Genomic DNA, 288,358 nt, shown 5'->3' with positions numbered 1-288,358 from the left:
TGAGTCTAGTGCTATCTCTCATGCCTGTTCCAGGGTGCCTGCAGGATTTATCTTCGTTCTGGACTATATCCACTGCTATATCAGGGTGCTGGTATGTGACTGCACAACCCTAGATGCTCACCACCCGGGTGAGTGCAGTCGCCCTGCCTGTGACTCCGCTACTGCATACTGAACTCCTGAACTCGATCTTTGGGCGCTCTGGGTCATTACAGTCATCTGTATGGACCCAGTTCCTAACACCTTTCCTGCTGATGCTGGATTTTTTTTCGTTGCGAAAAAAGATGGCGATTTACAACCTGTATTGATTATCGTGGATTTAATTAAATTACCATCAAGAACAAGTATCCACTTCCCCTAATACCGGAACTATTCGATCGTCTACGAGGTTTTTCTGTGTTTACTAAATTGGATTGACGGGGGGCTTACAATTTGATACGGATACGTAAGGGGGACGAGTGGAAAACTGCCTTCAACACCAGAATGGGATTTTATGAGTACACAGTCATGCCTTTTGGATTGTGTAATGCTCCAGCTGTTTTTCAAAAATTTATCAACAACGTTTTTCGTGATGTTTCTCTGAGGTTTGTTATAGTCTACTTGGATGACATTTTGATCCATTCTCCCGATCTGCAGTCCCATCGCCAGCATGTCCGTATTGTTCTCCAGCGTCTACGTCAAAATCAACTTTACGCTAAATTAGAGAAATGTTTATTTGAGGAGTCTCACGTTTCGTTTCTGGGCTACATTATATTGGCCCAAGGATTCGAGATGGATCCCAAGAAGCTCTCGGCCATCTCTGAGTGGCCTCAGCCTCATGCCTTGAAACCTCTTCAAATGTTCCTAGGTTTTGCCAATTATTATAGAAAATGTATTAAAGATTTTTCCAAGATTGTTGTTCCTCTCACCCAAATGACCAAGAAGGGAGCAGATTGTAAACATTGGTCTGAAGATGCTGTCCATGCTTTCGTTCTCCTTAAACAAGCCTTTGCTCCTGTACTTCGACACCCGGACATTTCCAAGCCATTTGTAATCGAAGTTGATGTCTCTAAAGTAGGGGTTGGTGCTGTGCTCTCTCAAAGAAAAGAATTCTAGGACAAGCTCCATCCTTGTGCTTATTTTTCTAAAAAAATTTCTTCTGCTGAAATGAACTACAATGTTGGCAATCGTGAACTACTGGGTGTTATCATGGCTCTGCAGGAATGGAGGCATCTTTTAGAAGGAGCGAGGAACCCTGTTACCATTCTCACTGATCATAAAAACTTGGAATATCTCGGCAAAGGGACCAGGTGGTCCCTGTTTCTCTCGAGGTTCCAGTTTTTCATTTCCTTCCGTCCCGGGTCTAAAAATGTCAAAGCCGATGCTCTTTCTCGTCAATTTGTCTCCGAATCTGATGACAAGCCTCTTCCTGAACCCATCGTACCTCCCTCGCGGATTGTCGGTGCTGTTACTACCCATCTGCACTTTCCATTATTTTCTCGTATCCTGTCTGCTCAGTCTACGGTTCTCGTCCAATACTTTGTTGCTGCCTGTATTCCCTGTGCTGTAGCTAAGACTTCCCATTCTAAGCCTGTGGGTCTGCTGCTTCCATTGCCTATTCCCTCCTATCCCTGGAGTCATTTGGCCATGGATTTCATTGTCCAGCTTCCTCCGTCAAGCGACCACACAGTAATTTTAGTCGTCGTTGACCGGTTTTCCAAAATGGCTCATTTTGTCCCGCTGCCTAAATTGCCCTCGGCTCCTGATTTGGTTCCTGTGTTTGTGAGAGAAATCATTCACCTCCATGGTGTTCCTAAACAAATAGTGTCGGACTGAGGGGTTCAGTTTACTGCCTTGTTTTGGAGGCCGTTCTGTAAATCTTTCAGTATTTCCCTTATTTTTTCCTCTGCATATCATCCCCACACTAATGGTATCTCAGAGAAGACTAATCAGTCTTTAGAGCAATACCTTTGTTTGTTCGTGAATGATCATCATGATAATTGGGCATCACTTTTACCCTGGGCTTAGTTTGCCAGGAACAATGCTACCCATGACGCTTCCAAAGTTCCGTTTCTTTTGCCCGACTCGCCTATTCCGGCAGTTGATCTCCATGTCGGCTGTCTGCAGTCCCTCTGGGACCTTGTTCGTCCGATGCGTCTCGTGTCTATAACAGTCACGCTGATCGTCGTTGTAGACTAGCTCTGTCCTATTCTAGGGGTGACCGTGTTTGGTTGTCCACCAAACACATTAGGCTTAAAGTGCCCTCTATGAAGCGCGCGCCTCGTTTCATTGGTCCTTTTCATATTGCTCGTAAGGTTAATCCTGTTTCCTATAAACTTGCTCTTCCCTCCTCTCTGTTACCTCCTCCGTGGCGTCTTCTCTTCCACGAGCAGGGATGCCGAGACGCAGCCCGTGTGTTCGGCTCCCTGCTCGTTCCGTTGATGTGAGCCGCCGCCGGGTCCTTCCTTCCTCCTAGATGTGCGTCCCCGCCAAGTTCAAGGGATCCTGACGGGGCGCGCACCTCTACGTCATAAATATTCATGTCACTTCTTAAAGGGACATTTATCATTTTTTCTCCTCCCACTAATTAGGTGGGTAGGAGGATCTGTGTTCATGGAGGGATATTTAAACCCTCATTTCGCACTACACCTTTGCCTGTGATAGTGCCTTTTTGCCTACACTAGCGTTTGACCTTTTTTAACTTTCTGGTATTGACTCCTGCTTGTTCCTGACCGACGTTGTTTTGCTGCCTGCCCTGACCTTTACTCGTGACCCCGACTACTCTATTGCCTGACCCTTCGGAAATTATTTATTATTTTTTATTTTATGTTCCTGTATTATTACGTTGCTCTCTATGGTGAACGGCTTGTATCTCCGTCGCTCTGGTTGCTGAGTGTCCTCGCTCCGCTATGAGGCGCCTTTTCTGCAGCGCGGATCCACAGCCCGTAACTCGGTCGTGACACTCTCTTAGAATGTCTAGAACCTTTCATGTTTCCTTGCTTAAACCGCTCACTTGTAATCGCTTCTCCAAGTTTACTCCTCGTCCTGTTCTTCTAGTCGATTCGCATGATGAGTATGAAATGCAGTCTATCCTTGATTCCAAGACGGTTAGGAATTCTGTGCTTTACCTTGTACACTGGAAGGGCTAAGGTCCTGAGGATCTCCATGCTCCTGCCTTACTTCGTAAGTTCCACATGAAATTTCCCAACAAACCAGGATTTTTTGGGCCTTTGGCCGGCCCTCGGAGTGGGGGTACTGTCACGGTTCCGGTACCCGGCGTCGGCGAGCGAACTGCCGCCCGCATATGTCGGGTATCCGATGTCTCAGCTCCCGGCACCGGCGGTCAGAGCTCCGTCGCCGGCAGGCAAGGACTCTGCCGCCTGCGTGGGACTCAAGGGGTTAAGTCTGGGGATTCCTCTGACAGAGGACTTACCTCTGCTCCCGGCATCGCCTGCAGGAACTCTGGGGGTGTGGCTAAGCCACGTCGCTGGTACCGGGGCGTTAATGGACGGCTGGAGGTTCGGTCATGACGTCACCATGGAGGCGGGGTTTTAGACTGGCACCGGCTTTAAAAAGCCGGAAATACGTTTCTCCTGCACCCTGTTGTGGTCCTATACTTCGTTTTGCTGTTCTGTTCCTGATCTTCGTTGCCATTGACCCTTTGCTTGCCTGACTACCCTTTGGATTTTGACTCGAAATTTTGACTCAAAACCCAAGTGCGCCGTCGAGATGACAGAGCGATAAAGGTTGATGGTCCTATAAGCGTGCCCCAAATCGAACAGGTGAGTGAGGAAATGGATAATGGAGGTCAGAGGGGCTGAAAAGGGATCCAAACACTGTTCCAAGCACCAAGAAGCCGAAGCTTGCCAGGCTGCATGGTAAGATCTCTGGGTGCCTGGAGCCCAAGCCCCCGAGCTCAGAACGAAAGGCCTGAGAACTGTCTGTATTCCCGGAAACATGCCAGGAGCGAAAGACTGCCGTCCTGGATCAAGGGATGAGGAACTCCGAAAGGATCCAGGAGTAGTGGTTCCGATGAATGTAACAACCGTGCAATTGCCACAATCAGGTCCAGAAGACTGGGGAACCACGGTCCAAAAGGAAACTATGAGAACCACCGTGGCTTGTTGACAGCGGATCTGGAGTAGCGTCCTGGAAATCATTGCGAAGGGGGGAAAGGCGTAATGACGACCTTGGGACCAGTCCTGTAGAAAAGGATCTATCCCCAGAGCGCCTGGTCGCCAACTGTAAAAGAGTGGGAGACAAGAGTTCAAATGAGAGGTGAATAGATCTATGAGGAGCGGAACCACAGATCCATAATAGATGAAAAAACTCGCCTCGCTAAGGTCCAATCGCTGGAATCCGAGAGGTAGCGAGAATTCCAGTCTGCCACCGTGTTGGACAGGCCGGGGATGTATTCCGCTTGCACCATGATGTTTTGTTCCAGACAGAATGACCAAAGGTCTTTGGCCAAATTTGCTAGGACAGCTGGTTGAGTTCCCCCCAGAGGATTGACATAACGTACCGCTGAGACATTGTCATGCGTACCTGACGCAGGAGTTGATGCGATCTTTGGAGAAACTCTTGATGGCAAAAGAGCCCGCTAGGAGTTCCAAACAGTTGATGTGAAGACCGTATTCCGTCCAAGACCAAGGACCTCCTATGGAGATCTCCCCACATGTCGCACCCTAATCGTGAAGACTGGCATCCAAATCTATGGACAGACCTGGCGAGGTGCCAAAGATCACTTTGCAGTTCCAAGCGGACATTTTGGCCATTGCAATTTGTCGATGGTTTGAGTGTCCAGGTTGATCAAATCTGCATAGGACGCCCCCAGAAGAAGATGGCTGATTTTGAGGCATTGCAAGGCCCTGTAAGGGCTGTGAAGATTGCCTGAATGGATGCAGTCAACAGGCCGATAATGCGGGCCAAGTGACGTAAAGAAATTACCCGCAAGCAGAGGACTTTGCGGATTTCCTTCTTGATTGAGTGTATCTTGGAGGTTGGTAGACTGAGCACGCCCTCTGTGGAATTTACAACAAATCCCAGGAATTCCATTTGTCGTGACGGGATAAGTTGAGACTTCTCTCTGTCGATAAGGAATCCGAGGTGATGAACTAAATCCAATGTGCATTGTATGTGTAGGCGTAAAACCTCCTTGTCCTGGGCCATAAGAAGCATGTCGTCCAGGTATATGATAAGACAGACACCACGGGAACGCATAAGCGATACTACCGGCTTGAGAAGCTTGAGGAGGTTATCAACTGCCAGGCCTGTAAAAAAGCTTACCGGTAGGTCTGGGAGTAAACTGCATGCCGCGTTGTCTTGTGGGAAGAAAGGATGTCTGCCCGTGTAGGATTCCTGGAGAGGAGGGCGTTGGAACTTGAAGTGTGAATAGGAGCCTGGGCTCGAGCGAGATAAGCCTTGGGAAAAATGGCCGGACAGATGGCCCCTGCCTCTGCCCTGGGAAAAACCCGTTGATGAAAAACTTTCCTCATAGAGGATTGTGCTTTGTCCAAAGCGGTAAAGGCTCCCACGTAGCGCCCGAGATCCTCGATGAAGGAATCTTCAAACAGTAAACCCTGAGCGTCACTGCCCATCTCAGTGAGGGCTAGGTTGCCTAACTTAGGTTCAATTTTGAACAGGATCGCTTTGCGGCGCTCAATGGAGAGGGAGGTAATAGTGTTACCAGCGATGCAGCCCTTTGCATCCAGCCTCTAAAGACCATAGGGTCAGGTGGGGAGCCAGACTCTACCCAATCCTCAATCAATTGAAACATTTTTGTCAAAGGGCCAAAAATATCCAAATGTTTGTCCTGTGTGGCTTTAAGAGCGTACTACACACCCTTACGTGGGTTCCATCCTGACTTGCACAAGAACTGGACCATTTTTGGGTCGACCACTGGAGTCTCACATACTTTACCTGGGACGATAGGTCTATGGCATTCTGCGTGTAATTTACTGCGCAAACTCTTGCTCAAGGGTTTGCGGACTCTGGCCTGCAAATAACGGGCTACATGCTCAGAGGGTACCCACTCGGCTGGCCGGGGCTGGTGTAATTCCTCGGGATCAAAAAACGGTTCTCCAAATTGATCCAGTACTGTAGGATCTGATGTTTGAGGGGGAATTATATCCTGAGAACCTCCCATCTGATGGATGAATCTGCTGACAACACTGAGGTCATAGAACCCATAGCAGAGGCAATCGCTAGGGATACAGAATTATTTAACTCTTTTAAAGGATCAAAGGCAGGGAGATCAGCACCTTGTTCCTCTCTTATGGAGGATTATCAATTTATATATAGGGGTATGCCCATTTAATTGACAGCAATCAAGAAAGCTTAATAACCTAAACGGATAAAGACAGGGGAAAAAACGAGCGGTGTACCACTAGAATAAACAGTAGATGTTCGTCCTGAGGTTCCGTACTCACATGCGGGAATAAGAAAGAATGCCTGCGAACGCCAGGCCAGGGGACTGAAGCGCGCGCATATGACGCCGGCGTCTAACAACGTGCAAGATGCGAGTAAGATGGACGGAGCAAGTCGCGTCTGCGGTTTCTTCTACCTACAGGAGGCGACTTGCTCCGTCCATCTTACTCGCGTCTCGCACTTTGGACAGCTCCACACAAGCCCTAACGAAGGGGGAAGAGGAGACCGGAACCTTGCGCACGGGGAAGAGATCGAAGTCCAACATACAGTAGGCGGACCTGAGGTCAGGAGGAAAAAAACGAAGACAAGTAAACTAATAAAATAATGACAATACTAATTACACTAAGGACACAAACTCCAAGGGGCGAAAGACAAAAAACACAAACGTAGGGAGAACACGAGATACACAGGTAAATAAACGGAGGCCTGAACAGAAAAATAAAACAAAGGTAAAATGATGATATAAGGAGAAGAATAACGAATATATACTTATCTGCTATCTGGGAGCAGCAAAGAAAGAGGGGGATTGTGGGATGTGTGCCTCCTTTTATATAGGATGTATGTAATGTCTCCCACATTACATACATCCTCCCGGGTTATGTGATGTTATACACTCCTACTTGATTTTTTCTATTAAAGTTGTATTTTTTCTTTGCTGCTGTTGGGAGTAAAGAAAGGGTTAATGCACAATATGAGCTTCCGTGTCTTGAAATAAAATTATTACTTTTCTTTTGTCTTATCTTTTTTCTTTTGGAAGATATGTATGATCCACACTTGCATAAATATTGGACAAGTACAGAGTAACAGTTAAGGAGTTGTTTGTAACAAAATTGTATTGTGTACAGGAAGAATGGATTTACAGCAAATGCATCCAAGCAAGTAATATCCATTGGTTGCAGTTAAACTTTTGTGGCTTCTTTGGAACAATGCACACCAATAGAAAATAATATTTGCAGCTGTCCATGATGGTTCTGCTATAGTTTTTAAATATTTGTGAAAAGATACAGAAAAGTGAATGGAGAGATTGGTAAATCGGAGAGGAGGGGGGAATAATCTGGAGGAAACCAGATTAAGTCAGTGTGTGTGTGTGTGGTAGAATACGTTCATTTGGAAAGACTAAAAGGGTGGTAGAGTTTTTGTCAGACAAAAGTTAAAAACACCAGATTCAGACAAGGGGAGTCAGACAGAAAAGTGGTCAACAAACTACAAGGTAGGCAATACATTACTATAATGTAAAAAGATAGTATAGAGATGAACTGTATAAAAAAGAGACTGAGAGGGACAGAAGAGTCAATGTATGGTCAAAGGTGGAGTTGGGGGAGAGAAGGATTTTTACAGAAACACCCTTCCCATTATCAGGCCTAAGATTGTGGTTAAAGTGTAGGCCCCTGAAAGAGAGAGTGGAAGAGAATTCTTGCTTTAAGATTATAAATACATGTTTGAGGAGAGAGTGGAAGAGAATTCTGGCTTTAAGATAATAAATACATGTTTGACCTATTTAACTTTGATGCAATGATATGAATTACACAGCGGTCACTGATTGTACAGGAGTGTATTTATGTATGTGTGTGTGTATGTATGTATATATATATATATATATATATATATATATATATATATATATATATATATATATATATATATATATATATATACATACACTGACTCACTTGCCACTTTATTAGGTACACCTTGATGGTACTGGGTTGAATCCCGTTTTCCCTTCAGAACTGCGTTCTACACGGTAATAGAAAAATTCCTTAGAGATTTAGGTCCATATGGACATGACGGCATCACGCAGTTGCTGCAGATTTGTCGACTCCACATCTATGATGCAAATCTCCCTTTCCACCACATCCCAAAGGTGCTCAATTGGATTGAGATCTGGTGACTGTGCAGGCCATTGGAGTACAGTGAACTCATTGTCATGTTCAAGAAACTATGAGATGATGTGAGCTTTGTGACATGTTGCATTATCCTGCTGGAAGTAGCCCTCAGAAGATGGGTAACCTGTGGTCATAAAGGGATGGACATGGTCCGCAACAATACTTAGGCTGTCACATTTTAACGATGCTCAATTTGTTCAGAGATGGTATTCTGCATACCAATATTTTAACCAGTGGCGGATCTACCGGGGTCGCAGGGGTCGCGACTGCGACCGGGCCCCGGCGGCAGGGGGGCCCAAGCCAAGGGGCCGCCCGAAATCTTTTTTAATTTTTTTTTTTTTTTTTTTTAAATAAGGCAGGGGCATCCAACATGCAGCCAGGGCAACCGATCTTACACGAGTCGCATCTCAAGCCCTGCTACTTACTTGTGGGAGGGTCTTCTGGACAGCACAGAGGAAGCGGAGTTCACGTGACATCCTACTTCCTCTGTGCTTTAGCAGAGAAGGCAGAGGGAGGCCGCGCCCCCTGCTGAAGTCTGTGAGCGGCATCGAGGAGCTGCAGTGCAGGTAAGGGGGTGGGGAGGGTGTTTGAATGAGTGTGTGTGATTGAGGGAATGAATCTGTGAATTAATGATTATATGAATAAATGAGTGTGTGTGTGTGTGTGTGTGTGATAGCATGGATGTGTAAGTGCTGGAACCTAGGCATGATGGGACTGTGATTGCTGTTAGCAATCACACTCCTATCATGCCAAGTCAGCCAGTACATGCTGAAACCTGGCCAGCTGCCCCCTTGTGTAGTGATGCTGCCAGCAGTATGGGGTCTGCACTTACAGCCACCCTGTACCAGCATGTACTGGCTGACTTGGCATGATAGGAGTGTGATTGCTAACAGCAATCACAGTCCCATAATGCCTAGGTTCCAGCATTTACTGGATGGATGTGTAAGTGCTGGAACCTAGGCATGATGGGACTGCGATTGCTGTTAGCAATCACACTCCTATCATGCCAAGTCAGCCAGTACATGCTGAAACCTGGCTAGCTGCCCCCCTTGTGTATTGATGCTGCCAGCAGTATGGGGTCTGCACATCACTTACAGCCATCCTGTACCAGCGTGTATTGGCTGACTTGGCATGATAGGAGTGCGATTGCTAATAGCAATCAGAGTCCCATCATGCCTAGGTTCCAGCATTTACTGGATGGATGTGTAAGTGCTGGAACCTAGGCATGATGGGACTGCGATTGCTGTTAGCAATCACACTCCTATCATGCCAAGTCAGCCAGTACATGCTGAAACCTAGCTAGCTGCCCCCCTTGTGTAGTGATACTGCCAGCAGTATGGGGTCTGCACATCACTTACAGCCACCCTGTACCAGCATGTACTGGCTGACTTGGCATGATAGGAGTGTGATTGCTAACAGCAATCACAGCGAGCACAGTCCCATCATGCCTAGGTACCAGCATTTACTGGTTGCCTGGGTATGATAGGAGTGTGATTGCTGTTAGCAATCACACTCCTATCATGCCAAGTCATATTGCTAATTTTGTCCAATTGTGTGTTACCTACTTTTATTAAACATGTGAGTTTTTATTATTATTTTTAAAGGTGGGGGTCATTTTCAGTTTTGGCTAAGTGAACCCTGAATGTTTTGGTCCAGAATTTTCATTTTAGTTCATCCCTAGAATAAATCTAGGGAATCCTGAATTTGTAGTCGCAAAACTTTCAAGGCCCAGAAATCAGTGAGAGGAAGAGTAAAGGTTTTGTGTCATTTTACTTTATTTTAATCTGCATATTTTATTAAAGGCCATATTTTTTGTCACAGTGAAAAATTAGTGCGGCCCGCGCACGTATACAATTCTGATGAAGTGGCCCACTGCAGAAAAAACTTGGACACCCCTGGATTATGCCCTTTGTACATGCGCCCCTTTTTCTTTGATTTTTTTACAGATATGATTCAATATGTAAATTGAATTTGTTGAATTGGTTGAAAAAAAATTGTTGGGTAAAAATCATGTTTTTTTTGGGGGGGTGAGGGGGTGGGGGGGCCCTTAACAGATTCTCGCACCCGGGCCCTGAGGCGTCTAGTTACGCCCCTGATTTTAACTCTTTCCATGTGGGAATTTTTGTGAAGCTATAGCGTGAATTGTAGGACTTGCTCATAAAAACGTTTTTTTTTTTAACTTATCTCACTGATTAGTGAGCTGGGCTCCATTGACCTTGCATGGTTGAATGCAGTACCTGCGTTCTAAAGAGGGTCTATTGTTGACGCCATCTTGTGAATGGCGGCAACGTCGTTTGCATGATGGCACTTGTAGTTGCTCTTCGGAGTAATCACAAGGCTATCAGGGTAGGGGGGTTGTGTTGCTACATGCCTCGATATCGAGGCATGTCAGCAACACCATTTATGCTTAGGAAGCGATTACGACCGCTTCCTAAGCTGTTTTGGCCTGCCGCCATTTTTCTTGCGGGGAGGGCTTCCATGGATACTGCAATGCCGTCGTTCGCGGCGATGCAGCTGTTTAACAGCAGCCCGTACATTTACGGCTTTGTCATTATCACGTTGTACTGCAAGCCCGTACATGTATGGGCTTTGTCGTTAAGGGGTTAAAGGTGGAAAAAGTTCTGACATGATTTATCTTTGTCTCATTCTTTAATATCACAAGAACCTGGCTTTTTAAAAGGGGTTTTTATATCCACTATATATATAAATACTATGCAGTGGCAGTTCCAAGTGTTTGAAGGATACAAATGTAAATTGGCTTTAATGATTTTGTAAGTTGGTCTTTTGTTGATCCTTAGTGAATAGACCACACAGAAATGTCCTGTCTTCTACTTCAGATCATAAAAATGCCTCCTGATATATTAACTGAATCAACTTGGTGATGTGCAAGTTTCTAAACTAGATTCACTGTTCCATTACTTTATTTTAATAGGAAGCTGAACTTTATCCTAACTATTCTATGATCTATGTGTATAACAGAATGAAGGGTAGTATAAGATATACATTAAGATATCACATCACTTGAGGAGATATCTATAGATGGCAGAATGTGTTTTCATTGGGGTAGAACCTACTACTTACCCTGATCACACAATTCAAATTTTATCAAAGCTGTATATTTTTCCTTATTTAGTCACAATAAGTTTGACCATATGCAAGAATATTTAATTGTTTTCTTTATGAGTATACACACCACTCTTTTCAATTCTGTCCAATTAGTCAGGTGTCTGCTACAAAGAAACGCAGATATTAAATTGGAATAAATCCATCAATAGTTAATTGATAAAATGAAAGTCATGAAAGCAAAATAAATCTGTTGTAAAGCTATTCTAACGCTAACTCAATTGATTATTTTTAGACAAATAAAATACCACTAAGACTAATTTATCCTTAAAACATTAGTGAATTTAATGAGAGGTTGCAACTGAGTTGTAATGGCTTTAGAACCAGCGTGAAAAAAACTGAGATAATCACAAATTGTCCAAGGCTTTGTAAAGATTAGTGTGCTAGAAAATTAATGAGTAGTGTTCCAAGAGCATAAACTAGCTTGCCTGTTACAGATAGCTGATGAAGCAATCAGCTCTTAAAGAAAGGTCAGTAACTGAGTGTGCATGACACTGACCTAGTTATTGTTCTCCCTGATTTAGCACAATCATAACGGCCAATAAATTAACCAAATATTTGGGTAAAATTACTTTGCATTTCATTGATGAATTGAAGAAATAACGCATACATAGCACTTTTAAGTATTTTGATTACACACTTCTTGACTTTCATGACTATTCTAATCTAAAAGTTTGACATGATAGAATTCGATTGTCAAACAAATTTGTAGATCATGCTATTAAACAGACATTTCCAGCAGGTAGCTGAGTAACTCTAAAGTAACTGGAATGGGGCCCAGCCTACCTTCTCTCACAGTGAGAAAGCAGGGAGGCCGGGCCACCCTGCTTGGCTCCAGAGGTGTGCTGAGGCAATCAGGTAGACAAAGTGGGGTCATGTACCATAGTTTAGGGGGCGCTGAAGAAATACCGCTCCCAGGCGCCACTAACCTAAGGCTTCCCTTAGGTTTGTAAGGGGTGCTTAGGGCAGGATCATAAAGTGGGTTGATGAATGGGGCAATGGGGTGAGTTGATAGGAGGGGAATAAGGCCCCAAGGTTTAAGCTTTTACTGGGTCCAAAGATTTCTGATGGCGGTGCTAACTAAGTGTATGTATATTAATGTGCTAGAACTCAAATGATATGCAAGATGCTTAGTTTCTCTCTTAACCACATTTATTTTCTATAGAAACCACTCCATCTCTTTGGGCCTCCCAACTTTGCCATGTAACATGTCACTCACTTCCCAAAGTGTCAGCTTTTCCCCTTAACTTTCCCCTAAACGTACTCTTGGCACCCAAAAAAACTTACCAGTGCCATCTTTGTCCTCAGCTTGCCCCTTGTCCCAAAAAGCTTGTCAGTGCCATGCTTGGACCCAAACAGGTCATCAGTGACATTTTTGCCCCCAAACAGCATTACACCAGGCACTCAGACACAGGGACTTTAAAGAAGCCGCTAGCTTCTTAGCTAGAAGGTCGTAGCTAGCTGCTTTTGTGCTTGATGCATGAACAGAAAATTGTACTCCCCCCCCACAATATTTTCTGCAGAGAGTTAAAAAATAATAATAGTAAAACAAATTCCCCCAAACCCAGTGATTTCTTCACAATATATACTAAGCCTGGTATATCACAACTCCTATCACCATAACAGTGAAACTCCTATCATTATATAGTGATTCACACATTAATGGTGATACACCATAATCTTATTACTATATACTGAGCCAGATACTGATGGTAGTATAGCATAACTCCCAATATCACTTAATTATATTAATATCACTTTTTAATTACATGTGCTGGGCCATTGGTGCATGTTTTCCTAGTTTTTACACCAATTAGTTAATTATACATAATGAAGGACCAATTTAAATAGCCAGATATACCATGAATACAGTAGAAACTATAAAATGTTGGCCCATCAGAATGCACAATTAAGAATATGAACATTGATTCATCATAGATCAACAAACTGAAAGCTATGAAATTGTGATCAAGTGAAAAATAAACATTAGTATTCATTAACCCACATAGCAGGCATAGATCACAGGTCACAAAACCCAAAGGCCAACTTCAGCACCCAGATTGCATCCCCAGGACTTTGCCCAGCACCCAGATTACACTCATAGTACTGACCAGCACCCAGATTCCATCCACAGGACTTGCTCAGCACCCAGTTTGCCAAACATGGCACTGACAAGCTTTTTTGGGACAAGGATGGCACCGGCAAGCTGAGGACAAAGATGACACTGGTAAGAGTGCAAAGTGTAGACCTCTATGGATTAAATTCTGCAATCATGCTAAAGACACAATGCTAGCAATGAGACCACGACACTCTAAAGCTCACAAAGTCTAGAAAGTTGCTACTAGGCCTCAATCCATGGAAAGATGCCATCTGGGCAGCAAAGCATGAAAGGGTTCAGGCACACGGCGGCTTCACCCTCGGGTTCCCGTGACTCGGGAGACAGGGACATCCATTACCTGTTCAGTGGAGGTCAAACAACTCTTTTCCTCGGCCCCTTGGTGGGAGGATTTTAGCGCTCTGCTTCCGGAGCACAAACATACTGTGCCCGAAGCCATCACCTTTGAGTGGAATGTCGTCTCACGGCACAGGAGGCGGACTCAGCTCAACGCGCCCAGAAAATGGCATAACTCACACAGGCATCTGCCCAACACGCCTATTATTTAGCCGAATATCTGCGGCCCTTGGAAGACCTTAATAACGGGCTGACACCACAATATGCGCATCAGGGGCCTACCAGAAACTGCCTTGCGTGTGCCTGAGGATGTTGGGAATCTCATGATGCGTCTGTTTAACAGCCTTCTGGAGCAACCTCTTGAGGCAGTGATCCAGCTAGATAGAGCCCATAGGGCTTTACGACCCAGGGGTTCCCCGACATCTCATGATGCGTCTGTTTAACAGCCTTCTGGAGCGACCCTCATGAGGCAGTGATCCAGCTAGATAGAGCCCATAGGGCTTTACGACCCAGGAATTCCCCGACCTCGCCGCCGAGGGATGTGTTATGCTGCTTCGCGGACTTTCAGTTGAAGGAGCAGATTATGCGCCAGCGCGAGAAGTGGGTTCCTGGTCCTATAATGGATCTGACGTTACCTTCTGTCAGGATCTTTCTGATATCACCCTCCAGACCCTTAGAGCGCTACGCCCCCTCACTGTTGACCTCCGGAGACAAGGCTTGCAGTATTTTTGGGGTTACCCCTTTAGCCTCAACGTGAGATCTGGGGATGCCACCTTTTCGCTCCACTATCACTGGGAACTGTCGCCTTTCCCCCAGGATTTGCACTTACCTAACATCCCTATTCCAGACTGGAGTTTGACTGATTTTCCAAGGGAGCGTGGAACTTAATCCTGGGGTCAGAGACCTTTGAGAAGGGAGGCATTGGAGGCTGGTTGTGGTTCTCGACGCGGGAGAGCGACATCGGGATTCCTGCAAAGGAGTGAGCCTTTGCCTGGAGACTGTTGAAGGTTCCCGTGGGGTGTGATTGTGTGCACATACATTAATGCTCCCTGCTCTGTGTAACGCCAGAAAGGAGACAGTGCTATCTCCAGGCCCATACCTGAGCCTGGAGTCTTTGAGGTTGGGCCTTTGCCTTTCCATCTGCGGCTCTGGCTCAGGTCTATAGCTGGGATCTGTTCCACCCCTGCGGATGATCGACCTTCTCACCCTCCATTGATGGTATCCTGATATCAGATGATGGAGATGTCTGTGGGCTTGGGGTCATGTTTATTTTCTCTATGTTTTCATATGCTTTCTTTCATGCTATTTTTGGGCTTATTGCAGTGTGTTTGGTGGGGATTGCCTTTGGACTATTTACCAATATGTATGGCGACATAATGTTTATTTTTGTGTCTATTTTATTTTTATTTTTGTTGATTCGGCTTTGACTCTCCGAAGGGGGTGTGTGGGGGGGTTTCGCAGGTGGGGGATAGGGTTTATGTGGGGGGGTGGTCTGCGTTTTGTCGTTTGTGGGTGGGGGGATTTTATGATTTATTGGGTACAGTATCCAGTATCCATAAAACTGCTTTGTACGATCTGGGTCTTATGCTTTCTGTCACCCTCCGGGGTTGCGAAATACTGTTTGGCGACAGGATTCTAAGGCGTGCAATCCTTTGTGCTTATTTATGGGCAGTTATGGGCTCCATTACATGTTCTGGCAATGCTCTCCTGACCATGATGCTTAAGTCTCCCATGGGCGTAGGAACCGGGGGGGACGGGGGGGGACAGTTTCCCCCCAATAACTCATGCGGGGGAGACCGATAATGAAATCCCCCCCAGGGCCCCCCAATAGAAACGCCGCAAATGCGGCCCGCGAGACCTCGAGGTGCGGCCCGCGTAAGATCAGCAGCCAGGGCAACCGATCTTACGCGGTCCGCACCTCGAGCCCTGCTACTTACCTGGGGGAGGGTCTGCTGTACTGCACAGAGGAAGCTGAACCCAGCAGAGTTCACGTGACATCACATCCTGCTTCCTCTGTGCAGTACCAGAGAACGCAGAGGGAGGCCGCGCCCCCTGCTGAAGTCTGTGAGCGGCATCGAGGGAGCTGCAGTGCAGGTAAGGGGGTGGGGAGGTTGTTTGAATGAGTATGCTTGATTGAGGGAATGAATTTGTGAATGAATGAGTATATGAATTAATGAGTGGGTGTGTGTGTGTGTGTGATAGCATGGATGTGTAAGTGCTGGAACCTAGGCATGATGGGACTATTAAACATACCTTGCTGTTAAACATACCTTTTAATGACTTGTTTTTATGTGAATTCCAGTTGATCTATACCTGCAAAGCTGGGTTTTTGTGTTATTCTGTAGATCCATATCTATATATTTCCATACATTATTTATGTATACCTGCAAATACAGTGTTTGTATGTCTTATTCAGTTGATTAATACCTGCAATGCTGTTTCCATGTATTTATTTGATCTATACCTGCAATGCTACGTTTCATATACTATTGTATACCTGCAAATACAGGATTTGTATGTCTGATTCTGTTTATTTGATATATACCTTCAGTGCTGAGATCACAAGTGAATTTCAGTTGATCTATACATGCAATGCTTGGTTTGTGTGTTAATGTGTTGCTCTATACCTGCTATCGGCAACTGGGGCTAATATTAATATATATGGGCAGCAGGGGCATCAATACACAAGGGGCAAAAACACTAAGGGAGGTATAAACGACAATGCAGTGTGAAAAATCCATCCTGATGTAGACGTCTGTGACGTAGATTGTGTCCTTCTGTTTGTGTGTTTTTGGTTATCAGTGTAGCAGAGCCTGTCCTCAGGTGTGTGTGTATAGGTGTTGGTGTGGCAGAGCCTGTCCTGGTGTGTGTTCAGTTGTCAGTGTGGCAGAGCCTGTCCTGGTGTGTGTGTGTGTGTGTGTGTTTGGATGTGGGTGTGGCAGAGCCTGTCCTGATGTGTGTGGGTGTCTGTGTGGCAGAGCCTGTCCTGGTGAGTGTGTTTGGTTGTCGGTGTAACAGAGCCTGTCCTGGTGTTTGTGTCTGGGTGTTGGTGTGACAGAGCCTGTGTTGGTGTGTGTGTTTGGTTATCTGTTTCCTGGCACTTAACCTACAGTAGGAATTATTTAATTTATATTTATCCAGAGATAAAATGCCCTCCTGAAGTTGTAGTGACTTCAGGGGACAAAACGTTCAAGGCCCTGAAATCATTTAGTGGAAAAGTTATTTATTGTGTTATAATATTTATTTCAAGGATTAGTCGCACTCAATTGTGGCTTCAGGCTTCCCATGTTGAATGATCAAGTATAATTTTAGCCCAATAACAAAAGTATAATTCCATAGCACATTACTTTTGGAAATTATGAATGCCCCCCCAGTTTGACTGTGGTATCTTGTGTGCCCCCCCTATATATTGTTTCCAGAGTCGCCACTGACTGCATATATCGGCACATTGTCACTGAATTGGTGTTTTAGAAACATGTTTATAGAAAAGAAAAATAATTTGCTAGAAAGGTTTTAAGTCTGTAAATCACACCACCACTGGTGATTACGAGGTGGCCCTGGCACCTTAAGATCAGCAGCCCGCCTGATGAACTAAGTGCAGCCGACGCCTGGCTATGTGCAGACACATGCTATATATATTCATGTAGCATGAGTCCATGTATATCCAGCAGGGCCGAACTGGCCTACTGGAATACCGATAAATTTTTGGAAGGCCACCTCCCCTGTCTTGGTAGTGCTGATGAGCAGGACTGTCCCAACATTAAGGGAGCACTAGGTCTGTCACTTCAGACCTTGGCTTCCATGCTCCCTAGCACTATGCACCAGCAATTAATGCTGGCACCTGGATATGGTTTCATATCCCGGGACTTTAAACGCGGCACGCACTGCCAGGCAGTGCCAAAGCAGGGGTCTGATGCGACATACTTGATGCTCCCACTACTGTAAAAACACCAAAACCTAATGCAAGGAGAGCATGTAAGGAAAAAAGGTATATATAAAGTAAATCTTTATTAAACAATATGATTAAATACATATCAAAAATATATATATAATAAAAAAGCATCTCGGCACCAAGACACATATAGGAAGGTACATATGAACAAGGGCACAGGACTACAGGAACTAGGATGGAAATACGTATGTATATGAAGGCACAAATAAGAAACACAAGGATGACCACAGCGATAAAGTAAAAAGGAACAAATTAAATAACATACAGCAATGGTACATCAGTGCTCAAAAGTAACTAACCAAACCTAGAAACAAGGCTGAAAACAGCAAAAAGCCTTGTGATGAATGGTGCCAAGTCCAAACGTACCAACCCCAACGTACGTTTCGCTGCAATGAGCGAATGGAATAAGGAAGAAGGAAAGAGGAAGGGAAGAAGAAGAAAAATAAGATGGGGATATATCATAGGGACAAAGAGGTGCTATAAGGGCAAGTGTGTATTGACAAGCATCAATGTGTTTGTATGGGAAGACGTGTATACTAGACTTGTGCATTCGTCTTCGGGCGAACATGAAAACGAGCACGAAGAGGCCGTTTTTTTGTTCGTTCCGAAGGAACGTAGAACAGAATACAGTGCCGGCAAACCGTAGGCGAAGACGAAGACTCACAATCACGAAGAATCGAAGATTCTTCGTGATCGTCTTCGTTTTTGCCGCGCAACCGCCAAAATTTCAAACAGGAGTGAGCTGATCCTCGTCTGTCCAATCAGCTCACTCTTGTGACGTAACGCTAAGGGTCTCGTCCAATGCCTGTGCTGCTGTTTTTTGAATTCTGAAGGCGCCTTTATAAGACCAGAGCTTGCCTGAGAGATCCATTCATTTTTCGCTGTGACTGCTTTGGCAACACTGCTGTGCTGCATCCGAGCGTTACAGAGAGAGATTGTTCTGTTCTGTGTGAGACTGGTAAGCCTTAGCCTGCCATTTCTCACTGTGTACTTCATCCTCACTTCAGTGCTACTTAATTAATATATTTAATAATAATAATTTGATTAATTTAATTTTTTTTAAATTAATTTGTCATCAACTTTAGTGTAAGTGCTGTTGAGTTGACAGTGCACCCAGTGCCTCAGTGGCACTGGGGTGCCCTTGCCCTGGGCTGGCACTAGTGCCTATTGCCTGTCCTGCTTAAATAAATTAAATAGAATTTATAAATTACAATTTAATAGAATCTATAATTTAATAGTTCATTATAATATTATATATATATATATATATTTGTCAGTCATATATATATATATACTATAGTATACTAGTGTAGAGTGTACTGTAGACATTCATCTACTAGTGTCTAATTTAAAATCAGTAATATTAATTAATATAATTAATAATTGAATTCATTATAAAATTATATATATATTTGTCAGTTATAGTTAGTAATAGTATACTAGTGTAGAGTGTACTGTAGACATTCAGAACATCTACTAGTGTCTCATCTAAAATCAGTAATATCAATAATTCTCTAATTCTTTCTTATCTTAATAGTTAATTAAATTAGCTATAAATAAAAGTAATAATATTAATTAATTACTACTAGCGTATAGTTCAGCTAATCTTATTAGTACTGGTGCTGCAGCTCTATAGTTTGTGCTTTGTTTTAGCAACAGTAAGAGACCAAGTCAATTTTTCTTAATTAATCTTTCATTTTATTTCATTTGTTTTGCTCACCTCAGTCCATCAGTGAAGTGAACTTGTTGGGCTAGTGAGTGCAGCCGCATAAGTGCTGTGTTTTTTTTTGATCAGCAAGCAGTGACGTTAACTGTTTTGCAAAGATTTTCTCATTTATTTTACATTTTATTTCAATTTTATTAAAAGTACCCTTAGTGTTTTGCTCACCTCAGTCCATCAGTGAAGTGAACTTGTTGGGCTAGTGAGTGCAGCAAGCAGTGAAGATAACTGTTTTGCTGTGACATTTTATTTTATTTCTAATTCTTTTCAAGAAAAATTGACTGTGACGAGCTGTACTAAGCAAAGCTTCAAACTACTAGCTGTAGTACTAAAATAATTCTAATCTTCTTTAATCTTAATCTATAATATATTATAAATAATAATATTCTAATTCATAATCTATAATATAAGTAATTCTAATTCTAAATTCTAATTCATAATCTATATTCTTCTATCTATAATACATAATATATAAGTAAATTAGTTCTAATCTATTAATATTATATAACTTAATATTAATTAATAAATCATATACTGAATCTGATTTAACCTCACTTTAGCTTAGTGGGTTTGAGAGCGTCTGCCTAGAGGTAGACTTATAGTAAGGAAATATAGCTTTAGGCTAGCATAGTGGTAGGCTAAGCTCTTAGGCCCGTGTAAATTCAAATTAAAAATAAAATACTGCTAGTTATTAAATAGTTAATCTTGAGTTAATAATTTCAATAACTTTAGGATTTTGGCAGATTGCACACAGCACAGTGCAGTAGTGCATAGTTTTACTTTTTAAGCAGTAGCACTGAAGAGAACTTCCTCTAATTTTTTTGTCTTTAATTCGTTTTTCCTTTTTTTTATTTTTATTTTTTTATTTTTTTTTTTATAGTTTTTTAAACACTACACTACACTACACTACACTACACTACACACACAACACAAAATTTGAAATGGATCCTCCTTTTGGGACTAAGGAGGGACAAGCTCCATCTACCACCACCACCACCACCACCAGCACCACCACCAGCACCACCACCAGCTCTAAGATGCAGCCTTGTCGGCCAAGTAGGCCAAGCTCTCGCTTATCATTTGGGGAAGCATTGCTTGAAGGATCATCAAGTAAAGGAAAGGCACCAAAAGCAGGCAGTAGTAGTGCGGCTAGGCCCACAAGCTCTATGGTTTTTTACGGAAAGCCTAAAGCACCAGAAGCACGTTCAAAGTTAAAGGGTAGCACAAGTAGTACCAGCCCAGTGACTAAAAAGAAGTGCCTTTTGCCCCAAGCAGCATCTTCCCCATCCACCAGCAGCATGCAAGGTACCAAGCAGAGCCAAATTAGCAGCAAGACTCAGAGGGGTCCCAAACCAAAGCGATCTCATTCCTTTGTAGGGAAAACCACCACCACCACCACCCCCGCCTCTACCACCACTAGTGCTGCGCCTACTGTTCCCACTGGTACCGCCACGCCATGTCCTCCTAGTACCTCTAGCAAGCCACCAAGTCCTTACAAAATTTTTGTAAAGACAGTTAGAGAGAGGGCTACACATAGTGGAACTCCACCTAGCGAGGTAGCAGAGGAGCCTGAGACTGAGAGGCCAAGTGCAGAGTCTATTCTTCCTGCTCGCACTACTACTAGTCACGAGTCTCACGACGATATCAGTCTTAGCTCCAGCCTAGCAGGAATTCCATTCGATCTGGCTAATGAAGAGCTAGACTATGAGCCAGAGGAAGTAGAGGAGATGAGTGGTCAGGAATCAGATTCCTCAGGGAGCAGTGTCCAAATGACTAGTGCACAATTTTCCCCTGAGCCTCCACCTTCTCCGCTACGATCATCACCATCACCACCACCAGCAGCAGCAGCAAAACCTAGCAAATCTAAAGCAATTAGCAGTCCCACTATGGCCAGTACTGTTACCACCAGTCCCACCACCACTAGTTCTGCCTCTGTTCATCCACCCCGAGCAGTAAGAGCAGCACCCAAGGCACACTCCAAGGCTATGCGCGCCCCAATTTGGGAGCACTTTGAAAATGTTGAAGAAGGGCGCTATGGAAAGTGCAAACATTGTGGGAAGCTAATAAGCAGAGGGAAAGTGTCTGGCCATTTTACCAGTGCTAGCATGAAGCATCACCTCAGCACTCAACACAACGCTGTGCTATTGGGGAAAGATGCAGAGGTAAAACTTAGTGCAGGCAGCATAGCTGGTGGCCGTGGAAAAACCCCAACAGCTTCTTCTTCTGAGCCAATAGCAGCAGCAGCAGCAGCAGCAACTAGTGCTGGCAGCCAGAGACCAAGGCAGGTTGGAGCACTGCATGCCCAGCCCACCCTGGAAGAATTTGGGGCATTCCACTCCAAGAGAACGATGCCCAAACAGCAGGCCAATAAAGTAACGCGACTTATTGGTCAGTTCATTGCTGTTGGAGGGGCATCCTTCTCCATGATTGAAGGGGAGCCTTTCAAACAATTGATGGCGGCTGTGGCTCCACAATACACAGTTCCGTCACGTTCCACTTTCAGCAGGAACATTGTCCCCTCGCTGTATCGGTCCTGTGTTGCAGCAGTGAAAGAGGAGCTTTCCAAGGCTGCTGGTCAGTGTGTTCATTTCACTACAGATTTGTGGAGTGCACCTAGCGCCCAGCATGCCTTTCTTTCTTTGACAGCACACTGGTGGCAGCCCGGTGTGTCTAAGGAAGTTGCTGCAGCAGGCTACCGATCATTCCTTCTCCATGCAGAAGTGATGGATGAAAAGCACACTTCCCAAAATATTCTGCATGCGATTAGGAAAATGTTTAGCCTTTGGGTGGGAGCAGAGGCGGGCACCAATGTTGAAGTTGGTTTTGTGGTAACTGACGGAGGTGCCAATATGGTGAAAGCGCTGCGAGATGGTCATATTGTTGGTGTGCGCTGTGCAGCCCACATCATCCATCTTGTAGTGAAGGCAGCAATGTCAGAAGGAACTAATGTGGCAGCAGTAGTTCTGTCCCGCTGCAGAAAGATCGCTGGGCACTTTCACCATAGTGTTAAGGCTAGCCAACTTTTGAGGGAAGAGCAAGAGAGGTCAGGTCTTCCCGTACACTGCCTACGTCAGGATGTCAGTACACGGTGGAACTCCACGTTAGACATGCTAGAGAGGATTTTGGAGCAGCAGAGGGCAATCCATAATCTTGCCTCAGAGCACAATATTGGGATTACCTCTCCATTGAATAGGGAGGATTGGACAGTGATCGCCCAGCTAGTGGCAGTCCTTAAACCATTCAGGGATGCCACAGAAAATTTAAGCTCAAACACTGCCAGTCTGGCCCAGGTAATCCCAGTGTTCTCCCATCTAGGCAGCAAGATGGATGTGTTCCTTGGAAACCGTGAGGCTGTTCAAGGTGGCACTCTACATCCTGACGTAGCAGCCATAGTCAGGAAGCTGAAGGATCTGCTAAAAGTACACCTTCGCAAGCGAATGGAAGAGAGTCCCGAAATGATGCTAGCGTGCCTTTGTGATCCAAGAATTAAGGGAAAGCTAGCTTTGAAATTCAATGTTCTCAGTAGCTACCGGGAGCAATTGGTCAACAAGGTGCGTGACTGGCAGCGTAAAATGGGAATGCTGTCCGAGGAGGGTGAGGTGCAGGAGGAGGAAGAGATGATGTGGTCTGCTACCCCTAGCAGCAGCATCAGCAGCAGTGCCACAAGCAGCACAACACAGCTGAGTGGAGCAGCTGCGTTTTGGGAAGAGGCACTTGGCAGTATAGTTGGACCATCTGACAGAGCTAGCAGCAGAAAGGAGAGTAGTGCTGCTGAAATGGTCAAACTTTACCTCTGTGAAGTTCCTTCTGCTCCTAATGTTGATCCTCTTAGCTACTGGGATGAAAAGAAGAGTGTGTGGCCTGCACTCTCATGGGTTGCGCAGCAGCTTCTATCATGTCCGCCAACCACTGTTCAAAGTGAGCGCGTGTTTTCTATGACTGGAAACATACTGAGTCCACAGCGCTCACGCATGGCACCTCATCTGATGGAGCAGATTGCCTTTCTTAAATTCAATCTGCCCAAATTGGGTTACCCAGCTCTTAGCTTGGAAAGTTAAATTTTTTCTCTCTAATGTTTAAGGTAGTTTCTCCCCCTGGTTGCACTTGCTGCGGTGTGGCAATGCCTGCTACCTCCGCTGGTGTAGCCAATTTACGCTAGGGCCTAGTGTCTGAGCTCTGTAAGTCCGCTCCCAAACGCCTAGGACTGACAGTCTTTGGATGCTTTGCCCTGGGGTGAAACAGGTGAGTGGGTCGTCAATTGCCCACTCATTCACCTTTTTCCGTTTCCAACGCTGCTGCTGGTGGTGGTGCCAGTATCTTTTGCCAGTTCGCTTCCTGGCTGAAATCATGCCTCAGATGTCCCTAATGGAAAGGGTAGTTTCTCCCCCCTGGTTGCACTTGCTGCGGTGTGGCAACGCCTGCTACCTCCGCCGGTGTAGCTAGCTTATGCTAGGGCCTTGTGTCTGAGTTCTGTAGGTCTGCTCCCAAACGCCAAGGACTGACAGTGCTTGGATGCTTTGCCCTGGGGTGAAACAGGTGAGCGGGTCGTCAATTGCCCACTCATTCGCCTTTCCCAATTCTGCTGCTGCTGGTGGTGGTGCCAGTGTCTCTCTTCAATGCCAGTTCGCTTCCTGGCTAGTGTCATGCCTCGAATGTCCCTGATGGTAAGGGTAGTTTCTCCCCCCTGGTTGCACTTGCTGCGGTGTGGCAACGCCTGCTACCTCCGCCGGTGTAGCCAGCTTACGCTAGGGCCTTGTGTCTGAGTTCTGTAGGTCTGCTCCCAAACGCCAAGGACTGACAGTGCTTGGATGCTTTGCCCTGGGGTGAAACAGGTGAGCGGGTCGTCAATTGCCCACTCATTCGCCTTTCCCAATTCTGCTGCTGCTGGTGGTGGTGCCAGTGTCTCTCTTCAATGCCAGTTCGCTTCCTGGCTAGTGTCATGCCTCGAATGTCCCTGATGGTAAGGGTAGTTTCTCCCCCCTGGTTGCACTTGTTGCGGTGTGGCAACGCCTGCTACCTCCGCCGGTGTAGCCAGCTTACGCTAGGGCCTTGTGTCTGAGTTCTGGAAGTCCGCTCCCAAACGCCAAGGACTGACAGTTTTTGGATGCTTTGCCCTGGGGTGAAACAGGTGAGCGGGTCGTCAATTGCCCACTCATTCGCCTTTTCCAATGCTGCTGCTGCTGCTGCTGGTGGTGGTGCCAGTGTCTCTTCTCTGCCAGTTCGCTTCCTGGCTAGTGTCATGCCTCAAATGTCCCTTATGGTAAGGGCAGTTTCTCCCCCCTGGTTGCACTTGCTGCGGTGTGGCAACGCCTGCTACCTCCGCCAATGTAGCCAGCTTACGCTAGGGCCTTGTGTCTGAGCTCTGGAAGTCCACTCCCAAACGCCAAGGACTGACAGTGTTTGGATGCTTTGCTCTGGGGTGAAACAGGTGAGTGGGTCGCCAATTGCCCACTCATTCGCCTTTCCCAATTCTGCTGCTGCTGCTGCTGGTGGTGGTGCCAGTGTCTCTTCGATGCCAGTTCGCTTCCTGGCTAGTGTCATGAATCAAATGTCCCTAATGGTAAGGGCAGTTTCTCCCCCCTGGCTGCCTCTGTCTGCGGTGTGGCAACGCCTGCTACCTCCGCCGGAGTGGCCAGCTTACGCTAGGGCCTTGTGTCTGAGCTCTGGAAGTCTGCTGCCAAACGTCTAAGACTGGCAGTGTTTGGGTGCTTTGCCCTGGGGTGAAACAGGTGAGCGGGTCGCCAATTGCCCTCTCATTCGCCTTTCCAATTTTTCAATGCTGCTGGTGGTGGTGGTGGTGGTGGTGGTGGTGCCAGCATCTCTTCTCTGCCAGTTCGCTTCCTGGCTAGAGTCATGCCCAAAATGTCCCTAGTGGTAAGGGCAGTTTCTCCCCTCTGGCTGCGTCTGTTTGCGGTGTGGCAACGCCTGCTACCTCCGCCGGAGTGGCCAGCTTACGCTAGGGCCTTGTGTCTGAGCTCTGGAAGTCTGCTGCCAAACGTCTAAGACTGACAGTGTTTGGGTGCTTTGCCCTGGGGTGAAACAGGTGAGTGGGTCGCCAATTGCCCACTCATTCGCCTTTCCCAATTCTGCTGCTGCTGCTGGTGGTGGTGCCAGTGTCTCTTCGATGCCAGTTCGCTTCCTGGCTAGTGTCATGAATCAAATGTCCCTAATGGTAAGGGCAGTTTCTCCCCCCTGGCTGCCTCTGTCTGCGGTGTGGCAACGCCTGCTACCTCCGCCGGAGTGGCCAGCTTACGCTAGGGCCTTGTGTCTGAGCTCTGGAAGTCTGCTGCCAAACGTCTAAGACTGACAGTGTTTGGGTGCTTTGCCCTGGGGTGAAACAGGTGAGTGGGTCGCCAATTGCCCACTCATTCGCCTTTTCAATGCTGCTGCTGGTGGTGGTGCCAGCATCTCTTCTCTGCCAGTTCGCTTCCTGGCTAGTGTCATGCCTCAAATGTCCCTAATTGTAAGGGCAGTTTCTCCCCCCTGGCTGCCTCTGTCTGCGGTGTGGCAACGCCTGCTACCTCCGCCGGAGTGGCCAGCTTACGCTAGGGCCTTGTGTCTGAGCTCTGGAAGTCTGCTGCCAAACGTCTAAGACTGACAGTGTTTGGGTGCTTTGCCCTGGGGTGAAACAGGTGAGCGGGTCGCCAATTGCCCTCTCATTCGCCTTTCCAATTTTTCAATGCTGCTGGTGGTGGTGGTGGTGGTGGTGGTGCCAGCATCTCTTCTCTGCCAGTTCGCTTCCTGGCTAGAGTCATGCCCAAAATGTCCCTAATTGTAAGGGCAGTTTCTCCCCCCTGGCTGCCTCTGTCTGCGGTGTGGCAACGCCTGCTACCTCCGCCGGAGTGGCCAGCTTACGCTAGGGCCTTGTGTCTGAGCTCTGGAAGTCTGCTGCCAAACGTCTAAGACTGACAGTGTTTGGGTGCTTTGCCCTGGGGTGAAACAGGTGAGTGGGTCGCCAATTGCCCACTCATTCGCCTTTTCAATGCTGCTGCTGGTGGTGGTGCCAGCATCTCTTCTCTGCCAGTTCGCTTCCTGGCTAGAGTCATGCCCAAAATGTCCCTAATGGTAAGGGCAGTTTCTCCCCCCTGGCTGCCTCTGTTTGCGGTGTGGCAACGCCTGCTACCTCCGCCGGAGTGGCCAGCTTACGCTAGGGCCTTGTGTCTGAGCTCTGGAAGTCTGCTGCCAAACGTCTAAGACTGACAGTGTTTGGGTGCTTTGCCCTGGGGTGAAACAGGTGAGCGGGTCGCCAATTGCCCACTCATTTGCCTTTCCCATTTCCTTTTCCATTTCATTATTTTCCTTCTGATACACAACCAACCAAACATAACACACACAATAACACATATAACACATATAACACACAGTGACATCACACATAACACACATACACACACACTTACAATGCACAAAACACAAGGACCTTTTCCTTGTTATTTGCCCTGGCCTTCACTCACTAATAGCATTACATTAACACTATAACTCACACTTCACCCTATAACATTTTTCCATCCACATACCTGCCAACAGACCCAACTTTTTCAGGGACAGTCCTGCTTTTTTCCAGTCCTGTCCCATCTAATTTAGCTAAACTAGGTATGCAAAATGCAAATACACATAGGTAGTTATAGCTCGGTAGGTAACGCTACTATAAACATTTAATAAATATAATCAAGTACTAAATAATAAATCTAACTTTAAAATACATTTAAATAAACCCCTATTTTTTTTTTAAAAAAAACATTAAAATTAAATTATTATTATTTAGACATAATCCATCTTTAACCAAACCAGTGCACTGCTACTAATCTTAAACATAACCGTACATTAACCCTAAGCTATTTTTTAGTTCTTGTCCAACATTTTTCCATCAGCATACCTGCCAACACACCCAAGATTTTGGTGGACAGTCCTGCTATTTTCCAGTCCTGTCCAATAAGTAAGTTGGGTTGTTGCAAAGTATGCCATTGTAAATAGGTAGCAAATGTTAGGCATGTAAAGTGGTCCAAAATCAATTTAAAAATGTAAAATATTCCCTATTCTTTTATTAAACATCTATGGACAGTACACCTCGGTATGTGTGTGCAACTCTATTGGTCGTTTCGGCAGGGGGCTCGCCTGCCATCAACGAATGAAGTGCATTCTGCAGTTCTGCAATTCACTCGTTGATGCCAGACCAGCCCCCTGCCGAAACGACCAATAGAGCTGCACACACGTACCTTCACGGCAGCTGCTGCTGCTGTGATGTGTTATTAACCCCGTATTAACCCCTGCTAGGCAACCAGGAGGAAAACGAAGATTAAACGAGCACGAAGAATGTCCGCGAATATTCGCCCGAAGAGAAGACAGGAACGGGCGAATATTCGCGGAATACGAAGATTTTTTTTTCCCCGAAGACGAGCACGAAGACGAACACGAAGAGCCCCCTGGTGCCCAAGTCTAGTGTATACAAGGAGTGTATATGTGTATGTATGGGCAGGCATGTGTATGGGCAGTGTATATGTCTGTATATGGGCATGTATACAATATGTGTATCTATGGGCAGTGTATATGTGTGTGTAAGGGGAGTGCATATGTGTGTATATACGCATTGTGTATGTCTCTATATGGGCAGTGTATACAGTTGTGTTCAAAGGTTTGCATACCCTGGAAGAAATTGTGAAATGTTGGCATTGATTTTGAAAATATGACTGATGCATCAGTCTTTTATTTAAGGCTATTGATCATGCGAAGCCATTTATTGTGGGAGTTCTCACTGACGTCGGGGGCGTTCCCAGTGATGTCAGTGGGAAACACCCCCATTTAAAGGGAAAATGGGCGGGGAGCGGCGTGTCAAGACCCCTCTCCTGTGACCCGGAGGATTCGGTAGTTGGCACGGAGAACTGGAGAAGCAGTGCTTTACCCGGAGATCTCTGGGTCAGAACCGACGAGTTTCCTGGTATGATGATGATGACAGATATCACCCAAATGGCCCTGATCAAAAGTTGACATACCCTTGAATATTTGGCCTTTTTACAGACACACAAGGTGACACACACAGGTTAAAATGGCAATCAAAGGTTAATTTCCCACACCTTTGGCTTTTAAAATGTAATTAGTACCTATGTATTAATAGTCAATGAGTTTGTTAGCTCGAACGTGGATGCACCGAGCAGGCAAGATACTGAGCTATGGGGAGCAGAAAAGAACTGTCAAAAGACAAGGACATTGAACTTTATAAAGATGGGAACAGATATAAAAAGATATCCAAAGCCTAGAAAATGCCAGTCAGTACTGTTTAATCACTTTTTAAGAAGTGGGAAATTTGCAGATCTCTTGAGACCAAGCCAAGGTCAGGTAGACCAAGAAATATTTTAGCCACAACTGCCAGAAGAATTGTTTGGGATACAAAGAAAAACCCACAGGTAATCTCAGGAGAAATACAGGCTGCTCTGGAAAAAGACAGTGTGTTATTTAAAGGAGCACAATACGACGATGAGCTGTATGGTCGAGTTGCCAGAAAGAAGCCTTTACCGCGCCAATGCCACAAAAACGCCCGGTTACAATATGCCCAACAACACCTTGACACACCTCACAGCTTCTGGCACATTGTAATTTGGAGTGACAAGACCAAAATAGAGCTTTATGGTCACAACCATAAGAACTATGTTTGAAGAGGGGTCAACAAGGCCTATAGCGAAAAGAATACAATCCCCATTGTGAAGCATGGTTGTGGCTCACTGATGTTTTTTGGGGGGTGAATGCAGCATGTTATCAGAAAATACTGGCAGACAATTTGCATTCTTCCGCAGGAAAGCTGCGCATAGGACGCTCTTGGACATTCCAGCACGACAATGGCCCTAAGCAGAAGGCCAAGATGACCCTCCAGTGATTACAGTAGAAAAAGGTGAAGGTTCTGGAGGTGTCATCACAGTCTCCTGACCTTAATATCATTAAGCCACTCTGGGGAGATCTCAAACGTGCGGTTCATGTAAGACGACCAAAGACTTTGCATGACCTGGAGGCATTTTGCCATGATGAATGGGCGGCCATACCACCTGCAAGAATTTGGGGCCTCATAGACAACTATTACAAAAGAGACAATACACAATATTAAGGACTAGGTGTATGCAGACTTTTAAACAGGGGTCATTTAATTTTTTTCTTTGTTGCCATGTTTTATTTTATGATTGTGCCATTTTGTTATAACCTGCAGTTGAATATGAATCCCATAAGAAATAAAAGAAATGTGTTTTGCCTGCTCACTAATGTTTTCTTTAAAAATGGTTGATATTTTACCATTTCTTCATCCGTCTCCCGAGCAGTGATTGTGCCGTGTAGATCCTTTTGACTTGCTATATTATTTACCTTGCTGACGTCTTGTGTACCAGACCCTGGCTATCCTATTAACCCCTTAACGTCCATTGCTGGGTCAGGCACGTCATGCAAAACGGTCACTTAACGACCTATGAGACTTAAACAAGCTTAGAAAGTGATCAACGATCACTTTCTAAACTTAAACGGTGTTGCTGTAATGCCTCGATGTCGAGGCATTCAGCAACACCAAGATCGGCATGATGGGCCATGTCTGGCCCCTCCCCGGGGCGTCAACATCCGCCATACATTGTATGGCGGCGGACACCCATTTTAAAAGCGTTTAGGAGGTGATCAACGACACTCAACTTCGATCAGGAGGCATCCAGCGACACCAAATACTTACCCCAGGGCGGGCTGTGACCGCTCCGGAGAGAGGTCACAGCCGCAGCTGCACGCAGTCTTCGCCATCCGCAAGATGGCGGCGGCCCGGTAAAAAAAAAAATAAAGTTGAAAAAGTTCGCTAGACCGTTTCCAGACCCTCTAGACAACTCTGGCTCCACTTGCAGGTTGAATACAGGTACTGCATTCAACCATACAAGTCAATGGAGCCCAGCTTTCTAATCACTATGTGATTAGTAAAATATTTAAAAAAAATTAAAATAAAAAAAAGAAAAAGCTTAAAAAAAACATGGTAACATTTAAAAATTATTATGCTTTAGAGGAACTATCCAGTTTCAGCAAAATGCAAAAAAAAAAGTCCAAAAAGAGTAAAATAAATAAAATAAAAAAATAAAGTTTATTATTATGATCAAGTGCTAAAATTAGCGCTGTATCTTCCCAAAAATCCTGACATGGAAAAATTTAAATAAAAGCATTTCAAATACCCAAGGGGTGTCTAATTTAAAAAAATGAATGGTTTGATGGGGTAAATTGGAGTGGCCGGGCTCAAAGATAGGGCATAGGCACAGACTGACCGAAATGGGGGGGGAAAAAGCGCACTTCAAAAATGTGGCATTTTAACCCCAAACACCAGACAATGTGGGGTATGAATGAACTCGGGAGATGTTCCTGAACACATATTAGGGTGTTGTTTGATAGTGACGTATACCTGGAGCTATAAATTCATACCCAAAGTACAATTTGTGTGAAAAAAATAAAAATAAAAATACTACCACAAAGTGTGGCAAAGGCTGGTGGTAGAATCTGATGCATGGAAAGGGTTAAATACTACCATTTTAAGTACCTGGGGGGTGTCTAGTTTTCAAAAATATATGGTTTTATGAGGTAAATTGTAGTGGCCGGGCTCAAAGATAGGGCATAGGCACAGACTGACCAAAATAGGGGGAAAAAAGCGCACTTCCCAAATGTAGCCTTTTAACCCCAAACAGCAGTCAAACCCATGCATGGGTGGTATCACTGTACTCGAGAGATGTTGTTGAACACATATTAGGGTGTTGTTTCATAGTGACTTATACCTGGAGCTATAAATGTATACCCAAAGTACAATTTGTGTAAAAAAAAATACTAACACAAAGTGTGGCAAAGGCTGGTGGTAGAATCTCATGCATGGAAAGGGTTAAAATACTAGCATTTGAAATACCTTGGGGTGTCTAGTTTTAAAAAATATATGGTTTGATGGGGTAAATTGAATTAGCCGGCTTCAAATACTTACCCCAGGGCGGGCTGTGACCGCTCCGGAGAGAGGTCACAGCCGCAGCTGCACGCAGTCTTCGCCATCCGCAAGATGGCGGCGGCCCGGTAAAAAAAATAATAAAGTTGAAAAAGTTCGCTAGACCGTCTCCAGACCCTCTAGACAACTCTGGCTCCACTTGCAGGTTGAATACAGGTACTGCATTCAACCATACAAGTCAATGGAGCCCAGCTTTCTAATCACTATGTGATTAGTAAAATATTTAAAAAAAATTAAAATAAAAAAAAGAAAAAGCTTAAAAAAAACATGGTAACATTTAAAAATTATTATGCTTTAGAGGAACTATCCAGTTTCAGCAAAATGCAAAAAAAAAAGTCCAAAAAGAGTAAAATAAATAAAATAAAAAAATAAAGTTTATTATTATGATCAAGTGCTAAAATTAGCGCTGTATCTTCCCAAAAATCCTGACATGGAAAAATTTCAATAAAAAATAAAAATTAAAATAAAAAAAAGAAAAAGCTTAAAAAAAACATGGTAACATTTAAAAATTATTATTTTTACCTTATACCTTATACCTGGAGCTATAAATGTATACCCAAAGTACAATTTGTGTAAAAAAAAAATACTAACACAAAGTGTGGCAAAGGCTGGTGGTAGAATCTCATGCATGGAAAGGGTTAAAATACTAGCATTTGAAATACCTTGGGGTGTCTAGTTTTAAAAAATATATGGTTTGATGGGGTAAATTGAATTATCCGGCTTCAAAGGTGGTCCTATTAGGACATGGGGGCAGAATGACCAGATGTAAAAGTTCCAAGTTAAAAAATGTGCACTTCCTAAATGTGGCGTTTTACCTCCCAAACAACCCGACAAACCAATGCATGGGGGGTATGACTGTACTCGGGAGATGTTGTTGAACACATATTGGGGTGTTGTTTGAAAGTGATGTATACCAGGAGCTGTAAATCCATACCTGAAGAGCAATTTTAGCGATAAAAAACACAAAATAAATTACTACCACAAAGTTTGACAAAGATAGTGCATGGAAAGAGTTAAAATTCTAGCATTTGAAATACCTTGGGGTGTCTAGTTTTCAAAAATATATGATTTGATGGGGCACATGGGAGGAAGAATTACCAGATTTGGAAAAAATGGTTTTGAAATAGCAAAACGCTACTTGTACTTAATGCTCCATAACGTGCAGAAAAAAGCAAAAAAACATAAAAACATTGGGTATTTCTAAACTCAGGACAAATAGTAGAATATATTTAGTAGGTTTTTTCATTAGCTTTTTTGGATGAGTAAAAGATTTTTGGGTTAAAAGTCAGAAAATTTGTGGTTTTTTTACATTTTTCATCATATTTTATTATTTTTTTATGGGAAATTAGATAATATTAAAACAATGGTATCTGAAGAAAGCCCTTCTTGTCCTGAAAAAAACAACATATAATTTGTGTGGGTTCACTAAATGAGTGAAGAGAAAATTACATCTAAACACGAACACCGCAAAAGTGTTAAAACAGCCTCAGTCCCAATGGTACAAAAGGTAAAACACAGCCTGGTCCTTAAGGGGTTAAAGGCTTACTGATTTCCGTGAACCAGACCCCGGCTATTCAATTACGGCTTGCTGGCTCTCCGTGTACCAGACCCCGGCTATTCAATTATGGCTTGCTGACTCTCCGTGTACCAGACCCTGGCTATTCCTTTGTTTCTGCTGCCCTCCGTGTTCCTGACCCCGGCTATCCTTGTTGACCCTGGCTGTTGTTCTGCCCCTGACTCCATCTATCTTGGTGTTTTGTGGGTTGCGTTTGCTTGCATTCCAGACTCCATTTATATTCAACTGGTGCCTATAACCGCCGCTGACACACAGACAGGCTGCTTCGGGGCAGAGGTGGCACAAACAGGCTGCTTCAGGGGCAGAGGTGGCTCAGGCAGGCTGTTTCGGGGCACAAGCAGGCTGCTTCAGGTGCAGAGGTGTCACAGGCACAGTCATGCTGCTTTAGGGGAAGAGGTGATACAGGCAAACTATTTGAGGGGCAGCAGTGGCACAGGCAGGCTGCTAAATGGGCAGCAGTAGCACAGGCAGGCTGTTTTAGGGCAGAGGCCTACCACATCAACATCTGGCTTAGTGTATAATAATAGGGACTATGCTGCACCACCATCAATGTCTGGGTCAATGTAGTGGGTGCCAAATACTCTAGGTCAGGGTGCCAAATACTCCCAAGGTGTCAAATGATCTAGGTACGCCCCTGCACATACATACACACAAAGCCATTCGATACACTTGTGTATAATTACATGCACACATACACTACCTCTCTAAGCACTATACACATATATATTTTTTTATTATTAAAATTCTAGATCTTTCTTAAAAATTGTTACATGCATTTCTCATTTGCATTTCCCATTTGATACATACACACAATTGCCAGGGTTGCCACCTGGCCGGTATTTCACCGGCACAGCCAGTATTTAGAGCACCCTGCCGGTCTCGGTATATTAAAATTTTTTGCAGGGCAGACTGGCAGGGTGATTGGCAGTAGGGGGAGCACCCATTAGATCGATCCCCCTCCTGCCGCTCTGTCTTTAGCGCAGCGCTACGTGCCGCGACTGTATGATTGGCGGAGGCCGAGAGCTGGGGGGAAGTGATGTTTCGTTTCATGATGTCACTTCCCCCAGCGCTCTGGAGTCTGGCAGCATCTGCAGGCCGGCTGGCCTGTGCAAGCTCGCTGCCTGTGGACTCGGAAGGAAAAAGCCTTATGTCCCTACTCCTGCCTGCACTGATAAAAGTAAACTAAGGTAGGCGCACATTATGTTTCTGTGATAGGAAATATTTTTTTGGGGGGGGGTAGGTGCACAATAATATTATTATTAATAATTAATTATGCAAATTAGCATGGCCGGTATTTTTTTGCAAGAAAGGTGGCAACCCTACACACAATGCAGGGTTTATATGAGTTACCCAGTTGATCTCTTTGTTTCCATGCGGGTCTAATTTGATCTATATGCACAATGCAGGGTTTGTATGTGATATTCAGTTAATATCACCTGTGCCTGATGCAGGCCACATGGGAATCCTGGTCTGGATCCTGCAGACCACTAGCCTCTTGTGAAAGCGGCATGGATTTTCCACCGGGGAAATGAACCATTGGCCCACACTGCTCTGCAATTGATCCACCCCAGGGAACCATATGCATGTCTTGCATAGCACCTGCACCCAAATACCAAACTAATGATCTCCCTAGGTTTTACAGTGGCAGTTTCATGCGGTTCTCATTTGAGGTTCTATATTTTGGCCTACTGTATAAATGTTTCTGGACTGTTGCAATACAGATAAGAAGCATATTTTTCTTTAAAGGGTTATTAGGACTGTTATGAAATTGTTTTGCACTGTTTTGCAGACTGTTTAGCAAATCATTTTGCATATTTTTAGCTCTAATTTTTATCATCTGCAGTGTAAGTGATTTCTGTGTTTTAAAGAACTTTTTTCAGTAATGTGTTTAAGTAAACTTGAAAATACTTAATTTCATACTTAAAATACTGTATTACTTAACATTATTAAGACTATACCAGTGCTCTCCCAGATGGTCCCAACCCATTACATGATGTCATACTAATTACATGATGTCATGGTCTACAGTGATACTAAGAATTGTCTTTTCATATGTCATATGTGCCCAGTCCGGCCTTGATATCTAGCCAGTGGCTGCACACTATCTGGGTTTGTAGATGCCAAGAGAATTTAAAGAATATCAAGATGTGTATGACAAAAATCAAGTCAAATAAATACCACCCTATCGTCTCTGTGATTGCCCTATTGAGTTGCTTCGTGGTACCATCCCTCCAGGAGCTAGAACCTATCCTCATCATTACCCGAATCCCTTCCTCTGGAAGAATATACTGAATACAAACCTAAGACGGTTTTCATACATAAATCTACATCCCCAGGGATGTCTAAAAAATATGGAGGAGTGAGACCATGTATTAATTACCATTGACTTAATCTCATCACTGTAAAGAATGAATAACCACCACCACTCCTACCAGAGTTATTTGGTCGACTTCATGATTCCATTATTTTCAAGCTGGACCATAAGGGCATTCAATGTAATACATATTCGATAAGGTGATGAGTGGAAGACTGCCATTATACACTTATGGGACACTACAAATACACAGTGATGCCCTTCGGTCTGTGCAATGCGTCTGCAGAATTCAAGGAATTTATCAATTAAATTTTTCTCTATATTGTCTATTCGGACGATCTCTTGATATAGTCTCCTGATCTAAAGGCTCATTGGAGACACGTATGTATCCTCTGCAACAGACTCACCTATATGCCAAGCTAAAATAAGTCAATTTGAAGTGCCCTGTGCTATTCATTCGATTTCCAAATGCTCAACCCCAGGCTCTTAACCCCCCCAACACTTCCTAGGTTTTACTAATTATTATAGAAAATTCATAAAAAACTTCTGCAAACACTGGTCTGAAGAAGCAGTTCAGGCTTTCATTCAGCTCAAAGGATCCTTTGCTACAGCCACAGTTTTAATTTTATCCCAATGTTTCCATCATTGTCGATGGGGGAAGTCCTTTCCCAGTGGAATGAATTCCAAGGCAAACTTATCCGTGTGCATACTTTCCTAAGAAATTCTCCCCACCTGAGACAAACTACCCTGTGGCTCTCCAGGAATGGTGACATCTATTGGAGGAGGCAAGATATCATGTTACCATTCTCATGAATCAAGAATTAGGAAAATATTAAATCCATGTCAAGCTCATTTGTCGTTATTTCTCTCTAGATTCAATTTCATTATTTAATATTGTCTGGGATCAGACAATTTAAAAGCAGACACCTTCTGTAGGCAATTCATAACTGACACCAATGAGAAAACCAATTCTGAACCTCATCCTTCCCTCACAAATCATTGCCTCTGTTACTACTCAGTTGTCGTCTCCATTGTTTATTGAATTTGGAAGGCCCAGTCTGGTGTCCCAGTCCACAGCAAAAAGCCTATGCAATGGAAAGAAGCAAACCTTTTGGCATGGGCTCATTCATCGCGCTCCTCAGGACATTCTAGAGCTCCACGCACCCAGGACATTATCTCCAGTCACCTTTGGTGGCCTGAAGTTCAATCCGATTGTGTCTCCTGTGCCACCAGTAAATCCTCCCACTCCCATTTATCCAGACTTCTTCCGCTTCTCCCTGTTCCTACACTGGTTATGGATTTTACTGTTTATGTCTCCTCCTCTGAGGATAATACAGTCACCCTTATTGTTGTATATCGCTTTTTATACCCTCTGCCCCTGAACTGATGGGATTTGTGAGGGGATGTGGCTGATGGGATTTGTGATGGGATATGGCTGATGGGATGTGGCTGATAGGATTGGGGGTTGGGTTCGGTGCACAGTGAATGGAGATTGTATATAAGTTCTGTGTGTTTGTAATAAAGAGAGTTCTGTTTTAACCTCAAAGCATGAAGTCCTGTCTCATGATTGAGGGAAGTGCTGATCTGTGACTGCTTTCTTCGGACAGCCACAGCGTGACCGCTTACTGGGAGAGGAAAGGAGCTGACGGGCGGATGTGTCCAGTCTGGGGCACAGGATGATCCGTCACATTGGTGGCAGCGGTGGGATCTACTCCTTCCAGACCAGAGCGGACCAAAGCAACTAGCCGCAGAACAAAGTTATACCCTGGCGAGGAAGAGCCAAACGGATCCACAGATGGAGTGGATTGAACAGTCACCGTATGGGAGTTTGAGAGACGGACCCGAGCCCGGCTCGTGAGATGGAGAGCGGCCCTAGAAAAGTGGAGCGCCCACCAAGGTACACATCTGCCCAACCTAGAACAACGAATCAGGGACCAGGTGAATGGGAGGCTCTACTTGTTCGGGGGACCTGCGTCTCCAGGTGAGGTTGCAGAGCTAGAGAGGCTGGTCCGACAGGAGATTGGGCTCGAAGAGGAGTACCGAGCCATATACTGGGAAGCCCGAGGCCCGCCGCGAAAATCCAGAAAGCCCCATTCCCCGGAAGGGATGGATGTTGGCGGGCCTGGCCTGTTGTGGGAGGCATTCGAGGAAAGGGATGTCTTTGGCAATGGCAACATGGACCGATGGTGGGACATTAGTGACAAGCGCCGGAGAGCCCTGCCGCCCACTGCAACAAGTGAACTCAGCCAAGACCTTGAGGGACTAGTAGACAGAGAATGGTGCCTCGAGGCAGAATACTTGGCGCTGTTCGAGGGGCGCTACGCCCTGCAGTGTGAGCCGACAGATGTCACAGAGCGAGCTCCGGAGGCCGCTCACTGTAATTGGCAAGCCTCCGCACTTGAAGGTTCAGCCACTCTGCCCTGGTATTGCAGCCAGAGCCCGAAGAGGTGAAAGTGGGCAATCACTTTTGGGAGGAAGTCTTCCGGGCGATTATGGACCGCATGCAGTCGCCGGAATTTGAGGCAGCGGTCTATGGGTTTCCACTAGAAGCGGCAGAAGCACCGACAACAGGGCAGAGGGACGCTGTTCTCTGCCCAGCACCATGCGCCTCTCCTACTCCGGCTGAAGCGCCAGCAGCGGGGCCGCTGGCCTCTGCCCGCCCCACAGTGAAAGGTCCCTGCCTGCTAGCAGGGACCCACCAGGGCAGTGCGACGCGATCCTCTGCCCAGCACCGCAAAATGCCAGACCGGCAGAAGAGCCGGCCACGGGGCAGAGTGCTGCTGGCCTCTGCTCATCCCCCAGCACAGTGTTCCCGCCGGCTAACGAGGACCAACCAGAAGTGCTGGCACCTGGAGAGAGAGTCGCTGACCTCTGTCCTGCACCAGCAATCCTCGTTCTGGCTGAAACGCCGGCAACAGGGCAGAGTGCTGCTTGCCTCTGCCCGCCCCACAGCGAAGGGTCCCCACCTGCTAGCAGGGAACCACCAGCGGAAGAGCAGGTCACAGGGTCAGAGTGAAGCTGTTCTCTGCCCAGCACTGTTCCCTGCACCAGCAGAAGCACTGGCAACCGGGCAGAGAGTCGCTGACCTCTGCCCTGCACTGCTTACACTCCCATTATCTGGCTCTCCCCAGCACGAGCATCTGGGAGGGGGCGCAGGCGGCGACCCTCCCTAGCTGCCATCACCAATTATGGGAGGAAGGGCAACCGGCACTCTTCCCCAGCGGCATGGTCCAGTGGGCAAAACTAGCCCCAGCCCGGATAGCCAGGTAGGGGTAAGTGAAACTGCTGCTGCTTTGGAGTGGGCTCTTGTTGTTTGGGTGGGGGAATGTGGAGCTGACTCGGGACAAGCCCGTAGTCATTGTAACCATGGGAGGGTTCCATCAGGTTGGGAGGGAGCCGAGTTTGGAAAAAAGACGGCTTAGGGGGGATTTACTAACTATGTATAAATATATAAGGGGACAGTACAGAGATCACTCCCAGGACCTATTTATACCCAGGACTGTATCTATAACAAGGGGACATCCTCTACGGTTGGAGGAAAGAAGGTTTCTACACCAGCACAGATGGGGGTTCTTTACAGTAAGAGTGGTGAGATTATGGAACTCTCTGCCAGAGGAAGTGGTAATGGTAAACTCAATAAAAGAGTTCAAAAGGAGCCTGGAAGTGTTTCTTGAAAGCAATAATATTACAAGTTATGGATATTAGATTAATAGGGACAGAACGTTGATCCAGGGATTTATTCTGATTGCCATATTTGGAGTCGGGAAGGAATTTTCCCCCTGGTATGGGGCAATTGGCATCTGCTTCATAAGGGTTTTTTTGCCTTCCTCTGGATCAACACAGTAGGGACACAATATGTATATAGGTTGAACTTGATGGACTTTGGTCTTTTTTCAACCTTATGAACTATGTTACTATGAGTCTGGGCTGAGGGCCCAGAGGGGAAAGGAAGCCCTGGAGAAAGGTCTCCCATGCCTGCAGAGGAGACTAAAGAGGGCTGCCTACTGGAGAGGCTTCTTGGCTGGCCTCTTACCCTTTGACTACGGGCCAGGCCCAGGAGCCTGGGTGACTGACATGGGGCTGCCAGGGTACCCCAGAGGCCGCACGCCTGCTTTCCCTACCCCGCAGGACTAGAAACAGTAGAGGCCCGGTCATCCCAAGCCGATCCGTTAGGGATCTGGCTGTGTCTGCCGGACGTTTGCACAAGAGGGGAGTAATGTGAAGAACCATGTCTGATTAATAATAATAAATAATTCACTGTTATTATTATTATATTTATTTGTACCTTGTTTGAATGTGGCTGCAGCTCCAGCCTTCAAAGAGACGATCCTATAATCTGGCTGGGGCTCTTAATCAGCCAGCACAGCCCTGTCTGCCCAGACGGCAACCGCACTACAGGGGGGATAACATAGGTGGGGGAAACCCATTGTATCCCTTAATCCCCTCACCTGATACATCCCCTGTATACTGATGGGATTTGTGAGGGGATGTGGCTGATAGGATTGGGGGTTGGGCTCGGTGCACAGTGAATGGAGATTGTATATAAGTTCTGTGTGTTTGTAATAAAGAGAGTTCTGTTTTAACCTCAAAGCATGAAGTCCTGTCTCATGATTGAGGGAAGTGCTGGTCTGTGACTGCTTTCTTCGGATAGCCACAGCGTGTCCGCTTACTGGGAGAGGGAAGGAGCTGACGGGCGGATGTGTCCAGTCTGGGGCACAGGACGATCCGTCACACCCGATACTTTGGCAATTAACCCTCTCAATGCTAGACAGAACTAGCAGTAGAGAGATGAACCGGGACTTTGTCGGAATGGAGCTGTGCTGGCGCTGTATCTCTCTGCTGGGGTCAGAAGCATCTGAGATATTTAGGGTTAAAAAGTCCAGCAGGCACTCCTGCAGATCCTAGCTGACAGTAGTTCCAGAGAATTACGGCTAAAACCCGGTCAGGTACAGGACAAGTAGAATAAAGATCCAATGGATCCGGACAACACAAGGATGGGATTATACTCCTGGGTACAACCAAAACAGATGAACACAACTGAAGAAGGGGTTAAAAGTCCTCTGCAGCGCTGGTTCTTTGACATTACTCCCCCCCCTCATAGTCTGGCAGACCTGGCTAGATCCTCAGCAGGTCAGCCTGGGACTGTCCGGGGAAGTTATGCAGGAGTCGGGTCGGTTTGTTGTGCACTTCTATTCTGCTTTCCCGCTCGATACTGTACAGTAAAGTTATAGGGCTGCAGGGCAAGGCTCCACTACAACAATCACCTGTTATCCCCGGAGACTCTGTTTAGCCAAATTAAAATGTTGTGGTCAGTTAAGGACTGTCCATAGAGGTATGGCTGGAGTTTTTTTTACCAGTGCCAGGCGTTCCTTCTCTACAGCTGCGTACCCGACTTCCCTGGGAAGCAGCTTTTGGGTGATGTATGCAACCGGGTGCTCAGTGCCATCGGCTCCCACTTCAGGGCCGTAGAAAGGGTGAGGCGAGTGAGGCACAGCCACCCGATCAGCAGCTGCAGACTGCAGGACTGGTTGGGGAGATCACGGATCTCCCTAACCAGCCCAACATTAAGGTAGCACGCGTAAGCATGCTCCCTTTCACTGTGCGCTGGGAGCCAGCAATAGACGCTGGGTAACAAGATATGACGTTTATATCCCAGCCCTGGTGCACTGCAGTGACAGAGGGCGGCAAACTAGACCTTGCATTCAGGTTGTACAACAAGAGAAGAGTCACAGTTGCACGTCAAAACAAGAGGAAAGAAGGACGAAAAAGCAGTAAGGAAGAAGAGAAAGGTAAGAGATGGGGAGAAAGTGTGGTATAGGTATCTGATTGAGAGAAAGAAGGGAATGTCTGATGTGTAAGGGGCTATTTGATATGGAAAAAAGAAAGGGCTATCTGATGGGGAGAAAAAAGGGGGTGTCTGATGGGGAAGGGGCTATCTGATGTGGAAAAAGAAGGGGGTATCTGATGGGGAGAAAGAAGGGGGTCTCTGATGTGGAAGGGGCCCCAATTAATGTGGATGGCCTTTTGAATAAGTTACAGTTCCATCCTTCCCCCGATTTAGTGAATTTTGTGTTTCAGGGCCTAGCATATGGTTTCCATACAGGTGTGGTGGCCATGCCCCAGGAGTCTTGGGAATGTCCAAACCTCAGGTCAGCTATATCAGACCCAGATGCGGTGAATCTTCTTCTGTTCCAAGAACTGGCAAAAGGGTTTATCATCTGCCCCTTTGATTTCCCTCCTTTTCTGGTTTGGGTTAGCCCGATGGGTATTGCTGTTAGCAAATTCTCTAAAAAAGAGACATTTTTGATTTGTCTCCCTCAAATACACCTCCGTTGATAACGCCATTCAGGCCATAGTCAATGCAGGGAGAGGCGCACGGTTATCTAAGGCAGATATTACAGATGCATTTAAATTATTACCTATTCATCTGGATTTGTGGCATCTTCATGGGATTAAATGGGGAGGGCAATACTACTTCGCGACCCGATTAGTTTTTGGTTCTAAGGGTAACCTGAAACTCTTTGACACCTTAGCGGATACTTTGTGTTGGCTCCTGTAATGACCCAGACCACCCTGGAGCAGGCATGAGACAAAGCTCTATAAATGAATGAGCAGGATGCTGCAGGCTGGGAGTAGGGAAGCTAAGCAGAGTAACAGCAGAACATAGCAAGCAAGGGGGACGGAGCAACAAAACAAAAAGACCGAGCAAGGAACATAGCCAGACAAGACATACATGGTACAAGACAAAACAAAGGAAAGGGAAAGACCACAAGGGATAGGACATCTTAACTGGGACATGGGGAGAGGAGGGAGGAACTGAAATGGGGAGAGGAGAGAGGAACTGTAATCCTCAAATGATTAAGGAAAAAGAGGGCAAAGGTACATAAGAGACAGACATAAATGAATACAGGAACTAGTCTAGGACTATGTCATAACAATTGGAGATTCCGTCACATCACATGGCCATAGAATGCTTAGCCCACCACTACGCCAAAGTACTCCAATATTCGGTGGGTCCTAGCACTAAACCCTGCCTACTGAATTACCAATAAACAAACTAAACATTGAATATAAACACAAAATCAAGAAGGACATACCTTTAGATAAACATATTACACGGGTGGGGCACACCTTATAAAAGAAACAGAGCTGATGCAAAGAGCAGAACTGGAATCAAGGAATCAGAAGCACAGAACAGACCATATGGAAATCCAGGAATGGATTACAGGAAAGGGGAAACTCTAGCGAGATGGGAGGAACCTCTAGCAAGACAAGGGGAACAAGAGAGAAGAACCTCCACAGCCTGAATGAAGCCTGACAGCAGCTGCTGAATTCTTCCCGATGCCCTGTGGTTATTCATTACTTGGATGATTTCTTAACTGTTGAGTCTCCCAACGCATCACCTTACAGTCTACAAAAGTTACTGGACTTATTCAAGGAGCTTCATATCCCGGTAGCCCAACACAAAACAGCAGGTCCAGTTACTGTCTTAGAATTCTTGTGTATAGTTCTGGATTCTAATAAAATGGAACCCAGCCTGCCTAGTGTTAAGCTCCAGAGAATCCAGGATATCACCCAGGTTTTCAAGAGGTCCGATACGTGTTCTAAACTCTAATTGCAATCCCTTATAGGTCATCTTAATTTTGCTATGCGTATGCTTCCTCAAGGCAGGTCGTTTATCTCCCATCTCCTGTCTCTGCTGTTGGCATCCCATAGGACTGAGGATTCAGTGATCATAGATCAGACAGCTAGGTTCGACCTCCGTATGTGGGCTAGGTTCCTTAGGACGTGGAACGGAAGTTCCATGTTTATTCCCGAACCCAGTCTTTCTTCCCTCCCTGGGGTTTTCTGCTATTTGCGTGCATCTGAGAAGGCCGTATCCGCTGATAGCTGAGAAATGGCCTTCTCAGATGCACGAAATTCACCACTTTCACAACACCTCAGCCTTGTTTGAAATCTATCCCATTGTGGTGGCAGCAACAGTCTGGGGCAGCAAGTGGACAGGTGAAACAGTCACCTCCTTCACAGATAACATGGCCACAGCGGATATTGTCAATAGAGGGAGGTCGTCCTCAGTTCACATTATGTGGTTTATGCGTAAACTTACTTGGTTATCGTTATATCACAAATTCTCAATTAGATGTTCACATGTGCCAGGTACGCAGAATATGTCGGCTGATGCTTTATCTCGTTTTAATTTCCAAAAGTTCAACCAGAGCGGCAGCAGCACCGACAACTGGATTGGTTTTCGACAAGCTCATTCTAGCCTAGAGAAACATCTTGACACAGCCTGTCATATTATCACGAGAGCATTGTCCAGCAATACCAGCAAGAGCCTGGTCCCTACGAATGCTTATTCAGTTGGCACTCTCCTAGCTTTCGCGGAATACTGCCATTCTACCCTAGCCCTCTCATATGGTACATATAAGCTTTATTTAATGGGAGTCCAACATCACATATGGCTGTATTTACCAAACGAACCCTCTCTGATTTCTACTCACCCGGTCAAAACCTTACTAAGTCAGTCAAGGATTGATGGTGAGATTTTCAGAGCCTTGGTAAACTGCTTAAATGCACATCCCTTTAGTCCGGCTACATCTATAGTGCTTAAAGCTGCCATGTTTTTATGGATTCATGCGACCTGGGGAACTGGCCACTACACCTTATCCTACTTAGTTTCTGAAAGTCTCTGACTTTCGTGTTGCTAATTATGTGCTGTCCCTTGGGCATACGAAAACAAATCAGTCCGGTCTAAGTTCGCAAATGTCATTTTTTCCTACCAATTCAGCTTGGTGCCCAGTTGCAGTACTGGGAGCCTTGTTATTGTTTTTGACCGGTAAACCGAGAGACAGTCCTCTTTTGCCCTTTCCCAGGGAGCTGTTATCATCAGTCACATTCATTAGATATGTTAGGTTATTACTAACCAGGATAATCCTTAATCCACTCGCATTTTCAGGACACTCCTTTAGAATCGGGGCAGCCTCAGTGGCTTCTAAGAATAAGGTTTCAGCCCATGTAATCAAAAAGTTAGGCAGATGGAACTCCTGTTTTTCTCTATATATCCCAAAACCAACATCTGAAATGCTTAATGCCTTCGTGTCACTTGCTCTGTAATCATGCTTATACATATTGCCATGCTTTGTATTATTAAATTATTAAAGTTATGGTATGACTAACTTTGTGTCTTCTTCCTTTTGCCCTCTCTAGGCCTACCAGGTACGTAGGTTTTGGCACACCTCAGACCAAATGGACCCCCTCTTGGTCTTTGTTTCTGCGTTCCACTTATCCTATTTGTTTGCCCCTACCACAAATTTTAAGGCTAATGTACATTATTCTGTAGTTGTGGCAGGGGCTATGGTTATTTAACCAACACCTCTCCCTCCCACAGCTATGTTGCAGTGTCTAACGTTTGCCCTCCCTTGCCCCCCCTCTTTTTATTTCCTCCCCTTTTATTTCCACTCTTTTCTCTCCTCCATACTTTCTTTCATTTCTATTCATGGGGTAGCCCTCTCTAGGCCTACCTGGTACGTCAGTTTCGGCACACCTCAGACCGAATGGACCCCCTCTTGGTCTTTGTTTCTCCGTTATACTAATCCTATTCAGGAGCGGTTAACACAGGTGCCGAGGTTAGGGTGTCTTTTAGGCTTTGGAAAGCAGTTTCACACTCTGGAGACCACAGGACCTGTCATCGAAGTTTCTTTTGTTCAGGTCAGTCAGGGGCTTAGCTATGGAGCTATAGTTGGGGAGGAGTCAATCATCCACTGGAATGTTGCCGGAGAATTCTTCATCCCGAATGGAATGACCTTAAATTGGTACAGGCCAAACGAGGTGATGAATGCTGTAGTGCATTTTAATATTATGACTTCTGGGCCCGGTCACGATAGGGTTAATTAGTTAGTATAGTCATATATCTTATAACTTAGGCGTTGGGCGTCAGTATGTGTAAACAACTGTGCTAGATAGATAAGGAAACTTACAAGCACATAAGACCAAAATAGCGAAGGACCTCTGTTCCTCTGATGCCTGGCCAGCATCATAAAATGGACGGCCAGCCTGCGTCACAGAACAGAACCCACCTAGAGATAACACCATGACGCAAAGACACTCGCCTCTGGAAGATTCTGGAAAAGTCCCCACGATGGCTATAAATATCCAGAGATCCTTGCGTCCAAGACAAGTGGCTCTTCGAAAAGACTGTTCTGATGGGTTTCCCAGTCCCTGCTGAGTGGCGAGTTAATCAGCTAGAGGAGTGATAACTACTTGGCTTGGTGATGTTTTACTGTATTGACACTTGACACTATAGCATTGGATGCTGTGATATTGATTGATTGATTTGATTACTTAACTCGTTTTACACACTCATATACATACATATAAGTTTACATACACAACTATTTTCTATCTGCTGTAGTAAGAGTTCTATATTAAAGTTTAGCTTGATCAAATTGCTGTGTGTTGTGCTGTCATTCCGTATCCATTTGGTCAAAACAAATGCAGACTTCGGAATTGCTTCTGGGGCGATGGGGTAAGTGTTGGTCGTGATCCGGCCATTAAGTCTGCGATAGTCTATGCAGAAGCGGGTCATTCCATCCTGCTTGGGTACCAGAACTACCGGGGAAGCCCAGGGGCTGTTGGATGGCTCGATGGCTGGAGCATCTCCCTGATCTCACTCCTCATACCTTCCCTCACTGGCTCAGGGATCCGGTAAGCAGCTTGCCTCATAGGTCTCTACAGGGTCCACTACAACTGTAGTATACCAAGGGATGGTGGAGAATATCCCCTGGTGCTTTTCGGGGGTTTGGGTCCCAGGAGGGCTAAGCGCCACTATCTCCCGCTGTATTTCTGGGGTCCGGACTGGGGAAGGCTACTCCTTTCATCAGTCCAGCCTTTTGGTCTGCTTATTATCCCCAAACTAATGCAATCACTGGGAGAACTAATCAGTCATTGGAATAATTTCTCCAGCTCTTTGTGGGTGATCACCAGGCTGCCTAACACATTATTTTGCCCTCACGTGAACTGAGGGCAATATGGCGGCAATGCCGATTTTGAAGCAGGTCTTCTTGTCCAATAAAATTGCCTGACCTCACAAATGCTCTTTTGGCTGAATGGGACAAAATTCCACAGACATTCTCCATAATCTTGGGGAAAGCCTTCCCAGCAACGATAAGGATAATATATCTGCAAAGGGAAGTGAGAGCCACTCCATGTTAATGCCCATGGTTTTGGAATGGGATGTCCAAGCATCGGCTGTCCACATGCATTATAACTTCCTGCCTATTCTGGTCTTCTGACTACTGCAGTGCAATAAACATCTATGATGCGAATTAAGGTTTATTGCTCTCCAACAAAGCATATTTTATGGAGATGGTTGTTTTTTTTAATAGAAGAGCCTGGAATGTAAATCTGTAATTATGCTTATTTTAACCTGCAGCTTATTTGATTGTATAATTAGCTGACACTTTTGCACTTCAAATAACAACTAACAACTCCCAACATTCAAGAAAAATCTCCAAACCCATTTCACATGGATATAATAAAATTGCTTTCTCATAACACAGGTATACAGTACATTTACTTTGGGATTAATAAAATACTCTTTTACATCTGCACATGACACTATTTTAACCCTAACATTTTTTATATTTATAATTTAATTAATCTGAAAGAGTCTTAATATGTTTTATTTTAAATTGTTTAAAAAAATCCATTAACAGTGCCAGTGTAACAATACATTTACTGGTAACCTATGTAGTGCAGATTAAAATAGTTCATACTAGATAAAGATGTAAATAACGTTATTTTCCCCACACGTGTCTCTATGGTGATGAGTATCTGTTCCAATCTAATGAATTTTAACATTCTACTTTTAATTATCTGTGTTCTCCATATGGTTGTTCTGGGCATATTCCTCATTACTAACAGCAAATAGGTGAGAATTATGAATCAAAGTCAAAATTCTGATGATTTCAGACCATTACACCATTACACCAGTATATACAGTATATTACCCTATCACGGAAGTTCTTCTGCCTGGAACGCGGCCAAAAAGGGGTTGAGCCCCCGTTGAGAAAAAAACAGGGGTTCGAGGATCCCAACAGTAAAGATGCCTCAGTGAAAGCAGGTGAGGATAGGTACTGAGGCTAGGTCGGGCAAAAATGAGTGGTGACTGCAAGGTTTAGGCAAAAATTTAGAATACAGGGAACCAAGGCTTAAAGCGTACTGGAAGGTCAGGAAAGCCGTGTCGGGACATGTAACAGGGAGTCGTAGTAGCCGGGGGTCAGTACACAGGTCAGGTAGTCATACAAGCCAAACTAGTACACGTGGAGGACAGGTAGAAGCACAAATTCACTAGGAAAAGGGATGGTCAACCAAGGAATGGGTCCAGCAATATTAAATGCAGCTCACGGTAAAGGACTGTCTTTACACACAGCACACTAAGGTCTGGGAGATAATCTTATCAAGACAATGTGTATTCCTTATTTTAATGGTGTCTGTGTCCTTTTGTATTGTTAATCCCTTTACTGCCACTGTTGCCTCTGGGAGGCAGATTAAGGGGACGGTTTGTATTCCAGTATCTTGTTTTATGTTAATGTATGATATATCCAGCCATCTGTGTCTAAAATAAATCAGTTCTCCTCTTGTTGTACCTAAAGACTAGCCTTGCCTGGTTATTTGGGTACTGGATAGTGATATCCCTTTACTTTGAATGGGGATATTGCCGACGGATTATGGGGAATTATTGTCCTGAAGGGAGAAGTCACTCTTGGCGGAGAGGGACAACCTGAGGTCCCTGGTCGGTCCGTCACACTATTTCAGCAAGGTATCTAACCCACAGAAGGTATGGAATGAGATGGGGATTTGGAATGGTAAGAGGAGGTTCCTTGTGCAATTAAAAGAGTTTCTCACACTGGATCTCATTGTTGCCTCACTTAATGTGAGGAGTCTGAGGTGCTGGTAAATCCTCAGGAGCAGATAGAATCCCTATTGAATTTGGGGAATTTTTAAAGGGAGATCTTTTTAATATTCTTATAGAAGATTTTAATACCCAAGAGTTACCCCCTTCCTGGATAAGAGGAATTACTGAATTTCCTCGATTATAGGACAAGTTTTTTTCAGAGCAAATAACCATTGTCTTATATTCGAGGTCATCTTCTAATCAGACCTCAAATAGAGGTCTTACTATAAGACTAAGATCCAGATCCCCTGCAGCGCTGCAGGGAACCTGGATCCTCCTCTCCAGCAGCCGGTGGGCATCTGCCACCTCCACTTCTGCCACGGCTTCTATGACATCACATGACCATATTCATAGAAGCCCCGGCGGAAGTGCCGGCAGCAGCAGCTCAGGTTGTCTGAGCACGTGGAGAAGTCTACAGAAGCACTAGTAAGTCGGGGGAGGGTAAGAGTGGCATATGGAGGGGGGCTTTAAAGGCAGAGTGGCATATAGGGGGTTAAAATGAATGTCAGGGAGGCAGAGTGGCATATAGGGGGATAAAAGGAATATCAGAGAGGCAGAGTGGCATATGGGGGGTTAAAAGGAATATCAGGGAGGCAGAGTGGCAAATAGAGGGTTAAAGGGAATATCAGGGAGGCAGAGTGGCATATAGGGAGTTAAAAGGAATGTCAGGGAGGTAGAGTGTCATATAGGGGTTTAAAAGGAATATCAGGGAGGTAGCATGGCATATATAGTGGGTTAAAAGGAATATCAGGGAGGCAGAGTGGCAAATAGAGGGTTAAAGGGAATATCAGGGAGGCAGAGCGCCATATAGGGGTTAAAAGGAATATCAGGGAGGCAGAGTGGCATGTAGGGGGTTAAAATGAATATAGGTGGCAGAGTGGTATATAGGGGGTATAAGGCATATCTGGGGGCAGATGTGCATAACTGGGGGCAGGTTGGCAAGTAAAAGGAGATTAAAAAAAATATTTTTTCTCAATCATTGTTTTTATTAAATATGAAAAAACAGTTTACATGTGAATTAATATTTACTAGTAAAACTTTTTTCATATTGGGTAGTTTTATATTCAGGCTTTTTCTTTTTTCCTAAATTAATATTCACATTTTCGGGGGGTTGTCTTATAATCGAGCAAATATGGTAATATGTTAATTTTTTAAGAAGGGTGATAGGTCAAATTGGAGGCCTATCACCCTACTGAATGTTGATTATAAAACTATGGCCAAGATTTTAGTTAATAGGAAAAAAAAACAACAGATAAGCTCATTCACCCACATCAGTTCTGTGGTATCCCAGGATGTGCTATCTGGGAACACCTTGTAATATAATGTAATATGTAAATCTCTTTATGGGTTTAGAGTAAATGGCATTCCCAGATGATTTTATTCAACGTATTAATGTTTTATATAATTTTACATTTAGCAAAATTTTAGTCAATGGCTTTTTTAACTCAAAAAGTTTCTATGAAATCTGGGGTGAAGCAAGGTTATCTTCTTTCGCCCCTTTGTCTGTGCCATTGAACCCCTTTTAGCCCTTCTACAAAAGGATACATTTATTCTGGGTGTCTTTATCCTTGGTACAAAGTGAAGGCTCTGGGCTACATGGATGACATTAGTGTATATTGCACAACCCCAAGTCCCTGAAAAGTTTTTGAAGAACAAATGAGAATTTTACATGTACCTCTGGTTTTTAGGTGAATCTTAACAAATGTGACAGTTTTACTATTAGTGATTGGGATATCAGTCAGAATCTGTCAGGACTGGTAAGCAAGTCAGGTAGGATCCTAGTTACAGGGGATATCAGAGGCTCAGTTTGTACCCCATGATGCATCATTATTGTCAGATATTTTATCACAGAAAACATGTATTTCTATATTCTGTGATTTTACACAAAATGGAGCCATTTTATTTTATTTAATCATATAGTGATTATTTCTTTTTGTCCGTGTTCTCTCTATAATTGAGAACAAAGGAGTATTCATGTATAATGATGTTTCAGTGTATATATGATACAATTAATGTTATCTTCCATGAGAAAGTTAAGGAGTAGACACTGCATATCTTTAGAAATGTAACTTGGAATGGGGGATACATGGGAAGACTACCAAGACCTGAGTTACTATCTAGGAAGTAACATTTGGCGATTAGGGTGACCAAGGATAAATTCCAAACACATATGTAATGGTTTTAAGTTAATTCTTAGACAAGAGCGTCTCTCACAGGTAAATTAAGAAATTACAACGGTGTAAATATGAGTAGAAATTCTAATTATAATGGGTAAAACCCACCGTTATGATTGGAGAATTTCAATCAAAAGGTGGAGGCTACGATAATGAGCCCTGTCTTTAAAAGCTTATGTCTTTAATAAAAAAGGAAAAAAAAAGATCGCACCCTGAAATGGACAGACCCTGACGGACTTATTCACCAAATTTACCCCAGAGAATTGGAATCTTAAGATCCTGGCACCATATTTCACTCTTAGAGTTACTTTGAGTCCTAACCTATATAATTTGTAGAAAGTTATATTCTTTCCTACTTAATTTCTTGACAATGAATCTGAATTAATTTCTACAAGGACCAGTTGGACAACAGCAACAAGTGGTGGTAAATATAATTGTTTTACTATTCTGAATAGAGGTGAATTTTGTCTTCTTCATATAGAATTCCCTGTTTCTGGGAAATAGTATATTGCATTATTGTATATGACGGCTTGTGAGACTGCAGCTTATAACCCGTGATAATAACAATAATGAAAAGGTATTTTTACCTATAGATGAAGTTTGACATTATTTGCATCTATTAGGAACTTCACTAATACTCTTAGACACAATTAAATTATTTTAATTTGTCATGTTAGTTAAACTAATATAAGAGAAATAGTGATATCTTTATTACTGCCCTGATTATTATCAATTTTTGGTTGCTGAGTGGACTGGAAATTAATTGTGTGTTAGACTCATAAAATAACAATTCATATTGATAACTATCGATAATATACTGTATTTGAATTGATTCATTTTTTACATGTTTTAAGAATTTAGTGTTTTATATCATGCACTGTGTGACTCATATATATATTTTATAAATTGTGTTTACAATAAATAATATTTTAATTGACTATCGTGGCGATATCTATCTAATTTGAATTATAATTTTCGGCGATCTGAAAGAATTTAGGATCGGAGATAAAATATAGGGTATCTCCTTAAATTAATATTGTGGATGTGGTACTACAATATTTGGTAGCGTCGTTATTTTGTGTGTGTGACAAAATATTGGTTTTGCCTATTTTGTCTCATTAATATCCCTAACATTATCGGGAGGAAGGTACAGACAGGCAAAATGAGTCACACCACAGGCTGAATAGTAATATGATATGGTCTGTATTGGAGGAGCTGGCAAGACAGGTAAGTACAGGATTGTAGACACGATCAAATAGGGCACAGGCACAAAGGCAGATGTACAGCACGATAGCCCCCTAGTAGGGCACAAGATAATTCTAGGACGCGCAGTGTCCAGGGCATGCGGCATGCGCAGTGTCAGGGCACATGACTGGACACTGAATACACTGCAGGGCACAAGACTGGATACACAGCAGGGCACACGGCTGGACGCTGAACATGTCAGGGCACAGGACAGGGAGCCCTCAAGGAGGGCAGACGTAGTAAGGCAAGCCGGGTCAGAACCAGAAAGATGATAATAATGCCAAATCAGAATCTAAGGAACAAAGTCAAAAGCCGGGTCACAACAACTCATAATCAGAATGCTGTTAGAACCAAAGAACCAAGCCAGCAGTAGGCAGATAAACTGTAATACAAAGGCCCGGCATGGAGGAATCAGCAGGTATTTAATTGGAAGATCTGCACCCAGGTAAGCAGATGCAGCTGGTCAGGTCATTAGCATATAGGATAATGATTGTTCTGACAGGTGACCTCTAGTGGCTGCAACAAACATGACAGAAAACAAATAAAGTCCGGGCTGACAGGGTGGGTCCCTGACGGACACCTGCTGTCCACACCCAAGGTGACAGTATTAAAATTCTGGGAGTGGTTTTTGATTGCCCAAATAATGGAGAGAGATTATGGGATTGTTTAAGAAAATATAAACTGTAAAACAAAATTATGGCAAACTTGGAAGCTGACAATGGAAGGGAGAATTTTAATCATTAAAGCAATCCATTATGATGTATTTAAGGGTGGTATCCACCCCCTGACCCGTACACCAATAAACTTATATGTGTTTGTTCCAGAAGTGAGAACCTAAAAAGAGCAAATTAAATGTGAATGGAGGTAAGGGGATGCCTAATGTGAAGCATATAGTATATATGTAAAGTTTTTTTTACTATGTGTTTTAAAAACTTTTATGAAGAATGTAACTTTGCTTTCTTTTTACGCTATGTGGCTGGTCATGTTTTTAGGAAATACATTTTTATTCACTCTCTTAACTCTCTCTGTGCTTTTAAATCCGTGAAAGCAGTGTGCTGTTTTAGAGAAAACAATACAATTGTATCACCTCCAAGATTTTTGCCTGGATATTTTATTAAATCCAAAGAAGTTGACTGCTGCTATACTATTGAAAGAACAAACTGAAAAGGTGGCACAATAATCTCTCACTGAGTCCAGAAGGGTTTGGCAGAATATATGTCACTTCTTTCTAGCCAACTCTCAGAGAGATCTAGCCTGGCAGGTAGTAAACAAATGTTTGCCTACTAGGCCACTTCAGCACAGGAGAGGTCTTGATACCACAGCTAAGTGCCCCCTTTTGGAACAGCTTTTAAGCACAAAACATATGGGAAAAGGCAGGACCGCTTTTAAAATGGATTTGCGGCATTAGGTTTTTAAACTACGCAGTTTATATGGCCTTTTTACTTATCCCACAGCTGACCAATCACATGTTTTATGGATTCTGATAAATTGTATAAAAGAAGCAATTTGGGCAACAAGGAATGTTTTATTGTTTAAGAAAGAATAATGTATATAGACCCTTCTATTTGTCTTAAGATGGCTTTAAGCAACATGTACATACACGTTTTAACCCCTTAAGGACAATACTGCTTCTTACTGTATATTGTGGGACAAGGGCTCTTTTAACATTTTTCAGTGTTGCTGTTTAGCTGTGATTTCCTTCTTTCTCATTTCGTGCTCCCACACATATTATATATTGTTTTTTTCAGGACAAACATGGCTTTCTTTAGATACCATTATTTTTTATCATATCATCTAATTTACTGTAAAAAAAATATATAAAATATGGTGATTTTTTGTTAAAAAATAACTTTTTCTCACTTTTTAAACAAAATAGTTTTACTCATCTACAAAAACTAATAAAAAAAACCTGCTAAATAGATTCTACTATTTGTCCTGAGTTTAGAAATACCCAATATTTTTTATGTTTTTTTGCTTTCTTCTGCACGTTATGGAGCCAGTAGCGTACCTAGCGGGGGGGCGGGGGGGGGGGTCCGCACCGGGTGCCGCTCATCAGGGGGGTGCCAACTTGCCGGCACCCGGCACCCTTCCAGAGACGGACAGTAATGTCCGCCGCTGGAGGAGAAGGCTCGCAAGGGAGCGGTATCGGAGGTCTTTAACAGACCTCCGGCTCCCTTGAGTGATTTTAAGCCAGTTCCCTTGAACCGGCTTAAAATCACTCAAGGGAGCCGGAGGTCTGTTAAAGACCTCCGATACCGCTCCCTCGCGATCCACGCGGCAACTGCTGCTGTGCGCCGGGGTTTGTTGTCAGATCCCGGCGCACAACACTTGTCATGGAACAAGTTTGTTTATTTTGTTATTTCCCTTTTTCCCTTTAAGTGGCTGGTTGCCCTGGCAACTTTCCAATTCTCATAGCTTAGATTGGGATATTCCTCCTCCCCTGCAACTTTTCTGTAGTTGGTTTGTTCTAGGTGTTTTTCCTGTTCCCCTGTATCTCTCCCCTGGACATTCTATCTCAGCAGCCTCTGTGAGTACAGGTTCTGATTATCTTCTCCCTTGCAAGGCAATCCGTTTTTACCTTCCCCTTGCAGAAGCACTTCCACTCATAACAAAGCATCTTCTTCTAGAGAAGCACTTTTCCAACACTATACAACCAACAAGTGCCTTTATTTCTGTGACTTTCCCAATAAAGCTAAGAAAATACAGAAGACTTTGTGTGCTTTTATAGGGGACGAGTTAAGCTATCTGACCTTATTCATTTCCTGGCATTTGACATTCATATCCAGGAATCTGACCCTGGGGTTCCAGAATAACACTGAAGCCGTGCCCACCGCCGTCCGTGCCCTCTGAACCGGAAGAAGACAGAAGAAGAGGAGCGAAGAAGACAGAAGAAGAGGAGCGAAGAGGAAGAAAAGGAGCTGACTGCTGTAAGAAGAAAAGAGGAAAGGTAGGAAATCATTCAGTGAGAGTGGATTGGTATGTGTGGAATCTGTGGATTGGTATGTGTGGAATCTGTGGATTGGTAAATGTGGATTGGTAAGTGTGGATTGGTAAATGTGGATTGGTATGTGTGGAATCTGTGGATTGGTATGTGTGGAATCTGTGGATTGGTATGTGTGGATTGGTATGTGTGGAATCTGTGGATTGGTATGTGTGGATTGGTATGCGTGGAATCTGTGGATTGGTATGTGTGGATTGGTATGCGTGGAATCTGTGGATTGGTATGTGTGGAATCTGTGGATTGGTAAGTGTGGATTGGTAAGTGTGTGAGAGTGATGGGTGTTATGCTGTACCATTTCCAATGTCTTTTTCATTATATAATTATGCTCTAAAGTACATCATAACTCCCATCACTCTATACTGTTCCATACAGTGGCAGAGCTGGGAGACAGAGGCCTTGCACCCCCACCGCAGGACTCCTGAAAGGTAAGTGAACTTCAAAGGGGGGAGAGGGTAGATAGGGAGAAGGGAGTGAGACGGGGGGATAGGGGGTAGGGAGAAGGGAGTGAGAAGGGGTAGATAGGGCAGAAGGGGGTGAGAATGGGTAGATAGGGAGAAAGGAGGGTAGCAAGAATATTGAAATAAAGAGTCAGAATGAGAGAGCGAAAATGAATGGATTAATGTGTGGATGAATTGTTTGAATGAGTGAGAGAATTAATGAATTTGTGAGAATGCATCAATGAATATGTGTAAATAATTTGTGTGAAAGAATAAATGATTGTGTGAATGAATTGTGTGAATGAAAGTGAATTAGTGAGTGACTGTAAAAGTGTTTGTGTTAATCATAGGTGTATAGTTGATTTGTCAAAAAGGCAAAGATGGTATAAGCAGGGTGTTTATGGGACAAAAATGGCACAGGCAGGGTGTTTATGGGACAAAGATGGCACAGGTAGCGTGTTCATGGGACAAAGATGGCGTACACTCGGCTGTTTGGGAACAATGCTGACTCATGCTGGGCTGTTTGGGGGCAAAGATGGCACGTCCTATGTGTGTGTAATTTGGGTGCTGTTCAGGTTCTATGTGGGCAATGTGGACGCTGTTTTTTTTGGAGGGTTATTAAAGAAAGCACTATTATATGTTCAGTAAATGTTATTTAAATGTATTTATTTTACTTATAAATTAGTAATTTATTTTTTCAGATTTCTTGTTGTTTACAGTTGACATACAGTTTACAAATTGGTGCAATAAATATTCTTAACATAATTTTGTAGATGTCTTTACATTTGGTGGGGGGGGTGCCACTTACAGGATCCGCCCCGGGTGCCAAATACTCGAGGTACGCCCCTGTATGGAGTAAGTAGCGTTTTGCTATTTCAAAACCATTTTTACCCAAAGCTTTTCATTCTGCCCCCTGTGCTATTTCGGGTATCTTTGAAGCCGGCCAATGAAATTCACCCCATCAAACCATATATTTTTAAAAACTAGACACCCCAAGGTATTTCAAATGCTAGAATTTTAACCATTTCCATGCACTAGTTCTACCATCAGCCTTTGTCAAACTTTATGGTAGTAAAAATGTTTTTTATTTTTTTCACACACGTTGTACTCCAGGTATAAATTTACCACTCCTGGTATATGTCCGTGTCAAACAACACCACAATATGTGTTCAGTAACATCTCCTGAGTGCAGTGATACCCCACATGCATGGGTTTGTTGGGTTATTCGGGAGGTAAAAGGCCACCTTTGTGAGGTGTGTATTTTTTTGCCATTTAGACATCTGATCCTACTGCCCCCATGTCCCATATTTGGGACATCTTTGAACCCGGCCAATTCAATTTACCCCATCAAATCAAACATTTCATACAACTAGACACCCTATGGACATTTATAATGCCAATATTTTAACTTTTTCCATGTGGGAATTTTTGGGAAGATAAAGAATTGTAGGACTTGCTCATTAAAAACTTTTTTTTTTGTGACAGTGGGGATTTTTACATGTTACCATATTTTATTTTGTTTTTTTTGAACATATATATATTTTTTTTTTAATTGTTTACATTTTTTTTTTTGTACTAATCACCATGATTAGTGAGCTGGGCTCAATTGACCTTGCATGGTTGGATGCAGTACCATCCAAGAGTTCTCATGAGGGTCTGGATACGGCAACGTCATTTACATGATGGTACTTGTGGTTGTTCTTCGGAGCAATCACAAGGCTATCGGGGAGGGGGGGTTGTGTTGCTGACATGCCTCGGGTGGCCATTTTTCTTCCGGGGAGGGCTTTCCTTCCTGGATCCATGGTCAGCCTTGTGAGGCTTCCGTGGATGCTGCAAAGCCACCAATTGCAGCGAAAACGCGGCGATGCAACTATTCCCCCCCCCAGTACTATATATATATATATATATACATACACACACACACACACACACATCACCTTCATTACTCTGAGGGATCAATATATCAAATCGGTTCACTTTTTGGAGAGATTCAGTCCCATAGCATGTTGCTGGATGGTGGAGATCCTGCAATGCAACATCGAGTCTGGATCTCTTCCAAAACTTTGACATACTTCTGCTGTAAGAGAAAATTGGGTCCAGAATGTGGTAGGGACCTCCTCCTTTGGAAACACCACCCAAAGTTAATTTCCAAATTGTGTCTGAACTGAATGGTCAGAATACTAAATTTGTCCTAAAAGAAATGCTGCAAAAAACAAAACAAAAATCTGAATAGATTTTGCTTGGCTTGCCCGAGTCTGACGTAAACAGACTTATTCTGTGTTGTAACAATTACAGTAACAAAAAAAGGGTTAAGATGACCCTTTGGAGGTAATAGTAGGTCTGGTCCTTTTTGTAGAGACAGAGACACCTTCCATGCAGGCTGTCTGGAGACAGCTGTGCTAGATGGATTTGGGAGAGGAGCAGGGACTCAAGCCATACAAGTAGCCTTTACTACTAAAAAACACTTGTGCTACCGCCAAACCCAGAAGAATTTAAAAACAAAAAAGGGATATTAGATACTATGTAAGGGATTGATCTAGCCTTTGTAAACTATATATGTGGGGTATTACTGTAATCATGAAATATTGCAGAACATAACTTTGTTATTCTCTGTAGAAGATATCCAAAGTTAAATTGTAAAAAATGTGTGTTTTTGTTCTATTTTAGCAAAGGCTGTCTTACATTATTGCATTTTATGTATTTCTATGGTTTTAAAAAAAAGGTTTCTACTAAAAATGTATAGTTTGTGTGGGTACACCAAACGTTGAAAAGGAGAATCACGGTTTAACAAATATAAGATAAAAAAATGCAAAAAAGTTCCAATCTTTTGGGTAGGTAAAACCTTTGGTCTTGAAGGTATTCAAAACCAAGCAACCTCAAAAAATAAACAGGTGTCTTGGAAACTTTAAATCTGAAACCAAACTCACACAATTTAGTATAAAGAAAAAAAACTACATTAAATTAGAAAGAAAAAATACAAAAATGAAGACAATCACTTCCCTCTATAACTTATTTATATGGGGGTGTGGTTAAATTCCTAGTTAACAATTTGGAGAGGTCTGGATTCAAACCATAACTTTTCCCCTCCATCCCTATCACTTGTTTGGTATTGACAATACTGTTTTGTAAAGGTACTTGAGAAAAAACATAAAGGGGAAGAGGTATTTTCAGCTGATCTGGCTCGTGCTTCTTTCCCCCTGATGAACTAAGCCAAATTAATGCATTGCATAATCCACACTGAATACCCAAACCCTACTATTAGGTTCCAGCAACTTTCTAATTTCTAACCCTGATATTTATTGATACTGAAAATAAAATATAAAAAAGTGTACTTTCAGGAAACTAGCAATGTATATAGCTGCTGTGAACCTCTGTAATAATCCACTGACCTAGATAAAAACGTCAGACTACAAAACGAAGAACCAAATTATTTGCTGCAAAGCAATTACTGAGTTTGACTGGCCGGAATAGATTATATATTAAATATATTATTCATTTACTATTGTTTTTATAAGGCACATCTGTGGCTTACTAAAAATGAAACACACCTGATGCTCAGTGGCTTGCAATTTATTTTCCTATTTCAGAATGTCTTACAATTAAAACACTGTGTGTTATGCAGGGCCTAGGACAGCACCGGTAGATGAACCCACAATGCAGAGACGGTAGTGGACTCACAAGGTAGCAGGTGCAGGTAGAGCAATCCAAAGCAAACAAAACAGTTCAGGGCCAGAGGCAAGGAATCAAAGTCAGGATAATGCGAGGTTGGGGCAGGCATTATAGGATCAAGGTCGATATATCTATAGCCAAAGCTCGGTACACAGAACCAGGTAACAGGTAATGCGAAAGTCAACAGGAACCCAGAGCACAATAGCAACGTAACCAATAATACAATGGAAAAGGCAGGTTTAAATAGGGCCAAACCAATGGGAGCGATATGACGTAATCGCAACCGACATATGCAAATAGCGTTGTTGCGATATTAAAATTACTATACAAACAGTGTCAGCATGTGCTACACTCGTGGGCCATGCAAATAGCGTTGTCGCGATATTAAAATTACTATACAAACAGTGTCAGCATGTGCTACACCCGTGGGCCATGCTGGCACTCACAGACGAAAACGAGCCACAGCAGCTTGCCGACACGCACGTGACACGGTAGGTGTGACACTGCTTAAGTTAAGTGAGCACACAAAGTTGCTTGTGGAATTTCACAATAATATTTTCAAAAAAATCACTGAAATCCAGCAGAAATTGAAGGATAATGAGCTATTCAAGAAGGATTATTACATGTTGAAAGGCAGAACAAAACAATGTTGTTTGCATAAAGCATTGTTAACAATGCAAATACAAATCTTGTACAACAAAAAAAAAATTTTCACTGGTCCCATATGAAAAAAGTGCACTTCGTAATCAATTATAACGTCATAAATATAGTTCATATACATGACGCTGCCCAAGAAAGAGAGATGCTGCCTATGCAAACAACAAAAGCCACTAAACGTACAATTATATCTTAGACTTGTGCATTTGTAGTTTATTTTTAAGAAAATTAAACGATTTGTGCATTTGAACTGCAAAAGTTGTCGCCATGTGTAGCTGCCATCGTTACAAGCTGTTTTGGCACCATTTCAAGTAGCTTGGCGCTCATTGAAGAGGTAAAGTGGGAGGGACTGTGTATAAGAGGGTACATATCAATGACTAATAGATACAAATAGCAAAAAAAACAGAGGTGGTATTGATGGTAATCGCTGTGACTTTAGGGCTCAACAACCTGTGGGAGTTTTTACTAGACTTGGGCACCAGGGGGCTCTTCGTGCTCGTCTTCGTGCTCGTCTTCGGCAAAAAAAAAAACTTTGTATTCCACGAATATTCGCCTGGTCCTGTCTTCTCTTCGGGAGAATATTCACGGACATTCTTCGTGTTCGGGTTTTCTTCGTTTTCCCCCGGTTAAGGGGTTAAAACGGGGTTAAAGCCGCTCTGGCGCCAGGAGTTTAAATGTCCGTATGAGCAACTCTATTGGTTGTCAGCAGGGGGCTCGTCTGCCATTGGTTGATGGCAGACGAGCCCCCTGCTGGCGACCAATAGGGTCGCTCGTACAGACTGTTAAACTCCTGGTGCCGTAATTGTCCGCCAGATCCCGCTGGTCTCCCTGTTCTATCATTTATTAACTGATAGAACAGGGAGACCAGTGGGATCTGCCGGGTAAGTTGCAGCATTGGGATTTTAAAAGTCTTTTAGGCGCCTGGTGCTGTAACTTACCCGGCACATCCCACTGGTCTCCCTGTTCTTTTAAAACCCCAATGCTGCAACTTACCCTGCCGATGCCACTGGTCTCCCTCCCTGTTCAATTAGTTAGTCTGTGCCGGGTTAAATGTCCGTACGAGCGACCAATAAAGTCGCTCGTACGGACATTTAACTAATTGAACAGGGAGGGAGACCAGTGGCATCGGCAGGGTAAGTTGCAGCATTGGGGTTTTAAAACCTCAATGCTGCAACTTACCCGGCAGATCCCACTGGTCTCCCTCCCTGTTCAATTAGTTAGGGGTTAACTTTGTTTTTTAAAGGGTTAAGGGGCCGTGCAAGTGAGCCTATTGGTCGCTTGCACGGCCCTTTAACCTATGGATTTCCGCTCCCGTTAACCCCTTTGATGCTGTGTTAGATAACGCAGCATCGAAGGGGTTAACGGGAGCGAAACTCCATAGGTTCCCTGTCAGGGGTTACAAAGACCGTGCGAGTGAGCCTATTGGTCACCTGCAGGGTCTTCTTCTGGCATCAACCAATTGGTTGATGCCAGAGGAGGTCCCTGTAGGCGACCAATAAGCTCATTCGCACTGCCCTGTAACCTGTGACGGCGAACCTGCGGATTTCCACTTCCGGGAACTGCCGCAAAGCCGCGAAGACAAGTTAAGTTAGAAGAGGGGGGGAGAATGGTAGACGAAGACGAAGACAATCACGAAGATCTTCGTGGTGTGTGTCTTCGTCTTCGCGTACGTTTTACCGCCGCCGTCTTCTCTTCGGCGTGTCTTCGGAACGAACACGAAAACGCACTCTTCGTGTTCGTTTCCATGTTTGCCCGAAGACGAATGCACAAGTCTAGTTTTTACTAGACTTGGGCACCAGGGGGCTCTTCGTGTTCGTCTTCGTGCTCGTCTTCGGGGGGAAAAAAACCTTCATATTCCGTGAATATTCGCCCGTTCCTGTCTTCTCTTCGGGCGAATATTCGCGGACATTCTTCGTGCTCGTTTAATCTTCGTTTCCTTCCCGGTTGCCTAGCAGGGGTTAATACGGGGTTAACAACACATCGGAGCAGCAGCAGCTGCCGTGAAGGAACGTGTGTGCAACTCTATTGGTCATTTCGGCAGGGGGCTGGTCTGGCATCAACGAGTGAATTGCAGAACGCACTTCATTCGTTGATGGCAGGCCAGCCCCCTGCCGAAACGACCAATAGAGTTGCACACACGTACTGAGGTGTACTGTACACAAAATGACCTAGAGACAAATGCTCCAAGGAACTTGGCCTCCGTTTATCATACACAATCACACATCCATAGATGTTTAATAAAAGAATAGGGATTATTTTACATTTTTAAATTGATTTTGGACCACTTGTAATACATGCCTAACATTTGCTACCTATTCACAATGGCATACTTTGCAACAACCCAACTTTTACTGGACAGGACTGGAAAAAAGCAGGACTGTCCACCAAAATCTTGGGTGTGTTGGCAGGTATGCGGATGGAAAAATGTTGGACAAGAACTAAAAAATAGCTTAGGGTTAATGTACGGTTATGTTTAAGATTAGTAGCAGTGCACTGGTTTGGTTAAAAATGTATTATGTCTAAATAATAATTTAATTTTAATTTTAATGGGTTTTAAAAAATTAAGGGGTTTATTTAAATGTATTTTAAAGTTAGATTTATTATTTAGTACTTTATTATATTTATTTAATGTTTATACTAGTGCTACCTACTGAGCTATAACTACCAACGTGTATTTGCATACCTAGATAGCTAAATTAGATGGGACAGGACTGGAAAAAAGCAGGACTGTCCCTGAAAAAGTTGGGTCTGTTGGCAGGTATGTGGATGGAAAAATGTTATAGTATGAAGTGTGAGTTATAGCGTTAATGCTAGTGAGTGTAGAAGTGAAGGCCAGGACAAATAACAAGAGGAAAGGTCCTTGTGATTTGTGCATTGTACGTGTATGTGTTATGTGTGTTATGTGTGTTGTCACTGTGTGTTATATGTGTTGTGTGTTATGTGTTATGTCACTGTGTTATTTGTGTTATTGTGTGTGTTATGTTTGGTTGGTTGGTTGTGTATCAGAAGGAAAATAATGAAATGGAAATGGAAAAGGAAATGGAAAAGGCGAATGAGTGGGCAATTGGCGACCCACTCACCTGTTTCACCCCAGAGCAAAGCATCCAAACACTGTCAGATCTAGACGTTTGGCAGCGGACTTCCAGAGCTCAGACACAAGGCCCTAGCGTAAGCTGGCCACTCCGGCGGAGGTAGCAGGCGTTGCCACACCGCAAACAGACGCAGCCAGGGGGGAGAAACTGCCCTTACCATTAGGGACATTTTGGGCATGACTCTAGCCAGGAAGCGAACTGGCACAGAAGAGATGCTGGCACCACCACAACCACCACCACCAGCAGCAGCATTGAAAAATGGGAAAGGCGAATGAGTGGGCAATTGGCGACCCACTCACCTGTTTCACCCCAGGGCAAAGCACCCAAACACTGTCAGTCTTAGACGTTTGGCAGCAGACTTCCAGAGCTCAGACACTAGGCCCTAGCGTAAGCTGGCCACTCCGGCGGAGGTAGCAGGCGTTGCCACACCGCAGACAGAGGCAGCCAGGGGGGAGAAACTGCCCTTACCGTTAGGGACATTTTGGGCATGACTCTAGCCAGGAAGCGAACTGGCACAGAAGAGATGCTGGCACCACCACCACAACCACCACCAGCAGCAGCATTGAAAAATGGGAAAGGCGAATGAGTGGGCAATTGGCGACCCACTCACCTGTTTCACCCCAGGGCAAAGCACCCAAACACTGTCAGTCTTAGACGTTTGGCAGCAGACTTCCAGAGCTCAGACACTAGGCCCTAGCGTAAGCTGGCCACTCCGGCGGAGGTAGCAGGCGTTGCCACACCACAGACAGAGGCAGCCAGGGGGGAGAAACTGCCCTTACCGTTAGGGACATTTTGGGCATGACTCTAGCCAGGAAGCGAACTGAGACAGAAGAGATGCTGGCACCACCACCACAACCACCACCACCAGCAGCAGCATTGAAAAATGGGAAAGGCGAATGAGTGGGCAATTGGCGACCCACTCACCTGTTTCACCCCAGGGCAAAGCACCCAAACACTGTCAGTCTTAGACGTTTGGCAGCAGACTTCCAGAGCTCAGACACTAGGCCCTAGCGTAAATTGGCTACACCGGCGGAGGTAGCAGACGTTGCCACACCACAAACACGTGCAACCAGGGGGAGAAACTACCTTAAACATTACAGAGAAAAAAATTTTACTTTCAAAGCTAAGAGCTGGGTAACCCAACTTGGGCAGATTGAATTTAAGAAAGGCAATCTGCTCCATCAGATGAGGTGCCATGCGTGAGTATGTTTCCAGTCATAGAAAACACGTGCTCACTTTGAACAGTGGTTGGCGGACATGATAGTAGCTGCTGCGCAACCCATGAGAGTGCAGGCCACACACTCTTCTTTTCATCCCAGTAGCTAAGAGGATCAACATTAGGAGCAGAAGGAACTTCACAGAGGTAAAGTTTGACCATTTCAGCAGCACTACTCTCCTTTCTGCTGCTAGCTCTGTCAGATGGTCCAACTATACTCCCAAGTGCCTCTTCCCAAAACGCAGCTGCTCCACTCAGCTGTGTTGTGCTGCTTGTGGCACTGCTGCTGATGCTGCTGCTAGGAGTAGCAGACCACATCATCTCTTCCTCCTCCTGCACCTCTCCCTCCTCGGACAGCATTCCCATTTTACGCTGCCAGTCACGCACCTTGTTGACCAATTGCTCCCGGTAGCTACTGAGAACATTAAATTTCAAAGCTAGCTTTCCCTTAATTCTTGGATCGCAAAGGCACGCTAGCATCATTTCGGGACTCTCTTCCATTCGTTTGCGAAGGTGTACTTTTAGCAGATCCTTCAGCTTCCTGGCTATGGCTGCTACGTCAGGATGTAGAGTGCCACCTTGAACAGCCTCACGGTTTCCAAGGAACACATCCATCTTGCTGCCTAGATGGGAGAACATTGGGACTACCTGGGCCAGACTGGCAGTGTTTGAGCTTAAATTTTGTGTGGCATCCCTGAATGGTTTAAGGACTGCCACTAGCTGGGCGATCACTGTCCAATCCTCCCTATTCAATGGAGAGGTAATCCCAATATTGTGCTCTGAGGCAAGATTATGGATTGCCCTCTGCTGCTCCAAAATCCTCTCCAGCATGTCTAACGTGGAGTTCCACCGTGTACTGACATCCTGGCGTAGGCAGTGTACGGGAAGACCTGACCTCTCTTGCTTTTCCCTCAAAAGTTGGCTAGCCTTAACACTATGGTGAAAGTGCCCAGCGATCTTTCTGCAGCGGGACAGAACTACTGCTGCCACATTAGTTCCTTCTGACATTGCTGCCTTCACTACAAGATGGATGATGTGGGCTGCACAGCGCACACCAACAATATGACCATCCCACAGCGCTTTCACCATATTGGCACCTCCGTCAGTTACCACAAAACCAACTTCAACATTGGTGCCCGCCTCTGCTCCCACCCAAAGGCTAAACATTTTCCTCATTGCATGCAGAATATTTTGGGAAGTGTGCTTTTCATCCATCACTTCTGCATGGAGAAGGAAAGATCGGTAGCCTGCTGTAGCAGCTTCCTTAGACACACCAGGCTGCCACCAGTGTGCTGTCAAAGAAAGAAAGGCATGCTAGCCACTAGGTGCACTCCACAAATCTGTAGTGAAATGAACAGACTGACCAGCAGCCTTGGAAAGCTCCTCTTTCACTGCTGCAACACAGGACCGATACAATGAGGGGACAATGTTCCTGCTGAAAGTGGAACGTGACGGAACTGTATATTGTGGAGCCACAGCCGCCATCAATTGTTTGAAAGGCTCCCCTTCGATCATAGAGAAGGATGCCCCTCCAACAGCAATGAACTGACCAATCAGTCACGTTACTTTATTGGCCTGCTGTTTGGGCATTGACCTTTTGGATTGGAATGCCACAAATTGTTCCAGGGTGGGCTGGACATGCAGTGCTCCAACCTGCCTTGGTCTCTGGCTGCCAGCACTAGCTGCTGCTGCTGCTGCTGCTATTGGCTCAGAAGAAGAAGCTGTTGGGGTTTTTCCACGGCCACCAGCTATGCTGCCTGCACTAAGTTTTACTTCTGCATCTTTCCCCAATAGCACAGCGTTGTGTTGAGTGCTGAGGTGATGCTTCATGCTAGCACTGGTAAAATGGCCAGACACTTTCCCTCTGCTTATTAGCTTCCCACAATGTTTGCACTTTCCATAGCGCCCTTCTTCAACATTTTCAAAGTGCTCCCAAATTGGGGCGCGCATAGCCTTGGAGTGTGCCTTGGGTGCTGCTCCTACTGCTCGGGGTGGATGAACAGAGGCAGAACTAGTGGTGGTGGGACTGGTGGTAACAGTACTGGCCATAGTGGGACTGCTAAATGCTTTAGATTTGCTAGGTTTTGCTGCTGCTGCTGCTGGTTGTGGTGGTGATGGTGATGATCGTAGCGGAGAAGGTGGAGGCTCAGGGGAAAATTGTGCACTAGTCATTTGGACACTGCTCCCTGAGGAATCTGATTCCTGACCACTCATCTCCTCTACTTCCTCTGGCTCATAGTCTAGCTCTTCATTAGCCAGATCGAATGGAATTCCTGCTAGGCTGGAGCTAAGACTGATATCGTCGTGAGACTCGTGACTAGTAGTAGTGCGAGCAGGAAGAATAGACTCTGCACTTGGCCTCTCAGTCTCAGGCTCCTCTGCTACCTCGCTAGGTGGAGTTCCACTATGTGTAGCCCTCTCTCTAACTGTCTTTACAAAAATTTTGTAAGGACTTGGTGGCTTGCTAGAGGTACTAGGAGGACATGGCGTGGCGGTACCAGTGGGAGATCGCTTTTGTTTGGGACCCCTCTGAGTCTTGCTGCTAATTTGGCTCTGCTTGGTACCTTGCATGCTGCTTGTGGATGGGGAAGATGCTGCTTGGGGCAAAAGGCACTTCTTTTTAGTCACTGGGCTGGTACTACTTGTGCTACCCTTTAACTTTGAACGTGCTTCTGGTACTTTAGGCTTTCCGTAAAAAACCATAGAGCTTGTGGGCCTAGCCGCACTACTACTGCCTGCTTTTGATGCCTTTCCTTTACTTGATGATCCTTCAAGCAATGCTTCCCCAAATGATAAGCGAGAGCTTGGCCTACTTGGCCGACTAGACTGACGCAAAGGCTGCATCTTAGAACTGGTGGTGGTGCTGGTGGTGGTGGTGGTGGTGGTAGATGGAGCTTGTCTCTCCTTAGTCCCAAAAGGAGGATGCATTTCAAATTTTGTGTTGTGTGTGTAGTGTAGTGTAGTGTTTAAAAAACTGCACTGTGCTGTTGTGTGCAATCTGGCAAAGTGCTAAAGTTATTTAAATTATTAACTCAAGATTAACTATTTAATAACTAGCAGTATTTTATTTTTAATTTGAATTTACACGGGCCTAAGAGTTTAGCCTACTACTATGCTAGCCTAAAGCTATATTTCCTTACTATAAGTCTACCTCTAGGCAGACGCTCTCAAACCCACTAAGCTAAAGTGAGGTTAAATCAGATTCAGTATGATTTATTAATTAATATTAAGTTATATAATATTAATAGATTAGAAATAATTTACTTATATATTATGTATTATAGATAGAAGAATATAGATTATGAATTAGAATTTAGAATTAGAATTACTTATATTATAGATTATGAATTAGAATTTATATTGTTATATATTATTTATAATATATTATAGATTAAGATTAAAGAAGATTAGAATTATTTTAGTACTACAGCTAGTAGCTTGAAGCTTTGCTTAGTACAGCTCGTCACAGTCAATTTTTCTTGAAAAGAATTAGAAATAAAATAAAATGTCACAGCAAAACAGTTAGCTTCACTGCTTGCTGAACAAAAACACACAGCACTTATGCGGCTGCACTCACTAGCCCAACAAATTCACTTCACTGATGGACTGAGGTGAGCAAAACACTAAGGGTACTTTTAATAAAATTGAAATAAAATGTAAAATAAATGAGAAAATCTTTGCAAAACAGTTAACGTCACTGCTTGCTGATCAAAACACGTTCACTTCACTGATGGACTGAGGTGAGCAAAACAAATGAAATAAAATGAAAGATTATTAATTAAGAAAAATTGACTTGGTCTCTTGCTGTTGCTAAAACAAAGCACAAACTATGCTGCAGCACCAGTACTAATAAGATTAGCTAAACTATACGCTAGTAGTAATTAATTAATATTATTACGTTTATTTATAGCTAATTTAATTAACTATTAAGATAAGAAAGAATTATAGAATTATTGATATTACTGATTTTAGATTAGACACTAGTAGATGTCTTGAATGTCTACAGTACACTCTACACTAGTATACTATTACTAACTATAACTGACAAATATATATATAATTTTATAATGAATTCAATTATTAATTATATTAATTAATATTACTGATTTTAAATTAGACACTAGTAGATGAATGTCTACAGTACACTCTACACTAGTATACTATAGTATATATATATATGACTGACAAATATATATATATAATATTATAATTAACTATTAAATTATAGACTCTATTAAATTATTATTTATAAATTCTATTTAATTTATTTAAGCAGGACAGGCAGTAGGCACTAGTGCCAGCCCAGGGCAAGGGCACCCCAGTGCCACTGAGACACTGGGTGCACTGTCAACTCAACAGCACTTACACTACAGTTGATGACAAATTAAATAAAAAAAAAATTAAATTAATCAAATTATTATTATTAATTATATTAAGTAGCACTGAAGTGAGGATGAAGTACACTGTGAGAAATGGCAGGCTAAGGCTTACCAGTCTCACACAGAACAGAACAATCTATCTGTAACGCTCGGATGCAGCACAGCAGTGTTGCCAAAGCAGTCACAGCGAAAAATGAATGGATCTCTCAGGCAAGCTCTGGTCTTATAAAGGCGCCTTCAGAATTAAAAAAACAGCAGCACAGGCATTGGACGAGACCCTTAGCGTGACGTCACAAGAGTGAACTGATTGGACAGACGAGATCAGCTCACTCCTGTTTGAATCTTCGATTCTTCGTGGTTGTGAGTCTTCGTCTTCTCCTACGTTTTGCCGGCACTGTATTCTCTTCGGCGTGTCTTCGGAACGAACAAAAAAACGGCCTCTTCGTGCTCGTTTTCATGTTCGCCCGAAGACGAATGCGCAAGTCTAGTTTTTACTTAGTTTTTCCATTTTGGCCAATAAGTATTTACTAGGGGAAGGGACAAGGATTAGATAAGTGTGCTGACACCATTTTAACTTGTCAGTAGCAGCAGTTACAGACTGATGAGTGTTGGTGTGTGAGACAGAGACAGTTAGGGTAGCAGCGGCCACTCCCAGTCAAGCCACGTCCCCTTGTGCGGCATCATACTGAGGCGCGTTCCGTTGCATCCACTGGGGATGCAATAAAGGTGACTGGGATAGCGCTCACGAGTGTTTAGATGTTGAATGGTGATACAGCAGGGGTGGTTTGAGCAGCTGGCAGTGAACAAGGCCAGGTACCTGCTAGAAATGGGTACTCTGGTGAAGAGGAGCGTTGAGGTTCGTGACACTATTATAACCTAATGTAATCTGTGCACCCTTAAAATGTTGCTAATTTACTATAGTTCCCATAATGGCATTATTATTGATGCAGCCGTAGCCACAGCAAGGCTTTATACTGGTTATTTTTATCACTAAGTGCAAGCTGGACTGAGTTGACCCTAGATATGATTACTCTCAGACAGGTTTTGTAGGTGTTAAAATTCCAGAAAAAAATAAAAAACTTTGCATTTGTGTTCCAGCAGCCAAAGAATAAAGGAAACCTTTACATAATTTTAACATATTCACATTAAAGTGTTGTTCATGCTCTTCATATTGAATACAAGCAGGTTCATCAGAATTCCTAATTGAAGGCTGAGGCCCCATAAAACGGGGAAGCATTCCATTTATGAACTGCCACTTAGTACAATAAAAAATGTAATACGATCTCAATAACTATATCATTTGAATTGTGCTTGATTTGTTATAACATTTGTCAACACTTATTTTTCCTGCAAACTGAAGTTTAATTTTTATCAACTGTAGAGAACAGTCGCTAACAACACAAACATAAACCATTTAAATGACAATGAAATACATGACAGGATTACCTTCCACAAAGATTTTTATCTTTTTTTTTTTATTTGCAGTTTTTCTTTTTTTCATGAAGCTGACTATACAATATGTATACGGTACACAATCCAATGCCCTCAAGCCAGTCCAAAATCTTGACCATGTATAATAGTGGAAGGGCTCCAGGCAAGGTAAGGGTGTGCAGGGGTGGATCAAGCTCTGTGACTACTCAATATGATTACTACAGAACAATTCAGTCTGGGATTGGAAAGCCCCAGACAGTATCATTTATTGTTTAATTTAAGGGGGCAAGAGGGGATCTACAAGCTGGGGGACATTATGCAGAACAAGGTTTTGTTCACTGCATGAACGTTAGCCAGTTAACTGAATTAACATAATGGATAAGGGCAGTATAAAAATAAATTTTCATATATGTCATGAAAGCTGCTTCTGTTCTTGATCCGCACTAATATACATGAACAAACAATGCCATAATGCATACATACATACATACATATACAGATATGCTTAATAAGCATAACCACATGCATTCATAGTGAGATATCCCCACATAAATACATACTGCTGACTGCTATAAACACCATCCAAGCTCCTACCTGCAGAGTATTTCTCTTAGTTCCTATACCTGAAGGGTGATGGCTGGAGGATTTGGACATATTAACGCTGACCCTTGTTCTTTCCCTTACAACCAGAGAGCCACACAGCCTAGGGAGCTTACTCTGCCATTACTGATGCCCATTTTGGAGTCTGCTTGTGTCTATGCAAATACCCCTACTGCTCCAAGTGGGCCCCACCTGACCTCCCATATCACCCAGCACAAGTACTGTATGCAGTACAGACTAATACAGAAATTTCACTGTAGCATGCAAGCAGCAAGTGGGAGCCCATTGACACCAGGCAATTGCCTCCTTTGCCACATTTTTAATCTGCCCACTTCATATTGTGATAGAGCGGGTGTAATGGAATGAAGGGTGATAAATTGAGTGTAAAACGAGTTTAGTTTTCAATGGCTTTTTAATGCTCAAGCTTGTGTATCCATGAAGATTTTACAGCTGTTGTTTCTCCTTGGTTCATTGTCTCGTTTTTTCTCTTGGAAGAGTGGTCTCCAGACCAGAAGGACTCACAGGGAGCAGTTTTTCTCCTTGCTTTACTTGCTTATTAGCACACCGCGTTTATGACATTTGCAGACGGCCAGTGAATCGCGGCGCACATCGCTTACTGGACCTTGGAGCACCATCTATTCCGATAAGGATGGGTTTACCCTCCTGCCGGGCAGAAGGTGCCAGGCAGTGCCGGTCTTAGTACCTGGGGTGCCTGAACAAGGGTGGTGCAACAACGTCCAGGTGCATACTGAGGGAGATGCTCTAGGTGTACTAGTGTATTTGTCAGTGTACAGTGAGTGGGGGCTGAAAGTGTGCAAAGTTAGAATACGTTTAAGTGAGGGGAACAGTGTACAAGATTAGAATAAGTAGGTGTGTGTGAATGTCAGTGTACAGTGTTAGAATGAGTCTGTGCATGGGGATGTCAGTGTACACTGTTAGAATATGGTGTTAGAGTGTATGAGCCAGGAAGGTAGTATGCAGAGTGACATGGGGGGGTAAACGATTGCGCATTGAAGAAGCTATTCAGAGTAGAGGGCACAGCAATTACTTCCTGTGCCTGGGTGTAATGCACCCTGTGTGGTCAGAGTGCACCATGCATAGGAAATAATTGCTCTGCCCCCTACTCACTTCCAATCCACTATGCCTTAAGAAATATATTTTATGTGTGTAAAAAAATTGGGTGTGTATTATTGGGTGGTATTCTTGCCTGGCATGCTACTTGGTCTAGAACTTGTCCTGGTACCAGCTCTCCCCTGTGTACAGTGCTATATAAATCAATAATAATATATGGGAAGTCCCATGCACAAAAATATTTCTTCTTGAGCATAAAGTACAGTGCTGTATGCAGTAACATTTGCCAAAGGATCAAAAACAATTTGGACAAAATTTGTTGTTAACTCTCATTCTTAATGTCTCCCTTCCTTATACAACAACTGCTTGTGTTTCTCCCTCTCCTTCTGTCCAGCTCCTCTTCTTGTTCTTGTCCTTCTTCATTTCACAGCTCTCTCCTCCATTATTCTGGCCTCTTATGTGTAATTCCCCAACAGGGAGGAGCCTCTGCATATATTGTTTTCCCCGATTGGAGAAATGGGGAAGAGGTTACCCCGTGGTGTGCAGAGTACTCCAAGAGGCCAGAATAATGCTGACAGAACTGTGGAGAAGTGCAGAAATGTTTTTGTTTCTCCTCAGATCAGTCTGCATTATTCCCTCCCCTTAAAGTACTTCCACAACAGGTTGAAGCCTCTGCGCACCACTGGGACAATCTCTTTCCCACATTCCTCTAATTGGGGAGAGGTTGCACATGGAGGCTTCGCCTTGTGGCAGAACCACTCCAAAGAGGACAGGATAATGCAGGGGAGGGCTAAGTGCAGCTGGGAAAAGAAGAAAAAGTGGAGACAAACAAGAAGCAGACAAAAATAAGAAGAAGAGACACTGAAGCAGTTGTTAGAAAGAGTTTAGAGAAAGTGAGAAAAAACATTGTAATTCAAAAGAAAATTTTGAGCTTTCTCCTTTTTTATTTGTTTAATTGGGGTCCCTTCCTCGTTTTCGCACCTTTTGTACAAGCTAACATATATTATTATTATTGTACAAATCCGAATGCACAAGTCTAGCAATTTAGGTCAGCATTGACCAAAAAATGATTTTTTTTCATTTTGTTCCAATAATCTTCCTTTATTAGCAGACTAATAAACAATTCCTTTATAAGTATATAAAACTGTGAACATTGTGTGAAATAGTTTTGAATACAATCATCCCTCTACAGGTTCAGTGGTTGCTGGGATTTCTGTCCCCTCCATAGCCCTGTCTAGTGTGTCTCAGTATCTGTCAAATCTGAGGGCTGTCAGCTAATTAAGGGAATATAAAACCAGGGTAGCTCCTACGCTCCCATGCTGGAATATTGCATTTACTGGCTCTGCATTATTTTTTTATTGCTTGATCTATACATTCTAGTTTTGACCCCTGGCTTTGGACTCAGATTACATTCCTGTACAATGCCCTTTGTACCTAGCCTCATTGTCATACCTGGGAAACCCGGAGATTGCCGGGTGGGCGCTGCTCCTCCAGTTCTCCGGGTAAAGACCCGAATCCTCCGGGTCACGAAAGCAGGGTCTTGACACGCCCCGCTCCCCTCCTTTAAATGGGGGTGTCCCCCCCTGACATCAGCGGGACTGCCCCCGACGTCAGCGGGACCGCAAGGGAAGGCTCCGGGTAGCCGGAGCCGAGAAGTTCCCAGGTATGGTCATTGTGATTGCCTGGATTTTGACCTTTTGCTAGGACTGTGATTATTCTTTCAATTATTTCTTCATTTGTATATGACCTTGGCTTGTCCTACCTTGTTGCCGTCTGCCAGCTTCACTGCCATCTTCCAGCCTCCTGGCCTTGCTACCATCTGCCAGCATCCTGCCCTTGCGGTCATCTGCAGGTCTCCCAGGCTGCCAGTTTACCAGCTATCGGACCCTATCCAGCAGGTGGTCCCAAGGATAAAGCCTTAAGCTGCAGCAGCAAGACATCTGCAACCAGGCACATTTATACCTTCCCCACACAGTGTTTGGAGCCAGAACCTGTCCCTGCACAGAGACTCCATCCTAATCCTGTACCTGTAGCCCTAACAAGTTGTTTGACACTTGGTTTGCAATAAATACTACCGCAAAGAAGCTGAAATCTGTGGCAAAGTGTAGTACCTACAGCTTATTAATCAGCTTCCTCTTCTAAAAACCTCAGAAAAGCCTGGTATTTCATGCATCTGAGGCACACCTGAGCAACAATCCCACACATTTTAACAGATACACAGAAGCAAACATTTAATCTACATATATTAGTGTATTGGTCCAAACATAGTTCATACAAAATTATAAAATGCACTGTTAAATGTGAATGCATTCAAAAACTGGTTCTGTTAAAGGCCACATTGTTTTATTTCAACATTCTAGCATTTACTAATGAAGGGTGATTAGCGATGTCAAAGATAAAGACAACAAACAGAATAATTTACTTTCCTCTTTATAACTAATGATGTGCCAAAAGTGGACCATTCATAGAAAAATAAATATAACCTCACTCACAGTAGATAATTGGCTAACTAAAGAAAATAGCAAGGGGAGACTAGACAAACTTAAAATTAATAAGGCATCAGGACCTGATGGCTTTCACCTGAGGGTTTTATAGAAGTGAGGTTATTGCAAGGCCTGGTTTTTTTTATTATTATTATTCAGGGACTCTATATCCCCTAGTTCAGTGCCACAGGACAGGCTTTGGCATTGAGGTAAGTAGACTGACCTGGCAATACTGTCCTTCCTGAACGCTTTCAGCCCTGGTTTCCTACATTAACTGTTTGGATGCTGTTATGCAGAGCCGGTGTTGGGCTAATGCAGGGGTTTGGCACTTGGGTGGTTAATCTAGCCATATGTGTTTTACAGCCAACAAATTTCCCTCTTAAGCCACACAGACTGACAGACTGACACCTTGAACATACCAGTGCTCTGCCATAAATTCATTCAGATTCAGCCTCAGTGACCATTAGTGGTAACTCCCCTATGATATGAAATTTAGTGTGTAATACTAAGGGCTAGGCCTGGTATGTCTCTCTGTGATACTGGAGGGGCAGAACATCTCGCCACAGGAAAACATTAACTGTTTTCTGGAAAATCAGAGAACATCTGGAACTTTCTATGGATTTTGAACATCACTGAAAATCCTCAAACTCAAAAAGGACATTGCGGTTCCCGCAGATGACTTATATGGGTTTTGTATAATTTGGTTTTTCTGTGTTTCTCCTTGTTTATTTTTACAAATTGTGTCATATACTCTGTCTAAATTATCAACTTTGTTCATATAATTTTTGTACATAAGCACTGCAACATTTGTCAGATTAAACTACATATTAATCCAGTTTCCGTCTCTGTGCTCTAACCGAACTCTAATTTCCGGGAAAGCCGGAATAAACCACGTTACTTAATTGTTTTACTTAAATTGGGTTTTATGCATTTTTGATCCGTTCAATGTGGTACTAGGCGTTACCAAAGCGTCCATAAACTGTAGTCAGCTTAAGATAAAACTTGGTGGTGGCAGCATATTAACAGTTTGGTATGGTTTTTGTGTTGTGCTTAAGGGTTACGCGACCAAAGGGCTGGTATAGTTAACCCTTGCACACCAACACCCTATGTGTCTGGTTAAACGATAGCTAACCGTGACAGATGCCTATCCTCTGTTTATGCCCTAACCACTGCCTTCTCTTACCTCCATTCACTGAAGCCTCCTTAATGTTACTGAAGCCTCCTTACTGTTGGGATCCTCTAAGCCCTAGTTTTTCCCTCTAGTTTAAGAATATGTCCTCTTGTTGTGGTAGTACTTCCTGTATCGTGTTGATTCCCTTTAGATATTTAAATGTTTCTTTCTTATCGCCCCTGTCACATCTTTCTTCCTGGCTTTATATGTTAAGATCCTTTAACCTTTCCTGGTAAATTTTATCCTGTAATCCATGAACCATTTTAGTAGACCTTCTCTGAACTTTCTCCAAAGTATCTATATCCTTCTGGTTGGGATATGGTCTCCAGTACTGTACACAATACTCCAATTGAGGTCTCACCAGTAATGCTCTTTACTGCTAATACCTCTCCCTATACAACCAAGAATCCTGGTAGCATTTCCTGCTGCTCTTTTGCATTGTATCCATACCTTTTAAGTCCTCTGAAATTATTACCCTTAAAACCCTTTCCTCAAATGTTGAGGTTAGGACTGTATCAAATACTCTATAATCTGCACCTGGGTTTTTATGCTTTACTTGCATTATCTTGCACTTATCCATATTAAACGTCTGACCATTTTTCCAGTTTACCTAATCTTGATAGTGTTGCGGATAATGATATTGACTATTAGATTTTACTAATACAATAACTAAGACAATAATACAGATCCTTATTGGAGGCTAGAATTTAACTTTTGTTGACTTGGCCTAGGAGTTTGTATTTGCACTTAAATTGGAGCAAATTAAAATAGTTAAAACTGTATTTTAATTACTTAGACATATTGAAAACAAAAGGTGTATTTATAAAGATGACACTATGTTATCTAGGGAAATATAAATCCTGCTCATAATGTATGTTTGTTGCAGAATAATTTAATGAAATGATTGGGGAAGTGGCAGATGAGATTCAGTATTGATAAGTGTAAAGTAATGCATCTGGGTAGTAAAAACAAACAATTATGAAACAAATGGAGTCAGATTGAGGGAACAGACACACAAAAGTTTGGGGTACTAGTTGACTCCAAACTCAGTAGCCATATGTAAGGTCAGATAATGTTATAAAGGTCGCTGGCAGGTGAATTTATGTGTTTTGGCCACAATTTGGTACTAAAGTCTTGTGGCAAAGTCAAGACAATATGGTTGTGCCAAGTTACTGGACACTGTGTTTGCATCACTGACATTTCTCAGGTGAAGAAGTGGCTGGGGATGAGCACTAAAGGCTTGGTCTGCCTGGTACAGGTATAAAGACCATTCCTTTGGTTTCAGCAAACGCTCTGTTTTACTTTTTGGTGAATTATCTAGGCATTGTCTATTGTCTGACAACCTGTTTGTCTAGTTTTGACCTTCGGCTTGTTCTTGACTTTCTAACTTCAAGTGGATCCTTCTTCATGAATACTTTGGTTGTGACTGAGCTTGTTTATTATACTTGGCTCTCATCTTTGAGATCTAGTTCCTGGTATTGTGATACTCTGGTACCAACACAGCTTGTTTATTGGACTTTGTTCCTGGCACTAATTTAATTTCTTCATGATTCCTGCATTGGCTTTCTATAGTGTGTCATTGGTTCTGGTTTCCAGACTGACTTTGGGCAATCAATGGATTGTTAAACATCCTAAACTTGAGTTTCAGCCTACCTATACATGTTGCTTGAACAAATGATATGATACAAATAAAAAAAAAGGTCTTTGGTGTACAAAATACACACTCAAGAAGAGACCAAAATTGTATTTCAAATTAAATATCCTGGCTTGAATATAAATCAAGATAATTTATTCTGTGTTTGCAAAGACTCACAGATTACAGTGGCCAAAGCATAAGTCTACATTATTTTGCAGAGAGTTAATTTAATTAGTAGAATTTATGGACACTTGATATATATTTCTTTCATTCTATCTACTTAATAATGCCAACTAAGCAGTTGAATATATTTCCTCAACTCATTGGAACACCAGCAAACTTGACCTTTTAAAAATTAGACAATTAATAGAAAATGCAGATATTCTTTTTCTGCAAAGTGAAAATTTGTATAATTTAGGCTTGCAGAGATCTCATATCTCAGGCCTCTTCATTGTGCAGCGTTTAAAATGGTGTCTATACGCTAGTGCGTGCGAGTTTGCAGAAAAAAACTTACATGAGTCAGACAAAACATTCACTAAGTTCACCAATTTGTAATAGCATTTGCAAAAAATCACCCTTAACCCGCATGAACCCATCTGCAGGAGAATCAAGTGGATCCGGAAAAAAAAATTACCTGCAATACCTGATTGGAACTTACCATATTTCCCCAAGTATAAGACGCTCCCATGTATAATTTTGGGGGCCGAAATTTAAAAAAATATATATTACATAAAGTTATTGTACTGGCTGCCTGGGCATGATATGAGTGTGATTGATGGTAGCTGCTAGCAATTGTTAGCAATCACACTCCTATCATGCTCAAGCAGCGAGTACATGCATATCACTTTCAGCCTCTCTTTGCCCCCTCCCTGTGCCCCCTGCACACGGATCCATGCTATCATACACACACCCACACATATATTCATTCATTTACTCCCCCACCTTAGCTGAACTGCAGATCTTCTGGTGCCGCAGACTTCTGTGGGGGCCGCTGTTCCCCTCTGCAGTCTGCGTTGTTCGAACAGGAGCTGAGCGGAGTCATGTGATGCGATGTGCATTCACCTGACTCCACTGGGTTCCTGTGTCGCCTCGACGGATCAAGAGAGGCTGCTGAGCAACACAGGTAAGCAGCAGGTCCCCTTTCCGGTCCCCGTTCCAGTAAAAAAAATGTTTTAAAAAATCTACCACCGCTGTAAAAAAGACCACAAATTTTTATACCACCAAATTTTTCTAAAAAAGGTGCATCTTATGCATGGGGAAATACGGTAATTCCAGGTAGCAAATATCTACTTTTATCTTTATGAGGTTGTGAGTTTACTTGTAAGTCCCCTTCCCTGCACAAACAAATTAATAAAAAGTACAAATAATGAGGCTAAAATCAAAACAGTGGTCCTCTGGACCCCCTACCTACACAATGAGAGATGGGTAAGGGGTAATAATTAAACAGGTAGGGGGTGCCCAAGTATAATCTCGCTTGCCCCTTTTCCCTGCATAGAGAAATGGGGGTTACATTTATAAAATTACTTGGTGCAAGGCACACAGTTCTGCCTCACCCAACTATTCCATTATTGGTGGGATGGTGGGATGGTGATTACCATTTTGGGGGTAATCAAAAGGGTTTTAAACCCCTTTGGAGAAGGGCATTTTACTTTATATGTAAGTTGCTAGTTAAGTCTGGTCAGTCAGGTCAGTCAAGTGAATAGACTCAACATGAAAAAACTTATATTCATGCAAGACATACACAGTTAACCACATTTTATATTTAGGATTTGGAGGTGCTGTAGGCATAGCTTTAGATGGCTTGAAGCTTTAGGGAAGTCAGGTCAGTGAAGGGTGCTTAGTATCATTATTCATATACCCCAGCAGATTCCAAAGCTGTGTTACAGTAATGATATAGAGTAACAATAATATAAATAAATATGATATACTGGTAGGGGGACCCGCCTCCCAATGCAGTCCTCTAATATAGAGCAAGGAGAAACAGACAACCTCATTCCAGAATGCAGATTGTGGAGTATTAGGATGATGTTTCATAGTTAAGAGGGTGATGTTTTAGTCAGCAGGGAAAGCTAAAAATGTAACGGACAGGCGCACTAAAGGGGAAAACTAATTCCAATGAATATGTGCAGCACAGGTGATCTGGGAGATGGGATTGGAACTAGACAATATCTTTCAATTTAGGATTGGACACTAAAATGTACCAAACACAATAAAGATTGTGGCACGCACCTTCACTCTGTGTCCTGTCTCTTTATGTAGATTCGCCCAGTGAGCTACAAGCGGTTCCTGGCTAGGTGATTAATTGAAGATTTATGGCTATCATCAGTGACATCGCTAGGGGAGGGACTCCTGGGACTGAAGCCCCAAATCTCATTGTCATAGCCAGGCCCGGACTGGGACAAAAAATAGGCCTGGGCACTTAAGACTGAGCAGCCCATTTTTATGAAAAAACATGTATATACATATACATAATACTTGGTCATACTACATGGGAAGCCTAAAGCCACAATTTAGTCTGACTAACCCTGCTGCAGATATATATATATAAAAATATTACACCCTGCTCTGCTGATATGTATTAATATTAGACCCTGCTGCCCATATATATTAAAATTTTAGCCCCTGCCGCCGATATATATATATATATATATATTGTGACAAACACTGTAGCATGAGGGCCATACATGTCACATTTAGGGGTCCTAAGCACAGTCCTCTAGGGCAATCAGAGTCAACCAGCTTGTTGCAAAACAGCGCTTTATTTTAACTCAAACCCCAAAACCAAATCATACAAAGAAACACCTAGCTCCCAATTGGAGCCCTCTCTAACTGTACGATGCTGTCCCAGACTGACTAGCCGAATCACCCACTAACTTGACCTCCCCGCAAGACCCAGCTAAGCCAGGCTCTGGAAAACCTCCCCCAGACAGCACACACAGGTCCAGGGACGTATTGCCTCACTTGGCTCAGGGATGGTCTTCTTCAGGGCCTCTCCTTGCTCTTCGGAGCAATCACAAGGCTATCGGGTAGGGGGATTGTGTTGCTACATGCCTCGATATCGAGGCATGTCAGCAACACAGTTTATGCTTAGGAAGCGATTCTGATCGCTTCCTAAGCTGTTTTAGCCAGGCGCCGGCTTCAGGGTTAATTTAGGGGCAGTTATGGTTAATGGGGTCTTCAGGGTTAACTTAGGGGCAGTTATGGTTGATGGGGTTGTTAGGGTTAATTTAGGGGCAGTTATGGTTGATGGGTTCTTTAGGATTAATTTAATGCTGAGGACTGAGGGTTAATTTAATTAATTTAATAAAGTTAAGGGGCTTTAATTTTACTTGTAAGGGCAAACAAAATTAGCCAAAGTAGGCTGTATATTCCACCCATCCACTACTTGTATAAGCCTTTCTGTCACTATATATATATATATATATAGCCACTCACAAAGTGCAGTGACTGCTCACAAAGTGCAGTGACTACTCACAAAGTGGACTTCATTGCTATGAAATCTGTTATAAGCTTAAGCCCCGGATCTTTTGGAGACCTAGCAACGTTCCTGGCTATAACGCAAGCCAAGCAAGCTATGGAAAAAATATATTTTAATTTTTTTGTTTTGATTCTTATATATGATTAATAAAAACATTAAGTCATCTTCATATACACATCATTGTAACAAACGTAAAATGGACTGTCTGAAAACCTCCTCCACATGGCTGCCTGGCACAGAGATCAATGGTTGGCCATGGGTTCACATAATGTAATGTGACCCTGCATGTCTGGAGCAGCTGCATGCTGAAAGAGGGAGAACCTTTTGAAGGAGGAGGGATGCATGCATCATTCAGCCTCTTTAATTGCAAAATATGTTCCATTATCTATAAAGGGGTGTAACTAGAAACCACCGGGCCCTGATGTGAAAATTCCCCCCGGGTCCCCCAACTTCAAGCTGATCTGTGCCTTCTTTGCCCCTTGCCCCCTTCAGACATAAAACATATGTAAACACAGAAATTACACATACTCACTAACACACACTCCATCTCACCCCACTTACACATCCATGCTCACACACAAAAGTACACATTCCATGCTCTCATACACACAGACACACATGTATGCATCCATGCTCACACACACAAACATACACATTCCATGCTTTCACACACACAAGTACACATCCATGCTTAAATATATATACACACAAACATATACATACAAGTCCTGCACTGCTTTTTGGGATGCAGAACACTATGATTTACTCATTCCCACCAAAATTATGAGCTCTAAGCAAAGAGGGTCAAGGAGGAACACAAGAGATATGACTGTGTAGACAGTAACATTATGTTCCAATGATGTTATAAATTAACATTGTTTCAGTGGCAAGTTAATCTAGAGTGTCTAGGTACATGCCCCCCCATTACTTTTATTTACCTGTCAGGTGCCTGGTTGCATTTTTCACCTGGTTGCATGCAATAGCTATAGCACTACAACTATGAGGCAAAAGGTTTGCACTAAATTACTCTCACAAGAAAACAAGGGAGATATTAGTATAATCATAAAAACAATTGGGTCAAAATGAGTATTTCCTTTAATGTCAAAAGTATGTGCATTTAAGACATAAGGCAGATGCTAAAGATGATTTATTGATCACATTTCAACTATTACATATGTATGTATCTAAATGTGAAACAAGCAAGTGACCAAGTTGCTTTGCAAAGAAAATACCCTATAACTTATGTGTTAATGTACTGTGTGTTACAGCTAGTGCTGCAAAAAGATATCTGTAATTTGAAAATATAATATAAGTGTGTTTGATAGCCTGTGCATTGTAGAAAAAAATATTATAGATTACGGTTGAATGATTGATAATAATCATACAGGTGTATGTGACAGATGCAGTTTTAGCCTCTATAAATAACACAAAAATTACTAAGGATGAAATAGGTCACACTGCAAAGAATGCATAGTATACAAGTAGCTAACCTGAAGTAAATGAAGAACTCTTCAGGAAATCATGGAAAAGTTAAAGAGCACTAAAACGGTTCAATTTAGATCACCATCTCTGAAGCTTTTCTATAGCAAATTTTATTTTGTTATATTATTTTTGTTATAGTATTTTGGTATTGTCACAGATAATATAAAAAATGTAATTCATTATTTACCCACTTTCTGCAGGAAGAGGAATAGCATAACATGATCAATACAGTGGTATTTGAGAATGTCCCTAACCCATCATAGTGCTAGACCTACAATTCACTCTAATATTTGTTGAGCCCTAAAGGTACTAACAAATGGTGCTATTCTATTAGGATCTCAGCACTTTAACAGTGAAACTGAATTTGCAGCTAGTTCCACCACCATAGTCACGGTATTCAAATCTAGTTGAAATTCAGCGGTTAAAGAACGACAAATAAAAATAACTAATGTCATATAAAGGTTTATTTCCATTCCTGTGTAAATCGGAATGCAAAGACTTCTCATTATCATTTTCTTTATTCAATTCTCAGTTAGAGTGAGAATCATTTATGTTAAACGCTTCGCATTGAAGCTTGTGCACAATTTGAATTAAAATGTAATTCTTCTTTAATTCTGTAAATGGAAATATATCTTATGATGCGCCTAGATAAGTAAACACATTAAGATAATTAATCTGCCTAAGTAAAAATGTCTGGAGTGTAAAAAAACACAGTCATAACTTATGATACAGTAGGTTCTAAAATATTGGAATATGTTTCTGGCAGCACCACGAAATCACACAGAGAATCAGGGATATGCTGTGTTGTGTCTCAGAAGCCTATGATATTGGAACTTATATCACATTCCTGTAAACATGAAAATGTTATGAATTTAGCTTGTTAAAACGGGCTATCGTATGACTCAAACTGAGCACAGACTGAGACTGGTTTATGTGACACATCTGCAAGTGAGAGCTACTGAGAGTTCTTTCTTGGCTGGTTTTCATTTCTGTCCTTACTTCTACTCTTCACCCCAGCCTCAAAGTTTTGGCAGATGTCACCATCTAATCGAATACTCTATTCAAAGCCAAGAAATCATTAATCCCTATTATGTGAGTTACATACATACTGGATGCTGGGAAAGAAAGTTATCATAGGCAGATGGTGATAATAAAATAAGGTTTGGATCGTGGTGGGAAAATCTGAGTTATTAGTTTAACGTGTTTTATTTTTAATAGTTTTTATTTCAGAAGCAGCCAACAAAGAATTTATATACCTGTTTCTTTTTGTTAATAAAAATTAAGAAAAAATGATGTTGCTTATGTTATGCACATAAGACTGATCCGTCTGGTAGTGTTAATAACTAAATATATGTCAACAGTGCCAGCACATTAAATGAATAATATATATTTTATCTAAAGACAATTTGTTGTTCAGCATTTTCAGCGTTGAATGGTAATAGTTAAGGATGCATTACCGGTTTGCCACTGTGGATGTTTTTTTTCTATAACGAGGCATGGAGCAGGTCTTGCAACCTTAACCCCTAGGTCGCGCAGAGATTTGCTTTCTAAAAGATCCACCAACAGGCAACATGTTCTTGCCCCGTGTTTAAAACAAAAACAAGCCAGAGTTGGAATGGAAGGGGGGATAAAAACAAAAGGATGAAAAGAGTAACTTGCCAAAAAGGCATGCAAATGCCGCTAAAGATATTTTAACAAAGAAAGGAGATATGAATTAAAGACACATATTGACAAGAGAGTACTGTACTTTCCAGGAGGTTAATTATCAAAACATGATTCGGTACCTCGTAAACAGTGGCGTCTTCAGCTTTCATATTTAGGGGGAGCACATGGGGGAGACAGGGACCAAAGTAGGGGGGGCAATTACAAAACGCTACATATACAATATACAGTGGGGCAAAAAAGTATTTAGTCAGCCACCAATTGTGCAAGTTCTCTCACTTACAAAGATGAGAGAGGCCTGTAATTTTCATCATAGGTACACTTCAACTATGAGAGACAGAATGAGACAACAAAGTCCATAAATCACATTGTCTGATTTTTAAAGAATTTATTTGCAAATTATGGTGGAAAATAAGTATTTGGTCAATAACAAAAGTTCATATCAATACTTTGTTATATACCCTTTGTTGGCAATGACAGAGGTCAAACATTTTCTGTAAGTCTTCACAAGGTTTTCACACACTGTTGCTGGTATTTTGGACCATTCCTCCATGCGTATCTCCTCTAGAGCAGTGATGTTTTGGAGCTGTCGCTGGGCAATACGGACTTTCAACTCCCTCCAAAGGTTTTCAATGGGGTTGAGATCTGGAGACTGGCTAGGCCACTCCAGGACCTTGAAATGCTTCTTACGAAGCCACTCCTTTGTTGCCCGGGTTTGGGATCATTGTCATGCTGAAAGACCCAGCCACATTTCATATTCAATGCCCTTGCTGATGGAAGGAGGTTTTCACTCAAAATCTCACGATACATGGCCCCATTCATTCTTTCCTTTACACGGATCAGTCGTCCTGGTCCCTTTGCAGAAAAACAGCCCCAAAGCATGATGTTTCCACCCCCATGCTTCACCGTAGGTATGGTGTTCTTTGGATGCAACTCAGCATTCTTTCACCTCCAAACACGACGAGTTGGGTTTCTACCAAAAAGTTCTACCTTGGTTTCATCTGACCATATGATATTCGCCTAATCCTCTTCTGGATCATCCAAACGCTCTCTAGCAAACTTCAGATGGGCCCGGACATGTACTGGCTTAAGCAGGGGGACACGTCTGGCACTGCATGATTTGAGTCCCTGGCGGCGTAGTGTGTTACTGATGGTAGCCTTTGTTACTTTGGTCCCAGCTCTCTGCAGGTCATTCACTAGGTCCCCCCGTGTGGTTCTGGGATTTTTGCTCACTGTTCTTGTGATCATTTTGACACCAGGGGGTGAGATCTTGCATGGAGCCCCAGATCGAGGGAGATTATCAGTGGTCCTATATGTCTTCCATTTTCGAATAATTGCTCCCACTATTGCAGATTCAGTCTTCCCAGCCTGGTGCAGGTCTACAATTTTGTTTCTGGTGTCCTTCGACAGCTCTTTGGTCTTGGCCATAGTGGGGTTTGGAGTGTGACTGTTTGAGGTTGTGGACAGGTGTCTTTTATACTGATAACAAGTTCAAACAGGTGCCATTAATACAGGTAACGAGTGGAGGACAGAGGAGACTCTTAAAGAAGATGTTACAGGTCTGTGAGAGCCAGATATCTTGCTTGTTTTTAGGTGACCAAATACTTATTTTCCCGAGGAATTTACCAATGAATTCATTAGAAATCCTACAATGTGATTTCCTGTATTCTTTCCCCCCATTCTGTCTCTCGTAGTTGAAGTGTACCTATGGTGAAAATTACAGGCCTCTCTCATCTTTGTAAGTGGGAGAAATTGCACAATTGGTGGCTAACTAAATACTTTTTTGCCCCACTGTATATATACCGTATTTGCTCGATTATAAGACGAGGTTTATCCCAGAGCAAATGCTCTGAAAAATACCCCTCGTCTTGTAATCGGGGTCGTCTTATAATCAGACCTCAAATAGGTCTGACTATGAAACTAAGATCCAGATCCCCCACAGCGATGTAGGGGACCTGGATCCGCCTGTGTTATGCCCCCCCCAACTTACCAGTGCTTCTAAGTCCTCAGTGCGTAGTCCGGGCAGTGTGTAGAGCTCTACGCAATTCGCGTAGACAACTTCCGCTGCAGCCGGGAGGTTGTCTGCAGTCAAATAAGTAAATAGGATACGCTTGCCTCAAATAAATAAATAGCATACCCTTGCCTCCCCCCACCCACCACACCCCGAAACAAAAGGTGGTCAACGCCACCTAGCAGAGAACGTGACTCCTGTATCAATCAGGAATATCCTCAACTAGCGTATTTAGGCCAGGGTGGGGACAGCAGACTCCCCCAAACTGAAAACCCCCAGTTGTAAAAGGAGCATATGGAAAGAGGCAAAACCCTTAGTGTCATGCAGGCGAGGTGCCGGAGGAGCACTAGCTTCAGGCGTCCATATCCTCCATCGACAAGCCACGCCCTCTTCCCATAAGTTTCTATGTGTAACCATTCCTTCAGATTCAGCAGTCCTTTATTCCCAGTTTCAGGCTCTACTTTTTGGCCTGCCTTCTGCTCCCAGAGTCTTCACATTGATCCTGTTATTAGTAACAGGACATCTAAGGACTTGAGGCTTTATGGTCATCCCATTTTTAGATGACTGGCTAACTCATGCCACCTCTCAATTGCTGCTACTCATCCATGCGGAGCACCATTATTATTATTTATTGTTTTATATAGTGCCATCAAATTCCGTAGTGCTGTACAATGGGTAGTACTTCGACATCTAGAATGGCTAGTGAATTGGAGGAAATCACGGCTCATCCATTCCAGACACATCAATTTCCTCTGCTTCATTATCAGCTCTTCACAGAGGAAGGTCTTCATTACTCGGGAAAAGCATGCAAAGTAGACAGACTTGATTAATTGATCTCAGGCTTCGAGACGACCACCATTTCGAACTGCTATCTCCCTGCTTGGGCAAATGACAGCCTCCAGATATGCCATTCCATGGGCGTTAACGCACATAGACCTGTAGGGACTGTATAAAAAATAAAGTTGAAATATAAAAAATAGTTAATAAAATAAGAAAATGCTCTGAACAATAACCTCATCTTATATTTGAGGTTGTCTCATAATCCAACATCAAATAATGGTCTGACTATAAGACTAAGATCCAGATCCCCTGCAGCGCTGCAGGGGACCTGGATCCTCCTCTCTGGCAGCCAATGGACATCTGTGTGATGCGTGCAGACAACCTCCGCTGCTGCCCGGCACTTTCAACGGGGCTTTTATGACTGAGCACCGCGTGACATGACCTTCCGCCACTCCGTCATAGAAGCCCCGGTGGAAGTGCCGGGCAGCAGCAGAGGTTGTCTACGCACATCGTGCAGATGTCCACAACTGTAGTAACCACTACGTCCTCAGCAGTGACTTACCTTAGTGGAGGTCTGTGGACCTCCACCGCCTTCTGCCCTGGGGATCTGGCCTGTATCCTCACAGGCATCGCCGGGGCTTCGTCCTCCAGCGCTGACGTCATTGCGCAATGTCGCGATGATGTCATCTAACAACTTTCTTAACAACTGACTATTGTCAGTTAAAGAGGTATGGGGGCATGCTGCTTGTATCTCAGGCATCTAAGCAGCTACAGACCCCCAACATATACCATTGGAAAGGTAATCACCTCACCTTTGAAACATTAATTGAGTTAAAAAAGTAAAAATTTTAAACAAAGTTTTAAAAAATTATTTGTTTAAAAATAAACTAGTTTAACTTTAAAAAAAAAAAAAGTTTAAGTATTCTGGCTAAATGATCACTGTGGTAGCCCATGTTACCACACTGATCATATAGCTATGAAAAGTCACATTCCTTTTAAAAATGGCCGATACTAAATTTTAATCCCATGATCCCTTTGATCATGGGGTTAAATTTAGCCAATGTAGAGGGAGGCAATTTTTGAAACACAGGTTTTGATATTAGAGTTTAGAAAAATAAAATTACGAACTAGTTTTAATTGAGTCGGAAGTGAAAAAATACACTTTTTCCCATTTTTGGCTTTATTTTGCAAACCTAATGAGACATACACATATAAAAATAGTATATCTGGAATCTGCTGGGTGTGTTAAAAAACCAATATATGGTTTGTATAGTTTATTCCCAAGAAATTTACTTCTAAACGCATTTAAACGTGAGCTGCAGCAAAATGATCAAAATTGCCTTAGCACCAGGGTAGGAAATGGCTTAGCAGCGAAGGGGTTAAGGATCTGCTGGAGTTCAAACTTCAAAGGTGGGCTGATGATGATCAGATCATTCCTGGCCAATAGGAATGATTTGATCATTATGACAGCTACTGGATGACTGTGCCTTACAAAGAGGGGTCATTTAAGATCATTTTAAAAAAATGCACACACAAATTATTAATTAAAAACATTAATATATAATTATTACCTGATCACTTGTCAGTGATATTTTAGGTCACTGATTTTTGATCAATGTCAGAAGCCTACAGTTCTCACTTACAAGTGATCTGATTGCGATACGTTTTTGTTTTTTTACATTATATATTTAAACTAAAAAAATGCTATGTGACCACTGACTAACGACCTTTTTGATCACCAATCATTCATCAGTTACACGATCAATAACCAGTGACCTAATCCAATCATCATCCCTATCAATAACATAATACAGATATTTAACCTAACCCCAACATCTAACCATAGCTATAACTATCCACTAACAGGACCTTGGTGTTACCCCTTATGCTATTCGCTAACCCCTAACCTAACCCCTAGGTATTTTCACTAAAACACATTTGAACAATTAGCCCCAAACCAAGGGAAGGAAAGACAGTTATAAACTACAGTTATAAAATGCTCCCAAACCCAGCAAAGGAAAGAGACACCAAAAACAATTTAAACATTGCCCCAAAATCCAGGGAAGGAACATCATCAAAAAACCCTGCTATGTGTGCAAGACAAAGGAAATCCAGATAGTCATCCTGATATGTGCAAGAAATGTGAAAAGGTAGAAGAAAAAAACTCCATCTCCAGTGTTCCCTTTAGATGATGATTTGGGGGTGTCTTGTGATTATTTAACACTCACATACCACACATATCTTGCTCAGGAGAAGACGGAGATTCATTTTTGTGTTTTATTTCTTGTTACAGATATCCCATCGGCAGCATCTGTCCCAAAATGTGCTTGACGTCAAAAAGTAAAAAAACAAAAACCCAAAATCTGTTCTCCCATTAGATTTGTGTTTGTTTTGGGTTACATGAAAAGATAAGCGGGGTGTGCTTGAAATCCTTCGGCGATGTTCCTTCAAGGAATATATAGTTTATGGGGAGAGGTTTGTGCTTAGGTGTAGTTTTACCTCCCAAAACATAAGGTACACCTTCATGATTCAATTGTAAAAAAGTTGAAACCTCTTTGCACTCTCATGATTTGGTGGTCTCTTGTGACCAAGTAATGCAGACATACCACACATATGTGGTACCTACACATGTGAAATGTGAAATTAATTTTTTGTTTTCTAACTTTATTTCAGGTAACCCAATGTAAAGCATCTACTCCAAAATGTGTATGACATGTGAAAAGGTAGAACAAAAACCTCAAAGGTAAGTATCTTTGAAATCTTCAAGGGGTGTGCTTTTAGGGAATATATAGTTTTATGGGGTTAAATTGATATTTGGGAACTCTACTGTGTCTCAAATGAGACATGGGCCCAGTAAGGGGAAAGTTTGAAAAATGAAAAGCATATTTTCCAGTTTTGACCCCAAAATGTCTGAGAAACTTGACTTACCCATGCATGTAAGGTATTGCTGTACAGAATTACATTTACTTGTTGCTGAATGCAAATCAAGACCTTTTGTTCTTTCACATATCCACCCAGAAAAAACAAGGTGCAACTTCAAAGTGGATGTGAAAAATTGATTTTTTTAATTACACCAACTTTGGAAGGTGTGGAATCAGCTGCATGGGACAGACCAATATGCCCCTAATCCTATTTTCCTGTGCTGCCTAGTTTTTGAAACTATATAGTTTTATGGGGTAAAATGTAATGTGGGACATGGACCTAGCAAACTGATCTGTCAAATCCAAAATTTGACAGATCCAAATTTGAAACTACAATGCTAAAAAATGCCCTACCCATGAATGTGGGGTATTTCTGTACTAGAGGGTGTTTCAGAATACAAATCACAAGTTGTTTCAGTCATTCCACATACCCAGGAAAAGAAATGTAGGGAAGCATTGTGTATGTATAGAATGGGTTTGTTAAAAATGGTCAAAAAACCTAAATTTTACTGCAATGTTTGGGATAGAATGGCGCTAAATATAAAGTGTTAAAATGGCCCTAGTAAAAAATGTTGTGTAAACTTGATGTCAACTTTCAAAAAATATATACTTTTGCTTAGCAGTTTTTCTTTCTGGCCACTATTGCAGCATACCTCCCAACATTTCAAAATGTGAAAGAGGGACACTTTTTTAAAAAAAAAATCTTGCGGAACTCACCAATACAAGCAATTGCACTTTAAAATGTCGCGCTTGCATCGCCATTTAAAACACACTTTATTTTTGTCAGCACAGTCATGCATATTAAAAATAACCAACACATTGAATTGAATTCCCATAAGACTCAGCCAAACATACTACTTCAGCCAGCATCATGGGAAGTGCAGCAACAGTAAAGCTGCAGATGCTAGCTGTGAACAAAAATTCCTATGATTCTCAGCCAGCCAGGTGTCCACCATAATGCTGGCTGAGCATCATTATGACTGTTGTAGCTTCGATTTTCCGGGCTAGGCTTAACTCCCCATTAAAACCCCCCAATAATGACACCGCACACCATAAATATGGATGAGAAAAGGCCGCAGCCAATTTTATTTATTAGAGTCATTGTCACGCCAAAACCTGAAACAATAAACATAGGTGCGTTAACAAGGACAATGACTCAAAACACCAACATGTAAATATATACAATAAAACACCCAAGCTTGCCAGGCAATCCAGGTACCATAACCAAATGCCACTTAAGGAAGGGACATACCGAGATGCCCCCACCCTGACCTGAGGTTCCAGCACTGACAGCCAAGAACCTCCCACCAGATGTTACCAACCATTCACTTACCACCACATTAACCCCCTGGATACCTGGCAAGCTGCCGCCCCACAGACTGTGACAAACGACACAAACCTTCAAACAAAACAAAAAGGGAGGGAGGGTGGGACACGCAACCAGGTAAGCTAACCACAAAAAATGGTTCCTGAGCCCGGGAAAGCAGCCACTTATATAATCTACCCCCAACTCCACCCCCGAAATTCCCGCCAAAAAGCCTACCCCTCCTCCGCACAACAGTCAAGGCCCACTATAGCCCATGCTGACCCCCCCGTGGGCATCAGAAGAGTAGTCCACAGCAGCAGAGATTTTTTTTTTATTAAAAAAGTCTAATGTTAGCATCCCTCCTTTGATTTTGGAATCAAAACATTTGCTACTGCAAAAACTTTGAGATGAAAAAGTTCCATTTCATTCAGTGGAACAAAACAGTGATCACATTATTCTTCACGATATTCTTGTAAGAAACTTTTATTTCTTTATTAATTCATGTAAACTATTTTTTCATATTTAATAAAAGCTATGATTGAGATTTTTGTTTTTATTTCCTTTTATTTGCCAACCTGCCCCACAGTTATGCACATCTGCCCCCAGGCTTGCCACTTTGCCCCCAGAAATGCCTTATACCCCCATATATGCCGCTCTGCCCCATGATATGCCCTTTAACCCCCTATATGCTGCTCTGCCCCTATATGCCACTCTGCCTCCAGAAATGCCTTATACCCCCTATATGGCACTCTTTCCCATGATATGCTTTTTAACCTCCTATATGCCAGAGGTATGGCACCTATGGCTTGTGCCATAGGCACCATTTGAAAGGGGGGCACCAGTGAGCAGCTTTTAAACGCTCGGCGCCCCTCATTCTCCTCCACGAGGCCTCTACCTCCGTCCCGGTGCCGGCATTTCACTGCTGAGCGCCGAAATATGACGTTATATTCCGGCGCTCAGCAGTGAAGCAGCGGGCACCAGTGATTGGCTTTTTAACGCTGTCTTTTTTTTGTGATGCGGAGGAGAGAGAGGGGCGCCTAGCAACCGCTCAGCGCCCCTCATTCTCCTCCACAAGGCCTCTACCTCCGTCGCGGTGCCGGCATTTCATACTGAGTGCCAGAATATGACGACATATTTCGGCGCTCAGCAGTGAAGCAGCAGAGCAGGAAAACAGAAGCCTCGTGCTCTCGTCGCTGGCCCTAAAGGGTTAGAAAGTGATAAGGGAGGGAGAGGGGTTAGAAAGTGATAAGGGAGGGAGATGGGGTAGAAAGTGATAAGGGAAGGAGATGGGGTAGAAAGTGATAAGGGAGGGAGAGTTAATATGTGGATGAATTGTCTGAATGAGGGAGAGCATGAGTTGTCTGAATGAGGGAGAGCATGTGTTAATATGTGGATGAGTTGTCTGAATGAGAGAGAGCATGAGTTAATGTGTGGATGAATTGTCTGAATGAGGGAGAGCATGAGTTAATGTGTGGATGAATTGTCTGAATGTGAGAGAGCATGAAAGTGTGAATTAGTGAGTGACTGTAAAAGTGTTTGTGTGTATCATAGATGTATAATTGTGGAAGAGCAAAGATGGCACTAGCAGGATGTTTGAGCCTTGGGGAACAAAGATGGCACAGGTCGGACTGTTTAGGGACAAAGTTGACTTGTGCTTGGCTATTTGGAGACAAAGATCGGAAGTCTTATGTGTGTTATCTGGGTGCTGGTCAGGTTCTATGTGGGCAGTGTGGACGCCAGGGCTGGCTTTGGGGTGTGTGACCTGTAATCTATGCCTGTAATTTAGGGGGTTTAAAATATACCTTTAATGCCGTGTTTTTATGTGAATTCCAATTGATCTATACCTGCAAAGCTGGGTTTGTGTGTTATTCTGTAGATCCATATCTGCTATGCTATGTTTCCATACATTATTTATGTATACCTGCAAGTACAGGGTTTTTTATGTCTTATTTAGTTGATTAATACCTGCAGTGCTGTTTCCATGTATTTATTTGATCTATACCTGCAATGCTACATTTCATATATTATTATTGTATACCTGCAAATACAGGATTTGTATGTCTGATTCTGTTCATTTGATATATACCTTCAGTGCTGAGATCACAAGTGGCTTTCAATTGATCTATACATGCAAAGCTGGGTTTGTGTGTTAATGTGTTGATGTTTACCTGATATCGGCAGCAGGGTCTAATATTTATATATATGGGCAGCAGGGGCTAATAAATGGGTTTTTAGATATTTGGACAGGGGCGCGATTTCAGTGCTTGCCATAGGCGCTATTTTCAGTAGATATGCCTCTGCTGCCGGCCAACATTCAAAATATTCGCTGAGCGGCTGCGAATGGGATTGAAAGCCTCTTCCGGCTGCCGGTATCCCGGTGGGCCGGCCCTGACCTCACCCTTCATCTGCCCCTGCAAAGCGGGATAGAGGAAGGGATAGGCGGGAAGGGGGGACAGAGACCCAAAATCGGGACTGTCCTACCTAAATCGAGACAGTTGGGGGGCATGTTGCAGCCCATCTCCCAGTCACATTTTTAAAAAGTCTTGAAAAAAAAACCAATATATATTTTGTGGGAGTGCACTAAATGAGTTAGTGGGCAGTCACAATTAAATAAAGACATAGCAAAAACACAAAAACTGCTCTGGTCATTTAGCACAAACATGGTATAAAACCCTGGCCCTAAAAGGGGTTAAAGAAAGACATTTCCCACTCTCCCAATGTTGTGTAAGAAAAAAATAAAATAAACCTTTAGGAGAAAAATAATCAGGCAGATGTACAATGAGTATTGAACACTCAAATATAAATTTAAAATTAAATAGTAATAGTAAAAATTGTACTAAAATTAGAGATTATAACAGCCTTGGTGCATATATATAATCTAAATTTTAATAAAGACAGGAGGTGAATAATTTGAATAGCATCTTTACTCTACCACCAATAGCAGCAAAAGAGACAAACATGAAAATCAAAATATATAACCAATCAACATAGAACAAGGACTATAAAGCCTGAAGACATCCACTCCTCCTCCTTTTGTTTGATGCAGAGCCAATGTAACAAACAAATACAAACATGAGGTTATAACAGGAACCAAACAAAACATCTATTCTCGACGGGTCAAACTAACAATATCTACCTCAGAGCCACAGAAAGGGCACGATTAAACTGAAAGAAAAAGGGAACAGTAACTGTGATCCTATAGCAAGGCCAATAACATAGACAGTAATAAAAACAACAAGGCATACAAACTCACCACAACCCCCACGCTACAAAAGAAGTGAAATGGGAAGGGTGGGAAATTATTCACCACCTGTCTTTATTAAAATGTAGATTATATATTCACCAAGGCTATTATAATCTCTCATTTTATAGCAAGACAGGAGGCTTCGTAATTTGCATTTTTAATGCTAAACCAACGCAAAGGCAGCATGGGGAGCAGGGCAAAAATAAAAGGTACGTAAAGTGCAGGGTCCTGGGAGAAAATTAGGATGTCGTCCAGGTAGACTAGGTAGCGGATCACCTGGGTCCGAAAGAAAGCCATGACAGGTTTCATCAGCTTGGTAAAGCACTAAGGGGCTGAGTCCAAAGGGAAAGCAGTTGAACTGTTGAAGCTCGTCGTGCCAGAAGAATTGAAGAAACCAGCGGTGATCCTGGTGGACAGGGACTGCTAGATAGGTGTCCTTGAGATCCAGACGTAAGCCAGTCACCCTCTAGTGATGGCAGGTGACGAAGACGTTAAGGCCTCTGAGATTTTCTTGCGAACCAGGAAGATGTTGCTGACAAAGTGAAGAGGACCCAAGACACGGGTTCTATGGCATCCCTTCTGGGATAGTAGGTGAAGTTTCGAGTCTACCAGCTCCTGTTGGGGAAGAGAAAGCTTGGGGGGAAGGAAGGGCATGTTGAACGGGGGAATAGAAGAATATATGAGGAAGCTCTGAACCGACTGAAGGACCCAAGGGTCCAGGAACATGAGGGAGCAATTAAGAACGGGGGGAACAAAGATTTACAAACAGGTAACTTACAGGTTTGTAGTCTTCCTCGGGCAGAACCGGTGGCACCTCGTCCGGTTGAAGCTCTGGCGGAGGGAAACAGAGCCCGGAACTGGTACCCTGGCTGGAATGACGGCTGGTAGCCTCTGATGGCTGAACGGGAGCCTCTGATGGCTGGGGCTGAACGGCTGGCGGCCCGGCTCCTTTGATGTCCAGCCCTGCCGGAAAACGCTGGCTGGAAGAGAAAGCTTTCCTCATGGAGGATTGAGCCTTTGTGAAGGAGGTTAAAATGTTCACATGCTTATGGAGCTCCTTTATGAAAGCATCCCGGAAAAGGAGACCGTCGGCCGTTGGATCCAACTCCTTGCTCCCCAGATCAATAAGGCGAGGGTCTAGGCGCATGAGAGCAGCCGCTCTGGCGTCGATCGGTAGAGAGGGCTAAGTTAGCGTTACCCAGCATGATGATGCAACACTGAATCAGACATGATTGCTTGTTCGCCCATCAGGACGATGGGCCGGCAAAGTCCAGAAGCTTATCCTATAAGGAACCATGGATATCCCCACTGAGCTCTGGGGCAAAGCCAACATGAGTGCATATTGCACGTTGCTTCCCTTTAGAGGTGCCAAAAATAATGCCCTTGCGCGGGCGTTTGCTCACTGAGCCCTCTGGATCAATATGCGAATAGGGAGTATCATCCCCGAGGCCCGCACCCGAAGAGCCCTGGGAGACTGACGGGGGATGGGGAATAGATGCTAGGGCTTGTTGGAGGGCCAAATCAAAGGAGGCCCTGGCTATGTATGTGCCATGATGACAGGTCTGCCGCTGAAGGCGTGTGGGTCTCGTCTGCCATAGTTAAGCACTACTCTTGGTGGTATTCACAGCAAGAGAGTATGAGCAGAAAACATATTAAGATGTTGACACCAGAGATTTGTGAGAAATCAGTATTAAATGTGCAAGGCACAGTATTTGTAAAACCACAAGGTGGTGGTAGAGGCTAGTAGTGTAGTAACGGTAAGGTCCTAGGTGTAGTAAAACTATCACCCAGATGGGGACAGGGACCAATCTTAAGGGAGGCCCACATCTATAGCAATATGTCATTTTAGTATCAAAAGACCAGGTGAGAAAATGTGCCAGCAAGCACCACATATGTCAGAAATAATTTAATAAATCCTTTAAATAAATAAATAATAATTAAAAAAAAAAAAAACAACAGAAAAAGTTGGCAAGATTCCTTAAAAGAAGAATTAGGCCTTGAGAGACCACCTAGAAACTGGAAGAAACAAGGGGAAAAACAGCCTGAAGCGACTGCAAGAAAAGCAAAAAAAAAACTGAACAGCAATAGAAAACAAAAGTGAAAAGCGCAATTGCTTGAGAGAGAGAGAAGGAGCCGAACGGGGAGCCGGCACCATGAGATAGGAGGGCAGAGAAGCAAAACACGAAGAGCAAGGGAAGCAGCTCACTGCTACAGACAGGAAAGGGAAAACCTGTTAGAGAAAAAATAAAAAGGAAAATAAAGCGGGAGATGCACAAGAAGAAGATTTAGGGCCTAAAGAGAAGTCCCTAAAAGTGGAGCAGAGATAAGGAAGAATAAGGAACAAATAGAGGTGATGTAATTGCAATAATAATATCAGCAAAATAATGATAATAATCTAAACAATCAATATAGGAACATTGAATGGATAGCTGATCTGACCTGTTGGTGGTAGCAGCAAAGAAGAGGAAGATTGGCTTTCTTCCGGCTTTATAGTCCCTGTTTTATGTTGATTTTCATGTTTGTCTCTTTGCTGCTATTGATGGTAGAGTAAAGATGTTATGCAAATTATGAAGCCTCCTGTCTTGCTACAAAATTACATTTACATGACAATTCTATATGCTGGTTATGCTTTCACATGGGAAACATATATATATATATATATATATATACCGTATTGGCTCGGATATAGGCCGCCCCCATATATAGGCCGCACCCTAAAAGTTTGGTGCTTTTTAAAAGAAAAAGTTTTTTTAATAGACATGCTGCCACTCTGTCCCCTCCCCCCCGAGATATGCTGCCACTCTCCACCCCCCCGAGATATGCGGCCACTCTGTCCCCCCCCAAGATATGCTGCCACTGTCCCCCCCCGAGATATGCTGCCACTGTCCTCCTCCTCCCCCCCCGAGATATGCTGCCACTCTGCCCCCCCCGACTTACCAGAGCAGACTCAGCGGATGTGCCGCCACCGGAAGTTGTATACGCGTATTGCATAGATGTCCCCCGCCGGCCGCGCAAGACACCCGGGAGTCTGCTCTGGTAAGTCTTGGGGGCAGAGGTAAAACACATCGTGCGGACGTTCACCGGCTGCGGCAATGCACATAAACAACCTCCGCTGCCGGCACGTCTGCACGATGTCCTTTAACAATCTCCCTTGCCGGGACTCCCCCCGTGGGAATTCCCGGCAAGGGAGATTGTTAAAGCACATCGTGCAGACGTGCCGGCAGCGGAGGCTGTTTACGCGCATCGCCGCTGCCGGTGAACGTCTGCACGATGCGCTTAGACAATCTCCCGTGCCGGCACCTCCCCCCGTGGGACGTGATGGCAGGGGAGGCTGTCTGAGCGTATCAGAGAGTAGGATGCAGTTCCCCTGCACCGCTGCGGGGGATCTGCATCCTAACCCTGCTGCCTGCCTGGCGCCCAGAACTGCATGTCCCGGGCGTCGGGCGCTAGACCCCGAATATAGGCAGCACCCCCACTTTAAAGACTTAAAGTGGGGGAAAAAAGTGCGGCCTATATTCGAGCCAATACGGTATATATCAGAAGTTAACCTAGGTGCAAGTGTTTGGTACACAAAAAATGAATGGTTCCAATAATACTGTAGATGTCCCTTCTTTATCTCAGCATTTCTCCTTCCTGTATGCACCCCTAGGACTTGCTTACTTGTTCCCTGGTGGTCAATCAGGGTGTTTTCATGAGGGGGCACACAATGACACTCTGCTAGTGTCTGCTAGCTAGCAGTTTACTTGAAGGACCTGCTGAATGCTGGAGTGTGATGTCACCAGTGCTCAGCGTGTTCACCACTCCGCAGCATCAGTACAGACGTGACATACAGACGATGCTCAGCGCTCTGTAGGGAATGCACACAGACCTGCGAGTCGGCGGCAGGAATAAAGGTCACATGGGTGGAGCCTGATCTCAGAAGGGATTTTTTTTCTATCCACTACCACAATAGTATATTGCCTTTTGTATCATGTGGTCTCAACTAGGGCTGCAACAACTAATCGATAAAATCGATAATAATCGATAATGAAAATCGTTGCCAACGAATTTCATTATCGATTAGTTGAATCCATTTTTATCGATTATTAAATGAGGGTTTTTTCAGAGCAAACGCTCTGAAAAATACCCCTCATTATATAATCCGTTTTAGTGACTCACAGCAGCAGCTCCTACTTACCAGCCCCTCCCTGTAATCACTGTGACAACTGGCCACGCCCCCTTCCTTCTCCCAGAAGGCCAGAACCACATGGCTGTGACACTCATCTAACTGTGAGTATAACATTAATATTTGGGCTGCTGAAAGTTAGGGGAGGTGGGGGTTAATTTAGGGGCAGTTATGGTTAATGGGGTGTTTAGGGTTAATTTAGGAGCAGTTATGGTTAATGGGGTGTTTAGGGTTAATTTAGGGACAGTTATGGTTAATAGGGTCTTTAGGGTTAATTTAGGGGCAGCTATGGTTAATGGTGTGTTTAGGGTTAATTTAGGAGCAGCTGTGGTTAATGGGGTGTTTGGGGTTAATTTGAGGCAGTTTTGGTTAATGGTATGTTTAGGGTTAATTTAGGGGCTGTTGTGGTTCATGGGGTCTTTAGGGTTAATTTAGGGGATGCTGTGGTTGATGGGGTCTTTAGGGTTAATTTAGGGGCAGTTATGGTTAATGGGGTGTTTAGGGTTAATTTAATGATGAGGACTGAGGGTTAATTTTATTAATTTATTAAAGTTAACTTAAGGTGCAGTTAGAGATAAAGGGGGGCAAACTAAGGGGAATCTAAATCCTGGGGGCAGTGAAGATTAACCCAGTACTTATTTATAAAAGTATGGTCTGTGACTCTTTGAGGGGACTATGAGATATCTGGGGGGTATAAGGCATATCTGGGGAGGACGGAGTGACATATCTGGGGGTATAAGGCATATAGGGTATATAAGGCATATGTGGGGAGGGCAGTGTGGCATGTCTGGGGAGGACAGAGTGGTGTATCAGGGTGTATAAGGCAGATCTGGGGCCACAGTGGCATATCTGGGGGTAGAGTGGAGTGGCGTATCTGGGGGTAGAGTGGAGTGGCATATGTGGGGAGGGCAGTGTGGCATGTCTGGGGAGGATGGAGTGGTGTATCGGGGTATAAGGTGTATCAGGCACAGTGGTATATGTGGGAGGCAGCGTGGAGTGGCATATGTGGGAGGCAGCGTGGAGTGGCATATGTGGGAGGCAGTGTGGAGTGGCATATGTGGGAGGCAGCGTGGAGTGGTATATGTGGGGGGCAGCGTGGAGTGGTATATGTGGGAGGCAGAGTGGAATGGTATATGTGGGGGGCAGCGTGGCGTGGTATATGTGGGGGGCAGCGTGGAGTGGCGTATGTGGGGGGCAGCGTGGAGTGGCATATATGGGAGGCAGCGTGGCATGTCTGGGAGGCAGCGTGGCAAGCCTGGGCTCAAACGTGCATAAGGGGGCTGGTTGCGAAATAAAGGCAAGAAATGCATTTTATCAAAGTTTTTTTATTATGCTGTTTGTATTTAATATAATTTGTTTATTACATTATTTTAAATAAATGAAAAATTTACATTCATTTTTTTTATCCGATTAATCGATTAATCGAAAAAATAATCGGCCAACTAATCGATTATGAAAATAATCGTTAGTTGCAGCCCTAGTCTCAACATTGTTAATTAGAAAGCAATAAAAGGCCATTTTATACTAAACAAAAGCTTTTTAAATTGCGTTTTGGCTTAACCCCTTCGTGGTTGATTTTATTTTTTTGTACCCTTTGTGATGTTTTTTTTTTTTAAACATTTCTGTGGTGCTCATGTTTAGCTGTAATTTTCTTCTTTCTCATTTACTGCACCCACACAAGTTATATATTGTTTTTTTCAGGACAAGAATGGCTTTCTTTACATACCATTATTTTGATCATATTATTGATCACCTCCTGAGCGCTTTTAAATCAGGTGTCCTTCACCATATTATAGTTGGCAGATGTTGGCGTCTGGGGAGGGGCCACACTGGGCCCCTGCTGCAGATCTCGGTGTTGCTGAACGTCTTGACATCGAGGCATTACATCATCACCATTTGGGAGAAGAAAGCTATTGTATATAGCTTTTTACACCCTTTTAAAGTCATGGCATACACATCAATTGTCAACCCTGATGTGCTTGGCACGTCAATTGTCGTGAAGAGGTTAAAGAGAAATTGCATCAATTATCACATTAAAAACAAAGGGAATTTACTGGAACAAAAAATAGATAAACCAGGTTTTTGTATGCCTCCATGCTTGGGATGGCAACTCAAGTGGCAAGCGGCTGTCACATCCACATTACCTAAGCTGTAGCAGTGTTAGTAAACTGTAGCAGTGCTATAATGTTGATGTACTAAAGGGGCCAGCCCAAGCATAGATGACAGAGGGACCATCGCTAAAGGCCATCACTGAAGGTGTTACCTTCTGGCCACAGCCTCTGATATATTGCCCTCCTGCCTCTATAGTTGGGCTGGACTCTAAAGTGCTTAGCTGCTTCTGCAGAGAAAGGAAAAAAGGGGCAGGGTAGAGATCATGAAGACTATTGTAAAGGCATAAGCAAGGCAATACTCACAGTACAGACAAGGATCTAGACACAGCCTTGGGGCAAACCAGGTGCTTGTGTTCAGGTGTGTTGCTGTGCTTGTGAAGAAGTGCACACAAGTACAGTTTATTTACTTCCATAAAGTGCCTATGCAATGGGCATGTAAAGTTATTTTCCTTATTTAAAGCTGGCTCCATAGGTCCATCTGGGAAACGGTGTTCTATAAAGCTTTGCTGTTTCACTTACAAGAGCATGTGGGAATGGCTGTAGGCAGTGGTATCTCCAGCTTTAATATTTAGGGGGGCACATTGGAGGACAGGGACCAAAGTGTGTGTGTGGGGGGGTAATTATACAACACTACATATACATATATATGTATAAAGATATATATATGTATATATGAGTTTATTTAACTACATAATATGTACTTATCTCTTTGAAGTAAAGACTGTGATTGAAATATGATTTCAAAGTAACAGCTGAACTGGTGGTTAGTTTTTATTCTTTAATATTAGCACCTGCTGCCAATATATACAAATATTAGCCCCTGCTGACAATATATATAAATATTACACCCTGCTGACAATGTATATATATATATATATATAAATATTAGATCTTAATGACAATGTATATAAATATTAGACCCTGCTGCCAATACATTTTATATTGAAAAAACTGGACCATACGCAAGCATTTACTTGGGCCCCCCTCCATGCTCCCTAGCATGCAATCACTCCCTCCGCTCCCACACCAAAAAAAATATTTGCCAGACTGACTGCAGATTGGGGAAGACTGTGAGAGTCAGTGCAAAATAGCAAATTTGAATTTTTTTTTGTCTAAGGCTATCACTTTTTTAGCCTTGCACACAATGTGCTATTCTGTCCACACATGAAGATATGTAGTTTTGTATATTATTACATTTTATATGGATTAGAATAAAAATTATTTTTTTTTATCCTATTCTGAGTGGAGCATACCTGTTTTTCCATTTTGGGAGATTACCTCCACATGGCTGAAAACCCTGCAACATGAATATTGCTGAAGCTGTACATTGACTGACACACAATAGAAGACTCAAGATAAGTACCCTGGATACACATGGAAAAGGCATTGCAGGTATTGATCAACTGAAAAAGACATGCAAAAATTTGTAGGTATACATAAATAATGTATGGAAACTGTCAGGTGGGGGGGTGCGGAGCGTGGCGCAGGCACCACTACACAAAGTCCAGCAACACAGTACAAAGAGGGCAAATCCAAGAGAATAGTCGGGGTCACGGTCCAAAGGTCAAGGCAGGCAGCAGACAGCATAAACGTGGGACGAAAGCCAAAAAGTCAGGATACCAGGGATTCAAGTAATAGAGAGAGGTTATACGCAACACTGAAGCTTAACAAAGAAGCACTGGTGTAGAGGCTTGTGGGGATTATATAGGGGCAGGTAATGAGATATCCACCCCCTAACACCTGATCCCCTCCCACACTAAGTGCCTGTTCCCCTCCCTGCTGCTACACCTGAGTGGAGGAGACAGAGCAGTGTCTACCTTCTCCCCCTCCCTCTGGTGGCTGTTGGAGAGGGAGGTTGCATCAATAGGGCTAAGCCCCGCCCCCTCCTCTCTGAGAGCGCGGCGTGTGTGCGGCACTCCGTGCACGCAGACCGCAAGGCCGGGAGCACGGCCTGCCACGAGGCAGTGCTGCGCCGTGATCGGGAGGTCCGCGAGCAGGAGTAGACCTCCTGCCTGACGGTTCCCGCAACGCGGGACCCGAGACTCTGCGTTGGGCCTGGTCCTGGGACCGTGCGCCACGTCGCGAGGAGGCCGGCCGACGGGGATCGCGGTCCGGGGCGACGGACCCCGCAGCAAGGTAGGTGGTCCCCGCCGGGTCTGACAGAAACCTAGCATAGCAGATATGGATCAACAGGATAACACACAAACCCAGCTTTGCAGGTATAGATCAATTGGAATTCACATAAAAACTCAGCATTTAAGGTATAGATAAAACCCCCTAAATTACAGGCATAGATCACAGGTTGCACACCCCTTCTGGCATGAAGGTGTGAGCAATCCATTTATTGCTCACCATATTGTGAGTATATAGTGAACTGTTTTTATTTGTTTTATTCATTTTATATATACAGAAAGCACTATGCCTATTTCTGTTTAACTTTTTATGTGCACCTTATGCTGAGAACCAAAAAAAAAGAACTACACAGGACTGCTGCTAAAGATATCCACAGGCGAGGATTATATCGCCCGTGCAAGTTTTGTGGGACTAATTGCATAAGTCCCCCAAAAATGTGAGCACCCATTCCTTAACTCTTTACCACACGGTGTCAGCCACAGATTATACTACTGTGACTTTCTTCTCCTCTATGCGCAACCACTATCTCCTGTGACCTCCAAGTTATTTACCAAGCCAAGAAGAAGAAACCTTGCCGAGTGGGCTGCTGCTATTTATAGGACTATTTATTTTATTGCTGTTTTTATTGTTCTTAGCGCTTTTACCTTCCTATTTTTTTACTACCCACATAGAACCTGACCAGAACCCAAATTACACACATAGGACTTGCCATCTTTGTCCCTAAACAACCCAGCATGAGTCAACTTTGTCCCCAAACAGCCTGGCCTGTGCCATCTTTGTCCTATAAACACCCTGCCTGTGTCATCTTGGTCCCCTAGGCTCAAACGCCCTGCTTGTACCATTTTTCCCTTTCCACAAATCAATTATACATCTATGATACACACAGACACTTTTACAGTCACTCACTAATTCACCCTTTCATTCACACAATCATTTATTCAATAACTCATTCACACAAATCATTTACACATATTCATTAATGCATCCCCACAAATTAATTAATTCTCTCACTCATTCACACAATTCATCCACACATTAATTCATCCCTTCTCACTATCTACCCTCTCCCCCGTTTGTAGTTCACTTACCTTGCAGAAGTCCTGCGATGGGAGCGTGAGGAGAGTGAGGGGCGGTTTTCTCTCCTCTGCTCCAATCAGTGCTCCCTTGGCTCATCCCTCTGTGACCGAGCTAGAGGCAGAGGAGAGTGAGGGGCGCCGAGCGGTTGCTGAAAACTTATTCACAAGCGACCGTTTGGTACCTCCCTGACGATGCCACGGTCTGTAGGTGGTCAGCATGTTATGGGGGAATGCCTTTCTAGGCAACTGTAGCATTTCAATAAACGTTTTTAAACACAGCATTAAGGAAAAACATATTTTAAGGGGCTCCCTAGGTGGAACAGCACCTATAAGGTAGGCAGACAATCACTGGCAAAACTACCGGGCCCATGACTCTAGGGGGCCCATCACATGACCCTGTGGTAAATCCGAGGCTGCTTGTACACTGTGCTAGCAGCCTGAGAGAAAATTGCAGGAGCAGTGAGAGGTAAGCGGGGATGTGAGGTGGGATATATGTACTTGTGTGTGTTTGATCATGGAGGTGTACTTGTGTGTGAGCATGGATATATAATTGTGTGTTTGTATGAGCATGGATGTCTACTTGTGTGTGCATGAGCATGGATGTGCAATTGTGTAAGTGGGATGAGTGTTAGTGAGTATGAGTAAGTGTGTGTAATTTGTGTAAGTGTGCTTGCATATGTTGTATGTTTGAGGGGTGGAAAGAGGCAAAGAAGGCACAGACCAGTTGCGTGGGGGCAATGATGACACAGACCAGGTGTTGAAGTTGTGGGTGCCCGAGGCAATTTTTCGCACCCTGGCTTCTAGTTACGCCCCTGCAGGCAAATCAATAAAGCATTGGAAAAGGCAGCTGGGCTGTATAGCTGGAGGCGTTAGTAGCATAAAGAAGGAGGTGATTTTGAGGGCACCTGTCACCTCACAAACTCTGATCACTGTATGGTAGCAGGGACAAGGGTTTTTTAAACCAGCACGCCAGCCAGCTGATCTGACGATTTGGAATCTGATCGCTATGGACACTTGCAGCATGCTGAAACACTTTCAACTAATACATACTATTTTTTTAAATAGAATATAAAATGTTTTCAGATTATGTTGTACATGCAATGGACACCTTCTTGTTAACTACTTTGTTTACTGGCTAAAGGTGTTGTGATATAGCCTTATATGAACCTTATTATATTTGTTTAATGTGATGAGATCACCTCTTGTGTATTTTTTTTGTTTGGAAAATCATATTTTTTCAGAAAACCAACTCAGCCTAGGAGCTTGCCACTCCCTCTCACTCACGCTTTCTCAAACTCTAATGCTCTCTCTTACACTCTTTCACGCACTGAATCATTGTCTCTCATTCACTCTTTCTCTTCCTACTTTCTCCGCCAACTGCTTCCGTGTCCCTGTCTCATTTCCACAGCTCTGCTTCTTCACTTGCCTGCTTGTTCTTTCTTTTTTTAATCATTCTCCATTTATTAAACAGTGTAAAATACAGAGAACATGTACAATACACAAGCATATACAATAAGTGACAGTAAGTAGCGCACCACGCAAAGGTACAAAGGTTCACAGTAAAAACATTAAAGTGGTGCAAATGATACAGACTAGACCGTAACAGGAGTTCTCCGATTCTGAATAGAGAAAAGCAGGGGTGCCACCTGGCATGTCCAGCTCAGCAACCAGAGGTAGAGCGGTGCGTAAAACAAGGCATAAGAAAAGGTGGCAATATGAGTTGAGGACATCGAAGAAACGGAGCCAAGGAAAAGAAAAAATACAGAGAGAAAACAAATTCAAACCAAACCAAACAGCTCCGCAATCAGTTGCTCCGGGTAAGTATATGCGCCTAAAGCGAGGAGGCGACAAAACCATAGCACAGTGGGACAGCAGAAACAATGTGGAACTGACCTGCCGTTATCTAGAACACATGAAGACCGAGAGAAGATATTCCGTGTAGAAAGAAAGAAAGTAAACCCGGGACCCCAAAACGTCAACCAGCCCTACCTGTCACCATGGGAATGGAAGGGAACAGACACTAGGGAGGAGAACTGGGGGGAGGAGTAGCTGGAAGGCACTGACCCAGAATGACCCTAAAGTCCGCGGAGGCTTGTTCTTCTTTCTTCGCCTGTTTCTCCCTGGTATCAGCTCCATTATCCAGGTACATAAATGCTTCTCTTTGTCTGCGAATTCAATAGGATCGGAGGAAAGGGTGTGTATGTGGAGGCTCGCAAGGGAGAAGCGAACAAAGAAAGTAGATAGAAGACCAAGAACAGGCAAGAGAAGTGAAGTTGTGGAAAATGAGACAGAAATACAGAAACATTGGCAGAGAAGGTAGGGAGACATTGGCAAAGAGAGTAAGAGTGTGATTAAGAAGATGAGAGCAACTTAAGCAAAGAGTGGGTTTGATTTTTTTCCCAATAGGGTTGTCTTTTATTCAGGCCTTTTCTTTTATTCTTTCATTGCGATCCGAAGTTTGGGGGTTATCTTATAACTATCTTATAACTAGAGTCGTCTTATAATCATAGATGTCTTATGCACTGACAGGCAGTCATGTTATCCTCAAGGATCTAATGACAATACATTTATTATTAAAAAATTATAGGTCTGGAAACATAATACTTTATGGAATGTTGTTTTTTAAACTTTGTTGTATAAACCTTGTTGTATAAACATTTCTTCGTGATGTCACACTCTGTTCATGTTTAACACTGGAATTACATTATGTACCATTAAATCTTAGACCTGTCACTGCACATGTGCAAAGCATGTTTTACTCTAAATTAGACAGTGCACAAGTACAGCCAATTAAGCACCAATTTATTGTGACCGGACTGTTGGCATAACTATTCGTCAAGGCTGTCCCATTCATTTAAGGACCACTGGGAAAAATATAATGCACAGCACAACATAATATTACATTTTACAAACAACACTGGGTGAACAAAACTGGGCACTTAAGCTCATCTAAACGGACCCAGAGTTGCTACCAGCCATTGCATTTCAAGATAATTCTTATGGGCTAAAACAGTACGGTACAGGCTTATGTGGAGCCTGTGACTGGTCGCATAAATGTAACATAGAGGTAATGTAAAGGGAGGGCAGTGAGGGAAGGGAATAACAGAGATGCCCTGTACCCAATCAAAGAAGTTTGGAACCTAAAGCCCTCCCACTCATGTCTGGGTCTAGATGGCAAATAGAAGCTGCACTGGATTCATGAAATAATATGCATACCTGCTGTAAAGCTACTTCTTTTCTAATGTTTGACCGTTGCTTATGTTAATCCAGGGCTCAAATATCATGTAAGTCTACTCCATGATAGGGGACTCTGGCCCCCCTACTATTCTGGGTGCCTAGAGCAATTGCTTAATTCAGTCTATGTAGTCTGCCAATTCTTCTTGATGTAAAATTTAGGTCTTAGTCCTTTAGATTCAGGATAGCTTTATGCCTATTCCATGCATGTTTAAGTTCCCTTATAGTGTTATTACTTCTGGTAGGAGGCCCTATCAGTAAAATAAAACTTTCTACACTACATCTAAACCAATCTGTCACTGTTTCGCTGGACTATTAAGGAAGGTCGTCCCCGCAGAAGTTCTTCCGCCCAAACTACCGCTACTGAGAGGGGAATTCCCAGCAGCAGCAGTCCAGGACTTAGATGATCCCAACAGTGGACAACCTCCCACCAGCTGGAGATAGACTCTGAGCGGCAGCAGCCGCGGCAAGGCACAGCACGAGACAGGAGCACAAAGCAGGATAGTCGGACGAGCCAGGGGTCTGATACACGGAGCGGGTAGTCGGACGAGCCAGGGGTCTGATACACGGAGCGGGTAGTCGGACGAGCCAGGGGTCAAAACCAGAGATAACAAGCAAAGGTACCGAATCGTGGAGCAAGGGAGAGTCAGGCAAGCCGAAGGTCAAAAACAGGAAACAAGATGCACGAGCTAGATACACGAACTGAAGACCACAACAGGGTGCTTGTGAAAGGCACAGCCGGCTTTTAAAACTGGCGCCATTCCACAAGCCCCTCCCAGACCAGGACCAAAACCACGCCCCCCAGCCGTCCATCAATCCTCCTGCAACGTGCAGCGTGCCCGGGAGGCGGACCGACGACCGGAGGACGGGTAAGTATACTGGCTCCGGGAACTACTGTTCCCGGGGCAGAAGCCTCCCCGTGTCCTACTACCTCGGGCGGAGGGTCGTCCGCTGTCCGGGAGGACGTTTTCCCGGGACCTGTGGACAACCCTTCGCCCGCTACTAGTGCCGCGGGCGGAGGACCGACCGCCGTCCCGAACGGCCGGCGTACGGGACCCGCGGCCAGACCTCCTCCCGGCGGCGTCCGGAGCCGTGACGGAGACACTCCCGGCTGCGTCCGGAGCCGGGACGGAGACACTCCCGGCTGCGTCCGGCACTCCCGGCTGCGTAAAAATTGCTCAAGCGACTGGTTGGTTCTTTCCGTGATACCGTTAGTTTGGGGGTGGTAGGCAGAAGAAAAGGCTAGGGAAACACCCAGAGAGGCACAGAAGGTCCTCCAAAACAGAGCTGTGAATTGCACCCCCCGATCAGACACAACCTGGAGCGGGAGACCGTGCAGACGAACGACATGGTTGATAAACACAGGAACTAACTCCGGGGCCGAGGGTAATTTGGGGAGGGGAACAAAATGAGCCATTTTAGAAAATCGGTCGACTACTACCCAAACGACGGTGAAGCCCTGGGAAGGGGGAAGATCCACAACAAAATCCATGGCTAAATGTGACCACGGGCGGGAGGGTACGGGCAAGGGTTGAAGTAACCCCGAGGGTTTGACATGAGAGTTTTTAGCAGTAGCACACCTAGTACATGCGGCGACAAAATCAAAGCAGTCAATATGCATAGTAGGCCACCAGAACTGTCTACGAATGAACCGAAAGGTTCGCTGGGCATTAGGGTGACCCGAGGTTAAGGACGCATGACCCCAGGACATAACGCGTTCCCTCTCCCGCTCCGGCACAAACAGGGTGTCCATGGGCCATTTACTGTGGACAGGAGCTTTAGATTGAGCTGAGAGAATACAAGAGACCAAAGTAGAAAATAGATGAGTGGAGACGGAGGCAATAATCTGAGAAGGAGGGATAATGGGTTCAGGTTCAGACTTGGAGTCTTGGTCGGAGACAAACTGCCTGGATAACGCATCCGCTTTGACATTCCTTGATCCAGGCCGGTATGAAATGATAAACAAAAATCTGGAAAGGAATAATGACCACCTGGCCTGTCTAGGGTTCAGTCTTTTAGCGTGACTAAGGTATTCTAGGTTCTTGTGGTCGGTCAAAATTGTGATAGGGTTCCTTGCCCCTTCCAGAAGGTGTCTCCACTCCTGAAGAGCCATAACAATACCTAAAAGTTCACGGTTACCTACATCATAATTCATCTCAGCAGGAGAAAATTTTTTTGAGAAAAAGGCGCACGGATGAAGCCTGTCATTGAAGTCCTTCCTCTGAGAAAGGACTGCTCCAACTCCAACTTCGGAGGCATCAACCTCCACAATAAACGGTTTGGAGGCATCCGGATGACGCAAAATCGGGGCCGAAGCAAAGGCCTTCTTAAGGTGGATAAAGGCCAGGACAGCTTCCCTAGACCAATTCTTGCAGTCAGCACCTTTCTTGGTCATGTTGGTTAGAGGGACTACAATCTTGGAAAAGTTCTGAATGAATTTTCTGTAATAGTTTGCGAAACCTAAAAATCGTTGGAGGGGCCGTAAAGCCTGAGGTTGAGGCCAATCTGAAATCGCCGCGAGTTTAGTAGGATCCATTTCAAAGCCCGATGCGGAAATAATGAAACCCAGGAAGGAGACTCGGGGAACTTCGAACAGGCACTTCTCGAGTTTGGCGTAGAGACGATGCTGGCGCAGGCGCTGCAGGACGATACGTACGTGAAGGCGATGAGACTGTATATCAGAGGAATGAATAAGGATATCATCTAAATAGACGATAACAAACTGAAGGGAGATATCGCGGAATATGTCATTAACAAACTCCTGGAACACAGCGGGAGCATTGCATAGTCCAAAGGGCATGACCGTATATTCATAGTGGCCCATACGTGTGTTAAAGGCCGTCTTCCATTCATCGCCTTTACGTATCCGAACTAAATTGTACGCTCCCCTGAGATCCAGTTTCGTGAAAACAGTGGAACCCCGCAATCGGTCAAACAATTCCGGAATAAGGGGCAACGGGTACTTGTTCTTGACCGTGATACGATTCAAGCCCCGGTAGTCGATACAAGGTCTTAAGCCCCCATCCTTTTTCTCCACAAAGAAAAATCCGGCACCGGCAGGAGAGGTAGATTTTCTGATGAATCCTCTGTCTAAATTATCTTTAATATACTCTTCAAGCGCTTGAGACTCGGGTAATGACAAAGGATAAATACGACCTCGCGGTGGGAGTGTCCCGGGCAAAAGTTCGATAGGACAATCGTAAGGTCTGTGGGGAGGTAAAACCTCCGCTTGCTTTTTATCGAACACGTCCTTGAATTCAGAATACACCAAGGGTATAGGCAAGGCAGAAACAGAACGAATGGGGGTGGTGGTGGAAAGACATCGCTGGGAACAGTCCGAACCCCAACCTAGGATATCCCCAGTGGACCACTTGATGGTCGGGTTATGGACGCGGAGCCAAGAAAGTCCTAGAACCATAGGGCAGGAGGGGGACGAAATGATATGGAAGGATATGGTTTCACGATGGAACAGGCCCACGGAGAAAAGCAACGGCGACGTCTGGTGTGTGATGAAGGAGGGTTGAAGGGGTCGTCCGTCAATGGCCGAGACGGCGATAGGAGGGTGTACTTCGACGAGAGGAATCTTCTGGAGGAGGGCAAAGGATTTATCAATGAATGAACCAGCAGCCCCAGAGTCAATCATGGCGGAGACTGAAACCTTTCTTCCATCCCATTCCAGCGAAGCAGGAACAAGTAAATTGTTACAAAACGTAGGAGCGGTACTAAGCTCACCCGGGCAAGGCTCCTTTACTTGGTCCGGGTGCGAGCGTTTCCCGGTTTACTGGGACAAGTGCGAACAAAATGGCCCTTGAGGCCACAGTAGAAACAAAGTCCCTCAGATCTACGGCGAGATCTTTCCATGGTGGATAGTCTGGTGGCTCCCAACTGCATGGGTTCTTCGGAGGATTCAGAAGACATAGAAGGATTCGTGGGAGAGATGGAGCGTGCTTGATGAGAAAAACTGAGTTCACGTTTCATGGCTTTTTGCGACAAACGTTCTCGGATCCGATTGTCCAGCTTGAGTGTCAAGGCGACGAAATCATCCAATTCAGCAGGATGATCCTGGGTGGAAAGTTCGTCTTTAAGCCGTTCTGATAAGCCATCGTAGAAGGCCGCGATGAGAGCTTCGTCGGACCAATTAACCTCAGCTGCAAGAGTCTTAAATTCAATAGCATATTCAGCGACCGAACGGGAGCCCTGGGTGGTATGAAGCAGAGACAAGGACGCAGAAGCAGCTTTGCCTGGGGTGTCGAAAGTCTTCCGGAAGGCCGAAATGAAGGCAGAGCAGTTATACACAAGAGGAGAGTCCCTCTCCCACAAGGGAGAAGCCCAGGCTAGTGCCTTGCCAGACAACAAGGAAATCAGGTATCCCACCTTGGCTCTTTCCGAAGGAAACAAGTGAGGAGTTAGTTCGAATTGAATGGAGCACTGGTTAAGGAAGCCCCGGCAGGCCTCCGGTTCCCCATGGTAGCGAGCGGGAGCAGGGAGTTTCACAGACGAGGGAACGGAGGAAGTCCCGGTGTTCGCAGCAGGAGGAGAAGTCGCGACTGGAGAGGAAGTGGAGGAAGCAGACGGAGAACCCCCAGAGCCAGGATCAGATCTGGCCACCAAAACTTGAATAGCCCGGGCCATTTGGTCTAAAGTGTCCTGTATGCTGGAGATACGGACTTCATGGGAATCCAGCCGTTGTCCGTGGGTGGAGAGTACCTTGCCAAGCTCAGATGGATCCATGACCCTGTTGTAATGTCACTGTTTCGCTGGACTATTAAGGAAGGTCGTCCCCGCAGAAGTTCTTCCGCCCAAACTACCGCTACTGAGAGGGGAATTCCCAGCAGCAGCAGTCCAGGACTTAGATGATCCCAACAGTGGACAACCTCCCACCAGCTGGAGATAGACTCTGAGCGGCAGCAGCCGCGGCAAGGCACAGCACGAGACAGGAGCACAAAGCAGGATAGTCGGACGAGCCAGGGGTCTGATACACGGAGCGGGTAGTCGGACGAGCCAGGGGTCTGATACACGGAGCGGGTAGTCGGACGAGCCAGGGGTCAAAACCAGAGATAACAAGCAAAGGTACCGAATCGTGGAGCAAGGGAGAGTCAGGCAAGCCGAAGGTCAAAAACAGGAAACAAGATGCACGAGCTAGATACACGAACTGAAGACCACAACAGGGTGCTTGTGAAAGGCACAGCCGGCTTTTAAAACTGGCGCCATTCCACAAGCCCCTCCCAGACCAGGACCAAAACCACGCCCCCCAGCCGTCCATCAATCCTCCTGCAACGTGCAGCGTGCCCGGGAGGCGGACCGACGACCGGAGGACGGGTAAGTATACTGGCTCCGGGAACTACTGTTCCCGGGGCAGAAGCCTCCCCGTGTCCTACTACCTCGGGCGGAGGGTCGTCCGCTGTCCGGGAGGACGTTTTCCCGGGACCTGTGGACAACCCTTCGCCCGCTACTAGTGCCGCGGGCGGAGGACCGACCGCCGTCCCGAACGGCCGGCGTACGGGACCCGCGGCCAGACCTCCTCCCGGCGGCGTCCGGAGCCGTGACGGAGACACTCCCGGCTGCGTCCGGAGCCGGGACGGAGACACTCCCGGCTGCGTCCGGAGCCGGGACAGTGACACAATCACTCTTCTTGTTCTACTATTTCTCCACCTTTGAAATAAACTTTACTGCTGTACTCAGAGCCAAGCTATGGGATACTGTGACACCTGGGTGCAAGAATGTGTGTCAGTGCCATTGTTGTGCCTATAAACAGTTTACTGTGCCATCTTTGTTCTCAGATTGTCAGTGCTATTTTTGGTCCCCAAACAGCTTGTCAGTGCCATTTTTTCACCACACAGCTTGTAATTGTTATTGTTGTCCCAAAACAGCTTGTTAGTTCCATTATTTTCCCCCAGACAGCATTACACTGAATGTGCCAGTGATATCTAGTTCTCTGACTTTAACCCCTTGATGACAATTGACCATCAGGGCACGTCATGTGAAAACAAATGGTTAACAACAATTGACGTGGCAGGACTGTCATGATTTCAAACGTGTGCAGAAAGCGATCTACGTTCGCTTTCTGCACCCAAACTGTGTTGCTGTAATGCCTCGATTTGGAGGCATTCAGCAACGTCGAGATCGGCATCAGGGGCCATGTCTGGCCCGTCCCCTGGGCGTCAACATCCGCCATACACAGTATGGCGACGGATGCCCATTTTAAAAGAGTTGGTCTACGAGGAGCACATCAGGGGTCACATGATGCGGGTGACGCCATGTTACCCTGCGGTGAAACTGAGGCTGACCACACAGCATAACTCTACTGATAAAATAGTCATCCAGTGAGAGGAAAACTAAAGGTTTTGTGTTTACTCTATTTCAATCAGCATATCATATTAAAAAGGATTAGTGGCACTAAATTGTGACTTCAGGCATCCTGTGTATGGTGACCTTTTTTAGTTTACTGATGTACTCCCAATCCCATCTCATTACATTAATGTGCGTTGGAAAATCAGAAAAAAGATGGGCATGGATTGTGGGCTGATTCGGTGGCACAATTGCCCACTTGACTAGACTTGCCCCCCCAGGCCTTAGACTGCCAGTCCTGCCCTGTGGCAGAACCACCTCCCTCTTCCTGTCACTATCGACATTTAATGTACATAAGTCAGATTCAGTTTAGTGATTGCATGTTTAAGTGCTACTGGGAGCCTTTCTAAAATATTAACTCAGTACTTAACAGAGCTTAAAATGGATAAAAATATCTGCACAAACATGTACAGCATGGATTTTGTTTGTTGAATGCTGCAGAATACTTTACAATAATTCAGTAACGAAAGATTAAAGCATTGTTATGTAACGAATGCAAATGTACTCTGTACACTGCACTTCATTGTATTTCAATGTTACACAGGTAAAAGAAAAAAATAGGGTATTTAAAAATATCATTGATAATCAAAACGTATTCAAAAATGTGATTTCAGGAGCCTGGATTAAGATGTCTGTATCTGTCAAAGATATACTTTTCATAGAGCTATAAGATTATTTTATTAATACCCATTGGCAATATAAAAAAGATATAATTTGATTTGACCTTTAAAATGAAAGAATTGAATGAAAAATGCAGAGCATTTGCATTAAATGTAATGCATAGGTTTTATAGACTTTTGGTGTCCAGTGTCTAAATCTAAATTGGTAATATCTGGAAGTGATTGTAAAAGAAACTGCTGATATATTCCTCCAGTCCTTAATAATGCAGTTTGGAATGAAGATGTGCCATTTTATTGCAGTGGCTAATCAGCTTATTAGATCTTGCACTTCCAAGACTGTTATATAGTTACTGTGTGTGACAGGCACCATACAAGCTTGCTGCAGCACCGAAGACAGCAAAGAGCTGCTTGTGAGGGCGTTTATTTGGAAGGCTCGAAGGCGGTGGGGGCACGGCAGGAGTGTGAGAATGCTTCTGTTTTCCGTGTTATTTTTACCATGACCAATTAGTGCAGAGTGGGTTGCTCGTCTGCCTCCAGGCTATCTCGGCGTCACACTCCTGCTCACAAGTAAAGCCTCGGAACAGAGGAAAGGAGGAGACAAAAGGAGGGCAGCTAGCAAGACATCCCGACACAAGCACCACAAGCTCATTCGCTCGCTCACACACACACACGCGAGCTCTTATGACACGGTCAACTCTACCGCAGGCTTCCTGAGTGGAGAGCGGGAGGGTGGAGGCAAAGGGAGATAACACTCAGAGCGAAGCAGGTTGGAAGAGGGACACATTTACAGAAGTGACAGAGATGGCAGTATTGTAAGAAAAAAAGACTAGGGAGCGAGACAGAAGCATGTGTCTCTATATAAGAAGGTAGAAGGGTTGAGTTACAAAAATATCCTTGGCGATTTTATTAATAGAGTTGAAAAAAGTAGTTATGTGGGAAGAAGCAAGTTCTATGAACACACTAAGATAATATCAAAAGAGGAGAGGAGAAGAACAAAGCGAAGAGGAGGAGAAAAAGAAAAGTATTTGAAATAGGAATAGTGATTCGCGTAGAGGTATAAAAGAATTTCCAAATAGTGTAGAAAGTAAAGATTCAAAGGCAGTGACGCCCATTCATAATGCTCTATCGTCTCTCTCTCGCTCACTAGTTAGTAGCTAGCAACTTTTGAGTCAGGCGTTATTAGCCTTCCTCCTATATTATCTTAAGTATTGGCAGACAAATAGCTAAGGAAATAAGCCAGAGCAGCACCAAAGGTAATCATCATGTCTTTCAGTAAGACGGACACTTAGCACAGACACTGCAACATCCCACCCGTCTCTGCAGCATTACCGGGAAGCGGGCAGATCCAGTTGCAGACAAGGTAAAAATAGCTCCTTACCCCCAACAGCACTTACTAACAACCTTCTTCCCGCTATTTCATGTATTGGTCATACCTGTCTGTCCTTGTGATTGTTAGTAATCTGTCCATCTACAATGCTTCATTTTATCACAACACTGAAGGCTTTTGTTGTTAATCCCACATGTCCCTTTAAAAATACACGTTATGTTAAAGTTCATTTGACTTTGACATATGGCTTCAGTGTCCGAAAATGCAGCTGCTTATTTGTAAATAGGCTGTAGTGTAATTGTGATCCAAAATGGTCGGATGACAAAGCATGTGCTGCTGCTGGTTAAAAATACTTTTACAGACAGACTGGCATTTCTGTACTGCAGTAGTGTAGCGCTCAGACATGTGGGCATGTTTAATGTAGAATGTGAATTCTCAAACGGATGGAGTATTTGGAACAGCTGTGGATTAGGTTTTAGCAAAATAGTAGCAAATTTAAATTGCAAAAAAAATAAATATATTGCTACTGAACAATCCAAAATTGTTCCCATTTTGGCCTTCAACTCATAAACACAACTACAATATTAATGCTAGTAATATCATATAATTCTAACAGAATCATAAATGGTTTAGAAACTTATTGGATGTAAATTATGTATCTATCTGATACAAGAGATAGATACAAGTTCCAATTTATCTGAAATGATTGAATTTGAGCAAATTGACTGGATATATCTATCTGGTGTATTCAATAAACTATTAATAAAACTATTAATAAAACCATTAATGTAAAGAAGTATCATTTGATTGATGATCATTTCTAACAGTGGTAGATATCTAAATAACACCTGTAGTTTGTTCACATTTTATGTGCTTTCACTTTTTTTGTATGGGTGAATACAAATATTTTTAATTATATTTTAGGGAATGACTGAAGCCAGTATCAATGTATATACAATTATTATCCTTTATATAGGGCAAATGATTTTTGCAGCAATTCTTACAATACATATATTCAAGGGGTATGACAAAATTAGAAATAACTAAGACATATGTATATATATCATAATTTTTCTTTAGATTTTATTACTACATTTGTAAAATAATAAAATGATAAATAATTAGCAATAGATATAAAAATAAATATAAAAATTATTATTTTCATATGCTGTGCCATGTGTGTTCGAGGTGGTTCAATATGCCTGCTAGGTCAAAAGCACTGCTCTAGTGCTCTATTTATTGTAGTGGCTCTATTATAAAGTTTCTTCTCAAAACACTTCCATGTTTGAAAGATTGTGGGTGATTGTCCACAATGCCTAAAAATTCGGAATACACCAGTGTCGTTTGATGCTACTGGAAATAACCTTGGTTATATTAAGTGCAAAGCCACACAATGCACTTCTTTTTTTGCTAAATTTTGCCTTTATTATTTTGTCTATATATATACTTGTATTTCTGGCTAATAACATTTTGTTGTCAAGGTGTTGTTACCTACATATTGCTGACCTTACTATTGTTAGGTAATTCTTCAGTTTTAAGTCCTACACAAATCAACACAGCACAATCTGGACTGTTAATACACTTAAGAGTGTTGCAAAGTATTATACATAAGAAATTATTGAATTCATTATAAAAAACAATTTACTTAAAAGCAGTCTACTCTATTGTGAAAATTTGTACTCCTATAAAACTATGCAGTCCTATGTAAGGAAATATGAATGTGATATGTAATTATTATATAGTAAATCAGTGAACCCATGTCTACCAGTATATTGTGGTAATGTCAGCCATGAAAGAATACATTTATAACAATACTTCTTAACAAGGTGTTGAAAGGCAATAAATGTAAATCAAAATTAACGGTAATTATATTAGGAAGATCAATGCAAAAAGTATTATTAACGCAACATATATGTAGAATGTAATCTTGGCTTAACATGTTTATATACTGATATATAACAATAAAAATCATATGTGATATAAGACTTTAAATTTAGGAAACAGAAATTCTGTTAATTCTACAGCTGTTATTAATGTACTGTACAAAAATATAATGTAATGTGTACATTTTCTACATTTTGTTAATGGAATATTCACTGTACACTTTGTAAGATAACAATATCTGTGTATACATGTTGAAAATTGTTTTGATTTGTTTAGGACAATATGCATTAAAATGGCTGGAGTAGTTGTTGATATTATTAAGAAAAGCGGAAAGAAGCAGAACACAGACAGAAACCTGGCAAAAACCATACATGTTATGCATATACTTAAATTTATGCACCGTGTTTGTGTTAGACTTACCACTGGGTTATAGTGGCTTTAAGTAATTTGTATTAATGAGGCTGTATCTTCATTCATCAAAAAATGTATGGAAGTTTAAAGCTATTGCAACTAATCATGAGAAACAAAATTAGGTTGAACATTTGCGTCACACGCGTTAGGACCGATGCGTAAATGTTATATTTAGCTATTAAGAAGGATATTACCAATGTTTGGTATACTTCTGTAGAGAGGATATTAAAGTTTAACATGGCAATCCTTTAGTTTTACATGGCAAACTAATGTTTTTGAAAACAAAAACCAAACAAACAAATAAACTATATTTGGGTACATACTAGCTGGCCCCTTACATTGTATGGAAAGAACTCCTTTGAGCAAGGGATTATACCTTGATTATTTCTGAGAAATAATCAAAATATAATCTAAACCTACTGTGAATTATAAAATAACCTGATTCTTATTTCAAGTTAAGATGCCTTTTTGGTCAACATTGTTCATTTAGATTGTGTACAAGGCATATAGATGGGTTCTAGGGTTGCAGTACCAGGACCATCATTCTATCTAAAATAATCAAATGTACATTAAACATTAATATTTTTTGATCAAAGCAGAAACCTGATTGCCTCTTGGAGTCACAAAGGAATTGTTTTCCCCTAAGCAGCAAAATCCGGAAAATAATGTAATTTTCAAAAGCAGGAAAGATAGGTAGAAGGGTTGAACTTGATGGATTTAGGTCTTTTTTCAACCTTATTTACTATGTTGCTATGTTATACATATATATATTTGTAATATCCATGTCACATGCATATGGGCTTACAACAAGGATACTATATCATGTATTGATCCAATAAACTAATAATTGTGTTTTATTTTGAAATAGCCAAATGTGGTTTATAAGATTTGGTTTAGCTTTGCCTAAATTAGATAATGATAATTTAATCTACCCATTAAATTGTGATCATAAATGCACGCATGAATTTCTGCAAAATAGCAATTTAAAAACAGTTATCTTATCAATAATGCTTTTTAGGCTGAAACCAAGTTATCCAATATTAAGAAATGCTCCATAAAAATAAATGCATTGCAATTCTTGTAATCCAGTCATACTGCTGATGGATAACTGGAGTGTTGAGGCACCATTTGAAATGCATGAAATGCATCCGGCATCCTTATATTACACTTAACTAATAATTCTCCATCTAACACTATATAAATATATCATTTATAAGTGGCCAAGATTTTTTATTAGTACATATATTTTTTAGATTAAAAAAACCACCTAATGCATTCCATCTCCTGAGCACACAAAGGGTAGGCAATGGGTATATAGTAAGGAGGTATTGGGGTGAGAGAGGAGAAAGGTGGCGGGGATATTTTACTCCTCCCCCCTGGGAAAAAATTGTGCGGACACCCATGCTGGGGGCCACAGTCACAAGCAGGGGTGCACATTAAATTGACAACTTCAAAGACCTACATACAAAATAAGGAAACAGCCAAGTATATGTGTTGTGCATTTCGGCCACAGTCACAAGCAGGGGTGCACATTAAATTGACAACTTCAAAGACCTACATACAAAATAAGGAAACAGCCAAGTATATGTGTTGTGCATTTCCAAAATATCTATAAATTGGCAGATGTATGGATTGCCCCAAGCAGGCTGTGGGAAAGCTTGATCATATTATTGCCGAATTTAAACTGTCTATAGTCCACAGTAAACATTTCAAATCCCTGGATTTCTGCACTATGAAAGGCCAATCCCAGCAAGTTACTTATGTAAGGCCCTGTATGGTAATCATTGAATGTCATCTCGCCGATTTAAATATGCATTATGAAGGACAAGCCCTGTATGGTAATCATTGAATGTCATCTCACCGATTTAAATATGCATTATGAAGGACAAGCCCTGTATTTCCTTTAGTAGATGGCAATGTACTGTTAGCCATTCATGAGGGAGTTAAAATGTTCAAATTTCCTACACACGCTTGGATTAATAAACATATCTCTATGTGTCTATAATAGACATAGATGCATATGTGCAGCAGCTGCCGGTACACTGAATGAGTGGATTTCTGAGTGACAATATTAATGAGATAAACATTTTTTGCCTCACTGGCCCCTTTAAACAAAATAATTAGGCATTAATGACCCTAAAAAACAGTACAATATTAAATAGACACACAATATATTGATACATATACTGACACAGTATACACATGTTAAGACATCAACACTTATTTACATACATAAGTGTATGTATATATATATATATATATGAAACATTTCAAGGTCAGCTGTGACAAATACATGGAAGTTCAATTAAGTGGCAAGAGATGAGCTGGAAGACAACTGACGTAGTGAAGCAAGGCAAGATGGCTTCTATCTTTAAAAAATATTGAAGATTGATCTCTATCTTGGCTTCTATTGCATAAGTTTGTCCTGCCTGACAGTGTGAGCACTCTGGCAGGCCCATCCTTACAAAAGCAATCTATACTATTTTATCAGAAGTAATCATATGCTTATAAATGACACATTTACATGGAATTTCAGTCACACTTTGCAAGTAAAACTTTTCTTAATGCTGTGTATACATACAATTAAGGTGAAAGCAATCTTTAAAGTAGAAAAATGCATAACAGGCAAACTCTAGGACAGGATTTGTTATATACTTAACCCTATGAAGTCATTAACTATGTGAGGGCTGCTGACCCTCCTATATTGTTAGCCATCACCATGAAGTGAGGAGTTTAATATTACCAAAAAGCTGTCATTGTAAAAGGTCTGGGTATTGACAAACTAATCATGGCAAGCATTGTGGACAATCTTGTATCCTGTATGGGCATGGGCAGATTAACTGCAATTTACATTAAGGCCAACTAATTACTGTGTCATTTGTGTGAAAACAGTAAAATAATATTAGTCTCATTGGCCCGAATTTAACAGTGAGGGCCAAACCCAATCCCCAAATCCCCAAATTCCCCAGTTTAATTTACACTAAAATGGGGTGACTTGCAACACAATCACAAAACTCACCGATAGCAAGAATGAGTAATTCCAATAATGAGTTAATTGATACTAAACATAATTCCAAGTGTGTTTCTGTTGGATTTACAACAATTTGCCTTACAATTTGAGGTATAGCATGACCCTGGCTACAGTGCACGATATTGTTCATCTGTTTGTCTATTCTAACTGCAAAGGAAACACTTACCAATGGCAACCCCAGGGTAATATTCTAGAGTTAACAAACATAGAATTTAAATATTTAAACTGAAGGGAATAAGCTTTTAAATCACCACTAGGACTGGGTTGGCTAGACGGTGAGTAGTTCACAAGAAGCTTCATATGAGGTATAACCTAGGTGTCACAACTTGCATCTATATGCCCTTCTAACTAAATATTTATTTTACTGTATGTGGAAACAGTATGGGAAATTTAGACGTTTTCTTTGTTAGTCGTAGTGGGCATCTGTTGTTTTTTGAGTTTGCTGATTGAATGCTGCAAATGATTGCCATGATGCACCGTGGCTTTTTGTATAACTGAGCTTGTACAATAAATAAAAAAACTGTGAAGGATACCTTTATATAGTTGTACTGTGTAGAAATAAATATATATATATAATATAGTATGCTATAAATATATTGTGAATCACACATTAGTCAGTGGATGCTTTACCAAAAATAATGCTGTAAAGTAGATATCGACTGTGTTTAATGTTTTATTACTATTGTCAATATAACTGTACTTAATATACTATGGTAACTAGATTTGACCATAAGTGTAGTAAAGGTAAACCAATTGAGATATATTGTGAATATATCATACATATAACATAATTTGTATTATATAGCAAAATGATCACTGTTTAGATTCAATTCTCTGTGTGCAAATGATTAGTGCAGAAATCAACTGATGAACACGTTTTAAACTGGCTGATGTTGCTTTTTTGGATTCAATGTCATATTGTATAAAATGTGCCATATGAAATCAAGGGACACTTTTTAGTGTAGTATTATATTTTGAGTAAGAGTATTTGTAAAAGGATTTTAGCCATAGGGGACTCTGCAGTTAATATGTTTTAGGTCAAAATCAATCTTCCATTTTTGTGATTCTAAAAAAGTTGGCACATTGAATCACAAAAATACTAAGAAAGGTCTGAGTGTCATAAATTCACAACAGGTACAAACATGTGAAACAATTTTTTAGAGACCCTTCTTTAACAGGTAAATCCTGTTTTATCCTTTTGAATTGAAGATGTGCCACACATTGCTTAGTCCGTATCCTAATTAATGGATTATTCAGTAAAATAGATATAATATATGTTAATTTTATGAAAAACATGTATGCACCAGTGATGGTGCAGACGGTACAGTTCAGACAAGATCTGTGTCTCCATCCCTGATGCACCATGCTGGCAATTAAGCCATCAATGATCAACAATATCTGTGGTGCTAATAAAATAGAGGTCCTTTCTGTTGCTTGTTCCAACCCTGTGGGGGGGGGCATATAGATCACAGGCAAATATATGTCTTATAGGTAATAGAATATTTTTGTAACAAACACCCACTCTTCTTAACTACTACTAAGTCATACAGACTTAAATTATGTGTAGATCTCTTTATCTCAGCAAAATACATTGAACACCAGGTTACAAAAGACAGCTGTGAGGAGGCAGAACTAGGTCAGAGAAAGGGTCATAGGGTGGACAAACCTGAATGAGTAGCAGGCAGAAAACACTCACCGACTGAAGATAAAAAGACAGGGCCTGGCTACTTTTACATAGAGCTTGGTTTGTTAAGAACCAGTATAGGAAGTATACCTAAAGACTTAAAAGACAGCACACACCATAGCTACCTTGAATTTGTCTACCTCTACCAAATCAAACAAAGGGAGTGTATTTTTAGCTACTGTTTTTGCGAAATGCTTATGAAAAAAGATGTCTATTGTATATCCAGGACAGAGACAAGGAACCACAGAAACAAGCGGGTATTTTTCACAAAAAGCTGCTCCAGTAAATAATAATTCTCCCACTTGTGAAAAGCCAAAACTGCATGTGCATATTATATTCCTTGGTAATAATGTTTCTTAAAGAATTTGATGCAGGGATCCTACAGAAAGTAAAGGTTTCTTTAGGATATGGTTCTCCAAAAAGTAATGTGCATTAAGGAAAAAAAGATAATACAATTAGCATTGCCTTATTATGTACATAGTATCTATTTTAAAGGCATGATCATATTATATGAAATAAGGGAAAGCTTGGCATTTTATTAATTTTATTTTGATCTTGATCTTGTGATTATAGTTATTCTTGGTATTCACTGCAATTTCCTTTTAGTGATGCAGAGGCAAATTTAATTATTGTTAAACAAAGTGGAGATGGCTTTAGGATGAGTAGATAGTTTTAATTGCAGCTGCCAGTTATATTACTTTTTCAACTTGTAACAATTAATATTTTTTTTCTTTTTTCATTGTCACAAAAATGCAGTAGTAAAATATTTGGTTACTAATATTTTAGCTATATGGAATCAAGAGCACAAATAGTAAGAAAATAGAATGTACTATTTCCCCCCCATAATAACATAAGAAAGCTTGTACGTGTTACAAAATGCCCCACAGAATTTTATGACATTTGCGATATGGATTAATTATATTGCAGTCTGGATGGAATCTCTGGTTCATATTTAATTGAGAAGAATCAATAATTAAACAAATATAAGAAAACTTGTATTGATTTAGAAAAAAGCGGCAATATACAAATAGTGAAATGAATGACAAGATATATTAAATTAACTCTTTGTCTATCTAATTCATGTTAAGACATCTGCTGATTATTTCTTATCTACTACAAGCAAACGAGCCTGAAAAAAACTCACACAAATACATATAGATACACACAAATAAAGTTAGAAGAACATTAACATGCATATAGATATTTTATGTATATTTTTTTTACGTAATATATATATGTATTTTACTGGTTGATGTTTCACAGGAAATATTTGGAATTTATCTACATGTGCCAAGCTGCAAAAACATAATAGTGTAAAACTTGTATAGTATAGATTAGGAAAATTCCCAATGTAATAAACAAGCTTTTAAAAATAATGAGGTAATTGATTTTAGCTAACTTGCTGTTAAGATCCACAATGGTTTGATCAGTAGTATGTTTATGTCTCACTATTCTTTCATTGATCATTGTGTTGTTAAATAAATACATAGAAATAATGAGTCAGTAACGTCATCATTAGCTGATTAAGTAAATGACCTTGGTACAGGTGTAAGTGAAAAATGATTGACCTGATAATTAGCAGCAGGCATCAGAGGTATGATAACTAATATTTAGCATGAATAATGTTCAACTGCGCTGCATTTTGGGATCTATAATATTGGTCTGTATCCTTTACACAGTTCAGCTAGCTATCGACTCATAATTTAATTGCTTTTTTCTATATGACTGCAATTTATAATCCTTATACTGTAATAGATGTTTCTACACACATATTTAAAATAAGGTAGCTTGTGAAGAATGGGAATTTCTAAATTAATTTTCCCTTATTTCTATTAGAGTAGTTTGTTACTGTACATCATTTATTACCTTGTATAGGCATTTCATGCACAAATTATATGGACTGTTATGTTCTCCACTAGTTGTTTGTCTTTTAACAGATTTGCTTCCATTTATTGACACAAATATGTGGGCAACTTGGTTGCTAACAGTATAGTCACATATCCCTTTTTTAGGTTAATGTATTGTGGAAACATTCAGATACAGAGGGGAGATGAAGATGTTACTTCAAATGTGGCACAGCTGCCCCATAATTAGGGATTAATCTAGCCTTGGTGCAGTATTAATCTAAATTTTATTAAAGACAGGAGGCGAGTATTTTGCATTCAACCTTCTTTACTGTTAACCTCCAGCAGCAAAACAGTTAACAGAGAACAACAAAACAACCAATAGGAACACAGGAAACAGTCTATAAAAGTCTGCAGCCCTAGAAACTCCTCCTCTTTCTTTGCGCAACTGAAAACGACAGCAACAACATCCCATCAGGAACAGAGGAGAAAACAGGAACACCATGGCACGAACACCTCACACCACCGGAGGACGACCTGTAAGACAGAGAACGTGACAGTACCATGCAAAAGACATGCAAAGCATGACACAAATCCATAGTCACAAAGCAATAACAGACAACCCCCCGATAACCTCCCAAACACGCCACCATAGGAAACAAAGAAGGGAGGGACAGAACAACGAGAAAGGGGGGGAAAATACTCGCCTCCTGTCTTTAATAAAATTTAGATTAATACTGCACCAAGGCTAGATTAATCCCTAATTTTATAGCAAGACAGGAGGCTTCGTATTTTGCAATTTTAACGCAGCTAAATCAATGCCAAGGCAGCGTGAGGCGGGGCCCGGAAATAAAAGGTCCGGAAAGTAGACTCCCTGGACCAATCCGCTGCCGACAAGAGGTCCGAGAGGGAACAGCCGGCCGACAATGCCGGAGGCGGCCGCGCCACGAACAGAGTGTGCCCCAAAGGAGCCCTCAACGCCAGCCAAAAGGAGAAGCCAACGAATCCACCTGGAAAGAGTAGGGACCGAGACCGGGCGAAAGGGACGTACGTAAGAGATGAAGAGCGGACCTGAGAGGGACGACCGAAACAGAGCCGACCTGGCGAGGTAGGAATGGACACAACGGGCCACACAAAGGAGTGGCCGCCCAGGAAAGTAAGGGTAAGACACCAAAGAAGAGTTGGACTTCGTCCTACGAGACACGGAGACAGAGACACCCTCGGGAGTAAAGGAAAAAGAGGACACGTCAAAAGCCCGAACATCGGACACCCGGCGAAAGGAAACGAGACACAGGAGAAGAGCCGTCTTGGCGGAAAGCTGACGGAACGTCAGGCCATCGTTATCCGGCCAAGTTTCCAAAAAATTGAGAACTCGGGAGACATCCCAAAAGGACTGATAACGAGCCTTCGGAGGTCTAGAGAGCCTAACACCTCGAAGGAGACGACAGACCGCCGGATCCTTACCGACACCCAAACCCTGCACCGGAACGTGAGCAGCCGAAATGGCCGAACGGAACAAATTAATGGTGCGGTAGGACCTGCCCAAGGAAAAAAGATGGGCCAAAAAATTAAGGACCGCCGTCACAGGTGCAGTAAGGGGATCAAGGTGTCGAACCAAACACCAGCGACTCCAGGCGTTCCAAGCCTGGAGGTAAGATCTCCGGGTGCCTGGGGCCCCAGAGCAGGTTTCTAGCCGACTCCGATAAGCCCGGCACATGCCAGGAACCCCGGAAACCGACCAAGCCACCAGCGTCAGACGATCCTGGAGGATAAGAGGATGAGGGTTCCCCTCCGGATCCTGAAGCAGATCCCAGGTCGAGGGAAGGATCAGAGGATCCGCACACGACAGCTCCAGAAGCAACGGGAACCACGGCTGAGTCCTCCATAGGGGTGCTATCAATAGGATTGAGACCCCCTGACGACTGACGGCATGCAGAGTCCGGAGGATCATGTTGAACGGGGGAAAGGCATATGCTCCCTGAAGAGGCCAAGACTGCAGGAAAGCATCCACCGCCGAGGACAGCGGATCTGGGAGCCAGCTGAAGAAGGCCTCTGTCTGACGATTCGACCGGGATGCGAACAGGTCTAAATGGAGAGGACCTCGACAAAGATGGAGAGAGTGGAACACGCTCGGCAGAAGGCGCCAATCGCTCACGTCCCTCCAATGTCGGGAGAACCAATCCGCTACAAGATTTTCCTTGCCAGGCAGGTACTCCGCCCGTATGGACAAATGATTGTCCAGGCAGAACTGGTAAAGATCCTTGGTGAGCTCCGTGAGGAGCCGGGATCTGGAGCCCCCCAGCCTGTTGATGTAGCAGACGGCGGAGACGTTGTCCATGCGCAGCACCAGGGAACAATGGGTGACTCCCTTCATGAAGCTGCGAACCGCGAACGAGCCAGCGATGAGCTCCAGGCAATTGATATGGAGATCGCGTTCCTCCGAGGTCCAAGGACCCCCGGTAGCCACATCCCCGCAAACTGCCCCCCAACCAGACAGGCTTGCGTCGGAGTCCAAGACAAAATCTGGACTTGACCCGAAAATGGCACGGCCGTTCCACGCGTCCATGTGGACCAACCACCAATGGAGTTCTAACCGGGCCTCGTCCGACAGGGAGATCATTGTGTCGTAGGAGGCCGACTCGCGAAGGTGCCTTGTCTTCAGACGCTGAAGGGCCCGATAGTGGAGAGGGGCCGGGAATATGGCCTGAATGGATGCGGACAACAGGCCAATAACCCTGGCAAGGTTCCTGAGCGAGACCAAGCCACCGCGCAGGAGCCTGCGGATCTCCTTCTTGATCACCAAGACCTTGTCGCGGGGAAGTCTGAGGACGGACGCCACCGAATCCACCGAGAAACCGAGGAACTGAACGGTCTGTGTCGGGACTAAAACCGATTTGGCCTCGTTGACGACAAACCCCAAGTCCTGAAGTAGGTGGACCGCTAGGGAAGTATCGCGACGCAGGGACTCTATATCTTGGGCCATGAGGAGGATATCGTCCAAATAAATGATGGAGCGAATCCCGCGAGCCCGAAGGAACTCCATGACCGGCTTCAACAGCTTGGTGAAGCACCACGGAGCGGAGCTGAGGCCGAAAGGGAGGCAGGTGAACTGCCAAAGGCGGCTGCGCCATCGAAACTGCAGAAACCTCCGATCGTCGTGATGGACAGGGACGGTGAGGTAAGCGTCCTTGAGGTCGAGGCGAGAGAACCAATCGTTCTCCCTGAGAAGGTCGCGGAGTAGATGTATGCCCTCCATTTTGAAGTGGCGGTACACTACATGCCTGTTGAGGGCCCGGAGGTTGATCACCGGGCGGAACTCCCCCGATTTCTTGCGCACCAAGAAAATGTTGCTGATAAAGCCGGCAGGGGAATCTGCCATTTCGATGGCACCCTTCTCTAGGAGGGAGGAGAGCTCGGAGTGCACTAGGGAAGCGGCGTCGCGAGATAGCCTGGGGAGAGGAGGGAGAGAGGTTTGCCGAGGGACAGAGAGAAACTCAAGACGGAAGCCCACCACAGTCTGAAGGACCCAAGGATCGGACGTGAGGCGAGACCAAACATGGAAAAAACGGGCGAGCCGACCCCCGACAGGAATGTGAGGAAGAATAGGAAACAGTCTTACCTGAAGCCGATCTTCCCCTGGTGGACGAAAAACCTCTGCCCCTGGACCCACCTCTGGAGAAAGGAAGCCGGTAGTGGGAGCGGTAGGCGGTGGAGGCGTCCGGAAACCGGGGTCTTGAGCCAAACGAGGCCGTTCTGCTGGCGGCACGACCCCTCTGCCGGCCAGCTCTGGAGGAAAAACGACTCCCTGACTGGAAAACACGCCTCATGTTAGTCTGGGCCTTGGTGAGGGAGGTGAACAAGTTCACATGTTGGCTCAAATCTTTAATAAATTTCTCGCCAAAGAGTAGACCTTTGGCTTCAGCGCCCAGCTCCTTAGGGGCCAATTCGGCCAACTTGGCGTCCAGCTTAAATAACGCCGCCTTGCGTCGCTCGGAGGAGATAGCGCAATTGGCGTTGCCCAGAAGACACAAGGCTCACTGAGTCCAGTCGCGAACCAACTGGGGGTCCAGGGGAGTACCATCAGCGATGGCTTCATCAGCCATTTGGAAGACTTGCGTCAAAGGGCCCGAGACGTCTAAAAGTTTGTCTTGTGCTGAGCGCAAACCCAGCTCAATTCCCTTACGTGGGTCTTTACCATTCCTGGTGAGGAAAGTCACGAAAGTCTGGTCGAACTCGGGGGTATTAAGGACCTTATCCTTGACCGTAGGACGAGGGCACTCTGAGCGGAGTCGCTGACGTACGTCCTTGTCTAGAGGACGGCGGATCCAGAACCGCAAAAACTCGTCAATGTGCGCCGAAGGAGTCCACTCCGAAGAGCGTGGGTGGCGAAGGGCTCTGGGGTCAAACAACGGAGTGCCGAGGTCATCCGTAACTTCAAACGGTTGGTCGGGAGCGCTGGACGGGTTGAGCGGAATCTTGGGAGGATCTGGAGCAAAGTCCTGTTCCCGTGCCGGGGAGGCCAGACCAGAAGAACCAGCGCAGTACTCATCTAGGACCTCATAGTCAGCGAGGTCCTCAGTTGGGGAAATCATGGGAAGGGCCGAACTGCGGGCCTTCTTTAGAGGAGCCTTCCCTGTAGCCGACGTTGAAGGCAACTCGCTCCAGGTACGCTTCTGGGAAGCAGCAGTGCCCGCGGGGGAAGACGAACCGCCCGCGTCTGACTCCACAACCCCGGTAGGGGAAACGCTAGGGGGCGCCGGGCGCGCAGATTGAAGCTCCTCGAGGACGGCAGGTAGTGATGCAGCCAGCGCGGAGCGGAGCCAGGCCTGTACGGCCGCCGGAAGTTGGTTTTGCAAATCTTCGGCCATTGTACTCCAAGTGTGTCTGATGGGAACACAAAACAAGGAGTGCAAAATCCAGACACAGGCCAAATAACCGGGGTTCACCGGTACAGTAAATGCAACACAAGGTAGGTGCCGTATCCCCAATAACGTGCCCGGAGGAGTGGGGTTCACCACGCCTGATAACTGCAGGGGGGCTACCCGAGCAGAGATAAGAAGGGGTCACCCAGTGAGCCAAAATCCAGCAAGGGGGTCACCCCAGAGAAAAAACCTGAAAGGGGTTCATCCAGAGATTCTCAAAGGCAAGGCCATAACAGTAATAGGCAGTGGGGGTTCACCCATGGGGAGGTCAGCAGGGGGTTACCCTGAAATCAGATGCCAAGTAGATGTGTTACATGAGTACAATCCGTTATTTGCCTTGTAAATGCAGCCTGGTGAATGAAGAACCTATAGGGGCTGTAAAACACCTAAAAAGAAAAGACCCTACAGAAAAAACAAGCAATGCGGCCGAGAAGGCCCAAAATCACGAACGACCGAGCGCCGCGTGGTGAAGGCCGCCAGAAAAATAGGCCGGGGCCGCCACCACGCCGCGGACGACCAGAAACGAAAAACCCCGCGGACGGGGCAACAAACGAGGCAGCGCGCGGAAAATACGGGCCGCAACGCGGTAACAACACGTGGGCGCGGGCCCAACCGCCGCGCGGGAAACGGGCCGAAGGAAACCGCCGTACGGAAGACGGCAGGACGCCGTAACCGAACGTGGCAGAACAAAGGAACACGCGGCGAGACGCCGCACGTCAAAACGGCAGGCCGCCGCGCATCAACGCGGCAAACCGCCGCGCATCAATGCAACAAGCCGCCGCGCACGCACACACGGCCGCGAAAGGATGGGGAAAGAATAACCGCCGGATGGCGGTCGAGGAAACCTAAAGGGCGGGAGCCCACAAGGCCTGACAGACAGGCCGAAATGAGGTAAGGGAAAAAACAAAAGAGAGAGCACCAAGATGCCCGCAGGGAAGGGACAAGCAGCAGAGGGAAAATAAGGGAAACCCACAGCTGCACAGGTACCAAAATAAAATACACTATACAATGAAATAAATAAAATATTCGGTACAAAAAAGTACTGAGGTAATTATAGAAATATAATGGAATGTTCTCACCTGGAGGTTAAGCAGCAAAGAAAGAGGAGGAGTTTCTAGAGCTGCAGACTTTTATAGACTGTTTCCTGTGTTCCTATTGGTTGTTTTGTTGTTCTCTGTTAACTGTTTTGCTGCTGGAGGTTAACAGTAAAGAAGGTTGAATGCAAAATACGAAGCCTCCTGTCTTGCTATAAAATTAGACCTTTCTGAATACAGATTCATTAAATGCTTCAAAAACGTGTTGAATACCTACCACCATTTTACCCTGGATGTGATGCTTCTTTATTACCCAGGCTATATCAACATATTAACATAAACAACCAATCATTTAGTAAATGCATCTAAACTTTTGATTCCTCTGTAATGGAAGAAGTCCCTTCGTATAATGGAGTCTAAAGGTTGAGAATGTTAAGGATAAGCTTAACCAGTAAATCTGGTTGTGATCAAATTATGGAGTTTACACTCACTTGGTTGCTTGGCTCTCCCTTCCAACTACACCTTCCAAACCACTGTTTGGACCTATTTTTTTGCCTTACCAGCACTATCCTTGTGGATCATATATTGTGGCGGTGGGGAACCCATTTGTCTAAAGAACCGTTTATTGATTATCGCAGCAAAATTATTATGTAGGTTAAAGAGACTAGCATTCCACAAATTTATACCCACAGATATAAATATGGCAATTATATTACTAGAACATCAGTTATTTCATGAAAGCAGTTTACTATAGGCATTAGTTGTGGCAGATCTTTTTTTTCATGTAGGTATACTTTGATTTTTCATTTTTAACTGAAATCAGAAGTTTAGCATGATAGAAAATGCTCCTTAATGTTCTATCTTCATCTTTAAGCAGCATGGTGCCAATTTGAGCTCTTTTTCTATGTGTTATATTTTTGTCCATCTATCAAGCGATAACATGCTGAGGGAAGGCAGGTTTCATTACTGCTCAGGACCAGTGAACACAATACGAACATATGTTTTATGAAATGTTATTCTGTGGTATTTTCAAATTCACTCATCACGTAATTTTTAGTTTTTTTGATGCAAGGCACCAAGCAAACATTTGCTAAAATGAGGCTGCCAGTCTAACATCAGTTAAAGGTACTGTTCCACTTACTTTACTTAATATAATATAGCAATATATATAAAATGAGTGAAATATAAGGTGTATATATCACTAAAAGTAACCCAATAATAATGAAAATTGGAATATACCATAGAATATAATAATACTTTTTTAAATCTGTAGACTTTTCTTTGATGTAAATAGTTGCTTAGTTGCATAGATATTCAGAGAAAAACAACAAAAAAATGACATAGCATGATCTGTTTGTATTTATGATTATTTAGTATCTCTTATGTAATCCTACTTACTACAGATAAAGCACTTAATAGTGCAAAATAAGTTATTAGAAATTGATGTACCACGTGGGACACTACGTGTGTGACGTTATCTTCTCTAACCTGGAACTCCAAAAACTACTTTACAGCAAAGCCATCCTGAATATTTTTATTAGCAATATTACAAAAGGTCTTAATGGCAAGGTATGTCTTTTTTTGCAGATGATACAAAGACCTGCAACATGATAGACATTCCTTGTGATTTAAGTAAATTAGAAGAATGTTGTGGCAGTTGCAGTTTAATGTTGATAAATGTAAAATAATGCACTTGGGGTGTAAACATTCCACGGCAGACTATAGACTTAGGAGCACTGTTCGGTCAGTGACAACAGAAGAGAGGGATAATGAGAGTAATTATATGTGAGGACTTAAAGTTTAGCAGGAAATAGGATCCTGATAGCAGGTAGTTCCATACCATGCAGGAAATACAAAATGACTACCACATTGCAAGGGGAAGGATCCAAAAAACTAAGCTGTGGGAGAGATGGGTCACTTTACAGATCTCTGATCAAACCTCACATACAATATTGAGAAATGTTGAGAAAAAGGCTATAGCCTAAAACTAGAGGGTCAAGGATTTATATGTAATATACAGAAGTTTAAATTACCGAGAGCGTGGCAGATAGAACAGCCTCCTATTAAAAGTGGCAGAGGCTAATACATCGAGGGAATTTAAACATGCATATGATAAGCACAAAGCTGATTCTAAGACAAAACCCAAGGACTGGTAAAGGTTTTAGTCTCTACATCAGGGAAAAATGGGCAGAATAGTTGGGCCAGATGGTTCTTATCTGTCATCAAATTCTATGTCTCTACGAATGTGGCTCCGATTATGTCACATGTGCATGGAACCAGTTGCTTAGTGAAGCAATTGGTTGCCATTGTAACTGGTAACACAAGCTCCCTTGCATGATGGCAGCTGATATCTTGTGTTATTAGCATGTCAGCATGCAGAAGCAATTGTATGATATCTGCTAATATACAAGGATCAAATCGTGTGGAGATGTGTGTGGAGAGGATACATTCCAAGGTCATAATGTCATGATCTACACTTACTACTAGAGTGATAAATATACAGTAGTGCAGCTATGTTGGTGGTTTGTTTATTTAAAAAAAACAAAACATTTACAGGTTTGACAATCATGTACCATACAATAATCGCATCATGACATTTGAGGAGAGGTTCAATTTTTCATGGCTCTTAAAGCCTGTGAGGGGAATGGATGTGGCTAAACAATGCTCCCTCCCTCAGAGATTGAAGGCACTAACCTGGAGCCCTGGTAGAAACTTATATAAAATCTATTTATAAGGGTGTCACGTAAATATAAACTAACTAAAGCAAAAAAAATATTTTAGCTTTCCAAGAAGACAAATGTATCTGGGTCCCTGATAGAGTTACATGTAGCAGATGAAAAATTTCATGTGCGTTGTCGATTTATACACTTCCATCTTTCTTGTTACTGCATAGTAAATATAAATCACCAAATGAGCAATCTTTGTAATTTTCTTTTAGAAAATAAAGGCCTCATTGATGTTATATATCATTGTAGCTTAATAACATGCTGTGATTGTAGTTGTTTAATTTAGGGCTAAAAATGCACCTATTTATAATGCACACAAAATAGTACAATTCATCTTGCTGATTGTGTGACTAGCAGCAATACAGAACTCTTAATTGTTTCATACCCGAACTGTATAGAAAACCATATTTCATTTCTTTATAATGGCTTGAAATCAAAATATTTTAATTTTGTTTTTATGACTTTTTATTGTGGCTTGCAACAGTATACATCATAGTTTGCACTTACATTTCAATAATATTTTTAATATCTCGTTTTCTGGCCTTTTTCCACAATATCATGTGTATTGTATTTGTTTCTAATTTAAGTTTTTTTAGTGCTTTAATCTAAATATATAACAAGAAATTAGTTTAATGTTGAAACTATGTACATATTGTGTCCCTACTGTGTTGATCCAGAGGAAGGCAAAAAAACCCTTATGAAGCAGATGCCAATTGCCCCATACCAGGGGGAAAATTCCTTCCCGACTCCAAATATGGCAATCAGAATAAATCCCTGGATCAATGTTCTGTCCCTATTAATCTAATATCCATAACTTGTAATATTATTGCTTTCAAGAAACACGTCCAGGCTCCTTTTGAACTCTTTTATTGAGTTTACCATTACCACTTCCTCTGGCAGAGAGTTCCATAATCTTACCGCTCTTACTGTAAAGAACCCCCATCTGTGCTGGTGTAGAAACCTTCTTTCCTCCAGCCGTAGAGGATGTCCCCTTGTTATAGATACAGTCCTGGGTATAAATAGGTCCTGGAAGTGATCTCTGTACTGCCCCCTTATATATTTATACATAGTTATTAAGTCCCCCCTAAGCCGTCTTTTTTCCAAACTAAATAACCCTAATTCTGATAATCTTTCTGGGTACTGTAGTCCTCCCATTCCCCTTATTACTCTGGTTGCCCGTCTTTGAACCCTCTCCAGCTCCACTATATCTTTCTTGTACACTGGTGCCCAGTACTGTACACAGTATTCCATGTGTGGTCTCATAAGGCATTTCAGGAGGCAGAGTGGCGTTCAGGGGGTTAAAAGGCATTTCATAGAGCACTCTGCCTCCAGAAATGCCCTATGCCCCCATTTAACACTCCCCCCCACACACACACACACTTACTGGTGCTTCCAATTTCCTGCTGTATACCGGGGCAGCAGTCTTCCACTCTGCCTCCAGAAATGCCCTATGCCCCCATTTAACACTCCCCCCCCACCCCACACACACTTACCGGTGCTTCCAATGTCCTGCTGTGGGGTTGACGTCCACGCGATCCACGTACACAACTTACGCTGCAGCCGGAAAGAGGTGTGGCTAGCAGCGGGGGTTGTCTGCGTCCATCGCGCAGACCTTCCCCGGCTGTCAGAGATCAGAGTTCCCGGCACCGGCACCGTGGACGTCAACCCGCTGCCCCGGTATACAGCAGGAAATTGGAAGCACCGGTAAGTGTGTGTGGGGTGGGGGGGGTGTTAAATGGGGGGGGGAGACAGAAGGATCCAGGTCCCCTGCAGCGGTGCGGGGGATCTGGATCTTAGTCTCATAGTCAGACCTCTATTTGAGGTCTGATTATAAGACGACCCCGATTAGAAGACGAGCAAATACGGTAAGTATACCTGCATTCATCAAACTTTTGTTTATTTCAAATTCATTGCAATTTAGGAATCCACAGGGTTTCCCTTGCGTTCTGTAATGCTCCATGTTCATCATCAGCAAAATGGTGTGCATGCTAATGAAAAAGATATCATAATATAGATGTTGAGGAAACAGAACAAGATTACTGATTACAGAAACCACCACAGTGCAATTTTGTAATTTAGTCAATTGAGATCATTAATGCAGTTATATGATTGCCATCTCAGTCAAACAAAAAAAAACTAAATTAGTTTACAACAGCTGTTTTTGATGTTGCACTTATAAGAAAAACAATTAGATGTGAATTATTAATTTTTTAGTATACATAAATATATGTGAAAAATATTATTCCACTTCTTGCCAAACAATATACAAAGCAAAGTTATATTGTATTGAAAGATTTAACTGGGTCATTAAGGTATAATATTCATAATATGTAAAAAAAAAAATATATTGCTGGTACCATTTAAAATCACAAGGCCACATGCCTCTTGAAATTGATAGAAAAATAAACTATATAAAAGTGGTGGTTCTTAAAATATAAATTAATAAATATGTCTAGTGAATTTAAATATGTGGTCTGTGGTCATTTAATAAAGATATTATACTCTCTACTGGTTAGGGAAAACTAATCATGGCACAGTATATCAAAATTTACATCTTAAGCATCAATTCACTTAGCACGCACTTGGTCACACAGACTTCCCTACTATAACTTTAAGGCTAAGGCTTTTATTCCTAATTTGTCATCAGTTTTCTCTCATTTAATATATCTGGTCTATATTATATATATATTTCTTGAAAAAACATTAACAGACAGCTGCCCACAAGGGCTAGGGGAAGGCATTGAACATGAATGAACTGGGGATTAAGATGAGCCTTGAGTCTTTTGACATGCGTGTGGCCACCTGTTGGATACATGACCACACACTACACTCATGCTTTTGAAGCATGCGGTCTCATGTGTCCCACAAGTGGCTGCACAGTGAAGGCCAAAAAGGTATTTTGAAGGAGTGGTAGGGCTCCAGCCCACCAGGCATTGCTAGTGTACTCAATGGCCAATGGACAGCCATGCACTCATGTGTAGGTCTGGAGTGTTTGATACATATGGTCAGAAACAATGTTTGTGGTATTTAGTGCAGAAATAGGCTCCTGTGCTCTCAGGTCCTTTTTTATTATTATAAGCTTGACTCCCTCATCAAATGTGCCTAATAATAATAAAAATAAAAATAATTTGTTAACCTATAAAAAAACACATAATGGTACTACAAATGCAAATACTGCAGACAATAAAAAGGTCTGTAACAGCGTAGATGTACTTGCTAGAATAAACTCTAGTGATTTAAATACATTAGAAGAATGATCAAGAGTGTGGCAGCTGCCGTTTATATAAAGTTTTAAGTTTTATACATTTCTGGCAAATCACTTTTTTCTTATATTTTCTATTTTAAAGTTGGAAATGGCATATTTTCATAAGCGATAAAGTGAAATACAATAAAACAGAAGGTTATTCAATTCTAAATTTAAAACATGAAATACTGTGATTATTAAAAATGCATTCATGTTCAGGTTTTTGTTAACATTGCATTAAAAAGAAATAAAACTTAATTCAAAAGCAAACCAAACAAACACAAAATGAACTTAAAAATATTTAATGTGTAAATTTACTTTTATCTGCTGAGGATTTTTTCTTTACATGTAGTAAGTAAAACATTTTAAAGATGACCCACACATCCTGTGTGATTTTTCTTTGAGGATATCATCATTGTTGCTGGTATGAAAGTTCAGCCATATGTATTGACTAAACAAAGAAAAAGTATTTTATAATAATTTTGATAGATCACATCAGTGAAATAGGCTGAAAGAGAGTAGAAAAAGACTTTTACTGCCATTTTGTATGCATGTCCTGTGAGAATAATATGCTCTCCACATGATATAAATAGTTAACCTTAACGAGAATGTGTTGGTCAGGAAAGATAAATTAAAATATTTTCAGTGTAACAGACATCCATTTTTTATTTGAATTTTAGAATCACAGATAACGAGGAAACCTAAATGGAACATATTACACAAAGCAGTTCATTACATTGTAGAATAAAAAGTTTTGGAGATAAATATCACTGGGAAATGGCATATCGTTAGAGTTTCTTGTCATAGCCGTTATTGTTTTGGTGCAACAATCTGTTTTAATATGAGAACAAACGCAGAATAAATGTGTTATTACAGTTACTAATTGTTTACTGGAGGTGGTGTGGCGTACTCTGGAGTATGTATGCAATGTATGCAATGGCCAAGCACAACCTACAGTTATAATATTACAATCCTGTAACAAATTACTTGTTCTTCCCATGTACAAGATTGCTATAAAAGATATCAATGTTATTGATTCACTAAAAGTCAAATTCTCAGCATAGTTAAAGGGTTAACATTAGACTTGTGCATTTGGATTCCTACGAATTGCAAAAAGTTCTGAATTTTTGCATGACATCCATGGGTCAACAATCTCTCACTCTCTCACACACTATTTCTCTAAATGTTTCCCAACCTTCTCTGCCGATCCCTTCCGCTGCTGCTGACCACTTCCGCATCTTCTGCATCAGCCTTTTCTTCTGTCCTTAATCTTATTTTATTGTCCGCATCTTCTTTTATCATAAGTCTTGCTGCTCTTAGTTAGGACCAGTTGCCCCCCCCCCGCTGAGTCTGACATGATATATAGTGATATAATAAAAATTAATTTAATATAGTATTTCATATTTTGCTATATGCTACATGCTATTATTAATTAAAAAAATAAGCTAAATAGCATATATTATATACAGTTATCCAAAACATTCAACTCAACTCTTCTTTCATATTCACCAAAATATTCACCAAAAGGTACTGCATAGAAAGGTATGCACAGTAGTGCATACTCCAGCAAATGACTCACTGGGAGTATGAATGATGCCTAAAGTTGTTACTGTGGACAAATATAGCCTTTGTCTGGACATGACCCATAATCTTCAAATCGTAGCTGCCCAGAGAAGTGCCCTCAACCCAGCCCTCCACTGTACTCACATTTAGTTCAGAGCCATAAACACTAGAGTACTCTAGTAACATTTTGTGAAGCTGGCCCTCTACAACTTTTGGTTTCTGTGTAAGTATGTAATTTTTGTGTGTTACCTCACTGTACATTGCTGTGGAATTTGCTTAAGCTGTACTAGTGAAATATACTGTATAATAAGTATATAATAACATATTTAGTCATTACTATTTTTGTTGGACCTTTCATTCAGAATGCTTTATAGGCGAACCCAAAACTAGACTGCAATATTTCATTACTGTTGGGGTATTTGTATTGCCTTACTACATTAATCCTTCACAAGTAACATTATGTGTCCATTTTAAAACTTGCAGTCAGTCAAAATGATATCACATAAATATATGCATCAATGCATAATCCGTTTTGAGTCATTATATTACACACAAAGTGCCAGAATATATAGAAAAAAAGTGCGATGAGTAATCTTCAGTGCATAATGCAATTGTTAATTTTAGCTTTTTGCGTAGGAGCTAGTATGACTTGAACAGCCGGCTGCAGCCTTCATTACAGACAAGCAAGCAGCTTGAAACAGGTGGATCAGAATCAAGCCGTGTAAAGGGATTTGTGTGAATCTGGTCATTAGGTTCCTTTTCACCTTTTTACATTGTTTTTATTTTTATTACCTCATCTACAAAAGCATTTTTGTAAACTCTTCCTCTGTTTCCAGGTTTGAGCTGTCAACTTGTCTGGATAAGTTGAGTGCATCATGCCACACTGAACTGTTAATGAGGAGATGGGACGAAGATTGCTTTTGATCATTTGTGTGGATTTTACTTGTGAACAGCTTTACAAGCAGGGAGAAAGTCATCAAGAACCAAAACCGAAACTCTCCCTTGAAGGTACATGACCTGGTTTCTTACCACATCCTAAATATACTATACTAAATACATTTATTCCCATATGCCACAGACTTGGTACACTGGTGTAAAATTATACACATTTGCTTCTTACACCTTTTATGGTTGTTAACCTTAAAAAATAAAATAGTAATTATCAGGCATATTTTGGAAAAAAAAATGTTTTCCAAATGTTTAAATATTGCACTACATTGTTAATTGATAATTTGTTGGATTTATTTACAAAAAAAGTATTTTAAGTCCGATGGTAAAAAATTTTTATGCAAAAGAATATATTATGGGAAAATATATTAAAAAAGGTTTGTGTTTGCTTTGTTAAATTACATCATAAGAAATGGTGATAATTACTCATAAAAGTAGTTGATGTTGGGACACAAAACATTAACTGCAGCATTATGTATGACGTTAAAGTAAAAAAAGTATTATAAAAACGAGTTTAACTATAGATTTATATTCTCCCTTGCTTATATGAGGCATTGTAGAACTACAAAGTCTAATCAAGATAACATGGTAATAATTCCAAATTACAAAACTGTAAAGGTATATTTCTTGTAATGAGCACTTATGCAGAGGTGTTGGTTTTCACTTAAGTGCTTCTCAAGGGTGGGTGGCAGAAACACTAAATTATTCATGAATCTTTCTGACAAGAAATCAGTGGGGGAGGTGTTAACACTGCTGGTGATTTAACATGAAGATGGTGTAGGATGTGGAATAAAATATCAGCTTTATGTTTGAAAAGATTTATAAAGTGTTTGTTGCAGGTCATTATGAACAGTAAGTAATGCAGTGCAGTGGTGATATCTTCATTACAACTACCTGCCAAGCACATCCTGTAGAATTTTCAAAGTGCAAAGAAATAACAAGGGGTTTGGGAAGACGCTTTCTTTTTTTTTAATAATAGAGCTGTCAGTTTGATGTCTGGAAATCTTGACCCTGAAAGCTTTATTGTCAAATTTAGATTTCATGCTTATATTGAATTATCACTTTCCAATCAAGTTGATCCCCCTTGGAGCATGTCTTGTGTATATAAGGCTTAAGTCAGACAGCAGACCGTTGTTAATATTCTTTTTCTTAAGTCTCCTTCCTGGTCTTCTAAAAAACAAATATTATTGAATTGGGCATTAGAATATGCATGTATAATATTTTTTAGAATAATTTCCTTATTTCAGGTGAAAAGTGTGCCCTAACAGTATGTATGTGTGTTTGTATATATATATATATATATATATATATATATATATATATATATATATATATACATGCACCTGTCTTTACCTACATTTGGTTTGCTGTTTCAGGGCATCAGACCTTTATTATTTAATATTTGTTTGAGACAATGTCTGAGCAAGATAAATTGAACCAAGAGACACTGGAGGAGACAGGAGGAGAACAAGAGCCTGAGACCTCCCCAACGACCCCAGAAAAGAACATCATTAATCAGACAGGAAGCCTTGAGACAGAAAAGGAAAATGATGAGAAGGTGTGTGAGATCGAGGAGTCTTTAATTTGCCTCTTCGCTTTCTGCTTTATTTTGTGAGCTGATACAGGTTACATTATTCTACATTTTGACTTAATGTTATTTAAAATTGTATTTAGTATACTTCTTTAGTTTTTAATTTGAATTATATGGTTATTGTAACGTACCTGTTAACCAGTTTCAGTGAGGTAACCCTTGCATTTTGTTTTAGCACTGAAAGAATTTGCGATAAAAAGAGAATTCAGTTATCACAGATTTAACATAGATGCTAATTACAAAATAAACATTTGATATATTTTAAATAACATTAATCAAGTAAAACATTTTATATCATTTAATTTTTTTAATATAGTAATATTCTTACGCATATTACATTTTTAGAATTACAAACACTAATGAGGTCTATATGTTATTCAGCTGTAGATCGTAGCAGCAGTGGTCATTATTTGAATTTAAATTTTTACCAGAAGTGTGAAAATGTTTCACTAAATTAACTGAATTAGTAATTGTATTTTTGAAGGTTTATATCTCACACAAAAATCAAAAAAACTGTCCAATAAATAAATATGTCAAAATATTTTTTTACCCCTACAGAAAAGAACACTAAATCAGAATCAGCAAAAAAGGAGACCTAAGGTATGTTTCTATTTTTATCTGTGTTTTAATACACGTAAACTATCTGTTTCTTTTGTTGTCTGAAGGGTTAATGCAGCTTTTATACATGAGTAAGTGTGATATGTATTAAAGATTGTCATGTTTAAATTGCATACAGTTGTACACTGTAATGCTTAGTGTATTATTCTGTTTTCCAAGATTTAGACAAATTGATTTATTTACAGGATAAATTAAGAAACAATAACAATGTATTTGCCCTATTAAATGTTTCAAGGTGATTTTTTTCTTTTTTCCTTTATCAGTCAGGGGCAAAGGGCAGACTCGTAAGAAGCCATGCTGTTTGTGAGGAACCCTCCCCTCTTACATTTGGTGAAGAGTATCCAGACAATCAGGTGTGTACCACTAATTTTGTCTCCTGATGACTAGTAATTTGCTTGCTACATTTGTATTTTTTCCTTTCCTTTAGGATTTCCTTTGCCAGACTTTTGTTATTAGTACTAGTAAAAGGTAGCAAGGAGTACAGTATCCTTATGCTGCTAACTTTAAATTGCTAAATTCTAAGATTTCAGCACATCACATTTGCCTTTTGAATTGTAAATTTGTAAATAGTGATCTACTGTAGATACGTACAGTACATACAATCTAAACATTTTCTTAACACTCTCACAACTATTTCAATTAACCTTCATTAACATAAGTATTTAGAATTGTGTTGTGTGGACAATGAAAATAATTCCAAGATTATAAACAACAACAAAATGGTACTCATGTTGCTATTCTAATCTTTTTATGATATATATATTAGTTGCATATATATATATATATATATATATATACACACACACACACATAGAGAGAGAGAGGGAGAGAAAGAAATACTGTTCCAATTAATAATGCAGATGTGAAACATATTTTAAAAAAATCAAATGTATACTAGGAAAGGTGAAAAAATGTAGTTTTATTTCCATATTGCAGATGTAGCCTTTTTGTTCACGAGCTGGAATTTACATACATGATTTGTAGGCATGTAAGTATATGTATGTAAATTCTCCACATTTGTGTTACGTACGTGTAATGATTAATATCTGTTAAGATTTTAGTGTATATCTTCGATCTGTTTTTGTTGTTTAGTTAAAATTTGCATAAGACATTTTATGCCTTATAATAATGCTCCACGATTTCCATGTAGAGCACGTAATGTTTTTTTTTCTTATTCAGACAATCACAGCAGTTAAATTCTGAATATGTAATTGACTCAATTGATTCAAAACTCAACAGTCATCATGGCATTTTGTCTTGTTTTTGTTTATTGTAAGTGTAAATATACTTTTGATTCAAGGAATGTAAGTGTTTTTTATGTTTTTCAGATGTTTTGAGGTCTGATATTTTACATGTAAAAATGTTTACGTATATACTACAGTAACTCGTGTGCTGCGTATAATGTTTTGATAATGTTTACATGCTGGACACGTTTAAAATTGATTTAAAATTGATTATAGTTACTTTTGTATGTGTGCATGTATGTTCAATATGTGATATTCTGTATGCACTTTTCATCTGTTTTCGCTCATTTTCCTTCCCCTAAAAACAAATCTATGGATAAATGGATAGAGATTTAAGGCCCACTTGCTTTGAACTGTAATGGTATGTTAAGGATGTGCACAACATACACAATTACCGTATTTGCTTGATTATAAGACAACTCCCCAAAATCTGAATATTAATTTAGGAAAAAATAAAAAGCCTGAATATAAGATGACCCTATAGGAAAAAAGTTTTACTAGTAAATATGAATTCATGTAAACTATTTTCATATTTAATAAAAGCTATGATTGAGAAAAATATATATTTTTTTATTATTTCCTTTTATTTGCCAACCTGCCCCCCAGTTATGCACATCCGCCCCCAGGCTTGCCACACTGCCTCCCTGATATGCCTTATACCCCCCTATATACCACTCTGCCTCTCTGATATACCTTTATACCCTCCTATATGCCACTCTGCCTCCCTGATATGCATTTAACCCCCTACATGCCACTCTGCCTCCAGAAATGCCTTATACCCCCTTTATGCCACTCTGCCTCCAGAAATGCCTTATATCCCTATGTGCCACCTGGAACTTCTATGAGCACTGGAAGGTCGTGTGACGCCGGTGCTGCGTCATAGAAGCTACGGTGGAAGTACAAGCAGTAGCAGGGTTTGTCTGCGTTCATCGAGCGGACGTTCGCCGGCTGGCAGAGAAGAGAATTCCTTGCAGTGCTCGATGAACGCAGACAACCTCCACTGCTGCCGGCACTTTCGCCGCCACTTGGTGATAGACGCCCGGTGGAAGTGTGGGCAGCAGCTGAGGTTACCAGACAGGAGGATCCAGGTCCCCTTAGTCTCATAGTCAGACCTCATTTGAGGTCTGATTAGAAGACGAACTTGATTATAAGAGAAGGGGTATTTTTCAGAGCATTTGCTCTGAAAAAAATCTTGTCTTATAATCGAGCAGATACGGTATAATGACTGCAAATTATGCCAAAGTCATTCGTCAGCAGTGAAGGAGTTAAAAAAAATAATGTTACAAAACAGTTTAGTTATACAGCAGTGGATTTTAAATGTTATCTGTTGTAGTAAATATGATTTTGCCTTACTGAATTTTCCAAATGTATTTATTTATATATGTTTTGCTTATATAGTGTAAAAATGTATGTAAATGAAAATAATATGCCTCCTCCTTATTATAATGTAAATGCATATTTGACTGCTGTAAGAGATAGATGTCTTTATTCAGATTACCCTAGGTACAGGTAGGGCCTCTAACTCCTCCACTGTCAGTATCTTTTCATACATGCCTGCGACATTAAGTTTTGTTGCTTTGGTATGTGTTGCTTCTGCTGTGAAGCAGGACAGAATGGCACTTGGTCTAAGCATCCTTTTTTTGTTATTTGTGATAATAAAATGGCATTCTTTTAATAAATGAACCTATGAGACAATTATTAAAATATATATATATGTATGTATATATATATATATATATATATATATATCCATTACTTTAAATCAAATGCAATAAAGTACATGAATTGACATACAATTGTGTACAATAATTATCAGTCCTCAATCAAGAGCCGGGGTTCAGAATTCACTTTTTGTGCTTGTTTTTTAAAGTGAACATATTTACATTCATAGACATCATCTATTGCCATACATTTGATACGTTTGATTTTACAAAATTTTTTTTGGGAAAAATTATGCTGACACGAGTTAATTATGTATTAAATAGAAAATTACAAACATCCACCTAAAATAAATTAAATTCAGAACAATTTTGTTTGATATGGCCAAAACATATATTTTTGATATATATATATATATATACTGTATATACATATATATGTATATGTGTATATATATATATATATATATACATACACATATATATATATATGATTCAGTATTTTGTATTTGCTCTTTTTTACATTTATTATAAATTAATAGTTTAGAACTACATATAAAAATCCATTTAAACATTTGCATTTACATTTTTAATAATTAATAATTTGTAAATGCTGCTATATGTTTAAATACAGTAATTAAAATGGACTTAAATAAATCACAAAATATTTTAAATAAAAGAATGTCATTTAAATTGTTGGTTATAACTGTGCAACAGATGGTGAAAAGAGCATATAAAAGCATAAAGTATTCTTTTTTTCTAAAATTTCTCTAGTGAATTAATTGCCTGTGAACGGTGCCAGATTGACAGCACTGGGAACTGCAGTTCTCCATTTATCCACAGAACAGGTACAGCACGGGCAGCGGCAGTGCAAGCTTTCCCCCACTGCCCTTCCAATGTGCCTCAGCCCTGTTCTGGACTCGAGGGACAGCCTCTGAGGGTGAGAGGGACATTCAGTTTCCAGGTCCATCCACTGTTTTCCATCCTGTACTGAAATTTTTGAGAAGAGGACTTTGTCCAGTGGACAATTGTCCTCAAGAAAATAAACTGTGAATGGCATCTCATTTGAAGCAAAAAAAATAACACAAATAACAATTTTTTTTATCATAATACAGTCAGCTACAGCTTGATAAGTGATTTCACCTGCTGTATTCATGTTTACTGTTTTCAGTACCCCTAAATTCCTTGATCCCCAACTCTGCAGGCTACAGAAAAATTTAAGGTGTAGGTCCAATGAACAGTATCAGTCTTACTACATTTTAAAAGTATATTAAACATTGATTGCATACTTGCTAAAAACAAAATAAACTGTTATTTTACCCTATGGCTAAAACCCTTTTGTTATTTCTGCCCAGGATTTAGCTAATCTGCAGCTTTCCACCTCTATCAATCTGCAAGAGAATATATTTCCACAAGAGGACAGTGAGAAAGAAAAAGACAGAATCAAAGAGAAAAAACCCAAGGGGAAAGCTCTTTTAAAAGGTAAATATGACAATGTAAAAAAATGGTAATACCATCAACTTTTATTGACTTGCAGAAGTCAAAGAGCCAACTTGTACACCAATTCTCGTATGAATTGTGGATTTGCTGGTTTAAAATTGGCTCATCATCTATTTGTCTAATAATAGTAGCTTAGTTCAATAGTGAATGGAGAGCTTTTTGTTTTAGCAGGTATTTTGCCATGTTTACTGATAATTAAATATATAATTTATGTACTAAAATGGGAGCTTGGAGGAGAGCTGAACATCTTAACTACATAGAAACATAGAAACATAGAAAGTGACGGCAGATAAAAACCAGTAGGCCCATCCAGTCTGCCCAACCTCTGAGTACTTTCCTTTAGTACCTGCCCTTAGCCTATATCTAGCTTGGCCTTATGCCTATCCCATGCTTGCTTAAATGACTTTACTGTATTAACATCTACCACTTCTGCTGGAAGTCTATTCCATGCGTCCACTACCCTTTCCGTAAAGTAATATTTTCTGATGTTACCATTAAAACTTTGCCCCTCTAGTTTATGGTTATGTGCTCTTGTTGTGGTAGTATTTCTCCTTTTAAATAAACTATCTTCCTTTACCTTGTTGATTCCCTTTAAGTATTTTAATGTTTCTATCATATCCCCCCTGTCACGTCTTTCTTCCAGGCTATATAGGTTAAGATCCTTTAACCTGTCCTGGTAAGGTTTATCTTGTAATCCATAAACCATTTTAGTAGCCCTTCTAAATAAGGTGACCACATTTTATTTCTGCCATTCAGGGACACACTATGAAGCGCATGAGATAACACACAGGTGTATATATATATATATATATATATATATATATATATATATATATATATATATATATATATATATATACTGTATTTGCTCAATTATAAGATGAAGTTTTTTTAGAGCAAATGCTCTGAAAAAATATCCCTCGTCTTATATACAAGGTCGTTTTCTAATCAGACCTCAAATAGAGGTCTGACTACAAGACTAAGATCCAGATCTCCTGCAGCTCTGCAGGGGACCTGGATCCTCCTCTCCTGCAGCCGGTGGAGGTCTGTGCGATGTGCGCAGACAACCTCTGCTGCTGCCGGCACTTCCTCTGGAGCTTATATATATATATATATATATACATTAGACATGCATTGATGACATGATTGAAATATGATTTTAAAATAACAGCGGAGCTGGCAGTTAGTTTTCATTCTTTAATATTAGCCCCTGCTGCCAGTATATATAAATATTAGACCCTGCTGCCAATAAATATTAATATTAGACCCTGTTGCCAATTTATGTAAATATTTGACCCTGCTGCCAATACATTTTATAAAAAAAAAAAATGTGACCCTACATAAGCATTTTCTTGGGCCCCGCTCCACGCTCCATAGCATTCAATCACTCCTTTCGCTCCCACACCAAGAAAAATATCAGATCACTGGAACTCACATGTAAACTCAGCATTGATCTAGGGCTGCAACTAACGATTATTTTCATAATCGATTAGTTGGCCGATTATTTTTTCGATTAATCGATTAATCGGATAAAAAAAATGAATGTAAATTTTTCATTTATTTAAAATAATGTAATAAACAAATTATATTAAATACAAACAGCATAATAAAAAAACTTTGATAAAATGCATTTCTTGCCTTTATTTCGCAACCAGCCCCCCCCCCCAATTTATGCACGTTTGAGCCCAGGCTTGCCACGCTGCCTCCCAGATATGCCACTCCACGCTGCCCCCCACATATACCACTCCACTCTGCCCCCCACATATACCACTCCACTCTGCCTCCCACATATGCCACTCCACGCTGCCTCCCACATATGCCACTCCACGCTGCCTCCCACATATGCCACTCCACGCTGCCTCCCACATATGCCACTCCACTCTACCCCCACATATGCCACTGTGCCTGATACACCTTATACCACGATACACCACTCCATCCTCCCCAGACATGCCACACTGCCTCCCAGACAGGGCCGGCCCTACAATGGAACTTCAGAAGGGGCGGCACTTTGCCGCCCCAAGCGGTTTTTTTTTGTTTTTTTTGAAGCGGAGGAGAGAGAGAGGGGCACCGAGTGGTTTTCGCTTACCCGCTCAGCGCCCCTCTCTCTCTCCTCTGCGGCGAGTTTCCCTGTTCGGTCTCGGTGCCGGCTTGTAATGCGGAGCACCGGAAGTGACGTGAATTTCCGGCGCTCAGCATTACAAGCCGGCACCGTGGCAGCACAGGGAGACTCGCCGCAGGACTGTTTAAGGGTAAGTACCGGTGGTGGGGGGGGAAGATAATGACGCCCCCCCCAGCGTCGGCGGGGGGCGGCATTTTAAACTTCGTCCCAGGCGGCGTTAAGTCTTTGGCCGGCCCTGCTCCCAGACATGCCACACTGCCCTCCCCACATACGCCACTCCACTCTACCCCCAGATAAGCCACTCCACTCTACCCCCAGATATGCCACTGTGGCCCCAGATCTGCCTTATACACCCTGATACACCACTCTGTCCTCCCCAGACATGCCACACTGCCCTCTCCACATATGCCTTATATACCCTATATGCCTTATACCCCCAGATATGTCACTCCGTCCTCCCCAGATATGCCTTATACCCCCCAGATATCTCATAGTCCCCTCATAGAGTCACAGACCATACTTTTATAAATAAGTACTGGGTTAATCTTCACTGCCCCCCAGGATTTAGATTCCCCTTAGTTTGCCCCCCTTTATCTCTAACTGCACCTTAAGTTAACTTTAATAAATTAATAAAATTAACCCTCAGTCCTCATCATTAAATTAACCCTAAACACCCCATTAACCATAACTGCCCCTAAATTAACCCTAAAGACCCCATCAACCACAGCATCCCCTAAATTAACCCTAAAGACCCCATGAACCACAACAGCCCCTAAATTAACCCTAAACATACCATTAACCAAAACTTCCTCAAATTAACCCCAAACACCCCATTAACCACAGCTGCTCCTAAATTAACCCTAAACACACCATTAACCATAGCTGCCCCTAAATTAACCCTAAACACCCTATTAACCATAGCTGCCCCTAAATTAACCCTAAACACCCTATTAACCATAACTGTCCCTAAATTAACCCTAAACACTCCATTAACCATAACTGCCCCTAAATGAACCCTAAACACCCCATTAACCATAACAGCCCCTAAATTAACTCCCACCTCCCCTAACTTTCAGCAGCCCAAATATTAATTTTATACTTACAGTTAGATGAGTGTCACAGCCATGTGATTCTGGCCTTCTGGGAGAAGGAAGGGGGCGGGGCCAGTTGTCACAGTGATAACAGGGAGGGACTGGTAAGTAGGAGCTGCTGCTGTGAGTCACTAAAACGGATTATATAATGAGGGGTATTTTTCAGAGCGTTTGCTCTGAAAAAACCCTCATTTAATAATCTATAAAAATCGATTCAACTAATCGATAATGAAATTCATTGGCAACGATTTTCATTATCGATTATTATCGATTTTATCGATTAGTTGTTGCAGCCCTACATTGATCATTGGTTGCGCACCCCAAAGACAGCCCTGGCATCTACACTGCCTACATAGAACCTGGCCAGCACCCAGATAACACACATAGGACTTTTTGTCCCCAAACAGTCCGGCCTGTGCCATCTTTGTCCCATAAACACCCTGACTGTGCCATCTTGGTCTCCGAGGCTCAAACACCCTGCTTGTGCCATCTTTGCCTTTCCACAAATCAATTATACATCTATGATACACACAAACACTTTTACAGTCACTCACTAATTCACATTTTAATTCATACAATCATTTATTCTCTCATTCACACAAATCATTTACACATATTCATTAATGCATTCTCACAAATTCATTAATTCTCTCACTCATTCACACAATTCATCCACACATTAATTATTTTATTCTCACTCATTCACACAATTCATCCACACATTAATTCATTTATTTTCCCACTCATTCACACAATGTATCCACATAGTAATTCATTCTCTCAGACAGTCTTTATTTATGTCAATATTCTTACTACCCCTTTTCTCACTATCTACCCCTCTCCCCTTTCTCACTGTCTACCCCCTCTCCCTCCCTTCTCACTATCTACCCCCTCTCCCTCCCTTCTCACTATCTACCCCTCTCTCCCTCCCTTCTCACTATCTACCCCCTTTGTAGTTCACATACATTGAAGAAGTCCTGAGGTGGGAGCATGAGACCTTTGTCTTTCTGCTCTGCCCCTGTATGGTACAGCGACTGAGCTAGAGGCCTCGCGGAGAGACCAGGTGCGGGCTGGGAAGGGGGGCAATTGCCCCCCAGGCTGCCCTGAATCCAGGCCGGCCGAGGGGCCGGCAGACGAACATTCAAAGCAGCTGCAAAGTTCGAAACTAAGCGGCTGCGAGTGGGACTGGCCGTCGTGCCAGTAGCGTACCTGGTGGAGGGCGGTCCGCCTCGGGTTCCGCTCATCTGAGGGGCACACCTCCAGAAGCGATGCGTGCGGCAACTGTGGCTGAGTGTCGGGACTTGATGTCAAATCCCGGCGCACAACACTGAAGCCACGCCCACCGTCTTCCACGATCAGTGGACCGGAAGGACAGGACACAGAAGAAGAAGAAGAAGAGGAAAAATGAAGAGGAGGAGGAAAAGTGACAGTGACAGAGGAAAGGTAGAAAAAAATTCACGGAGAGTGGATTAGTAAGTGTGTGATGGGTGTTATGCTGTCGTTTATGCTGAATGTTTGTGAATGAGGATTTCAGACAGCATGGATGTGTAAGTGTGGGGGGATAGCATGGCATAGGGAGGCTGTAATCACATTCCTATCATGCCCAGATTCCAGCATGTACTGGCTGCTTAGGCATGATAGGAGTGTGATTGCTGTTATCAATTATATTTTTTTTGTCCAACGTTGGTGTGTTAACACTTTTATTAAAAGTAAATTACACACCAAAATTGGACAGAAAAATTCAATAACAGTATTGATATATATATATGATTGCTATGATTGCTAAGTCAGCCAGCACATTGTGATTGCTGTTAACAATTATATATATAATTTTTTATATATATATATATATATATATATATATATATATATGCCATTACATAAGTTATGGTGGGTAAAGGTGATGGAAAACCCTTCCACTAAAATTTAGGGGTATGTAGAAGCGTTATTAAACACTCATCTACAGACACCAGACAAGCTAGAAGGTGTGTTGTTCCCTCAGAAATCTCATGGTGCTGCCACAACCACAAGGGATTCTGGGAAGGCGCATGCAAATAAGGTTAACAATTATCACCTTTGCCTCTATATGCACTTTATACATGGATCCCTTGAAAGTAGATTTTGGCCAAGTGAATGCTGAATTTTCAATTTCGGTGCATCCCTACTATATACTAAGACAGTCACTGATGTTGTAGGCCTACACCACATCAATGTTTGGCTTTGTAAATAGTGATAGGGGTTGTACTGCAGTATTGTCAGTGTCTGGCTCAATGTATAGTGATAGGCACACATTGACGGTGGTACAGCGTATATCATGATAACAGCTATGCTGTACCACCGTCAATGCGTGCCTCAGTATATAGTGATAGGTGTAATGCTGTACCACTGTCGGTGCGTGCCTCAGTATATAATGATAGGTGTTATGCTGTACCACAGTCAATGTGTGCCTCAGTATATAATGATAGCAGTTATGCTGTACCCCAAATTATGTCTGTCTCAGTATATGGTGATAGGTGTTATGCTGTACCCCCGTCAATGTCTTCCTCAGTATATAATGATAACAGTTATCCTGTACCACCGTCAATGCCTGACTCGGTATATAATGATAACAATTATGCTGTACCCCTGTCAATGTTTGTCTAACCATAGAAACTATACAGTTTTAACCCCTTCGTGACAAAGGCTGATTCTATTTTTTGTACCCTTCGTGACAATGGCTGTTTTATCGTTTCTGCGGTGTTTCTGTTTAGCTGTAATTTTCTCTTAACCCATTTACTGAACCCACACAAGTTATATATTGTTTTTTTCAGGACAAGAAGGGCTTTCTTCAGACACCATAATTTTTTCCATATGATGTAATTTCCTATAATAAAAATAATAAAATATGACGAAAATTTTAAAAAAAAACACATTTTCTCACTTTTATTTGAAAAATCTTTTATTCATCATAAAAAACTGCTGAAAAAACCCGCTAAATAGATTCTACTATTTGTCCCGAGTTTAAAAATACCCAATGTTTTCATGTTTTTTTGCTTTCTTCTACACGTTATGGGGCAATAAGTACAAGTAGCGTTTTGCTAATTCAAAACCATTTTTCTCTGAATCTGGTAATATTGTCTCCATGTGGTATTTGGGGCATCTTTGAAGCCAGCAAATTAAATTTACCCCACCAAACCATATATTTTTGAAAACTAGACACCCCAGGGTATTTTAGATGCTGATAGTTTAACCCTTTCCATGCACTAATCCTACCACCAACCCTTGTCAAAGTTTGTGATAGTAATTGTTTTTGGTGTTTTTTTCACACACTTTGTACTTCAGGTGTGAAATTACAGCTCCTGGTATATGTCACTGTCCCACAACACCCCGATATGTGTTCAGCAACATCTCCTGAGTACATTGATACCCCACATGCATGGGTTTGTCAGATTGTTTGGGGGCAAAAGGGCCACATTTGGAACATGAGCAATTCAGTTTTTCAACTAGGAAGTTTTACATCTGGGTAAAGAAAAATGCTTGTACCCAACTATCAGTAGGGACAGGTTACAAGAAAGCCTGGCCTATCTCCAAGAAGGGATTTGATCTAGCACCTTAAGCGGTCCCTCATGCCACGGAATGGACACAGGGTTCACTTGACAGTGCAAATAAAAACGTTTAAAAAATGGTGGAGCAAATAAAAGCTAAAAAACAGTAAATGGAGCAGGAACCAAAAAAAAATAAAAAATGGGAAACTGTGTGATACAACTTGAAGCAGTCACCGATACAGAGTGCAGGTTTTCCAGGGCAATCTGGACAGTAAAATGTGGTGTCCTTTCTTTGCCCCCTGCTGTAGCATACCCTGCATCTCTTTTGGGGATTCTGCTTCTTTGCTGTAGGGGGGATTTTAAAAATAAAATGGGTAGCCCCAATTCTGCTGGTTCCCATCACCACTTGGGGACCAGGTGCATCACGGTACAAGATACTTGAAATTACTTGGAGCTGAAACTGCAAAAAAGACAGTTTCAGCCCAGTGTCTGCTTTTTTGTGCAACAAAAAAGCGTTATAGGTTGCAATTTGCATTAGGTAAATTGCAACCTTCTTGTACCAGGCCTTTGTCTTCCTCATAATGAGGTAGGGCTTTAGGAGTTGATCTGAGAGATCAACTCCACCCATGTTCTTATTATAGGCCCTGATGCACACTGGCTTTCTAGTGACCCCAGCTCTGCCACGGACAGAAACCTCCACGGTTCTCTCATCGTGGATGGTGGTCAGCATGCACACCTCTTTTCTGTCCCTGAACTTCAATGCCAAAAGCTCCTCTTGACGTAGAGCTGAGGTCTCCCCATTTCCTAGCCGGGTTCGTGCCAGGTGTTGTGGGAAACCCAAGCGGTTCTTTTTTATAGTACCGCAAGCTACTGTATCGAAACAATACAGCAGCTTGAACAAAGGGACGCTTGTATAGAAGTTATCTACATACAAGTGGTAGCCTTTGTTCATAAGGGGGAATATTAGGTCCCAAACAATCTTGGCACTGGTGCCCAGATGTTCTGGGCAACCTGGAGGGTCAAGGTAGCTATCCTTACCCTCGTATACCCGGAAGGCATGAGTATACCCTGTCTCGCTCTTGCAGAGCTTATACAACTTCACTCCATACCTAGAGCGCTCGGAAGGAATATACTGCTTGAATCCCAGCCTTCCTTTATATTTCATCAGGGATTCATCCACGCAGATATTCTTTCCAGGTGTATAAACCTCTGGAAACCTGGCAGCGAGATGGCTAATCAGGGGGCGGATTTTGTAGAGCCTATCAAACTGGGGGTGCTTCTTAGGGGGGCACAGGCTGTTGTCATTAAAATGCATGAAATGAAGAATCATTTCATACCTTTGCCTAGTTATAGTCTGGGCATAAATGGGGGTACTAAGGATGGGGCTGGTGCTCCAGTAGGAGCGGATGGAGGGCTTTTTTATAATGCCCATTAACATTGTGAGTGCCCAGAATTTAAGAAATTCTGGCACATCAATGGGAGTCCATGGCTGTTTTGCCCAAAAAGAATTAGGGCTAGCAGCACGGTGCTGCTGGGCATAAAGGTTAGTTTGTGTGACAATGTCTCCCAAGACATCATCTCCCAAAAAAACCTGCACAAATTGCAGTGGAGTGAATCCTGTAAAATCAATATTGATGCCAGGAATTCCAGAAAAAGGAGGGATAGCTGGCTTGTACTTATTAGGCGCTACCCATGCCTCTGGTGCACTGCCACGACTACGTGTGGCAGGCCTCCTAACAGCCACAGATACATCACTAGATGTATCTGTGAACTGACCAACGTCAAAATCTGACGCTGTATCAGTGGCCTCAGAATCTGTGGCCAAAACGGCATACGCCTCCTCAGCCGTATACCTGCGCTGCATGGTTACAATTGCAGCAAAAATGGGAAGGAAAGGGTTAATGGCTCTAATAAAAATAAAAAAATGTAAAAAAAAACCTAAAAAAAGCAAAAAAGAAAAAAAAAATTTAAAAAAAAAAAGAACCCCAAAAAACAATTGCCACTATGCAAGATCACTGTTTATGCAGTGATCAATGGCAATGAAGGGGTTAATATTGAATGGGTGGCTCTTATAAGAGCCTTTGGATCAATATATATATTTTATTTTATTCAGAATACCTGTCACACATGACATGACATCAAGCAACACCCCCCCAGCAACACCCCCCTGATGATGACAGCAGGCTCCGCCCCCCGGCTTGATGGGCGCCGCCATCTTGAAACACCGCGTGTGTTTCGAAGACGCCGGTACCGGGAAGGTAAGTAAGCATTTAGGAAGCGATCGCGAGTCGCTTCTTTTGCTAAACAGGTGTTGCAAAGATGCCTCGCTACTGAGGCATCTTAGCACCACTAGCTAAGCAAAGGAAGCGACTCGCGATCGCTTCCTAAACCCGTTTTTCGGCGGCGGGCGTCGCCATGTTTGAAAGACGTGCAGTCTTTCAAACATGCTTTTTTATTCGCCCCTAGGAGCGATCGTGGGGGGGCAGAATGTTTTTTTTGGTGTTGCTCAATCCCTCGATGTCGAGGCATTAGAGCAACACCGTTTGAGTGAAAAAATCGATCACGGATCGATTTTTTCACCCGTTTTAACAAATGACGGTCCTGGCACGTCATTTGTCGTTAACGACATGTTTTTCCGTGACGTGCCCGGACTGGCAATTGTCATCAAGGGGTTAAAGTGTGTGTGTGTGGGGGGGTGCCACATGCAGGATCTGCCACAGGTGCCGTGCCAAATACTCTAGGTACGCCCCTGCGTCGTGCGGCAGTCAGGCCCAATGGCCATGCCTCAACTCTTCGTCCCACGTCTTAAAAAGGGTGGGTTGAAGAGCTGAGGCACGGCCATTGGGTGCTGCTGGAGTGACTGCCGCACGACGGCCGCTTTCAGTGTCGCTCGCAGCCGCTTTGGTGGGGCAATGGGCCACTTAACTAGACTTGCCCCCCAGGCCTTAGGCTGCCAGCCCTCCCCTGGAGGAGACTGAGGGGCGTTGAAGGGTTGCTGAAAACTTATTCATGAGCGACCCCTTGGCGCCCGTCTCTCCCCCTCTTAAAGTCCCAACGGGGCAATCCGGGACTGCCCAACAGGGCAATCCGTGACATTTGGTAACCCTAGCCCCAAAACAACCCAACACTGTACTCAGGAGACATTGCTGAGCACATAATTGTTATTTGACAGTGACATAGCTTCAAAGATGTTCCAAATAGGATATGTGTCAAAATTCCAATTTGAAAAATGCACACTTCCCAAATGTGGCTTTTTAGTTCACAAACAAACCGACAAACCCATGCATGGGGGTATCACTGTACTCAGGAGACGTTGCTGAACACATAATTGTTATTTGACAGTGGCATACGAAAAGTAGAATGTGTGTGGAAAACCACACAAAAAATTACTACCACAAACTTTGACTTTGGCTGGGGTTAACATATCAGTATTTTAAATACCCTGGGGTGTCTAGTTTTCAAACATATATATATATATATATATATATAGTTTGATGTGGTAAATTGCATTGGCTGGCTTTAAAGATGCCCCAAATAGCACATGGGACAGAATTACCAGATTTGGAAAACATGGTTTTGAAATAGCAAAACACTACTTGTAATTATTGCTCAATAAAAACATCGGGTATTTCTAAACTCAGGACAAAAAACATAAAAACATTGCTTATTTCTAAACTCAGGACAAATAGTAGAATATATTTAGCAGGTTTCTATTAGTTTTTGCAGATGAGTAAAATATTTTTCAAGTAAAATTCAGAAAAGGTCCCTTTTCTCAATTTATCGCCATATTTCATACTTTTTTTTATAGCAAATTATATGATACACTCAAAATAATGACATCTATAGAAAGCCCTTCTTGCCTTGAAAAAAACACAATATATAACTTGTGTGGGTTTAGTAAATGAGAATGAAGAAAATCACAGCTAAATACGAGCACCGCAGAAATGTTAAAATAGCCAGTGTTGAGAAGGGTACAAAAATTAAATCAGTCATTGTCACAAAGGGGTAAATGCATATGAAAGCTGTGCGATCCCTTTAACCCCTTAACGACAAAGCCGTACATGTACGGGCTTGCGGTGTAACGCAATGCCGACAAAGCCGGTGACACCGCAATGACGAAAAAGCATGTAGCAACACCCCCCCTACCCCTATAGCCTTGTGATTGCTCCGAAGAACAACCATAAGCGCCATCATGTAAATGACGTTGCCGCCACTCACAAGATGGCGTCAACAACAGAAAAATTATCTATCCATTGACCATGCAAGGTCAATGGAGCCAAGCTCACTAATCAGTGTGATTAGAAAAAAAAAAAATTCCCACTGTAACCAAAAAAGTGCATATATATATATATATATATATATATATATATATATATATATATATATATATACTGTATTGGCTCGATTATAGGCCCTAAAGACCCTAAAGGTTAGGTGCTTTTTTAAAGAAAAAATTAGATTCTTAGAAAAAAAACTATTTAGTGGAATAGCAATGCCCCGAAATATGCTGCCACTCTGCCCCCCCGAGATATGCTGCCACTCTGCCCTCCCCCAATATATGCTGCCACTCTGCCCCCTAGATATGCCCCCCCTAGACTTACCAATGCAGACTCCCGGGTGTCTAGCGTGGCCGGCGGGGGACATCTGCGCAATACGCTTAGACAACTTCCGGCAAGGGAGATTGTTAAAGATGTTCACTAGCTGTGGCGATGCGAGCGTAAACAACCTCTGCTGCCGGCACGTCTGCTCGATGTGCTTTAACAATATTGTTAAAGCACATCGAGCAGACGTGCTGGCGGCTGAGGTTGTTTACGTGCATCGCCGCAGCCGGTGAACATCTGCGCAATGCGCTTAGACAATCTCCCATGCCGTCACTCCCCCTGTGGAAAGTGCTGGCAGGGGAGGCTGTCTAAGCGTATCGGAGAGTAGGATGCAGGTCCCCTGCAGCGCTGCAAAAGATCTGTATCCTAACCCTGCTGCCTGCCCGGCGCCCAGAACTGCATGTCCTGGGTGTCAGACGATACGAATTGCGCATTCCTGCGCTAATCCCCAATTTTAGGCTGCACCCCCACTTTAAAGACCTAAAGTGGCGGGGGGGAAGTGCTGCCTATGTTCGGGCAAATACAGTATATATGTTTTACAATTCGCGCTATATCTTCACAAAAATTCTTGCATGGAAAGAGTTAAAATATTGGAATTATAAATTGCCCATAGGGTGCCTAGTTTTAAAGAATGTATGATGTGATGGGGTAAATTGAATTGGCCGGCTTCAAAGATATCCAGATGGCAAGAAATGGCAAGAAAATACACACCTCACAAAGGTGGCCTTTTACCTCCCAAATAACCCAACAAACCCATGCATGTGGGGTATCACTGCGCTCAGGAGATGTTGCTGAACACATATTGTTTGACAGTGACAAATACCAGGAGCGGTAAATTAATACCTGAAGTACAACCTGTGTGAAAAAAATACAAAATGTTTTACTACCATAAATTTTGACAATAGCTGGTGGTAGAATTAGTGCATGGAAAGGGTTAAAATACCATCTTTTGAAATACCTTGGGGTGTCTAGTTTTCAAAAATATATGGTTTGATGGGGTAACTTGCATTGGCCGGCTTCAAAGATACCCGAAAGAGCACATGGGGCAGAATGACCAGCTTTGGGGAAAAAATGGTTTTGAAATAGCAAACGCTACTGGTACTTATTGCCCCATAACGTGCAGAAAAAAAACATAAAAACATTGCTTATTTCTAAACTCAGATATATTTAGCAGGTTTTTTATTAGTTTTTGCAGATGAGTAAAAGATTTTTCAAAGAAAAGTAAGAAAAACAAAAAATCACCATATTTTATCATTTTTTTTATAGTAAATTAGATGATATGATACAAATAAAAATTGCAGCTAAACAGCAACACTGAAAAATGTTAAAAGAGCCTTTTGTCCCAAAGTGTACTACGAGTAAGAAACGGTCTTGTCATTTGAGTGTAGTTCGTTTGCAAATGCCCCCTTTCCTCTCATCCCACCAAAATGCAGGGAGATTAATTCTAATACACAACATACTGTAGTGCAATGTAGGCAAATATAGGAAATGGGTTAAATTCTGTAATTGTGGTAAAAATACAAACAAAAGGTATAAAATATATATCCCTGCAAATATGCATACCATTTCCCACCTCTTGCCAAACCTGATTTTGAGGACTACAACTCATCTTATATGAGTTATATATTCTGGCTAAAAGTGATATAAAAATATATTTTAACAAATTTGGTTTTACCTTTTTGAGAACTGTTTTTGTGTGGGGGTAAGGAGGCTTCATACCATATCATTTAAGACAGACTTTAGTAGCACAACACTAAAGACATTCACTGGGTAAGTGAGTTGCATTTGTATGTGTGTATGGGTATGTTGTTGCGTGGGTGTCTCTTTGTGTTGGTGTATGTGGGTATGTTAGTGTGTACATGTATCTGTGTATGTTAGTGTGTGTCTGGGTATGTTAGTGTGTGTTTTATAGGGAGTGTCTGTGTGCATGTGTGTTAGTCTGAATGTCTGGTTGTCTTATCTTTAGTGTCTGATTATGTTAGTGTGTAGATATGTGTGTTTGCGTGTGTTAGTGTAGTGTATGCGTACATGTGTGGTAGTGTGTAATGTTGTGCTAATGTCTGGATGTGTGTGCCTGTGTGTGTTAGCGTTGAATGTCTAGTTGTGTTAATGTGTGTGTCTGTGTGTGCTAGTGAGTGTCTGAGAACATTAGTGTGTCTTGGTTTGTGTATTAGTGAGTGTGCATGTGTGTTGGTGTCTGGAAGTGTGTGTGTGTTTGTGACTGTCCCTCATGAGGTCAGGGTTTAGATCCGTCCCCAAGCATAGATCATGTTTTTTACCAGCATGCTGGTATCACAGGAAACCAGGGGTCTTTAGCTGAGATCCCTGTCTGATGTGTTGATGTCCTTCAGGGATGATCCTATAAAGCACTCAGGCAACAGCACTCACTCTTCATGAGTAGAAAGAAAAATAGCTCATCTGCAGGCACTTGTTATCAGATTACCCCACCCCATGAAGTAGTCACCTGCTAGTATTGTGTGTAGCTAAACAAGCTCTTAAGGACAAAACTAACACACGCCAGAATGATTGGGAGGTAATTACACAATGAATAACAATTTAAATTAGGCTTTAGACCATGTAAACCTATAAACCAGGAGTAGCAGATTATTGCACAGAGATAAAGTGGCTTAAGGTAGGATTGCCTCCCCTCTTCGGGGGAGTGCGATGAAGGGTAACCAACTGGAGAAGGGCCTGCTGCCACCTCACCCCTATTCAGGGATGCCTCTTCCCTTGCTGGATAACAGCACTCCCATCAGACTCCCATATCCATCACAGCCAGTCATCTGACCTCACAAAACATCAGCTGGCAACATGCTTGGACACTGATCCCACTTCGCCAATGATCAGACTTCAATTTTAACAATAAACTCTAGCAAGATTTCTACCTAGAGCAGGTAAGATGGCTGACATTTGTCTCAGTATTCGAACTGCAACCTCCCATACCTCCCAACATTTCAAAACGCGAAAGAGGGACACTTTTTAACAAAAAAATCTTGCGGAACTCACCAATACAAGCAATTGTACTTTACAATGTCGCGCTTGCATCGCCACTTAAAACATGCTTAGTTTTTTTCAGCACAGTCATGCATATTAAAAATAACCAACACATTGAACTGAATTCCCATAAGGCTCAGCCAGACATACTACTTCCATGATGCCAGCTGGCTGAGGGTCATGGGAAGTGCAGCAACAGTAAAGCTGTAGATGCTAGCTGTGAACTAAATTCTTAGGATTCTGGCCAGCTAGGTGTCTACCAAAATACTGTCTGAGCATGATTGGAAGAGTAGTCCACTGCAGCAAAGATTTTTTTTTTATTAAAAAGGCTAATGTTAGCCTCCCTCCCAGGACCCCTACACGCTGCCTTTAAACACACCTGCCCATAAACACACATATACACATACTCTGCCTTTACACAAATATACACATACACTGCCCTTACACACACATATACAAATATACACGGATACATGTACACTGCCCTTACACACACACGGATGCATGTACACTGCCCTTATACACACATATACACTGTCCTTACACACACATATACATGTACACTGCCCTTATACACACATATACACTGCCCTTACACACACATATACATGTACACTGCCCTTACACACCAGCTACCAAATAACTATTCTGCTTTTACACACACCAGCCCATACACAAGCTTACAAACACTTACATACACTGCCATTACACCCCTTTCTCCCCATCTCTTACCTCTTCCTCCATCCTTCTTCCTCCAGCCTGTATCCTGTGGTGGGAGTGTGAGGTCTGTCGCTTTACTGCTCCCTACTGCACTGTGTGCCGGCTATTGCTGCAGAGCGCAGGGATGACGTCATATCCCCACGCTCGGCATTATTTGCAAAGCGGGACAGAGACCCAAAATCGGGACTGTCCCGCCTAAATCGGGACAGTTAGGGGGCATGCCATACAGATACATTTTATATGCTACTCAGTTGGTACGGCTAACCTTTTAGGACCAGCTATGTGCCATGTACATAGCTGGCACTCCAAGGGTTAAATTATTCTTTGCACCCACTTCTGCAAAAAGAAAAGAAAGTTACTTGTTAAATTTGAAGCCAGTGAAATACAATAGATGCACCCAGTAGTTCCTCCCTCATGATTAGAAAACATGCCAGTAACCATCCACATTTCTACATTAGTGCTGACTATGAAACACAGTGTAGTTGTGTTGATAATGTCATGGATAATTATAATGCAGCATACAGAATCATCATTGTAATGGCAATTCTGCAAACATGCCCCTAATTATATATTGTAAGCTCCCATAAAAATATTTGTAAATCAATATTTCATCCATATGGCCAATTAAAGATAGCCCAGAAAACATAATATATTTATGTTTTCTGGGCTAATTAATTGTGCAGTTGTACCTTTGCTGTATATGTTATAAATTATATAAACAATGGCTGCCTCTGCCATTAAGACATTTGAGTAATTTGAGACACCAATGAACACAAGTTATATCCAGACTTTTTTTGAAAATTCACAGAAGTCTCAGTTACTTCTCCAACAGTGTAGAATATGAGCTGAGTTTAAATAAAATATACATATCAATCATATAAGGTACATAACCTGTTTCTTCATGAATAAATTCACACATAGTAATTAAAAACACTGATCTGGGTGTTTTTGTTTTTATTAAATCCATAAAATATTAGCTGTGTTGAAAATGTATGTGACTCCATCTGGAAACAATATGGTTTGAAGCGTATTTGTGTTTTTATTTACTAAGCTATATCTTACTTTACTCAAAATGTACGACTATTATATTTTGTAGTTCTGTACACCAAGTAAAATGGTGCTTACAGTAAATGAACAGTGAATGCACCCCTGACATTTTTGTAAATATTTTATTATATCTTTTCATGTGACAACACTGAAGAAATGACACTCTGCTACAATGTAAATGTAGTGAATGTACAGCCTGTATAACAGTCTAAATTTGTCATGTGACACCGGGGGGGGGGTGGCTAATTGAGCCCAATGTAGACATTTCCACTTAGGGGTGTACTCATTTTCGTTGTCAAGGTTTAGAAATTAATGGCTGCGTGTTAAGTTATTTTTAAGGGAACAGCTAATTTACACTGTTCTACAGGCTGTACACTCACTACTTTACATTGTACCAGAGTGTAATTTCTTCTGTGTTGTCACATGAAAAGATATAATAAAATATTTACAAAAATGTCAGGGGTGTATTCACTTTTTTGAGATACTATATATATATATATATATATTCACACACACGTATATATAGACTTCCGTTCAAAAGTTTGGGGTCACTGAGAAATCGGGAACACTGATGAAAAAATGCAGTTTAAATATTTGTTAGCTGTTTGGCTGAACTTTACCTGCCTAAACCTGAGGTTCCTTACTGATGGGATCGTCTCAGACCCTTTCCTCTTAGCTTGTGTCTCAACCCCTTGTTAGGTGTTTCAGGGCTGAAGAACCTCTGCAGTTTGTGTTTTTAGGTGACGGCGGACGTGACATTACATTAGGGTCATGGGCTAATCTGAGCTAGGCAAAGCTCTTTCTCAGGCAGTGTTTGAGTGATAGGACTCAGAAGGTTGTAGTTAATGGTGTATATTCAGAGGAATGACTTGTAACTACTGGAGTACCTCAGGGATAAGTATTGGGACCTGTACTTTTTAATAGTTTTATTAGTGATATTGCAGAAGTTTTTATTGGTATGGTATGTCCTTTTGCAGATGATGCAAAGGTTCGCAACAGGGTAGACATCCCGGGTGGAACAACTCAAATGGCAAATTAAATGAAGTAAATTAGAAGAATGATCGAGAGTGTAGCAGCTGCGGTTTAGTATTGATAAATGTAGAATAATGCACTTGGGATGTAAAAAAAGGCAGAATATAGCATTGGTGGCACCATTCTGTTTCAAGGAAAGAGAGGGACTTAGGAACAATTATTTCTGCTGACTTAAAGGTAAGCAGACAATGCAATAAAGCATCTCAAAGAGCAAGCAGGATGCTGGGTTACATAGGAAGCTAAAGTACCACCAAGAATAAACAGTAAACTAATGTCTCCCTATCAATCCTTGTTATTGTTAATTTTCTAAAGAATGTTTATAGGTTGGAAATACATGGGAAATATAAATAATCTACGTGGCTTCTCCACAGTCTTCCAGCATATTATATAGAACTTCCTTTGCCTTATCCTTGACCTAGGCAATCCTTTTAACTGTACGCTATCATAGGTATCCAAGGAAATCTTGTTTATTTTGCAAAAGGTATGAAGTGGTAGTGTTGCATGAGCCTGATCACAGCCAAACCACAGAACCCACTTCTGGTGGCAAGGAGTGATTAAGCTGCTCTTGATTACTATAGGGTTCTGGTTTCCCTCTATAATGTCTCCGGGGATAAACAGGGTTTAATATTCATATGCATTTAGGTGGTCAGCTATACCAAACATACCTTATTTTAATTAAAAGTGTTGATTTCATTTATTCCCTGATGATCAGGGTTTGTCTATGCCACAAAAAGAACATGGTCTAGCCCTCTAGATAGATTACTTTAAAAAAATATAAGTATCCAAAAAAGTTGGAGATTAACAGCTACCATGATCTAAGGCAATCAGGACCATGTTGTCATCAAAATATAGCCAGAAATAGGGGATGACTAAACTAGACACATCACACGCATCTGAACTTCTGCAAAAATAACATCTGCTTGAGTTATGGCATATTTTGTAACCAACAAAATGCTTTATTAAGCATCAACTAACATAACATCTTAAATTGCTGCCTGTAAAACCAAGGGCATGAAAAAAACTATTTCCTTTCAGGAAACAAAATGGGTTATCAATGTGGAAGCAATAAATGTATTTTGTTATATGTGTATACATATGCTATATATAGATAGGCTAGGGTATTAAATTTGCAGAGGACAAAATTTTTGTGTAAAAGTGGGCAGCTTTTATTTTTAATGTGACACAGAGGTTGATAATTAAACAAACAAAACTACAAACCAAAACCTGAGCACTAACTACACAAACCCATCTGTGGGATCAATAGGAAAATAACCTAACAAATACACAGATCAGCCATAACACTGATAATCTTATTATCATGGCACTTGTCAGTGGATGGGATATATTAGGCAATAAGTGAACATTTTGTCCTCAAAGTTGATCTGTTGGCGCATCTCCAGCTCTTGTGGGGTGTTCCTAGTCTGCAGTGGTCAGTACCAGTGGTGGGATTCAGCCGGTTCTTACCGGTTCGCGTGAACCATTTCTTAATTACCCTATTATAGGCTGCACTTTCCCCACCCTTAAAGTGGTTGTGCAGCCTATAATTGGGTTTAGGATCCAGATCCCCCGCGGCGCTGCAGGGGACTTGGATACTCCTTTCCGGCAGCAGTGGGCACTGCCTACGAAGGTCACTGAGTCGCGCTGGCCAGCTGACTCAATTCTATTTCTGATCAACGGGGACGGCTTCTTAAAATGCCACCCCTGTCGATTCGAAATAGAAGTGAGTCAGCCGGCACCGCTCAAAAACTTTCGTGGGCCGCACCAGCGCTGCTCAATGACCTTTGTGTTCAGTGAGGAGGGTGGGTGAAGCCGCCGGCAGCAGCAGGGTTGTCTGCATCGCACAGAGTGCACATTGGGGTCTTCGGTCAGGTAAGCTGAAGTAACTGGGGGCATGCTTGGCAGTGGGAGGCTGGGACAAAGATGGCTATGGGAGACTGGAGCAATTGGGGCAAAGGCAAACTCTGTCCCCAATTTCCTATAGGCATCTTTGTCACTAAATAGCTTCCCATAGTCCCATGTTTAGTGACAAAGATGCCTATGGGAAACTGGGGACAGAGTTAATTAATGGGATTAATTAATGGTAATTAAAAGTATGCACTGGTGCTTTTTAGATGATTGCTTGAGATTTTTTAATGTGACAAATGCAATTGATAAAACATCAAAGGAGGCATCATAGATTTGTAAAAAAATATACTTTTTGAAAAAAAGGTGAAAACGGCATATACCAATTTAAGTCAAATTGTTTCTTGCAGTTTTCATCTTGTTTTCAAGAAGTAGATTTACAAAAATGTTTAGTGGCTCTTTGTTTTATTAATAGCATTTGTCACATAAACAATTCACAATCAATTATCTAAAAAGCACCAGTGCATACTTTTTCCAGACTTCTATTGAACACTTTTAACTGCTTTTCATATATATATATATATATATATATATATATATATATATATATATATATATATATATATATATATATTTGCTAAACAGCTTGAAATTGTTCAAAGTGCATTTTTTACAGTATATTTTACTTATTTATGTGTGACTGTCTGAGTCTCTGTGTGTGAGAGAGACTGCCTGAGTCTCTTTGTGTGAGAGAGACTGCCTGAGTCTCTGTGTGGGAGAGAGACTGCCTGAGTCTCTTTGTGTGAGAGAGACTGCCTGAGTCTCTGTGTGGGAGAGAGACTGCCTGAGTCTCTGTGTGGGAGAGAGACTGCCTGAGTCTCTGTGTGCGAGAGAGACTGCCTGAGTCTCTGTGTGCGAGAGACTGCCTGAGTCTGTGTGTGTATGTGTGTGTAAGAGACTGCCTGAGCCTGTGTGTGTATGTGAAAGACTGCCTGTGTGTGTGTGTGTGTGTGAGAGAGAGACTGCCTGAGTGTGTGTGTGTGTGAGGTTTTTATTTTTTGGTACAAGAATGCAAAAAAACAGAATGTTGCAGAATCTTGTAATACCTTTTTTATTGGACTAACAGTATTTAAAATAATAGACGAGCTTACGGGACGAAATCTTGGAAGTGGTTACTAAAAAATGGAATCCCACCACTGGTCAGTGTCACGGTCAGGACTACTTGCCAAGCCGTGACTGTGTGGAGGGCGTGGGCATGAAGGGGTTAATAGCACCAGGCCTCTGGATTTACTAACTTGACCCCTTAACAAGGCATAAATTACACCAAATTAACCCCCAAATCCTGCCTGTATCCCCCCAGGTAGTCTGCCACCACTCACGATTTTGATACCGGATTCGTGAGAAATCCGAATTAGAACATTTATCTCTATATATATATCAACCCACCCCGGGCAAACAACATATATATATATATATATATATATATATATATACTGTAGAACTTAATAACAATACGGTAACGTGTTATCCTCTCTTAGGGTTTGTGGATATCAATACTAGAGCCCAAAGACATACTTGGATTATGAATATTTTAATAACAAAAAGACAAAGATTACACAGTTCCAGAATTACAAAAAACAAGACATACAAAAGAAAAATAAAACAAACAGTTAGCGTTCCCATAGAAGCTGACTTGTCACACCAGCCAGTAGAACAATACTGCTGTAGCACCGGACTCCATCTGAGCAATTTGCTAAATTTCCCCTCTAATCTATCCACCTGAAGAGAAGGGTTGTGATAGATTATAACAGTGAAGTCACAACCATACAAGCATGGCTGTAACTCCTGCAAAGCACACACCATAGCTAAGCACTCTTTGCCAACCCTTGAATAAACCTCTTCCTTTGGTGATAAGTTACTCCGATGTTTCAAGGCCTCATCCATTTGTTTCTCTGCCCTGCTTAGGATAGCTAAACACTGCCCATTCCCAAGCAAGAGAGCACACGGGTGTCCATTGTCCTGGGCATCCGGTGTGGATCCCAGGCTCTTGGCTTCACCTACACCCACAGGGCTAAGGGTTTCTTGCTGACTGGTCAATGTAGCTGTCTTTTCGTCAACCCATACTATATTATCCTCTATAGCTGTTGCCCCAGCATCTTGCTGGTATGCCACTACAGCTACAGGGGAAATATTCTGCCCCTCACATTGCATACTCAGTGAACACACAAAAGGGAAAACAGGGTGTGAATTGTCCTCCCCCTCCTCCTTATCTCCAGACTTTACAGCTGTAGGAGTCTTAGGTACAGTGGAGAAACTACCCCTTTCCTGCCTCCTAACCTCCAGCACTTTAAGGGTTAAAGTAAGCATTTCCTCTGGAGCATTAAAACTGAGTTTTGGCTGTTGATTCACAGAAACATCACATTCCATATATCCCTTGTTTTCCCTTTGAGAAAAATGATTAACAGGAATATCCTCAGATACCCCAACATCATGCATTCTTTCTCCTGCACCGAGATCTAAGTACTCAGGTGCTGTAGACACGGTTGGGCACACATCCCCAGTCCCCTTTAGTTTTCCAGGGATAATACCTTCAGGACATACAACTTCTGAAGACACGTTGACAGAAGTATCCCCAGCATGCCCGAATCCCTTGGCTACCTGATCACCCATAGTGATACTATGCTTTTCAGCATCAGGGGGCATTGAACCAGAAGAGCCACTACAGACTCCCTGTTCCTGAAACTCTGCCCCTCCAAAGGTCAAACTTTTCCCCTAGAGCTTGCTCGCTAGGTCTGGTCCCTTGGTGCACATCCCCCTTCATCTCTTCAGGAGACAGGATCCTGGGTGCTGGTTCCGACAGGCATACCTCTACCTTCTGGGCTCCCTCCCAGCTACCCACTACTCCTAAAGTTTTCAGACAGTACCTTAGCCCTCTACCAGCCCTCCAGGTTTGCAGGTTTCCTCAACTGGTGCATAGTGGCAAACAAGCCGACCCAGATCCTTGCCCAGCAAAACATTAACAGGAATATCCTCGGATATACCCACCTCCCGCAATCCCTTGCCCACACCCCAATCAAGGTACACACGTGGCACTGGCACTGCAGGGTGCACCCTGCCAATTCCATGGATGGACATGGTCTTCCCAGGGATTAGATCCTCAAATTTTACCATCTCAGGCCGCACCAGAGTACAGGCAGCCCCCGTATCCCTGAGTCCCGTGGTCACACGGTCACCTACAGACCTACAGTCACTTTTTGTAGGTTCTCATCTCCATTCCCCTGAACCCTGGAAACAAACAAGACAGCTGGGTGTTCCTCAACTGCTACACACTGCAAATTGTCTCCTTGAGCCTCCTTTGGTCTAGCCACAAACAAAACAGGCGCAGCTCCCCCAGCTGCACCTCCATTTCCATTTGTCGGTGGAAATGGCCTCTTAGAAGGGCAGGTGACACTCAAGTGCCCAATCTGGTTACACCGATAACAACGGCGGGTATCCCCCTGGCCCTTTGTGGCCCCTGCTCTGTTGGTTAGAAAAGGTGTTGGTGATGGTCTCCCTGCTGGCTTAGGAGTTGGTGGCTGGTATGCTGCTCCTTTCCAGGTAGATGGTCCTTGCAGGGGCGTACCTAGAGTATTTGGCACCCGGGGCGGATCCTGTAAGTGGCACCCCCCCCACCACCAAATGTAAAGACATCTACAAAATTATGTTAAGAATATTTATTGCACCAATTTGTAAACTGTATGTCAACTGTAAACAACAAGAAATCTGAAAAAATAAATTAATAACTTATAAGTAAAATAAATACGTTTAAATAACATTTACTGAACATATAATAGTGCTTTCTTTAATAACCCTCCAAAAAAAACAGCGTCCACATTGCCCACATAGAACCTGACCAGCACCCAAATTACACACACATAGGACGTGCCATCTTTGCCCCCAAACAGCCCAGCATGAGTCAGCATTGTTCCCAAACAGCCGAGTGTACGCCATCTTTGTCCCATAAACACCCTGCCTGTGCCATTTTTGTCCCATAAACACCCTGCTTAATACCATCTTTGCCTTTTTGACAAATCAACTATACACCTATGATTAACACAAACACTTTTACAGTCACTCACTAATTCACTTTCATTCACACAATTCATTCACACAATAATTTATTCTTTCACACAAATTATTTACATATTCATTGATGCATTCTCACAAATTCATTAATTCTCTCACTCATTCAAACAATTCATCCACACATTAATCCATTAATTTTCGCTCTCTCATTCTGACTCTTTATTTCAATATTCTTGCTACCCTCCTTTCTCCCTATCTACCCATTCTCACCCCCTTCTGCCCTATCTACCCCTTCTCACTCCCTTCTCCCTATCTACCCCCTATCCCCCCGTCTCACTCCCTTCTCCCTATCTACCCCCTCCTAACTATCTACCCTCTCCCCCTTTGAAGTTCACTTACCTTTCAGGAGTCCTGCGGTGGGGGTGCAAGGCCTCTGTCTCCCAGCTCTGCCACTGTATGGAACAGTATAGAGTGATGGGAGTTATGATGTACTTTAGAGCATAATTATATAATAAAAAAGACATTGGAAATGGTACAGCATAACACCCATCACTCTCACACATTTACCAATTCACACATTCCACACATACCAATCCACACATTCCACACATACCAATCCACATTTACCAATCCACACTTACCGATCCACAGATTCCACACATACCAATCCACACTTACCAATCCACATATACCAATCCACAGATTCCACATTTACCAATCCACACATACCAATCCACAGATTCCACACATACCAATCCACATTTACCAATCCACACATACCAATCCACAGATTCCACGTATACCAATCCACACATACCAATCCACAGATTCTACGCATACCAATCCACACATACCAATCCACAGATTCTACACATACCAATCCACAGATTCCACACATACCAATCCACACTTACCAATCCACATTTACCAATCCACAGATTCCACACATACCAATCCACATATTCCACACATACCAATCCACTCTCACTGTCACTCTCACTGAATGATTTCCTACCTTTCCTCTTTTCTTCTTACAGCAGTCAGCTCCTTTTCTTCCTCTTCGCTCCTCTTCTTCTGCCTTCTTCCGGTTCAGAGGGCACGGACGGCGGTGGGTGCGGCTTCAGTGTTGTGTCTGACAACAAACCCCGGCGCACAGCAGCAGTTGCCGCGTGGATCGCGAGGGAGCGGTATCGGAGGTCTTTAACAGACCTCCGGCTCCCTTGAGTGATTTTAAGCCGGTTCAAGGGAGCCAGAGGTCTGTTAAAGACCTCCGATACCGCTCTCTTGCGAGCCTTCTCCTCCAGCGGCGGACATTACTGTCCGTCTCTGGAGGGGTGCCGGCAAGTTGGCACCCCCCTGATGAGCGGCACCCGGTGCGGACCGCCCCCCCCGCCCCCTGCTAGGTACGCTACTGGGTCCTTGTGATGCTTGTACCCGCTTGGTTGTCGGAGTACGGTTGTTGGCATAATCGTTAGCCAGATCTGCCGCCTCTGCCGTGGTCTTAGGTTTTCTGTCCAGAATCCACTCTCGGGTCTCCGGACTTCGTGTCCTCAGGAACTGCTCCAAAATAATCAGATCCTCCAGGGCCTCATATGTAGTAACTTGTAGGCCCCCCGTCCATTGCCGGAAAACAGTCTGAAGTTGTCCCGCATATTCGGTGCAACTATCTGATGTAGCTTGCTGCATCTCTCGAAAATTTTTCCTGTAGAATTCAGGGGTGAGGTTAAAACTTTTTAACAAGGCAGATTTTATGGCCTCGTAGTCCTGATCCACTTCCATTGGTAAGGAAGCAGACACATCCAGGGCTTTCCCCTTCAGACGTGGGGTTAAATACTTTCCCCACTTTCCCTAGGCAGCTGGTACTGCCTGCACACTTTCTCAAACCCCCTCAAAAACACATCCAGGTCAGTGTCCTTTTCCAGCATTGGAAAGTATTCCAGGTCTGATAGCACATCTATCCCCGTTAACAATGCTTTGGGGAGACGGACTAGATTGTTTTAACCGTAGAAGTTCCAGCTGATACTTTCGCTCTGCTTCTCGTTCAGCAGCCTCCCTCTCTCTTTCCCCAGCCTTGTACTGCAGAATCAGTTGGAGCTTAAGCTGAGGATCCACATCCCCCAGATGTTTTAGTGCCACTTGTAACTCAGAGTCCATTACACTCAAGGGGTTAACTTTATCAGGCAACAATCCTTGATCCACAGGCTCCTCCAAAACCACATCTGCTCCTGTGTCTTGATCTGCACTGAGTTTATCATGTTCCAGGAGATCCAAAATCAGCTGCTCTTTGCTTTTGCCATAAATTAGTATATTCCTCTTGGCAAGCCAGTTCCAGAGATTCAAATAGCACTAAAAAACTCTAGATATCCCACTGCTGCCACCAAGTTTGTCACGGTCAGGACTACTTGCCAAGCCGTGACTGTGTGGAGGGCGTGGGCATGAAGGGGTTAATAGCACCAGGCCTCTGGAGTTACTAACTTGACCCCTTAACAAGGCATAAATTACACCAAATTAACCCCCAAATCCTGCCTGTATCCCCCCAGGTAGTCTGCCACCACTCACGATTTTGATACCGGATTCGTGAGAAATCCGAATTGGAACATTTATCTCTATATATATATCAACCCACCCCGGGCAAACAACATATATATATATATATATATATATATATATATATATACTGTAGAACTTAATAACAATATGGTAACGTGTTATCCTCTCTTAGGGTTTGTGGATATCAATACTAGAGCCCAAAGACAGACTTGGATTATGAATATTTTAATAACAAAAAGACAAAGATTACACAGTGCCAGAATTACAAAAAACAAGACATACAAAAGAAAAATAAAACAGCAAACAGTTCTTAAAAACAAAGGGACTTGAACACAGGACCCTCACTCACGAGTTTCTCCAATAAGTAGGCCTGTGGGAACTCCTTCAGTCCAGATGGTACCTTATGATGTTGTTCCGATCACAGAATATCGTCGAGTTCTGCTTGAGGTCGCTGCATTGTCCCTAAATCAGACTTTTGCAAGCAAACGCCCCTCTGACCACATGACTGATTATATGACACCATCCCCAAGAATCGGGTCCCATCTTTGATGTGCCAATAAGTTATGGTGGGGTAAAGGTGATGGAAACCCCTCCACTTAAGATAGGAATGGAATTCCTATAACTCAGGGTCCTTATCTGTTAGGCCATGAATCACCACAGGGGTCCTTTGGGAAGATGACACCTCTAGCCAGAACACATTTAAATCAACCTCAGATTAACTCATTGAATGCTTAAACAAAGAAACTAACCACCTCTGCTGGTTTACCCTTCCATGCATCCACTACGTTATATGAGTTAATCATGACAGTCAGTACCTATCAAAAGTGGTCCAAGGAAAGAAAAGCAGTGAAGGCTGGCCCGTGTGGTCAAATCCAACAGACTAGCTACTGTAGCTCAAATTGCTTTTATGTTTTATTGTTTTGTTTAATGACCTGTGTATTTCATTTTTCCATTCCAGAATGTAGTCAAGAATACACAGACTCCACTGGTATAGACCTACATGAGTTTCTGATTAACACTTTAAAGAATAACCACAGGTAATTGTTAATATAATAGCTCCATGGTGGGTTACTACGAAAGCTTTTTGCAAAATGCCGCCTGGGGCGAATTTTAAAATGCCGCCCCCCCTTATCTACCCTTCCTCTCCCTCCGTCCCTGCCACCCCCCCCATTATCTACCCCCCCTTGTACTTACCTTATAGCAGTCCTGCGGCGTGTCTCCCTGTTCGGTCTCGGTGCCGGCTTGTAATGCTGATCGCCGGAAATGAGGTAATCTTCCGGCACTCAGCATTACAAGCCGGCACCGAGACCGAACAGGGAGACTCGCCGCAGAGGAGAGAGAGAGAGAGGGGCGCCGAGCGGGTACTGACAATTTGGTAAGCGAAAACCACTTGCGCCCCTTTCTCTCTCTTTCGCTTTAAAAAAAAAAAGGGGCTTGGGCGGCAAAGTGTCGCCCATTCAAAAGTGCCGCCTGGAGCGGTTGCCCAACTCGGCTCCATTGTCGGGCCGGCCCTGAGAACTATGTACACAAATTGTAATATCTTGTAACTGTAGCTGAGTATAGTTTTCATTTGTACATATCCATAAAGTAACTAATATAAGGGCAAAAAGTGTATTATATACCTTTAAAGTACTCATTTTATATCGTATTGATCCCAAATTCCAATAGTCAACTTTCAAATAGCCATTTAACTTAATACATTTTGTGTTGGAAACTTGAATTAGGCTTCATGGTAAAGTATATTTGCAGTGTATTAATTTCTAGGTATTTTTGGCTGCATTAATATTTAATGTTTAAAATACTAGTCCTTAATGCCTGGTATTTTACAATTCATGTAAATGTATAGTGATATCAACTATTTGTTTTTTGGCAGGGACAGAATGATATTATTGAATGTGGAACATGAAATCATTGATTTCATCAATGAAAACAAGTGAGTATATCTGTTTTTGCTTACAAAAATAATTCCACTCCAAAATTAACAAATGTAGTTATTATAGGGTATATTGTTAACAATTTATGTGCAGGAGAATTCAGGTGGAAGTCATGCTCTAGATAAAGCCTGCATATTAGGAGTGAAACGTTAATTTTCAGTGGCAGCTGAAGTTACAGAAAAGTGAAGACATAACTTTACAGAAGGCGTGTTACTGATGAAAATGCTAATTACAGGCCTTTAAACTCTAATGTAATATATATACTAATGTCTTACAAGACTCAAAGCAAATTATATTTTCTAGTTGAAAGTAACATTTGGCCTAGGATAAACTATCCAGAGCAATTATGTTTGCCAGCTCATTATTTCATTGTTACTGTTCTATTCTACTTTATACAATTTTATATACCTCCAAGAAATTATCAGATTATCGTTTAATAAAAGCACTTGATCTTATTTCTAGTGACAACTACAATGAACTAGTATGCATGTACGCGTTGTATATAACCAACACTTACATATACTCTGATTTGATTATTAAATCCATGTTCTTTCTTGTCATTCCAGTAACCATTATAAAAAGTTCCCTCAAATGTCTTCATACCAAAGGATGCTGGTACACAGGGTCGCTGCTTATTTCGGAATGGACCATAATGTTGATCAGACAGGGAAGTCTGTGATTATAAACAAAACAGCAAATACTCGAATGTAAGTAAAGCTAGAACTCTCCCATGGTATAACTATGATATTATTTACTTTCTTTATAACTTTACTCACCTTCAAAATATATAAAAGATAATGGACTTTGAGTTGTTTTCTGCCAATGGATAAGATCTTAAAATTAGGTTAAATAGACTTCCTATTAAATACTACAGCACCGTGCAGTCAAGTTGGTTCTTTATAAGTCAAATGGTAATACTAAGAAGACAGGTAAAATGTGTAGTGTACTTGCTCAAAGCGTCTAGCATTCGAAGGGATGTCTAGTCACATTACTCAGAATATAAGCCTTTTTAGCACCATTTTCTGTAGAAAAATTAACACAATTTTAACCATGTAGTTTTTCATCATGCATTCTCCTCTACAATGTGCTGTGCACTTGCAGAGTACAAAAATATTTTTAAGTTTCTACTTTTTTGTAGAACTGCAATTAATTGTATCTACAGTTTGACATATGTGTTTACTTGACACCCAAACTACTACTTCATGTCAAGGTTTTGTAAAGTATTTACAATGTAAACCGATAACAAGACCAGCCATTGAGACAACAGTGTTTTATTTGCCTTAACATTACACTAGATTTGGTAAGTTTGTTTAGTTTGTTGTGCCCTGGACAAATATGCATATTAGTAATATTAATAATAAATATCTTGAATAAATATCAGATCTTGAATCCATACTTGTCGAATTACCAAATTGATGAGCGTTTAACTATTCGTTCTTAACAGTCATACTCGATAGGCCTGACTGGTTGTTGAAAGACTATCTGTAAAGGTATATCAAGTTAATATATTGGGTGTTCAGTGTCACTAGAGTCAGTGTATCGTAATTTAATTAGTCAGTTGTGTTGGTAGGTGGTTTTATATACTGGCTGTTCTTGGCAGAAATATGACAAAAGTGCATTTTAAAAACATGTCTATTTACAGTATGAAGAACTAAATCTTCAGTTGTGGAATAACTGACATTATGCAGCTTTACACATAAAAAATAGCAGCTTTGAGATTATTAGTTACATTTACACCTAATGACCACTGTTACTTAGTCCAGAAGATGAATCATTGAGCATCTGGTGCTATAATACAGTTTTATATTCTCAAAAAGTGCATTCATTATCAAACACATATTAATCAAGACTAAAGGCAAAGTCATATTTTGATTGATTTTGATAGGTAAATATGTTGACAGGGCCTTAGCATGTATACCGAACCACTGTCAGACACTTACATTGTTTTCAGCCACTTACATTGTTTTCAGCCATGTATGCTACATTCAAACACACATTCAAACATTCTTAAAAATGCACACAAACCACTCAGCTACAGACATGCCCATAACAATCATACCTCTCTCTCTGAATCACTAAACACTTGCTCAGAAATGAACAGGTACCATCCTATGAGCACATGGTCACTTGACATCACATCACATGGCCCTGCTGACCACCAGCCTCCACAGTATTGCGCCGCAGGCCCTGCCTCCGTATCTTCCGTCGCGCACACGCGTCTGCGTCGCCGTAGCGGCGTCACGACGGTCCGCACACAACGTCGCGCTCAATGACGCACAACGTACGCATCGCTGAGGTCCGTGACGTAAGTATCGTTGTCTCTGTTTGTCTCTGCCTCCTCTTCCTTTAAAAACACGTATTTTCGTGCTAGCATTGCCAGTTCTAAGCGCTACTTAGCTTTTTGGGTGTGCTTTTCCTGTTTATTGAATTCTGCTTTGTGTACCGACCTCTGCCTGTTTACCGACCACGATCCTTCTCTGCCTGCCTACGAACTCGGACTGTTTATCGTTTTTTTAACCTGTTCTGCCAGCCCTGACCTCGACTTTGATTGACCATGCTGCCTTCTATTGCCCTTGACCTCGGACTGTCCCTTGACCCTTAGTGGAGCCTACCGTGTCCCAGTGAGTGTTTGATCTCGGGGGCTCATCCCCTGGGTGAGAACTATCGTTGGGGTGAAGTCAGATCCACCTCTTCTACCTTACACCATGACAAGTGTGATCTGACAGAGGATTACCCTCACATAAATACTCTTATAGTCAGCTGTGGCATTATGCAGGCAGCTTGCTTCCCTTTATGTTGTGGGCAATATTGGAGCCAGAAAAGTCAATATTCCCGGGTCGCGGGAGCGACACGCCCCGCTCCCCGCCCATTTTTTCCTGTAAACATCAGCAGGACCGCCCACCGACGTCAACGGGACCGCCCACCAACATCAGTAGGTGACATCAGTAGCTGACGTCAGTGTGCAGTCCTGGCCGTGTCCCTAAAAGGAAGGCTCCGGGTAGCCGTTGCCGAGAAGTTTTCCAGGTATGACGATAAGCATAGACTAAAATCTTGCTTTGGTCAAAAATACAGTTAAACAGTGAAAACTCTTTTTTATGCTATTTTATTGAAAATAGAGTAATAGCAATGATTAGGCTCAAAACTATGAGCATATTAAAATAAGACTTGTCTGAATTGTCTGCATAAAATGTTCATACATTTTTTGGTTTATTGTTAGAAACATAGAAAGTGATGGCAGATAAGAACCAGTAGGCCCATCCAGTCTGCCCAACCTCTGAGTACTTTTCTTTAGTACTTGCCCTTATCCTATATCTAGCTTGGCCTTATGCCTATCCCATGCTTGCTTAAATGACTTTACTGTATTAACATCTACCACTTCTGCTAGAAGGCTATTCCATGCGTCCACTACCCTTTACGTAAAGTAATATTTTCTGATGTCACCATTAAACCTTTGCCCCTCTAGTTGATGGTTATGTGCTCTTGCTGTGGTAGTATTTCTCCTTTTAAATAAACTATCTTCCTTTACCTTGTTGTTTCCCTTTAAGTATTTAAATGTTTCTATCCTATCCCCCCTGTCACGTCTTTTTTCCAGGCTATATAGGTTAAGATCCTTTAACCTGTCCTGGTAAGGTTTATCTTGTAATCCATAACATTGTTCTCCAACATTTCTATATCCTTCTGGAGATACGGTCTCCAGTACTGTACACAATACTCCAAGTGAGGTCTCACCAGTGATCTGTACAATGGCATGAGCACTTCCCTCTTTCTACTGCTAATACCTCTTGCTATACAACCAAGCATTCTGCTAGCATTACCTGCTGCTCTACTGCATTGTCTGCCTACCTTTAAATCCTCAGAAATAATTACCCCTAAATCCCTTTCCTCACTATTATTATTATTTTACAAAAACATCTGCCTGCATCATTTATTCACTTTCATGCTGTCGGTGTATTTTAAAGTTGCTGTTTATTAACCATTATGTACAAACTAGAACTGTTTTATAAAAATAAAGCAGGAGTATGACTTGGATGGTGCCGAGACAAGTTGCATACTGGTAGTGTATTTTAAACAATCAAATAAATAGTGACCAAATACCACTTTCTTACAGAGGCATAGTGAAAAGAAATCCTTAAATGTCCTCACATCACTCAAAGAAACCAGCAAGCAGGACACCCAACTCTTGATTTAACAAAAACTGCAGTGTGGGAAATAGATATCGGATGAAGTATCTCGGGCAGAGTTACCCTAGAGTTACCCGGAGTTACCTTAGTTTGTTCAGTCTCTGCAGCCCTTCTGGGTGAGAAAACTCCAGCAGACCTAAGACTGGACAGGGTTCATAGAGTGCCCAAACCATAACGTCTTAAGGGAAAACTCCCTAGGGATGTGCTTACCTGAGTCCATTACTTTAATGTTAAGAAGAGGATCATTCAGAGATTAAGATCAAGACGAGAATTGCTACAAGCAGTTAAACAGATAATTCTATTGATGGAGCTTTCCCATCTTATTTTGCAACCTTTGCTCGCAACATATAGCTTATAGATGGAGTTTCCTGGTCAAATTGCTTGTTCAAAGAGAGGGGTCTAGATTGGTATTCAATACACCAGAGGAGGTCTATGCAGCTATGAATGGCAATTCTAAATCAGTGAGTCCCAATCTCCCTAGGCTGCAGGGGGAGTAGTCTATTGTAAGCCTCCAAAGCAAAAGCTTGAGTTTAGGTTCCAGCGAGGACGAAGATCACCTGGATAAGTTATACATTCTAGCACTAGAGCCTTTGACGGCAAAGATCCGCACCTGCCAGGAGATATCAGGATTTCCGAATGAAGATGGACAGGGGACCACCCTGGGCTTGATTGCAGATGACATTCCAGATTCAATAACTAAACCAGAAGTCTTCTCCCACTATTAGATACAGGGCCGGCCCGACAATGGAGCCAAGTGGGGCAACCGCTCCAGGCGGCACTTTTGAAGGGGCGGCACTTTGCCGCCCTAAGCCCTTTTTTTTAAAAAAAAAAAGCGAAAGAGAGAAAGGGGCGCCGAGTGGTTTTCGCTTACCACACTGTCAGTACCCGCTTGGCGCCCCTCTCTCTCTCCTCTGTGGCGAGTCTCCCTGTTCGGTCTCGGTGCCGGCTTGTAATGCTGATTGCCGGAAGATTTCCGGCGCTCAGCATTACAAGCTGGCACCGAGACCGAACAGGGAGACTCGCCGCAGGACTGCTGAAAGGTAAGTACAGGGGGGGGGGGGGGGAGAGGAAGGGTAGATAATGGGGGGGCGGCAGGGACAGAGGGAGAGGAAGGGTAGATAAGGGGGGGGGGCGGCATTTTAAAATTCGCCCCAGGCGGCATTTTGCCTTGGGCCGGCCCTGATTAGATATATTTAGGCAATATGCCATTTTGTTACAAGATTCACATGTTCAAATTCCAGGCTCGGGGTATTACCACATACACTCAATTGACTTAATTTTGAAACAATCTGGATCTACGTAAAACAGGATATTATTCTATGAAAGCATTTTGAAATAATATGGCTTAGTAGGATTTTGCAGCACTTAAGATGCGGTCATCTTGCCCAAGTTGCTGTATATTATGGTTCCTGTAGAAATACTGCACAAACTCAAATTTATTGAAGTCAGGGTTAAATTTAGAGTCTCTAGTATGTCCCCAGATTCAAGGTGGGGTTGAATATTACCATATGGCAAGTGTCCTTTCTCAGATGATTGTCTTTCATGCATGCGAAGGGGCAAGATAACTCACTATTGATCCCCCACACGGTAGCTCAGAAATGGCTCAAAAGGACTAAAGGCCTTAAAGCTGCCTTAGCATTTCAAAGATAAGGGACATGGTGGACGTGGGGGTGCACAGTGTTCGTTTGAACAATTACATCACACATTTCAGTTATCATTTTAAGAATTAAATAAGTATTTACAAATTTGCCACCTTTTATAGTCTTAATCAAAGTGGCATCTGTCCACATCATTTTGTGTACTAGGACCTTATCCGTATTGGGATCAATCTCCCAGTGCTGTGTTAGCATTTTAGATCAATTAATAATGGACAGATTACTCCACATTGGGAAATGGGAATAAGAACTAGCCTTTTTTTATATTAACCCCTGGCAGAAGGCAGAGGAAGCAATAAAGGGAGTGTCCCAATGTATAAACCATTGTAAGCTTCAAAAGAATGTGGTGCGTGGAATGTGAATGCGGTTTAGCACATGTGAGACTAGCCAACAAGATTAGTGGATTCCCTTCAAAGTGCTGTGGGCAACGTAGGCCCTTCTGGCCTACATGTCACGCATATAGATGCTATGCCCAAAAATTCTGGTCTGATATTTTCTAAACCATAAACTCAACGTTACCTGCAGTGCAGTCTGGAGGTATCACTATTACACATGTTCCCTGATGCTCTTCCATCCCACACCAGGTAGTTGGCTATCCATTTTCTGCTCACAATGAAATTGGCCATAGCTCTCAAATGGAAATCCTTTACCCATATAATGCTTTCTGACATTTTGTTAATTGTAAAGAGTCAGAGGGTTATGGAAAACATGTCTCACTCCGTGTCGCATACTTTAGACGCATATCATAAGAGTTGTTCTTCTTGGCTAACGAGTAGGGACTTGGCTTCTCTGTTAACAGTTGGACTGGAGGGGGTGACGTAGCTCTGCTGTGTTATGTTAAGATGAGCAGGGTAGGAGGACAGTAGTGTGGTGCAAGTGGAATGGGAATGCCTGGTCAACAGCAAATTTTGACCATTGCTTATTCTTGTTCTTGTCTAATGTTTACATTTTTTTAATTTTTCTTTCTCATACTTTTTAATGCTTTTGATAACGAATGAGTATTGTATAATGTATCTAAACAGATTGATCTGATCAGTGGAGGCTTTAATTTAGATTAAAATGGATTTTTGATGAATTCTGCAAAAAAAAATGTCTTTTTTGCGCTTTGAGGTTCTCGTGCCATGAAGCCTCCCATCCCTTGTTGTAGCCTGTCAATGCCTATCGCACGTGCGATAGGAAGAAAGACCCTATTTGGCTGAATTGCTGGCGCGCTGGCTGAGCCGCCCATTTGATCCCTGTTCGCACAGTAAAGGCTAAGCGAGCGGGGGAGGAGCTTCCAGCTCCCAGCCAACACACTCACCGCCCAGCCAACACACTCACCGCCCAGCCCAGTGACTGACGCAAGCGGGGCGGTGGGGCTAACAACTTTCTGCTTCCCAGTCCCTTCCTGCAGTCACACTGACGATTGGCCCCTTTCCTTATAGCGTCCACACTGCTCAGCAACTCATCTAACAGTAAGTATAAAATTAATAGGGGAGGTGGGGGTTACCGTATTGGCTCGAATATAGGCCGCACTTTCCCCCCCCACTTTAAGTCTTTAAAGTGGGGGTGCGGCCTATATTCGGGGTCTAGCGCCCGACGCCCGGGACATGCAGTTCCGGGCGCCGGGCAGGCAGCAGGGTTAGGATACAGATCCCCCGCAGCGGTGCAGGCGACTTGCATCCTACTCTCCGATACGCTGAGTCAGCCTCCCCTGCCAGCACTTTCAATGGTGGGAGTGCCGGCACAGGAGGTTGTCTAAGCGCATCGCGCAGACGTGCGTAAACAGCCCCCCATGCCGGCACGTCTGCACGATGTGCTTTAACAATCTCCCTTGCGGGGAATTCCCACGGGGGGAGTCCCGGCAAGGGAGATTGTTAAAGCACATCGTGCAGACGTGCCAGCAGCGAGAGGTTGTTAACGCTTGCATCTAGGGCTGAAACAACGAATCGATAAAATCGATAATAATCGATAACGGAAATCGTTGTCGACGATTTCCGTTATCGATTAATCGAGTGATCGATTCGTTGTTGGAGCACTCGGCTCCTTTTACTTACCTCCGCGAGCGTTCCCCGCTTCCGCTGCACTCTCCGCCGCCTTTTAGTTGCGTGTGGCTCCGTTCGCACAGAGCGGTTCGCTCTGTGCGAGTGGCTCCCTTCGCACAGAGCGATTCGCTCTGTGCGAGTGGCTCCATTCGCACAGAGCGGTTCGCTCTGTGCGAGTGGCTCCATTCGCACAAAGCGGTTCGCTCTGTGCGAGTGGCTCCATTCGCACAGAGCGATTCACGGGGGTGGGGGTGGGGTTTCAGGGGATGCAGGGCAGAGTGGGGGTGGGGGGGCAGGCCAGGGTAGGAGACTGAGTGCAGGGCAGAGTGGGGGTGGGGATGCAGGGCAGGGTGTGAGTGTGGGGGCAGGGCAGGAGACTGGGTGCAGGGCAGAGTGGGGGTGGGGGTGCAGGGCAGAGTTGGAGACTGGGTGCAGGGCAGAGTTGGAGACTGGGTGCAGGGCAGAGTGGGTGCAGGGTGTGAGTGTGGGTGCAGGGCAGAGTGGGTGCAGGGTGTGAGTGTGGGGGCAGGGCAGAATGTGGGGGCAGGGCTGGGTGCAGGGCAGAGTTGGAGACTGGGTGCAGGGGCACAGTGCAAAGTGGTGGGTGCAAAGTGCCAGGGCTGGGTGCAAAGTGCCAGGGCTGGGTGCAAAGTGCCAGGGCTTAGTGCAAAGTGCCAGGGTGCAAAGTGCCAGGGCTGGGTGCAAAGTGCTGGGTGCACAGTGCCAGGGCTGGGGCAAAGTTCTGGGTGCAAAGTGCCGGGTGCAAAGTGCTGGGTGCAAAGTGCCAGGGCTGGGTGCAAAGTGCCAGGGGTGGGTGCAAAGTTCTGGGTGCAAAGTTCTGGGTGCAAAGTGCCAGGGCTGGGTGCAAAGTTCTGGGTGCAAAGTGCCAGGGCTGGGGCAAAGTGCTGAGTGCTGGGTGCAAAGTGCCAGGGCTGGGTGCAAAGTGCCGGGTGCAAAGTGCTGGGTGCAAAGTGCCAGGGGTGGGGCAAAGTGCTGGGTGCAAAGTGCCAGGGCTGGGTGCAAAGTGCTGGGTGCAAAGTGTTGGGTGCAAAGTGCCAGGGCTGGGGCAAAGTTTCTTGAACAGTAATAGTCCACCTCTTTTCAGAATGTTTGGGGTTATTTTGTTTCATAAATATTGTGTTTGGGTTTTTGTACTTTGAACATATTGTTTTTTTATTACATCATAACAAAATAAAAATGTTAATGTAAATTTTAAGTTGTTTTTTAACATTCAGTTCATTAAATTTTAAATAAACAAAAAATTTGCATATTGTTTTTTTTTATCCGATTAATCGATTAATCGAAAAAATAATCGGCCAACTAATCGATTATTAAAATAATCGTTAGTTGCAGCCCTACTTGCATCGCCCCAGCCGGTAAACGTCTGTGCGATGTACGCTAACAATCTTCCTTGCCGGCACTTCCCACGGCGGAAGTGCCAGCACTGGAAGTTGAATACGCGTACTGCGTAGCTGTCCCCCGCCGGCCCTGCAAGACCCCGGGGAGTCTGCACCGGCAAGTCTGGGGGGGGGCCTCTTGGGGGCAGAGTGGCAGCATATCTCAGGGGGGGATAGAGTGGCAGCATATCTCGGGGGGGCACATCTCGGGGGCAGAGTGCATATTTCAGGGGTGGATAGAGTGGCAACATATCTCGGGGGGGCAGAGTGGCAGCATATCTGGGGAGGGCAAAGTGGCAGCATGTCTGGGGAGGGCAGAGTGGCAGCATATCTCGTGGGGGCAGAGTGGCAGCATATCTGTTCCACTAAGTGTTTGTTTTTTTTACTAAGAATTTTTTTTGTTTAAAAAAGCACCTAAGTTTTAGGGTGCGGCCTATATTCAGGTGCGGCCTATATCCGAGCCAATACGGTAATTTAGGAGCAGTTATGGTTAATGGGGTGTTTAGGGTTAATTTAGGGGCAATTATGGTTAATGGGGTGTTTAGGGTTAATTTGGGGCAGTTATGGTTGATGGGGTGTTTGGGGTTAATTTAGGGGCCGTTATGGTTGATGGGGTGTTTGGGGTTAATTTAGGGGCAGTTATGGTTGATGATGTCTTTAGGGTTAATTTAGGGAAATGTATTTCAACCTGTACATTACGTCGTAAATGTACATTTCAGTTTTAAAATTTATATATTGTGAACCACCATTGGAATTACCCATACATGATACATGTAAATGCAAAAAAAAAAATAAATAAAGCAGCACACTATTTGAAAACCTTTTCAATTATTTTTAAATTAATTCACTATGTATTCACTGTGGATGAGGCTGTTTCTGGGAGTAGACTGTCGTAATAAGAAGACCTTATAGAATTTACTAGGGGCAAGGTTTTGCCAAAATTAGAATGTTACTACTTTAATTATCATTTACAATATTATTTTTGAACATTTCATAAAACCCCCGTAGTTTTTCATGCTGGATTTATTTTTTATGGGAACTTGGGAAACTCAGTAACTCATGCGGGGGGGACCGATAATTAAGAAATCCACCCAGGGCCGTAGGAACCCCCCCAATAGAAACGCCGCAAATGCGGCCCGCGAGACCTCGAGGTGCGGCCCGCGTAAGATCGGCAGCCAGGGCAACAGATCTTACGCGGTCCGCACCTCGAGCCCTGCTACTTACCTGTGGGAGGGTCTTCTGTACTGCACAGAGGAACCGGAACCCAGCAGAGTTCACGCGACATTACATCACATCCTGCTTCCTCTGTGCAGTACCAGAGAACGCAGAGGGAGGCCGTGCCCTCTGCTGAAGCCTGTGAGCGGCATCGAGGAGCTGCAGTGCAGGTAAGGGGGTGGGGATGGTGTTTGAATGAGTATGCGTGATTGAGGGAATGAATCTGTGAATGAATGAGTATATGAATGAATGAGTGTGTGTCTGATAGCATGGATGTGTAAGTGCTGGAACCTAGGCATGATGGGACTGTGATTGCTGTTAGCAATCACACTCCTATCATGCCAAGTCAGCCAGTACATGCTGAAACCTAGCTAGCTGCCCCCATTGTGTATTGATGCTGCCAGCTGTATGGGGTCTGCACATCACTTACAGCCACCCTGTACCAGCATGTACTGGCTGACTTGGCATGATAGGAGTTTGATTGCTAACAGCAATCACAGTCCCATCATGCCTAGGTTACAGCATTTACTGGTTGGATGTGTAAGTGCTGGAACCTAGGCAAGATGGGACTGTGATTGCTGTTAGCAATCACACTCCTATCATGCCAAGTCAGCCAGTACATGCTGAAACATAGCTAGCTGCCCCCCTTGTGAAATCTGATTACAATTACTTATAACTATTTTTGTTTGCTCATACTGCAACAGGCAACTAACTTCCTGATTTTGATAAATATGAAAAAAACACCATATTGGAAAAGTAAAAAAAACGCCTCAATGGGAAGAGCTAAGATCGATGACACTATACCATTGCAATATGGAACTGGACAAATGGTTATAGCTTAACTGAATCCATAAAATGGGAAAAAAATAATACAAATACTGGAAACTTAGATTAAGCTGGGTCTTGGGACATGCTTCTCCCGCCGCATCTCGTTGTTTTTTTTTGGTCTTAAATGTCTTAGAATTTCTGTTTAAACTCTTTTAATGACATAAAACAGCACATACGTTTTTAAGAAGCCTTTTTTAGACTGTTTGATGGCAATCTATTATAGCCATCTTTTGTGTCACATTAAAATATAATGTTCTATTATATGATATAAATGGGGCAACATTTTACTTGCTTAAAGCATTCTTCAATTCTTAAATTCTGTTTTTACACAATATTTTTATCCCTGCATGATTTCAACATCTTTATGACACTACCACTAAACTGAAGATTAATGCAAATGATTTTGTTGGTTTTGGTTTGTGAACACCATCAATTACATTTCTCCAAAATTTCGCTTCATCCATTCTTAAGCTTAGATTAGATACATATAATTCTGAGCAGTGAGAACAGCCATGCAGTGGCCTTTTATTTTTTATTTAGTTCAAACTCTGAAAGTTTTCTATTACTACAGGTCCTATTAGTTTTACACTTTGTGCACTTACTCATTAACACAAGTAGCCACACAGTGAATCATGTGGTTGCAACTGTATGTATACACTATATAACCATCACACCTATATGAGCCTGTTGGACATCCCATTCCACAACCATGGGCATTAATGTGATTCCCCTCTTTGTGGCTATAACAGCCTCCACTCTTTTGGGAAGGCTTTCCACAAGATTTTGGATTGTGTCTTTGGACATTTGTGCCCATTTATCCAAAAGAGCATTTGTGAGCTCAGGCAGTGATGTTGGACAAGAAGGCCTGGCTTGCAATCACACTCCAGTATTCTCAAAGATGTACCAAATAGGGCACGGGCAGTGGATCCCCAAATGCCAAAGTTCAACATTGAAAAATGTGCATGCCCCAAATGTGGCTCTTTTGCCCCCGAACAGCCAGGCAAAATCATTCATGTGGGGTATCACTGCGCTCAGGAGATGTTGCTGAACACATATTGGGGTGTTTTGTGATAGTGACATATACGAGAACTTTTTAATTCATACCTGAAGTAAAATGTGTGTGACAAAACAAATGGAAAAAAATGACTATCACAAAGTTTGACAAAGACTGGTGGTAGATATGGTGCATGGAAAGAGTTAAAATACTAGCATTTGAAATACCCTGGGGTGTCTAGTTTTCAAAAATATATAGCTTTATTGGGCACACTGAAATGGCCCGGCTCAAAGATGTACCAAATAGGGCATGGGCAGTGGATCCCCAAATGCCAAAGTGCAACATTGAAAAATGTGCATGCCCCAAATGTGGCCCTTTTGCCCCCAAACAGCCAGGCAAAATCATTCATGTGAGGTATCGCTGTACTCAGGAGATGTTGCTAAACACATATTGGGGTGTTTTTTGATAGTGACATATACCAGAACCTGTTTATTTATACCTAAAGTAAAATGTGTGTGAAAAAACAAATGCAAAAAAATTACTACCATAAAGTTTGACAAAGGCTGATGGTAGAATAAGTGCTTGGAAAGGGTTAAAATACCAGCATTTGGAATACCCTGGGCTGTCTAGTTTTCAAAAATATATGACTTGATGGGGTAAATTGCATTGGCCGGCTTCAAAGATACCCGAAATGGCACATGGGGGGAAGAATTACCAGATTTGGAAAAAATGGCTTTGAAATAGCAAAACGGTACCTGTACTTATTGCTCCATAACGTGCAGAAAAAAGCAAAAAAACATAAAAACATTGGGTATTTCTAAACTCAGGACAAATAGTAGAATCTATTTAGCAGGTTTTTTTATTACCTTTTATAGATGAGTAAAAGATTTTTCAACTAAAAGTTAGAAACAGTCATTTTTTTCTAAATTTTTCACCATATTTTATACTTTTTTTAATAGTAAATAATACGATACAATCAAAACAATGTCATCTAAAGAAAGCCCTTCTTGTCCTGAAAAAAACAATATCTAATGTGTGTGGGTTCAGTAAACGGGAAAGAAGAAAATTACAGCTAAACACGAGCAGCGCAGAAATGTTAAAACGGCCATTGTCACGAAGGGGTTAAGCTGACTCCAATGCACTGGTCAGCTGCAAGTAATTAGCTGCACCGACTGCAATATAACCTGACCTGCTGGACAGAGGGGGAGAGAGAGTTTGTTTGGAAGCAGCAGAGCTTGCTATGCATGAAAGAGACCATCAAAGAGGTTGGTGGGATTATGTTTTGTTTTAGTTTAGACCCTTAGTAGTGAGGGAGTTATATGTTAGTAAGCGCTCAGACGAGCTAGGCTTTTGTTTGTAGGGAATTTGTGTTCTATGTAATCCTGTAAATAACTTCATACGTGGACTACAAATAAATCGTGGGTGATTACCTAACTGAGATGTGGCGTTAATACCCAAGAGGACCGTGCTGTTTGGTACCCTGTGTGGGTGCAGGATCACAATATGTAGATATATATATATATATATATATATATATATAATCTTGCAACTTTAATGCAGTAAATACAGTAAAGATGAAGCAAGAGAAACAGCAACTTTTAAAATATAGTGATGGTTAAGTTTTGTGCCCTTCTGCTGGATAATGTACAAGAAGATATGTATATTGGGCACAATGACTAAATGCTTGATTACTACACATGATCTTGACCTTGTTCGTACAATTTCAAGTATTATTGTCACCAACCAGTAAAGTTTACTCTGCTGTTCTTAGTGATAAGAAAAGCTAGTATACTGTCTGCATTGTCCCAAGAAACAACATCATGACATCCGTATAACAAACTGTAATGAGATTTTGCACTCCTACATGTTGAAGGTATCAGTGTATGTTGAAGGTACCAGTGCGATTATTAATGAGTTGCGGGACCCCATTCTAGAGCTTTGCGAACACTGGATATTAAAACAACAAAGTCATTTTATTGATATGTTTTACTTTGCTGGCAGACCAGAGCAAAGGTTCTGTGAACATTTAAAAGATGAAAAATGTGAAGAATCCCAGAAGCGATTTATCTTGAAGCGAGATAACTCTAGTATTGATGCAGAAGACAATCAGGTTGGTTCTAAGTTTGGAGTTGCTGGCTTTTGGTCTGTTTTGAAGGTGTTCTTTTAACTCCCTTCATTGTCATGTCATTACTCCCTCTCCTCCCCTGCATTGTTAGTAAGTGAAAAGCATTTGACAACTTTGTGATTGCTAAAGCAAAAGCAGTGTGTAGGATGCATGAGTGGATTGCTTGGCAGTATTTTTCTGCATGATGATGAGAATTGAATGCTCAGAGCATTAAGGGTTGCTTAAAGTTGTATTTGCATTCCTTGATTATATGTTTCATTGTGTGTGTTCCTCATTGCATAATTCTGGTCCATGACATATTTGTGCCTAATATGTATTGATGTTGCAGGATGCAGGTAGTGTTTGGTTAATCCAGTTTGCATTATCTAACTAATAGGTTATAACGTGTCTCGTTTTTGTAACTAAGGCATAAATGTGCTTACTTTGCATGTACATGGCGTTTTGACTTTTGTGTGTATGATTTACGGTATGGTGGCATTACAATATGTTGAGGTGAACAGGCTTACTAAAAGGAGTATGCTGGTTCCCATTACATGATAAAAATAAGAAACCAAACCATCCTCTTTGTTCTGTAGAAATATGTTGTTGCTCGTATGACAGCATAAGTTTTTGGTTTTGTCTATTACTTTAAAGCACTGATTTTTATGACATTTTCTCATATTGCTGTGTATAAGAGTATTGTTTTTTTACTAGTCTATAGAGAATATCTCTTTTCAGGAAACCACCTAAAACTTAATTATTGTAAATAAAATGTCTGTAGAATATTACCTGAAACCATTCAATATTCATTATTGGAGGGTAAAAATCTGCAAGTGCTTGTATTGCTATCAGTGTTAAAATAACTAATCATTTGTATATTTATGGAGTTATGCATAATGTACAGGTTTGAATTTTTATGTTCTATATTTGTTTGATGACAAATTCTGAAAGTAAAATGTGTGTCCAGTGGACATGGTAAAAAGGTAATAATCAACAGAGACCATGCCTGAAGGTATCAACGTATAATCAGCAATTAAATTATAACAATTAGGAACATGTTCTGCAAATACCATAACTTAAGTCATAAGGTAAGATGTGTTTTTGTCTTTCTGTCAGTGGGACACTGTAAGTGCCAGATCTCTGCTTTATTGTACTGACTTTGCTGGTAGTGATAATTTAGGTTAATATTGCTACCATTTACTTGGTAGAACAGTTTCTAAAAAAAAGTTTTATTCTCTTTTATACACAAAAGACATATCTGTTAAATTGAAAATGATTTGTTGATTGTTTTCTTGTTTTGCTGCAGTTGGCTTCTGTACTGTAATGGTAGTACATTTTGAATGCTGCCGTATCAGAGTGTGTCTGCTAAAGCAAATCATTATTATCTTAAAGTGTCCATTACTTTTTTGCCTTTGTCGAATATCTAAATGTTGGCATTATTTTTATTTTCATAGTCACAATAACCACATTATTTGGGCACAAATTTGCTTATTAAAACAAGCTATGTATTTTTTGACAATTTATTCAGTTGCTAAATTAAGTAGGCAAAACATGTAATGACAATATATGAATGCACATGAGACTCGATATTTAGACATATATATCTAGTACACATGTATTGTGCATTCTGGAAATTGCTGCTCTGCCTTCAAGTGTGAATTTTAAGGGTGTTCTTAAATTATCCATGCGAAGCTCAAAAGTGTATTTCAGTCTTCTGCTAGGGCAAATACTAGGATTACAATGCAGTCTTCACTGAACTGCTATGGGAATTGTATAAGAATAAATTGCAACAAAAACCTTAGGCAATACTTTTGGTGGATGCAAAATATCAACCACATTAGCTTTAAATGGGAACATTAATAAAAAAATAACACAGTTGACCCACTGTATTTGCTTCAGACATACCTGTTCATCTTTAAGACTGTAGTAACAGTATGTGTGCGTTGCCTATAGTCAAAGTAAAGGGTTTTGTCAGTAAACTATTTTCATTTTGTTTCATTCAGTGGTGACTTATTTTTAATTGAGTGATTTTAAGCTGTAAAATTGGACTTGTATAAATCTTCTCTTGAGAATGTTAGGTATCTGCAATCCTCCAACTCATTTTGTCAAATGAATTAATGACAATTCAGGAAAAGTACTTTCATATATACATGGGTAGAAATAAATTTATTCTTAAGGGAAATTATTATTTTGGCCCACACATGATGACACTTCTGAAAGCGTATTTTAAGCGATACCTCTATGCAGTCACCTAGACTCTATGCAGAAGCATACAAAACCTTTTATTCTCTAACTTTCCATCCATTCCTTTGCTTGTGAACTGGCTAACACATTACATAAATTATGTTTTACTCTATAACCTGCAACATCACATTGTTGCACCTTGGTTTAAATGTTGGCTCTTAAAGTACAGTAACATATAATTTTGATGTGGCGCTATCAATAAAACTATTATTATATTGGCAGGGACCGCTTGCAAACAATTTACATCTTATAATTTTGTTTGATTTGGCAAGCAATACAATCCATTACAACATATATTTAAACCTGCTTCATAAGTATGATAGCAATATTTACAGTTATCACGTTCTTGCATACAGTCTTCTGTGTAACATTTACATGGAATACTTAAGTGAATGGGCTTTACTGTAGATTACTGAAGTTAAACTTTTTTAACTGTCTTGATATTTTTTCTACTCAGCAAAATAGAAATCATCCATTTAGAGATGACAGACGAAGTAAATCAATTGAGGAAAGAGAAGAAGAGTATCAGAGAGTGAGAGAAAGGATATTTGCCCAAGATGTGAGTAGTTGTTTAAATTGCCTCTTCAGTGCTTCATTTATATTTTTTAGACAGTCAGTGCCCTTCTGTTTTAACTTATTCTAACAATTTGACTACAAATTAAAAATTATACATTGTAAAGTTTACATGGTATATGCTTAATGTAGCAATATAGTAAATAGTTGCACGGACAGCTCAGAAAATAAGTGTTTATAATTGGATATTATTTATAAATTTTTAACTTCTAAACATTTTCAATGCCATTTGTGCATGCATATTTTTAGGAAAAATAATACATTCATAATATAATTAATCCTTTTAACGATTACATTAAGGATTTTTGGTTGCTTTCTCCTCATTTGCTCATTTTTAATGTTTATAACCTAGACATTCTTCTAATAGGATTAATTATCTAGGGAAAAAATGCATAGGATATACATTTATGAGTTTGTTTGCCAGCTCACTTCTAGGTGTTCACATACATTTGCAATACTATATACTTTCAATAAAGTGAAAGGGAAAGCTGGTAGATTTCTACACACAGATGCAAGTGATTACAACACTATGTAAGTCATTGTATGAAGATTAAAAGAGCACACTAGCGATCATATGTACTTTAATGCATATGATAGCTGTAAAGTCCCTTTTAATTTTTGCATTTGCTCCTTACAACTAAGTGCCGTGCAAAAAAAAGTGTTGGGCCAAATCCATCTCCCTGCACGTGATACTTCTTGTGAGCTCCAACACCGGCTTAATGAGAGCAGTTTATTGCGACTGATTGACTGCATCAAGTTCATTAAGTACCATTTTCCCCATTTATGAAACATTTCCTGCTAGCAGTTTATTTTCTTTTTATTATTTTTTTTATTTTCTTTTTTAGTTTTTTTTTTACCAACAGCCTAATTATACCTTATGCTGATTTACCCTTTTTGGTAGGCTGTTTATATGTATTATTATCACAATCCATAATGCAATATTTGCTTATCCTCACATTGGGAGCCAATGTCAGTCCAAGTTCAAAACCAACATGAACATACACTATGAATTCTATATGTTATTTTCAGAACAGAAAATACTATGTAGTTTGTCAGTTAGAAAAATAGTGTGACATCAGTCAGGGGAAACATCTCATCATGTGGCCGATGAGGTGAGTTCAGTCTTGAATACTTATTACCCCTACTGCCATTTCCTGTAGAATGAGCCCATTTCTCAATAGCTTTGCATACATGTACTAGCTTGTATAGCTGATTTGCTCTGGGATGCCTTGGGTTGTCTTTACCATTGTAGCTACAAACCAATTTACCTTACTTTTTGCTAGTGTTCTAGTATAGCTTTCTTTTCACTTTCTTGTATATATTGTGCTTTTTGTTTCTCTAAAATGTTATCAAATTGTCAAAGCAGAATTTTTTTTATTTGTTATATAAGTTCCAAAGGGTTATAAATGCATTACCCCTTCAGGGTTCAGTAGCGTTGTCGGTTACCATTGTAGCTACAAACCAATTTACCTCACTTTTTGCTAGTGTTCTAGTATAGCTTTCTTTTCAGTTTCTTCCACTTTACATATTGTGCTTTTTGTTTCTCTAAAATGTCAAAACAGAATATATTATTTGTTATACAGGTTCCAGCTAATTTCTTTTGACTACATGGGTCTGTTAACCATTGTAGCATCAGTTATGGCATATTTTGTTACTTACCTCAGTTTTAACCTTGACCCACTCGCTTTGTGTTTGTGTTTGTGTTTCTGTTAATTCAATCATAATCACTTTCAAAGGAAATGCTGGCCAAACTTGAGTGTATTATTTTATGATTAATGTAGTCTAAATCAACTACAGCAGGAACGGAAAAGACACTTCCACGTAGCCTTTGGCTTAATTACAGTATTTCAGTTACTCACATACTGACAGTAAATATGATAAATTCTATTTTATTCTAATTACAACTAAAATGTATGTTTTCAATAGATGTTGTTTTGCAGTTTGCCAAGGCTCCAGCTTTTCTAATTATCTTGCAACCGCTATGTTACTATTTTCTTCTAGAACCAAATTCATTCACATACCATTTTTATAATCCATGATTATCAATATAATTTTTATATGTTAAATACAATATATTAAATGCATATATCATTTCTAATTTATTTCACAGTCAGTTACCTCCCAAGAAAACTTTTTCATGGAAATCAGGTAAATATAGATAATGTAAAGTTTCTGTTAAAACTAATTTTTCTTTCTAGCTATGTTCATTGTTCCATTGATGAGATATACTAGTATAATAAAGTTGGACATTTTAGCCTAAAACACTATATAGAAATCACCAAGTGCATATCTGTAGTTTTGCAGTTTACACACATAAAATGCTTATAGTTTTTGACTTTGGTAGAGTAATTGATGGGTTCAGCGGACAAATAAGATATTGATAGGTCACAGTGGGAGAAAATTGTGACATTTAAAGGAATTTGTTAATAATCATACACTGATAAATAATTTAAATCCCTGAAGCACTGAAAATATCATCAATGATTAAACTGCTCTTCCTAGCCTATTTTGTGTTATTACTCTCCAAGTCTCCTTTTGACTTATTCTAACGTTGACCCTGATACAACTAGTTTCAGACTGGTCATTTATTACATACATTTCCCACAAAACCATTGTCATTTCTGTGTGAAAACTTAAAAAGTTGATGGTATATTGAGGTATTAAAATCAATACTTTGGTGAAGTCTTCTGCATTTAGTAAAGTAGAAGCATAATTTCTGAAATGAAAACTGCTAACAACAAACACAAGAAATATTTTGTTTCATGTTGTTCTTCCCAGCAAGTGGGGAGTAGAGGGGGATCAACTAAAAAACTACTGGCACCTGTGCTCTCACCTTACGTTTTAATGTGGAAAAAGTCACTTCTAATAAGTATGAGGCTTTAAAATGTTTTATGAATATTGGAATTAAAGGTTAATTGCTCTAGTTTATGACTGATAGCTATTGCTCTACAGCAGCTGCATATGATAGCTATTTATATTTACATGCAAGTTTGAAACAACTGTGAATAGGCAATGTATCATTGTGTTTATTTAGTAATATTAGTGCTGAACAAGGAATCACCTCTATAATTTACAAAGTGACATAAACTTTAACCGTAGAAGAGTCAGAAAATGGCATTTGGCAGCTCCTCGAAAAACATTAGCCTAGTTTACATTGTGGGAGATACACCCCTGTAACATCATTGTGGATTTCTGTGGTCCAGCAATTAACATTGGTGTAATTCAACTTGAGCTATACTATATCTTGATTTTATAGTTGGGACAAAATGGGGCACAAAAAATTTAACTCATTTTTAAAGTAAGCACTGCATTGAGTACTTTTCTATGAAAAAATGACAAATGAAATTGGATATTGTACTGCATTTCAAGTGATATTAAATACAAAATCCTGATTCAATATGTGCAATCAAGCATAACTTGATTAATTCTATAGCTCAGTGGTTGATCTCCCCAATGAGCCCATCATCACCATTATCTGCAAAAGCTGGATAGTAGGGCAACTCAACAGGAAAGCACAATATTGCCCTAGAATAACAACTGTACCTATTTAAGTGGGACAGTTTGGAGGTGTCTATGAACTGTTTGCCAGTGGATATGTTTATTGCTGTTTAGGATATGAGTCTGGGCCCTAATCTATTTTTCTCTTTCTTTTTTTTAATGACTAGAATTGCAGACAGCACAAGTGTATGTAATGACATACAAAAGAAGAGGCAGCTTTTTAGGTTTGTATAAATACAAGAAGCAGCCATTGTTACAGTAGATTAAATGTAACGCTAATCAAAATGTATAAGTAAAAAAGATTAAATGGTCTAGAAATAATTATGATTATCTATATAAATGAATGCAAAAACAAGCAGAAACATAACTAATGCAACTTGAGTCTCCACAGCATAACATTTTCAGTATACAGTTATAATTATTATACAAACATCACTCTGTCTTTTTATTTGTCACCTAGGAACAAACATTGTATAATGATTAATATCCAATACTGTTATTTTTTTACTAAGGTTAATTTGTATTAGACCATTAATTATATCTGTGGTTTAGTACTTTAAACACCTAATTATTTATTCATTAAGTTTTATTTATATAATAATGCAGTGGTTCTTACAATACAAATATATGGCAAAATTAGAATTGACAGACAAACCGAAACGTTTGGTAAAAATAGCCCAGAACTGAATCAATAAATCAGTTAATTAGTTGCCACATTGCAATATTTTAATAAAAGTGATTTACCAAGTTCATCTTTGGACTTTGGATAGTGTGAACAATGTTTATCACTATGATAATTTCTACATATCTATGGTATGTTTTTTGACAATAATGTTCTCTGGTTCTGGTTCTAGCACTTCTGCAGTAAAAATATTGTAAAAAAATGTAATTTGCCCAATATAACAATCATAGCTATCAATCTCCCTCAGTTCATTTTATAAATTTGGATGATTACTTGTATAGGTTGCGGGTGGGTGATTTAGAGGAGTGTTATATTTAGTGAAAAGAAAAATACAAAAAAAACATAAAGCCATAATTTTTTACCCACTAGAATAATCTGATTTGTCCTGATCAGTTATTTTAACATTTGAACATTTCAATGTGACCATGCAGTTTATGCACCAATCTTTGCCATAGCATGTGTTTATTGTTTTGGGGGTTAGTGAATGTATTTGGGTGCATTTTCCTTAGCGACTCTAGAAACAATATATTTAGGGGGGGCACACAAGATACCACAGTCAAACTGGGGGGGCATGCATAATTTCCAAAAGTAATGTGCTATGGAATTATACTTTTATTATTAGGCTAAAATAATACTTGATCATTCAACATGGGAAGCCTGAATCCACAATTGAGTGCGAATAATCCTTAAAATAAATATTATAACACAATAAATAACTTTTCCACTAAATGATTTCAGGGTCTTGAACATTTTGTCCCCTGAAGTCACTACAACTTCAGGAGGGCATTTTATCTCTGGATAAATATAAATTAAATAATCCTACTGTAAGTTAAGTGCCAGGAAACAGATGACCAAACACACACACCAACACAGGCTCTGTCACACCGACACCCAGACACACACCAGGACAGGCTCTGCCACACCGACAACCAAACACACACACACCAGGACAGGCTCTGCCACAGAGACACCCACACACACCAGGACAGGCTCTGACACACTGACACCCAAACACACACCCTAGGACAGGCTCTGCCACACTGACAACCGAACACACACACCAGGACAGGCTCTGCCACACCAACACCCAAGCACACACCAGGACAGGCTCTGCCACACCAACACCTATACACACACCCGAGGACAGGCTCTGCTACACTGATAACCAAAAACACACAAACAGCAGGACACAGACGTCTACATCAGGATGGATTTTTCACACTGCATTGTCGTTTATACCCCCCCTTAGTGTTTTTGCCCCTTGTGTAATGATGCCCCTGCTGCCCATATATATATATATTAATATTAGCCCCAGTTGCCGATAGCAGGTATAGATCAACACATTAACACACAAACCAAGCTTTGCATGTATAGATCAACTGAAATTCACTTGTAATCTCAGCACTGAAGGTATATATGAAATAAACAGAATCAGACATACAAATCCTGTATTTGCAGGTATACAATAGTATATGAAACGTAGCATTGCAGGTATAGATCAAATAAATACATGGAAACCAGCATTGCAGGTATTAATCAACTGAATAAGACATACAAACACTGTATTTGCAGGTATACATAAATAATGTATGGAAATATATAGATATGGATCTACAGAATAACGCAAAAACCCAGCTTTGCAGGTATAGATCAATTGGAATTCACATAAAAACACGTCATTAAAAGGTATATTTAAAACCCCCTAAATTAGACATAAATCACAGGTTGCACGCCCCAAAGCCAGCCCTGGCATCCACACTGCCCACACAGCAATCACACTCCTATCATACCCAGGCAACCAGTAAATGCTGGTACCTAGGCATGATGGGACTGTGCTTGCTGTGATTGCTGTTAGCAATCACACTCCTATCATGCCAGGTCAGCCAGTACATGCTGGTACAGGGTGGCTGTAAGTGATGTGCAGACCCCATACTGCTGGCAGCATCAATACACAAGGGGGGCAGCTAGCTAGGTTTCAGCATGTACTGGCTGACTTGGCGTGATAGGAGTGTGATTGCTAACAGCAATCACAGTCCCATCATGCCTAGGTTCCAGCACTTACACATCCATGCTATCACGCACACACTCATTCATTCATTCACAGATTAATTCCCTCAATCACGCATACTCATTCAAACACCCTCCCCACCCCCTTACCTGCACTGCAGCTCCTCGATGCCGCTCACAGACTTCAGCAGATGGCGCGGCCTCCCTCTGCATTCTCTGGTACTGCACAGAGGAAGCAGCAAGATCTTAATTATTTGGGGCTAAAAGTAACACCAAAAGTAGAAGATATAATCGAACGGAATTTCTTGCCTCTATTAAAAGAAACAAATTATCTTTTGAAAGAATGGCGAAATACAGAACTATCCTGGATAGATAGAATGAATGTGATTAACGCATATATTCTCCCAAAATGGATTTACTTTTTTAGACATATCCCATTAAAAATACCAAGCTCCTGGATCCTCATGCTACAAACCAGTTTTAATAAATTTATTAATAATGGAAGAAAAATGAGAATTTGTATAAAAAATTTGGTACGAAAAATAAATAGAGGCGGATTGAATTACCCTAGGGCCAAAAGTGCATACGACGCATGTATGCTACTACACATATATAACTTACAATGTCAAATATATTAACCAACCATGGTTTAAAATAGAAAGATCTATGGTTAAGATTAACTTATCCACATGTATGTGGCAATACCAGACAACATTTGAGGCAAAATACATAAATAATATTATAATAAAAGACATTTTTAAAGAATGGAAAAAGATTAAGAAAAAATGTAATCTAATTAATAAGGTTCTAGATAATACGAAACTGGATACCATAGAACTTATTATTTCTAATATAAATTTAAGTATTTGGAAAAAATGCGGGAATTGAAGAATTAAAAGATATTTTGCTTAAAGATAACATAAAATCTTTTGAGCAGATACATAGGGAGTTTAGTATACCTAGCTCAGAAATATTTACTTATCTGAGAATAAAATCATTCATAATACAAGCTAGATATAAAGAGGGCAAAGAACTCCATTGTAAACTTCAAAATGTGTTTAATAAACAAGATATAAAAAAAAGCACTGTCTAAATCGTTTGAAATAATCAACAAAATGGACGAGAGCTCAATAACACTAATTATAACAAAATGGAATAGAGATACAACGAAACAAATAACAGAAATAGATTGGTATAAAGCAATAAACAATACTTATAATCTAATTCATTCCATAACAATTAGAGAGAATCACTTTAAATTAATTAATCAATGGTATCTAACTCCGACAAAAATAAAATCTATGTTTCCAAGTTCTTCAGATAGATGCTGGCGATGCAATCAGGAACGGGGAGATTACAAACACATATGGTGGACGTGTATAAAAGTAAGGCCTCTCTGGAGGTTTGCCTTTGAGCTCCTGGGAAAAAAATAGGTAATATTAAGATTAATAAAACTTTAGAAATCGCTTTGCTTCATATATTCCCATCTGAATTACCATTAAAAATAACTATCCACATATTGGCAGCCACAAAAGTATTGATAGCAAGAAATTGGAAAGAAAGCAAACCATTCTTATATCTACAATTGAGAAACCAAGTGCTATTTCAACTACAGATGGAGAAAGGCTTGCATTGGACTAGTTCACAACAGAAAAGAAAAACAACTATATATGAGGACTGGATTATTAAACTAAATAATATATGAGTAATAAGAATCAACATATATTCCCGGCTTTCTTTTTTTTTTTTTTTTTTTTTTTTTAAGATCTCAAATGGTGTATTATACAACTTACACTTAAGGATGATATCTTGCCTCTTAATTGTTAATTTTCTTCATTCTTTGTTGTATTTTTATATTTGATGTTTAATTTGTTTGTATGTATTGTGAAAATAACAAAAATAAAAATTAAAAGGAAAAAAAAAATAACAAATATATAAACCCAGCTGCAATAATACCGTATTTGCTCGATTATAAGACGAGGTTTTTTTCAGAGCAAATGCTCTGAAAAATACCCCTCGTCTTCTAATCGGGGTCGTCTTCTAATCAGACCTCAAATAGAGTCTGATTAGGAGACTAAGATCCAGATCCCCCGCACCGCTGCAGGGGACCTGGATCCTCCTGTCTCACCCCCCCCCCCCCCCCCCATCATACACACACTTACCGGTGCTTCCTGCTGTATTGCCGGGGCAGCGGGTTGACGTCTACGCGATCCGCGTAGACAACGTCCGCTGCAGCCGGAAGGAGGTGTGGCTAGCAGCGGGGGTTGTCTGCGTCCGTCGCGCAAACCTTCCCCGACTGTCAGAGATCAGAGTTCCCTGCACCGGTGCGGGGAACTCTGATCTCTGACAGCCGGGGAAAGTATACGCGACGGACGGATACAAACCCCCGCTGCCAACTCCACCTCCTTCCGGCTGCAGCAGAAGGCGACGTCAACCCGCTGCCCCGGCTGGAAGCACCGGTAAGAGAGGGCTGGGAGGGGGAGGGGAGAGTGTGTGTGTGTGTGTGTGTGTGTGTGTGTGTGTGTGTGTGTTAAATGGGGGCATAGGGCATTTCTGGAGTGGCGTTAAGGGGGCATTTAATAGAGCACTCTGCCTCCTGAAATGCCTTATACACCTATATGCCACTCTGCCCCATAATATGCATTTTAACCCCCTAAATGCCAGAGTGGCATATAGGGGTATAAGGCATTTCTGGAGGCAGAGTGCTCTATACAATGCCTTTTAACTCCCTTAATGCCACTCTGCCTCCTGAAATGCCTTATACCTCCCTATATGCCACTCTGCCCCATAATATGCATTTTAACCCCCTAAATGCCAGAATGGGATATAGGGGTATAAGGCATTTCTGGAGGCAGAGTGGCATATAGGGGTATAAGGCATTTCTGGAGGCAGAGTGGCACATAGGGGGTCAAAAGGCATACCATGGGGCACAGTGGCATATAGAGGGTTAAAAGGCATATCATGGGCCACAGTGCCATATTGGAGTGGCAAGCCTGGGGGCAGATGTGCGTAACTGGGGGGACAGGTTGGAAAATACAAGAAATAAAAACAAAAAAAATATTTTTCTCAATCATAGCTTTTATTAAAAAAAATAGTTTACATGAATTAACATTTACTGGTAAAACTTTTTTCCTTTAGGGTCGTCTTATATTCAGGCTTTTTCTTTTTTTCCTAAGTTAATATTCAGATTTTGGGGGGTCGTCTTATAATCAGGGTCGTCTTATAATCGAGCAAATACGGTAATACAATTTGAATGCCAGTGTTCAGAACTAGTAGGACAAACATGCATATATACATATACATTGTTAGTTCATTAATTTTTACTTTGGTGCACAAAATGTACTTAACATTGCAAAATTACTTTACATTGCTATTCCTTCTAGGGGTAATAGAAATGGCTCTGGAAAAACATCTGGAAGTCGGCAAAGCAGCACAGAAAATGATCTAAAATGGGCTGATCAAAGACCTTGGAGCAGTACAGATTCTGATAGCTCAAACCGCAATCTGAAGCCAGCCATTACAAAAACTGCCAGCTTTGGTGGAATAACTGTCCTGACTAGGGGAGATAGCAGGAGCACTGGCAAACTGTCTAAAGCAGGTAGTTGGTACATATAAGGGTTCCTTAATGTTGACATTGATGTTATACCAGTAACCATTAACCCCTTCGGGACAATAGCTGATTTTATTTTTTGTACCCTTTGTGACAACGGTTGTTTTAACATTTCTGCGGTGCCCGTGTTTAGCTGTATTTTTCTTCTTTCCTGTTTACTGAACCCACAAAAATTATATATTTTTTTCAGGGCAAGAAGGGCTTTCTTTAGATGTCATTGTTTTGATTGAATCATATCATGTACTAGAAAAAAAAAGTATAGAATTGAGAAAAAAAGGACTTTTACTTTAAAAAATCTTTTACGCATCTATAAAAGCTAATGAAAAAAACCTGCTAAATAGATTCTACTATTTCTCCTGAATTTAGAAATACCCAATGTTTTTATGTTTTTTGCTTTTTTTGCAAGTTATGGGGGCTTTAAATACAAGTAAGTATTTTTTCCAAATCTGGTAATTCTTCCCCCATGTGCTATTTCAGGTATCTTTGAAGTTGGCCAATCCATTTTCCCCATCAAACCATATATTTTTGAACACTAGACACCCAAGAGTATTTCAAATTCTAGTATTTTAACTATTTGCATACACTAATTCTACCACCAGTCTTTATCAAACTTGTTTCCACACACATTTTACTTCAGGTATGAATTAACAGGTCCTGGTATACGTCACTGTCACACAACACCCTAATATGTGTTCAGTAACGTCTCCTGAGTACAGTGATACCCATGCATGGGTTTGCCTGGCTGTTTTGGGTCAGAAGGGCCACATTTGGGGGATGCACATTTTTCAATGATGAACTTTGACATTTGGTGATCCACTGCCCATGCCCTATTTGGTACATCTTTGAGTCTGGCTAATTCATTGTGTCCAATAAAACCATATATTTTTGAAAACTAAACACCCCGGTGTATTCCAAATGCTGTTATTTTAACTCTTTGCATGCACACATTTAACACCAGCCTTTGTCAAAGTTTGCAGTAGTATTTTTTGTTTGTATTTTTCCCACACACGTTGCACTTTTGGTATACATTTTTAGCTTCTGGTATATGTCACTGTCACCCCAATATGTGTTCAGCAACGTATAGTGTTACCCAACATGTATGGGTTTCTCTGGTGGTTTGGTGGCTAAAAGGGCACATTTGGAACGTGTGCATTTTTCAAATTGGAAATTTGACATGTGGTCATCCTTCTCCATGTGTTAATTGGGACATTGTTGAACTCGGCCAATTCCACACTGCCATCTTGTGAGTGGCAAAATCTCGTAGTGGTGGTTGTGACTGCTCTCCAGAGCTGTCACAGCACGTCCTAGGGTGGGTGTTTGGTGTAGCTATCAAGGCATTTTAGCAACACCATTGTGTGTACAGTGTATGGCGGATGTTGACGCCCTGGGGAGGGGCCATACATTTTTTGTACTCCACCTCGGGGTTTAAAAACAATGGAAATACTTTGAATGACAGTATATAAAGATATTATTGACAACAAATCTTTTGTTATAGTCCAATTTATTGAGGCATCTTAGTAGGATTTGAAAGAATAATATCCAATGCAAATGAACACATTTATGACTCTGTGCCTGCGCAACATTTAAAAAAAAAAAAAAAAATGAACACGGCTCACTTACATGCTAACTGATAACTAAAATTATTTTACTGACAAATAGAAAAACAACTATTTGGTTTTTACTTACTGTCAGTAGGTTGACTGGTGACTGGCATTCCCCTTCTGCACATTGTGGGAGTAGGAGGAACTGACATGATAAAACAAAATACATGCAATAACTGAAACCAAATAATCAGAGTATTCAGAGAGCTTGTACAAATTCAGAAATTAACCTTATTAGGGCTGCAAGTTTTGCTCTGCAGTTGCATACAGAATCCAACAATGCAGTAAATATACTGTAAGTTCTATAGGTCTAGGTGCTGTATCATTCTTTTTTGGTAGAGGTCATAATAACGTAGTAATTTAGGTTGAAAAAAGTCGATCGAGTTCAACCTTTTCTACCTATCCTTCCTGCTTTTGAATCAAAAGAAGGCTAAAAACTTCAATTAAGATATTTTTCGAAATTTGAATCGAAAAAGCAATCTGATCTCTACTCTGATCTGATTTCTACTCTGATCAGGAATCTCTAAAATAGTAATGTTTTATTCTATCATTTATAGCCCTGTATGTGCTGCTATTCTAAAAACATATCCAGACCATTTTTGAAGGCATCCATTGTATTTTACAGTGCCACCTCTCTTGGCAGTGAATTCCATAGCTTTGTTGCCCATATTGTAAATAATCTCTACCTTTAAGATCTTCCAATCTCCTTAATAATTTTGTGGCCGTCCTTTGCAACATTTATAGTTCCATAACGTTTTTTATAAGGACAGTGCCCAGATTTGCACGGCATATTCAAGGTGAGGTCTTACCATTGACTTATAAAGAAGATATCCTCCTCCCGTGAATCAATACTACTTTTTATACATGCTAATATCCTATTGGCCTTTGCAGCTGCTTACTGACATTGCACACTGTTGCTAAGTCTGTCACTTACAATTACTCCTAAATCCTTCTCCTTAGTAGTATTTTTTTTTTTTTTTACGAGGGCGTTATGCATTTTACCAAATGTATAACTTTACATGTGTCTGTATTGAACTATATTTGCCACTTGCCTGCCCAGCCTCCACTCATCAAGGAACATCAAGGTTAGACTGTATTATCCTACCTGATTTTGTGTCATCAGCAAACTGAGACACGGCTGCAATATGGGAAATCATTAATTAACAAATAAAAAGAAGACGACCCAAGACAGAACCCTTAGGTACTCCACTTAATAACTTTAGTTTGATAATTTTCCATTTATGACCACCCTTTGCATTCTATCTTTTAGCCAATTTCCAATCCTATTTTTGATTTTTACAGTAATGTTTTGTGTGTGGAAGCGTATAAAGTGCCTTAGCAAAGTCCAAATAGATCACATTCATTCCTAGATCTGTATTTTTACAGACTTCTTCATAGAATGCTATTGGGTTGGTTTGACAAGCCCTGTCTTTCACAAAATCATGCTGACTTCTACTAATTATATTCTGATCTTGAATGTATATCTTTAGCAACCCTTGAAATAATTTCCTTACTACAGATGTCAAGCTCACTGGCCTGTAGTTGATCCCTTTTTTAAACATGGGCACCACATCTGCCTTATGCCAGTCTAGTTATTTTACAATTAACTTTTTAAAATGCTTTATCTTGAGTGTATCTATTGTATGCATATTACGGAAAATGAAAATGTTTGTACTGTTTCAGGCTCAGAGTCTTCCAGCAGTGATGGTTCCTCAGGATCTCTATCACGAACGCATCAGCCTCTTCAAAATTCACCCATTGTCCCAGGAACGTCAGTCAGCACCACAGGCAGCATATCTTTTCCTGAAAATGGAGTAGCTCCTAGTAACACCAGCTATATTTTACTGCCACTTGAAGCTACAGGCATACCTCCTGGCAGCATCTTGCTCAACCCTCACACAGGTAATATTCTGGTTTAGCACTGCTTATCTGGACTCCAGGCCAGCATAATAATCTACAAATGCAGGCCTAGAGGGTTGTTATTTAGATATTTCTCAAATGGAAATTTCTTATTTGTCAATTGATGTATTACTTGCAATCTAAATGTGATATTTTTCATGATTTGGACAGGGTTATATATTGCAGAAAATTACACAATATGAAAAAACAACTTCATCTTTATTTACACTTCTCTCTTTAGATATTCTAGTGACTCTTCAATAGCCATATATAAAGTAAATGTTCTCTTAATGCATGCCCATTGGTACTGTTAGCAAAAATTATGTAAAGCATATCATATTTGTTGGTGCTTTTTCATGCGTGTCCTTAAATCCATGGTCACTTGATAAAGTATATTATTTGATGAAATGTGATACCAAAAAGAATATATAGTGTTAAGGTTCGCTGATAATTATTTTTCAGTATAAATATACAGTGGATATAAAAAGTCTGCACATCCCTGTTAAAATGCCAGGTTCTTGTGATGGTAAAGAATGAGACAAAGTCAGAACTTTGTCCACCTTTAATGTGACCTATAATGTGAACAATTCAATTGCAAAACAAACTGAAATCTTTGTTACATAGGCTGAAAAAAGACATGCATCCATCAAACTAACTATGGAAAAAAATCCTTCTAGAAAAGTTATATCTCTGAATATTATGTTTTTGCAAGTATTCATCCAGTAGACTAAATGCATGACCATGTGTCTTATGCATAGTCCTGTTAATGAATAGATCTCCAGACAATGTTTTGTATTGGCCCCAAATATTTTTGTATAATGAGGTCACTTGGAAATTTCCTTGTTTTTGCAAGTAAATCAAATTTTGTCTATTAAAATATCATCAAATATAGTGTAGACATGTTGAAAATCATTATTGTAACTGGAAGGTGAGGTCCAGAAATATTTGGACACTGACACAAGTTTTGTTATTTCGGCTGTTTAACAAAATAAAGTTACAATTAAATAATGAATATGAGCTTAAACTGAAGTCTTTCAGCTTTAATTGGAGGAAGGGTTTAGGAAATAAAGCTCTTTAATATGCAGCCCCCTCTTTTTCAAGGGGCCAAAAGTAATTGGACAATTTCTCAAAAATGTTCCTTCATTATTTCTTCGTCAAGTAAGCAGATAAAAGGTCTGAAGTTGATTCAAGGTGCAGTATTTGCCTGTGGAAGCTGTTGCTGTGAACCTACAACATGCGGTCAAAGGAGCTCTCAATGCAAGTGAAACAGGCCTTCCTTAGGCTCCAAAAAAAAAAAAGAAAGAGAGAAAAAATCCATCAGAGAAACAGGAGGAAAATTAGGAGAGAAAAAAAACCACACTGGTGAGCTCTGCAACACAAAAAAGGCTTCGACGTCCACAGAAAACAACAGTGATGGATGATTTTATGATCCTTTCCATGTTAAAGAAAAAAACCTATCACAACATCCAGCCAAGTGAATAACAGTGTACAGGAGATATGCATATCATTATCCAAGTCTACCATAAAGAGAAGATTTCTGAAGCGAAAATACAGAGGGTTCATCCCAAGGTGCAAACAATTCATAAGCCTCAAGAATAGAAAGGCCAGATTAGACTTTGCCAAAAAACATGTAAAAAAAGTTCTAGAACAGCATTCTTTGAACAGATGAAACTAAGATCTGGTTAATGGGCTGGTGAGTAATCAACAATGGACTTGACCTCATACTCCTCATGGTTGTTGTTGAAGACAGGGCGAGGAGCGGAAGTGGTAGACTGTTATACACCAACGGTTTCAGCAGGGATACATGAAACACGTTGTGGATACGCATGGGCTGGTGAAGATCTAGGGCATAGGCTACTGGGTTTATCCGACGCTGGATACAAAATGGCCCAGTGTAGCGGGGAGACAGTTTAGGGGATGCGTTTATGGCAGCATTATGAGCAAACTCCACCTAAGGTAGCAGGTCCAACCTGTCAGACTTATGGTCTGAAATGTAACACAGCAGAAATTGCTCCAGCGCCTGATTTGTCAATTTTGCAGCTCCATTAGACTGTGGATGGTAGGTTGAGAAGAAAAAGATCTGGATACTCATTTGTGTGCAAAATGCTCACCAGAAATTGGCTGCCCTGGTCTGTTCTTTGGTAGCCCATGTAACCTATTATGAAAACTAAAGCAAATGCCGTAGCTGTAGGGAGCTTCTTGAGGGAAACAGTGAAACATAGGAGCCTGAGCAAACACACTTTTAATAGACTCAAAGGTTCTTGGCGTCCTTTCTAGTCATGTCTCACATGAACCCACGTTAGTAGTTGGCAAAGCCATGGAAACGTTGACCGCAGTGAGGGTTAAGGAGAACACAGCAGCGGAAATAATGTAACTCAAAAATGGTTTTTCCAGTTTATAGAAGAGATTATTCTTTCAGAGCCGTTGCAGCACGCGACATCTGTGTGGTGGTTTCCTAAGGATGGGGAGTGTATCAGAATGTCACTGAGAGAAACCACCTGGCATTGCTGCAACATGTCCCGGAGGACATCATTAATAAATTCCTGGAAGACATTGCAGTGACCGAAGGGCATTACGAGGTATTGATAATGCCCGCTCCTGGTGTTAAACACAGTCTTCTTTCGTGACCTTCTTTAATTCTGACCAAATTGTATGCCCCTTGTAGGTTGCATTTGGTGAAGATGGTGGGCCTTTTCAGGCAGTCAAAGAGCTTCGTTATCAGGAGTATCAGATAGATGTTCTTCACGGTGATACGATTAAGACCCATGTAATCAATACAGGGTCTAAGCTTGGAACCCTTCTTCTTCACAAAGAAAAAGAGAACGTGTGAATGAACTCCCAGGATAGAGCATCTGCAACGCACTACTTCATGGCCTTATTCTCTGTGACAGAGAGATGGTATACTTGCTCACCAGAAGGTATTGCACCAGGTTGCAACTCGATGGCGCAGTCATATGGCTGGTGCAGAGGCAACTGACCAGCTCTGCCCTTGTCAAACACATCTTGGAATTCAGACTATTCATTAGGCAACTTGGGAGCCGAGTAAGTGCATAGCACTCAGACAAACTTTGTATAGACAGGTGCCCGAACACTGGGAGGCCCAGGACAAAATTTTGGTTCTCCGCCAGTCAAGAACAGGATTGTGTTTCTTTAGCTATGGGTACCCGATAACCAGCAGGTAATGAGAACTAAATACTTTACATTGGAGTACATCGTGGTGGAGAGCCCCTACAGTCATCGATAGCTGGGCAGCCTTGTGAGTCACCAGAGCGGGCTGTAAGGCTCTGCCGTCAATGGCCTCGATGGCCAGTGGTAAAGAGAAAAGTGTGAGCAATGAATGCATTTCCATACTCCAACTAATGAATCCACAGGAGTCCAGTTTATGAAGTTTATTGAAAAAGTAGTATAATAACAAAGCCAAGGGGGTAGCAGAGGGTATAGGGGCAGCCTGAGGTTGCTGAGATGGAAAAGCATGGTGCACCGTTTGAAGTAGCAACATCTGAAGGCCCCGTGCAAGCTGACCCATTCTCTGGTCTGCCTCGTCCAAACGGGTAAAGACATTAGTTGGATTGCGCGTGCCTTCTGAGTTTTTGGCCCTTGTGTAATGTTCGGGACCAGGAACCAGAAATAAACTATAGTGCAAAACACCTTTATTAAAAATAATGCAAACAAGGCAAAATCGTAGACCAAAAACGTAGCTCAAAAGACAAGCCGGGGTCAGCAGCCATAACGGTACGTTAAGCTAAGTCGGTTCAGGAACACAGAGCATAACAAAGCCAGGAAGCAAGCCAGGGATCAAGAGCCAGGAGGGTCATCAGGCATAGCACAGGCACACTAACGTAGGATAAACACACTAGTAGTGATGTCCGGATCATGAACGAATCGTTCATTTGATCCGGTTCTTTTTAGTGATCCGGATGAATCGGTTCAGTAGACTGAACGATTCATTTGTAGCGGTTCAGTCTGTGAATCATTCAGCTGTAACCTGATCCTAGAGCTGTGAGTCATCTGCAGAGCACTCAGACACAGACTCTGGGGTCAGGTTACAGCTCATTAATTCACAGAGGAACCATGACTCATAGAGTCAGAGACTCGCTCAATGACCCGAATGATCCGAAGACCCGAATGATTCAAATGATTCGAATCTTACAGGGATCCGGATCTTACAGGGATCCGGATCTTACAGAGAATATTACTGATACCATACTTTTATAAATAAATACATTAATAATGTTCACACTGCCCCCAGGATTTAGATTCCCCTAAGTTTGCCCCCCTTTACCTATAAGTGCACCTACAGTTAACTTTATTAAATTAATTAAATTAACCCTCAGTCATCAGCATAAAATTAACCCTAAATACTCCATTAACCATAACTGCCCTTAAATTAATTGCATGTACTCCAGATAAATTATCTAATAAATTGGTATGGTTGATGGGGTCTTTAGTGTTAATTTAGGGGCAGTTATGCTTAATGAGGTGTTTAGGGTTAATTTGGGGGCAGTTATGCTTAATGGGGTCTTTAGGGTTAATTTGGGGGCAGTTATGCTTAATGGGGTGTTTAGGCTTAATTTAGGGGCAGTTATGCTTAATGGGGTGTTTAGGGTTAATTTGGGGGCAGTTATGCTTAATGGGGTGTTAAGGGTTAATTTTAGGGGCAGACATGGTTGATGGGGTGTTCAGGGTTAATTTAATGGTGATGGTTAATTTAATTAATTTAATAAAGTTAGCTTAAGGTGCAGTTGCAGGTAAAGGGGAATGTAAATCCTGGGGGCAGTGATTATTAATGTATTATTTATAACAGTATGGTAATATTATCTGACTGATTCGAATGCCAATGAAGGCAGAGAGTCGTTCAAAGATCCGGATCTTACAATGATACGGATCTTACAGTGATCCAGATCTTACAGTGATCCGGATCACTGTAAGATTCGGATCCCTGTAAGATCCGAATCTTTGAACGACTCTCTGCCTTCATTGACATCACTGGAGGCAGGGGGGAGGATTCATAATGAAAGGGGCGGGGCCAAACATTAGTGTGCCTGCACGGAGTTACTGGAAAACAGTAACTCCTGTGAGTCACACTGAGTGATCCGAAGATTCGGCTCATGAATTGGATCATTTCAGTGAACAAATCGAAATGATCCGATTCACTTTAATGATCCGAACTTCCCATCACTACACACTAGCAGCCAAACAACAAGGGCCAGGAGGAAGTGAACCCTTATTGTTTAAATAACCTAAAGGGGCTGGATAATGGGCTGGTCCAAGAAGAGTAGCCATGGTAACAAAGGAGGAGACTACCAGACAGGCTGTATAACTCTGGCAGTGAGCAGAAAAATGCCGCAGTAAAGCAGCCAGACCATAACATGATGTGATTAAAGACAGAAGCATCCAGATTAAAAGTGGATAGGGATTTATTGTCTCCTGAGATTCAGCCTAATTCAGCAAAATTGATTGGAGAGAGCTTCACTTTACAGATGGACAATGATCCAAAACATACTGCAAAAGCAACCCAGGAGTTTGGAATATTCTGCAATGGCCAAGTCAGTCACTTAAACTCAAACGAATCAAGCATGCATTTAACTTGGTGAAAACAAAACTTAAGGCAGAAAGACCCACAAACTCACAACAACTGAAGACAACTGCAGCTGGCAAAGCATAAGAAAGGAGAAAACCCAGTGTTTGGCGATGTCCAGGCGTTCATTGCCTGCAAAGGATTTTTGACAAAGTATTAATGAAAATTTAATTTATGATTGTGTTGATTTGTCCAATTATATTGGAGCCACCAAACTTAGGGGACTGTGTATGAAAAAAGGTTGCAATTCCTAAACTAAAATTAACATTTTATTTTTGATAGTGTCGATTTGTCCAATTACATTTGTGCCACTGAAGTCAGGGGACTGTGTATAAAAATGGTTGCAATTATTAAACATTTCATAAAATATTTTTGTTCAACTCCTTGAATTAAAGCTGAAAGCCTGCACTTCAATTGCATCTCAGAAATGTTTCATTTCAAATCCTTTGTGGTAGCATACAGAGCCAAAATTATAAAAATTGTGTCAGTGTCCAAATATTTCTGGACCTAAATGCATATATACCGTATTTGCTCCATTATAAGACAAGGTTTTTTCCAGAAAAATACCCCTCGTCTTATAATCGGGGTTGTCTTATAATCAGACCTCAACTAGGTCTGACTATGAGACTAAGATCCAGATCCCCCGCAGTGATGCAGGGGACCTGGATCCTCCTGACCCCCCCCCCCCCCCCCCCCAAGTTACCGGTACTTCTGAGTCCCTGGTTCTTAGTCCGGGCAGCATGTAGAGCTCTACGCGATTCGCGTACACAACTTCCGCTGCAGCCGGGAGGAGGTGCGGTTAGCGGCGGGGGTTGTCTGCGTCCATCGCGCAGACCTTCCCCGGCTGTTAGAGATCAGAGTTCCCCGTGATATCTGACAGCCGGGGAAGGTCTGCGCGATGGAGGGGGAGGGAGTGTTAAATGGGGGGCATAAGGCATTTCTGGAGGCAGAGTGCTATGTGAAATGCCTTTTAACCCCCTTAATGCCACTGTGCCTCCAGAAATGCCTTTTAACCCTCTATACGCCACTCTGCCTCCTGAAATGCCTTATACCTCCCTATATGCCACTCTGCCCCATAATATGCCTGTTAACCCCCTAAATGCCAGAGTGGCATATAGGGGTATAAGGCAATTCTGGAGGCACAGTGGCATTTAGAGGGTTAAAAGGCATATCATGGGGCACAGTGGCATATAGAGGTATAAGGCATTTCTGGGGCAGAGTGGCAAGCCTGGGGGCAGATGTGCATAACTGGGGGGGGGGGCAGGTTGAAAAAAACAGTATAGGTGGAGCGTCATCCAGAACCTGCAGGTATTATGCAGTATGGGTTGCAGGCTGGGTATATCTGCCCTTTCCCAAATTAGAAATACTATAATTGTGATTAATGACAGCTGTTAAAATGTAAAGATGCAAAGATGTGAATACATTCAAGGGTATGTTATACTAAGGGTATGTTATACTAAGGTACTTAAAATTAGAAACAAAATGATGTTTTTTTCTATACCAAAAGACCCTTAAAGGTGAATACATTGAGCCTACGACAGGTGTAAGAACCGCATGAGGCCTCACCATCAAGGAGACAGCTGAGGGAAGTTCCTGTGTGCTCCCAAGCCAAGGAAAGACCTTGGGGAAAAAATCCATCATCCAAAGCTGGCATTACTTGCCTGGACCCATATATGCTATCTAGTGAAGGTCTAGGCAGGGAAGGTTAAGATAGAAAATGTTTAGTCTGGTCATCCTGGACCAAAAAATTATAGCCAGAGAGGGGTCCGATTGGGAGCTAAGCTTTTCATTTTATTATTTTGTTTTGGGGTATATATTTGTGCACCTGCCAAGTAAAAGTCAGTCTGCTGAAATGTGTGTTCTTATTGTAGAAGGCCGTACTTTAAGATCTGAAAATCTTAAGATGACCTTATTGACCCTCAGCTAAGATGTAAAGTTGTATTAACATTTTATAAATATTTGAGCAACCTAACTTATGTTTAGGAACACATTTACTTTACATGACCTATATTTTTGAAATTTGCAAGCATGAACCTGACATATTCTTTCTGACCATTATGTGTTTAGTGTTTCCAACACTTTCATATAAAATGGCAAAACAAGCACTGCAGTGGAGGTACTATGGTTAATATATTAAAATGTTATGAAGCCAACATTCTGAGCAGTGGTAGGGTTACTGCCTCTTTAATTATATTGTTGAATTGCAGGCCAGCCGTTTGTAAACCCAGATGGCACACCAGCGATATACAATCCTCCCAATATTCAACAGGTGTTAAGACCCCAAATTCTTGGACAAACAACTGAACAGACTTCACATCAACAGCAAACCCAGCAGCAAGTACAGGGGCACCTTCCTACACAGGTATTTTTCAACTTTAACCAAAAACAATTCAGATACAACTGAATACTATTTTAAAGTCGATATTGTTAAAATAAAATTCCTAATTTGCTTTATGTTGGATCTGAAATAGTACTTGTAATAGTATTTGTGGAATTTTAATCATGAAATATTTGTGGAGCTGCGGCTTTAATAAAATCATATTATGAATACCTTTTCAGTGTGGTGTTGATAATCTTGATACCATTGTACTTTATACTTTGAGAATTTAAGTGATTGAGGGTGTAAAGTGGGTGTAAAGCATAATCCTTTTAAGTAATTGACTGGCAATGTGCAAAAAGATCTACTATATAAAATTGATGTCAATAGAAAACATAACAAAGAACATGGTATGAACAAGATTTCTTACAAGCTTACTTTAAAGCAATTAAAATTACAAGTTTCAGGCTGAATTCTATATTGAATTATTTGTGTAAATGTGTATATTCACACAAATATACACATTTTTTTTTTACAAATATGTAAAAAACATTTTGCATATTTATCATACCTTATATAATTTCTTTGTTCATAAAATATTTCATAAGTGGTTTCTACATTATGCAAATGTAATTTGCAATAACACACCATATGGCATATTAACGTGGAGTATATTTGAGATCATTTAGATTTTTGCACGTTAGACAAAATCTGTTCAATTTCCATCTGTAATCGGCAATCCACTATTTATACAGTAACATCAAAATAATCACACACAATTAACTGCATTTAGAATATAATTTGTCTATGCGAGATTCTTTAGATAAACCATAGTGTAAGGTTAATATGGGAATCATCTATTTGATACAATTGTAACAAGTGTACTTCTCTGACTGTCCAGGCTATGCAGACCTCACCTCAGACTGTGCAATACCCTGTTGTCTCTTATCCTCCTCCTCAACATCTTGTTCCTGTCTCATCTACACAACAATTCCATGTGGTAAGATAATGTACTATTCTCTCTTTAAAAAGTAGATCTGCTAATAGGTTAGTACCATCACCACATGTAGACTGGTGTTTAAGCAGATTGCATCTCATCCAATAATGCTGGTCATTTAGTAGGTGATTATTATGTATATGTTTAGCTTCAAGATCAAAGTAATAGGTGACAGTAAAGTATCTCTATCATATGAATAAGGAGAGAACGCACAAAAAGGACAAAACAACCGGAATTTATGTAGATGGGAAACAGGTGAAGTTAAAGATTCTACTTTTATGTACAATTTTATTATTTCTCAATACAATATGTGTGGTACATTATATCACATTGCTTTTTTCCTGTACAATCCAGTTACAGGAATAAAACTCAATTAAGAAATGCTTGAGTGTCTTCTGTTTGATGTCCTTTTAGACAGAATATTGTTTGTCTATCTTTCAATTATCGTTCTTTATTAATCTAAAGTGTTGAAAAATGTAAGTGATGTCATCTTCAGATAGTCCTGTATTAACATTGTTCCCTACCTTTTTCCTCTTCTGATAATTATCAGTTGCTGCTGGAATTTTTTGTGGTTGTGTTGCCGACTGTTGATATTTTATGTATTGTGAGAAAGCATCACTTAATTGGTAGGGTACATGGCCTAATTTAAGGACTGCGTTCCCTAAGCCAGACAAAGCATATGTTTTAATAATGGGTTTTTCACATTTATTGTTCCCTATGCCAGGTCCATTTTGGGCTTGCTGATCTTGGTTTCAAGTATGTTCTTACTGCTTAAATACAGTATATATGCAGTAAAGTGCTGTGCAAAATGCATAGGTTATATGCAGGTGTGAAAGTAAAATGCTTTAAAAAATAGACATGTTAATTTATTTCTATCAGTGAACAGAAGAAAAATCTAATTAATATTTGGTGTGACCACCCTTTGCCTTCAAGACAGCATTAAGACTTCTAGGCACACTTGCACAGAGTCAGGTGTTTTGTTGGCATATAGTTGGGTGTATGATTAAACAATTATACCAAACAGGTGTTAAACACAATCAATAACTTAAACAACTGTGTAGAAGGAGTAAAACTAGATGAGGAGCAGCCCAACTAAAGTTGCTGAAGAAAGTTTAATGTCAAAAATCATACAACGTGGCAAGAACCACGCACGACACAGGGCAGTTATCCTAGTTGTGTTTTGACTACAGTATATGTATTATTAAAATGTTCAAATTAGTCTAATGTCATTGCAGTTTTTTGCCAAATAGCCCTGTGAAAATCTTAAAAAAACAAACGCTTTAGTATAAATTGGATGGATTTCTTTCTTTGTAATACATGTATTTATATAATCTAATTGCTTTGCAGAGAGATGACATAACAATCCCATTTAACCAGCTAAACTTGAGTCGCCAGTCATCAGGGGAGACATCTGAGCCATCTTCTTGCCCTGTCTTTTCACCAGGGCTTCTAGCACAACCACCCCAGCAGCAAAGTTTTATGTTAGCCTCTTCTTGTCAATCAGTTTCACCTGGAAGTTCATATCAATCAGCCTCACAAGTACTGCAGTCCCAGTCACCACAGGGATATGTTAATCAAACGCCTGCACAGGTAAAAGTTAAACTAGTTAATCACATGTTTGGTTTCCATATTAATAATATGTTTTATTTATGAATATTTACTTTGGTTCAAACTGCAGCTCATTCTTAATAATCGTGGAAAATATGCTCCATGTCTCCATGTCGAAACATGTTACATGAGAGTTTGTTTATACAAAAAATAGAATAAAGATGTCTATTTACCACTGTAATTGCTTGCATAATGGCAAAAAAGTTTTTAGCCGTAAACAAAAGTCCAACTCACAGATTCACTAAAGCAAACTTGCTTTAGTGCTTACACTTGAGTAAAAGAGAGTCTAGTGAATGTTAGTAAACAGATCAAGCAACTCACAGATTCATTAATGTATGAGTTACTTGCAAGATGCAAATGTGAGTTGAAAGTTCACTTTGTATCTGCCAGGGACTATGAAGTGACCTATTAATTCAAGTCCCCCCTACACATACATTGTTAAAACATTATATATTATTTTCAAACAATTGAAGGTTCCAGGACCCTCTATTAACCTAGGTGGGGCTAATGATTGCACTCTTCTCTCACTTTGTGTTGTGGTGCAATAGGTAATTAAATCAACTTGGGGGTATTATTCATATGATACATTCCAGTTACCCCCATCCCCTGCTCAGAGGAACAGGGGGTTCAAATGTATACAATCATCCTATGGGAGGCAATGACCCTATTCCATACCTCCCCCAAACGAAGGGAGAAAGGAAGGTATCGAGGGATGGAGGAAGGACGGAAGAAGGAAGGACTCGAGGGACGGAAGAAGGAAGGACTCGAGGGACGGAAGAAGGAAGGACTCGAGGGACGGAAGAAGGAAGGACTCGAGGGACGGAAGAAGGAAGGACTCGAGGGACGGAAGAAGGAAGGACTCGAGGGACGGAAGAAGGAAGGACTCGAGGGACGGAATAAGGAAGGACTCGAGGGACGGAAGAAGGAAGGACTCGAGGGATGGAAGAAGGAAGGACAGAAAATATAAGAGAGACTACTCAGATCATTCTTAAGAAGATTTCAGCCACTTTATATGTGTTTAGCATAACTTTTGTTGTGCCATCTTATGCTGTAAGTGCAATATTTTACCTCATACTGAAAATTACAACAATATTGCACCTTTTAGAACTTTTATTTTTTTAACTTTTAAGAAGTTTTACTATCAATCTTGATGGGCTTTATTTACCACATACATTTGTGAGTGTATTTCATTATTAATCACAAATATTGATATTTACATATTACACTATTTTTTGCATTTCTGTTTTCTTTTTTCCTATGTATATGCGCCCCAAGTGTGTTATGGGTTGCTGCGAACATTGGGAACGTAATATTTCTTTATTTAATTTTGTTTTTTGCTTTCACACATGGGATTGATTGTTTCCACGTGACATCTTTGTGTAACAAGGAATGTGCTAAATTATTGTAATGTCATTGATAAGTTTTACATTTGTCATGTAATGAGCCATCTTGGTAATGTGTAGAGGAACTATAGAGATGATGCTCAAATAACCATGTAAATTGTCAAGTAGCCAGAAACTGTCGGGCCCATGGTGCAAAAAGCACTTAAACCCACCTTTCCCTCTCCCCTTGTCCTTGTTCTCCTTTTTCATCATATTTCTGGTGCTCCCTCACCCTCGTCTTTCCATTCTCTTTAGTTGTTTTCTTCTTTCCAGCTTTTTTTGCCATTTCTCTCTCACAGCACACCTCCCTCTAGAGCCAAATATATTTTAACTTGGGTGTTTTGTCATACAGACATCTACCTCTACCTGACACTTTCCTCCACACTTTTCAACCTCCACTTGTTTTCCCTTTGTTATTCTGGGCACCTCCCCAACATTCCTTTTTAAGGAATTTATATATTATATATATATTATATCTAGGCAAGTTCTGACTTAAACAGAGGATCACATCACATACATTACATACTAGAAAGCTCTACAACATTGAAGGGCATTGCTATTTATATCTGTCCTGGTATAGATCTGTTAGGATCGAAAATTTAACTTTGATCTTTCAATTTAATATCTTCGAGAAACAGAAATGTGAACATATTGTTATTTTTCTTGGAAATTGAGTTTGGCCTGTATATTACAACACAATACACCAACATTTATACTTATGATATAAAATTGCTCAACCAAAAAATTGTTTAATGTTCCTATCTGAATAGAAAATATTCCATGCCATAAGCATTTTTTTGTCCTACTGTCTTCATATTTGATACACAATACAGCCATTTTTCCTCAGGAGCTTACTTCTGCTTAATCCAAAAGGCTGTTTTATATGACAGCTGCTTGTTATATATAACATTAAATGATATTGTCTTCCAAGTTTAAAATTGCTGTTTGTTCAAAAGTTTTGAAGATTCTTTCTCAGTGCATGTCAAGTTTTATGGTTGAATTACCTGATGTGTGAAGATATAAGGGCTTAGTGTCATTTTCTACTATTTAAGAAATGTTTTATATATAATGAGTCTACAATGAAAAAGTTGTATAAATAATATATTTTACAGGAATTACTTGATGTTGTATAATGGATTAATGTTATATAATTATATTTAATGTTAGCTGTTTTTTCTCAATTTTTTATCCCCCAGGCCACTCATGGAATCCCTTAGGGGATTCTTTTAAAACCTATTGCAGTGGGTTTTGTTAAGAATTCATTATTCTATTACAGCAGTTGGTAAGGTTTAACCTTTAAAAATGTACAACAGACAACGGAAGTGGATATATTTGTTGCTGTATGGTGTAAAATATGTGTGCTAAAGAAAACATTCTGTTACTGTAGCTAGATATTTTTTATTAATCATAACAATAAATCTACCCAGACACCAAGTAAGGCAGAAACATGTTGTTCCTATTCCACTTACTGTCTGTTTATTGCAAGCATCTGATTAATGTGTAGTTATTTTTGCTTTCTGCAGATGCCAGTATATTATTACCCATCTGGACAGTACCCTACCTCAGCAAATCAGCAGTACAGATCTATTGCATCAGTTCAATATAATGCTCAGAGAAGTGCACAGATACCGCAGAATCTTCATCAAGGAGGTATTTATATACCCTTAGTGCACATCACTAAAACTGGCAAATAAGTGGTCTTAATTGAATCATGTATAGCTATATTTAGACATTTCTTATCTGCATCATTTCTTGTCATAAAATATTTTGAACCTGGAAAATATTTGCTAGAAATGCATGCTATAAAAATGGAAATGTTGGAAATTTTTGTGATGCCTTGTATTTTTTTTTTCTCCTATCCCACAATGTTTTTGTTAATTATACAGCGCCAGCAAATTCTGATGCAGATAAGGGTCCTCCGTTATGCAGTTTCATTTTGCTGTAGACTGAATTCTGCAAAAAATATTGTTGTTTATCTAATGGCACCATTTAGATTCCAGTACAATAAAGTGAAAAGCTGTTTACCATATTAATGTTCTCTTTAAAAGTCTTTTCCCAGCTTTGAAAGCTTTGGTATGTACTTTTGCAACAGTTGAGATTTTACATTAGAGTCAAAATAAATAATAATACAAAAATGCACTTTGTAAAATGCCATTCCACACTGTCATCTGCTGAATTTGAAAAAAAATATATATAAGGAGATGTAAAAAAACCCCATAATTCATTCAGCTGCTATAGCATAAAAATGGACAAATGTTAACAACTTCAATCATCAGAAATCACACCGGTCTGCAAGGTTGAAATACCTCAGCATAAAATAAGCAAAATAGTGCTGAAATTCTTTTGTTCAGCTTGTGTTGTAAACACATTTTTTATTTCCTGTTTTCACAAACACAACAGGAGCAGCTGAGAATGGTTTGTGATAGGTCCCGGAGGTAGCTCTGTACACTGCAGTTGCGTGCAGATGGAAGGGGGGCCGTTACACTGTAAGAGAGTGAGTAGCAGGTCTCACAGTGAACCGGTCTCTTTTCTTACTGTTTCATGTCTCTCCAGAAAGTATATATTTTCTACTACTGTACCAAGTACATTTTTACTCATGTGATCATTGTAGGATTTGATTCACAGAGCTGCACCACAGAAAAGAATTGTTAAATCGAAATTTAAGTGTTTTTCTGTAAATAATGAAACTAAATAAAACTTAATGTGTTAATAAATTAATGTGTTAATAATAAGTTAATGTTAGTAATATTTTGCTATTGATATAATTAACACATATTAAATATTAAATTAACTGCTTAGGTATTATATATTACATACATTATATGGCATTTTATAAAATCTGATTTGTATTTAACATTATTTGTTCAATGTTTGGCTGTACTTTGTGAATCACAGATGAGAGAGCACATACCTTGAATTGTGTAAAAATCTATTTCATCCGAGTGGTATTAGCAAATTCATGCTATTGAATTATTTCCAAAAAGCAACTTTGCCTGTGTTCAAAACTCTGATTGCCACCCCATGCCAAATACCAAATCTGAAAGTATTACAATCTGGAAAACAAATATGCACTGCCCTAGAACTGCCAAAAAATCCTAGGCATATGAAGTGTTCCCAAACCTCAGGAAAGGTAAATTAATTGATTTTGGGGTTTTATTTCTCATTTTCATTAGTTGTATACAATTTATAAGAGGTAAAACAATGTGTTGTTTTTTCCCCCCAAAAAAATATAAACAGGTGAATAGCACATAGCAAAAATTAAAGGTCTTGCTACTGATACCCTAGGATCCTCTCATAAAAACATGTTTACTCGTAACACATGTAGTATCAGAAATAAAATGTATGCTTTAATTGTTGGTGTTAAAGATCCACTTAGTAGTGGAGACTAGGGGTATCCAACCTTTTATGTTCTTTTTTATTATACTCAGAATGATTAATAGTCATTTTTAAGGTTGATTTTATGGAGAGGAACATTCACTTTGCTTCATTTCGTTTTGGTTTTTTGTCATGGTTGTTTTGCATTTTTGCTTGCTCACAAATATTTAACCCCTTGATGACAATTGCCGGTCCGGGCACGTCACGGAAATTCAAGTCGATAACGACAAATGACGTGCCAGGAACGGCACGTCAATAAACGGGTGCAGAAAGCGATCTATTTTCGCTTTCTGCACCGAAACGGCGTTGCTGTAATGCCTCGACCTCGAGGCATTCAGCAACGCCATTATCGGCACAAAGGGGCAGGCTCTGGCACACCGACACCCAAACACACACACCAGTACAGGCTCCGCAACATTGATACCCAAACACACATACCAGGACAGGCTCTGCCACACTAACACACCAAACACACACACACCAGGACAGGCTCTGCCACACTGACACCCAAACACACACACACCAGGACAGGCCCCTCCACGGGGTGTCAACATCCGCCATACTTTGTATGGCGGCGGACGCCCGTTTTAAAAGCGTTTAGGAGGCGATCAACGATCACCTCCTAAACTTAAATGGTGTCGCTGGAATGCCTCGATCAGGAGGCATCCAGCGACACCAAACACTTACCTGGGGCCGCAGCTGCCGGTGATCTTCGCCATCAGCAAGATGGCGGCGGTCCGGGAAAATTCAATAAAGAAAAACAAAGTCTAAAAAGTTCGCTAGACGGTCTCCTGACCCTCTAGAGAACTCTGGCTCCACTTGCAGGTTGAATACAGGTACTGCATTCAACCATGCAAGTCAATGGAGCTCAGCTTTCTAATCAGTGTGATTAGAAAAAATAAATTAAAAATAAAATAAAATTAATAATAATTAGAAAAAAAATAGTAAAAAACCAGTAAAATGTAAAAATAATTTCCCACTGATGTCACTATCAGGGGAACCTTCAAGTTGAAGAAAAATGTTAAAAAAAAGACAAAAAAAAATATATATATATATATATATATATATATATATATATATATATATATATAAAAATATATTTTTGTGAGCAAGTCCTAAAATTAGCATATTAGCTTAAAACAATTCTCGCATGGAAAGAGTTAAAATACTGGCATATTAAATGCCTATTGGGTGTCTACTTTTAAAAAATTTATGATTTGATGGGGTAAACTGAATTGGCCGAGTTCAACAAGGTCCCAATTAACACGGGGGGAAGGATGGCCACACATCTAATTTCCAATTAGAAAAATGCACACGTACCAAATGTGGCCTTTTAGTTTCCCCCAAAAATGACAAACCCATGCATGTGGGGTATCACTGTACTCAGATGTTGCTGAACACATATTGGGGTGTCGTGTGACAGGGGCATATACCAGGAGCTGTAAATTCATAGATAAAGTAGGTGTGTGTGGGGAAAAATACACACACAAAAATACTACTGCAAACTTTGAAAAAATGCTGGTGGTAAAATGTGTGCATGCAAAGAGTTAAAATACCAGCATTTAAAATACCCTGGGGTGTCTAGTTTTCAAAAATAAATGTTTTTGTTGGGCACACTGAAATGGCCCGGCTCAAAGATGTACCAAATAGGGCATGGGCAGTGGATCTCCAAATGCCAAAGTTCAACATTGAAAAATGTGCATGCCCCAAATGTGGCCCTTTTGCCCCCGAACAGCCAGGCAAAATCATTCATGTGGGGTATCACTGCGCTCAGAAGATGTTGCTGAACACATATTGGGGTGTTTTGTGATAGTGACATATACGAGAACTTTTTAATTCATACCTGAAGTAAAATGTGTGTGACAAAACAAATGCAAAAAAATGACTATCACAAAGTTTGACAAAGACTGGTGGTAGATATGGTGCATGGAAAGAGTTAAAATACTAGCATTTGAAATACCCTGGGGTGTCTAGTTTTCAAAAATATATAGCTTTATTGGGCACACTGAAATGGCCCGGGTCAAAGATGTACCAAATAGGGCATGGGCAGTGGATCCCCAAATGCCAAAGTTCAACATTGAAAAATGTTCATTCCCCAAATGTGGCCCTTTTGCCCCCAAACAGCCAGGCAAAATCATTCATGTGAGGTATCGCTGTACTCAGGAGATGTTGCTAAACACGTATTGGGGTGTTTTTTTGATAGTGACATATACCAGATCCTGTTTATTCATACCTAAAGTAAAATGTGTGTGAAAAAACAAATGCAAAAAAATTACTACCATAAAGTTTGACAAAGGCTGATGGTAGAATAAGTGCTTGGAAAGGGTTAAAATACCAGCATTTGGAATACCCTGGGCTGTCTAGTTTTCAAAAATATATGATTTGATGGGGTAAATTGCATTGGCCGGCTTCAAAGATACCCGAAATGGCACATGGGGGGAAGAATTACCAAATTTGGAAAAAATGGCTTTGAAATAGCAAAACGCTACCTGTACTTATTGCTCCATAACGTGCAGAAAAAAGCAAAAAAAACATAAAAACATTGGGTATTTCTAAACTCAGGACAAATAGTAGAATCTATTTAGCAGGTTTTTTTATTACCTTTTATAGATGAGTAAAAGATTTTTCAACTAACAGTTAGAAACAGTCATTTTTTTCTAAATTTTTCACCATATTTTATACTTTTTTTAGTAGTAAATAATATGATACAATCAAAACAATGTCATCTAAAGAAAGCCCTTCTTGTCCTGAAAAAAACAATATCTAATGTGTGTGGGTTCAGTAAACGGGAAAGAAGAAAATTACATCTAAACACGAGCAGCGCAGAAATGTTAAAACAGCCATTGTCACGAAGGGTACAAAAAGTAAAATCAGCCTTTGTCACGAAGGGGTTAAACACGTTTATCATTTTATTTTTTTCGGTATTCGTACGCAAAAAAACCCAGACAATTTGTTGAATTGTTCTAGTGCAATTTAAATAATTAATTAAAAACCTGTTATTATCCTGTTTGCATCTCTTTGGACATACCAATACGTCCTAAGTTTGTTGCACTCTATTGACAGCCTGGACTCTCCCCTGTCACCAGAGACCAGCATTGCTTGCTTCCTGCAGAAGAGTGCCCAGGCACATGACTTTCCCTCTCCGGTAGGTGCCAATGCTGACACTCACTGGAAGGTCACTGGAGAACAGGAGAGACTCAGGATCTTCGATTGCTCCCCCTGGATGCTGGGTTATAGAGCCCTGCTTGCTGATCACAGTAGAGTGAGAAGAGAGAGAAACAAAGTTTCTCCTCCTTCCAAAAAATGTAAAAAATAAATAAGAAAAAACTGAAAAATAAAATAAAAATTTGTAGTAATTAAAAAGGTGTCCAAGTGCAGTCTATAAGATACCCCCCAACATTCCATGTGTCAAATCCAAAACGCCTTTTTTTAGGGGTTTGGCCAGAGATTGGAAGGGGTAATCATAAGGAAAGCGAGATCAGAATCAAACAGGATATGTTGGAACCAAAGCATGGAGCATGTGTAATCGTAGGGTAGGTGGAGTCAAAAGAAGAGCCGGACTGAAAACCAAATCAGAGATACAGGAGATAACACCAGGACTTCTAAACCCACGAAGGGCAGTGAGTACAAGGAAGATTTAGCATTAAATAGGGCACTTCAGAGTGCCTTGTTTAAGGTCAAACAGGAAGTAAGGTACAAAAGACTTTGTGAGGCTATTTGTGCACTTGCCTGTACACATGATCGCTCACGGTGAGTCTGACAGTAGATCTAGACCTCACAGCTGTTGAGGTAAGTCCCGACAGTGTCTTATTTTTGGACATGACTGAATTGACAGTGTATTTTATTTTGCACACTAAATATGAAAATAGAAAGAAGCAATACTTCGACACAAAATGCAATTTAAAGCTGTGCTAGGAAACAAAAAAAAAACCAAAAAATTGTTGTTATGTTTTTGTCTTTCTAGTTCTTTAAACTCCTGAAATAAAATAATGCCTTCAGCATTGTTCTTGGATTTCAATCTAGCTATATTGAATCTGAGACACGTTTCCACCCTCTGTAGTATGATTTATGGAAAGCACTGCATAGAAATAAAATTTAATTTGAAGCAAAGTTAGACTTGTACAGTGTATGTGTATAGGACCCTCCTATGTGTTTAACAAATGCATTATATTTGTATTAAAAAAAAAAAAAAAATCTACTCCACTCTGGAGACTAACATAAACTTTCCTGACAATTCTATTGGGCTCCTAAGCAATATCCAGTAGATTAAATAAACAGCAAAAATACCTTTTGTTTGCTTTAGAGTATATCAGTCTCTTGGTTTTTTTACGCTCACAGTTACTGTGTCTCCACTTCTCCTTCTCAAAGGGGGGGAAAGTAATTGCTCTCTGCATAGTTGCAAAGATCCCTTTTTAGCGCTATAAGGGCTACCTGAACTTTAACGCTCTATTTAGGGAACACTGAAAGTGCCATTTACTCACTGTTTGCCACAATATATATATATATATATATATATATATATATATATATATATATATATACACACACACACACACAGACACACTATAGGGTATTTCTGCAATTCTGGTCAGCTGCAGTCCCCAGGAATCAGATTAAAGGAAACAAAGGGCAGCACAGACAAAACCAAGGGAACCACCAAGCCGAGCAGGTTTTCATTCCCACAAAGCTGGACACAGAGCCAGTGCATGTCAAACTGGCTGTAATCACAGCTATCACATTACTCTATCACCCACCAATATGGCTCCCATGTAGACCTACACCAAGTCTCAATGGAAACTAGTGTCACCAGCGAGCTGATTCTTTATGGCAATGCTAATGAAGTTCTTTGATTGAGTGTCAGGCTCAGTAAATAAGACTGAGCCATTCTGGTGTTTTTCTAGTATATTGGACTAAGATAACACATTCAGAACACACAGAAATTACTAATATACAGCCGCCCCAAAATATTATATCACAGAAAAGCTAGAACTGTTTTAAAAAAGAAAACACAGTAATTTTGAAAGCAGATGGCTTTTTTGATACTAGTTAACAAAATGCTCCCATTTAAAGTTGAAAGGTAACATTTTTAGTATGTTTAATAGTAAGTATAATGTCTAATGATTTAATGATTAATGATTTGATGGGGTAAATTTAATTGGCTGGCTTCAAAGATGGCCCAATTAGGACATGGGGGCAGAAAGACCAGATGTCAAAATTCCAAGTTGAAAACCTGAAGATGTCCCAAATGTGGCCTTTTAGCCACCAAATAACCTGAAAACCCCATGCATGGGTGATATTATTGTACTCAGGAGATGTTGCTAAACACATATTGAGGTGTTGTTTGGCGGTGACATATACCAGGAGCTGTAAATGTATACCTGAATTGCAATTTGTTGTGATAAAAAACACAAAATAAATACTACCACAAAGGGTGATAGAAATGGTTAAAATACCACCAGTTAAAATACCTTGGGGTGTCTGGTTTTTAAAAATATATGGTTTAATGGGGGATACATTGTATTGGCCGGCTTCAAGGACTTGTACTTATTGCCCTATAACTATAAAAAACAATAGGAACATTGGGTATTTCTAAACTCAGGACAAATAGTAGAATCTATTTAGCAGGTTTTTTCATTAGCTTTTGAAATAAAAGTGAGAAAAAGATGCTTTTTCAATTCTTCATCATATTTTATTATCTTTTTATGGGAAATTAGATGATATGATGAAAATTATCTGAAGAAAGCCCTTCTTGTCCTGAAAAAAACCCCAATATATAACTTGCGTGGGTACACTAAATTGGAGAAGTGAATATTACAGCTAAACACGGACACTGCAAAAGTGTTAAAACAGCCTTGGCCATGAAGGGTGCAAAAAATGAAAAACAGCCTGGTCCTTAAGGTGTTAAATTAATGTTATCTAATTGTACATTTTGCGCACCTCAGTGTATTCTTGTTGAACTAGATATGCGGTGAGATAATCCTCTCCTTTTTATTTTCCAGACTAGCCCCGTTTATGTGATCAGAGAACATTCAGATATCTAATAAACAAAATAACAAAAAAAATGTATTTGTCATTTTGTAAAGTAAAAGCTCTGACCTATCACAGCTCAGTGAATCATGCACACATGAATTTATCTCATGAATATTCCTGGGCATCAAAGCAGCTCAAGACAGATGTCTACTGTAATTTCTTTTAGATTCCAATTCCCAATTGAAAAGATGTTGAATCCCAAAGGCATTAACACCCAAATATAGACTAGAAATAGGAAACAAATGTATTTTCAAAATAATACATAATTACTTCAGATAAACCATTAAAGCAAGAAAAAAAACAACAAAGAAAATAAAAACTATCTTTGTCATCTATGCATCATGGCACAAAAACAGCATAGCACAAAATAAACATTACTTTTGTAAAATGTAAATCCAATTGCTTAATAAATAAAAGTAAACTAAACACAAACAGGTACTCACAAAACTGCATGTGCCAACAGCTTGGCTAAGAATACAAGTTTGCAGCAGCAAAATCACATGAGTTGGACAAAAGTGCAACTCACATTACCACTTGGCAATGGGCATAGATTGGCACTCATGACTACAATATCCCACACATATGCCCTGCTTGATTTTCCTACTGACGACCTGAGCATCTTTTTGCAAAGTAACAATCTTTACATCTGCAGCCTACTAGTTGCACACAAAAGTGGCCCCACTGTTCAAGAACTTACAGTTGTGTTAAAAGATACCCAGGTACACTACTGGTTGGTTGAGCTACCATCTTATGTATATTACTAAAGGTCTAATCACAAGCAAAGTGTAACAGCTGTGTAGTTGTTTAAATAGTGTTTAGAGTGAAATGTAAATAAGTTTTGATTGACTGAGATGTGCATTTACCCTGAAAAAAAGAGTACAGGATTTTCAGTTTGCTGTTTTTTTTTTTATTAGGAGCACATTTTTTGGCCACACAGCTAATGTTAAAGCGAATGCATGCTAAACAAAGACACTAGTAGCAATCAGTATTATTTTTACCATCAAATCACTAACCCAGGTAGCTGGAAATAGCAGTTGGATGTATTTTGCAGCCTAGAGCACACAGGATAAAATGTCAGCTCATATTTAAGAAAGTAGGCACACTACATCAGAGATAGACAGTGAATATTTTTGATGGTAGTAAGATCACATATTGTAATATGTAATTATTTTTTGAATAATTTAAGAGACTTTAAAGTATAGGGTGCAACATTTAAGAAAGCACGTCTGCAGTTAATTGTGTTGTTGTGGGACAGTCTTGCACATTACTAAAATATATTTAAAACATTGTAAGTGGCGTTTTTGTGTCTTTACTGGTAAATATCATATGGCCCAGCGATTTTGAAGATCTGGCAAACAATGTACAGTTTCCACAAAGTTCATAATGATCCCCTAGATCTGAACTGTTGGGTTTGATGTTAAGTGAGATTTTTTAATAATAATGTAATACAAATTTGAATGTAATTGTAAAAATATATTTTAGTTTAATAATAAATAATTAAAATATGATTTCACTTATTTTGAACATACCTTTTTTTGTGGTTGCTACTAACAAGAGAGCATTATTGTTTGTAATTTTTTTGAAAATAACAAAATATTCATGTATTATGTGGGGCACTGACAATGGAGATTCATCAGACAGTTAGAGCTTTGGTGAATATATATTCATTTGGGACATATCTGCCTTCCTTATAATTGTTTTGAAAAGCAACAGATGTTACATCCTCTGTGAAGAATTGCAGCGATTCATCTGAAATTCAGAACTTCCTTTTTTGCAATTCAAAAATTACAAACGGGATCAAGACTAGAACAGAGGCACTGATGCTACGAGTTGTTTTCTGTTAGAAGATTTATCTTGAGTTTGGTATTATTCCAGTTTACTTCCTTGTGCAAGCAAATTCATTAAGATGTCATGTCACCTACAATTCTGCATTAGTTTACAAAGATTTCATTTCATTGATGCCATCTCTGGTGCAAAGGCATTTTAAATGAATATTTAGCAAAGAAGCCACAGCCATAAAAACCGTCAAAGAATGGCATTTTTTATTCTCATACTGTATAATCTACCATGATTGTTTACAATTAACATAAGGATGCTTGGTATTGCTGTAACTTCTTCCCCTTGAGTTTCCCAACAAGACACAGTGTATAGAAATTACTAAGATTTCATAGCATTTTATCTATATTATGGTTCTAAAAACATACTTTCCATGTAGTGGAATCACTCAATCACTCAAATGTTTTTTGTACAGAAATGTCTTCTTTGCAAAAGATAATTCTGTAAAGTAATTCATTTTCACACAGTTTCAATAAGATGGGCAGAACACTTTATCTGTGTATACCTATTGCAAGTCTTAATTTTTTTTTCTTTTTGAGTCAGACAAGATGTACACATCAATGCATTTTACAGTTTCATAAGATGTGCGTCTGACATTGAAGGTCTAGGTGTCAGCCAGTGCCTGGACGTACCAAGGAGTCCTGTAGGATTGCATTATGAAACTGGGGGGAGTTGGTCAATAAAGGGTATAAAAATATATATGCCAAGGTTTCCATACCTTCTGGAAAGACAAAACAGTGCCTGCCGTTGTATGTGCCATATATATGTGTATGTTATTGTGATCGTGAAGGAATTGAGAACATCATGCTGTATAGGTTGGAAGAAGCTTAATGGCTAGGGGCACCGAAGCACAAAAGAGCTGTGGTGTCAATGGGCCTCTTTGTCGTGTCTTGTATTGTCCTGTTTCGAATACTCTTGCATGTTGATTGCGGTAGAGAAAAGCGACAGCATGTTCCATAGAACCATGTTCTATTGGGTAAGGTTTGTTTCAAATTTCCCTGGTAAAGGCGGTCATATGCCTTCTCCGTTTTAAATGTTTATTTTATGCATACTTTTTATTTGTTATGAAGAATCTCAATGATACATGGTATGTTATTGTTATCTAGCAGATATTATTGTACAGTGGAAAATCATTATGTGGCTATATCACTAGACATAGATTGCATGCTCAAGATGTACCATTTAACATCTTTATAAATTAGTGTTAAAAAGTACATCATGTGACAGCGTCAAGGATGGCTTCTATGTAAGTAGAAGATTGGAAATGGCCTTTTTCTCTGTGATTAATGGGTTAACTGCTTGTCCAATTAACACAGTTATGTGAGTTTAATGCAGGGCAGAGGGCATCCTCTCAATGAGCAAAGCCCATTATCTACGCTAAACCTGGAAGGAACAGAAGGTGTACTGGGTTCCAGTTTATTACAAGCCCTTCCCAATTATTGCATATCTAAAAAAAACCAAGAAATTGTCAGCTTCTTAGAAATATTTTTTATACTGTATGTACAATACTGGACATGATTACAATACAGTATATACAGTACACTGTATGTATTTAGTTTTATCCCTTCAGTCCCCTATGGACGTACCTGTACATCCTAAAAAAGCATTCAGTAAAGCCCTTTAGCACATACAGGAGGTCCTGACTTTCTTGCAGGGGTAGGGACACATCCAGCCTATACTCCCCCTGTCAGCAGAAGTAGCATCTCTGGCTTTCTGCTCCCTGATCTGTTGCAATGGCTGTCTGCGTGCGCACCGGATAGCCGTTACATTCACAAAGGCTGACCACACGATCGGGTATTCCCTTCAGGGTCACGGCACCCAGGGGAGGGCTGGCAGCCTAAGGCCTGGGGGGCAAGTCTAGTCAACTGGCCCGTTGCACCATCAAAGCGGCTGCGAGCGACATTGAAAGCGGCCGTCGTGCGGCAGTCACTCCACCAGCGCCTAATGAAATTAAAGTGGCCGGCGTGCACGCACCGCATGCCTCAGCTCTTCATCCCACCACTTTTAAGACGTGGGAAGAGGAGCTGAGGCATGGCCATTGGGTCTGACAGCCGCATGATGCAGGGGGGTACCGAGAGTATTTGGCACCTGTGGCAGACCCTGTATGTGGCACCCCCCCACACACACACACTTTAAAACTGCATAGTTTCTATGGTTAGGCAAACATTGACAGGGGTACAGCATATTTGTTATCATTATATGCTTAGGGATTATGCGGTACCACCGTCAATGTGTGCCTATACATTGAGCCAGACACTGACAACCCCTATCACTATATACTAAGCCAAACATTGATGTGGTGTAGGCTTACCACTTTAGTGACTGGCATAGTATATAGTAGGGATGCACCGAAATGAAAATTCTGGACTGAAACTAAAAATTCAGCATTCACTTGGCCAAAACTGAAAAAAAAAAACAAAAAAAACCCCTTTAAAATACTTTATTAAAAGTAACACCAAAATTAGACAAAAAAATCAACAACAATATTAACATATATATACACACAAACACACATATATATAACAACAATCACAATCCTATCATGCCCAGGTTCTAGCATGTGCTGGCTGACTTAGCATGATAGGAGTGTGATTGCTGTTTGCAATTATATATATATATATTAATACTGTCATTGAATTATTCTGTCCAATAAAAGTGTTAACACACCGAAGTTGGACCAAAAAATAATTTATAACAGCAATCACACTCCTATCATGCCTAGGCAGCCACTACATGCTGGAATCTGGGCATGAAAGGAATGTGATTACGGACTCCATATGCCAAGCTATCCCCCAACACTTACACATCCATGCTATCTGAAACCCTCATTCACAAACATTCAGCATAACACCCATCACTCTCACACACTTACATTCAGCATAACACCCATCACTCTCACACACTTACATTCAGCATAACACCCATCACTCTCACACACTTACATTCAGCATAACACCCATCACTCTCACACACTTACATTCAGCATAACACCCATAACTCTCACACACTTACATTCAGCATAACACCCATCACTCTCACACACTTACTAATCCACTCTTTCCTACCTTTTCTTCTTTCACTCTCACTTTTCCTCCTACTCCTCTTCTTCTTCTTCCTGTCCTTCCGGTGCACTGAGCGCGGAAGACGGTGGGCGTGGCTTCAATGTTGTGCCGCGCGCATCGTTTCTGAAGGCGTGCCGGCATGGTGGCACCCCTCAGATGAGCGGCAGCCGGGGCGGACAGCCCCCCTCCCCCCCACGCCAGGTACGCATGACGGCCGCATTCAATCCTGCTCGCGGCCGCTTAGTTTTTAACTTTGCGGCCGCAGCCGCATTGAATGCTCATCCGTCCGGCCCACCGGCCCGGATTTAGGGCGGCCTGGGGGGCAATTGCCCCCCTGCCCCCCGGCCCAGTCCGCCCCTGACGGCACCCAAAAGGTCATCAGAGGACAGTACATTTTCCATGCAGGGTCTGTCTAGACACTGCCGGGTATATCCGATTGCTCCTCCTACTGGCCGTTCACTATAATCCCCAATGCAAGTCTATGGAGATTTGCATGGAGATCACAGTGTGATCGGTGCAGGGGGATCGCAGGGAGGAGAGTGAGAAACCAAGTTTCTCACTCTTCCCACAAGTGGAAAAAATTAACAAAAAAGGAGAAAAAAAGTGTAAGTGATTTTTCTTTGAAGAAAAAAAAAAATCACTAAAATAATACAATAAATAAACAAAAAAATAATAAACAATAAAGTGAGCATTGCGACTCACTGGCATAAATAACATGTTCAAGAGGTCCCTAAGAGGACCTCTAACCAGACTGGACTGATAACAGTGCAACATTATACAAAAAATAAAAAATAAAAGACTTTATTTTGCCCCTGTTAACAACCCCCAAACCCGTTAAGCCATAAGTATGAAAAATACTATCCTATAGGCATGGGCGTAGGAACCGGGGGGGATAGATCCCCCCCAGTAACTCATGCGGGGGGGACCGATAATTAAGAAATCCCCCCCAGGGCCAGGGCAACCGATCTTACGCGGTCCGCACCTCGAGCCCTGCTACTTACCTGTGGGAGGGTCTTCTGTACTGCACAGAGGAACCGGAACCCAGCAGAGTTCACGTGACATTACATCACATCCTCTGTGCAGTACCAGAGAACGCAGAGGGAGGCCGCGCCCTCTGCTGAAGACTGTGAGCGGCATCGAGGAGCTGCAGTGCAGGTAAGGGGGTGGGGAGGGTGTTTGAATGCGTATGCGTGATTGAGGGAATGAATCTGTGAATTAATGAGTGTGTGTGTGTGATAGAATGGATGTGTAAGTGCTGGAACCTAGGCATGATTGGACTGTGATTGATGTTAGCAATCACACTCCTATCATGCCAAGTCAGCCAGTACATGCTGAAACATAGCTAGCTGCCCCCCTTGTGTATTGATGCTGCCAGCAGTATGGGGTCTGCACATCACTTACAGCCACCCTGTACCAGCATGTACTGGCTGACTTGGCATGATAGGATGATTGCTAACAGCAATCACAGTCCCATCATGCCTAGGTTACAGCATTTACTGGTTGGATGTGTAAGTGCTGGAACCTAGGCATGATGGGACTGTGATTGCTGTTAGCAATCACACTCCTATCATGCCAAGTCAGCCAGTACATGCTGAAACCTAGCTAGCTGCCCCCCTTGTGTATTGATGCTGCCAGCAGTATGGGGTCTGCACATCACTTACAGCCACCCTTTACCAGCATGTACTGGCTGACTTGGCATGATAGGAGTGTGATTGCTAACAGCAATCACAGTCCCATCATGCCTAGGTTACAGCTTTTAACGGTTGGATGTGTAAGTGCTGGAACCTAGGCAAGATGGGACTGTGATTGCTGTTAGCAATCACACTCCTATCATGCCAAGTCAGCCAGTACATGCTGAAACATAGCTAGCTGCACCCCTTGTGTATTGATGCTGCCAGCAGTATGGGGTCTGCACATCACTTACAGCCACCCTGTACCAGAATGTACTGGCTTGGCTGCCTGGGTATGATAGGAGTGTGATTGCTGTTAGCAATCACACTCCTATCATGCCAAGTCATATTGCTAATTTTTTTTGTCCAATTGTGGGGTGTTACCTACTTTTATTAAAAATGTGAGTTTGTATTATTATTTTTAAAGGTTGGGGGTCATTTTCGGTTTTGGGTAAGTGAACCGTGAATGTTTTGGTCCAGAATTTTCATTTTAGTGCATCCCTAGAATAAATAGAACTATTTCATTTTTAATTATCCTGAGTCCTGAATTTGTAGTCACAAAACTTTCTATGCCCAGAAATCAGTGAGAGGAAAAGTAAAGGTTTTGTGTCATTTACTTTATTTTAATCTGCATATTTTATTAAAGGCCATATTTTCTCACAGTGAAAAATGAGTGTGGCCCGCGCACGTATACAATTCTGATGAAGTGGCCCACTGCAGAAAAACCTTGGACACCCCTGGGGTAGACAGTGAGAAGGGGGGGTAGGGAGAAGGTAGCTAGTGAGAAGGGGGGGTAGGGAGAGGGTAGCTAGTGTGAAGGGGGTGGTAGGGAGAGGGTAGCTAGTGAGAAGGGGGCGATAGGGAGAGGGTAGCTAGTGAGAAGGGAGGGTAGGGAGAGGGTAGCTAGTGAGAAGGGAGGGGGGCAGATAGTAAGAAAGTGTGAGAGGGGGTAGATAGTGTGTGAGAAAGTGGGGATCTGATGGGGGAAAATGCTGTCCCCCCCCAGATTTTTAGGGGTTCCTACGCCCATGCCTATAGGGTACTATTTGTAAGGGATGGAAATGGCCCTCAACAAAAAAAAATGTATGTGGGGTATTTCCGTAATCTTTAGATGCAGCTAAACAATTTTTGCCGGGTTTCTCTGCCATAACGCATACCCTGTGCAAAAAAGCTAAGCAACACAGAAGTGTTGCTGAAAAAAGAGAGAGAAATTATTGCTACAGGCAACTTAGGCAGTCATTGGTGGCCAAATGGCTGCATGAAAAATGTCCAAATGCCCCTGATGAGATACTCTGGGTTGTCTGCTTTACAGAAATATATATAGTTTTATGGGGATATTTAGAATTAGGGGGTAAACAGGCCCAAATGAGACATAGGGCAACTAAAGCAAAATGTGAAAATGTCATGTTCGGAATCTATAACGCCCATGGTCCAACTTGTGCCCTGTAATATCCAGAAAACCACAAAAAAAACTATACATGTGTGATATTGTTCTGTTGTATCAACTGCTTTGCTTTGGGCAGCTTGTCATTAATCCTCCTCGTAAACACATGCTAAATAATACATGAATTTAATGATTACTAAACATACAGTCCTATATATTGAAATATATATATATATACACATATATATATATATATATATATATATATATATATACACACACACATATATATATATATTCAATCATCCAGTGATTTTTATATTCACAGTTCACATAATACAAAAAATGCTTGTAAAGTATAGCCTACTAATTATATTTTAGCTCCATTTTATCCTGAAAAGATTGTAATAATATGTAAAAAATAATGTCATCACAGTCCTAGCAACACAAGGAATGTTACTCTAATTTGTTTCCATCGGTGTCAAGAATGTGAGATATTATCATAAAATGCATATTATCTGAATAATTTTGGGCCTTTGGGCATGCAATGTGCCAATTGTCTTGACTTGGTACTAGTATGTCATTTATCATGGAAGTGGTCTACCCTGTTAAAATTTGCCCTTTGTGGGTAGAGGCAAAGCTAATATACTTTCCAAGTGCATTTGAATTGCTTCAATAAATCACAGCTGTCACTGTGAGCAATTTTGTCATTTTCCAAAACAATACATTATTGTCATGCTGTATGGATTGGACACTGCCTGGTGCTATTATTTTTGGAAATTGTAATGCATTATCACCTAGTTTGTACAATCAAATTATTCTCATATTGTGTTTAGTGAAGAGTAAATGATGCATTTTGTGAAGATGCTGTGTGCTAGAGAAGTTTGCAATATTTTTTATCCAGTAAAGAGCCACTTTCTGTAAAGATTTTATTAAAAAGGCATTGCCTTTGTTTCACATCTACTAACTACACTAAGGAGGCTTTTTCTTTTATTGTTATTTTTTTTGAGAGGGTGCTTCTTTGTTTAAGAAATAGCTTCATTGGTGGCACACTAGCACTAAATACTGTTAATTGGATATAATATAAGTGTTGTGACAGCATGAGAGAGAGTGGATGAGCATGTGGGTTGGAGTGAAAGAACCAACAAAATTTAAATGTTTTTGTCAGTTTCATTGGGGGTCCCCCATCATTTTTGTGAATTTGTACAAATTGAAGAAATATGCAAATTTTGTAAAAATTGCAATTCCTACAAATAGTAACATAGTAACATAGTTCATAAGGTTGAAAAAAGACCAAAGTCCATCAAGTTCAACCTATATACATATTGTGTCCCTACTGTGTTGATCCAGAGGAAGGCAAAAAACCCTTATGAAGCAGATGCCAATTGCCCCATACCAGGGGGAAAATTCCTTCCCGACTCCAAATATGGCAATCAGAATAAATCCCTGGATCAACGTTCTGTCCCTATTAATCTAATATCCATAACTTGTAATATTATTGCTTTCAAGAAACACGTCCAGGCTCCTTTTGAACTCTTTTATTGAGTTTACCATCACCACTTCCTCTGGCAGAGAGTTCCATAATCTCACCGCTCTTACTGTAAAGAACCCCCATCTGTGCTGGTGTAGAAACCTTCTTTCCTCCAGCCGTAGAGGATGTCCCCTTGTTATAGATACAGTCCTGGGTATAAATAGGTCCTGGGAGTGATCTCTGTACTGTCCCCTTATATATTTATACATAGTTATTAAGTCCCCCCTAAGCCGTCTTTTTTCCAAACTAAATAACCCCAATTCTGATCTTTCTGGGTACTGTAGTCCTCCCATTCCCCTTATTACTCTGGTTGCCCGTCTTTGAACCCTCTCCAGCTCCACTATATCTTTCTTGTACACTGGTGCCCAGTACTGTACACAGTATTCCATGTGTGGTCTGACTAGTGACTTGTACAGGGGTAGAATTATTTCCTTGTCGTGGGCATCTATGCCCCTTTTGATGCACCCCATGATTTTATTTGCCTTAGCAGCAGCTGCCTGACACTGGTCGCTACAGGTAAATTTACTGTTAACTAAAACTCCTAAGTCCTTTTCCATGTCAGTCGTCCCCAGTGTTTTCCCATTTAATACATATTCCCAGCCTGGATTTTTCTTCCCCATGTGCATAACCTTACATTTATCTGTGTTGAACCTCATCTGCCACATCCCAGCCCAAGCCTCCAACCTATGCAGATCCATTTGTAATCGTGCACTGTCCTCTATTGTGTTAACCACGTTACAGAGCTTAGTATCGTCTGCAAAGATTGATACTTTACTATGCAATCCCTCTACAAGGTCATTAATAAATATATTAAAAAGAATAGGACCCAAAACTGACCCCTGTGGTACCCCACTAGCAACAGTCACCCACTCAGAGTATGTACCATTAATAACCACCCTCTGTTTCCTATCACTGAGCCAGTTACTTACCCACATACACACATTCTCCCCCAGCCCAAGCATTCTCATTTTATGTACGAGCCTTTTATGTGGCACCGTATCAAATGCTTTGGAAAAATCAAGATATACGACATCCAGCGATTCACCCCGATCCAGTCTTGAGCTCACCTCCTCATAAAAGCTGATCAGGTTAGTTTGACAGGACCGATCCCTTGTAAACCCATGCTGATATGGAGTCATACACTTATTTTCATTGAGATACTCCAAAATAGCATCTCTTAGGAAACCCTCAAACAGTTTACACACAACAGAAGTTAAACTAACAGGCCTATAATTCCCCGGGTCACTTTTTGTCCCCTTTTTGAATATTGGCACAACATTTGCTATGCGCCAGTCCTGGGGAACAGACCCTGTCACTATAGAGTCCTTGAATATTAGAAATAGGGGTCTGTCTATTACATTACTTAACTCCCTTAGAACGCGGGGGTGAATGCCATCTGGACCTGGTGATTTGTCTATTTTGATTTTTTTTAGGCGGCACTGCACTTCTTCCTGGGTTAGACAGGCGACATGTACTGGGGCATTTATCTCATCCTGCTGTATATTACCTGGCATTTCATTTTCCTCTGTGAATACAGCAGAGAAGAATATATTTAATAGATTAGCTTTTTCCTGATCCCCGTCTATAACTTCTCCCTCATTACTTTTTAAGGGGCCAACGCTTTCATTGTTAACCTTTTTACTATTTATATAGTTAAAGAACATTTTGGGGTTTGTTTTACTCTCTTTGGCAATGAGTCTTTCTGTCTCCAATTTTGCTGCTTTTATCTGATTTTTACATATTTTATTTTTTTCCCGATAGCTTTTTAGTGCTTCCTCACTGCCTTCCTGTTTTAGTAGCTTAAATGCCTTTTTTTTTTGCCATTTATTGCCCCCTTTACATTTTTATTTATCCACATTGGTTTTCTCTTGTTCCTGACTCTTTTATTCCCATACGGTATGTACCTTTCACAGTGAGAATTTAAGATATTCTTAAAAATCTCCCATTGAGCGTCTGTACTCTTGTTTTTGAGGACATTTTCCCAATTTACAGTGTTAAGGGCTTCTCTTAGTTGATCAAACTTTGCCCTCCTAAAGTGCATAGTTCTTGTGGCTCCTCTAAGAGTTCCCTTATTGAAGGACAAGTTATAATGCATCATATTGTGATCACTATTTCCTAGATGTCCCCTGACCTGCACATTAGTTACTCTGTCAGGTCTGTTGGTTAATATTAAGTCCAGTAGGGCGCCCCCTCTGGTCGGGTCCTGTACCATTTGGGACAGATAATTATCCTTACTTATAGTCAGAAACCGGTTTCCTTTATGAGATTCACAGGTCTCGGTTTCCCAGTTTATGTCGGGATAGTTAAAGTCCCCCATAATAACCACCTCATTGTGATTAGCTGCCTTGTTTATTTGCTTTAATAATTGATCTTCTGCTGCTTCCATTATATTTGGTGGCTTATAGCAAACCCCGATCAGTATTTTATTATTTTTCTTTCCATATATTTCTACCCATAATGACTCCACATTATCATTTCCCTCACATATATTCTCCCACAGTGTGGCCTTTAGGCTGGACTTTACATAAAGGCAAACTCCTCCCCCTTTTCGTTTTTTCCGATCCTTCCTGAATAGACTATACCCCTGTATGTTAACCGCCCAGTCATAGCTATCATCCAACCATGTCTCTGTTATACCCACTATGTCATAATTTTCTTCAGACATTATTAACTCCAGTTCGTCAGTTTTATTGGTCAGACTTCTGGCATTAGTAAGCATACAATTTAGAGGTGTATGGTTTTTTTCCCTATGAAGCCTATCCCTATTAACTATTCTAACCCCTCCCTCTGCTCCACCCCCAGGTACATTTATAAGCCCCAGCTCTCTATCTACACTATCTTCCCCTTCTATATTGTAGTTTCCCTCCCCCCCTTTCCCTAGTTTAAACACTCCTCCACCCTTCTGACCATCTTCTCCCCAAGCACAGCTGCACCCTCCCCATTGAGGTGCAGCCCGTCCCTACCGTAGAGCCTGTATCCGACAGAGAAGTCGGCCCAGTTCTCCATGAACCCAAACCCCTCCTTCCTACACCAGCTTCTGAGCCACTTGTTTAGCTCCCTAATCTCCCGCTGCCTCTCTGGTGTGGCACGTGGTACAGGTAATATTTCAGAAAATACTACCTTGGAGGTCCTTGCCTTAAGCTTGCTACCTAAGTCCCTGAAATCATTTTTAAGGACACTCCGCCTCCCTCTCACTTTGTCATTGGTGCCAATGTGCACCATGACTGCTGGGTCTTCTCCAGCCCCTCCCAGTAATCTGTCAACCCGATCCGCGATGTGCCGAACTCGAGCGCCAGGCAGACAACACACTGTTCGGCGATCCCGGTCTTTGTGACAGATCGCCCTGTCTGTCCCCCTAATAATTGAGTCCCCCACTACCAGCACCTGTCTGGCCTGCCCTGCGCTCCTCCTTCCCTCCTTACTGGAGCAGACACCCCTCTGGTGGTCAGAGGCAGTGACTTGCTGCAGTACTGCTAACTCTGAACTAACATCCCCCTCATCTGCCAACCGGGCAAACTTGTTGGGGTGTGCTAGATCAGGACTAGCCTCCCTGGCGCTTTTCCCCCTACCCCGCCTTCTAACTGTAACCCAGCTAGCTGCCTGACTGTCCTGTACCTCCATCCCACTATCCTCCCCCACCTCTACCTGCGAGAGAGCTTGCTCAGTGAGCAGCAGACTCCTCTCCAAGTTGTCAATAGATCTCAGTGTTGCCAGTTGCTCCTCTAGACTCAGGATTTGTGCTTCCAAATGAGCAACCCGCACACATCTCGCACAGCAATATGCACCCTCGAAGCGCTGCTCAAGGATTGCATACATTGAGCAAGATGTACACCTGACCGCATTGTCAAACATGGAGGACATCTTGGCAATGGGGATAGCTCCAATAACTGGCAAAAACAGACAGTAAGGCGCAAAATATATATAAATATATTATATGCAATCACAAGGATTTATACTTTACCCCCCTTCTTGCTTTTTAACTCCTTTTTCACTTAGAGATGTCACTTAGGAGATTCGCCCCAGCTCAGGATTCGCTTGTGTGTCCAAGCTAAATGCAACTGCAAAAGCCAAGCAGAACTCACAGAGAAGGTTACTTAATTAGCAACACACCTGAAATAGCCCTTACCCTTTTTTTTTTTTTTTTTTTTTTTGCTTTTTTCAACAAAACTTTACACTGAACACAACACAAACAAACACAGTGCTCCCCCTTGCAATAGTAATGAATATACTCTCCTTCTTTGCTTGTAACTCCTCACTTAGAGATGTCACTTAGGAGATTCGCCCCAGCTCAGGATTCGCTTGTGTGTCCAAGCTAAATGCAACTGCAAAAGCCAAGCAGAACTCACAGAAGTCTGCTATACATCGGTATGTGTATACGGTTTGTGAGCTTTATTTCTCACTGCACTGGTTGAACAAAACATTAACTAAACACTTCTTTCCGTTCTTACTACAATTGGGAAAGCAACACCCTTTTACCAATATACAATATACAAATCCTTTTTCCAAAATCAATTTTAACAAAGCCTTTTCAGAGCCTTCTCAACACACTCCCAGTTTCTAGCTGCTGGTCTGAAACTAAAGTCCCTTAATCAGCTGTCTGCCCTATTTTTACTTAGCTTGTCTCATTAAGTACTACAGCAGATAAGTGAAGCCCCGTGTCCAGTAGTACCGTATTTGCTTGATTATAAGATGACCCCCCATAATTTGAATATTAATTTAGAAAAAAAGAAAAAGCCTGAATATAAGAAAGTATATAGGGAAAAGGGTTTTTTCATATTAAATAAAAACTATGATTGAGAAAAATGCATTTTTGTATTTATTTATCCTTTTATTTGACAACCTGCCCCCCAGTTATGCACATCTGCCCCAGGCTTGCCACTCTGCCCCCCCGATATGCCTTATACCCTCTATATGCCACTCTGTCCCCAGATATGCCTTATACTCCTATATGCCACTTTGCCCCTCCTCATATGCCTTATACCCCCTTACATGCCCCCCGACTTACCAATGGATCCCTAGACTTGACCTCCGTGTCCACACTCCCTGGTGTCAAGTGGGGGCAGCCAGTGGACGTCTGCACAATGGGCACAGACAACCTCTGCCGCTACCCGGGACTTCCGCCTGGGCTTCTATGACTGAGCACTGGATGGTCACGTCACGCCAGTGGTCCGTCATTGAAGCCCTGGCGTAAGTGTTGGGTAGCAGCCTATGTTGTCTGTGAGCATGGCGCATCCAGAGAGGAGGATCCAGGTCCCCCGCAGTGCTGTAGGGGATCCTCCTCTCTGGCGGACGGTGAATGTCTGCGCGATGCGAGTAGACAACCTCCACTTCTGCCAGGTGGAGCACCTGGAAGGTCATGTCACGCCGGCACTACGGGAGAAGTGCTGGCAGAAGCGGAGGTTGTCTCCACGCATTGTGCAGGCTTCCACCGGCTGCCGGAGAGGAGGATCCAGGTCCCCTGCAGCTCTCCGGGGGATCTGGATCCTCGTCTTGCAGTGAGACCTCTATTTGAGGTCTGATTATAACACCTCTAATATAAGACAAGGGGCATTTTTCAGAGCAAAAACAGTAATCCTAGACTGATAACTATACCTGCAGCTGCCAGAATATATTTCTCTCCTAACGCTCCACCACAGGGACGCAAAAACTAAACCAAGTAAAAAGTGTATTTTATTATCTTACTAAAGGCCAAGAATTATGGAATATTCTTGTTGCTAAATATTTACCATCCAGTACATTTCCGGGATATTAAGGTTAAATAAGTCAAAAGAGGCTAATAAACTGACCTCTCGTTTATAGCACCAGTTAATCTATTCTTATCTCACATTCTAGTGTGAAAAAGTAGTGTTTCCAACGCAAATGCCATGTATGGCAATATTTTTCACAAATTATTTGTGTTGGAAAAGTAAATGCTACCTTAAATGTATTTCTATTAAAATGCAACATTAATTTACTATGTGTGTTATATGTCTGAAGTGGTAATCCCAGACCATACTTCAATCATATCGCCTTAAAATTATTTTTGTTATAGATTTACAGATATTCTTAGAGATATTCCTTTATTCTGCTGTCTGCTTCTCAAAACAACAGCTGCACATTCTTCCTCAAGATTAAAGTGTTCTTTTTAAAACCACGTGATTAATTTTACTATATCAGCTGCTGTACCAAAATTCTACTACTGAAATCTAACCTCTTGTTACAGTGCAGCAATTTTTTTTCATCTATTTTGTTTCCTTCCTTCCTTTGCCTCTAACAACTAATTAATGCGGTGATAGCTTATTTTTCTGATTGTGTTGTACACTGATTAACACACCTTTTTTGATGAGTATATACATATATATTCACAAGAATGAGTGTACTCTCAATGTTGAGGGATTTTTGAATTTGTTGTAATGGAGAGGTGGGTTTTGTTTTTTTTTTTAAGAAAAAGAAAAAAGACCCGAGAGTGCACTCATTCTTGTGGATTTCCATGTAATCGTCAGTAGTAGCACCTGAGCACTTTTTTAATGTATTTAGACTGAATGCAAGAGTATATACTTATATACAGTTCAGTGAAGAAGTATTTGCTCCTTCCAGATTTCTTCTGTGCTTGATTGTCACATATAAATGTTTCCGATCATCCAACTAATTTTAATATAAGACAAGGACGACATGAATAAACACAAGATGTAGACTTATCGCAGATAAGTTAATCAAAACCTATATCCATGTGAAAAAGTAAGTGCCCCCTAAACTTAATACAGTACCATCCACTAATTAAGTCGTCTCAGTCAAATGGAATTTTTATGAATCAACCTGGAAAAGGACGTGTCTATATTGTTTCAATGCATTGTGAAGCCTGTGCCCCTCAGTCCCCCTGAATTAAACCTCATAGAAAACCTGTGGGGTGAACTGAAGTCCACCAGCACTGAGGAATCTAGAGAGATTCTGGAGGAATGGTTGTGCTGCGACTATGTCATTACTTTTAAGTGTCCTTAAAGTGGGGTAATATATATATGGAAGAGGTAAGAGAATCTCTGCCTTTCTAAATTGATGCACTTTTGATATGTAAAATTAGACTAGGTAAAATTAACTTTTCTTTATAATTTCACAGTTCATCAAGGGTAATCTATAAATATATTTTGATCGTTCCTAGAGAGCAGTAGTAGTCCCTTGCCAAGATAACAGCTCTGAGTCTTCTCCTATAATGCCTGATGAGGTTGGAAGATGCATGGCAAGGGATCTAAGACCATTCCCCTGTTTATATAGGGTGTAACTGACCTGACGGTTGTGGTGTAGCAGATGCTTTGATAAGTGAAAAGAGTAGTGCTTGAATTTAAGTACTTTTTCATTTTACATACATGCTGCAGACCATATTGTGTACATTAATGTGGGGTATGCTTGTATAAGGTAACAAGGAATACCACTGATTTGTACCTCTTATTCTTGTGGGAGTTTGCAGAATAACATTTTCTGTTGATGTGTAATATATTTACTTGCAAGACAAAATGTGGACAATAATACACACTATTAAGTCTTGATTTAAAGCAAGGTCATTTGTAATTTGTTAAAGATCTAACAGTACATCATAAAAACAAAATAACAGTACAGGATATGTGCATGAATTATTTATTTTGCTGTTCTGAACTCATCAGTCCTTGTTATATTAATGATATTCATGTATCAAGGAATTGCATTAATTATTTACGACGGTGGATGATAGTACTAACAATAAGGTTTATGGTCAAAACTGTGACTTTAAACTTAGCATAAATATTTGCAGTTTTCTTGTCATTTTAACTGTAACGATAGTTCCTTCAGTGGATTGTCATATTCCCCTATTAGCTAGTAGTAAACAAAAGCAGCTACATAATACATACATAGGTTAACACTATACATACTTAAATCCCTTTACAAATATCAGCTTCACTACTTTAAATTGAAATGTTGCTACATACTGTAAAACTGCTATCTTGTAGATATTTATTTCTTTGGTGGCAGTATGAAATTTAACAAATATCCAAAGTATTTTTTTTTCCAGTTTTATCTATGCCAATGTTAAAATACCTGTAGATTATCAGGGATGTTTCTCTAGTCTCAGGGTTTCAGTCGGAATTGTAAGCTTCAACCTGATTTCATAGCCTGGAGCTGGCTTCTTGATATTTAACAGTTACTCCATTAAAGCTGAGTATATCGTAGTTGAAATTCTTTCATGAATAAAAGGTTACTTAGTAAATTGACTGCATTGATCATTAGGGTTTCCATAGTGACTACTAATAGTACTGGGAATGGGCATGGTATAAATATTTATTTTAACATATCAAAATGTCCTATATTCTGCACTATTGGCATACAAAAGAGGTGGTAGGGGACTACAACAGCTACTAGACTCAAGCTGCTCTTAGTGATCTAGTCTATGAGGACATTTCCTTCGCCAACCCTGTTTTAGCTTTATTAGTACCTTTTAATACTGTCTGGTTACATTATCAGTCAGTATGAACCACTACATTCATTACAATTTGAACAACATCAATGTAGTGGTAGTGGGGCCACACACTGTTCAGCTAACATGAGTATTGACCAGAGGCCCCAAAATGTCCCTGCATCACTTAAGTCCCTGAGTTATAATTAAAGAATGCCAAATCATAAGAGGAAATTGGAAGCAATGTATGTTAGACCATAACATACACTATTGTTTCCAAATAACAAAATGACAGTGTTTTTTTATAACATAAGGAATGCAAGATGTCTCCTGTATAGTATAATGGTATATACCTGCATAGAATATTATTTTTCTAAACAAGTTTAAATCCTGAGTTTAAATCCTATGTTAGACTGGTGTTTGTAACACATCACAGCATGCCTTATGTATACAGACACCTGCTATGCAGACATCTGGCGTAACAGAATGCCAAGATTTATCACGCTTAGAACATGCCAATTGAATTACAGTATAGTGATTTAACTGTTCTGCAGTGGTATAGTATGAGGAAACTTGAACCTGGTGTTAAGTTACTAAAAGATCCACTTAAAGGTTTAATGGCTATTAGCTATAAGATAAAATGTATCACTCATCTCGTTTTTTCTATTGCAACCAACTGGAAAATTGCTGTTTAGGCTGTTGTCATAGTTATCGTCGGCATAGAATCCAGCTCAATATATGCTATCTTCATTAGGACTACTAGGCCAATAGACAATCCCTATGTTTGAAAAATACTTTTCCTGAAAAAAACAATATATTTGTGTGTACATCAAAGATGAAAAAGGGAATTAGGGCGAACAAACCTGTATCCTTAAGGAGTTAAAAAAAAAATCTGGATTTTATTTATTAAATCTGTTCAACTTCATTCAATCATGATTCATTAAAAAGATAACCTGCAAATCTTTCTTTATATATAAGCTTCACTTTTTTATTTGATATAATGGTAATGAAATGTTCTGCAATTTCCATTCCACTTTCTTTTGTATGTAGATAACTCTGTGTGCCACTAAAATAGTTGTTTATAGTCTGTAAGTGTAGATCCCTACTGTTGTATTAGTGTTGCTTTGTTAGACTTTTTTGTACAGAATTTTTTTTTAGCCATACTTTTGCATCTTTTGTCTCTTTTTTTTATAAATTACAATAATTTAAAGGGTTAAGTTCAATACTGTTAAAATACTTGGCAATAGTTTAAAAAAAATGTTTCACAACTAAGGCAATTGCCTCCTTGTTCACCGTAATATTAGTGTGTGTGTATATATATATATATATATATATATATATATATATATATATATATATATATATATATATATATATATATATATATATATATATATACACTATCTGACCAAATGTATGTGGACACCATAATTATTGCCCCTAATTATTGAATTAAGGGGTTTCAGTCACACCCTTTGCTAACAAACATTAGCACTAGAATATGTTGTGCTATAGAGCTCAGTGATTTTAAATTTTCAAAAAATATATATAATTAAAGCCAGAGGTAGCATAAGGATATAATATCTTATATTTAAAATGCATACTATTACAGGAGGGAATAACAATGATTTGCATATCTGTTTTATAATATTGGATATAAGTGACATATCCTTTTTCTCTCTTTAGGGTCTCAGTCTGTCTTGTCTAATCACCAACAAGGATTCCAGGGACTCGTAGGAATACAGCAGCCTCCTCAAAGCCAGAGTTCGATGAACAATCAACAGGGAAGTCAAGTACAGGGCATGATGGTTCAATACCCATCCATGCCCTCATATCAGGTATCCAACAACTGTCTAAGATAATATATCACGTACAAGTAGTAGGAGACACCGTGGTCAGGTAGGACTCCAGGACAGAACAAGTTCAGACAAGCCGAGGTCAGGATTCCGGACAGCAGGATAAACGATAAACGTAGCCAAGGTCAGGATTCAGAAGAACAGGATAAACAATAAACGTAGCAGAGGTCAGGATTCAGGAGATCAACGTAGTCAGGCAAGCCAAGGTCAAAACACTGAAATCAGGAAAGTAAATGCTATCTGGACACTAGCACAAGGCATAGACAACCATCAGAAGGCAAGGTTTAGCTGGTCTGAGGAGCTTAAATAGAGAACCGCAGAGGAAGTGCGAATTTCCTGCCAAACCCTCATGATGTCACTTCCGTTGTCAGGGAATCGCGCCCATTTTGAGTGTAGTGTAGTCTGCCTTCATAAAGGCCTGTAGTTTGAGAGTTCGCCACTAGAGGAGTGCCGTGCGGCTGGAGGTCTGCCTCTCCTGCGTGGCTCCTCGGAAGATGGTAGCAGAGGTGGCCATGCGGTGGAGGGGGGTCTCCCTCTCCTTCGTGGTGGCTGCTGCGGAGGTGGCCGTGTGGTGGAGGGGGCCTCCCTCTCCTTCCTAGCGGCTGCTGCGGCGACATGGGAACTGACTACAGGTGAGTAACAGTACCCCCCCTCTCAAAAGGGCGCCCTCAGGGCGACCACCAGGATGGGAAGACCGTCTAGCGTGAAATGCACGTATCAACCGAGGCGCAGAAAGTCGTACCGTTGGCACCCAGGAACGTTCCTCGGGATCGAGACCTCTCCACTGTATCAAGTACTATAGACTGCCCTGCTGCCTCCGGGAGTCAAGAATTACTTGGGGAATACGCCTCTCCAAGCCTCCCCTGGAAGTCCTCGTCGTAGAAGGGCCTACGTGTGGAAAACCCGGGGAATACGAAGCGTACCGGGTAGCGAGAGTTCGTAAGCCACAGGATTAATCTGACTTGAACTGGAAAGGGGCCAATGAACCGCGGAGCCAATTTCATAGAAGGAACCCGGAGTCTCAAATACCGAGTAGACAGCCAAACCCTATCACCAGGTTGATATGAGGGGTTAGCAGATCGCTTCCTGTTGGCCTGTCATTGCTGGAGCTGAGCGGCATGTTCTAGGGCTGAATTAACAGAAGCCCAGGTGGCACATATGGAAGCGAGTCTCTTCTCCAGATCTGGAACAGGGGAAACAGGTAATGTCCCTGGGAGAGACGGCGGATGAAGACCATAAAGGCAGAAAAACTGAGAGATCCTAGTGGCCTCCTGGAGCGTGTTGTTCCTCACGAATTCTGCGAACGGCAGTAGATCGACCCAGTTGTCCTGGTGGTCATTGATGAAGAGGCACAAGTATTGCTCCAGATGTTGATTAGCCCTCTCAACCAGGCCGTTCGTCTGAGGGTGATACGCCGAAGAGCAAGTCAAGGTGATGCCCAAGGATTTAGTAAATTCCCGCCAGAATCTTGCTACGAACTGGGTACCTCTGTCTGACACAATTTCAGACGGCACTCCCTGGAGACGAACAATCCAGAATGTCCCGAGGTTCTGGCGGCATGAAGTGTGCGTAGAATAGGTGCACGCAAACTGGGAGGAACATATAGCTTCCCTTGAGGCATGGAGACCGGAGCTTGACCTTGAGAGCGAGTGATGCGATCCAGAAGAGGAGCGTGACCCCGTAACCGAATGACACCAACGACCTTGGTAGAAGGGACAATGGGTTCAGGTTCCCTACTGCCCTCCTCCGATCGTGTATGCATGCGAGATAACGCATCCACCTTAGCGTTCTTTGAACCGGGGCGGTACGTCAACACGAAGGGAAAGCGGGAGAGGAAAAGAGCCCACCTGGCTTGACGAGGATTGAGGCACTTGGCAGATTCCATGTATTGGAGGTTCTTATGATCGGTAAGAATCAAGGTAGGTACGGAAGCCCCCTCCAACAGGTGACGCCACTCCTCCAAAGCCAGGATAACCACCTGTGGAGAAGTGCCTGGAGAAGTAGCCGCAAGGTTGCAGTGGTCCGCTATAAGAAGCTCGTTGAGAGAGTATAGCTCCAACCCCAGATTCAGACGCATCCACCTCTCAGCCTCCTTCTTGTCAAAACATCCGCAAAGTCTTGGTATTGACTGGGAAGAACTGTAGCGACGATCTCAGATGTAGTGGACACCATGGCCAGTGTCACGGGTTTGATGCAGTCCTCCCCACAGGTTTGACTCCATGATGTGATCTCTCAGGTTGTCCAATCGATGGTGGGATTGTGCGTCTGTAGCCACGGAAAACCCAAAATGACTGGAGTAGAGGGAGAGCAGATAACCAGGAACTGAAGTCTCTTGTTATGTATCATGCCCACGGAGAGTGTCGCAGGTGTAGTAATATGGGTGTCAGGGTCCATCCAGGCTGCGGAGCTGCATATCTCTGTTTTTCCCTGCCTTGCCTCAGTTCCCATGTTTTGCTGTAGTCCACTCCTGGATTTCCGTATGCTCTGTCCTGAACCTCTGATTCCTTGATTCCAGTCTGCTCTTTGCTTCAACTCGTTTCCTTTATAGGGTGTGTCCCACCCGTTTGTTCTGTTTGTCTCAGTCTGCAGTCTAAAGGTATGTCCTTCTCGGTTCTGTGTTTGGATTCAATGTTTAGTTTATCAGTACTTTCGTATGCAGGGCTTGGCATTAGGACCCACCGTCATTGGAGTACTTTGGCATAGTGGTGGGCTAAGCATACTATGGCCATAACGTGACGGAATCTCCAATAGTTATCATGTAGTCCTAGGCTAGTTCCTGTATTTAGGTGTGTCAGTCTGTGATGTAACCTGTGGGGTGTCCTGTCGTGTATCCCCGGTAGAGGGGTGTCCTGTCGTGTACCCCGGTAGAGGGGTGTCCTGTCGTGTACCCCGGTAGAGGGGTGTCCTGTCTTGTTACCCCGGTAGAGGGGTGTTCTGTCCTGTTCATGTCTGATCTTGGGTATTCCTTGTCTTGTTCCCTGTTGTGCCCTGTATTATGTATTTCTTGTCTCGTTATGTTTCTTGCTTGGTCTTCCTATCCCTTGCTTGCTTATGTTTCTGCTATATACTCTGCTTAGCTTCCCTACTTCCACCCTGCAGTTTCCTGCACATGATTCCAGTGCTATGTCTCATGCCTGCTCCAGGGTGCCTGCAGAATATCTCCAAGTTCTGCTCTGTTCTGCCATCATCCGCTGCTATGTCGGGGTGCTGGTATGTGGCTGCACAACCCTAGATGCCCACCGTGAGAGTGCAGTCATCCTGCACCAGGCCCTGTCCAACTCCGCTACTGCACCGTAACTCCTGAACACAATCTTTGGGTGCTCTGGGTCTTTACAGTCGTCTGTATGGACCCAGTTTGTGACAATGGGTAACCTGAGCAGGATGAAGAGGTCTGCCTTCAATGGCCTCAAGTCTTACAGGAGTGTCTTTAGGCGTTGTGGGAATAAGCTGCTCTTCACAAAAACTGGCATCGATAAAGTTCTCAGCAGCTCCCGAATCCAAGAAGGCCTCTGTGCAAACTGATCCAGTAGACCAGGACACCTGAATCGGAACAGTCATCCGAGTGTTGCTTGAGTCAGAGGACAGGCCCAGCACACCCAAAGCAGGTCCCCTAAACCACTCTAGGTGAGGGTGTTTCCCGACTTCTTAGGACAAGATCTTGACCAATGTCCTGCCATGCCGCAGTACAAGCCCCTCTCTACGTCTCCTGGACTTCTCATTCTCCGGCAGATGGGTAGCACCCAGCTGCATGGGCTCCTCCAAGGTAGAAGGGTTCGTAGGTGGTGGTACGAACAGGACACATAAAGGAACAAACTCCTCTTTCACGTGCTCTCAGACTGTCCCGCTGCACCTGATGCTTGCGGAGTCGAAGATCAATCTGTGTTACGTATGATATCACAGAGTCTAGGTCAGATGGTAGATCTCGAGCAGCGATCTCGTCTTTCAAAGTCTCTGATAACCCATTCAAAAAGGCTGCAATCAGTGCATCGCCAGTCCAGTTCACCTCAGCCATTAGGGTGTGACATTCGATAGCATAGTCCATCAGAGAGTGTTCCCCTTGGCAGATGTTGAAAAGAGAGGACGAAGCGGTTGAACTCCTGCCTGGAACGTCGAATACTGAGCGTAGTGCAGACACAAATTCTGGGTAGGAGCGAATTACTGGAGTATTCCTCTCCCACAGAGGAGATGCCCATGCCAGAGCCTTGTCGGTGAGGAGCGAAATTACATATCCAACCTTAGCCCGGTTTGAAGCAAAGGCATAAGGAGAAAGTTCGAAATGAATTTCGCATTGGTTAAGGAACCACGACATGTAGCAGGATCTCCTCCATAACATTGTGGCGGCGTAAGGTTCATAGGAGCATGGACCACGCATTTGCATATATAAACTGCCCCCCTATTTTTTTTTTTTTATTATAGTAAATATCTTATCCAAAGTCAATGGCGTTTTACTGTCATCACACCATACAATAAATGTTTTATTCCCAGAGGACCCTTGCATGAGCCCACTTAACAACTAAATTTACATTATTGTATGTGCAGACTAGAGATTGATGAAGGTGAAGGCTGGATCACCTAATGCATTTGCTATGATTTGAGCTATGCTGAAAATACCTATGGTAAACCCATATAATGAATATAAAAATGTAAATATGTAAACCAGGATGCCATAATGTATTTGCTATTATCTTTCAGGTGTCTGTGTCACAAAGTTCTCAAGGAATGCCACAGCAAGCATTCCAGCAACAAATTATGCTACCTAATTTGTCAAGTCAAGCACCTCTATCAACAACTGGGATGCCCGTATACTGCAATGTTATACCTCCATCTCCACAGAATAACCTAAGGCTGATTACACCACACTGTCCTAATAATAATGTTCCAGTCATCTCCGCAAGCTGCAGGACAAACTGCTCAACCATGAGTAACACTGGGTGGCAGGTCAAATATTGACAAGTTGGGGAAGCCTAGACATACGCTGCCTGTTTTTTTAGAGTGTTTCTCAAGAAGCACCTCCTCTATGGCTTTCAAAAGAACACAAAAAGAAGTTATCAGTCAAGGAAAAGCATATTTTAACTGCACAGGAGATTTCTGTGTTTAAACTGTATAGGAACAAAACATGTCAATGGCTAATGGTGCATCATTTTCACATTTGCCAAAAAAGTGACTTTAAAACTTAGTGACATTAATTTAAACAAGATATTTTCTCCTACCCATGAACACCTATGTGTAGAATGTAATAACCCTAACCCAAATTAGTTTTGTATTTTGTGTTGACTTTTGTGAACTTAAAGTATTTATCTTGGATATATATTATATTTATATATGTAAATAAATAAAAAAATCACTGTACCAAAGTTGTATGGAAAAAAAAGATTGGTGAAATGAAGGAATAATTTATACACACTATAACATTTTATATGGGGATTTGCTGTATTGTAATGTTTATCCACAGTAAAACAAATTGACACAGGTCACCTTTCTATAAGTTGTTTGGCCTCTTCTTTGATGTAGCCTGTATCTTGAATTATATGGTCTATAGAATATTTCCACATATAAGAATAACATATTTGGCGACAGACCAAGTGATATTATTGGTTGGTATCATTGCAGGGGGAATGCTTTAAAGGCAGTCTTATCACTAAAGGAACCTAAAGGACAAATCACTTTCTGCCCGATGGGTACTCAAATGGTGCAACTTATGTTTTTTACATAAATAAATACATACATAAATAATACATTTAGAGAGATCATCTAAAAAACAATGACACTTAAAAATTAAAAACCTGGCACAAAGAAATAATCCTCCACTGTTAACTCAACTCTGTTAACTCAATCAACACATATATTGACAATCAACTACAAAGTGAATAAATTCAAACCTAAAAAAAAGTAGTAACAAATGGAGCATCCCTTTTGTTAACATTACTTAACCCCTTGATGACAATTGCCGGTCCGGGCACGTCACCCAAAAACATGTCGTTTACGACAATTGACGTGCCAGGACCGGTACGTCTTTAAACGGGTGAAAAAATCGATCCGTGATCGATTTTTTTTTTTTTTTTTTTTTTTTTCCACTCAAACGGTGTTGCTCTAATGCCTCGACATCGAGGCATTGAGCAACACCAAAAAAAACATTCTGGCCCCCCACAATCGCTCCTAGGGGCGAATAAAAAAGCATGTTTGAAAGACTGCACGTCTTTCAAACATGGCGGCGCCCACCGCCGAAAAACGGGTTTAGGAAGCGATCGCGAGTCGCTTCCTTTGCTTAGCTGGTGTTGCTAAGATGCCTCAGTAGCGAGGCATCTTTGCAACACCTGTTTAGCAAAGGATGCGACTCGCGATCGCTTCCTAAATGCTTAACTTACCTTCCCGGTACCGGCGTCTTCAAAACAAACGCGGTGTTTCAAGATGGCGGCGCCCATCAAGCCGGGGGCGGAGCCTGCTGTCATCATCGGGGGGGTGTTGCTGGATGTCATGGACATCCAGTGAATAACACCCCTAGTAGTCAGATCACTCATAAGAGTGATCATGATTTGATAAATCAAAGGCAATGTTTTCTAAACATTGCCTTTGACCAGTATGTTACGTTTGCATAGGTTTGGAAACCAGGATGCAGGATACAAATGGATCAGTCTCTTAATGGTCACATAATCCAGGTCAGGAGCAGAGAAGGTAACGTGGTCAGGAATCAAGCCGAGGTCGGTACCAAGTAGCAGGCAGAGAATGGTCAAACAATCCGGGTCAGGAGCTGAGAGGTTAACGTAGTCAGGAATCAAGCCAAGGTCGGTAACAGGCAGCAGGCAGAGAATGGTCAAACAATCCGGGTCAGGAGCTGAGAGGTTAACGTGGTCAGGAATCAAGCCAAGGTCAGTAACAGGAATCAACATGAAGAAACAGCTATACGCCAGGTAAGTACTACAGCTAGTTGTAAAAACAACTGAGCACTGAACCGGCATCAGTGCTCTGGTTTTAAACCTGCCGCCCTTCTAGATCCCGCCCCCAACCCTGATGACGTCCAATGGACGTTGCTTCTCCTCCAGAGGGGTAAGAGTTCGGCAGGGGGGTGTGTCTTATGACACCGTAGGTGTCTATCACTGTGCGGCGGTTCATTCTTGTGAACCGCCGCGTATGAGGACGCTGTGTGGCTGGATCGTCCCGGGAGGGGTAAGTACCGAGTACCCGCCACTCGGGGGTACTCGGGAGATGCACTCCGCACCGGAGCACGACGCCACGAGCACCCGGGCGACGCGTCCCGGACAGGGCTGTGATGCCGCGGGTACTCGGGCGACGCACTCCGCACGGGAGCGCGACGCGGGGAATTCCCCTGGACCGTACTCCGGCCGGGATCATCACACAGTATTGGATCTGCCTCCCTCCTTCACTTGCTTCTAGTGAGGGGGGAGACAGATCGGTGTGTTTTCTGGTATTTCAGGTATTCTCAATAAAATATATGTATATATTGATCCAAAGGCTCTTATAAGAGCCACCCATTCAATATTAACCCCTTCATTGCCATTGATCACTGCATAAACAGTGATCTTGCATAGTGGCAATTGTTTTTTGGGTTCTTTATTTTTTTTAACATTTTTTTTAACTTTTTTCTTTTTTTTTTTTAATTAGAGCCATTAACCCTTTCCTTACCCACTATTTTTGCTGCAATTGTAACCATGCAGCGGTATACGGCTGAGGAGGCGTATGCCTTTTTGGGCACAGATTCTGAGGCCACTGATACAGCGTCAGATTTTGACGTTGGTCAGTTCACAGATACATCTAGTGATGTATCTGTGGCTGTTAGGACGCCTGCCACACGTAGTCGTGGCAGTGCACCAGAGGCATGGGTAGCGCCTAATAGGTACAAGCCAGCTATCCCTCCTATTTCTGGAATTCCTGGCATCAATATTGATGTTACAGGATTCACTCCACTGCAATTTGTGCAGGTTTTTTTTGGGAGATGATGTCTTGGGAGACATTGTCGCACAACCTAACTTTTATGCCCAGCAGCACCGTGCTGCTAGCCCTAATTCTTTTTGGGCAAAACAGCCATGGACTCCCATTGACGTGCCAGAATTTCTTAAATTCTGGGCACTCACAATGTTAATGGGCATTATAAAAAAGCCCTCCATCCGCTCCTATCTATAGTACCCCCCATTTATGCCCAAACTATAACTAGGCAAAGGTATGAAATGATTCTTAATTTCATGCATTTTAATGACAACAGCCTGTGCCCCCCTAAGGAGCACCCCCAGTTTGATAGGCTCTACAAAATCCGCCCCCTGATTACCCATCTCGCTGCCAGGTTTCCAGAGGTGTATACATCTGGAAAGAATATCTGCGTGGATAAATCCCTGATGAAATATAAAGGAAGGTTGGGATTCAAGCAGTATATTCCTTCCAAGGGCTCTAGGTATGGAGTGAAGGTGTATAAGCTCTGCGAGAGCGAGACAGGATATACTCATGCCTTCCGGGTATACATGGGTAAGGATATCTACCTTGACCCTCCAGGTTGCCCAGAACATCTGGGCACCAGTGCCAAGATTGTTTGGGACCTAATATTCCCCCTTATGAACAAAGGCTACCACTTGTATGTAGATAACTTCTATACAAGCGTCCCTTTGTTCAAGCTGCTGTATTGTTTTGATACAGTAGCTTGCGGTACTATAAAAAAGAACCGCTTGGGTTTCCCCACAACACCTGGCACGCACCCGGCTAGGAAAGGGGGAGACCTCAGCTCTACACCAAGAGGAGGTCTGTCCGTGGCAGAGCTGGGGTCACTAGAAAGCCAGTGTGCATCAGGGCCTATAATAAGAACATGGGTGGAGTTGATCTGTCAGATCAACTCCTACAGCCCTACCTCATTATGAGGAAGACAAAGGCCTGGTACAAGAAAGTTGCAATTTATCTAATGCAAATTGCAACCTATAACGCTTTTTTGTTGCACAAAAAAGCAGACACTGGGCTGAAACTGTCTTTTTTGCAGTTTCAGCTCCAAGTAATTTCAGGTATCTTGTACCGTGATGAACCTGGTCCCCAAGTGGTGATGGGAACCCCTACAGCAAAGAAGCAGAATCCCCAAAAGAGATGCAGGGTATGCTACAGCAGGGGGCAAAGAAAGGACACCACATTTTAGTGTCCAGATTGCCCTGGAAAACCTGCACTCTGTGTCGGTAACTGCTTCAAGTTGTATCACACAGTTTCCCATTTTTAATTTTTTTTTTGTTCCTGCTCCATTTTTTTTTTTTTTTTTGTTACATAACTTTTTTTTAGCTTTTATTTGCTCCACCATTTTTTAAGCGTTTTTATTTGCACTGTCAAGTGAACCCTGTGTCCATTCCGTGGCATGAGGGACCGCTTAAGGTGCTAGATCAAATCCCTTCTTGGAGATAGGCCAGGCTTTCTTGTAACCTGTCCCTACTGATAGTTGGGTACAAGCATTTTTCTTACCTCCCCCGGGTTAGCCCCCCCATATTAAGAATTTTTACAAAAGATCATTGCATTTGTTAGATCTTTGTTAGATCAGGTTTGATCAACTGTTTTTTTCGTTAGATCTACTCTAAAATAGGCAATATTGACAATCTTTTTCAGGGGGGGCTAACCCGTAGCCAGCCCCCCCTCAACAAAAATTTCAACAAAATGTTACTGATTATGATAGCTCTGCGTTAGATCAGGTTTGATCAGACAAAATTTTTGTTAGATCTAGTCTAATTACTGAACAACTGAAATTTGGAATTTTTTTTATGGATTTTGGTAGATATTCGTTAGATCCGGTTAGATCAACAGTTTTTTTCATTAGATCTATCACGCAGGAGGCGGTATTCACAATCCTATTTTGTGTGCGGGGGATGGGTATACATATGGGCTGGCCCCCCCTCAACTGAAATTTTGACTTTTTTTTATGGATTTTGGTAGATATTCGTTAGATCCGGTTAGATCAACTGTTTTTTTTGTTAGATCTATCACGCAGGAGGCGGTATTCACAATCCTATTTTGTGTGCGGGGGATGGGTATACATACGAGTTGGCCCCCCCTCAACTGAAATTTTGATATTTTTTTTATGGATTTTGGTAGATATTTGTTAGATCCGGTTAGATCAACTGTTTTTTTCGTTGGATCTATCACGCAGGAGGCGGTATTCACAATCCTATTTTGTGTGCTGTGGGTGGGTATACATATGGGCTGGCCCCCCCTCAACTGAAATTTGGAAAAAAAAATATGGATTTTGGTAGATATTCATTAGATCCGGTTAGATCAACTGTTTTTTTTGTTAGATCTATCACGCAGGAGGCGGTATTCACAATCCTATTTTGTGTGCGGGGGATGGGTATACATACGAGTTGGCCCCCCCTCAACTGAAATTTTTATATTTTTTTTATGGATTTTGGTAGATATTTGTTAGATCCGGTTAGATCAACTGTTTTTTTCGTTGGATCTATCACGCAGGAGGCGGTATTCACAATCCTATTTTGTGTGCTGTGGGTGGGTATACATATGGGCTGGCCCCCCCTCAACTGAAATTTGGAAAAAAAATTATGGATTTTGGTAGATATTCGTTAGATCCGGTTAGATCAACTGTTTTTTTCGTTAGATCTATCACGCAGGAGGCGGTATTCACAATCCTATTTTGTGTGCTGTGGGTGGTTATACATATGGGCTGGCCCCCCTCAACTGAAATTAGGAAATTTTTTTATGGATATTGGTAGATATTCGTTAGATCCGGTTAGATCAACTGTTTTTTTCATTAGCTCTATCACGCAGGAGGCGGTATTCACATTCCTATTTTGTGTGCGGGGAGGATAGGTTTTATTTCCTTAACCCCTTAATGACAATTGCCGGTTCTGGCACGGCACGGAAAAACAAGTCAATTATGACAAATGACGTGCCAGAACCGGCACGCCTTTAAACGGGTGCAGAAAGCGATCTACGTTCGCTTTCTGCACCCAAACGGCGTTGCTGTAATGCCTCGACCTCGAGCCATTCAGCAACGCCATGTCTGGCCCCTCCCCGGGGCGTCAACAACCGCCATACATTGTATGGCGGCGGACGCCCGTTTTAAAAGCGTTTAGGAGGCGATCAACGATCACCTCCTAAACTTAGATGGTGTCGCTGGAATGCCTCGATCAAGAGGCATCCAGCGACACCAAACACTTACCTTTGGATGGGTTGTGACCGCTCCGGAGAGCGGTCACAGCCGCAGCTGCCGGTGATCTTCGCCATCAGCAAGATGGCGGCGGCCCGGGAAAAAAAAACAATAAAGGTGAAAAAGTTCGCTAGATGGTCTCCTGACCCTCTTGAGAACTCTGGCTCCACTTGCAGGTTGAATACAGGTACTGCATTCAACCATGCAAGTCAATGGAGCCCAGCTTTCTAATCACAGTGTGATTAGTAAAAATAAATAAAAAAATAAAATAAAATTAATAATAATTAGAAAAAAATAGTAAAAAAAACTGTAAAATGTAAAAATAATTTCCCACTGATGTCACTATCAGGGGAACCTTCAAGTGGCCACACATCTAATTTCCAATTAGAAAAATGCACAAGTACCAAATGTGGCCTTTTAGTTCCCCCAAAAAATGACAAACCCATGCATGTGGGGTATCACTGCGCTCAGGAGATGTTGCTGAACACATATTGGGGTGTCATGTGACAGCGGCATAAACCAGGAGCTGTAAATTCATACATAAAGTAGGTGTGTGGGGGGAAAAATACACACAAAAAAATACTGCTGCAAACTTTGAAAAAATTCTGGTGGTAAAATGTGTGCATGCAAAGAGTTTAAATACCAGCATTTAAAATACCCTGGGGTGTCTAGTTTTCAAAAATATATGGCTTTATTGGGCACACTGAAATGGCCCGGCTCAAAGATGTACCAAATAGGGCATGGGCAGTGGATCTCCAAATGCCAAAGTTCAACATTGAAAAATGCGCATGCCCCAAATGTGGCCCTTTTGCCCCCAAACAGCCAGGCAAAATCATTCATGTGAGGTATCGCTGTACTCAGGAGATGTTGCTAAACACATATTGGGGTGTTTTATGATAGTGACATATACCAGAACCTGTTTATTCATACCTAAAGTAAAATGTGTGTGAAAAAACAAATGCAAAAAAAATTACTACCATAAAGTTTGACAAAGGCTGATGGTAGAATTAGTGCTTGAAAAGGGTTAAAATACTAGCATTTGGAATACCCTGGCCTGTCTAGTTTTCAAAAATATATGACTTGATGGGGTAAATTGCATTGGCCGGCTTCAAAGATACCCGAAATGGCACATGGGGGGAAGAAGATTTGGAAAAAATGGCTTTGAAATAGCAAAACGCTACCTGTACTTTTTGCCCCATAATGTGTAGAAAAAAGCAAAAAAACATAAAAACATTGGGTATTTCTAAACTCAGGACAAATAGTAGAATCTATTTAGCAGGTTTTTTCATTACCTTTTATAGATGAGTAAAAGATTTTTCAACTAAAAGTTAGAAACAGTCATTTTTTTCTAAATTTTTCACCATATTTTATACTTTTTTTAATAGTAAATAATATGATACAATCAAAACAATGTCATCTAAAGAAAGCCCTTCTTGTCCTGAAAAAAACAACATATAATGTGTGTGGGTTCAGTAAACGGGAAAGAAGAAAATTACAGCTAAACACGAGCAGCGCAGAAATGTTAAAACGGCCATTGTCACGAAGGGTACAAAAAGTAAAATCAGCCTTTGTCACGAAGGGGTTAATGATTTATTTCCTATCTTTTAGCTTTGTATAGCGTTTCCAGGGCCGGCCTTAGGTGTTCAGGTGCCCTGTGCAGACCACCCCCAAATTCCACGGAACAGAGGTAGAGCTCAGCGGGACATAAATTCCAAATTTCAGTTGGAGGGGCAACCCATATGTATTGCTGTCCTCCGCACACAAAATAGGATTGTGAATACTGCCTCCTGTATGATAGATCTAACGAAAAAAACAGTTGATCTAACCGGATCTAAAGATTATCTACCAAAATCAATAATAAAAAAAAATTCAGTTGGGGGGGGCAACCCGTATGTATTCCCATCCCTTGCACACAAAATAGGATTGGGAATACCGCCTCCTGCGTGATAGATCTAACAAACAAAAAAAATGATCTTACTGGATCTAACGAGTGTCTACCAAAATCCATTAAAAAAGTTCCAAATTTCAGGAGGGGGGCCAACCCGTATGTATTCTCATCCCTCACACACAAAAAAGGATTGTGAATACCGCCTCCTGCATGATAGATCTAACGAAAAAAAACTATTGATCTTACCAGATCTAACGAATATCTACCAAAATCCATAAAAAAAATTCCAAATTTCAGTTGAGGGGGGGCCAGCCCATATGTATACCCACCCACAGCACGCAAAATAGGATTGTGAATACTGCCTCCTGCGTGATAGATCTAACGAAAAAAACTGTTGATCTAAACGGATCTAACGAATATCTACCAAAATCCATAAAAAAATATCAAAATTTCAGTTGAGGGGGGGCCAACTCGTATGTATACCCATCCCCCACACACAAAATAGGATTGTGAATACCGGCTCCTGCGTGATAGATCTAACGAAAAAAACAGTTGATCTAACCGGATCTAACGAATATCTACCAAAATCCATAATTTTTTTTCCAAATTTCAGTTGAGGGGGGGGCAGCCCATATGTATACCCACCCACAGCACACAAAATAGGATTGTGAATACCGCCTCCTGCGTGATAGATCTAACGAAAAAAAACGTTGATCTAACCGGATCTAACGAATATCTACCAAAATCCCAATTTTTTTTTCCAAATTTCAGTTGAGGGGGAGCCAGCCCATATGTATACCCACCCACAGCACACAAAATAGGATTGTGAATACAGCCTTCTGCATGATAGATCTAACGAAAAAAACTGTTGATCTAACCGGATCTAACGAATATCTACCAAAATCCATTAAAAAAAAAATCCAAATTTCAGTTGAGGGGGGCCAACTCGTATGTATACCCATCCCCGCACACAAAATAGGATTGTGAATACCGCCTCCTGCGTGATAGATCTAACGAAAAAAACTGTTGATCTAACCGGATCTAACGAATATCTACCAAAATCCATAAAAAAAATTCCAAATTTCAGTTGAGGGGGGGGCCAGTCTGATCAAACCTGATCTAACGCAGAGCTATCATAATCAGTAACATTTTGTTGAAATTTTTGTTGAGGGGGGGCTGGCTACGGGTTAGCCCCCCCTGAAAAAGACTGTTAATATTGCCTATTTTAGAGTAGATCTAACGAAAAAAACAGTTGATCAAACCTGATCTGACAAAGATCTAACAAATGCAATGATCTTTTGTAAAAATTCTTAATATGGGGGGGCTAACCCGGGGGAGGTTTTTTCTTTACCCAGATGTAAAACTTCCTAGTTGAAAAACTGAATTGCTCATGTTCCAAATGTGGCCCTTTTGCCCCCAATCTGACAAACCCATGCATGTGGGGTATCAATGTACTCAGGAGATGTTGCTGAACACATATCGGGGTGTTGTGTGACAGCAACATATACCAGGAGCTGTAATTTCACACCTGAAGTACAAAGTGTGTGAAAAAACACCAAAAACAATTACTATCACAAACTTTGACAAGGGTTGGTGGTAGGATTAGTGCATGGAAAGGGTTAAACTATCAGCATCTAAAATACCCTGGGGTGTCTAGTTTTCAAAAATATATGGTTTGGTGTGGTAAATTTAATTTGCTGGCTTCAAAGATGCCCCAAATACCACATGGAGACAGAATTACCAGATTCAGAGAAAAATGGTTTTGAATTAGCAAAACGCTACTTGTACTTATTGCCCCATAACGTGTAGAAGAAAGCAAAAAAACATAAAAACATTGGGTATTTCTAAACTCAGGACAAATAGTAGAATCTATTTAGCAGGTTTTTTCAGTAGTTTTTTATGATGAATAAAAGATTTTTCAAATAAAAGTGAGAAAATGTGGGTTTTTTTTTCAATTTTTCGTCATATTTTATTATTTTTATTATAGGAAATTACATCATATGAAATAAATTATGGTGTCTGAAGAAAGCCCTTCTTGTCCTGAAAAAAACAATATATAACTTGTGTGGGTTTAGTAAATGGGTTAAGAGAAAATTACAGCTAAACACAAACACCGCAGAAACGATAAAACAGCCATTGTCACGAAGGGTACAAAAAATAGAATCAGCCTTTGTCACAAAGGGGTTAAACAAATAGAAACAGAAAAATAAGATATTTTTTACAGGGAAAAATGGCAAAAATTCCCCTCTATAAGATGAGATAAATGAAAAATTACAAAATACAAGGCTTTGCATTTTTAATAAAAATGCAATTAAGCAGCATTATTTGTTCTTTACAAGTACTGAAAAAAATCTTCCAAAATTGTTACCCTCTGTTGTGGAAGGTCTTCAGAACTTTATTAAATAACCCATGACATTAATTTCAGACCTTCAATTGGCATCAAATTGCCGCTTCTGCAACCAAACCAGACAAATATCTTACTGCTCCATCATTAAATATCTCCCACTGAGATTAATCTAGATTCAAATTGGAGTTCAGCCAAGGATCATGTTTAACATTCTGCTGGTGAAATTTTTTTAAACATCTGCATTCGGTTTATCATTTTGGAAGTGCTGATCATGTATATCCAACTGAAAAAATCTCTTTATAAACAGTTTTCGCACTTAAGCATGCAGCTGTTCAAGTACTTCTAGCTCTGTGCCGGTCCACAAATTGCTTTTGTAGTTTCTCCATTGCCACGCTGTAACAGAGACCCGTACTTCGGTTGAGTAGCTCCGCCGTGTTGGTCTTGCATTGCTGAGAATTGCTTAGGCAGCCCAGTAATTATACCTCTTATTCACCCAGTCACTCGAGACACAGTGTAGGGTTAAAAAAACAGACCACTGTATATTGAAAAGGACACAGGTACTAGTGATGGGAAGTTCGGATCATTAAAGTGAATCGGATCATTTCGATTCGTTCACTGAAATGATCCGATTCATGATCCGGATCTTCGGATCACTCAGTGTGTCTGCACGGAGTTACTGTTTTCCAGTAACTCCGTGCAGGCACACTAACGATTGGCCCCGCCCCTTTCATTATGAATCCTCCCCCCTGCCTCCAGTGATGTCAATGAAGGCAGAGAGTCGTTCAAAGATTCGGATCTTACAGGGATCCGAATCTTACAGTGATCCGGATCACTGTAAGATCCGGATCATTGTAAGATCCGGATCATTGTAAGATCCGGATCTTTGAACGACTCTCTGCCTTCATTGGCATTCTAATCATTCAGAGAATGTCACCATACTGTTATAAATAATACATTAATAATCACTGCCCCCAGGATTTACATTCCCCTTTACCTGCAACTGCACCTTAAGCTAACTTTATTAAATTAATTAAATTAACCCTCACCATTAAATTAACCCTTAACACCCCATCAACCATGACTGCCCCTAAAATTAACCCTTAACACCCCATTAACCATAACTGCCCCCAAATTAACCCTAAACACCCCATTAAGCATAACTGCCCCTAAATTAACCCTAAACACCCGTTAAGCATAACTGCCCCCAAATTAACCCTAAACACCCCATTAAGCATAACTGCCCCCAAATTAACCCTAAACACCCCATTAAGCATAACTGCCCCCAAATTAACACTAAAGACCCCATTAAGCACAACTGCCCCCAAATTAACACTAAAGACCCCATTAAGCATAACTGCCCCCAAATTAACACTAAAGACCCCATTAAGCATAACTGCCCCCAAATTAACCCTAAACACCCCATTAAGCATAACTGCCCCCAAATTAACCCTAAACACCTCATTAAGCATAAATGCCCCTAAATTAACACTAAAGACCCCATTAAGCATAACTGCCCCCAAATTAACCCTAAACACCTCATTAAGCATAACTGCCCCTAAATTAACACTAAAGACCCCATTAAGCATAACTACCCCCAAATTAACCCTAAACACCTCATTAAGCATAACTGCCCCTAAATTAACACTAAAGACCCATTAAGCATAACTTCCCCCAAATTATCCCTAAACACCCCATTAAGCATAACTGCCCCCAAATTAACACTAAAGACCCCATCAACCATACCAATTTATTAGGTAATTTATCTGGAGTACATGCAATTAATTTAGGGGCAGTTATGGTTAATGGAGTATTTAGTGTTAATTTCAGGGGCCGTTATGGTTAATGGGGTCTTTAGGGTTAATTTCAGGGGCCGTTATGGTTAATGGGATCTTTACGGTTAATTTCAGGGGCAGTTATGGTTGATGGGGTTTAAGGGTTAATTTTATGCTGATGACTGAGGGTTAATTTAATTAATTTAATAAAGTTAACTGTAGGTGCAGTTATAGGTAAAGGGGGGCAAACTCAGGGGAATCTAAATCCTGGGGGCAGTGTGAACATTATTAATGTATTTATTTATAAAAGTATGGTATCAGTGATATTCTCTGAATGATTCGAATCTCTGTAAGATTCGGATCCTTGTAAGATCCGGATCCCTGTAAGATTCGAATCATTCGACTCTTCGGTCATTCGACTCTTCGGTTCATTCGACTCTTCGGTTCATTCGACTCTTCGGTTCATTCGACTCTTCGGTTCATTTGACTCTTCGGTTCATTCGACTCTTCGGATCATTCGACTCTTTGAACGACTCTCTGACTCTATGAGTCATCGTTCCTGTGTGAATTAATGAGCTGTAACCTGACCCCAGAGTGCTCTGCAGATGACTCACAGCTCTAGGATCAGGTTACAGCTGCATGATTCACAGACTGAACCGCTACAAACGAATCGTTCAGTCTAGTGAACCGACTCATCCGGATCACTAAAAAGAACCGGATCAAATGAACGATTCGTTCATGATCCGGACATCACTAACAGGTACACATAAAACCAAGTGAAATACACTCCCATGTCCACTCCCCTTGTCTCACCCAGGGTAAACATTGCAGCCATGTGCCTGGTGCCCTCCCCTTGGCACCTGCTATGAAATGTCCGGGTGTACAGAAAACAGTGTTCCCCAGGTCCCCCCTAATGGGGCTACCCCAAACCTTGTATATCCTTGGGGAGTTCCAGGGGGAATACTGCAGTCTTTCGGTCAGTTATAAGTTGCGGTGTCTTGCTCAGTGAAGGGATAACACTTAATCCAGTGGAGACAGGTAAAATAGTTCTACTGAGCAGGCAAATGAAGAAAAAAAAACTTTAGGATCAACTGAACAGAAGAGTGCCAGACAATAGCTTGCAGCCTAACTGTAATCTTCAGTATGTGATACAGGAGGGTAACATGGGAAGGCAAGGGAGAAAGGAGATAAAGATGTGGAGGGATGCAAAGAGAATAAAGAAGAAATACAAGGCTGTAAACAAAAGGAAACTCAAAATTAAAGAAGATACTTAAACTCTTTGGAAGCCTTAAACTCTAGCCAACTCAATCATGTACCCATATACTGTGTGGTTTTGCTTGAGGACATCAAAATAAACTATCTTCTCCATCTCTTTGGAGTCACACTTCTGCATGGGGATTACACATATTGCAGTATATAACAAGTGCTTTATATGGGATTTCTTGTATTTTGAAATGGGAAGGGTTGCCTTTTTGAAGAGCATTGGACCTAGGTAAAATATAATTTTTGCATTATATGTTGTAGGTATTGGGGTACATATGTAATAACATTTTGTACTTTTATTGTTAAAAGGACCCTAAACAATTTTTATTATTTATTTTATTATTTTATTTATGCCACTCTTATCCTTTTCACAAGTATGATTGAAGTATTTTCTCAACCCAAAGGTTGTTTTTGCAGTAAAGCATTTCCACTGCTTTTGCATGCATCTAATTATAATATACATCAAAATATATAACGTTTATTTTGCTAATTAGTGGTTTGCATGCATTTTTAAATGCAGATAAAGACTGTTCTGTTAGAACTAGAGGTGCTAATATGTACAGTGTAAGAAAGGAACAGTTTTATGAAAATGGCAGCATGCACAACACTTGTCTAAAGCAATGGATCTTATTGTTCACATCTTTTACCCATTCATGGGTAAAAGCTGCCTTCATCTGGCATTCTGTTTCCTCTGAGTTCTTACATGCACCCTGCATCTAAGCATTGGGAAATGGCATCATATCCTGGAGTTCAGACTACAAAGGAATGAAACTGAGGGAATGCCAATGGAGAGGGCTTTGCTGGACCACAAGAGAAAAACCTCTTCCTGCCCCTAAATGTAGATGTGTGTGATGCATTGAGTGAGTTTGTATATGTCAGTGGGTACGTGTATAAATGGGAGTATATGTCCGTGTGAGTATATGTAAATGTGTGAATGTGAAGTTACACTATATGGAAATAAGTATTAGGACACCTGACCATTACACCAACAGGCATATTATGACATTGCATCTCCATGCGTAGACATTAATATGTAATTGTACCCCCTTTGCAGTTATAAAAGCTTCAAATTTTCTGCGAAGGCTTCATACATTTTCTGTGGGAATTTTTGTCCATTCATCCAGTAGAGCATTTGTAAGGTCAGGGACTGATGTTGGACAAGAAGGCCTGGTTCGCAATCTCCATTACTGTTCATCCCAAAGATGTTTGATTGGGTTGAGGTCAGGGCTCTGTACGGGCCAGTCAAGTTTTTCCACACCAAACTTATCCAGGGTATCCTGCATGTCCCTTATTGGATCCTTGTTAGGCATACTACATAAATCATTGCCCCTTCTCTCGACATGTGGCCCAGAACTTTGCTTTGGCTCTGCTCCCACTAGAGGCTGACAAAAGCCTCTCTAGCTAGAGAATATTGACCTAGCTCAAGCCAAGTTGCACCGCTGCTTGTCTCGCCACCCAGCAGACGTAGAAGAGCCCCAAAATCCAGGCCAAACACTTTCAAGGAGCAGGATCAAGGAGACAGCAACAATAGTCCCATTAATACTGAAACAACGAGCCCTAAGATCAACAAAAACCATAACCAATAAACAAACCCTGTGATCCATCCAGCCCTCTAATGAAGCCTAGTCAGAAAAAACCCTGCAGCTCTGTGGGTGAGAAAGAACCCCTCTATGTTGAAACAGCCCAGATACAGCAAACCCTTCCAAATGCCATCATAGGAATTCCAAGTAGCTGGAACCATGGATCTCTGCAGGAAGGTCAGAGCCTGTCATACCCTAAATTCCAGATCTAGGCCGGGCAAGCCAGCTTCTCTCGGCTCCGGAGCCACCTGGCAGAAGGGGTCCTACTGTTAGTGAGAAAAAAAGTCAGCAGTCTTATGAAGTCCCCTGAACTACCCTGACGCACATGTTAAGCTGTAGACAGCTACAGTAAGTAGACAACAACATCTGTGCTAAAAGAAGCAGTAATAGGATTACTTAGCAAAACAAGTGAGTAGTAAAAGAGAAAAGTCCCCAAAGTACAAAAATACAGTAAAAAGTATATATGCAAAACTGCATGTGCTTCTCATCTGTGAAGTATGCTCCTCACTTCTCCTGTCCAAAAACATGTAAAACAAAATAAAAAAAATAGGGCACAAAACAATCATTTAATAATAAGAATATGTAACTTACAATGTACAAATACAATTAAATACAGTATTGAAAATGCCTACTTGCAAACATGCAAAATGCTGAGCAAGGATTATATAAGATAAAAAAATAATAATAAGATTCTGGGACTACCAAAAAAAAGAAATCTCAATGCTTCAATGCTTAACAGACAAATATATGCAAAAAGATGCAAAAATATAAAAGTCTGTGGGATGATGTGAATACATCTCACAGCTAAGCAAGAGAAAATGTAAGTAAAAACCTGGATAGTGCAGCAATAACACACACAAAAAGCTGACTCCACATCAAAATCAAACCCAGACTAATAAATCAGCAGCTGCCCTATCCTTATACCGCCACAGCCAAGGTTGCATCCTGCTTACAGATACTGACGTCTTCCCCTTTTGGTCCAGCAACCCCAGATTTTTTAAAGCATTTGATAAGGGAATGGGAACCATGCAGGTTGCTCCACTTACTCTGGCCTTGGTTATATTGCCAGCAGACCCCATGTTTCACTGCAGCCGATGCTTCACTACTTGAGAAAATACCGGCTGCTGCTGGAAAGAGAGACTGCTGATTGTGCGAAGGAGCTGTAACCTGGAGCAAGAGGGCAATGTTCTTGTGGTCCCACCTAATGCTGGTATCTGCTGGTATCTGCCACACCTGCTCATCATACATATGCCATGTTGTCCACCACAGGTATGATGAGCTTCCCCAATACTGTTAAAAATAGATGAAAAGAGCACAGCAATGTTTCAGTGTTCTTTCACCCACCACACTTGCCAGTATGGAAAAGACCTGCATCCAACTGGAGAAAGACTGGGGAATTAAGTGGTATCACCGCTTCTCATTATCTTTTTTTATCCTTCTGATTTAGTACCCCTCAAAAAAAACCAAAAAAAACGTAAACTTTCAACTTAGCCAAGTCCATTACAAAAAATGACTGCAGTTTTTCTGAAGTAATACTGCAGTTTTTTGACATGAAAAAAACTGCAATACTGCAATTTTACTGCAGTATTATTGCACATTTACTGCAGTTTTATTGCATTTGTACTTCACTGTACTGCAGTATTACTGCACATTTAGTGCACTTTTTTTTATATATTACAAACCTACAGTTGTACTTCAATGTACTGCAGCTTTATTGCATTTGTACTTCTGTGCAAAAATAACTGCAGTAAAACTGCAGTACAGTGAAGTACAAATGCAGTAAAACTGCAGTAAATGTGAAATAATACTGCAGTAAAAGTGCAGTATTGCAGTTTTTTCATGTCCAAAAAACTGCAGTATTACTTCAGAAAAACTGCAGTAATTTTTTTTGTAAGGGTAGGCCTGTTGGATGGTGTCCTTTTCAGCTGTTTTATCACCAGTTTGCTGGTGATTGGATGGACAGGAGAGGTGAGAGGGCCAGAAAAGGAGTCAGCCACAAGCTGGCAGCTGGAACAGGGAGCAGCCTGGAAATAGGTGGCTGAGCGGGGGACATGGGAGGAATGGGGGAAGCGCTCTGGGAGTGCAAAGTCTCGCCAAGGTTGAATGTTGGACCAGATTTAGCCTCGTATAAAGACAGATAAGGCCCAGCAGGAAGCAGGAGAAGCAGTGTCACGAACCGGGTGAACAGGTCTGATGGGAGCCCAGGTTGCAGGGGATATGAGGGGCTCTGTCTGTACCCCACGATGTATGATGGCTTGGGGTTGTTACAGACAGGCGCAGGAAATAAATCACAGAAGATGCTGATAAGAGTTGTATTGCAGATGATGGAACAACAATATATAATGATAGAAAGTCTCTTGGCAGGAAGCCCTCTGGATGGGGCACACACGGCAGGAAGCCCTCTGGATGGGGCACACACGGCAGGAAGCCCTCTGGATGGGGCACACACGGTAGGAAGCCCTCTGGATGGGGCACACACGGCAGGAAGCCCTCTGGATGGGGCACACACAGCAGGAAGCCCTCTGGATGGTGCACACACGACTGGAAGCCCTTTGGATGGGGCCCACACGACTGGAAGCCCTCTGGATGGGGCACACACGACTGAAGCCCTCTGGATGGGGCACACACGACTGGAAGCCCTCTGGATGGGGGCACACTGCAGATATACCAATTGCAGGGTACTCAGCTTGGGAGTCCACTTGTGGAGTGCTGGCCGCAACTCAGGAACCAATCAGGAACCAAAACAGACAGTCCTATAACAATAATGTCAAGGCCCAGACTGAATGGCTGGGCAGGTTTATAAAGGCTGGCTAGATCAGGGAATAAGGAGCAGCTGGACATGATAATCACTAGACTTGTGCATTCGTCTCCGGGCGAACATGGAAACGAACACAAAGAGTGCGTTTTCGTGTTCGTTCCGAAGACACGCCGAAGAGAAGACGGCGGCGGTAAAACGTAGGCGAAGACGAAGACACACACCACGAAGATCTTCGTGATTGTCTTCGTCTTCGTCTACCATTCTCCCCCCCCCTCTTCTAACTTACCTTGTCTTCGCGGCTTCGCGGCAGTTCCCGGAAGTGGAAATCCGCAGGTTCGCCTTCACGGGTTACAGGGCAGTGCGAATGAGCTTATTGGTCGCCTACAGGGACCTCCTCTGGCATCAACCAATTGGTTGATGCCAGAGGAAGACCCTGCAGGTGACCAATAGGCTCACTCGCACGGTCTTTGTAACCCCTGCCAGCGAACCTATGGATTTCCGCTCCCGTTAACCCCTTCGATGCTGCGTTATCAAACACAGCATCGAAGGGGGTTAACGGGAGCGGAAATCCATAGGTTAAAGGGCCGTGCAAGCGACCAATAGGCTCACTTGCACGGCCCCTTAACCCTTTAAAAAATAAAGTTAACCCCTAACTAATTGAACAGGGAGATAGACCAGTGGGATCTGCCGGGTAAGTTGCAGCATTGAGGTTTTAAAACCCCAATGCTGCAATTTACCCTGCCGATGCCACTGATCTCCCTCCCTGTTCAATTAGTTAAATGTCCGTACAAGCGACTTTATTGTTCGCCTCGTACAGACATTTAATTAATTGAACAAGGAGGGAGACCAGTGGGATGTGCCGGGTAAGTTGCAGCATTGGGGTTTTAAAACCCCAATGCTGCAACTTACCCTGCAGATGCCACTGGTCTCCCTCCCTGTTCAATTAGTTAAAGACCAGTGGCATCTGCAGGGCAAGTTGCAGCATTGGGGTTTAAAACCTCAATGCTGCAACTTATCCTGCGATGCCACTGGTCTCCCCTCCCTGTTCAATTAGTTAAATGTCCGTACGAGCGACTTTATTGTTCGCTCGTACGGACATTTAATTAATTGAACAAGGAGGGAGACCAGTGGGATGTGCCGGGTAAGTTGCAGCATTGGGGTTTTTAAAACCCCAATGCTGCAACTTACCCTGCGATGCCACTGGTCTCCCTCCCTGTTCAATTAGTTAAATGTCCGTACGAGCGACTTTATTGGTCGCTCGTACGGACATTTAACCCGGCACAGGACTAACTAATTGAACAGGGAGGGAGACCAGTGGCATCGGCAGGGTAAGTTGCAGCTTTGGGGTTTTAAAACCCCAATGCTGCAACTTACCCTGCCGATGCCACTGATCTCCCTCCCTGTTCAATTAGTTAAAGACCAGTGGCATCTGCAGGGCAAGTTGCAGCATTGGGGTTTTAAAACCTCAATGCTGCAACTTACCTTGCCGATGCCACTGGTCTCCCTCCCTGTTCAATTAGTTAAATGTCCGTACGAGCGACTTTATTGTTCGCTTGTACGGACATTTAATTAATTGAACAAGGAGGGAGACCAGTGGGATGTGCCGGGTAAGTTGCAGCATTGGGGTTTAAAACCCCAATGCTGCAACTTACCCTGCGATGCCACTGATCTCCCTCCCTGTTCAATTAGTTAAAGACCAGTGGCATCTGCAGGGCAAGTTGCAGCATTGGGGTTTTAAAACCTCAATGCTGCAACTTACCCTGCCGATGCCACTGGTCTCCCTCCCTGTTCAATTAGTTAAATGTCCGTACGAGCGACTTTATTGTTCGCTTGTACGGACATTTAATTAATTGAACAAGGAGGGAGACCAGTGGGATGTGCCGGGTAAGTTGCAGCATTGGGGGTTTTAAAACCCCAATGCTGCAACTTACCCTGCCGATGCCACTGGTCTCCCTTCCTGTTCAATTAGTTAAATGTCTGTACGAGCGACTTTATTGTTCGCTCGTACGGACATTTATTTAATTAAACAGGGAGGGAGACCAGTGGGATGTGCCGGGTAAGTTGCAGCATTGGGGTTTTAAAACCCCAATGCTGCAACTTACCCTGCAGATGCCACTGGTCTCCCTGCCTGTTCAATTAGTTAAAGACCAGTGGCATCTGCAGGGCAAGTTGCAGCATTGGGGTTTTAAAACCTCAATGCTGCAACTTACCCTGCCGATGCCACTGGTCTCCCTCCCTGTTCCATTAGTTACATGTCCATACGAGCGACTTTATTGTTCGCTCGTACGGACATTTAATTAATTGAACAGGGAGGGAGACCAGTGGGATGTGCCGGGTAAGTTGCAGCATGGGGTTTTAAAAGTCTGCACGAGCGACCAACAGAGTGGCTCGTGCAGACTTTTAAAACCCCAATGCTGCAACTTACCCAGCACATCCCACTGGTCTCCCTGTTCTATCAGTTAAATGTCCGTACGAACGACTTTATTGGTCGCTCGTACGGACATTTAACTGATAGAACAGGGAGAACAGTGGGATGTGCCGGGTAAGTTACAGCACCAGGACCCTAAAAGTCTGTACGAGCGACCAACAGAGTCGCTCGTACAGACTTTTAAAATCCCAATGCTGCAACTTACCCTGCAGATCCCACCGGTCTTCCTGCTCTATCAGTTAATAAATGATAGAACAGGGAGACCAGCGGGATCTGCCGGACAATTACGGCACCAGGAGTTTAACAGTCTGAACGAGCGACCCTATTGGTCGCCAGCAGGGGGCTCGTCTGCCATCAACCAATGGCAGACGAGCCCCCTGCTGACGACCAATAGAGTTGCTCATACGGACATTAAACTCCTGGCGCCAGAGCGGCTTTAACCCCGTTTTAAACCCCTTAACCGGGGAAAACGAAGAAAACCCGAACACGAAGAATGTCCGCGAATATTCGCCCGAAGAGAAGACAGGACCAGGGCGAATATTCGCGGAATACGAAGGTTTTTTTTTTGCCGAAGACGAGCACGAAGATGAACACGAAGAGCCCCCTGGTGCCCAAGTCTAATAATCACTCTGAGTGCTTCAGAGTGGCAAGGGCGGGCCACTAGTGGTTGGTGAAATGAGCAGCACAAGGTTGTGTGTATTGCAGGCTGCGAGGGGTGGAACATTACAAACAGGCCTTTTTTCCTCTTCTCATTTTTTGCCGTTCCAGATGCAGGGTTAGCCCTGGGAACCACAGCAGGCTAAAGACTGAGCCTAGTAGGAGCCTTAGATACCCTGGAACTACGAGGCATTTTGTAGGAGATGTGCTGGGAGAGTCTTAAATAATGTCCTTCAATTTTTCTTACAACCATGCATTGCCTTTCTGGAGAGCAGCTCTTTTAATTGACTCCTCCAAACCCTTGTTGTCATGGTGAAGCAGCAGAATCATAAGGTGTATTTAGTTTTTCATATGTCTTCTCCAGTGTGGCTTTCTTTTTGTTGAATAAATCATGAAATTTTTTTGAGGTCTTGACTAAATGGTGTCCACAGTGGGCCGAAAAGCAATGCAATGCCACAGATTAAGCTCCATGGCAAACAAAAAATACATGTTAGGATTGGATAGATACTTTTTTAAATGGTATTTTCTGGATATGCACAATAACAATGTCCTTAACCCCTTAAGGACCGGGCTCATTTTTCATTTTGTACCCTGTGGGACCGAGGCTGTTTTGACACTTTTGTGGTGCTTGTGTTCAGCTGTAATTTTCTCCTCACCCATTTAGTGTACCCACATAAGTTATATATTGTTTTTTTCAGGACAAGATGGGCTTTCTTCAGATACCATTATTTTGATCGTATCATCTAATTTACTATAAAAAAATAAAAAAAACATGGTGAAAAATTGAAAAAAAAAACACATTTTATGACTTTTATTTGAAAAATCTTTTACTCACCTAAAAAAGCAAGTAAAAAAAACGAGCTAAATAGATTCTACTACTTGTCCTGAGTTTAGAAATACCCAATGTTTTTATGTTTTTTTGCTGTTTTTTGTAAGTTATAGGGCAATAAGTATAAGCAGCGTTTTATGATTTCCAAATCTTTTTTAACAAATCTGGTCAGTCTGCCTCCATCTCCTCTTTGGAATATCTTTGAAGCCGGTTAACTCAATTTAACCCATTCAAACCATATATTTTTGAAAACTAGACACCCCAGGGTATTCCAAATGCTGTTATTTTAAGCCTTTCCATGCACCAATTATAGAACTACACTTTGTCAAACTTTGTAATAGTAATTTTTTTTATTTTTTTTTCACACAAATTGTACTTTAGTTATAGATATACAGGTTTTTTGAATATTTTACTAATCACATAGTGATTAGAAAGCTGGGTTCCATTGACTTGCTTGGTTGAATGCAGTACCTGTATTCAACCTGCAAGTGGAGCCAGAGTTCTCTAGAGGGTCTGGAGACCGTCTAGCGAACTCTTTCTTCTTTATTGTTTTTTTTCCCGGGCCGCCGCCATCTTGCTGATGGCGAAGATCACCGGCAGCTGCGGCTGTGACCGCTCTCCAGAGTTTGGTGTCGCTGGATGCCTCCTGATCGAGGCATTCCAGCGACACCATTTAAGTTTAGGAGGCGATCGTTGATCGCCTCCTAAACGCTTTAAAACAATGTATGGCGGCTGTTGACGCCCCGGGGAGGGGCCAGACATGGCCCCCGATGCCGATCTCGGCGTTACTGAATGCCTCGACATCGAGGCATTACAGTAACGCCGTTTAAGCGAAGAAAGTGATCGTTGATCACTTTCTAAGCTTATTTAATTTTTTGACGGTTCAGGACCGTCAAAGGTCATTTAGTGACCTTCTTGTCATGACGGTCCTGAACCGGCAAAGGTCGCGAAGGGGTTAAAATATGTTCAAAAAACAGTGCTGGGGAAAATTTAAAACTAGAGTGTGTGGGGGAGGTTGAAGATAGCATTAAAGGCATAGCTAGTGTAGTTTAAGGGCAGGACTTAGCTTTGGGACGTTGGAAAATAAATGGTGGGGTTAACATAGATAAAGAAAAAGCTAAACCACTTAATGTTGTGACAAATATGTTGGACATGTATAGAAGCTCGACTATATGATACTTGAAGAAATGACAAAAATGTCAATGAAAGGAGAGGTTATCATTATGGGGGACATTCATCTCCCTGATGTAGACATCCCAAATCTCTTACAGAAACTGTGTCTTAGGCAAGTCTTCGAGGAGCCATCAAAGAAGAAGGCTGTGCTTGATTTAGTATTCACAAATGGAGACTTGATTTCAGATGTCACTGTAAGAGAGTGGTTGGGCTCCAGAGATCATCAATCAGTGTGGTTTAATATAAGGAAGGAGGTTGCATTGAACCAAAAACTAAGGTTTTAAATTTTTACAGGTGGGTTTTTCTGAAATAGAGAGAATAGTCACTGGTGGTCTGGGCATACTGTATTTGCCCGATTATAAGACAACCCCCCAAAAGCTGAATATTAATTTTGGAAAAAAAGAAAAAGCCTGAATATAAGACGACCCTATAAGAAAAAAGTTTTACCAGAAAATGTTAATTCATGTAAACTATGTAAACTATTTGTTTTAATAAAAGCTATGATTGAGAAAAATATTTTGTTTTTATTTCCTTTTATTTTCCAACCTGCCCCCAAGTTATGCACATCTGCCCCCAGGCTTGCCACTCTGCCCCACTCTGTGCCCCATGATATGCCTTTTAACCCTCTAAATGCCACTGTGCCCCATGATATGCCTTTTAACCCTCTATATGCCACTGTGCCCCATGATATGCCTTTTGACCCCCTATGTGCCACTCTTCCTCCAGAAATGCCTTATACCCCCTATATGCCACTCTGGCATTTAGGTGGTTAAAAGGCATATTATGGGGCAGAGTGGCATATAGGGACTTATAAGGCATTTTAGGAGGCAGAGTGGCGTATAGCGGGTTAAAAGGCAATTATGGAGGCAGAGTGGCATAAGGTGCGTTAAAAGGCATTTCATAGAGCACTCTGCTTACAGAAATGCCTTATGCCTCCCTATATGCCACTCTGCCCCATAATATGCCTTTTAACCCCCTAAATGCCAGAGTGGCCAAAGCACATACTTAGGAGAAATTGACAGGTTAACGAAAAAAGGGCGATAAAACCATTTTTAGAAGATAAAGATCTAGCCAACAACTTAGATAAATACTTCTGCTCTATATTTACAGAGGAAGGTGAACTTGAGAGACCCCAGTTAGCGAAGAGAAATAGGGTAATGTTTACAAAGGACGAAGTTCTACTTGAACTCTCCGAAGTAAATCCATGGGACCCGATGGGGTACACCTAAAGTTATTGAAAAAGCTTCAAAGTATCCTGGCAAAAACCCTTGGAAGATTTATTTAACCAGTCAGTATATACAGGAATAGTTCCAGACGATTGGAAGTTAGAAACTATGGTACCACTTCACATAAAGGTAGCAGGGAGGACTGAACTACAGACAAGTAAGTCTTATATCAGTAGTTGGCAAATTATGGGAAACCATTCCAAAGGATATGATTTTTAAATTACTAGTTATGGCATTATTGGTAAGGTATGTCTTTTTGCAGAGGATACAAAGGTACGCAACATAGTACACCTTCAGGGTGGAACAAGTCAAAGGGCAAATTACTTATGTAAATTAGGATAATGGTCACGAGTGCAGCAGTGCAGTTTAATAATGTTGATAAATCTAAAATAATGTACTTGGAAGCTAGAAAAACAGCATCTCAGAGGGGATATGATAACATTATATAAATATATGCAGGGCCAATATAATGAGCTCTTCAGTGACCTGTTCATTAACAGAAATATACAAAGAACAAGAGGTCACCCTCTGAGACTGGAAGAGCGCAGGTTTCATAAACGACAAAGGAAGGGATTCTTTACAGTGAGGACAATAAAGGTATGGAATTCACTTCCAAGGGAGGTATTGTTATCCAATACATTAGATACCTTCAAAAGGGGCCTCGATATTTTCTTAGAAAGGCATGACATACAGGGATATAAATAGAATAACATTAATATTTTACAGCTTCTTCATCCAAGGAGAAATCTGATTGCCTCTTGGAGTCAAGAAGGATTTTTTACCCCTGATAGCAGAATTTGAAGTAGCTTAATTAGGGTTTTTTGCCTCCTTTTGGATCAAGAATAGGAAGGTTAGGTAGAAGGGTTGAACTTGATGGACTTAGGTCTTTTTTCAACCTTACGAACTATGTAACTATGACTTTCTTACTCGAAGTACGCGGCTGTTACTACCTGCGTCCCTGCCGCTGGGCTCTCCGGCTGTGTGGTTTGGGCTTCCCGAACCACGCAGCGGGATCACTCAGCCATCTGCTTACCGCGGTTGGGCAAGTTTCGGTATCTTCCTCCGACCGCTGTATTCTCCTGTCCTCCACGTGCCTGGTCAGTTTCTTCTGTCTGACCACACGGCGAGGCTGCCATTTCTTCCGTATGCCCCCCCGCTCACATTCTTAGCAAAACCCTTGCCCCTATCGGTCCCGGGCAGCTTTTTCGGTATTAAAGATCCCAGTTCCATTTTGCCTTCCAGGTCAAAAAAAAAATGTTCTAGCCTGTTTATATATGTATATTTCATTTGGAAACCTTTAACCCTTTGTGTGCCAAGCCGTTTCTGTCTATTGCTGGGTGCCATCTTGGGGGTGACCCCCCCCTATATATATATTAACTCGGATCTCCCCAATTTATAGCAGGGTTACATACCCTCTTTGGCTGTTTGGGGTGACCCCTCTTCCTTCCCCTCTATGCTGCCACATTAACTTTGGGGTGACCCCCCATTGTATTTATCACTTTCTGGTGGGTGAACCCCACTGTGCATGCGGGCATCTTGACTTTGTCTCACAAATACTCTCCCCTTTTGTGTGTTTCAGATAATACATTGGGCACTATGGCGGACGAGTCCGGTGCACCCATCCCTGCGGTCTTTCAGGCGTGGCTACACTCTGCACTGGCGGCGTCTCTGCCGGCCACCCTGCCGAGGCTCAACAAGCTCGCCCTGTACAGCTAATAGCCTCACTGTCTTATGCTGAGGATTCTGATAACGGGGCTTCTATTTCCCCCACCAACCGGGATTTATTCCGCAAGCATGTTTGGACAGCTGTTCCCTCATTTTCTGATAAGGGCAAGGCGATCCAGACCCATCACGGATCATGTGTCACCGGCAGCTGACCTAGAGGTGGAATATGAGGTCCTGGACGAGTACTGGCAGGCTCTTCCGGGTACGCTTCCCCATCTCTTATGGCTTGTGGGCCTCATTTGCAACCTGGCGACTCTAAACCCTCCTGTTGCAAGCAGGATCAGCCTTTCGAGGTCACCGACGAGTTGGGCATCCCACTCTTTGAACCCAGGTTGCTACGCCACCCACGCTTGACCAAATGGACTCCATGGGATCACATTGTGGAGTTCGTCAAGTTTTGGCTCCTGCGTCCCCTGGATAAGGAGGTCCGTGAGCGGCTCCGCTCTGAATATCCCCGTCCTACCGTTCCTGCTAAAGTGACCAACGCGCCCGAATTTCATCAGTCCTTTGTCACCTTCCTTACGCGCCACGTGAAGGACCCCAGGAAGGGCATCGAGTTGGGCCTGCGTTCCACGCAGGATAAGCTCCTGGACGTCTTGGGCCCTTCAACGCTTGAAAACCTACCACCTTCCTGTCGGGCTCCTACGGTCATCTCATCGCTCTTTCGGACGAGGCTCAACTGAAACTCACCTGGTGGCTGGTGCACATTGAGGCCTGGAACGGTTGTGTCATTTTTGGCTCGGTTCTGGATTTCGTCCTAGACTCCAACGCCAGCCTCTTGGGCTGGGTTTGCGGCCTGTGGGACAGATGCCACGGGAGGTCCGTGGACCACAGAGGAGCGCGGCCTCCACATCAACTGTCTACAGTTGATTGCCGGCTCGTTCGTTGTGCGCAGTTTCACAACAAACTTCACGCATTGCTCCCTGGTTATCTGCATGGATCTGCGCGGTGAGATACATCAACCGACTGGGGGGCTTGTGCTCTCACCTTCTGACCGAGCTTACCAAGGACCTCTACCAATATTTTCTTGACAAGCATCTGTCTATTCGGGCAGAGTACCTTCCTGCGTCGGACAATCTGGTAGCTCCCCTCGGTCTTTCAGGCCCCTGAGCTTCGTTGGAGTCCATTTCATCTGGACCTCTTTGCGTCCAGCACCAACTGTCAGACTCCGGCGTTTTTCAACTGGCTGCCGGATCCGCTGACGCTAGCTGCGGATGCCTTCCTTCAGTCTTGGCTTCCCCGGGGAGCTTATGCGTTTCCACCATTCTCGATGATCTTTTGGGCTCTCCACACCCTAGCACGTCAGGGTGTGATGATCACCCTGGTGACCCCCTCTGGAGAACTCAACCTTCTGGAGTTGTCGTGCTCAGATCCCCTGCTTCTTCCATTGTTGGGGGATCTCTTGCTGGACCCAGAGGGCCATCCTCACCCTCTTGTCCTCCAGGATCATCTATTGTTGGTGGCCTGGACAGTTTCCAGGGGATCCTGGGATATGTCAGGGCTAACGACAACGCCTCAAGATTTGCTCTGGGGATCCTGGGCTCCTGGGCTCCTGGCACCAGGAAGTCTTACCTTCAGGCTTGGAGGGTCTGGGATCTCTGGTGTGTGGAACAGCATTGTGATCCCTTTACGGCCCCCATAACGGTCGTTCTAAATTTTTTCGCTCACTTTTTCTCCTAGGGTAAGTCGTACAGAACCATTAATGTGTTTCAGTCGGCTATCTCTGCTGCTCATGTCCCTGTGGCGGGCCTTGGAGTCGGTAAGGACCCCACGGTCTGTCAGCTCCTGCTTGGCATTCGCTCTTCCAGACCCCCTTTGCCTTGATAGGCTTTTTTTGGGAGGTCTCTAAGGTACTCGAGTTTCTTGAACTTTGGCCGGACAACGACCGTTTGTCTTTCCGTCAATTGTCTGCCAAGCTTATCTTGCTTCTGTGTCTCGTTTGTTTCCGCCGTGTTTCTGACGTTCGCGCTTTCAATGTTTCTTCTTTCTCTTTTTCCCCGGTGGGTGCCTCCGTTCGCGTCTCGTGCCGGACTAAGTCTCACTCGCTTTCGGTTTCCTATCCCTACTTCTGGGCCCCGGTTCATCTCTTATGTTCGCCCGTTTCAGCCTGTCTCGGGCCCAACCTTGGCCAGGTGGGTATGATGGATCCTCCAATTATCTGGTGTTCCGGACTCTTTGGGGGCCCACTCGGTTTGGGGTGCGGCTGCATTTGCAGCGTTTTCTGCGGGCAGTTCCGTGGCAGCGGACTGGTCTAGGGAGTCCACATTCCGAACTTTTTATTTTCTTCCTCAGTTCTCTTAGTCTTGTGGCTAGGCATTAAAATTGCAAAATACGAATCTTTCGGCTCTTAGGTGGGTCGTTTCTTTATACGTTTATTGGCTGTATTTATTTACATGTGTGTTCTTATTTTGCTCGTAATTATGATTCAGCCTTTCTTTTATTACCAGGTGTAACGGGTTCACCAAGAGAGTTGTAGTAATTCCCAGAGATCACCCACATGTATCCTCCTGTTGTCCCCAAAATCACTTCCAGCTCCAGTCAGCATGCACACCTTGGAACCCTGCTATGTGTACCCAATAAGTAGACACAACTACCTTGAATTGAGTACAGCAGGAATGAACAGTTTATTCTTGTAAAACATAGACTCATATAACCACAGAACTTTATTAACATAAATCAACATTGATAAACAGGTACATATAGACAACCCAACCTTTAATCCCCTTTAGCTACTGAATCTCCCCCCTGGCAGCCATCCTGTTAATGGGATTAGTTTACACAATGGAGTTCCTGCCTTTTTGGGAGCCAGGCTGGAGCCATCTTTGAGTACCTTGCGGCCCTGTATGAAGGTAATTCTGTCACACTAGGTGTTTCCTGTTTTGGTTGCCTGGTACTCTCACGTGTCTGTTTTCCTTTTCAGGCCAGTCGTCTGCTATCTAGGAGGTGTGCTGCTGTTTCCTGTTCGTTGCTGAGTTTCTCTGTTTCTACTGCTGGGACGTTTACTGTTTTCCTATTTGTTCCTGTTCGGCTCGTTCCGGCAAAGAAAGAGGAAGAGTGACTGGACTTTGGATCATTCTTATTGGTTATTGTTCTTTTATTGTTAACTGTTTTGCTGCTGGAGATTATTCAGTAAGGAAGTTATGCAAAATACTCGCCTCTAAAATTTAGATTAATTCTGCACCAAGGCTAGATTAATCCCTAATTATTTCTGATACTGTAAAGGTGAGTAATGCAATAAAGCATCAGAAAAAGCAAAGAGGGTGCTGGGTTGGATAGCGACAGGCATTGGTAGCAGGAATAGGGAGGTGGTCTGCCACTTTACAAACCCCTGGTCAGGCCTCACCAAGAGTATTATGTACAGTTCTGGAGACTCCATCTCCAGAAGGATATTAACTAAGGGATCTTAATATGTATAGCTTGAAAGAAAGAAGAGAGAAATGAAAAGCAATAGAAACATTTAAATACATGTTCTAAAACTATATGGTTATCTGTATCTATATAGTATTCCTTGCATTGTTGTATGCCAATCTCATAGGATCACCCCCAAATGAAAAAGAGTACTGCCCATCTCTTGCACGGCATTTAACCCCTTAATGACAAGACGGTATCTTACTTGCAGTGAACTTTAGGACAAAGGCTGTTTTTGGATTTTTCCGGTGTCACTGTTTAGATGTCATTTTCTTCTTTCTTATTTGGTGCACCCACACACACACTATATATTGTTTTCTTTTTTCAAGACAAGCAGGGTTTTCATTAGATACCATTATTTTTATCATATTATACAAAAAATATATATAAAATATGGTGATTTTTTTTAAAAAAGGACTTATTCTCAATTTTATTTGACAAATCTTTTACTCATCTGCAAAAACTAATGAAAAAGGCCTGCTATCTATGATTTGTCCTGAGTTTAGAAATACCCAATGTTTTTATTTTTTGGCTTTTTTCTGCACGTTATAGGGCGTTTTGCTATTTCAAATCTGGTCATTCTGCCCCATGTGCTATTTGGGACATCTTTAAAGCTGGCCAATGCAATTTACCCCATCAAACCATATATGAAAACTAGGCACCCCGTGGAATTTCAAATGCTAGTATTTTAACCCTTTTCATGCACTAATTTTACCACTAGCCTTTGTCAAACGTTATGGTATCAATATTTGTTTTCACACACATACTTCAGGTATGAATTTACTGCTCCTGGTATATGTCACTGTCAAACGACACCAATGTGTGTTCAGCAACATCTCATGAGCATAGTTATACCCCATATGCATGGGTTTGTTGGGTTGTTTGGTGAATAAAAGGCCACATTTGGGAGGTGTGCATTTTTCAAATTGGAATTTTGACATGTTGAAAATTCTGCCCACGTATCCTATTTGGGATATCTTTGAACCTGGCCAAATCAATTTACCCCATGAAATCACATGGGAATTTCAAATGCTGATATTTTAACTTTTTATATGCACAAATTTTACCATCAGCTTTTGTTACAGTTTGCCGTATTTTCTTGTGTGTTTTTTTCCACACACATTTTAGTTAAGGTATGAGTTTACTGCTGGGTAGACCTCCTGGGAATTTATTGGTGTGTCAGTTGGTGCCGCCATCTTGTGAGTGGAGCAATGGCACTTGTGGTTGCTTTTCAGAGCAATCACAAGGCGATTGGGGTAGGAGGGTTTTGTTGCTGAATGCCTTGATATGAAGGCATGTCAGCAACACCAATTACCCTTAGGAAGCAATTCCTGATCACTTCTTAAGCTCTCTTTTAGCCAGCCGCCATCTTTGTTGATCAGTTCAGCGTCCATTTTTTTGGTGGGGAGGGCTTTTCTTCCCTTCTTGCAATTGCAGCAATGCAGGTATTTGAAAGCACTGGCTTTGTCGAGAAGAGGTTAATTCTCTGCAGCTCTAATATTAATTTTCTTGTTATTTATCTACTTTTCTCAAATTAACCCCTGTATTCACCTGCCTGATATAGATGCTGCTCAGCAAATGTGTCTACTTCACACCAAGGATGTATAGTAATGTTGGTGGGTGATATAATCTGTGCCATATCAACTTGGTAGAGTTAAATGATGCTAGTTATGTGGGAGCAGCTTTGAGGACAGTGGGTGTGGTAAATGGATTTTTTTAAGTGTTGGCAACTATGGTATTAGGCACTGTCTGATTTCCATTTTACAGAAAAACTATTTCTCGATATAAGAGGAAACAAAAGTGTAATAATCATGCTAATATAATTTTGCTTGAAACTATACTCGAAGTTTACATGAAATATCTGCTCCAAAACTGATATGTGCCTAAACATACAAAGAATTAGTAAGGATTATAATTATTTCCTGTGCACAGGGCCGGCCCAAGGCAAAATGCCGCCTGGGGCGAATTTTAAAATGCCGCCCCCCCCCTTTTTTTACCCTTCCTCTCCCTCCGTCCCTGCCGCCCCCCCCCCATTATCTACCCCTCCCCCCCCTTGTACTTACCTTTCAGCAGTCCTGCGGCGAATCTCCCTGTTCAGTCTCGGTGCCGGCTTGTAATGCTGAGCTCCGGAAATCTTCCGGCACTCAGCATTACAAGCCGGCACCGAGACTGAACAGGGAGACTCGCCGCAGAGGGGCGCCGAGCGGGTACTGACAGCTTGGTAAGCGAAAACCACTCGGCGCCCCTTTCTCTCTCTTTCGCTTTAGAAAGAAAGAAAAAAAAAAGGGCTTGGGGCGGCGAAGTGCCGCCCCTTCAAAAGTGCCGCCTGGAGCGGCTGCCCCACTCGGCTCCATTGTCGGGCCGGCCCTGCCTGTGCAGTACAAACTTATTTATGACATTCTGGATATTTGCAGACATGTTTTTATTATATGAGTTATAAATCACTTTTAGATAGCATGGTAATCAAACCCACATCAATCTACTTACCATTTTAATTGTTTGTTATCTAACCTTAGGAGAAATTATTTTTACCTCCCCCTCTCATTCACTGCTATAATATCAGCTTTTCTCTGGTTTGTTTTTGATAAATAGGCCCCTGAGAATTTTCAGGCAAGAAAGCAATTTCACTGAATTTTATATTTGCTTGCAGATCTTTCTATGGGCCTGCAGGCTGCTATTCAACAACCTATTGATGCTCTGTCATAGAAAAATAAAAATATTGATTTTGTCTTTCTTTGCAATACCCCCACTTCATCAGTTTCTAGATTTATATATAATACAAGTGTACTGTTACATAGCTATGTGCTAAAGTCCTCTTTACTGTGGTATTTTTTTTTATTTCTCCTGACATAATAATCCATGATCAGCATTGAACAGAGAAGTGCTTAATTAGTCATCAACAGAATATGCAATGCGGAAACAAAAGCCTTCTTAAGAGGGAAAGACTCTAAATAGCAAATTGTTGCTGGATTTTTAGGATTTCATATTCTATTGCCAGCTTCTCCTATAGAGTAAACATATAAACATGAGCTCTTATAACGTCTGCTCCCAAAACCCCACGATGAGGCTGGTTTCCACTAAAGGTGGTTGTAGCTATAATTGTGAGCTTTTCCCTTACATCTGCTCTACCCACTTTTAGCTGAGCTATTCCCTGCCAAAGACACATCCTACCATTATTTCTATAGTGGCAGCAGTGTTGGTTTTATTTCCTGCGCACGGACAGATTTTATGCTGACAGAGGTTGCCTGTGCAAGTTCATTGAACCTGAACATTAGATACCTAGTATTACTGACCAAAAAATACAATTTTAAAATCCTCCTTTTTTCCTATTCACACTACATACAAAATATATAATAAAATAAAGGCAAACATCCCACCAAAACCCTCTTCGTGTGGAAGACTAATGATTTTGAGGCAATTTAGAAATCAGCAAAAACATGCTTATTATTCCATAAAGTGCAAGACGAGTCAAACAATACACTTTACTTTGCATTGCATGAAATGCTCTTTGTTCAAACAGAATATACATTCTGACAATGTACTTTAAACCACACTCTTCAGTCCTAACCAATACACATACAACTAAAGGAACAGCACATATAAACAGTGTAACAATATAAACTGTGTACATAAATATCCCTCTCTATATAATAGCCTGGTTACTATGGTAAATGTTGGCAACTGCTTTAAGAGAAAATTGTCCAGGGCCCCGGGTTCACCAAGCAACATGTCCCACGGTGCCAGCTTTGCCCCCAAACAGCTTGTTGGCCCCAAACAGCTGGTCAGTGTCATCTTTGCTTTGTCACTACAGCTTGCAGATGATCTCTACATTTTTTGTGCTGCTAGCTGCGGTTATTACCCAGACATAGCAGCTTTAAATGGGTGGACAAGTGGTCCCTAGAGTGGCAGGCCTAGTTGCAGTTGCGACCTCCGCAACCATGGAAGTTATACCCCTGTCTAGAGTGTTTTGATCTACTGGGTTGTTGCTGGAGTGGCCAGTATTTCATTGACAAATGGCTGCCCATGGGGCATTGTATATTCTGCTCAAACATTCAAGCCTTTAGTTTATTCCTGCAATGGGTGGTCATGGAAAAAAGGATGATTACCTTTGAATAGGCCCCAAAAGTTCTCAGGGCTCTGTATACTTTACAAAATGCCTCAGAGCGTTTCAATGTGCCATTAGTGCAGGATAGAACAGAAGGCTCTAATATTAAGCTGGAGTTTTTAGACATAAAGATATATTTGTTGGGTATGGCCTTTCAGTTACCTCTAAACAAGGCAAAGGACCTTCATTTTTGCGCATCAGAAAACATTTAATTTCCTGCCGCATTATTCCGCATCCATTAGTCTTTTGTATGCGGCTAGTGTTAGCCACAGCAGGTGTATGGACCCCACTCACTTTGTGAGGATTACTAGTGAACTGAGGGCCAATTTGGCCTTGTGAGATTTTCCCTAAGCAAATGCAATGGAAAAGCGATTTGCATGGAGGACATGGCTCCTATTGTGGACCTTGAGATTTATATAGATGCAGTAGGCATTGATGGTTATGGGGCTTATTTCCAGGGTTGGTTGAGTGCAGCCTAGTCGCCTGAAGTAGGGTTCATTGTGTTTTCTTAGAGATTTTCCCAGTTATAGTAGCCTTGGAATTATGGAAAAATGTATTACAGAATAAGCAGGACAGAGTACATAGTGACAATATGGGAGTAGTAATTACATCTTATATTAATATCAATAATATTTCTGCTCCTCTTTACCAGTGTTATGATTACTGTGTCTCTTAATATTATAATGCCTTCAGCTCAACATGTATTTCATTGTCGATGCTTTATCACGACAACAATTATTATTTATTATTATTATTATTTATATAGCGCCAACAATTTACACAGCACTTCATGTAATACGGATATTCAAGGGGTATGAAAAAACCTACACATTAGGTAAAGAGGGCCCTGCTCGCAAGCTCGCTATCTAGAAGGATTGGGATTTAGAGAAAGGGAGAGCTAGTACTGTAGTTGGATGTGGGAGCAGAGATAATGTCCCCAGAAGTAAAAGAAGTAAAAGAAGGAGAGGTGAAGAAAAGATAGAATGGAAAGATTTGGACCAGTCCAATTGAGCATAGTGGCTGGTTGAAGAGATACCAGGCCTTCTTTTGATTTGGAAATTATGGTCTTAATTGGATCAGATGATAAACTGTATCTATATATACAAGGGCAGGTGAGTGGTCAGAATTGTGGAGTAGTGTATTGGAGGCTTTAAGAGGACTGTAGGAGAGAAGATGTGCAGGTAGGGGGTTGCATGGAGAGGGTCCTTATCAAATAGTCTAACACAGATAAGATGGGTAAGGGTGTCATGGTTTATCTGAGAGCTTTAGATGATTCTCTACTTTGTCTGTGAGATGTTTAGAGTTTTTGGTGGTGTGGCCTCAGACGAAGGGCCCATAATTAATGCACAGTGATGGTTTCTTTTTATCACAATTTCCGTTCATGCAAGATTTTTAAATGTACTGCAGGTTTAGGTTTACAACCACGTAAGTTTGCATCCCATTCTTTTAGTACAACAGTAGCTACATAAGTGGCAGGTAGATATATTTTGTTCTTACATCAGACACCAAGGTTGTGTCCTTTATTTATAGTTGTTTTGGGCCATGTTACTTTTGAATATACCAGGCTAATTTCTCACCTTTCATATGCTTTGTTGCAGATGTGGGGTGCAGCAGCGTTTGAATTGTTGGACCTTTATTGGGCCAAAAGACGGCCAGTGGTTATTGTTAACAGAATACAGCTGGGTTTTTCCACTGATGAAGTGTAGGTCAGATGTTCAAGTTTAGAGGTAGGAGTCAGGAAGAAATAGTTCTCGAACTTTTTTCCAACGTGGCTGTTGAGGATCCCCCCTCACGTGCTACTGCTTAAGAGTGTTTCTTAGCATCATCATAGTCTGGTCCAACATTATACTTATGTTATTTTGGCAGGGAGACAGCTCACTACAGGGTGTCAACATATCTCAGGAGAACAAAGCAGTGTTGTTTTGGTGACTTTGCGGTAATGTACCTGGATCTAGAAGGTGTTAACATTTGACAGGGTTGGATATTTGGTTGTTAGATATCAGAATGGGGCTCAAAAAGCAGAGGCTCCAACATATTTAAGGGGGTCAAATGCACTGCCTGGTTGTGATTGGCAGGGTCCCTGTTGATGTTTTATTGGTAGTACCGTTCCACCTGTTGGTACAGTTTACAGCTTGTACGGTTCTACTTTTCTGGGGTGTTCCTTCAGTGGCACAGGTTGTGATTATATAAATTTTGTGTAATCTGGGATATTTGGTGACATGGGATATTAAGTGGTAGAAAGGGTTAATGGTACTTATACCCTGCTTAGGGAAGGTTACACTGTTTCCTTGTTACACATGGATAAAATGTGTGTGTCACTGTGTGTTGCTTATTAAATACAATATTGTAGCCTTTTACATTCCAAATGATTTGTGTCTGTTGTTATTGTGGGAAAATGGGGGTATTGTTATTTGGAACTCAATATCCAGTGCCTGGATTAAGTGCTTGATATATTTAAAATTTTAAAGAATACAAAAGTGTATAAAATAATAAGATTGAAAAACGCGCACAGAGGAAACAAAGAACCTTAAATAAGCAAGTATTCCTTCTTAAAGAAAAAAAAAAGAGGTATAAGGAATTGATCATTTAAGGTATATTATGCATGTTGTTTGTTTAGTTGAGGTTATAAATACGTGAGCCTGCCAAAATTCCAAACCAAACTTTGACAAAGCCTCAGGAATGGAAGTGAATGTAAAAAAATAGTTTAAAATGTAAGAATTTTATTTAATAAGGCACTTATATTATATTTTTTTATATTTTATATTTTACACTATTTTGCTGTTATTTGCTTTTCCTCATGTCTGCTAACTCTTGCATACACAAGAATATACACAAAGAAAAAATACACAAACACATGGATTTGCTTACATATTAAAGCCCCAGTGATGATCAATGTGACACTGGCTCCCTAATTTTCAGGCCATAGAAAGACCATTAAAAAAGAAATAAATCTAACTCACAAAATTTTTTTTATTCATATTTCCTCCCAGTGTTGGGAAGCTGTATTGCATCTCCCATTGTCTTAAATTGTGTGCTTAGACTTGAATAGAAGCCCTTTAAGTGAATGGAGTGTGCAATACAGGTTACTAACACTGGAGGCAGCTGGTGGACAGGAGTCTATAAACATGCTTCTAAGATTGGCACTGGTTGTGTAGTAGCATGTATCTATATATACCCGTTTATCAGTGGTCCCCAGTGTTTGAATGATGCATTACATCCTCCTGTGACTTGAATGTGCCCTATTCAAGTCTGTTGACTTCATTCAAGTCTAGAGTGGCCATTAAAGTCATACAAACATGCAATGCAGCTTTAAAACATTGAATCCCTCACAATCAGAAGTTATTTTTCAGACGCAGATGGATATAATTGATTGTTGATGCTCCCAAATAGCTATTAATTTACTTTAATCCCTCCCCTATCGTGCCAGGAACAGAGTTGGGGATGAGGGTGAGAAACAACAAACTTGCAAGCACTGGAAGTTTAGAATTACAATTTCAGACATGAAAACATTTGAGTGAATGTGTTTGTTCACAATAGTTTCAGCTGCCAATGTGATTGTAGCTTTCTTTTGGGAGTAGGTCACATAAGGTGAATTATTAGAAATTACATTAGTTTTGATGAAACATTACTGCTGATTCCAGCAAAACAAAATATGACAGAAAAACACAGAACAGTGACTGGCTTCACCATTTTGAGCTGATTAAGAAGCCAGTAGAGAAAATAGATTTGACCTATCATAGACCTTATTGCTTTTTAGCCCTGGAGTAAATTTCAACCTAATTTATTTTCAAATTATATTGGTACCTTTAGCCTTCTATAAAGAAAAGATCAATAGAAAAATAGTGCATGTCAACAATAATCTTTCACAAACAGTGACCTTTTTTCACAACCTCATTTGTACTGCGTTAAAAATTTATCAAATCTATTGTTATAATCAATACTATATCAGACAGTGTTTCTATTTTCTACATTTCTCATTGATATATTCTCTTCATCCATATCAATATTATTAACTCCATTTATTTGTGTTTGTGTAATGTTTCTTTTACAAAATTGAATGACTATTAAGTTTGATGTAGCAAATTCCAGTAATAAATAAATAAATAAATAAATAAATAAATATATATATATATATATATATATACCGTATTTGCTTGATTATTAGACGACCCCCTAATTTGAATATTAATTGAGGAAAAAAAGAAAAAGCCTGAAAATAAGGCTACCCTATAAGAATTTTTGTTTACTAGTAAATATGAATTCACATGCAAACAATTTTTTTCATATTTAATAAAAACTAAGATTGAAAAAAATTATTTTTTTGTTGTTATTTCCTTTTATTTACCGCTCTGCCCCCGTTGTGCACATGTGCCTCCCAGATATGCCTTATATGCCACTCTGCCTCCCAAATAAGCCACTCTGCCCCCAGATATGCCTTTTAACCCCCTATTTGCCACTCTGCCTCCCAGATATGCCTTATACACCCAAATATGCCACTTTGCCTCCCTGACATGCATTAAACCCTCTATTTGTCACTCTCCCCCCAGATATGCCTTATACCCCCTCGATGACACTCATAGAAGCCCACGGAACCCCGGAACAGGGGTGTCCAAGTTTTTTCTGCAGTGGGCCACTTCATCAGAAATGTATGTGTGCATGGGCTGCACTCATTTTTCACTGAGAGAAAATATGGCCTTAGCTTTATAATGCATTTTAATACAGGGTCCAATCACTTATTAAGAAGAGGAAAATTCAGGGATCTATTGATACCAAGCAAAGGTCAGGTAGATTTTAATCACCACTGCCGCAAGAATTGTTTGGCGTACAAAGAAAAACCACCCTCAGAAATACAGGCTGCTCTGGATAAAGACAGTGTGGTTGTTTGAAGGAGCACAATACGACGATACTTGAACAAAGTTCAGTTCTTCCATACCAAAGTCATCCAACCATGTCTTTATGGACCTTGCTTTCTGCACTGGGGCACAGTCATGTTGGAATAGAAAAGGGCCTTCCCCAAACTGTTCCCACAAAGTTGGAAGCATAGTATTGTCCAAAAAGAAGCATAAAGATTTCCTTTCGATGGAAGAAAGGGGCCTTATCCCTCCTCCACCAAACTTTACAGATGGCACAGTTATCAGACTGCCATACAGAAAAGCATGATTTGTCAGTCCAGAGAACACATTTTCACTGCTCCAGAGTTTAGTGGCGGTGTTCTTTACACCACTCAATCCGACACTTGGCATTGCACTTGATGACGCGAGGCTTGCATCCAGCTGCTTGGCCATGGAAACCCATTTCACAAAGCTCCCGCTGCACAGCTTCTGTGCTGATATTAATGCCAGTGGAAGTTTAAAACTCTTCAGCTTGGAATCAGCAGAGCGTTGGTGACATGGTCTTCTGCTTCATGGCTAAGTTGCTGTTGTTCCTAAAAGCTTCCACTTTCCAATAATACCACTTACAGTTAATCGTGGAATATCTTGCATGGATGAAATCTTACAAACTGACTTATTGCAAAGGTGGCATCCTATGGATGGATGGATCTATGGATGTGTGACTGTGTATGATAAAAAGGAGGCCAAGTTCCTTGGAGCATTTGTCTAGGTCATTTTGTGTACAGTACACCTCGGTACATGTGTGCAACTCTATTGGTCGTTTCGGCAGGGGGCTCGCCTGCCATCAACGAATGAAGTGCGTTCTGCAATTCACTCGTTGATGCCAGACCAGCCCCCTGCCGAAACGACCAATAGAGTTGCACACACGTACCTTCACGGCAGCTGCTGCTGCTCCGATCTGTTGTTAACCCCGTATTAACTCCTGCTAGGCAACCGGGAGGGAAACGAAGATCAAACGAGCACGAAGAATGTCCACGAATATTCTCCCGAAGAGAAGACAGGAACAGGCGAATATTCGCGGAATACGAAGATTTTTTTCCCCCCGAAGACGAGCACGAAGACGAACACGAAGAGCCCCTTGGTGCCCAAGTCTAAGATTAATGCAAACGTGTTGTAGTATATTTGGAGCAAGGTCTTGTTACCAGTGAGGTACCTCAGGGATCTGTACTTGGTCCATTCTCTTTAATATTTTCATAAGTAATATTGCAGAAGGTCTTGATGGTAAGATATGCCTTTTTGCAGATGACACAAAGATTTGCAACAGAGTTGATGCTCTCGGAGGGATAAGTCAAATGGCAAATGATTTAGGTAAACTGGACAAACTGATACATTAGGTAGAGAGGGCCCTGCTCTCAAGCTTATTATTGGGCCACTATCCTGCTGGAAGATCCAACCATGGTCCATTTTAAGCTTTCTGGCAGAGGCAGTAAGGTGTTCATTTAATATATGTTGATAGACTACATGTATCCTAATAAAATGTCCGGGTCCTCTGGCAAAAAAGCTGCCCCAAAACAGTAAAGACCCAACACCATATTTAACCACGGGCATGAGGTACTTCCATATGGGTACATCTTTGTGTGTACCAAAGCCACCTCTGGTGTTTATTGCCAAAAACTCTATTTTGGTTTCACTAAGCATTCATATCACCCTCCAGGCCCTACCTCACAGTTCTTTGACCACCTTTCTG

General features: G+C 41.7%; 1 protein-coding gene and 2 non-coding genes across 3 annotated transcripts; 2 read left to right on the top strand and 1 right to left on the bottom strand.

The window, feature by feature from the left end:
* Positions 1 to 139,228: 139,228 nt before the first annotated feature.
* LOC149283186 (cAMP-regulated phosphoprotein 21-like) lies at positions 139,229 to 248,436 on the top strand. Its single transcript, XM_089497908.1, has 18 exons — positions 139,229 to 139,372; positions 140,287 to 140,376; positions 144,281 to 144,407; positions 170,972 to 171,050; positions 171,887 to 171,946; positions 172,514 to 172,654; positions 186,243 to 186,351; positions 189,047 to 189,148; positions 191,273 to 191,310; positions 192,828 to 192,884; positions 198,733 to 198,947; positions 202,244 to 202,462; positions 210,245 to 210,399; positions 211,235 to 211,354; positions 212,699 to 212,941; positions 215,865 to 215,991; positions 243,317 to 243,468; positions 248,179 to 248,436. Exons 1-18 carry the CDS (start codon positions 139,229 to 139,231, stop codon positions 248,434 to 248,436), a joined length of 2,436 nt encoding a protein of 811 aa, XP_089354034.1.
* On the bottom strand, positions 151,153 to 151,282 carry LOC149283187 (small nucleolar RNA SNORA35). The gene has a single exon (XR_016277939.1). It is a non-coding gene; the product is annotated as a small nucleolar RNA SNORA35 (small nucleolar RNA).
* A 4,350-nt stretch (positions 248,437 to 252,786) lies between the features above and the next one.
* LOC149283185 (small nucleolar RNA SNORA35) lies at positions 252,787 to 252,916 on the top strand. Its single transcript, XR_016277938.1, has one exon. It is a non-coding gene; the product is annotated as a small nucleolar RNA SNORA35 (small nucleolar RNA).
* The last annotated feature ends 35,442 nt before the right edge of the window (positions 252,917 to 288,358 follow it).

This window comes from Sceloporus occidentalis, unplaced genomic scaffold (assembly GCF_023333645.1).
Source record: "Sceloporus occidentalis isolate IW3139 unplaced genomic scaffold, rSceOcc1.0.p SCAF_110, whole genome shotgun sequence".
In the NCBI taxonomy this organism is placed as follows: Eukaryota; Metazoa; Chordata; class Lepidosauria; order Squamata; family Phrynosomatidae; genus Sceloporus; species Sceloporus occidentalis.
This window is presented reverse-complemented; position numbering and strand designations above follow the sequence as displayed.

Coding starts and splice junctions, on each gene's coding strand:
- LOC149283186 (XM_089497908.1), top strand. CDS start 139,229: ATGTCTGAGCAAGATAAATTGAACCAAGAGACACTGGAGGAGACAGGA. Junction 172,655..186,242: donor AAAACAGCAAATACTCGAAT/GTAAGTAAAGCT, acceptor CTTTGCTGGCAG/ACCAGAGCAAAGGTTCTGTG. Junction 186,352..189,046: donor TTGATGCAGAAGACAATCAG/GTTGGTTCTAAG, acceptor TTTTCTACTCAG/CAAAATAGAAATCATCCATT.